Source organism: Zootoca vivipara, chromosome 9 (genome assembly GCF_963506605.1).
Source record: "Zootoca vivipara chromosome 9, rZooViv1.1, whole genome shotgun sequence".
Classification (NCBI taxonomy): Eukaryota; Metazoa; Chordata; class Lepidosauria; order Squamata; family Lacertidae; genus Zootoca; species Zootoca vivipara.
The window spans coordinates 71762769-72031814 of NC_083284.1; the positions used below are offsets into that span (position 1 = coordinate 71762769).

Sequence of the window (269046 nt, forward strand, 5' to 3'; positions counted from 1 at the left end):
TAGAAATGTAAACTTGGACGGCTGTGCTTCAGTTCCCCTCTTGTTTTGGAAAATGCAAATTAGATGGGCTCACCATTTTTATTTTTTATTTAAGATTTCTTGGTTTACAAAAGTATGTGCAATGTCTCTTTTTTCAAGTTATGTTTTCTGCAGGTCAGTTTTATTTGTTGTGAGACATTAGTGTTACATTAGTTTTTTCTAATAAGGCTGTTTCCCATACTATGTGATACCGTTGGTCTATGCTTACTCCTAACAGGTCTCTCTGTTAGGAGCATCTGACTATGATGCTTTTGGCTGCTGAGAGTAGGTTGGCTATGAGCTCTCTGTGATGTGAGTGGGCATTATTATCTTGGAGGGTGTTTCGTAGGGCCAGTTCTGGGGTGACTAGTTATTTTTCATATTTCTTGCATGATTGATGTCCAGAAGAGTTGGATTTTAGGACATTCCCACCACATGTGGAGGCATGTGCCTGTGGAGGTGCATCCTCTCCAGCATTTTGGTGAGGTTCTTGGGCGTATTAGTGCTAGTTTCCATGGTGTTAGTTACCACCTGTTAGTGAGTTTCGGAGTGAGTTCTTTTCTTTTCGCTGATATGGATTTAAAGGGAGGTTTAGACCACATTCTGGTCCATTGGGTGGGGTTGATCTCATAGCCTATGTCACCCTCCCATTGTTGTTAGATTACGTCTAGGAGGGTTGTGGGATTTTGGAGTAGTATTTTGTATATTGTGGATACCATCCCTTTGCCGTGTCCCTTTGTTGTTAGGAGAGGGTTTTCAAAGGTTGTCATTTGCTGCTGATTTCACTACTGGAGTGTTTAAGAGGGCACATCATTGGTGGAGTGTTAGCCCAGGGCATTTGAGTGTCCCCTAGTTTGTCTTGTATTTCTTGTGCTGATACGGGTTTGTCATTTCTGTAGAAGTCTGCTAGGCTGTATAATCCTTTGGTTTGCCAGGTTTTTATCTGGAGGTTTTGTGCTGCGTGGTGGAATAGTGGGTGGTGTGCCAGGGGAATTAGTGGGGATGGGGTTGGGAACAGTTTACCTACTTCTTCTTTCCATGCTTTAAGCATGGTCTGTGTGAACCTGTTTAGGGTTGTGGGGATTTTCCTTAGTTGGTTTGGGAGGAATGAGTATGCTGTGGTGCGGGTATTTTCAATTCTGATTTGTCGCCACAAGGGGTTGTAGTTGTGGAGGTATAAATTGTTGAGCTTTCTGGTTATTTGTACCCCATGGTATCTGAACTTGGTGTGGCAAAGTTTTATCTTGGTGATGTTGGTGAATGATGGGGTTGTTGAAGCACATAGCTTCAGACTTGGCAAAATTTACCCGTAGGCCCGACACCATTGCAAATGTGTTGAGTTCTCTGATTAGGGAGGTTGCTGTGTTTATCGGGTCTGGTGCTGTGACCATTAGGTCGTATGCAAAGTGCCCTAATTTATAGGCTCTACCTTTTATTTCCACTAGCTGGGCTCACCATTAAATGCAACTGATTTTTTTCCTCCATCCCTACTTCTAAACAGGTGTTAACAGCGTTGCATCCTAAGCCCACCTTTTACTTGGCACGTCAGAGGCACAATCTTGGGACACGTTTCTGAAAGGAAAACCAATAATCCATCTCCAAAGATATGTGGGAGGCTGCATCAGATTTCCAGAGAGAGCTTGTAAAATCTGGCAACAGAAAGGAGATGCTGAATCAGCAGGACTTTTTAAAGCCACACCCATGAATTGCTAGAATATGGCCAGAGATGCTTCAATCTGACCATATTTGGCCATAATGCAAAACGCTCTTTGCCCTTTTGCTCTTTTGCCCTGAAAAGCCACAGCGGGTGTATTTATGATATTTCTTTATTGCACATGTGGTTTCCAATAAAACTTGTGTCAATAGAGAAGCAGAGATATAAGATCAAGGGCAGATTGGCAAGGTAAGTGTGATGAGAAAGGAAAATATTTTGCGATTACTGGGAGCATCGTGAGATTAACAGCAAAGGCAACTGCATTTCTCTCGGGTAAGTATGAAAGGGGGCTCAGCACCCACGGCTTCTCTGCCTGACCCTTTCGCGTTCCATTTGTCTCCTCTCTTCTCTGTAGAATCACTGTAGAGTTGGAAGGGGCCCACAAGGGCCGCTAGTCTGCAATGCAACGTATGCAAAGCACCACATTGGCTAACCTGTCATGAGTATTTATTTACAAGCCCCTTCAAGCAGCTCAGCGTGCCATATGCACCCCCTACTTTGCTTTAATAATCACAACAACCTTGCAAGGTAGGTAACACTGAGAGACAGCGACTGCCTCCAAGTCACCCGGTGATTTGAACCCAGATCTTCCTGGTCCAACATACCATCCGGATCAGGAGAGGCTGTGAAAGCTTTGGACCAGTGTCTGGATGCAGTGGTGGCCTGGGGGAGGGCCCATCAACTGTGCTTGACTTCTGAGAAGATGGGGGCTCTGTGGGTAGGTAGCTGCCATGCTCAGGAAGAGGCAGGTGTGTAGTTTGTGGGTACTCTTGGTGACTAGAGGCCCAGGTGAGAAGGCCTTTTACCAGCTTCGTCTGGTTCACCAGCTATGGCTGTTTGCAGAGAGGGGTAGCCTAACCCCTGTAGGCCATGCCCTGGTAACATGGGGCACTCTTGTTAAAACAGCTGCACCAGCTGCCCACCTACTGCTGAACAGAGTTCAGGCTCCTTGTGCTAATTTACAAAGCCTTGAACCTCTGGAGTCCAGGGATCCTTGGGGTGCCCGGATCCTTATATCCCAGCTTGATCACTGGCATCAGCTTCAGGAGCACCATTGGCTGTTTCCAGAGTGGCTGAGGCTCACTTGATAGCAGCAAGAACTCAAACTCCTGTGGAACTCTCTGCCACTAGACATCCAGCTGGTGTCTTCCACGCCAACTTTTAAAGACTTGCTCAAAACTGTCCTATTCTGCCATGCCTATGTAGGCAGTTAAGAGTGCATTCCCCATGGAAGTCTACAGGTGTTTGTTTTAAAATAGTTTGCTTTTAATTTTTTTAGGATTCTGTCGTTTTATAGTTTCAGATTGTTGTGAGCTGCTGTGAAATATTTGTATGGTACAGCAGTATATAATTTTTTAAAATAAAAAACATTCTACCTTCAAAACCATGAAATGGAGCGGCTAAGGAATTAGGAGAACTGAGACAGCTCCTCCTTCCTGTTCTCCAAAGATTGGCAGGGGAAGGGATGGAAATGGAGAGTTGAACATGGGGATAAGCAGTCTTAGATACTTGAAAATTGTTTATATGAGCACATTTCCTCCCTTGCAGTGAGTTCTGGAATATTCATAAACCCCAAAATGAATATTATCTGGGGGGGGCGGGGGAGAGAGAACTCTTTGCTTACTTCCTGCACCAAGATGCCATGGCAGGCTTAGGGCAGGACAGCTATGTGGGGGATGAGGCACAGAGCAAGAGAGGCATCCTCACCCTGAAGTACCCCATCGAACATGGCATTGTCGGCAACTGGGATGACATGGAGATCCGGCACCACGCCTTCTACAACGAGTTGCAGGTGGCCCCCGGGATGAACTGCGAGAAGATGACGCAGATCATGTTTGAGACTTTCAACACGCCAGCCATGTACGTGGCCATCCAGGCCGTGCTGTCGCTCTATGCGTCTGGCCGCACCACCGGGATTGTCATGGACTCTGGGGACGGCGTGACCCACACGGTGCCCATCTATGAGGGGTATGCCCTGCCCCACGCCATCAAGCGCCTGGACCTGGCTGGCCGTGACCTGACTGACTACCTCATGAAGATCCTGACTGAGAGGGGCTACAACTTCGTCACCACGGCCGAGAGGGAGATCGTGCGGGACATCAAGGAGAAGCTCTGCTACGTGGCCCTGGACTTTGATCAGGAGATGGCCACGGCCAGCTCATCTTCCTCCCTGGAGAAGAGCTATGAGCTGCCAGACGGGCAGGTGATCACCATTGGCAACGAGCGCTTCCGGTGCCCCGAGGCTCTCTTCCAGCCCTACTTCCTGGGCTTGGAGTTGGCTGGCATCCACGAGGAAACCTACAACTCCATCATGAAATGCGATGTGGACATCCGCAAGGACCTGTATGCCAACACGGTGCTCTCTGGCGGCAGCACCATGTACCCTGGCATTGCTGACCGGATGCAGAAGGAGATCATCTCCCTGGCTCCCAGCACGATGAAGATCAAGATCATTGCCCCGCCAGAGCGCAAATATTCAGTGTGGATCGGGGGCTCCATCCTGGCCTCTCTCTCCACCTTCCAGCAGATGTGGATCAGCAAGCAGGAGTACGATGAGTCTGGCCCATCCATCGTCCACCGCAAATGCTTCTAAAATCCAAGCAGCCAACCTCTTCTGGCCAAGTCAATATATATTGCTGCCTTGCTTTTATCTGTTGAATTCTGTCCTCTTGCAGGATATTTAGTATTTATCCAGTTCTTGATTTGGCTCCTGCATTGGACAACTTTTGTCCATCGCTTTGCCAAGGCTTGTCCAAGGTCCACAGTTGCGCTCTTGATAATAATATTTGTATTTATACCCCACCATCTGGCTGGGTTTCCTCAGCCACTCGGATTGTGTACCACCTTGGCCTTTTCTTTATTTCTGATTCATGTGGAGTTCAGTACTTTATTGCTATCCATTTTCTCTGTTGAACAAAACAAGCCAATAAAGTCATGCTAAAAGAAGTAAAAAATTGGTGTGCTTCTTGTAGCAAATGACTCTCTTAATAACCACAGCTTTTTGGAGCCCAAAACGTAACACGAAGCCAATTTACTGCTCGGCGTTGCAGGAAGCCAACATGGGGGTACAGGGAGCCACAATCAAACAATTGATTAAAATACAGCTTAAAAATCAGGATAAAATTAAATGACTGCCCATGAATTACACCATGGGATTGGAAACCTCAATTATTCATCAGGGCCAGCTATCAATGGTTAACTTACAGGGTCCCATAGAGGGGGGTCAAACTGGGCCTGGACCGAAGGCCAAGCAGAACAACTCCATCTTGCAGGCCCTGCGGAAGGATGTCAAGTCCCGCAGGGCCCCCATTCCCCACCCCTGCCACATGACATCACAACACCCCTCTCTCCGCCCCCCCCACCGCATGACGTTATAATCCTCCCATGTGACATTCACCACCCCAACCCCCCCTCCCCCTTTCATACCCAATGCACATCTTGGCTGGTTCCCATGGCGGGTCCATCCCGCCCTCCGGATAGTCATACCCAAATCATATCCGAAGCACCCGAGCATAAAAAAGGGGAAGGGGAAGGTAGGAGATTGTAAAGGGGGGGTTGGCCACTGCAAATATCCAAGGACTTAAACTGGGGAGGGAAAGTGCATGGTTGTTTTTTTAAAAGATGCATAGGCTTCCAATCAGCCATAGTATAAAGCGTAGGTTAAAAGGGGCATGAGTGCCCTTACTTTAAATGGCCGCCAGAGCCTCGCATGTGACACAACGCCCACTAAATTTTAAAGTAAAAACCCCTTGCCGTGCCCCCAAGTGCGTTGCTGTGGGTTATTCCCCCCCCCCGGGTCTAGTGGGGGCCTGGGGGCCTACATAAAACAAAGGCCGTGCTGCGACCTGTGATCCGGGCGCTCGCCCTCTCCCCCCCCCCCGGCCTAGTGGGGGCCTAGCAGCCTGCCAGGGCCTAGGGGTCTGGTAATGGCCACCTTGGTGGTTTCAGTTGCTTGGATGATGATGTCATTATTTGGTATGTGGATATGGTGTAGATTTCACAGGAAGGGAGGGGGCGTACTGTGGGAGAAATTCCACTTGAGGGCACTGTTTTACTTGTTGGAAAAGCAGGTTTCTACCTGTGCAGGTGTGAGATTTGAGGGATTTTTTTCTGCAAACACTCGGGGAGTGGCATGATCGTTGTGTCCAAATTTCAGGATTGGTCAAGCGGTTACGGAGAAAAGTGGAGCCCACACTTTCACCATTTTTACATTTTTATATACAGTGGAACCTCGGTTCATGAACACCTCGGTTTACGAATTTTCGGTTTACGAACGCCGCGGACCCATCTGGAATGGATTAATTCACTTTCCATTACTTTCAATGGGAAAGTTCGCTTCAGTTTATGAACGCTTCAGTTTATGAACAGACTTCTGGAACCAATTACACCCATGCTTCAGTTTATGAACACTTCACTTTAAGTACTCCGCGGACCCGTCTGGAACAGATTAATCCACTTTCCATTACTTTCAACGCTTCAGTTTATGAACAGACTTCCGGATCCAATTGTGTTCATAAACCGAGGTACCACTGTATATAGATTGCATTTATGCATCTCCTCAAACGTCATAATCGGGGCAACCTCCATCCAACTCAAACCCACCTTGCAATATCCGTTTGTTTTATTAGCTGGATTTAATCTGCCTTTTAACAAGTGCCCCCAAAGTACCTGAACAGACAAATCTTATAAACCACCATACATTCTGTGCCTTATTAGAAAACCGTTTTCTAAAAAAGGATGAAGTCTGCTATGAAAATCGGTGAAATGGATGAAAATAAAATACCTGGGAGAACCCCAGAATTTGGGTTCCACAGCAGAAAGGCCCTGTCTCTGATAGCCACAGGGCACATGTTATTTATTTCATTTATTCTACGATATTGTGATTCCTGCATTTCAGGGGGTTCGAATACTAGATGATCCGCGGGAGTCCTATAGTCAGAGACCTGCAAAGTCTAGAGTAGAGTCCAACCCCGTGTAATGCAGGAATCAGCTGGACAGCATGCTGGCTGCAAACACCGAACCCTTCGATCCTGGCTGCTCTCTGTGCCCTGCCTTTTAGCCTCGCATATCTCTCTCTCGCTCTTCGGGATCGAACCTGCAGCCTTCCGAGCGCGTTGCCTCCAGGTGACAGCCCCGCACGGAAGGGGGCGCCATAATGTGAACGAAGAGCTACTGGCACGCGTGCGCACTGCCTCTGAGGGCTATCAACGCTACTGCGCCACGAGCCGTTTATATTTCCCGGAACGGACTAATTCTTATGCCCATTGGCTGTTGATTATGGAGCCCCGCCCATCCACTCCTTTGCCCCTCCCCTCTCTTTCCTCGGCCTGCTTCTTCTCGGTTGCTATAGTGATTTTGCAAAAAGAGGCGCCTGCCCCGCACTCTCAGTCTCTGTAGTTGAGTCCTCGGTGGAGATCTTTCCCTCTTTTTCTTTTTAGTTCCACCTTCATTTTCCTTTCCTCTCACTTTTTCCTGTGGAAATAGAGAATAATTACACACACAAAAACCTCAGGCAGAGATAATAAATAGCGAACATTTTACACATTTTAGTCTAAACTTCCGGTCGGAAGCGTCCCGTCTATGGCCGCAGATGGTGTCACTCTATTTGCCGTCTCTATGGCGGGAGAGACATAGAGATGGCAAGGGCCGGAGGGTATCGGAGAGCGAGCCATAGGGAAACGGAACAGAGCGTCGTCTCCAGAGTCAAGTGACGCACCTCTCGAGCCGTTCCATTCGCGCTTCTCCCTGGGGGGCGCTTCTCCCTGGAATATGCTTCACTTGGCCTAACGGGCCTCCCATCCTCACTTCCCCCCCGATTATCTTAAATTATTTTTAATAATTTTAAAAACCGTCTTCCCAACCCGGAAGTGCCCTGTTAGGGGTTGTTCGCCTCCCGAGTCCTCGTTGGTGGCGCTACTTCCGGTGCTCTGTCAAACAGGCTCCCCGCACCGCCTGTGTCCTCCGCTTCCGGTCCGGCCGAGGGAGGGACCACGGGACGGGGCGGGGGTGTTTGGGGGCGCGGCTGAGGCGGCGGCTGCTGCTGCTGCTGCGCGCGAGACCCCGCCGGAGCGGGCGGTTGCCTGCCTGCCTCCTTGGCTGCCTGGCTGTTGTGGTCGCCGCGCTGAGGTAAAGAGGCGGTCTTTCGGCGGGGGTGGGAGTGAAGAGAGTCGCGGGGCTGCGGGTGTTGGCGCGGCGAGCGGCGGCCGCTCGTGAGGCACGGAGATGGTTCCGGGGAGGGTCTTGGCGCTGCCTCCGCCCAGCGAGAAGGGGCTTACTCTTGAGTAAGCCGGCGACGCTTTCTCCCTCAGGTTCAGGCTGTAAAGCAACTGTACTGGTGGCTCTGGGCACGCGTCGACCTGGCGGTCTCAGCGGGGCTTCTCTCAGGACCGCGGCGGGGCCCTTGGACGCCCCCGGGGGAACGGGGCTCGCCCGCAGCCTCAGGCCGCGCGCTCTGGCGGGGCAGGAGCTGCACCCTCCGCCACGCGTTTTTCCCCCGACCCTGACTCTGAGAGGAATCCCATCCTGCTGCGCGGTCTTACTCTCGAGGAAGGGCCGCGGTGTTCCGCGGGGCGCTTTTGGGCTGCTCTACCTCCCATTGACTTGAACCGTCCTTCCTATCGGGAGCCGTTTTTGAGGAGGGATAAGAAAGTTCTCTATAGTCTGTATGAAAAAGAGCTAAGTTAGAAGAGAATTTCGAAGTGAACTTCAGAGGGTGTAAGAAAAGCCTTTTCTGGGAACGGAAATTTACAAACTTTCACCATTGCCACAGTTTGAAGTTGAATAATTCCAGATGCTCAGTTGTGTTTTCTGCTTCACTTGAATGCACCATATCCTGAATCTGCTGCCACCAGTTCGATTCCACTTGGGATCTAGTGTCAAGGGGGTGAGAGAACTGTTTTTAGTTGTGGCCGTAATTTTATAGTCTTATAACAACATAAAGCTTCTGTGATTCAAAGCTAGGTTAGGTGCAGCACAGAGAAGTCTATGGAGAAGTGACTGCTGAGCGCTCTGGTTGTGCCAATACAAACCATTAATTCATCAGATGAGGTAAAGCTGACTATAGGAGAGAAGGTAGGGAAAAGGTTAAGGGCTTTTTCTGCCAGAACACCTAAAATCAGAGCAGCCCAGTTATGTGTACATCCAATCCCATTGTAGCTCAATTTCCAGCAAGCAAATTGCTGGAAACTCTTAACCCCCCCCCCCAAATATATTTTTTCAGGTGTGGTTTTACCAAGTGCCCCCCCCCCGAAAAATAGGGGCTGGTACTCACCAAGAAATTGTTGCAGTAAGTGTCACAATTTTTAACAAGAAAAGGTGCCTGTACTCACCATGAAGTTGTTGCAGTAAGTGCAACACTTTTTAACAAGAGAGAGAAAGCGGCTCTGTGTGTGCGTGTGTGTGTGTGTGTGTGTGTGTGCGCACATACACATGCCAGTACTGCACACCCTTGAGTACCCCCTGACAAAAGCACTGGTTTTACCAAGTTTTTAGTACTGTTTTGGCTGTGAGCTGCTGTTTTTTGACATACACATTTGTAGATAATGTGTACTGTTAGTGAATTTTCTTATTTTTATTTATCATTAGTAGTCAACTTGATTATGTGTTACGTGAAGAAGGGGATGTGATTGATGGAAACAAGTACACACATATATGATACTAGAGTATTAATTGGAATGGGCAGTGATGTTGGGTGTGTTTTTCTCAGAACGTTGTTAGTATATTGGGGAGTGTATCTTGATCTTTAGGGTCTTGCGTGGTATACCCTGAAGAAGTGGTGATACTGTGTCAGCAGGCTTTTCTTTCTACTTTAAGGCTGCAATCTGAAGTACCTATATCAGGATGCAGGATTTGGTGGGGCTTACTCTGCACGTAAGCATGGTTAAAGTCAGTGCACATATACTGTTCAAAGATTGAAACGCAGATTAAACTGGATGTCCACAAATGGACACCACAAATCCAACCTGTATTTGCTGGGGACAGGGATATTTCAATGAAACAAAGGGTATGGCAAGCATATGCAGTCTGAAATTGATTGTGCACATTGAAAATTGGGGAAAGGAATCTCAGGACTGAACTGCTATGATAGGGATTTGATGGTTGCCTGAATACTTAAGGTGTGGCTGTCCTTGCTCAGGTCCCTTTCTTTAGCACTGGAGGCTGGTAGCGTTTTGCGTTCATGTCTTAATTGTAGCCTTCGGCAAGGATGCATCTGTCTTGCTGGAACCTGCCAAGTAGAGTTGTTCTGGACCTGGGTGAGACCTGCAGGAACCAGAGAGAGAGCACAGCAAATATTCCCACACCTGAAGTGTTTACTGGACACAGCAAGAGAATACCAGGCCATGTATTATAGTATTGGACCTGTAGCACATGTTCCCTGTCTGTTCTTTTGTGGATCTTCACCCGAGGCACTGTAGACAACTTACAGTAATGTCCTTAAAACATGTTCCAAGTAAAATAGAGATTTTATAGATGTCAAACTCTTTTATCCAAAATCCATAGTTGTCCTTGCAGTTTATAAACGGTATGTAAACAGTATGCCAAGTACTAGTTCAGCATTACAAGAATTGTTTGTGGCATTCTAATCTAACTGAAAGCATGGGGTTGGGATTGATGGGATGATTGCACTATGAGCTCTTGAGCATTTCTCCCTGACTTATAGCTAAGGGATTAGTTTGATTTTGATTTACTGTAGCTTAGCAGAACATTTGAGACACACACTGGAAATTCTTGGTCTTCTTTTGGTTGTTTGGTGTTCTCCAAAATGAGAGATGGGCTTGTTCTGCTTGTTCTTGAAACTGCATACTTAGTCTTAGCAAAATAACCTCTTTCATTTAGGGAGAAGTTATTTTGCTAAATGTCAGTACAGTATACAATCTTAAGAGGCAAAGAAAAAGAAGCAAGTTTATTTTAAAGTTTCGGTAGATGGGGTGGGGTGGGAGGAAAGGGTCAACGCTTTGTTCACTTGCTGTTTGCATTTTGCTTTCTTGTATATTAAAATTCTGTTTCCTGACTATCCCTCTTGCCTTTGTAAAAATGATGTGTACAAAATTCACACTGGGAGGTGAATATTTTTCATAAAGTGCCATCATTCATAAAGTGCCATCATTGCATTGACAGGCTGTTCCTGTTATACTTTCTAATGTAAAATTTGATATGGGGAAGAAAATTGAAGTATTGCAGAAAATGGGAGCATAATATGTTTAGTTCAACTATGTGTATAGGATGTGGGTGGTGCTGTGGTCTAAACCACAGAGCCTAGGGCTTGCCAATCAGAAGGTCAGTGGTTCGAATCGCCGCAACGGGGTGAGTTCCCATTGCTTGGTCCCTGCTCCTGCCAACCTAGCAGTTCGAAAGCATGTCAAGTGCAAGTAGATAAATAGGTACCACTCCGGCAGGAAGGTAAATGGCGTTTCTGTGTGCTGCTCTGGTTCGCCAGAAGCAGCTTAGTCATGCTGGCCACATGACCCGGAAGCTGTCTGCAGACAAACACCGGCTCCCTCAGCCAGTAAAGCGAGATGAGTGCTGCAGCCCCAGAGTCATCCACGACTGGACTTAATGTCAGGGGTCCCTTTACCTTTACCTTTACAGTAGGGGACAGGGAAAGGGGCTTCATGTCTAGCTTATGTTTACTCTTGTACAGAAGGGATCTCACCAGGACCACTATTGCATTAAAAACCTGCAATCGCTAGCTTAGTTCTGGATCAGGAGGTAACTTTCCTTGAGGAGAGTTGATCACATAATTACCAATTGCAAGTTTTCTTGGTGTATCTTGTAAACCACTTGATATTTGCAGGTTGCTATTGTGCTGTATTTTCCTGCATCCAAAACTGTGAGGCAGGTCTTACTATTATTGGGGCAGTTGCTAAGGGAGAGTGGAACTCTTTCTTGACACCCTGTGTGTTGTTGCTGCCCTGTTGATTGATAGTGCTGAGGCTTTTCTCTCGCTGCTTCTCTCCCTCCCCCCCCCAAACATCCCTTTTCACACACATTTTGCTTCCCAAGTTGTATGAATGAGGGGCCTGTTGCTGCAACAGTTTTGCAACTGGAGACAGAGTCCAAATGAGTGTATATAATTGTGTGAATATACAAGTAGTGAAATCCCAGGTATGTACAGTAGTCCCGTAAACAATAAGCTGCTGAAAGAAATGAAACTGACCCTCTTCAGAGTGTGCAGATTGGGCACACAAACCCTTGTGTCAGATGCCTTGTCACCTTAAGGATGTTTCCCACATCTTTGATCTAATCAAAACTGATGCAAAGGTAGTTTCTTGTTTAAAAACATAAGAACTCTGCTGGATCAGGACAGTGGCTCATCTAGTCCAGCATCCTGCTCTCACAATCGCCAACCAGAAGTCTATAGTAAGCCTGCAAGCAGGACCTGAGCGCAACAGCATTCTCCTCCTCCGGTGGTTTCCAGCAAATGGAATTCAGAAGTATTTGTTTTATGACATTTTATCCCATCCTCCCACCTAGGAGCTCAGGGTGACGCATGTTCTTCCCACCTTCCCATTTTATCCTAAGCTGGTGAGATTGGTTAGGATAGTGACTGGTCCAGTGTCACCAAGGGAGCTCTGTGGCTCAGTAGGGGATTGTACCCAAGCAAGCCTCCTCACTTCTGGGCCCATGCTCTAAACTCTGCACCACGCTGGATTTGGCCAGCCTAATCTGATGCACTGACATAACTGGAGGCTGGAGAAAAGGAACAGAGAGAGTTAAAACAGCCCCTGCTAGTCCCTCGTTGAGTCTAAAAGGCTCTTGCCTGGGTTTTGACTGCCAATGCATACAAAACTCCAGATTTTCTTATGATCCTTAAATACTATTGACTGATCAGATCAGTCCATAGTAAAATAGCAGGCAAAGGAGAAAGTTTATTTTGTATGCAAATAAGCTTCTGAATAAAGAGACTTCTGAGTAAAGAGTCATCTGGGGCATTTCATTCAGGATAGGACTCGGAGTACAGTACTTAAATAGGTCTCAGTGCTGCTTTTTACTGCTTGGATTGGATTTTGTTTGCTTTTAATTGTTTAATTTAAGTATTTTGTGTCTCATTGTGGAGAGATGACAAGAGGTATGGACTTAATAAAAATAGGCTAAAATGTAACACTCAAATATTTCGTAAATTTGACAAGATGGGAGGATGTTCCTTTTGCACAGATCATGAAGCTGCTTAAGAGACTACACTTCATTAGGGAGAGGAGTTGTAAATGAAAAGGTACCAAATATGCAGTGAAATCTGGGACTGAATGGCGTGGTTTCTCATTCAGGGGGTGGGGGAATATGAGCTTTGCGTTTTTCTTCTTGTCCTGGTGGGAGGACTCCTGGTGGGAGGACAGCGGCAAGTCGCTTACACAGGTCAATATTTGTTTTTCAGATTCCACTGCTCTCCAGAGGCTTTGGCTGGAGTCTTCTCCAGCAGAACTCTCACCTTATCGCAGCCATGTTAACAGCAGGATGAAACTGGAGGCTGTCGTGGAGCAGCTGCAGAAGCAGAAGCAGCAGCAACAGCAAGCAGCCCCTCTGCAGATGGATTCCAGGGAAAGGCAACAGAGGCAGATGAGGGAAACCCAGCTGCATTATGCCCAGCAGCTGACGGTGCAGCAAGCTGCTCTCGGTGCCACATCTGGAAAGGCTCCAGGTGGCCCCCTCCTTAGTCCTTCCGCCCGAGTCCCACCTGTGCTTGGGGCTGCCCAGACGTTTGATCAGAGCAGTATGAACTCGGAGGAGGAAGAGGAAGAAGAAGAGGAGGAGGAGGAGGGAGGAGAAGAAGAAGATTTGGAAGATGGTGACCTTGAGGATGATGCACCAAGAACTGGGAAAGAGTCATGTTCCGCTTTGAAGTATTTTCGTGCTTCCAAAGTTGCCCCCCACAACCAAAGAGTGGCTTCTTCCTCTAATCCTCTGCCTATTCTAGGGGGGCAGCGGGGGCAGCAGGGAAAGGATGAGCAGGGTAATGAGTCTGCCAACCCTCCATATTGTGGTTCATCATCCGGAAGGCAGGCCTGGAGGCTGGATGAGCAGCTCAAGCAGGTCAGTAATAGTGGTTGTTACCCCTGCCACACAGGGGTGACTGTTGGTGATCCTGGAAGCAGGTCCTTCCCTTGAGGGGTTCCATTGTTGCAGCCTTTGCCAACCTGGTGCCCTGCAGATGTTTTGGACTGCAGTTTCCATCAGCTGGCTGGGGCTGATGGGAGTAGTAGTCTAAAGCAGGAACTGGTACATCGCGGGATCCTTATCGTCTACAAAAAATTATGGGGGGAAAGCTTAAAAACTCTGTGTAATCCTCCCCCCAAAAAGCTCAACAACTCTGGGCACTTCCTTCCTTAAAAAAACAAAAAAAAACTCAACTCTTTGCAATCTACCCACCCCACACCCACTCCTCCTCCCTCCAATGACGATGGGTAGATCACTGCCAGTTTTTTATATTGGGAGTCGATCACAGTCTCTTGGGAGTTGGACATGCCTGGTCTGAAGCATCTGCAGGACTAGGTTGGCAGAAAGCTGTGTTAGAGCTTGCCCAATGACTGTCTTGGGCAGATCAAGTATCAGTCAATTAAATCTTTATTATAGTCATAGACCAGCATAAGGGCAGATCAAGTAGTTTTCCTGCCTATGAAATAATAAGAAAGACTGCAGCACTGTGGTGAAGGCTATTGCAGTCCAATCCCTTGAGAAATGTCAGTTCTGAAAAGGGAGAAAGGTAAATCATAGAATTGTAGAGTTGGAAGAGACCCCTGACGTTTCATCTAGTCCAACCTCCTGCAATGCAGGAATCTCAACTAAAGCATCCAGGACAGATGACCATCCAACCTATGTTTAAAAACCTCCATCTTTCATGGGAATCTGTCAAACTGCTCTTACTGTCAGAAAGTTCTTCCTGATGTTTAGTCGGAATCTCCTTTCTTGAATCCATTGGTTTAGGTTCTCGCCTCCAGAGCAGGAGAAAACAAGCCTGCCCCATCTGCCACGTGACAGCCCCCTAGACCAGGCCTCCCCAAACTGCAGCCCTCCAGATGTTTTGGCCTACAACTCCCATGATCCCTAGCTAACAGGACTAGTGGTCAGGGAAGATGGGAATTGTAGTCCAAAACATCTGGAGGGCCAAAGTTTGGGGATGCCTGCCCTAGACATTTGAAGATGGCCACCATATCTCCTCTCAGTCTCCTCCCTCCCAGGCCAAGCACATCCAACTCCCTCAACCATTCCTCACAAGACCTCCCCCCCCCCGCATACATTGCAGCTTCTCAATGTCCTACTTAAATTGTGCACCAAAACTGGATAGAGTATTCCAGATGTGGTCTGACCAAGGCAGAATAGAGTGGTGCTATAACTTCCCATTGACCTAGACATTATACTTCGGTTGAAGAAGCCTAGAATATCATTAGCTTTTTTTTGCTGCTGCATCACATGGTTGACTTGTGTTAAGCTTGTGGTCTACTACGACCCTTAGATCCTTTTCACATCTACTACTAGCAATCCAGGTGTCCCCATACCTATATTTGTGCAGCTGGTACCTGTGGGTTGTCAAGCAACCCCTTTGCAGCTTTTTCAAAAACAGAAGGAAAGCCTTTTGCTTTTTGCAGCTCCTGCCTGCCACTGTGGGCCCAGGAAGGGAAGATGAAGTGCATGGCAGGAATGTGGTGAACCCTCTGAGAACACCCTGGGAAGTCTCCCCTGCTCCCTTAACAGTTTCGGTTTGCAGCTAATGCTGGCAGCTTTGGTATTGTTGGTTGGAGAGTAATGGGCACTCTCTCTATACTGCTACGTGTGACTCTTCTGTGGTCAAAGAGCTTTCCGGGTGTTGCAATTCAAATCATGCAGTGTAATGCAACTGGCAGAAGTTCAGCCAGCCTGCTGAGTCAATTGTAAATTGGTCTCAAGGTGTTCATGAACCATATTGCATGGGGGTTGGCTGCCCTTTAGTTGCACATCCTCTTTGCTTGTTGCTCAGGAGTGATTTCTCTAAATGGTTCTAGAGAATTAGCATGTTGGTATTTTACAGCAAGTGCAAAAGAAAAAAAAAGGAAAAACCCTGTGCTACCTTAAAGTTGAGCAGTTTTGTAGTAGCATCAATGTCTGTTTCTTGCTCCTGGTGAAATGTCATCCTCAGGTGAGAGACAGAGATGACATAATTATGTCTGTGTGTCTCTGTGTGTACACACACACACACACACACACAGAGAGAGAGAGAGAGAGAGAGATAAAACACAATAAAGGTCATAGAATGCAATAGGTTCAGCTTGTGCCATTTCTGTGCATGGATGAAATGTATACAGATTAGTCCCATGACCATTCACAACAGCAATAATTGGTGTTGCAGTGAGCACATCTGCAAAAGGAGCAGGGGGAGTGTCAGTCAGGTGGTGGCAAGCCATCTGGCAAATGATCATTGGCCCTCCTCAGATAAACTGCACAGCTCAATTGAGCTTTTGATGTATAGAAATCCTACCGGACAATTACCCTCTGCCATATCACAACCTGCTTGATATAAGCCAAGTCTGACAGAGGTGTGTAATCTGTGTCATTGTAAATCGTGTGATGTGAATTCTGTCACTATTCAGTCATGCTATGTGAAGGTGCTGTGCTAGCTGTTCAGTGTGAGCAGTCCCTAAATAATTCCAGAAATTCCTGGCCTTTAATGTTATAAATAGCCAATAGCGAAGTGTGTGTATGGGAAAAGCTTGTTCTCCCTTTTAGTGGAGGGACCTCCGGTCTACCACCAGCGCTGATCGGCGAGGAATCCTCGAGCTCCGAGGTTCCTGGCGCTGTGAGGGAGAGGGGGAGCTGCGAGAGCAATGCGGCCCCCCAGAAGAACCCCAGATTGAGCTTTCTGGGGGCATGAGAGCTCACCTGCGCCCCAAAGTGACTCCTCTGCTCCCCGGCAAGCTATTTTAAAGAGCCCCGAGAGAGAGCGGAGTCAAAGTCGCGGGTGCCATTTTCGAGTATACCGCTACCCTCACAGAGCGAAGCTCTGAGCCGGCAGTGGAGGAGTGGTGGATTTTTCAAAAAAAAGGATTTGAAGACATTGGACACCATGAGTAATAGAAAGAAATTAAAGAAAAAATTTCAATTGGAAAGAATTGGCCACGGGAGGAGATTTAAACAGGAAGTCGGTCTCCCCCATTGAGAGAACGGTGATGCAGTTAACTTGCCTGCAGCTGGAGAATTTGACAGGAATTTAATAACTTCCAAGGATTGGATTTAAAACCTTCCCCCTGAGGCAGGGAAAAGGGAGAAGGATTGACTATATTAAAATCCCTGCAAAATTTTTTAAGTTGTACTGGGGAAAGCCCCCCAGGATCTGGAGTCGGGTCCCTGGAGGGATCAGCCAGCCGCCATTATGACATCACAATAGGAAGGAATTTGTTTACCTCTTTGAGGCTGAGAACTGTTAACTTTGAAGAGAGCGCAAACATAAGGCTGTGTACAAGAAGTTTGATAATGCTCTTTTCAGAAATGGACATAAGATTTAAAAAATATAAATAAGAATTAAAAAGTGAGATTGATAACCAGATCGGACGTAAACTTTGTTTCTGAGGTTTGGAAATACGAACAGCGCCACTTCCTGCATTGTAATCTGTGCAGTTCCTATTGAATTTGAGACAAACAGGATGTCAGTAGACACAACATCATCTGGCTCTTTAGACTTTGTGGGTTATCAAAAACTCCTGGAACTGATTTTGGATGTGAGAGATGAATTGCGGCAGAATAATATACAGATTCGCAAAATAAGACAGAACTGTGTGGAAAGTGAAGGTGGATTGGTTTCAGTAGAGAATAAAGCGAAGCAAGATGAACAAGCACCAGCTGGGGACATTGTAAATGACTTTACAGAAGAGGAGGAAGATCCATCAGTTCTGGACAATATAATTGAACTTAAAAAAGAGTAGGAAGAAGTATGGAATATTGTTCCCCCAGTAGGAGAGGGGGAACAAGACTTATGTTCAAGGTTCAAGAAGAACCAGCATGGAATAATGTCCTCCCAGTGAGAGAGGGAGGGCAGGATCTGTGCTGGGGCCTGAGCTTAACTGGGGGAAAAAATTAAGATAGGGCTGAAAAGTGGAAACATAGCTGGATGGTACTGTTGCTACAATTAGAAAATTGGGGGGGGGGTAGCAGGGGACAAAGAAGGGAGAGTGGTGGATACTGGTAGGTGGTGAAAGAGTGGGAATAGGGTGAGGAGCAACAATGGGTTATTTTCTGATTGATTAAGATGGTCCGAAACTGGAACGTTTTATGGAGCTGGTTGAGGCATCTGGGAGATCCGGAGTCCAGGGGAAAAGGGGTAGAATTAGATAAAAGTGGTTAAAGGTTATTATGATAGAAGAAATAATATTTGAATGTATGGAAAAATTTTGGGGTATAAATTGTGAGGCTAAAGGAAGAATTAGAGATGGATGGGGAAATAAATTTAGATTTGGATTAATTAATGAATTATAGGTTGAGGATAGTCGATGGTTTTTTTTTCTTTGTGTAGACTAGAATTGGTTGTGAAATAATGGGAAAATTTAGATTTAATAAATGGACCCAGTGTGGGGGGAATCGAGGAAGTCCACAATGTCAAGTTAATGTAAGAATTGATATGGTTTTTTTCTTTTTTGATTATGTTTTATTTTTATTTTTGCTTTTTGCTTTTTTGTTTTTGTGTTGAAATGTTTGAAAATCAATAAAAAAAAATATTTGGGGGGGGGAATCAGCCCACGTGGAGCTTGTTACCAATCATCCAGTCTTGATGGCTTAAAGGCATGTGTTGCAAGGAGGACCGTGTTACAAGCCAGGACTGGTCAGCCTATGGTACTCCACATGGTGTTGGGACTCCCTCTCCCAGTAGCCCCAGCCATCATGGCTACTCGTCAGGGAAAATGGGGGGTTATCTGTCCATATCTGAAGGAGCCACAGGCTACCCACCCTGTTTCAGGCTATGGTGGGCAGTCGCTCCAGAGCATTCATGGCCACATGATATAGTGATGGCTACTAGCTTAGATGGCTTTGAAAGGAGGCTAGGTAAATTCACAGAGGAAACATCTGTCTTTGACTGTTGGTCATCGATGGTTGGTCATATGTAAACTCCAGGCTGATTTAGAAGTTAATCAGGGGGCAAAGACGAGGGCTTTTGACATCATACCCTGCTTACTGGCTTCCTTAAGGCATCTGGTGGACCAGCTCCCCTCACCCCATACCCTTGGCTGAGCCAAATGAGATTGTAGTCCCACAACATCAAATGCTTACCCTTGTCCACATGGAAGAAATGGAATCATTTGATCTTGCTTGGTAATGTTCTTCTGTCAAATAGTTAGCAAGTTCTCCTTAAATGGTGTTTTACATTGACAAGTACATACGTTTGATCTAAAAATGGCTCTCTACTGCATTAACTTCACTTGAAATTGACACTCTGAACCAAAATGTGTTTTTGGCATAATACCACTTTCCCTGCTCTTCATCCCCATTTTAAAACTCGAGCTCCATCCCACTGTAGGCAAGTCCTGTTTTCAATTGAAATACTATTGGAAGGCAGGCAGGTGGTGATGCCTGGCTGCTTTGAGTTCCATTCAGCCTCCCACAGTCAAGTAAATAATTGTAGAGCACCCTTGCAGACAAAAGAGCTGGCTCAGCTTATGACACAGGGGCGGTGAGAATCTTGTCAGCACAAAATGAGGAGGGAAGGGTTGGCCGCTTGTCAAGGGACTGGCAAATCCCCAAAGGAAAGCAGAGGGAGCCATTTGGGCTTTTTATCTCCCCTAAGCTTCTGGGATCCATCTGGGCTCAGTCAGCTACAGTAGGAAGGTTACTGTGGCCGGCTGCAATTGAGCAGAGGAGAAATGAAAACTTTGCAGGGGAAGGGTGTTCCTTGCAGAGTTCCTTGCAGAGGTGTGGGGCCCTCTCCAGTTGTAGAGAAATCTGAATAGTTTCTCTGAATAGTTTCTCAGGTTACCAGGGAGAAGAAGAAGTGCAGAGGGAATTGCAGCAAGTTCTGTTCACTTGGGGTAACATTTCACAGCAAGTTACATATATAACTCTTCCACTGCATGTTTGAAATGCTTGTGTTTACATTTATATGACTTTGTTGCATAGAAACAGTGGCACAAATTTTCAAGCAGATATGTTTATCTTAATATGTGTACACTTGTGGATGTTTGAGTTCTCCATCAGATCCATTTAAGATGTGTCAGATTGAGGTCAAAAGTGAAGAAACACAATTCAGTCTTGAAGTCCAGAAGCTGAATGTGGTACCGGTATGGTATGGGTTTATTATTATTTTAAGCCTTGCACATGCAGCGCAATGCTCAGTTTAGATGCTGATGATGAATTTGGAATCTGAAACATCTCTGCCGTGAACATAAAATCTTCAAATGCTCTCTCACACACAAATTTATGGCTGGAGGAGAAAATGTGATGCTCCCTAGGACAGTGTTCAAAATAGTCATGTCCATGCATTGAAATTTGTTATTTATTTTTTCTTGATGTCCCAAGTCCATTTGTTTAGATAATATGAATTTTAATCTGCTTGGGATAGGAATTGCTGTTTTGTTTGTTGCACTCTTTGCAAAGTTCTGTCACTGTATAGTGACTAAAACATCTAGGATGTAGCTAAGCAGACAGAAGCAAGGTTGATGAGTGGATCTGGGACCACTCATGTCTCTGGGATAGGACACCTCCATCTATCCCAGTGGTCAGTACAGTGGTACCTTGGGTTACAAACGCTTTGGGTTATGTGTTTTCAGGTTGCAGACCGTGGTAAACCCGGAAGTACCGGAAAGGGTTCCTTCCGGGTTTTGCCGCTCACGCATGTGCAGAAGCACTAAATTGTGTTACACGCGTGTGCAGACACAGCGCTGCATGTTACGGATGCTGCGGGTTGCGCACGTGCCTCCGTCACCGATTACGTCCACAACCTGAGGTTCCACTGTATTAAGGATGGAGAGCAAATCCAGCCTTCATTGCAACCAGGGCTTTTTTCAGCCAGAACTCTCTGGAACTCAGTTCTGGCACCTCTCAGGGGGCTCCATTGCTATTCTAGGAGAACAAGGAAGGTTTCCATGGTGAGTTCTGGCACCTCTTTTTCTAGAAAAATAGCACTGATTGTAACCAAGAATGCCATTAAGTGTGGAGCTGCACAGCAACTATTTACTTAGTTGAGAGAAAATAATAGAGGTGGTGGTACTTGGAGCACTGCTGGGGTAGAGGCAAGGGCCGTGTCCCAGAGATGTGAGTGTTCCCAGTCTCTGAAAATCAACCTTGCTTCTGTCTTCTGAGCTACATCGGATTCAGTTTTGTAGAGGTTGCTGTGGAAAGTGAGGGATGTGTGTGCAAAGATGTGTGATCAAACCGGTGTCTGGATGCAGCAGTGGGATGGATAAGGTCTAAAAAACTATGTCTGGATCCTGGCAGGATGGACACTCTGTCGGTGCGTGGTTCCCAGGTCAAGGAAGTACCGTATTTTTCCATGTATAAGACTAGGTTTCCCCCCTAAAAAATAATGTCCAAAATTTGGGGGCATCTTATACATGGATAGATCTCCCCCCATTTTCTTAAATCAGAGTCCCCCCAAATAGGGGGCATCCTATACTTGGGGGCGTCTTATAGATGGAAAATATACGGTAATTCAGATGCCTGTGCTAGATGGGGTTGCTCTCTCCCTGAAGGAGTAAGTGCGTACTTAAGAGGTGCTCCTGGATCCAGCTCTGAATGCACATATGTTCTTGGTGGCTAGGAGTGCCTTTTATGGCCTTCAATTGGTAAAATCACTACGGTCAATTTTGGATTGGGATAGCTTGACCACAGTTGTCCATGCATTGCTAACCTCTTGGTTGGATTACTACAATGCACCATGTGTGGGGCGGCCTTTGGCTGAGTTGGAAGGTGCAGCTGGTGCAAAACCAAATTACTAGTTTGGGGGGGGGGCAAAATAACCTCAGCCCGCTTGCAGGATTTGTGCTGGTTGCTAATCTGCTACTGGGCAAAGTTCAAAGTGTTGGTACCAGCATATAAGGCCCTTTACAGCTCAGAACCAGGTTACTTGAGAGACTGCCTTATCCCTTAAATGCTCAGGGGATAGCTGCAGTGCAGGACAGTTTCTTCTGCAAGTTCCAAAAATTTCAGAATCCTGCTCCACAGTAACCTGGAGCAGGGCTTTCCTGTGGAATAGTATTCCTGTCAAAATAAGACAGGCACCCACTGTCTGCACGTTCCAGAAACAATTGGAGACTGTTACAGCTGGTTAAATGGGTCTTTGCCACGAGTGTCTAGTTTGTATGGTTTTATCACAGGTGTGTAATCTGATATGTGTAGCATCTGGGAGGGACTTGCCGTAGTCAGCCTGCAGGCTTCATTTTGAAAATGAGTCTCTAAGCTGAGCTCATGCTTACAGTGTAAACCTAATATTTGTTGCCCCCACTGCTGACCTGCCCACTCTGGGTAACTTGCGTGTTGAAGAGTTCTGGAGAACTAAGGAGCTTGCCACACTTTTGTGACATTTTGGTTGGTCCCAACTGATGCGTTGCCTAACCATGGATTTTAAAGTTGTAACGGAAGTCTAATGAAAGAGTCAGCTGGTCAACTACACAGGCAAAATTTAGTGTATTTCCTATTTATCACACTTAACCTTGATTGGTTTCATGTTTCTCAAGCATTTAGAAAGCCACAGGAGCTTTTGTACCACTTGCTGGGGGAAAGGAGGATGATTTTCCAGCTCTTATTATTATACTGTACTTATTTATCTTCCGCCTTTTCCCCAGACAGGGACTCAAGGCAGCTCATGCAAAGTATAACAGGCAATAGAAGGTGTACATGGGGGGGGGGGTATGTGTGGGAGAGAGTATTACTACAGCATTCTCCTCTGCTAGTGCTTAAGAGCTTCCAGCACAGGATAGTAAACCTGATCTTATCAGTGTTGTACTACAACAGTTTTTCTTGTTAACAGCATCTGGTTCACTTCCGAGGGCTCCTCTCTTGACCCACAGAAGGAATTTCTGCTGCTTCTCCAATAATCTTCAAATCATTCTCCCACCACCGCCACCTCTCTCACGTGTGTGTGTGTGTGTGTGTGTGTGTGTGTGTGTGTGTGTGTGTTTGGCAAAGCTGGTGGACGAAACCAGAACAGATCCTTGGTCAACATTTCCTTGTCTCAAAATGAGTGCTTATTCCTGGAGAAACTACTACTCTAGATATTCAAGCCTTGCTATTTTCTAAATAGATAGAATAGAAAAAGGGAGAACTAAAATAATGAAAATCAGATATGGTTGAACCTCTTAGTTTTCACAGCATTAATATTTTTGAATGGTCCTACATTCACTGCTGCTCCCTTATCTTCTCAGTGGTGGTTAGGAACAATTCTCACAAATTCAGGCAGATGATGGGAGAAGGCTTTGCCTACCACTCCCTGCCTGAGATTCTGGTTCAGCCATTGTGATTTGTACTTGAGGGCCTTGAGACTAGGCTACAGCAACAAGCTGTATGTGAGATTTGCTTATTAAGAACAAGGTGGACCACAAGCTTAACATGAGTCAACCATGTGATGCAGCAGCAAAAAAGCTAATGCTATTCTAGGCTGCATCAACAGAAGTATAATGTCCAGATCAAGGGAAGTCATAGTACCACTCTATTCTGCCTTGATCAGACCCATAGCTTTCAAGTTTTCCCTTTACTCGCGAGGAAGCCTATTCAGCATTAGGGAATTTCCCTTAAAAAAGGGAGAACTTGACAGCTATGGTCAGACCCCACCTGGAATATTGTGTCCAATTCTGGGCACCACAATTTAAGAAGGATGTTGACAAACTGGAACGCGTGCAGAGGAGGGCAACCAAGAGGATCAAGGGTCTGGAAACCAAGCTTTATGAGGAATGGTTGAAGGAGCTGGGTAAGTTTAGCCTGGAAAAGAGGAGACTGAGAGGAGGTATGATAACCATCTTCCAATATTTCAAGGGGTGCCTCACATGGAAGAGGGAACAACCTTGTTTTCTCCTGCTCCGGAGGGTAGGACTCAAACAAATGGCTTCAAGTTACAATAAAGGAGATTCCAACTAAACATCAGGAAGAACTTTCTGACAGAGCTGTTTGACAGTGGAACGGTCTCCCTCAGGAGGTTGTGGCCTCTTCTTCCTTGGAGGTTTTTAAGCAGAGGTTGGGTTGCCATCTATCATAGATTCTTTAGTTGAGATTCCTGCATTACAGGGGGGTTGAACTAGATTACTAGATGACTCGTGGGTCCCTTCCAACTCTATGATTCTAAGACTAGTCACAAGTTGTTCCTAAATATCATGGCCCACTTCTTTGACAGGGTGAAACGCATTACAGCAACTGAACCAACTGCAGGGGATGTTTGCAGCCTTTCTGCTCTTAAGTTTGCTTCTGACATTTATAGCCCTAAATAGCTTGGGTGCGGCATATAGCAATATCAGATGCCTTTGTAGACATTGCTTTGAGCTCTTGGAGTGATTTTATAAGAATCTAGTGCACAAATATCTGAAATTACTTCCCTTTCTGAAAGATGCAATGCTGGAATCCTTTTTCCATGGCCTGAATTTCTTGTGGAGGTGCTACAAAACCATTGCTCTTTGGGCTGGCATTTGGTGGCTGAAGCTAAGCCAGCCTGGAGTTTGTCAGTTCAGCCTTACAGGTGAAACTCAGAAAATTAGAATATTGTCGAAAAGTGCATTTATTTCAGTAATGCAACTTATTATTATTTTTCTTTTACTTTTTACAAATGCTTTCTTTTGGAAATTCCACAGTAATAAAACAAATAGTTACAATAATACAAAAATAAACATCGCTATTACATTTCATTAATTACATTCCATTTATAATTGACCTGCCTAACGATAAATTATTACAATTACAACAAATAAAGGCTTGACATATCTTGCTTTGCATGTCATGCATCTATCTCATATATTGGTTTCACCTTTTAAGTTGCATTACTGAAATAAATGCACTTTTCAACGATAATCTAATTTTCCGAGTTTCACCTGTATATTTAGGTTTTGGTGCAGTTTTTATTTGGATGGCATGCTTTAGATTTTTATCTTTTTTAGTTTGGTTTTCAAGTGGTTGTGATTTGCCCCACCACCACCACCACCTTTAGGCTGGGGCAGGATATAAAGTCTCACAGATAAAATTAACTGCAAGTGTAATAAATAATAGGAACCAAAGTGTTCTGTGGAGTGGGTGCATGGAAGGAAGCAGTTCTGGGAAGCACCAACAGAGAAATGGAACCGAGGGTGGCTGCCCATTTGACAGCAGTTGTTGAAAGAGTTGCACAGTATTAGGTAAAACCTTTTTTCTTATGCTTCAGTTTTCTGTTGCACCAGTTTTTATAAGGTTTGGAGCAGCAAATACGGTAATAAATGCCTCTGATTGTCCTTGGGATGTTCCTCCAGAATGAAGGTGTCACAGGACTTTGATGTGAGAGATCTTGAGTGCTGCTACATTCCCTGCCAAAAGGTAGCCTTTTGAAGACTAGAGTTCTGCATAGAGAGGGCCCATGGTGCATAAATGAAAGAAATAGTTCATCCTGATGGTGGGAAAAGCTGCCCCATGGGAGGGACCCTCCAACCATTTACAAGTTTGGCTTCTGAAGAAATAGAAATGGAGAAGTGTTGTTGTGTCAGGAATTTCCACTTCAGTCTTTGAGGAAAGGGTTAAGTAGCTTTGGGGGTGGGCAGTACTAGGGAAACTGAAATTGTTTTGGACATCTGAATTCCACTCTAATAAGATGTCCCAGGTGGCTGGGGAGTAATCCTAAAATAGCTGCAGCTCTTAATTGCTTCTGTAAAGTCAGGCTTGCAATCTCTGGGGAAGAACAGCTCCCTGGCATGCTTTGATAGCTGACTAACCTTAGAAGGTGTGTTTGTGGATCAGAGATGAAGCGGAATGTCGCCAGCAGATTTTGGGGATGCCCCTAAGGCCTAAAGCTGCCTCTCTTTCTTCTCTCTCTCTCTCTCTCTCTCTCTCTCTCTCACACACACACACACACACACACACACACACACAGGAATCCTTATCTGTGATATGTCCGTTAGAGATTTCAGGTGAACACAAGGAACACAGCATTTACCACCCCTCTGCTTTGTAAAAACCTTGCTGATGTTGATCCAAAACATGCCATAGCTAGCATGCACCATAGCCAAGTATGTATTCTAGTAAATATGCAGGAAAAGAAACGTCTAGAGTAGGCATAGGCAACCTTGGCTCTCCAGATGTTTTGGAACTACAACTCCCATGATCCCTAGCTAACAGGGCCAGTGGTCAGGGATCATGGGAGTTGTAGTTCCAAAACACCTGGAGAGCCAAGGTTGCCTATGCCTGGTCTAGAGTAACTACAAGTTGCCGGTGTGCAGCAAGTGGTCCAGGATCAGATGGGAGCAAAGACTTAAGCAGGAACAAGATGTGGAGGACCAGCCAGGAGCTTAGTTACCTGCTCGGTTGCTTGAGGCCGGCAGGGGAAATGACTGCTAGGATGAATCAGTTGGGAGAGGAAGTCCAGAAGCTTCTGTCTTGTGTGTCTGGAGAAGGAGTGTATGACCTTTTTTACTTGGTTAGTGCCGAGGCGTTTTGTATTCTGTACCATATTTGTCTGGAGAACGTGTAAATATACTTGTAGCAAGTGCAAACTGGTTGCCTTGCTGGAAGAGAAGGTATAGCAACTTGCGGCCCACCTAGCCGCAGTTTGAGCTGCAGGACAAGATTAATAGTTTCTTGATAGAGCTGAGTGGACTGTGCTGGAACAGCAGCACAGGTGGGGTGTCCCTACAAAGGAGAAAGATTGCCCATTGCAAGAGACAACCCCCTGGAGGAACATGACACACAGAAGTAGGACTGTCAGGATCTATGCTGTGTCATTGGAGCTGCAAAATCAATTTCATGCTCTTACCTCAGACACCTGGGCCTGAGGAGCTAGGACAGCAGTTGCCAACCTCAGAATATACCAAAGTGGCTGTGAAAGGTACAGTGCACAGAATGATTCCTGCCACCCCCCAGAAGATGAAGAGACAGGAGGAGATGGACTTGGAGGACTCATGGACTCATTTTCTATTCTTGACCTTAACCCTTCAGATGTGGATGAGTATGTTGATAACCCACTTGCTACCTTCCAAGGAAATGAACTCTGAGAAAGAGAATTGCAGTCTGAAGAAGACAAGCTGAGAGGAAGTAGCAGCAAGTACTTGAGCCATTAGGCTCCTGACTTTGTAACCTATCCCAATAATATCCAGCTAAGCTCCAATATACAAGAGGGGCAGACTAAACAGCCATTGCAGACCTTAGAACATTCCAAGGAGCCTTTAGAAGGCACATTGTATAGAACGATTCCTGCCATTCCCCAGAGGAGGAAGAAATTTGTGGTGGTGGTAAGTGACTCCCTATTGAGGAGGATGAAAGCAATAGTGTGCGAAGGAAACAGGATGTCCCAGGAGCTGTGCTATCTTCCAGGTGCAAAGATTCATGATGTGACAGAGAAGTTGCTGAATCTTATAAAGCCACCTGACCACAACCGCTCCTTCTGATTCATGTGGATACAAACAATACTGCCACAGACAGCCTTCCAGTTAGGGACGATGAAACTGGGCAGAAGCTGTAGAGCCTTGGGGCACAGGTGGTATTTTCATCACTCCTTCCTGTTGATGGTCATGGCCCAGAAAGGAAGAGGAAAATACTGGAGGTAAACAACTGGCTGTGTAGGTGGTGTCACCAGGAAGGTTTGGCTTCTTGGATCATGATCTCCAGTTCCTTAAGGAAGGACCTCTAGCAAGAGATGGGCTGCACTGCACAGTGGGTAGCAAGAATATGTTTGCTAAGAGTCTCACAAACCTGATCAGGTGAGCTTTAAACTAGATCTTGAGGGGGAGGGAGACAACATTACAGATGACAGAAGAACACCTGGTTCTGGAGATAATAGCTTCATTGATGCACAGGAAACTGAGGTGGTACTCTCAAAACCTGTCAAAGGGCAAGAAACTACAATAAGAAAGCGGCTAGAGAGAATGACTATTGGTTTCAGTTGTCTGTACCAATGCACAGAGCATGGGAAACAAGAAAGACAAATTAGAGCTCTTAATACAGGATGGCAAATATGACCTAATAGGTATTACGTACTGAAACCTGGTGGGATGAGACTCATGAATGGAATGTAGAAGTTGAGGGGTATAATCTATTCAAAATGAATATACCAAGCAGGGAGGAGGAGTAGCATTGTATGTAAAGGAAGTGTCCACTTGTGAACAGATCCATGACCTGGAGCACAGAAGACAGATTGAGAATACAGTGGTACCTCGGTTTGTGACTGCCTCAGGGAGCGACCGCTTCGGTTTCCGACCACCGCGGACCCAGAAGTGTTTACATCCAGGTTCCGCGGTGCTCAGATGCGCAGAAGCGCTCTATCAGTGCTTCACGCACGTGTAGAAGTGTGCCTCAGGGAGCGATGAACTCGGGGAGCGACTGGCTTCCCAGAACCAATTGTGGTTGCAAACCAAGGTACCACTGTATATGGATAAAAATGGTAGGAGAGGGAAACAACAGTGACCTTACTGTGGGTGTCTGCTATAGACCTCCAAGCCAGACTGAAGACTTGGATGATGCTTTCCTACAGCAGATTACTGTACCAGTCATTCACAAAGGAGCAATATAGTAGTCATAAGAGACTTCTACTTCCCCAATATCTGTTGGAACTCAAACTCTGCCAAGAATGTAAGGTAGGAACAATTTTTTTCCATTGCCTTGCCAACAATTTCGTTTCCCAGAAACAACAAGGGGGTCATCTATCTTGGACCTGTTCCTCACCAACAGAGAAGAACTGATTGACGAAGTGGAAGTACTCTGAAACTTGGGAGGAAGTGATCATGTTGTCTTGGGTTTCATTTTATACAGGCAAGGGAAAGCTTTAGGAGGAGCTTTCTGAGGGTAAGAGCCGTTCGGAGGTAAAATGAGCACCTTCAGAAGGTGGTGGACTCTCCTTTGTTAGATGTTTTTAAGCAGAGGTTAGATGGCCATCTGTCTTTTATACGGTACTTTAGTTGAGATTCCCTCACTGCAGGGGGTTTGGATTAGATGAATCTTCAGGGGATCCCTTCCAACTCTATGATTCTATGATTAATATAATGACAAATACTCCCAATTCTATACTATTAAGTAAATTCTGCAACTTGTATGATTTAGGTAAATGAAGCAAGTTTGTCTGACAACTCTCTCTGTATAATTCTGCTTTTTCCCTATTTCATACATCTATATATTTTCCTTCTGCCAGTCATGGGAAAGAGCAAGCAGCCATGTCTTGCCCTGAAGCCTTCCCACCTGCTGGAAGTCAGAGTGGATTGGTGTATTGGTATGCTATAAATAAAGTTTCCATTTTTTGTGATTCATGAATTCCCTGAATTTGAGTGCGTAGAATCATTTAATTGTGGTTGCTGTAACAATTCAAAATAGTTGTCTGCAACCAAATGGAACATTTATATTACTGAGGAGCATGAACTAAAACCTCTGGTTATGCAATTCACAATCCTTTTGCCACTGCACAGTTGTTTCTGCTTAGTAATAAGGGGTGAGGTTATAACATTTCTTTTTGGTTCTCTGTATACATAAGGACACTAAGCAAGATCATTTATATAAGGACAAGTGCTACTAACACATTGGATGTGCTGGATTCTGGGCTTAAGTGCCCAGAACCCTGCAGAAACAAGGCACAGTGTTAGTGAGCAAAAGTGTTTTCTCTAGTGAAATGGAAAGTAAATGTCCATGCTGTCTGTTTGAATAATGCATATTTTTAATTTTTTTGCAATAAATACATTAACAATACAAAAAATGAATGCACGCCCAGTTGCATCATACCTTTAACCCAAGTCAAATATTTCCCCTCATTATCTCTCTCCCCCACTTTTAACAAGAAAAGCAGGTTTTAATTCAGTGGCTGCCTTCAAATGGCATGCTAAACTATGGTGAGATGTGAACAAGCCTTTATCTGTCCCTGTGTTCTTCACAGTAAAATATGAGCATTCATTGACTGCTTTTGACTATGTCCGTGCATCTCTGCTGATCAGTTTTAGACGTTTATGTTTAAAGTCCTGATCTGTAGTCTGGGACCTCCATACTAACTGCACAGGATTGTGTCCGGGGGAGGTTACTTTGATGTTGCTAACGCAGTGGTTTGACTTCACCCCTGTAGGTGCACTCCCATTGTCTCTCAAGACAGATGGATGCCAACAGTCCACAAACGAAGGAACAATTCAGCTCCTGCTTATTTTGGGGTGGGGGTGGGGAATCTTCCTCCAGTTTGTGTGTCAAAGAGTCCTCACAGGGTGGTGGTAGTCGTAAACTACTTGCTTACCAGTAAATTTTGGAGCATTTGTTGCATAGCTGTCAAGTTTTCCCTTTTTTAAAGGGAAATTCCCTTATGCCGAATAGGATTCCTCGCAAGAAAAGGGAAAAGTTGACAGCTATGATTTGTTGACCAATAGTGCAGATGAGTGTGGAAGAAAGGTGTGCATGATTTCTATGAGTGGTCGTCCTTCCATATATACAAAGCTTGTTTTCTGAGCTCTTGCTGAAGAAGGGCTGGGAAAGCAGGGTGCTGTGATAAACAGCTGACATAACAGAAGTGGCAATAATCCTCCATTAAATATCTTTCAGCTGATGGGGCTCACCGGATAATTGACTTTCCAGCAGGAATTACTGGCTCAAACTAAATCAGCAGGCATTAGGGCAGCCTGCTGCCGTTTCGAAAGGGAGAATGTAGCTTTGCCTGACTCTGACAGGGACTATTCATCTTGGTAATTCAGTGTATGTGTCACTACCAGATGACACTAAGACTGTAGACACTAAAGTGGCTCTAATTAAAAACTGTTTTTGTTTGGAATTCCCTTCATGAATTCAGTAGCTTTTTATCTGATTTAAGATCCTATGTGCTCACCACCAGATGGTGGGTGGGTGATCAGAACCAGCCGGTGGTGTTTGACCTCCTCTGGTTCGCTTTTTGTCTGTTGCCCAGGCTACCTTTTACACTGTGGTGTTTGCAGTTCAGACGGCAGCAGAATTTGTCCTTCCGTTCCCACAACCATTAGAAGCAAATGCTGCTTGGCCACTTCTTCCTGCTCTGGCAACTCCTTGGGATGATGAGATTCTCATTGAAACGTGTCTACAGTGGGAGCAGATTCTAGTGGGAGGGCAACTGCACCTCAGACCCATGAAGTTAAGGGTTCACATAATCACAATGTGGGTACATGTTAAATAGTGTTCAGGGGTTTGCTTGAACGCAAGATGCTTAATATAGGGTTGAGGCAAGGTGCACATGGTGTGTCTTGTGGTTCCATTACAATGGGGGGGGGGAGTGTAACCCATATAATCTAGCAGGCCATGTAAAGGGCTTGAAAAGAGTTTGTGCAAATTGAAAAACCAGTTGCTTTTCATATGCACTGTTCCAGAACAAAGTCAGAAATCGCCCTTCCTTGAGCAGGGGGGAGGTCTTCTCTGAATTCAACTCTTAGTTCTTGCTGATGTTGACCCACAGAAGGTGGCTGTAGCAGTTAGGATTTCCTGTTTCTTGACCTAAATGCTTCCTCTGTTGTAAATAACCCATTAGTGTTTTACCTTTTAATCACTGCCTCTTTGTTCATTTTCTTCTTTAGAATGGGAGCCTGAGCTGGAATGAAGAAGCTGATGGCAGCAGAGGAAGAGAGGTATCTCGAGACTTTGCCAAGGTCAGTGCAATGACTTGAGTTTGAGTGTACATTTGAGCCTAGTGGGAAAACAACATTTGAGTTGCTTTCTTTAGGGTGTATCTGATGCTGCGTTGAGCCTGCTTTCACTCACACAAGACTTTATCCTCTCCTCCCCACTGTAGCTCCCAACGCACCCAAAAATCTGGAGCGGAATTTGAGGGGGCACTGGTGGGGTGGGCTTGAGGGGAGGATAAGGGGAAGTCCTGTTACACAAACAGCAGTGCTCAATGCAGCCCATTGCAGTGAAGAATGTGTTAATCCCTGGTATGGTTCTGCAGCTGGAAGGGAATCCAACAAACTAGATTTCAAGGTCCAAAGAAAGATACAGCCCAAATTCACCATATGTCTGGGTTGACTTGTTTTTCCTTCCAAACCCAACCCAGCATGAATTATAATCTACTTGCTTTATTCCCCAGTTGTATGAACTGGATGGTGATCCTGAACGGAAGAAGTTCTTGGATGACCTCTTCATTTTTATGCAGAAGAGGGGTGAGTAGAACTCTTACGCTGAGTTTTGTTTCGATAACCTGAAAAGTCACACAGAGGAATACACCTGCTAGTGTCCTGTGCTAGAATTGGAGCCCTTCCAATGAAGCTGCTGCTTGGATTGGCTTCGGAGATTTTGTTTCTTGGTGGGTGGGGAGAAGAGGAAACAGTACCTGCTGCTTCGAAGGTGGAGAGTTATGAAAGAGAATCCCATGAAACAGACATCTTAGTTGAAGCTTGAGTCAAAGAGATACTGTCATTTCTCCCCTTCCAGACTTGGTTTGAAACAAGGATAGGCTCATTATTATTGAGACCTGTTGTGAGGCAGTTACAGTGTAAACATTGACAGCAGGAATGGAAAGAGGATAGGAGGAAAGGAAACCGCAGGAATGACAGCATTTGCACATACGTGGGTTTCCATTTCCCCTACACCAACCCAAGTAGAAGCAAGAGGTCTGTTAGGTAAATGTGCCTCACCCTGCAACCACAAGTTTCTTGTTCTCATGGTAGAATGTATGTTGAAGTATTTAAATAGCAAATGTTCTTAATGGAGCAAAGAAAAGAAGCTGTGTGTGTGTGTGTGTGTGTGTGTGTGAGAGAGAGAGAGAGAGAGAGAGAGAGAGAGAGAGAGAGAGAGAGAGAGAGAGAGAGAGAGAGCGCTTGGGTGGGGGGCGGCGGAAGAGGCTTCTAAACAATCTCAACAGCTAAGGGAACCCATAAAAAACAGGTTTTTCTATTACTGTCAAATAAATACAACGAATCTCCTCCCTGCTTAGTGCCACTAAATTTGGAAGCAAAAACATAACCTCTGTTGTCTGTAGTGTGTTTTGCTTGCATCAGTCACAAAATGAAGGGTTGCTGTGAGGATCTTTTAGCTCTAGATAGATTTCTGAAGTTGAACAAGCTGCTCATCCTTTCCTAGGTGGCACCAGTATTGTAGGTTGAATCAGCACAGGCTGGTAAGTTGAAGATTGATCTTAGGGGCCCAGTGTGAAAGACAAACAGCAGATTTCACATGAGCTCCTGAAAAAAGAATTGAGGATGAAAAGCCCTGGCCCTGGATACCATCCCCTGACAGGCTATTTGTGTCCAATGCTCCGCTGCATCAGGCCTAATGCAGATCAAATGTGTGGGCCTCCTCTGAGCACAGCAGGTTGCCACAAAGCAGCTGCACCTGCAAGTGATAAAATGCCTCTTCAGTGGCAGTAATGACGAGAGAGGAGAGGAAGGCTTTAACACACTGGGGAGGGTGGAGATTGCCCCCTCTGTGACACTAAAATAGAGAAATGAGAATAAATGGAACTGGTTCGTCAACCTTTAGCCAATGCTTTCAAATTATAGGACTCTGTTTTGGATTCATGAAGACGTCGTCCCTTTCTTGGGCTATCCTGAAGATGAAAGGTTGCCTTGGAGAATTGCATTTCTGCAAAAGCCCTCTCATCTGTTTTAGGGCCAGCAGACTTCCTGAGATCTACTCAGGTGTTATGGCTGAGGTTTTGTTAAGCAACCGACGTCCTTGTCCCTTGTGCATGAAGTTACATGAGTTAAAAAATGGATTAAAACAACAAATTTCAGAGGAGTGGAGCTACTGCTACCATCAAACCATCAAATTGGATGGTTCAGTCTGTAGAGCAGGCCTAGGCAAACTCGGCCCTCCAGATGATTTTGGACTACAACTCCCATCATCCCTAGCTAACAGAACCAGTGGTCAGGGATGATGGGAATTGTAGTCTCAAAACATCTGGAGGGCTGAGTTTGCCTATGCCTGCTGTAGAGCATGAGACTCTTCATCTCAGAGTCATGGGTTCGAGCCCCATGCTGGGCAAAAGATTCCTGCATTGTAGGGGTTGGACTAGATGATGCTCGTGGTCCCTTCCGACTCTACAAAGTTATGATTCTCTATTTCTATAGAATTGTAGAGTTAGAAGGGACCCCAAGGGTCATCAAGTCCAAGCCCCTGCAATGCAGGAATCTCAACTACAGTTGGCCATCCAACCTCTTCTTAAAACCTCCAAGGAAGGAGAGCTCACAATCTCCCAAGGGGGAACGTTTCACTATTGAACAGTTCTTGATTGTCAGAGAGTTCTTCCTGATGTTTAGTTGGAATTTCCTTTCTTGTAACTTGAAGTCATTGGTTTGAGTCCTACCCTCTGGGGCAGGAGTAAACATGCTTGCTCCATCTTCCATGTGACAGCCCTTACGATAGTGCCCAGTGCTGTCATACACTTCCCCTTGTCAGAGAGTTGTTGTCAGAGAATCGTTGTTTCTCAAAACACACAATAAATACAGAAAGGGGCAATGCCAGAAAAGTAATTTATTAAGGAGAGAGAAAACACCAGGCTTTGTTAGACCCTCCGCAAAAAGTGTGTAGGCAGCCTCCCCCTTCCTAGTATTGTCTTCCCTACAAAATTCTGTGTCAAGTAGGGATTTTTAGAGGTGGGGCATGGGGAAGAGAGTTTCTGCTTACAACCCTCCTGGATGATTTGGTGGCTGTTGTGTGAGAGAACTGACATGTGATGATCATGACTTTGGGAGCTCACTTACTATACTCATGCGCCCCAAGAGCTGTTTTCCTCTGCTTATCGAGGCTGCCTGTGACGGAACTTGAGCTATAGTTCAAAGCTTAAACAAGGTAATTCATTGCAAGAATATAAGAGCCTGGCTTCTGGATCAGACCCAACTAGTCCAGCATCCTGTTCTTACAGTGGCCAACTAGATGCCTCTATGGCAGGGGTCAGCAAACTTTTTCAGTAGGGGGCCAGTCCACTGTCCCTCAGACCTTGTGGGGGGCCGGACTATATTTTGGGGGGAAATATGAACTAATTCCTATGCCCCACAAATAACCTAGAGATGCATTTTAAATAAAAGGACACATTCTACTCATGTAAAAACACCATTCAGGCCCCACAAATAACCCAGAGATGCATTTTAAATAAAAGGACACATTCTACTAATGTAAAAACATGCTGATTCCTGGACTGTCCGCGGGCCGGATTTAGAAGGTGATTGGGCCGCATCCGGCCCCCGGGCCTTAGTTTGGGGACCCTGCTCTATGGGAAGCCCACAAGCAGGATGTAGGTGCTCCAGGCCTCTCCCCGCTTGTAAATCCCATCAGCTGGAGGTAGAACATAGTCATCATGGCTAGTAGCTAGTCACCTTGATCCAGTGTTTATTTGTGAAATATATTTCTATCCTGTCTTTCCACATCTGAGGAAATGCTCAGAGTGGCTCATGTAGTAATCATATACAGTAGTAAAAACAGGAACACAGTAAAACAAATAATTAAAGTAAGGCAAGCACCATAAAAATAGTCCAAGCAACAGGGGCCAATGCCTCAAATTTCACCAGGCAAGCTGTTCAGGTTTGCTTAAACTTCTTCAGTAGGCTTTGGGGGGAAATGTGAGCAAGCATCTCCAGGGGCAGGGAGTTCCACATCCTATGAAATTAGTCTTAGGTTCAAGCTATAGGCTTTGTGTTCATTTATTATTTATTAAATTTGTATACCGTCTGAAGACCATGGGGTGGTTCACAACATAAAAATACAAAATGTATAATGAAACAAGAGCAAGAACAAACAAAATAACCCCCCCAAAGACATATAATGTTTAATCAGCCAAAGCCCTGGTTATAGAAAAACATTTTTGCCTGGATCTTAAAGATATATAATGAAAGTGCCAGGTGAGACTCCCTGGCCAGAGCATTCCTCAAATGGGGGGCCACCGCAGAAAAGGCCTATTCTTGTGTCACCCCCCTCTGGACCTCTCGTGGAGGAGACACATGAAGAAGGGCCTGACTGCATTAGCTTTCCCCTTCCATTCTTCTGCTAGCTCAGCATCTTATTCTCACAATGTCCAACAGAACCATTATATCAGAATACCATTATCTGGATTTCTTTAGAAATCTTCTGGAAAATATAGGTTGTTTTCCAGGCAAATAAACTACGCTACATTGGGAATATGGGTGTGCATCAATTCCCAAGAAGGCGAGGATGCTGGATTGCAAATGGTGGTGTAGCCAGGAAAACTGTTTTGTTCATTTAAGTTCCTCCTTTGTGAAGATCTCATAAAATGCTTCTGATTGTGCCATTCTGCTGCTGTTCAAGGTTTCCTACGTGACCTTAGTTTTCCCAGATGGCTTGTCCGTTCTGAGTTTGATGTATATATACATAGAAGAGGCTTTGTAAGCCCAAGCGTGTGGTTTTAATGTTTTCCTGCTGTTGTATGCCTTATCTGCATGTTTTCAGATGTGGAAAAGCTTGCAGCAAATACTGATATTGATGAAAGCGTTTGGCAGGGGGTTCTTTTATCTCCAGGCAGCAGTGGCACTTATCAAGCCTGTCTAGGGAATACCCTTAATACCTCCTTCCCCCCCTTTTCTTTCCTGCAGCTTCACCACTAAGTTTTTGCTACCTGGAGGATATCCTAGAGTCTGAATATTGCCGATATTTCTCCTTCAGTAGCAGGCCAAATCAAGTGAGCTAACAGGAGCATGTTTACCTTAATTCTGCTATACAAATTCCTTACAATGGTGTTGTGGACTTTCTGTTGTGGGTCCTGGAGGAGATTAGTGATGAGCAAAGAAATAAGGAAATTGTGCTCTGTTGCTTTGAACTAAAACTAGTGCAAAATTCCCCTGTCTTTTCAAACCCCTGAGCTCTGAACTATTGTGATACTAAAATTCAGTTATTTGCTGCTGTGGGCAATTGGTTGATATTATAAACTTGGAGTATTTGTATTTGTATGGAAAATATAAGAGAAGAATACTGATGAAAAGTGGAAGGTTTTTTTTTACCATATACACTGTTATTTGCTACCTTTTCCATCTCTGAGCTTGGAAGATGCTATTCCATTAGGCTTTTGCTGTGGAGCCTTCTGTGGCGCTGCCTTGAGGAATTTGGAAAGGAAGTCATGGCTTCAGAGAGAGTTAAGCCATTCACCGATTCCAGCTTTCGGATACTTTAAGTACTAAGTAAGAAGGAAGGAACATACAGAATGGAGTGCTGTAAAACAGCTTGCTCCTTGGAATTTCTCTCAGAAGGAGCCTTTTATAACTATGTAGAAGTGCCAGTCTCTTTCCAAGTGTGAATTAGGTGCAAGCAGGGAGGACTTTTGGTATCAATGGTTCATACCAGCAAGATCTCCCACCTTTCTCTGGAGCTCAGTTGCAAGATGCTTCTCTGCATTTTGAACCTCTGGGGCTAGGTATGACAGCAACAAGTGCTGCCCCCCTACCCACGTGCCTGAAAGCTGAAGGCACAGAACAGGATCTTGGAATGCCTCTGAAACCAATAATTGCAATAAAGGCTTTTCCCCTCATGAGAAGAGCTACGTTGCACAGGAGTGTGCATTTTGTTCTTGTTGTTGACTGCCAGTCTTCGGAATTTGTGGGCTCTTGCTCATCACAGAAATCTCAGTGCCCTGTTTCACTTCGTAGCAGCGTACCTCTCACGTTAGCATAGCTCCTTATTATGAGTCTGAACTTCCATTCATCCACACTTAGCTTTCTTTAAGGTAAGTCACATGAAGATACTTCCATCTTCTTGTCTTGCTAGGGATACCCTTGGACCCTTTCCCCATCCAGCTTTAGTGCTGATGACTTCTGTTCAGATGTTTCAGTTAGTGTGCTTTACTAATTTAATGCTGGGCACTCAGGCCACACGATGAGGCTGAGCCTCTTGAGTGCTGAAGGAAAAAGAGGGCCTCTTCGCCAACATGCCTGTGGAGGCCTTTGCTTCATATCTGAAGCCAGTGGGCTCAAGCCTGCCCATTTAAGCCTTTAAGACATCAATGGATCTGCTTTAACTTCTTGAAAAATTGTGTTTCTGCTTCAGATATCGCTGGGGGAGTTAGTTCAAGGGTCAGAGGGGTGAGAACCCCACCAGTAGCAGAGCTGTTGAACATCTGGTAAAGATGTTATGAGCGTGAAGTATATTGAACCCAGCTGTGCCAGTAGCCATTGAGCAACTGAACACTAGCGAGGCTTAATGTGAACAAACTCCATCAGAATGGGCCTAGGGAGTAGTGTTGGGACATAGTGGGTGCATCGGCACAGATTAGGCAACTTTGACTGGGTGGGTCGCCTTGACACAAGGACACAGGTGCCTGTTAAGTAGCCTTCAGTTTGGCAGCTCATCTAATAAGCAGGAGCAATCTGTCAGGCTTGTGTTATTCAGGGGGTGAAGGGGAAGCAGAGCCCAATGGCATTTCCATGGGTGCAGATAAGAACTGAGCCTCACATCAAATAGAACATGATTAATTGCTCTCCTTCCCAGCTCCCACTTTGATAAACATATGTGAGGGCCCACAGGTTAGCAGATCAGGTAATGACTATCACATCAGGAGGTGTGAAGATTCACTGTGGAACTAGACAAGGGGCTTGGGGCATGGGATAAGTGATGAGGGCTGCTGTGGGATTGGGGGGGGGCAGACAGGCAGAGAGGGCTTCTTTCTCTCCGGACTGTATTTTATTACCTTTCAAACAAGTCCTAAGGGCAGAGCCTGTAACTTCTTGCTTTGCCACATGCACAGAGATTTTGGCAACAGACGTCAGCTGCGTCTGATGGAAGTGGAAGTCCAGAGCATCTGCAGGGCACCAGGTTGTAGAAGGCTGATCTGGAACATTTCTGGCCCTTTATTGGAACATTGAGGTAGCACCTGGCAAAGTATGCAGGATTGGTTGCTCTTTGTCGCTTGTGACATAAAAACTTAAGAAGAGCCTGCTGGATCTGGCCAGTGGCCCATCTAGTCCAGGATCCTGTTCTCATAGTGGCCAAAGAGATGCCTCTTCCGGGAAACAAGCAAGCTGGACCTGAGCACAAGAGCTTTCTCCCCTCCTGTGGTTTCCAGCAACCGGTAAAAACAGATGGTAGCAATTCCTCCAGGACCTCCAGTCACTTCCCCCAAGCACCATGTTTCTTTTACTTGTTAAAGCTTTTCAAAACCACATTTGGCCCTCATTGGGCCCAAGATTATTTTAAAAGCCAATCACAAATACAAATCTTAAACAATAACTTGAAATAAACCAGAGTGTTAAAACAAAGAAGAGCAAAATTTAATACTTTCAGTATCATTTTTTAAAAAACCATTAAAAGCAGAGGGAGACGAGACCTAAAAGGGGTCTAGCATGGGACCATCTTCCTTTGGGAGGGAACTGCAAAATTGGGGTGCTGCCACTGAAAAGTTTTTCCCATCAGCAAGGTATCCTGCATTGTTGGGGCATACAACAGATATGGGAGGTGACAAATCAGAAAGAGTTTCCTCACAAGTGCTTCCAGAAAGCGCACAAGCAGGAATGAAAGACCCTAATCCCCATCCCCACCCCTGCCACCATAACTGTCTCCCTACTGCCTCAACTGGTGTTCAGAGGTACACTAACTCTGAATATGGAGCTTCTATCTTAGCTAGAGTAGCCACTGATAGGCCAGTTCACCTACAGTTTGCTTAATTCTTTTTAAAATCTATCTGAGACAGTTTTCCCAGTGCAAAAAGAGTATTTAAGTTCTTTACCATGCTTGCTAGGAAGGGCTGCCCAGCACACCTGCTCCAGAAGGCTAAGGATGCTTGTGCAACATCTCTCAGAAGCTCTGATGGCCCTGCGAGATCTCGCAAGAGCATCCCAGAAAAGCTGTTTTCCACCAGGAAACCCTGGAGCAAAAATAACTTTTAAGTCCTCTGCCTTGCTTGTGTTAATTTGCTGGATTTCAACTGGCGACATTTACCCTCTGGGTGTAGGGCGGTATATAAATTCAATAAATAGTAATACGGTAATAATAACCATGTCTGGCTGAAATTGTGCAAGTTAAATGTGTGTAAGACTTGATTGTACTATGACATTGACTCCGTTTTTGGGGAGGCAGAATTGTGGCACAGAGTAGAAGAGTGGAGTTTTGGTAAATTTTCAGGCTAAGCTAACAGAGAGCAAAGGATCCAGGTCTCCTGGTCGTGATCCTTTTGCATGCCCATTAAGCCTACCACACACTCTTCCTAGCCAATGTTGAGATTCAATAGGAAGTTTTTTGTTTTGTTTTTTCTAGAAAAGTATGTAGGCTGCTGAGCAGTGAGAAGGAAGGGCATCGTGTTATCAGTGTTTCTTTTTTTCTGTCCTATGGTGATAGGACTATCAGGCCTTTGTTACCATGTCTCTCTAGGAGCATTTTGCGGGGTACTTTGTAGTCTTAACTTTTTGTACTTTGTGGATGGACAACTGGCGGTCAGAGGGAGCCATAGAATCATAGAATGGTAGAGTTGGGAGGGGACCCCAAGAGTTAGCTAGTCCATCCCCCTGCAATGCAGAAATCTCAACTAAAGTATCCCTGGCAGATGGGTAGAGTAATCTATCCCAAGACATGATATGCGTCTTCCCCACCCTGGTGCCTTCCAGCTGTTGCTGGACTACAGTTTCCATCAGCCACATCCATGAAGGCCAGTGGTCAAGGCTGATGGAAATTGTACTCCAGATTGTATGGAGGGCACCAGGCTGCCATGCATAGAGCTCATGGCAAAGGTAGGATTTCAGTACACATCTCTCATAGGCAGGCCTCGCCCCTCTGCTTAGCACAGGTGTAGTCAGCATGAAGCCCTCCCAATTTTGCTGGCTCACAGTTGCCACCTCCTTTGACCATTACCTGTGCTGGCTGGGTTGGATGGGAGCTGTAGGCCCACAGCATCTGCCAGGCAGCACGTTGGCTACCTCATAACAGCATGTGGCAATTAGCTGGTGTTCTTACGTTCTGCTGTAAATTGGATAGGTGTCACCCATCCACTGGAATCTCCTTTCCTTTAAAATAGAGTCATGGTCTCAAAGCTAAGCTGCCTGGATGCGCAGCTGCCTAGGAACCACAGACATGCCACCTTATTTGGCAGGGGACATCCTGTTGGGTGCACAATATTTGCCACCAGCCTGTTTGCTTGTGACAGCAAATACCTTTCTTAATTTTGCCCTACCTTTGGTGGAGTTGGGCACCAAGCACCACAGTTCAGGTAGCACCTTTGCCATCCTGGAGATCTTTCCATCAAGGTCCCAAACATGCCAATTTGGGGCAGGGAGTCAAGTATGCATGCAAGTCTGTTGCAGCAACTAAGCTTCATTTATTTATTTTAGATTAGATTAGATTTATATACTGCCCTTCATAAGATCTCATGGCGGTTCGCAGAATAAAATACAGGATAAAAACAAATAAATAAGTAAAACAAAACGGCAGAACAATACCACCACCCTTCCCACAGACACATTTGAAAGGGTGTAGAGTACTATTAATAAGCCAGAGGCCTGGTTGAAGAGGGATGTTTTTGCCTGGTGCCTAAAGGTGTGTGATGAAGGTGCCAGCTGAAGGTGCCAGCTGAAGCTCCCTGGGGGGAGAGCCACTACAGAAAAGGCCCGTTCTCATGTTGCCCCCCTCACGTGGAGGAGGCACACAAAGAAGGGGCTCAGATGGTGAACGCAGAGTCCGGGAGAATTTTATGTTTTATATTTTAAATTGCTGGCACAGAGCCCTGGAGAATTATTCTTCTCTCCAGGCTGTAGACATTTTGTCATCTCCAGTTCTGGACTCAGAAAAGCCTCTGTTGTCCCCTGCGCCTGAAAGCAGACTCCTTGGGCTGCTGTTTATTATCTGTGCCCAGGGCTCCATCTGATTTTGATTACCCTGTATCAGAGGTGAGGTGGCTTGGGATCATGTAGCAGCAGGGGTGAAGCGCGGGGGGGGGGGGTCCTCTGTTAGTGAAAAGGGGAAGTGCATGCAGAATGTAAGGGCAGAGGAAACAGCCCACTCCCTTTGCTGGCAAGAGGTTGACCCCTCTGTCTGCATCGCCGCAAACCAAGAGGTCCCTGTGTGCTGTCGGAATAGAGAGACACACACTGGAAAGTACAGTAGAAATGAGCTTGCCATCAAAAGGCAACAAGTCCTGCCCCGTGCCCCCCGGTCAGTGACCTTTCCCTCTGGAATTCTCCCCTCTGACCCCCAGATCATTAATCCCCCCACTGCCAGATGACAGTAATCCATCATGGGCCCTGACAAGCCTCGCAGCCGGCCGTGAAAGGATCTGCTCAGCCTCTGTCTCTGTCCCATGATGCTCGTTTCTCAGCCTTTCCTGTTCAGCGCTGGGGGCTTCCAATAAAGACTTAACGCCTTTCTCTTCCTACCAGGGGGCTGGGAAGGCAGGCTGTTGAGGGCTGTACGAGGAACCTTTCCACACTTACTGTGCCTTGTTTGCTTCTCTCAGTCTCCACCTGTGAAAGGCTCAAGCATCCAAAACAGCACCGGAATGGAGAATGGAGTCTGCTTTCCCTTTACTGTTAAATCTATTTTTAAAATATTTTTTTAAATGGCTTTTGTTCAGTCTTTCAAATAAGCACCAAACTGTCATAGCTGTCAAGTTTTCCCTTTTCTCGCGAGGAAGCCTATTCATCATAAGGGAATTTCCCTTAAAAAAAGGGAGAACTTGACAGCTATGAACTGTGCATTTAAGAAGTGTGCATGCACACGAAAGCTCATACCAAAATAAAAACTTAGTTGGTCTTTAAGGTGCTACTGAAGGAATTTTTTTATTGTGCATTTAAAATTAAGCTGTCCATGTTAAGTAAATGCAACACGGTATTAAAACCTGGAAAACAAGCACTAAAAGCAGAGGAAATACCAGAATAAAACTGATCATTCATTAAACACCATGGAGAATAAAAAACAAACAAACAAACCTAGGCAAGCAGATGCCGGGCATGTGCTGGAGAAACAGCACCCAGCAGGATTTAATGCCTGCTTATCAGCTGATAAAACAGAGGTTAAATCCTGCTTTGTCTGTCTGCTGCTTACTTCCCTGTTGGAAACTGGCTGGGGCTGCCAACACATAATTGACCCCACCCCACAGCTGATGTCTCCCAACACAGTCAGCTGATTGACAGGTGGGTGTGGTGTGGGGGGAACTGGTCAGATTGGACTCCCTGGCAGGCCAAGATTGGCCCCTGGGCTGGAGTTCCTCAACTCTGGTGTAGATGCATGACTATAACTCTGTACAGGCAACTTCCTATTTTCCTAACACATATTTGTATTGTGGATTTCAAATACACATATAGCCCATGTGGTTTATTTAAAAAATATCACTGTATAGGAAGTTAATGCACTGTTCACATCTGTTACCCAAGGCCAAGCAAATACTGATGCAGTTCTTTTAAAATGAGTAGTGCTATTTGGGCTTTGCTTTCTGCTATTATTATTATTATTATTATTATTATTATTATTATTATTACATAGAAGTTTTGCACAAAGAATCAGTGCTAACAAATAACATTTGCATATGTTTGCTGGTCCTTATTTATTTAGTCAGAGGGAGCAGTGACTTTCACAAAGACATTGAATCACAAGCATATCCTTGGACCTCCTCTGATTTCAGATGGGTTTTTTTAGGCATTATTGGTGGCTGGCTGATTGGTATTTTGTTTATAGACTGCTTTTCAACCCCAGGGAACACCAAAGCAATTTTTTAAAAAGCCACATTTGTAACATTAATTCATTCTTTCAACTAAAAAATGGTATGAAAAAAACAAAACACAGAATTCAGATTTCAAGCATAAGACATTGTGGTGCAGTGTGGTATATTCCCAGTGTATCAGCCCCAAGTTTGTTTGTTTGTTTGTTTTTACATCTGTTCTTAAACTAAAACAAGTTCTCAAAGGAGAGAGCTCTCGTAAAAATATATAATTTCATCAGGAAGAATGATACAAATAAAACAAAACTGCATCATATGGAGGTTAAAAGTATATCTAAAAAGAAAAGTCTTGGTATTACATATTTCTGCTATTACTGATAGCTCTTGGCAGGTTGCACTCTTGCTTAGTGACTCTCAAAAACACAACTCCATCCATGTGGGCAGCCACAGAGAATGCTCTAGGCCAGAGGTGGGGAATCTGTGGCTCTCTGGATGTTGTTAGACTACACCTCCCACCATCCCTGACCATTGGGCCATGCTGCCTGAGGCTGGTAGGAGCTGTAGTCCAACAACAACATCTGGAGCGGCACAGATTCTTCACGCCAGCTCAGTGAAGTATTGCTCTATTCTTCCTTGATCAAATCCCACCTGCAGTCCTGGGTGCAGTTCTGGGCACGAATAGATTCAAGTTACTGTACAAGGAAGGAGATTCAAACTAAACATCAGGAAGAATTTTCTGATGGTAAGAGCTGTTTGACAGTGGAACGGACTGCCTCGGATGGTGGTGTTCACTCCTTTACTGGAGGTTTTTAAGCAGAGGTTCAATGGCCATCTATCATGGATCTTTAGTTGAAATTTGTGCATTGCAGGGGGTTGGACTAAATGACCCCCAGGGTCCCTTCCACCTCTACAGTTCTATGATTCTATTAATGACTAAACTAGCCTACCTAGCAAACTAGCTTGTATGTTTGCTATTAAGTACTTGTTTTATTGCATCTAGTCCTGAGATGATGCGATGCAGGGTGGGATATAAATATTTTAAATATACCGGTAATATATGACAACACTTTCTATTGGGTTTTGAAATTTCAAAGCCATTAGTGGATCGTATCAGGAAACTGGGTAATGGTGGAAAGTTTGTTGGAAGGGTAAACGGAGCAATATAAATGCCCCCTTGATTGGAGCACCACTTATCTTGAAATATGCCATTTTAGTTGCAGAACTATATTCTTTGGGCATAGGCATTTAGAGCAAAGAAAGTTGAGAATGATGTTAACCTGTGGCTTAGGGCCCTTGTATTTACGGGACTGCCTCTCCTGGTATGCCCCGCATAGGACCTTAAGGTCCATGAATAACCATAGTTTAGAGGTCCCAGGCCCTAAGGAAGTCAGACTATCCTCTACCAGGGCAAGGGCCTTTTCAGTGATCGCTCCGACCTGGTGGAATGCTCTGTCCCAGTGTTTCTCAACCGCTGTTCCGCGGCACACTAGTGTGCCGCGAGACGCTGGCTGGTGTGCCGCGACGTGCGGCTACGAGAAGGGCGATTTGCATTGTCACGTGCCTGGCGGCCACCAATACACAGCACTGACCCGCCGGAAAGCAATATTTCTCCTCCTCTTTCCCAAAGCTCAGTGCAAACGAGCCTGGCGGCCGCCAATACACAACACTAGCCCGCCGGAAAGCAATATTTGGCAAGTGTTTCTTACAGTCATAATTATAATATAGGGCGGCACAGAGTTAAATTTTTTAACTTTGTTAATGGTGGTGTGCCTCGTGATTTTTTTCACGGAACAAGTGTGCCGTGGCCCAAAAAAGGTTGAGAAACACTGGTGTAAATGACTATCAGACTTTGAAAAGCTGGTCTCAGTGGATCAGTCTTGTTGAATGAATTAAACTAAATAGCTTGAATTGGATTTTAATAAAATTGCAATTAATTGTTACTGTTTTGAATTGAGGATGAGTTTATGGGAACCAAGTAGGTAGTGTCCCAAAAACATTTGGGAACCCCTGGTATAGACTAATGGTAGGATGTCTGCTGTTGTCTTTTAATTTGGTCACTTGTTCATTCTATGGCCCTTTGCAAGTGTGAGAGAGGTTATGTCCTCAACATCTTGTATCTTCAACATGAATTTGACTTCCCCACTCCTTGGAAGCAGCAAAACTCTGAAGTTGTAAAATAGCCCAACTACTGTTACCTATGATTTGGTAACCTCTAGTCTTGATTACTATGAAGCATTATACTTAGGACTGCCTCTGAGACGGTTTGGAAATTTCAGCTAGTACAGATGGCAGACAGCTTGAGCATATTGCACCAATCCTGGTCCAACTGTCTACCAATTAGTTTTTGGGCCCAATTCAAAGTCCTGGCTACCAATTAGTTTTTGGGCCCAATTCAAAGTGCTGGTGTAGACCTATAAAGCATTAAACAGCTCAGGACCCCAATACCTCAACAACTGCCTCTACCCATATGAACCTTCCCGCCACGTGAGGTCCAGAGGGTGACAACACGAGAACAGGCCTTTTCTTCAGTGGCTCCCTGTTTGTGGAATCCTCTCCCCAAGAAGGATTGGCTGGTGCCTTCATTATACACATTTAGGCACCAGGCAAAAACATTCCTCTTCAACCAGGCCTTTGGGTGATTGACATCCGTTGCCCTTTTGAATGTGTTGTGGGCAGGGCAGTCTTGAGCAGGTTGGCCGCCCTGGTGCTGAGGGGCGGAGATCGCTCCGGCGCCCTCGCAGGGTGCAGCATGGTTTCCGCGCGGCGGCCAACCTACCGGCCTGGCGCACCGCGCCACCAGGGGTCTACCTAGAGCCGGCCCTGGTTGTGGGAGTGGGGATTATTGGTTTTTGTTCTTATTTTTATTATGTATTTTGTGTTTCATATATTGCTGTTTTATGTTGTGAACTGCCCTGAGATGAAGAGTGATATTCAAATATAATAAATCTACATCTAATAATGTAGTAATATATATAATAAATACCGTATATACTTGAGTATAAGCCAACACAAATATAATCCGAGGCACCTAATTTTACCTCAAAAAACTGGGAAAACTTATTGACTCGAGTATAAGCCGAGGGTGGGAAATGCAGCAGCTACTGGTAAATTTCAAAAATAAAGGAAGTAAGTAAGTAAGTAAGGAAGGAAGGAAGGAAGGAAGGAAGGAAGGAAGGGGTGAGAGAGAGAGCAAGAAAGAGAGACAAGGAAGGAAGGGGTGGAAGAGAGAGAGAAGGAGGGAGGGAAGAGAGAGGGGATGGAGGGAGCGGGGGGGGGGGAGAGAGAGAGAGAAAGAAAGAAAGAAAGAAAGAAAGAAAGAAAGAAAGAAAGAAAGAAAGAAAGAAAGAAAGAAAGAAAGAAAGAAAGAAGGGGGGGGAGGAAGTACCCACCAAGCTGGGCAGAGAATGAGCGCTCTGGATTTATTCAGCTGGGCAAATAAGTGGTGCATCAGCAAGATGAGCGTCAATTATCACCTTTTTGTATTGTGTGTCAGGTTTGCGCACAATAATATGCTTAAAAGAAACAGGACTGAAGCCTGGTACTGAGCCGATAGAGGGATGGAAGGACTGATGATGAGACTGCCAGTCAAAAACTTCAGAAATAAGGGAACACTGAGGAACTGCCCTATTTATTGCCTCTTCAGGATCTGTGGATTTGGAATATTTCAAAACAAGGCATGCTCATTCCATCCCGCTTAGATTCTCTGCCTTCTATTTGCATTATTAAGGGCTCAGCCCTTCACACACACAGAGTGAGACATTCATGCAAACATGTGCACCCACCCACATCTTGCATCTCTAGGGTAGCCAGGTAATTTTCGCTGCCCTCCCCAAGCCACCAGCCCCGTGGGACTCCAGTGTTTGGATCTGTGGGCTGCTATGCAAGGGCTGCCAAAATAAAGAGCATCAGTTTTAAAACAGGGCACACAGAGAAATGTAAATTATTCCCCAAATGATTCTTGGGGGGGGGGCCTTCATACAGAATCTCCCTCACAACCCTGCTTAAAACTTAACTGCTGAGGTAAAGCAAAACGGTGGTGGTGGTGGTGTTCTAAAAAACCGCAATACATAACAACAACTCTGCATTTGAATTGTTGGGGGCATATTGGGGGGGGGATGGAAAAAATTGCCAGCAGCTCCTGTCCCTGCCCTTGTGAGAGCCGGGCGGCGGCAGCGGGACCAGCGGTGATGATGATGCCCGCCTCACCCGAGTATAAGCCAAGGGCGGCTTTTTCAGCCCATTTTTGGGCTGAAAAACTCAGCTTATACTCTAGTATATAATGCATGGTGATTTTGTGCCCCATTCAGTGTTTATACGGTGCATTTGGTGTTGGGTCCAGGTTTGGAAGCGCCTCATAGGCAAGATGCCTTCAGATCAGCAGTCTGAGGGCAGCATGCAAACATATTTTTAAAATGCACCTATAATAAAGCAAATAAGCCAACAGCATAGCCCACATTCAACCTCCCATTCATTCAGAAATTGACAATAGTTTAAAACTGGAGAGCACCATCTCTGAAATCATTTCAGTGCAGGCAAACTCAAGTTTTCATTTCTGGCATCCCACTATAAATGCTGCTGTCTTGAGTATTTGACAATATGTGCTGCACGTGGCATCCAATGTATATTGCAGGGACCCAGGACTTGCCAAGCAGACTTCCTTCAGCCACCTTACATCTATCCATTGGTTGCATAGACCAGCCTTCAATGCTACCCCTCGTTTTCCTGGGGGAAATTGTTAGTTACCTCCCCTTTCACTCTCTGCCTTCCCCATCTGGCACTGGATCAAGCATGCTTAGGGATAAGTTAATACCATACACTAAATTGGATTGGGGAAGAGTGGGTGGGTAATTAGTCCCACAGGAGGCCCCAGGGGAGTGTAAAAGTGCATTTACTGGATACGCAAAGCATGCATTCCAGGCTTAATCTTTATTAATGTTTTCTCGCACCCAGCTCTCTCCTGCCTTTCTCACAGAGAATTTACCAGGGCAGAAGAATGACACCCATCAGTGAAATGAAACACTTGCACACACAAATGTGCATATCAGTTTTATTTCTGCTTTTGTGAAAGCAAGAGAATGGTTAGTTGGCCTTGTTCTTCATTTGCAATTTTAGCTGGTGGCTCCGCAAAGCTCTGCAGTGCCTTTTGAATCATGTCATGTCTTGCACGGAGCCACTAGCACAGATGTTAAGTGGACTGTCATAAAACTGGCTCAACAGAGGATTGGGAGGTCTGTCGGATACTTTTAAAACCATTTCATACAGAGGCTGGATTCCTCTTTGTTCTCACAGCTGATTCCCCTATTTGTGTATTATTTATTTCATAAAATTACAAAATTACTTTAAAACATACAAAAAGTTAAAATGCTAAAGATTAATCTAAGCTTTCCAAGCATCTGGGTAGGTTTGTCTACACAAGAACGAGTACAGTGAGGGCACCTGCTTGATATCAATAGGCAGGAAGTTCCAGAGTATAGGTGCTGCTACGCTAAATAATCCATGTCTTACAAATTCGGAACACCTGTAATCGTGCCAATTCTGCTGATTGAAACAGTCAAGTGAGCCTTTAGGCCAGGCACCCCCAAAGTGCAGCCCTCCAGATGTTTTGGCCTACAACTCCCATGATCCCTAGCTAAGAGGACCAGTGGTCAGGGATGATGGGAATTGTAGTCCCAAACATCTGGAGGGCCGAAGTTTGGGGGTGCCTGCTTTATGCTTATGGGGGAAGGCAATCTCTCAGGTAGTCCCACATTGTTAAGGGCTTTATATACTAATAGAAACACCTTGAACCTGACCCGGTAGCAAACTGGCAACCAGTGGAGATCGCTGAGCACAGGTGTTATACACTGACAAAGCCTGACTTCTGTCAGCAATCATGCTGCAACATTCTGCACAAACTGAGGCTTCTGCATTTTTGGTACTGGTGTATGTATTGGAAGTAGAACATCTCAACCAAACTAAAACTCTGTTTTAGGCCAAACCCATGTATCCTTGTATGTGAGAACTGGCCTGGTGTGTCTACCTCTGCCATGAAGTTGTTTGATGCAAGGTGAATTCTCTGTCTCAAGCCAATGTGCAATACAGTGGTACCTCGGTTTATGAACACAATTGGTTCCAGAAGTCTGTTCATAAACTGAAGCGAACTTTCCCATTGAAAGCAATGGAAAGTGGATTAATCTGTTCCAGACGGTCCGCAGAGTACTCAACCTGAAGCGTTCATAAACTGAAGCGAACTTTCCCATTGAAAGTAATGGAAAGTGGATTAATCCGTTCCAGACGGGTCCGCGGAGTACTCAACCTGAAGCGTACTTAACCCGAACCATGGGTGTAATTGGTTCCGGAAGTCTGTTCATAAACTGAAGGGTTCATAAACGGAAGCGAACTTTCCCATTGAAAGTAATGGAAAGTGAATTAATCCGTTCCAGATGGGTCCGTGGCGTTCGTAAACCGAAAATTCGTAAACCGAGGTGTTCATAAACCGAGGTTCCACTGTATGGAGATGTTGATACTCTCCTACCTTGCAGGGCTATTGCAAAGATCACATTCCAAAAGTGTACATGAAGCTCTGTACAACACTCAGCAGCACTGTACAAATATTAAAATACTAACTACTCCCATTAATTCTTATTAGTCTTTCTTCCAATGTTACAGCCCTGTCTGCAAAAGTGTAGTGTTGGGAATATTTCCTCAAGAGAACCACTGAGGCAGTATGTGACTGAGTACAAGTTACTGCAGAGAGAGAGAGAGCTGCTGCCTTCACACTCCGCTTGTTGGGTCCCTAGAGGGTGCTGCTTGGCCACTGTCAGAAATGAGATGCTGTTCGTCTGATCCAGCAGACCAGTTCTAGTGGGGCTGCAGCTCAGTGGGGAAGGTCATGCTGCTTGTTCAGTGGCCACAGGGCTTAAAAATTCTCAGCATCTCCAGGTTAGGCCTAGGAAAGTGTCCCATCTGAAGCCCTGGAGAGTCACCATCAGTCAGTGTAGACAGTTCTGAGTTGGGTGGGTCACTGGACTGACTCTGTAGGAGTCAGCTGCCTTTGAGACCCATAAAAGCAGCAATAAACATCTGGATCTCTTAACTTGGAAGGATGGACCACTAGGCTGGAGCAACCATTATTCTCCACCAGTAAGGCTGCTGCAGCCCCCAGAGTATTACATTTTAAGCATATGGGGTGGTAGTCAACTATTTTTTTTAGTCAAAGTAGACCTCTTGGACCTAACTTAGTCCAATTCATTCATTTCAGTGGGTCTACTTAGTTGCAAATCACCCATTAAAGGTTGAAACACGCACACAAACATACACACCCTGTTAACTTGTCAGGCTTTTTGACATTAAAAATATGTGGCATAAAAGCATAAAAGAATTCCAGAGAATTGGTTAATAGGAACTTTTGTTTATCCTAGGAAGAGCAGCAAAGCAAAGTCTAAGGATTATGAATGTTTTCTGCTGCGGAGCCTGACAACATTTTGCAGGAAATCTGTCCTCTGGGCAGCATCTGTCATCTTTGGTTGGGGATTTCTTGTCCTTTCCTGTCAAACTGGCCCTTAATATATGATCTACCCACTGTGGCATTTCCTCTTTTGCCTTGCTTGCCTGTTTTTGTTGTATTCCATTGGCTAGATTTGTTTACAATGTATATGAAAAGAAAAGAAAAGGAGCAAGCTTAAGTTCAGAAGTGATAAAGTAGTTTTTAAAAACATCCCTGCCAGAAGAGGAATTTCCTTACAGAGGCTTAAAACTCCTGAGGTTGTAAAAACCAAAGTAATCCTTCAAATCAAGGACACTTTTTTATTCTTAGCCGTTTTTCGCTTGCCTCAAACAATCAAAATGAGAGTTGCATGCTTTAATCAGCTTGATTGATTTAAAGCTTTAGCTTAATTATTGGGAGACTGATTTTATTCAGCAGTGCTTAGACTTAGAAGCCAACTTAGGTGGGTTTTTTTAAAAAATGTTTTGGCCTGGTGGTGTAATAAAGTTGACCTTTTCTTTTAACATTAAAGAACGCTTAGTTTAATAAAGTGTACTTGTCTCAGACCCTTAATAATTTATCTGGGAGCAACATGGGCTGCTAAGACTTCCATAAGCAAGTGTTTTGCTTCTGTTGGACAGACAGCTCAGAAATGATGCCACAGCCTGGCTTGGCATTATTTGAGTGAGCAGCCAGAATACTTGGAACTCGGGCGCTCTCTCATGAAGAGAGATTGCCAACCCTCCCACTCATTTTTTTGGCTTGAAGTAAGCCATAGTTTGCTATTTTTTTACAAACTGGCAATGGTTTGTTTCACATTAGGATCGGAGGGAGAGAAATCTCTCTGTGGGAGGGAAAGAGGGAGAACCTGAACCCAAGAATCCTTATACTCATTAAAGACAACACCAAACCATGGTTTGCTATTGATGAACTGCCATATAACACAATGGGGTTTGCTAATATTGCCAAGAAATCCCTTGCTTGCAAACTTTCTGGTTAGGAAGAAGTTTTTATTTAAAGCTGTGGATCTAACTGTGTGCAAGTGTTCTGACACCTCTTTCTCCAAAAACAAAGCCACCAGAAAAGCAGATGGGGAATTTAGACCAAAAAAAGCAATGGCCAATTTAGACCAAAAAAGAAACACAGTTATGGTGGCAAGAGATAATGTTCCGCCTTTCTAATGCATCCATTGAGCTCCAGTCTCTACTCCAGTCCCAGTAGTATTTGGCTTCCTTGAAAACCATAGGTTGGGAGTTCTGGTTCAGCTATGCATTGTGTTCACAATCCATCCAGCAAAGAGGACCTGCTGAAAAGGGCTCTTCTTTCCTTTTGAGGGTTTTGTAGTGTTCCTCTAGACATTAAGTATATATCACTTGAATTCTGCTTCCTTGTGTGTGTTTTTTAAAATGTGCCGAACCTTACTGTGAATTTGGCCCCCTAGTTTCCAGCATGTCAGCTGAGCTTTGTTCCTTGACAAAGGTGTTGGCCTGTGTTCCATTTTCACATTTCTGTGGGGTGTGTGTGCTTGGCTTGTTCTTTCCATCTCCAAAATATTAGGAGACTTAACAAGACCAGATTTGCTGGCTGACAGAAGGAAGTTGTGGTGGAACAGAAAGGAAAGTTAGAGGCAACTGCCCTAAAACATGCAGCCTCTAGTCAGTGTTGAAACCAAGATGTTGCATGCTCACCGGCTGCCCATGATGGGGTGGGAAATAAAAGCGTCATTTTGGTTGCCAAAGACTGGAGTGATTAGGAAATAGGTCCGGAACGGCACCATGGCCAGACTTCAAAAGAGTTTTTCAGAGAGTTAATACTATTGCACCATAAAACCTCTCATCTACACTTCTTACTAATGAAGCAAATCAGAAACAAAACACCACCTTGTTGTACCTTGGAAGTCAAACGGAATCTGTTCCGGAAGTCTGTTTGAGTTCGAAAACATTCGGAAACCAAAGCACAGCTTCTGATGTGCTGCAGGAAGCTCCTGCAGCCCATCGGAAGCTGGGGAGGCCCTGTTGGATGTTTGATTCCAAAACTAGTTCACAGACCAGAACAGTCACTTCTAGGTATGTGGCGTTCGGGAGCCAAAACATTCAAGAACTAAGCTGTTTGAAAACCAAGGTACAGTACGACTCTATTCTCCCCTGAGCTGTGCTACCCAAAAACATGACAGTTATGCAGGCACAGTAGGCAGCACAGCATTCCTTCTGCAATGATTATGCGGTGAAAACTTTGGGACCAATTTTAGGGCCTGAAAAAAGGGGTGCGGCTATTATGTGGTGGCAGTGATTATGTAGTGAAATGCAGTATTTAATTATATAAAAATAAGACAAGAAGAGGGCCAGGTGCTTTTCTTTCCCCTCCCCACCCCAGCTCAAAAAAACAATTTTTTTTGGTTTTGTTTCCATTTCTAAAATGAAGATGCTTTCAGCTCTCTCTCCCTCCCCCTCCCCCCTGCCAAGAGTCACCATTCCAGGATGAGACTGCTGCAGAACTGCCATGCAATTCCTTTTTTTTAAAAAAAAATACTTTTAATTAAATTTTCCAAATAAACAAAGAACAACAACCACAAAAAACTGATTACATTTTATCTTAAATTCCCCCATCTCAGTCTTTTGCTCCGCCGAGCTGTAACTTCCCTCCTGTCATTCGACTTTATTTCTCACTCCTGTCTCGCAGTTCCTTTTTATAAACATAGATAAGTTCACCGTAGGATTTATTTCAGTCCTGCAAGTGTCTTTAAGCTTCTACAGTTCTTCTCCATATAGTCAATAAATTTACTCCATTCCCTCTGGAACTTTGTCTCTCCCTGCCACGGTCAGGGAAATGGAAGGCAAAACTTAAACCACAATAAGAGCATAAAAGAGAAATGCCATAGTAATTTTGCACATGAACCAAAACTGTTGGATTTTCACACCTTGGCCTCCTAAACATAATAATGCCAGCTGTTCTTCTTCCCCTAAGCCTGGCCTGGGCCTCTTCTCTGTCTGTTGCCTAGGTGCAGAGCTCTTCCGTATGGTTGGGTGTTTTTGCTTGCCCTAAGGGGAAGTGGGTGCCAGCAGGAGAACTTTAGTGGTGTTACTGCACTTCTGTCACAAATAGGGACCCTTTTCTTTTTGCTGGGTACGTGGGGATATTTTTATATTTTATAGAATGCACACAGCACCAACAATGTGAATGACACTTTGAGTAACAGGCGAAGGATAGGTCACTCATAGGATCATAGAACTGTAGAAGTGAAAGGGACTCAAGGGTCATCATCCGAGGGATAGCTCAGTTGGTAGAGTGTGAGACTCTCAATCCCAGGGTTGTTGATTTGAGCCCCACTTTGGGCAAAGAGATTCCTTCATTGCAGGGGGTTGGGCTAGATGACCCTTGTGGTCCATTCCAAGTCTACAGTTCTATGATTCTGTGATCTAGTCCAACCCACTGCAATGCAGGAAGCACAGCTAAAGAATCCCTGACAGATAGCCATCCAACTTCTGTCTAAACACCTTGGTTGCAGGGGAGTCCACCTTCTTCCAAGGCAGTCTGTTCTACTCTAGAACAGCTCTTACCGCCAGAAAGTTCTCCCTAATGTTAATCAGAATCTTGTTTCTTGCCATTTAAATACATTGGTTAGGGTCCTCCTCTCTGTTGGCAGAAAACAATCTTGCTCCATCTTCCATGCCCTCACCTGCCATTCAGATATTTCAAGATGGCTAGCCTATCACCTCTCAGTCACTGCTCACAGCAACTTACAATCTTAACTCCAGCTCCAGCAGGGCAACTGAAGGAGGAAAAACAGAGAGGGGAGATGGGAAGAATACATGTGCACTTGGGTTTACACATACTTGGATTTAGATTTAGTAGGGGACTGAGTGGTTGAGGCTTTACAGAAACTGTGGGATCAGAGAGGCAGTTGCAGGCGTTAAAAGTCCAGCTGGAGTCTTAAGTGGCTTTTCCTTACCCACATTCTCTTTCTCCCTTTCTCTTTCTTTCCTGCTTCCTTCTTTTTGGCTGCAGGGACACCAATCAACCGCATCCCCATCATGGCAAAGCAGATTCTCGACCTCTACATGCTTTACAAGCTGGTGACCGACAAGGGAGGGCTGGTGGAAATCATCAACAAGAAGATCTGGAGGGAGATCACCAAAGGCCTTAACCTACCCACCTCCATCACCAGTGCTGCATTTACACTTCGCACCCAGTAAGTCCTGAACTTTCCACAAGCCTGTGTGATATCTCAGTCTAGAACTAGATTAAGAGTTTGTGGCTGAATTCTAAATGGTGTAGTCGCAAGGAGCTTCCAGTCTCCTTGCAACTATTCTAGGAAAGGAGATGGGGAACACCTGAGTCTGAGGCCCATCACAACTTGTCCCCATCTCAGTAAACTTTGCTTCAGAACCCTGGGATTTCTGCATTCCTGCTGTAATTAGTTTTAGAAAAACATACTATTTTGCCTAGCTGCTTCTGTATTTTGGGTTGTGCCTTCTCCCAGCAGCTGATAGAACTGTTGATTTACTGAAGTTATCACCAGATTGAAGCCTGCCATCTCCTTCTCCCTCCACCCTTTTAATAGTATTTCCATAATGCCATTTTTTACTTACTTTTATCTCATTAATTCTCACGCAACCCTATGTAGTATAACTGCAGTCATATAAAATGTTCTGGCATTACTGTATATCTGAAATTTTGTCTGCTTATGAACCATGGTTTAAAAAGAGGTTCCAAGCAGGCCTGTCAAACCATAGTTTGTCCTAACTGTGGTTTGTTGTTACGTTTGGATCTGCAGATCATTGGCAAATGACAGGGCCTCAAAAAAACCGTAAGACATGAACACAAACTTACAGGAGTGGAGTCCTGATCAGATGAGAACTAAACAGACAAGCAGCTCAAATTATGGCGGGGTCTATGGTAGCTACGGTTAGAACACAGCATGATTTGGCTTGATGTCTGAATGAGCCCTGTGACTGGGCCTGGGCTGAGTATTGACTAGAGTCCATCTCTGCTGTACCAAAAGCAGCATTCTGCCTGGTTCTGCATCTCCTGTTCTTTGTTTGTTTTTCTAGGTATATGAAGTACCTCTACGCCTATGAATGTGAGAAGAAGTCCTTAAGTTCTCCCGCTGAGCTGCAGGCTGCCATTGATGGCAACAGGCGGGAAGGCCGGCGGCCCAGCTACAGCTCCTCCTTGTTCAGCTACTCCCCTGCTGCCACGGGGCCCCCTTCGCTCTTGTGCCCTCCAAAGATCCGCTTCCCCATCGTTAGCCTCGCCCCTGGTGGCGGAACCAGCACCCCTCACCTGTCTTCAGCAGGCGCTCTCAGGAAAGGTCAGCCACTTATCTGGTTCGTCATTTGGGTGGCCTGAAGGGCCAGGTGCTCAGGTTTAGCAGTCAGATGCATACAGTGGGTGAGGGTGTGTTTGCACACACAAACATGCACACCCGGTGTGGCTCACAGTGACCACTTCCTCCAACAGATGTGAGAATTTCAGCTGGTTGTGTGCTACATTGACATCCACCATTTTTAGTGTTCTTGGGTCAGAGGCATGTGAGCGAAGGCAGCAAAGCTTGTCCCCTCGTCTTGGGACTGGTGTATGGAGGGGAAGGGTGGCTACCATCTTCCTAGTTGTTCCTTAGTTGCATTTACTGGCTCCCCTTCCCTCGTGCATCCAAAATAAACTTCTTTTTCACCCCTAAATGTGTTCTCCCTCCCTACTCTCTGTCTCATTCCCTCTCTCCACCATTCTTCATCCTTTTGACTCCTTCACTTTTTAGCCGTTTCCATCATAACCATGCAGCCCTTCCCTGAATTCATTTACACCAAACTTCTTTACTTCTGCCCCCTCTTCTTTTGTCCTAGTTTTGGCAGGTTGTCAGCTGCCTGCTCGTGATCTGCCTGAAGCATTTACATTTCTGTTAGTGCAAGGAGGGGGAACAAGTGTCATCCCTTCCCTGCCAAGTACAACAGGGGGGGAGAATAATAATAATAATAATAATAATAATAATAATAATAATAATAATAATAATAATAATTATTCAACCTCAACCTGTTAGCCTCCATCCATCCTCCAACCGCCTCCAGGCACTCACTCAGGACCTTCACCGCCTTCACTGGTTCTGATTTGAAAGAGAGGTAGAGCTGGGTATCATCCGCATACTGATGAACACCCAGCCCAAACCCCCTGATGATCTCTCCCAGCGGCTGCATGTAGATGTTAAAAAGCATGGGGGAGAGGACAGAACCCTGAGGCACCCCACAAGTGAGAGCCATGGGGTCTGAACACCACTTTCTGGACACTGCCCAGGAGGAAGGATTGGAACCACTGTATAACAGTGCCCCCCAGCTCTTCTAGATGGTCCAGAAGGATGTCCTGATCGATGGTATCAAAGGCCGCTGAGATATCCAGCAGAACTAGGAAACAGCTTTCACCTTTGTCCCTAGCCCACCAGAGATCATCGACAAGGCAGTTTCAGACCCATTGTGAGGCCTGAATCCCGGTTGGAAGGGATCCAAATGGTCCGCATCCTCCAGGGGTGCTTGGAGTTGTTTAGCAACTACCCACTCAATCACCCTGCCCAAGAATGGAAGATTTGAGACTGAGCAATAGTTGGCCTGGTCTAAAGATTGGCCTGGTCTAAAGATGTTTTTTTAAGAAGCAGTTTAATAACCGCCTCTTTCAGTGGGTCTGGGGAGGCTCTCTCACAGAGGGAAGCATTCACCACCCCACATAGCCCATCACCCAGCCCTTCCCGGCTAGCTTTTATTAGCTAGGATGGGCAAGGATCAAGGAGACAGGAGGTTGGTTTCACTTGAATCCTTACTTTGCACAACTTTGGAGAGTGGAGGACATCTTATTGGGATGAGCTTTGGGGCAGGGGAAGAGAGGCTCAGGTAGCTGTTGTCTGCTCCAAAACTAAGTGTAACATGAGATGCCCTGCTCCCTGCCTACCCCAAAAAGTTCTCAGATACATGCAGTAGAAATGGGGACATAGTTAGCAGCAGCTCTTTAAGAGACGGAGTGGGCCAAGCAGTCTTGAAGGGGGCAGTTGTGTCATTGTCCCTTAAGATGATCTCTCTGGACACATAATCATAGAACTGTAGAGTTGCAAAGGACCCCGAGGGTCATCTAGTCCAACCCCCTGCAATGCAGAAACCACAGCTAAAGCATCCCTGTCAGATGGTCATCAAACCTCTGCTTAAAAATCTCCCTTCTTCAGGGAGTCTGTTTTGCTGTCAAACAGCTCTTTCCTTCAGAAAGTTCTTCTTAACATATAGCCAGGATCCCCTTTCTTGTCATTTGAATCCATTGATTTGGGTCCTATCCTCTGGGGCAGAGATTTATAACTGCTCTCAGCCAGTCTCAAGCATCCTCTTCTGGGGCAGCGTGCTTAGTAAGTGGTCGCTGGGCAACACTGTGCTGTGTCAGAGGAAACTGAATTTCTGGACCTATTTCCAAAACCACTTTAATCGCCACGATGGATGGCCTGTGCCAGGAGAAAGACAGGGAGCATGACCCTGCTGATTTCTTTCAGACCACCTGGACCCAGCTCTTCCCTGTCCCTAGAACGCCTACGGTCTCTGTCCTCATTGGCCTATTGTTTGTTTGTTTGTTTAACGTATATACTGCCCTACACCCAAAGATCGCATAATTTTTTGATAGTGCCAGGGATGAAGCAGTTGCTGCCTGAGAGAGGAAAGAAAAGGGGCGGTGCTACTAATAGCATTGTCAGGATGGTGCTTCCAGTCTTGGGCAAGTTGCCGGTTGAGGTCCCTGAGTGGCCCATTTGCTTTCCTAGGTGACGGTGTCCCCTTGACCGTGTCCACGCCAAACCGCATTGCCATGCCTGTGGCCTTGGCGAATCAGCAGGCGGCTGTGACGGCAGCGGCACGAACTGCTACCCTGGACCAGCTGAGGGAGAGGCTGGAGTCTGGGGAGCCCACAGAGAAGGTGGCGCGGATGACGGAGGAGGAGCAGCGCTTCATCCAGCAGGCCTTTCAGCGGAACCTCTTCAGCATGGCCCGGCAGCTGCCCATGAAGATCAAGATCAATGGCCGAGGTGAGACTGCCCTGGCTCTGCTGCAGCCTTTGGACTATAACTCCCATTGGCCCCAGCGAGCGCGTGTAGTTGAAAGCATCAGGTTGGCAAAGGCTTATGGGAGTTGTAGTCTAAAACTGGTCCCCAAAGTAGGTGGGGTTCCCTAGGGGGCAGCAGGGGAGCACTGGAAGTGGTGATTTAAATCTCCTGCTAAGTGACCTTAAACCAGACATTGGGAAACAGGTGTCACCATCAAGCCCATCCATCACATTAAGAGTTTGCAGAACAGTGAAGCCATGACTAAATGTGGTATCTAAGACTTACTCAGTGACTAACAGGCTTATCTCATTTCATGTTCATCAATTAAGCTGAATTAATGGAACTAGCTTTAATTGAATGTTGAATAAAAGTGCAATTAATTACTACTATTTTGAATCTTATTGTGTTGTTACCTTCCTTAGTGGGCTGTGCAGACTGCTATTCTGAATAATGCTTTTTGGAGGGTAAGGGACTTGATGCATGAGGGAAGCACAGTAGTCATCACAATGTCCTGGCCTCCCCCCATGCCCAAGAATGGGATGTGGGCAGATAGGTGCAACTTTTTGGTTTAAACCAGTGACGAGCAAACCACAGACCTCAGACCACATTTGGCCTTGTGGGAGTTTTTACCCCTTGAGAATCACCCGGCTTCTCTTCCTTCTCACTCCTGACCTCCTTGGAGTGGATGAGAGAGCGCTGAGCTGTCCCTTTCCAGTGAAGCTGGCTTGGCCAGCCGTAAAAGCAGGGCTTTTTTCAGCCAGAACTCACCGGAACTCATTTCTGGCACCTCTCAGGTGGGTGCCGTTGCCATTCTAAGAGAACAAGAGATGTGTTCTTGATGCGTTCCAGCACCTCTTTTTCTAGAAAAATAGCACTGATGAGATGCATGTCAGAAGTCTCATGAGATGTGCAGGACTTACTTTGCCACTGATGCGTCTTCATTACCTCATCCTCAGAGGCATGAGTATAGAATGGTAGTTGGAAGGGACCCAAAGGGGTGGATAGATCTGAAGGGGTGGAGAGAACGGCAGGTCTACAGGGTCTATCACAATCAGCTGCATGTTGAAGGAGGAGGATGCTGGGGGTCGGTGTTTTCCAGATGCAGGGATCAGGCCTGCATGCTGAACAGTTTCCACGCCAGATATGACCCTCAGTCTAAAAAAGAAAAATCACCATCCCTGGTTTAAACCCCTTGTGTATGACTTCCCGTGTCCAGTGTTTCCCCAGCTGGTACTTTGAACCATTCAAGGCCCATTGTTTCTTTCCATTTATTTTAATGATGGATCAAGGCATAGTGCAGAGCAAGGTGAAATCTCTACCAGTTGACCAACCATCTTACAACAACAACAACAACAACAACAACAACAACAACAACAACAACAACAAATATATTTATTATTTGTTTCCCCAGCCACTCTGGGCGGCTTCCAACAAAGATTAAAGTACATTAAAATGTCATACATTAAAAACTTCCCTAAACAGGGCTGCCTTCAGATGTTTTCTAAATGTCAGGTAGTTGTTCATCTCTTTGACATCTGATGGGAGGGCATTCCACAGGGCGGGCGCCTGGTTCCCTGTAGCTTTGCTTCTCGCAGCGAGGGAACCACCAGAAGGCCCTTGGCACTGGACCTCAGTGTCCGGGCAGAACAATGGGGGTGGAGACGCTCCTTCAGGTATACTGGGCCAAGGCCGTTTAGGGCAGGCATCCCCAAACTGCGGCCCTCCAGATGTTTTGGCCTACAACTCCCATGATCCCTAGCTAAGAGGACCAGTGGTCAGGGATGATGGGAATTGTAGTCCAAAACATCTGGAGGGCCGAAGTTTGGGGGTGCCTGGTTTAGGGCTTTAAAGGTCAGCACCAACACTTTGAATTGTGCTCGGAAACATACTGGGAGCCAGTGTGGGTCTTTCAGGTCTGGAGAGGTGTGAGAGAGAAATGCCCAAGCCGGGTCTGTCCTATGTAGTGGGATGAGCATAACACAACTCACACTAGTCTTTTGTCCTTCCCCACCAGAGGATAAATCAGATTCAGCAGCGACATCAGCAGCACTGAACTGGACCCCGTCTGGCTTTGGAAGCATTAATATGTCTGTGGAAATCAATGGCACAATCTATGCTGGTGAGAGAGAAAGAGTCCACTTCTGAAATGGGGCAAGGGATTGAAGCAGGTGGATATCTTGGAATCAGCCACCCGATATTTGGAATAATCCAGCTTCAGGCTGAACATTCTGCCAAGCTGCGGAATGGCTGGTCTCTGGAGAACAATCCTCTGATCTCACACACCCCCACACACGGCTGTTGATACTCCATTGCCGCTCTGAGGAAGCCAGAACAGAGAGAGGCACGAGAGAGGCTTTAAAAGAGGAGAGGGCTATCAATGGCTCCTAGCCAGGATGGCTATGCTTCTGTCTCCACAGATGGATGCAGCAATGCATCTGAGTACCAGTTGTTGGGAACTACAGGAGGGGAGAGGGCTCTTGTGCTTGGATCCTGCTTGCTAGTTTCTCACAGGCATCAGGAAGGCCACAGTGAGAACAGGATGCTGAACTAGATGGGTCCCCTTTGGCCTGAACCAGCAGAACTCTTTTTGCCTTCTTGTGTTATCCTTGGCCTGCTAATCTTCCTCCCTTCTCTCTGCCCTGCAGGGGTCTTGTTTGCCCAGAAACCTGTCGTCCACCTCATTGCCGGATCCAGCGCGCAGAGTACCGGCGGCGGCAGCAGCAGTTCCTCCCACTGTTCACCCAGCCCAACCTCCTCCAGGGGCACACCTGGTGTTGAGCCCTCAACCAGCTGGTCTCTCTGAGGGGGAAGCAGGGAGGAGATGCTCTCTCTCTCCTTGACCCCAAGCGGTCCTGCCGGTGACCTCGCCTCGAGGAGCCCGCTTAGAAGACCAGCCAGTGGCAGAGAAGCAAAGATCCTGTGCTGGCAAGGATCCTGCCGAGGTGGTCTCTTGCTGCCCATCTCACCTTTCTTCAGGTCTTGCTGTGTCCTCGGTGGGAAAAGGGGGGCAAGGGGGTGGGGGCGGGAGGGGACACAGGGCGTGTTTCAATCAGGGATTCTCTGGACGAGCTGTGTGAGTTTTTGTAGATGACTGAGCATCGCCACTGTAGCAAAAGGCGAAGGCAAGAAACCCATTTTTCCATGCTTCAAACGACCTTTTTCCCCTAACATGACTGCGGTGTATTGACAATCCTACCCCCAGAGGCAGGGGGGGAACATAGCTCTCTTCTCTCATATACCACCCCCACATCCTTGAATTCCTCTCTCCAGCTTGCTTTTATACACAGAGACACACAAACCCATATTTGATCCCTCTGTGTGTTAATGTGCAGGTCTTACTGGGTCTCTTTCCTCTTCCCAGTTAGCAGCCAGCCTTGACTCAAAGGGCCTGTGCATGTCCTGCCTTGCTCTGTCCTTAGGTTTCTCCTGCTAGCTTCCTCTGGAGGTGTCCGACAGTGTGGAAGTTCCCTTTCGTGCTGCTTCTGCAGCATTGAGCAAGGCCCCTGGGAGGCTGGACAGGTCTTTGGAGAAATCTGCACCAGCGGCCCTTCGCAGCTTTGCCCAGCCTTCCCTGCAGAACTGGGGCTCAGGCGCCAGCAGTGGCAGGTTCTTCCACAGCCTCACTCCTATCCAGCCTGCCCATGAGGTCAAGTTGTGCAATTCTATTTCTCCATTCTTTCTGCCTCAGGGGTGGGTGGGGATGCATGGATTATTTTTTTAATTTAAAAAACTCTACCAGTCAGAAAGCTAAAGGTGAAAGTGGTCAGGCACATTTTATGCTCCACCCATCCTTGCTTCTCTGTCTCCCCCCAAATGTAACTGGGATTGGGCATCTTGATGCTGAAGAAACAAAGCTGTTCTTGCATTGCTGCTGCCTGTGTCCACTCACTTAACACTTGCCGAGAACCCTCTGTGATCCCAGCCTATCAAAGGGGGATTGGCTGCTTCCTTGTGCATTGGCGGGGCCAGCCCTAATTGACTGCCCCACAGCCCTAGAACAACCAGAGGCTTTGGAGCACCTTCCCCCACATCTTCCCTTCTAAAATCTTGATGAGGGAGCCATGTGCTGATCCTTAGCACAGATGGAACTCCTCTTCTCAATTGCTTCCCCCTCCACACTTGTGCACACACTTAGCACTTCCTTATACCTCCCCCCATTGAACTTCTGCCTGTTTCTGCTTCCTCCTTGTAGCAGAAGCCCACTGCCTGCCTGTTGCACCGGCAGCCCCCACCTCCTTGCCAACAGGGATCAGCCCTCCCTCTCCTACCCTGACGAGTCTCAGTCATGCTACAGATCTGCACCAGCTTCTCCCGAGCAGATGAAATACCTCAGAAATATGTACTTATTGCTGTGTTGTTGTTGGGGTGTTTTTTTTTCTCTTTCTCTCTTCTGGAAGGATTTGCATATGTTAAAGCTTCTTTTTATATGTCTTGTTGACTGCTTTTTATTTTAAATTTTATATATTGTAGCACCAAAGACACACCAAAAAAAAGGAGCCCCCTGAGTTGAAGGATCAGAAACCTTTGATGTCCTCAAGATAGCATGGAAGCACTTGGCTCATGGGGTAATAGGTGGTGGTGGAAGATGCAGGTTAATTTCTCAGGCTGACTTTCTCTCTTTCCCTCTTGTTGGTTTGATGTTGTTTTCTACTTGAAGGGCTTATTAGTTGTTCAGGATTTTCAAAACAATCCATGTTAGGTGCATAAAACAATCCATGTTAGGTGCATCTCAGTCCCAAAACAATGAGAGAACTTTGTTTCCTTATTACCCTTGAAGTAAAGTCCTGGGCTGTAATTCTGATTATTTCTGGCCTCTTGAGAGCTCGCTGCTTCTCATGGGATTCTAACCCAAGTCCTGCACGGCAGGTGGATCTCTGGAGGCTGCTAGCCCCTCTCAGAAATGCAGGTGTTTCCCCTCCCCTCCCCTCCCCTCTTTTTTAAAGGCTCCCTCAGAGGGAAAGCAGAACCCCCAGCTTGGAAAAGCTAGGCACATCTGTAACTGTGAAGCTACTGGGAATGGTTGAAGTGATGTTTTTTTCTGGCTACAAGAAATAGATTAGGGGACACACACACACTAAATCCTCTTCCTTCCACGATGTTGCTTTTGGACAAATTCCTGCAGAGGAAAGATACGCCCTTAGGGGAGGGAAACTTTTTGTATTTGAAGGGTGCATTAAAATGCATTATGAGTTAATAAATAAGAACGTTCCTTTCTGGACACATCTTTGAGCACAAGAATGGACCACCTAAAAAGACAGTGGACTCTCCTTGGCTGTATGTTTTTTAAGCCGAGGTCAGAAAGCCACCTGTCAGGGATGCTTGCTTTAGTTGTGATTCCTGCATTGCGGGGGGTTGGACTCGATGGTCCTTGGGGTTCCCTTCCAACTCCACAATTCTATTAGTCTTTGATGGTGCTTGGTCCTGCAGGTTTTCCGTTTTTTAAAAAAATACTGGATTTCTAGGTCCAGTATGTTTCTCCCAGGTGTGTTCCTCTGCAGTTACTTACCCAAGGCACTCCCAACTGCTATGTATGTGAGCATGTACCACTGAGCCAAGGAAATTGCTGTGGTGCCAAGTTCACACATCCTTCCAAGTGACGCCACATTCATCCCTCCGCCAATCAGATTTATCAAAGGGGACGTGAGCAAGAGAAGATGCCATTCCTGCTGGAAGGCCTCAAGTCTGCGCCAGGGAGGCTCAGCTGGCAAGCCAGATGTGGCCTGCAAAGCATTCTTGCCTGGCCTGCAGCCACCCTGCCAAACTTCAAGCAAGGCATTGTAAAAAGTCTAGCCTTTGTAGGAGAGAAAGAGATTCCACACTTCAGTGTTATCTCTTTTCAGCCAACAAGCTGCTTGGAAAAGCCGTGGGACACTGGATGCTTTCCAGCAGACCAAAACTGCAGAGAACCAAGTCGGTCCATCAGAATCTTGTTTTTAAAAATGCAACAGCAGCAGAATCCTGCAACTAAATTGTCACAGAATACAAACAAACCTTGAAGAAAAGATCTGCTGAAACTGAAAGCTTGCTCATACTTGGGGTGTTTTAGTTGACCCGATAAAGGTTTTATACTGCTATTACAGTGTAGGAGATTCCCTGCCCGTTTCATTGTATTGCTGTCTCATGCAGATTCTGGGAAAAACAAAGCCCCACGCCCAGGCTACCTCTTTTGCAGATCTTTGCGAAGCAATTCTGCTCCCCTCCCGCCAACCGATTGCCTTCCCCCATGTGACTGCATGGCTCCCAAACTGTGACACTGCTGGATGATTTGGAGCAGATAGTGTGTCACAACACACCTCTGGCCCCTGGGCTGCTGCTCTAGGGAACACAGAAGCCTGGGTCAGATCTGGCCAGCTGTGGACCGAATAGTCTGCAAACATATATTTTTTCTCCCTTGCCACCTTGCTAGATTTAAATGAAAAAATGTGGCTGGAATTCTGCCCGCATACGCAGTGATGGGGATTCCACATGATAGCATTATCTTTGTCTTTGGGGATTCTGCAGCAAAATCCAGCTCTGTCCCCTGCAGCAGCAGCGACCCCCCCACCCCACCCCCAGCTGACTTGATAAGGTTGAGGCCTTATCTGTGACCAGTTCTCAGGGCCCCTTGCAATTCTACTTGGCTCCTTTACTGTCAAGAGTATGGCTGTTCCTCCTCTTGAAACAGAGAAGGTAGGAGAAGTGGCAGCTGGAGGCTGGGGTGTCGAAGATCCAAAGGCTGCCTTCAGCTTTCCATAACGGTATATTGCTTGTTGCTCCCATTTGCATTGGAAGCCCCCCAGCCAAAAATATTTTGCCCTCCTGGGTATTTCCTCCACCAGGAGCCAGGAGCTAAAGTATTTGTGAGCAGTAAAACCTGTAGTCCACCTGCTTTCCTTTGGCACAGATGGTCTGGTTGTAAAGGCAGCTGGCTGACTTTATTCTAGCAGGCAGCAAGGTTGCCAAAATTGGCATGAGATTTGCCCTCGTGGGCCTCTTGGCTCATTGCCTCAGACCTCAGGCCTCCTTTGCTTTTAAACAGAACCTGCACCACAACCAGGGTTGGGTGTGAATCTTCTCGGATGTTTTGCTGTCTAATTCTTTTTCTTTCTCTATTGCGTGTGTGTGTGTGTGTGTGTGTTTTTCCCCACCACCACTCCCAGCACGGAAGATTGTCCCATTTGCAGTGGTGGCTGTTTTCCAGCTTAGGATCCTCCAAGGCTGCTTAATACAAAGCCAGGCCGTGGGTCCATTGAGCTCAGCATCCCCTGCACCAACTGGCAGCAGCTCTCCAGGGTTTCAGGCAGGCCTCTGGGGACAGAAGCTCCAAGCAAAACAGGTGCTGCAGCAACTTCCATTAGGAAGTTGAGATCTATTGAGTAATTCTAAGGAATCCCGATAAAACTGCTTTTGTCTTGTAAGTGTAGGTTCCCAGGCCTCAGTTTTGTGGGCTGATGGTGGTGGATGAGAACTTGAAGGTGTGCAGTATGGTTTCTGCATTTAATATGGCTCTAAACTTTCCTGCACCAATTTCCCCAATACTCACATGGCGCTCAGACTTCCTCTCCCAATCCCTACCCAAGTGGAACACACAGAACAAAATCCTGTAACCATATAAACACAGGTGGATATTATGCAGAGTTGCTTCATCTGCATAACTCAGTTTCCTGGCTTCAGAACTTGTGGCTTCAGCTTTTCTTTTCTTTTTACCCTAGTGCAAAGTTCTAAGTTGGGAGGGGGGATGAAGGCAGGGAGAGGCTTTTCCTAAACACCTTCTCCCCACCCCCCACCCCACCCCAAGCTCTGTCAGCAGTGGATTCTGTGATTTCTTGCTTTAATGCGTACCAAGCTAGACACAGAAGTGGGAGAGAGAACTTGGGTCTGTTCTGATTTATGCGTAAAGCAGGCATGGGAGGATAAGGGGCCAGATTTAATAACAAATCACTGAAAGCATAAAAGTTCATATAGTTACTGGGAGATGAACCTTCACCCTCTAGCACTTTTCTCTCAACCACGCTCTTCTGGGTGTCAGAGTTTGGCTCTGGCACAGGGAACACCTGGAGGGTGATGGGAACTGGCTTGGAATAAGGGTAAACTGTGGGGCAACCTCCAAACCCATGTGCCCCAATTGATTTAAAGAGGAGCCCACTCCTCCCAGTCTTCTGCGTTACCTGGAGTTTCAGGCAGAGCTGAGTTTCTGCCAACAGGTCTCCCACTGCCCTGTCCAGTTTGGTCCCATTGCACTCGATACCATTTGCATTTCTTGCACAGGAAGTTGCTTGGTGCCCTGGGGTGGCCTCCACCCTCCATCCAGGCCCATCAGTTTCCTCACTCAGCTAAACTGGAAGCAGGCAGGGAGCTAAAGGGTCGTTCTGAATCCAGTTCAGGGAAAAGGGTAGATTTTGGGATTTGTAATGACATATATATATATAAGTATATACCTCATTAAAATAAGCTACAGCATCAAACTTCAGACCCTTGGCTGTTTTCTGGGTCGGCCATTTCAGGTTGTAGAAATCCACCTCCTCTCCTCCCCTCCCCTCCCCTCTTTTTGATGGGCTTTTTGTTTGTGCTGTGCTTTGCCAGGCTTTGGAGGTTGGTGGAGAAACCAGCAGCAGGTAAGGTGCAAGTGAGCATTCACTCCACCTTACCCAATTCTGAATATTGAAAGATTGTATGACGCTCAGGGCTTTTGATATGACAGAAAGGGCTGTCCCTCCACCCTGGTCTTAAGTTTCCTTTTGCAGAGGCAGTTTCCTTTCCACCCCCAGTTCAAGCATGAAATCCCGCAGCAGAGATGCTGAGCTTCTTGGTGAGGTGCATCCCCACAAGGAAGGATCCTCCAGGCCCTCCTTGGCTTAGCTCTGGATTGTGCAAAGCGTTGCAGACCTGGGACTTTCTGCACACGCAGCCTGTGCTCTGCCACTGAACTACAGCCTCTCTCTCACAAAGTCTTTTTTTAAAAAAAACAACACTCCTCCTTTCTGTCGCCCTGGCAAAGAGGGCCCAGTGCTTTTCAGGTGGCACCAGGAGACTCCCGGACGAGTTCAGCGTGGAGATGGAAGGGGGGTTGCTGTCCCAGAGAGGTTCTCTGGGTCCTCCCAAGCAAATAGGACTTGATAACACACACACAGAGAGAGAGCCCTTTCTTAGCGGCTGCCTCTTCCAGGCGGATCCAAAGGAGGGAAGGAGGCAGGTGGTCCTGAGTTCTGCTACCGCTTTTGCAGCAGCTGCACAGTTAGGGGTGTTTTTTTTTCCTCTCTCTCTCTTAACTATTTAAAGGAAGAAATAAAATGTGATAGCCTAGATGGTGAATAAATAAATACCTCAGATGTTTCCTTCCAGCAAGTGTCTGTATATGTTGTTGGTGGGTTTTTTTTCTATCTTACATGTTATCTGAATGTTTATATTCCAATAAACTTCTACCTCTTCATACAATGGCTATGCACTTCTTCCTCTTTGTGCCGTTTTTTGTTTGTTTCTTCCCCCCACTGCTACTTCCCCTTTTGTAGTTCCCTGGAACAGCCAAACAGCAGCTCTTCCATTCCAACACTTTGGCAGAATCCTGTTGTGGAAAAGGATTTAAAAGTCCTCCCATCGAAGCGGATATTGTTATTGTTGTTATTTAAATTTATGTACTGCCCTTCATCAGGAGACCACAGCACGGTTTACATCACATAACCTAAAATACATAACATAATAACAAACAAAACAAAACAAAACAAAACACACACCCAGTTTAAAAGGCCATAAGTTGTTTTAACGGTATTAGCCTAAGGCCTGCCTGAAGAGGAAAGCTTTTGCCTGGCACCTAAAGATATGTAATGAAGGTATCAGGCGAGCCTGCCTGGGGAGAGCATCCCACAAGTGGGGAGCCACCACAGAAAAGGCCCGTTCTCATGTTGCTGTCTTCCAGACCTCTTGTGGAGTAGGCACACAAAGGAGGGCCTCAGAGGATGATCTCGGGTAGGTTCATCTGGAGAGAGGCGGTCCTTGAGGCATTGTGGTCCTGAGCTGTTTAAGGCTTTAGAGGTCAAAAGCAGCACTTTGAATTGGGCCCGGAAACTAACTGGCAGCCAGTGTAGTCGGGCCAGAATTGGCGTTCTCTGCATGGCTGATGGTCACGGGATGGTGGCAACATCTAGAAAGTCCACAGGTTCCCTGTCCCTGGATGGTTTTGACAGCTAAGTCTTGGACAGAGATGAGTCTTTCCCCTTCTCTGCTCCCAGGCGCTGAACATCCTGCTTTCTTAGTGAAGCTCAAGGTGCCATAGAGGCCCAAAGGGGTCTCCCGTTCAGGAAGCGATGGCCAGAGCTGCCACCTCTTGATTTGCTCTCTATTGCATTTGTTCTGCTCTTAAGAAGAGAGTGGGGGGCCTTTCACATGTTGTTGGACCCCAGCCAACATAGCCAGTGACCAGTGAGGGTGGGAGTTGGAGCCCAGCATCGTTTGGACGGACACATGCTCCCTAGCCCTGCGCTTGGGACATTTAGGTGGTGCCCAGGGTTCCCCCTTCCCGTCCATTTTATCTTCACACCAAACCTATGAAATAGGCTAAGCAGAGAGATATCTCTATCAAAAATTGTTCAGCTATAAATACATGTTATGAGCTGGCAACATTAAAGTCAGTAAATTAAAAAAAACCCAATAAAAATACTGAAAAAGAGAGGACCTTTGGTCTTCCTTTATACAGGCATGTCCAAAGTCCATTTTGGGGTCTAATCCGGCCCACCGGTTGGTTTAATCCGGCCCCTGTGGCAGTTTATTTCCTGGGGTAAAATCCTATTTAAAAAAAGTCAACAACTTCAACCCTTGAAAAAGCTCAACAACTTTGGTTGGCCCCTTGGTTGGCCCTCATGGCCCTTTACTTCATTGAATCTGGCCATATTTGGGAAAAGTTTGGACACCACTGTTTTATAGGTTTTGTCTTGGTTTTCATTTCTGCCCACATCTGCCCCCTTAAGCCCAATGCTGTCATACAGAGGGCAGGTGGCCGGAGCCAGCTCCTAAATCCCTTTGCACATTAAACCATTGGCCATGGTGTTTTAATGGCTGAGCTCAAAGGAGTGAGTTGAGTTAGTTGGACTGTTGGATGGAAACTGGGATTCAATACTTTTATTGCATGTCAGTTCATAGGAACACAGCGAGCTTCCTTGTACTGAGTCAGACTGTTGCACCATCTACCACGGTGTTCTCTGACTGGGAGCGGCTGTTCAGGATTTAAGGCTTGGAGACATCCCTAACCTATTTGGAGATGCTGCCAGAGATTGAACCAAAGACCTGCATGCAAAGCAGGTTCTCTGCCACTGAGCTACAGCCCCAAAAGTATATGCAAGAGGCCTTGCTCTACCATGGTAAGCATTGCTGGAAATCACGAGAATCTTTCTGGCATTCACTCAGTGGTTCCCGATTAGCTAATTACCCCTATTTTTCGAAAGCCAAGCTACGGACCCCATATTTGATAATTCTATGGTAGTTACGGTACCTCTGCAAAGCAATTTTTTGAACAAAATGTGGGGTAGCCCCAATAAGCAATGGATTTTAGGTACAGTGGTGCCTCGCTAGACGAATTTAATTCGTTCCACGGGTCTATTCTTATAACGAAAAATTTGTCTAGCGAATCCCATAGGAATGCATTTAATTTTTTTGAATTTTTTTTTGCCCATAGGAACGCATTAATTGAATTTCAATGCATTCCTATGGGAAACCGTGATTCGCTAGACGAATTTTTCATAAAACGAATTCATCTAGCGAGGCAACCTCCACTAGAAAAATCCTTTCTTTAAGCGAAAATTTTGTCTTACAGGGCGTTTGTTAAGCGAGGCACCACTGTATACTAAAAAACAGACTAGGGCTGAGTGGTACCAGGTTTTCGGCATTGTGATATATCGGCTGTTAAACATTGTGATATTCCAATATATCACAGTGTCACATTGGATATCAGGCGTGGGGATGAGGGAAGGAGCAGCTGCAGAGATTGGATGGGTGGGAAGAGGAGAAGCAGCATAGTCGCCTCCACCACATGGGGATGGGGGTACATCAAGCTGTGTCTGCTATGGCGGCGGCTGCTTTCCTGCTGGCTGAGAAAAGCTGCTCTGCCTCAGTGCCAAGGGAAGGTAGTGCCATGGTGCCTGGAAGTGAGGGCAACCAGCTGCCTTGAAATTGGATGCCCTGCTCTCCCTCGCGAGAGGAGCAATATATTGCTGCTTATTGGCAGGTCAAAATTGTTACTGCGGTGTGATTTCAAAACAGATTTGGGCCGATATGCTAAAAGAGGCCATAAAATTTGTGATATCGCCATTCAAAAATGACAAAAATATTAGTTGGGAAGAGGCAAGGGCCCCTAATTGGGAACCACTGCTCTAGAGGGTTGTGCTTCTTTCTCTTGGCCTTTATTGCCTGTTGATGTTTTGGTTGCATTTCTGTAAATAGGTGAGTACAGTTACCAAAAAAACCCCGTGGTGTTAATAAGGAAACACAAATATGAGTCCCTGCGGTGCTGTGGCTAAGAGGCTTGTAGCAGGATGTGGAAGGCTTGGTTCAGAAACCCCACATGGCTGCACACGTCTCTGATTTGACCTTGAACCAGTGACCCTGAGCTCTTTGGGCCTGACCTACTTTGCAGGCTTATTGTGAGGATAAAATGGGAGGAGGGAGTACTATGTCTCACCCACACATCCAGCCTTCCCTGATCAATTTCAGAGCATGTTAGAAGGAGGAGCAGAAGCCCTCTTGGCTTGCAGTTCTCTACGCTTATCACTAGATGGCAGTACTGGTGAGGAACTTGAAGGAACTCCCACAAGGAGTATTTCTCCGTTTTGTACCCATGTTTCTTCCCTTGACTGATTGAATTAATCAAGGTTGCTTGAATCAATAAAGGTGGTGACCAGTGAAGACTTCTCCTTGGAGGTTTTTAAGCAGAGGTTGGATGGCCATCTATCATGGACGCTTTAGTTGAGATTCCTGCATTGCAGGGGGTTAGACTAGATGACCCACGGGAGTCCCTTCCAACTGATTCCATGAATTGATCGGTTGCATTTCTAACCCACCTTTTTTTTCCTCCAAGGAGCTCAAGTACAGTGGTACCTCTACTTACGTGCCCCTCTTGTTACGTATCCTTTGGGATACACAAGCGGCAAACCCGGAAGTATATTTCCAGGTTTCATCGCGCAAGCATGCGCAGAAGTGCTTATCGCGCCATACACGTGCACAGAACAGGCATCTCCAGTTGCAGAAACGTCGGGATCCAACCGGAGCTCCGGAACTGATCCCATCCGCAACCGGGGGTACCACTGTACTGTATATGATTCTCTGCCTCCTCATTTAATCCCCACAATTAATTTAATACTGTGTCTTAATGTTGTAACCTGCCCCGGGACCTTACGATGAAGGGTGGGTAATTAACAACAACTAAAAGTACATTTGTTGTTTTGTTGTCCCAGGGTGGCGCTCTGGGATGTGGGTGGCGCTCTGGGATAAACCACAGAGCCTAGGGGGCTTGCCGATGAGGGCAGGGAGAATCGGGACCAGCATGGGACACCCCCACCCTGCCCTTTTGCCAGCTTTTCTTTCTGCATGCAATGTGCACTCAGAAAGTGTGTGGGGGGGTGTTCCTGTTAAAGGCACGGTCCCCAATTGTGGCCCTCCCAAGATCTCCTTCCAGTAATGCGCCATTATTGGAAATCAGGGAGAAATTTGACTCATTTCACATTGAAAGGCAAACCTGCCTCATTTGCATCATCTCAAACAATCCACGGACCGAGGCATAGCCATCCTTCATGATTTGCCCTTTTCTGAATTTTGCAATGCAGTTCTCCAGCCAGGTAGTGTGTACGCAAAGGTATGCACTAGGTTAAAGTGTGCAGAAAAAAATGAAATTGTGAGTGAAAATAACATACCCCAAAATGCATTATATTTCACAGGAGGGGAGTGCTTTGCAAAAAAATAAACACATGTGCTTTAGGCAAAATTGCTTCCCCAAAAATGTGCCTTTTAGGTAAAATGTGTGCTACGATGCTGGTGCATTTTCACGAGGACTTTAAAACACACATAAGAGCATAAGGAAAGCCTGCCAGATCAGGCCAATGGCCCACCTAGTCCTGAATGCTGTTCTCACAGTGGACAACCAGGTGACCCAAAGGGAAACCAGCAAGCAGGACACGAGCCCAAAAGCAACACTTTCCCTCCTGTGGTTTCCAGTGTTGTAAATGTTAAGGTGATATATATATATATATATATATATATATATATATATATATATATATATATATATATATATAATAATTGTTCATAAACATGTACACGAATGTACAGGCACATGTCTGAAACAGCACAGGAAGACAGGCCTGACTGACACCATTTTGACACTCTCTGACCAGAATCACACACATTTCCACATGACTATCAACTTGGGAGCCATAATCCTGTAAGCTGGAGGCTCTGCCAACTGGACATTTCCCCATCAATGGTGCCAGACTACTAGCCATCTCATTCACAATGGAAGACTCCTCCGAACAAAAGATAGTGATCAACTTTTAGGAAACTGTTAATTTCTCTTTGTGTTTAGGAATTCACACCTGGGAGAGGTAAGAGGAGGACTAGGAGAGGTGTCAAAGGTGCTCAGATTTCTACCTTGAACCCTCCCTTTTTGTGAGGTATTGATTATGTAGCTGTGATGTAGGAATGATGTATTTTGGGGGTGTTTCTTAGTGATGGGAAAACTGATAAAAGTGGAGGTTCTCTTTTGTTCTGGGTTCCTTCCTTGATCTCTTGTGTAAGGGGAAGGACCGTGTTGCAACAGCAAAAATAAAGGCTTTGCTTCTCAAAATTCTCTGGTTGGCCTCTGTTATATTCTCCGACCGATGGAGAACCCAATAAGGGCTCTTGTGTACCCCATAAGGGAATAAGAGCAGATTTTTGCTTATTACAGCAGCATCTGGTATTTAGAAGCATTGCAACCTCCAACTGCAGAGGCACAGCAGAGCTGATCGAGCCGCGTAGTTGCAGAAATGTGGAGAAACTGAATTGGAAGACTGGAAAACTGAGAACCCAAGTGGACTGCACTCTTGCATTCCCCTTGCACTGAGCAGCTTCTGGGCCTGCCCCTCCACCCTGCTGCTTGGCTGCCCCTCCTGCCATCCTGCCTCTCAAACACCACATTCCCTGGCAGCAAACACTGGCATCCTCCCTCCCTCCCACCCTCTGCTTTGGGAGCCCGCCCATTCCCTGGATTGGAAGGGGAGAAAACACTCCAGAATATTTTTTTCCCACCTGTTTGCTCTGTGGTCTTAAGAGAGCTTTATTGGCTTCTGTTTATCAACCCGGCCAATGCCACCCCGCTCTCCAGCGCTGCCTCCGACAGGCACCTGCCGTCTGCAAACCTTACTGCCAGTTCTAAGCAGCTCCCAGTTGGGGACCTAGCACTTCTTTCTTTTTCTTTTTCTTCCTCCTCCTCCTCCTCCTCCTAAACCTCTCCACAGTGACGCTTTGGGCACTTTCCCTTGGTTCCTGCCAGGCGCCTCCATGCCAGCACTTCCAGGGCTGCTCCAGGACTCCTCCATCCTCCCAGCTCACTTTGGGAACAAGGCTGTGGAGGCAGGTAAGTGGGCTTCATGCAAACATGGAAACTAACAGGCCTATCTTGGGGGGCAGATGGGGGAGAGCAAGGCCAGCTACCTTTATTGGGGCACAAGGTTCTTTTAAAAGGAGGTGCGAAGGCCTTGTACCATTTTCCACTCTTGGGTTCTGTTTTCCACATCACTCTGCAAGAAAGAAGAATTTGAGTCACGGGGAAAGTGCACCAGCGTTTTACTGCAAATTTCTCCTGCCGTGCCCATCCTGCATGCCATTTTTGCAAAGCAATCTCCCCTAAATATGCTCGCGTGTTATTTTCACTGTACAATGCATTTCCATTCACCCCGGTATGTATGTTTTGCGTACAAATTACTTGGCTGGAGAACTGCCTTTTTTAAAAAATATTTTTATTAATTTTATACATATAGAGACATAACACACTTATGCAAAAGTGCAAACAACAAATATTTAACAAGAAACTAAAATAAAATACAAATAAAATGAAATAAAAAATACAATAAAACAATACACACCATATCAATACCTAAATCTTCCTTTTAACTTTCTTCCACCCTTCCAACCATTGTTTCTGGGACTTCCCCAGGTCCCTCCTAACTGATTTCCTTTTCAAATCGACTTTAGCAGTTCTTATTCATTACTTTAAATATTTATCATAGCTATCCCATCATCTTTACCTCAATCAATTAGATTAAAATCATTTATCTAATTTTCCTCTCTCCTCCTTTCCTCCCTAATGCCTTAACAACAAGAAAGTTTCCCATAGATATTCAGATTCTTATACCCCAAAATATTTCCCTAGATATACTTTAAACTTCTTCCAGGGAGAACTGCCTTGCAACCAAGGAAGCAAAAATTCAGAGACCCCGAAACAGTGGCACCAGCCTGCTTGTAACTTGTGCTCGGCTCACTGAAAGGCACCTGATACGGACTCAGACCAGTGCTATCTACTCTAGCTGGCAGCAACGACTCTCCAGTGTTTGAGGCAGGGGACTGACTTCCCACAGGCCCCCAGCTCCCCCCCCCCAGATGTTGCTCCTGGAGACTGAGTTGCCTGCATACAGAGCAGGTGCCCCAGCGCTGAGCTCTAGCCCTTCCCTTGCAGCAAAGGTGGGCCCCGGAGGAGGAGGGATGCATTGCCTCTCTGAGCCTCTTTTGTTTGCTTGTGGGGAGAGGAGGGCCCTGCTCCCAGCAGAACAGCAAGGAGCTTTGTTCGGAGGGATGGGAAGGAGGGGGCCGCAGAGGGGTTGCAGCCAAGAGGTTTGAGGGAGGGGTCCCCAGGTTTTTGTTTGTTTATTATTTACTTACTAGTGTAATTCAGCCCGTTGAATAAACGGGCGCTAGAACATCCCGGGGTTCGGAGAAGCGCTTGCGCAGCACTTCTCCGAACCCCGGGACCTGTCCTTGTTGTCGGTGGCAGGGGGACAGGAACGAAGGAGGAGAAAGCAGCCCTTTCTCCTCCTTCCTTCCTCTCCCCCAGCCGCCAATAGGACGGAGACATCCCGGGGTTCGGAGAAGCGCTTGCGCAGCGCTTCTCCGAACCCCGGGACCTATCCTTGCTGGACACACACGCTCTCTCCCCCCCCGCCTCCAACGCTCAGTCCGGCTGGGAGCAGCAGTTGGCGGCCGCAGGGAAATGGTAGGTGGGGGGTGGGGAGTGCGCGCACGTGTGTGCATGCAGCCTCTGCATCCAATCCCTGTGTCCGTGGGGCACATGCACAGTAGCGCGGACACAGGGACACGGAATCTGGACGCAGAGACACTTGCACTTTATTATATAGGATGATATATTTATTCATGAGAAAACACAACAAAATACAATACCAGATGCTAACTAAAACAAAAATAGAGGCAATGGAGGATATCTGCAGCCAAACATATAGGACAGGCATCCCCAACCCCAGCCCTCCAGATGTTTCCGGACTGAAACTCCCATCATCCCTAGCTAACAGGACCCAGTGGTCAGGGATGATAGGAATTGTAGTCCCAAAACATCTGGAGGGCCAAGTTTGGGAATGCGTGATATAGGAGCAGAATTCCAAACCCAAACCAAACATAATAAATTAATATCGCAAAGTTACAAGTGACACAAATTTCTTTCAGTTCTCCCATACCTTCTTACTCCAGTATGCTCACCATACATTTAAAGCACATTTCCTCCCCTACAAAAAAAGGGAGCTATAGTTCACCCACACAGAGAACTATAATTCCCAGCATCCTTAACAAACTGCAGTTTCCAAAATTATCAGTGGAGGTAGGGAATGTGTTTCAGTTGTGTGGTCTGTAGGGGGTTAAAGCATGTTGAGGTCACAAAGGGCCCAACATTAGAGCAGGAGTATGGGACCCCTCTGGGGCTGGTGGATTTATTCCAGACCACCCACACGATTTCCGCTTTAGCAGTTGTTCTGTGATCCTGATGGAATCATGGAACTGTAAAGTTGGAAGAGACTCCAAGGGTCATCTAGTCTAACCCCCCCTGCAATGCAGGAATTTCAACTAAAGAATTCCTGACAGATGGCCATCCAAACTCTGCTTGAAAACCTCCAAGGAAGAAGAGCCCACGATTCAAAATGGGATCATGCAGAACTGCCTCAAAACTATCCTGAGCACAAATAATCACAAAAGCACAATAAAAACATAGTCTGGGGGGTCCACATTGTATATCATTCACAGACAAAAAGAGACAGATTTTGTTGCCTTTTTTCGTAAAATGCTTGGGGACTGATCTAGAATTAAGCTGCATATAAATGCAGGAATTAAAAAAAGTCAGTGTTCTTCCTAGCCTTGAAAGCTAAATAGCACATCCAGATTCAGAGGCAATTTATTGCAGGGTACCCTTGGCCAGGGCAGGAGAGGCTTCCTGGCTTCCTGGGCTGCATGTGGGCCTCCCAAAACAATCTTCCTGGCCACCATGGGGAAATTTCCTCTCCTCCTCCTTTCTCCTCGTCTTCCCCGTAGAATTACACATGGTTACCCATCCAATTTTAAAACATACCAGACCCTGCTTAGCTTTGAAAATGGGCTAGCAATTTTATTGCTGCACCACTAGGTCAAATCAACCTTACCTGATAGCTGAAGTGGAAATCAAAGGCCATTGTTAGTGGGAAGGGGAAGGAGCCCACTCTGAATCATGCAGGCTGGGTGCCGGGGCCAGGGGACCCCAGAGGGCAGCCCCTGCCATTTCTTCCCTAGGAGTGGGATGAGACCAGCAGTGTCTCCTATTTGCCAAGAGGCCGCTGTAGAGGAAGCACAGGTGGGGCTGCTGAGGAGTCAGTTCCAGCCTCCAAGGAGCGGCAGCGAGTGATGCACACCCAGGGGTGCAAGCGAGCCGCCGCGACACCCGGGGCGGCAAATTGCCATGCACCTGGGGGGGGCGTCGCCACGTAACAACGCATGTGTGTTACGTAACGATGCATGCATCATTACGTGGCAGGGTATCACTGCCCCGCCGCGCCTCCAAACCCGCGCTCCTCCAGCTCCAAACTCCAGGTAAAGAGCCTGCTCAGCGCGGTTTTTACCTGGAGTTTGGAGCTGGAGGCGCGCGGCTTTGAAGGCGCGGGGGGCAGTGATACACCGCCACGTAACACGCATGTGCAGCATCACGCTGCGCATGCGTGTTACGTGGCGGGGTATCGCCGCTGCCCCGGCGACTCCAAAGCTTTTTACCGGGAGGCTGGAGGCTCAGCTTGGGAGTCACGGGAGTGCCAAGTGGCACCCCCCCCGAGTGGAACCTGGGGTGAACCCCCCCGCATTGTGACACCCCTGTGCACACCTCGGAGACTGGATCTGCCACCCCTGTTGCCCGAGGTAGTCACCTCGCCTTGCCTCATGGGCGGGCTGGCCCTGTCTGCTTATTTCACGGGATTAATAGCTGTACTTGAGTATGGCCACATTGAAGATCCTGTGGAACTAGTGCTCTTTCTCTCCGGTCTCCTCCTTCATCTCCATTACGGATGGATGAAAAGGACCTTGGGGTCAACATGACATGTCCCACATCATGCTCCCCTAGAGCAGCCCAAGGGAGGGGAGGGGCCTGCGACGCTCCAGACGTAGAGGGAAAGCTGGCCCAGAGTTATCTCAGGTCAGTCCTCCAGACCCAGCCAAGGACGCTGCCACCGTGGCAGCTTGGAAACTGCAAGTGCAATATCTTTTTTTATCAGAACATTTTCTCTTGGCCTCCGAGCACACAGGGGAACAATCATTGACAATCTTAATCTGTACGGTTGTAGATTTTCAGATAAACTACAAATAGATGGGCTCTGCTTCGGACCCTTGTCCACTGCTCAGGTGCTACTGCCGAAAGTGGAAGGCCACCTGCCGGTCTGCACCTGCCCTTGACAAAGCCAAGACGGCAGAAGCATGCCAGCGTCAGGCTTCTTGGCTCTGGCATGCCCTTGGCCGTGTCCCCCACTGCTGCAATCCAGTAGGCCAGGGCGGGGAGCCTTTTGCCCTACGGGTGATAAGCAAATAGAATCAGAGAATTGTAGCACTGGAAGGGATCCCAAGGGTCATCTAGCTTGGCCCTGTGCAATGCAGGAATTGCCAGTAAAGAATCCCCGACAGACGGCCATCCTCCCATGAAGGAGAGTCCACTTCAACGTCCGACAGCTCTTACCTTCAAATGCTCTTCCCAATCTTTAGTTGGAATCTCCTTTCTTGCAATTTGAATCTATTGGTTCTGGTCCAACCCTCCAGAGCAGGAGAAAACAAGCTTGTCCTGTGTAAAGGTAAAGGTAAAGGGACCCCTGACCATTAGGTCCAGTCGTGACTGACTCTGGGGTTGCGCGCTCATCTCGCATTATTGGCCGAGGGAGCCGGCGTACAGCTTCCAGGTCATGTGGCCAGCATGACAAAGCCGCTTCTGGCAAACCAGAGCAGCACATGGAAACGCCGTTTACCTTCCCGCTGTAGTGGTTCCTATTTATCTACTTGCATGTTGATGTGCTTTCGAACTGCTAGGTTGGCAGGAGCTGGGACCAAGCAACGGGAGCTCACCCCGTCACAGGGATTCGAACCGCCGACCTTCTGATCAGCAAGCCCTAGGCTCAGTGGTTTAACCACAGCGCTACCTGGGTCCTGTGACAGCCCTTCAAATCACCACTCAGTCTTCTCTTCTCCAGGAGAACAAAAGGCCATCATATTGCATAAAGTTTATCCATTTTTCTGCTTATCACTTTAAAACGAGTGTTATTTTCTCAGCAATGGCCAGTCGCCAAACATTGTTTGGCCATAAATCTGGGGATGGTTCCTTTAAGACCTTCCAGGTTTGAGCTAAAGAGAGGCGAGCCTTTGAAGAGGTATAATAAACAAGAATGGAGGGAGAAATGCAGGAACTCCCAAATTATTTTGAATATTTCTGAGGATACCAACCCCCAAAGTGTCTGTTTTAGCAGGCAGTCCCACCATGACAGGTAATACGTTCCCTTAGTACAGGGGTCAGCAAACGTTTTCAGCAGGGTGCCGGTCCACTGTCCCTCAGACCTTGGGGGGGGCGGACTATATTTTTGGGGGGGAAATGAACGAATTCCTATGCCCCACAAATAACCCAGAGATGCATTTTAAATAAAAGGACTTGGTCTACTCATGTAAAACATGCTGATTCCCGGATCGTCCGCAGGCCAGATTTAGAAGGCGATTCGGCTGCATCCAATCCATGAACAGCACTCTCAATCCTTCATTTGCATGTTGTGGACCTGAGTGAGAACTGCAGCCACAGTGGGCAGGGTAAGAACTGCAGCCACGTTGGCCAGAAGGAGTACTGCAGTTAACTTTATACATACGGTAACACCCATTGTGGACCTGAGTGAGAACTGCAGCCACAGTGGGCAGGGTAAGAACTGCAGCCACGTTGGCCAGAAGGAGTACTGCAGTTAACTTAATACATAACAGACATTGTTCTCAAAGCTACGAACATGAGTTTGACCAAACTGTGGGAGGCAGTGCAAGACAGGAGTGCCTGGCATGCTCTGGTCCATGGGGTCACGAAGAGTCGGACACGACTAAACGACTAAACAACAACAACAAAAGTTCTGCTGTGCACTTAAATCCCTCCTGCAAAGGATTGACAGTTTGGTGGCACCCTGAGCATTTTGCTGCTTGCTGGGAGGTCAGGTATGCCAACTCTAGGGGGTGGAGGTGTCTTCCGCCCCCTTAATATTTGTTTGAAGGGGGCCCAGCCCCTCAATATTGAGCGGGGCTGGTGGAACACTGCAGAAGGCTGCACCAGGCTGTGTGGTGTTGGGAGACATGTGTGATGTTGTGACACACACACACGTCACACATAGATGATGCGCAACATCCCCCAGGCATCACTGATTGTCATCCTTTATTCACTTGCTCTTCAAAGAGAATCCAGATGACGTTATCTCCAGTTGAATTCCAGTGTTTTCTGTGAGGCTTGCCTCTCTCCCCCCCCCCCCCCGATTTATTGCCTTTCTTTATTCTTTGTATTTAAAATGCAGCAGCAACAGCTACCTGCTCAGTGTGGATTGGGGCCATGCAGTGAGGCCCTTTCAGGGCTACCATGCCTCCTCCTGGGTGCAGCGAAAAATGGTTTTCATTCTTAGATGAGAAATAACACTGTTTCACTATAAACTAAACTAAACTAAACTAAACCTAGTGGAAAGCAGCAATTCACCCCTGCTACAGAAACAGGGGCTAATGAATGGTGCGAGGGACCAATAAGCTACATTATTCATCTTTCATGCTGTTGCCACCCAACAAAAGTTAAGGGGTGATATGATAGCCATGTTCAAATATATGAAAGGATGTCATCTGGAGGAGGGAGAAAGATTGTTTTCTGCTGCTCCAGAGAAGCGGACATGGAGCAATGGAGTCAAACTTCAAGAAAGAAGCTTCCACCTAAACATTAGGAAGGACTTCCTGACAGTAAGAGCTGTTCGGCAGTGGAATTTGCTACCAAGGAGTGTGGTGGAGTCTCCTTCTTTGGAGGTCTTTAAGCAGAGGCTTGACAGGCATATGTCAAGACTGCTTTGATGGTGTTTCCTGCTTGGCAGGGGGTTGGACTGGATGGCCCTTGTGGTCTCTTCCAACTTTATGATTCTATGAAAAGGGGCAGAAGCTGCATATGGGAAGCTTTTAACTAACATCACAAGGGGCCTTCAATGGAAGGGCATGGGTTTTGCACAAACGTTATAGGAAGCACTGCAGGGACAGGTATTGCAGTACAAGATATCCCTACATGAAGTTACATGTTCAACTACCATTTTAATTCTGCTCGGGCGAGTAATCTCTGTGGAGTAAAACGCCCCCTGCGCATGATCATCTATATGGCAGTTCTCTCAACACCAAAGACAAAAGTGAGAGATCAAAGAGCTACCTTCCCTATCAGAAAGGCGCAGTTGATCTTCACAGCTGTCTTACCACATCACCATCTCTTGCCTGCAAGATCTACGAAGCGGACGGCGTCTCTCGCCCTGGATCTATTTATACCTTCTTCTCCGTTTCGCAAGGAGCCCACCTTTGGGGAGGTCATGGGCCTTCCAATAACGTTCCTGCCCTGCGAGGCAGATGACATTCTGCGTGGCTGGTCTTGTTGCTCCTGATGCGGAATGGCAACCCGTGGGGTGGGGTGGGGGGAAGGAAGGAAAGAAGGAAGGAAAGGGGGTCACTGCCGGTTGCCTCAAGTGGACCGGAATAGATGTGGTGTGAACCGGAGGATCTGCCGGCAGAGCTCTGGATTATTTAAAGAGAGATGCGTTGACTTGCACACTGTCAGGCAGGCTCCGGGGATGCTAGATCCTTTGCGCCCCACAAGCCCCTTTCCTCCGTTCCCCCAGGGACCTTGCTTCAGGGAGGTCACCTAGGGTACCTCTCCTGCCTGCCAGGTCCACTGCGGAGCTCGCCCTGGGTGGTGCTGCCTTGCTCTTCTTCCATGGCTGATCTCCACTGTCATCCTCTCTCAGCCCCAAGTGCCCAGCTCAGGTGAGCAAGGACCCTCCTGGGGGCCCTCCTCTGGCTCTCACTCCCATCTGGGGCAAGGCAGGGGATGGCGCTCTTCAAGGACTACGTCTTCCCTGCTCTGTCCCTCTGCCAGTCAATCGTCTTTTTCTTCTGCAAGGGGATGATTGAAGGGTTGGTGGTTCTACTCTTCCTGTGGCTGCTGGTCCAGGTCCTGCTAGACAAACACCAGCAGGGTGAGTATGCCGCCCTCCTCCTCCTCCTCCTCCTCCTCCTCCTCCTCCTCCATCCTCACCCCCTCCCTGAAGTATCATGGGAACTATAGTTTCCTAAGGAGATTGTAGCACTGCGAGAATGGGGGGGGGGGCTCCTAACAGCTCTCGGCACCTTCAACAAACTACAGTTCCCAGGATTCTTTGGGAGAAGCCATGGCTGTTAACGGGGCACTAAAGTGCCTTTTAAGCCTGTGGAGTGGGCATTCTGCGGATGATTGTCCTTTGAATCTGGAGCGACAGCATTTTGCAGGAGGGATTCGTGTTTTAGCTTTGTGTGTTGAAAGGGGACTAAAGCACCCTGGCCTTGGGCAGTTTGGAAAGTGATGGGAAGATGCATTGCAAAGTGTGTGGGATGAACAAATGACTAATAGGAAGACAACCCTGCAGGCAAATCAGGGTGAGCAGCCATTGTCATATAGGTAAAGGGGCCCCTGACCATCAGGTCCAGTCGTGTCCGACTCTGGGGTTGCGGCGCTCATCTCGCTCTATAGGCCGAGGGAGCCGGCGTTTGTCCGCAGACACCTTCCGGGTCATGTGGCCAGCATGACAAAGCCGCTTTTGGCGAACCAGAGCAGCGCACGGAAATGCCGTTTACCTTCCCGCCAGAGCGGTCCCTATTTATCTACTTGCACTTTGATGTGCTTTCGAACTGTTAGGTGGGCAGGAGCTGGGACCAAGCAATGGGAGCTCACCCTGTTGCAGGGATTCGAACCGCCGACCTTCTGATCACCAAGCCCTAGACTCTGTGGTTTAACCCACAGCGCCACCTGGGTCCCTACATTACAATGGGTCCCTACACTTACATTGTCGTATAGCCTGTAAGCAAATCAGAATGAATGCTCAGTAAAAAAGGGACACAGTCTAACCTTTAGCCCCAGCACCCTGAGCGAACTACCATCCCCAGGGTTCTTTGGGTTTCCATGGCTCCTCAAAGATATTGCTCCAAGGGTATAATGTAGATAAGGCCCAAGATGGGTCCGTCCCATGGGAATTGCACTTCTGTTAGGGGAGGGGAGGGGAGGGCCCTCCCCGCTACTCTCAGCACCCTTAGCAAACTACCAGATTTTGTAGTTTGGTGGAAGCCATAGCTGTTTGTTTGCTTTGTTAAGTGGTATGATACCATACTGTTTTCGAAGTATAGTGGAGATGGGGCCTGTGGCTACTGTACAGCACATCGTTGGCATTAAGATATTTGATTCCCACATTGCAAGGGGTTGGACTAGATGACCCTTGGGTTCCCTTCCTGTCCTACCATTCTATGATTCTACGGGAAAGCAGTAAAAAGTCAGCTGTGGGTCGTATTCTCTAAAAATCAAAGGCAACCTTCTAACACAGATCTCCAGGGGTTGTGAGGCTCCCAGCTGCCATTAACCTCAACCAGCATGCCCAGTGCTCAGGGCTGATGGGAGCCAGACAGTCCAGAAACATCCTGAGGGCCACAGTCTGCAAACAGGAGCAGCAGCAGCCACTATTTATCGGTGTTCTCTGGATTGATTGATTTCTGTTCTGGATGTGAGACGAAGAAAGGAACATTGGCAAGTTCCTGCACTGCTGGGGGTTGGGCTAGATGACCCTTGGGATCCCTTCCAGCCTTACAATTCTTTCCCTGTTTTTGTTAGAATTTTGTAGGGGATTGGCCCAGGGCCTTCTACATGCGAAGCATGCGCTCTAACCTTGTGCTGCAGCCCTCCCCCCCCCCAATCTCACGGGAGAATGCAACATTCCCTCTCACTCTCACACACACATATTCTGGTGTCAGCTGCCAATTTACCTGGAAGCCAAGCACAGATTGAGTGCTTTGCAAAGGGCTGTTTGACTAGGAAAAGGCCTCTTAGCTCCACAACTGCCCTGCGTCAGCAAAAAGGCAAGCCTGATAAGAAGAGCTTTTCTTTCCCTGGGGTTTAGCTGGTTTGAGGAGAGTCTGGCTTTATTTTAGCTCCTGAGCAAACATGTCAAACTGATGTCATCATCACGCCAGAGCTGCTCTTTGGGCGTCTTTTGGAGAGAGTGGGACTCCGGATGGGGTGACTTGCCCCTCCCACCCCACCGGATCCCTTTCCTGCCTTCCCTATTCTCCTTTTGAGCTGCCCCTCTCGCCCTTCTGAGCCTTAGTGGTAGTTGTTGTTGCCAATTTGTTCCAGCTGTTGTGAGCAGAGATGGGGGAGGAATCCAGTTCACACTTAAAGGAGATACTACCTAATCCACACATTCCAAAGCTGCCGATAGCGATAGCGTAATGTCATTATACAGCTGCATTTGGAATGTTCATGTTAGGCAAAAACTGCATACCGATTGCATAAGAATTTCCAAGGTGACTTGTTACACTTAAAAAACCCGCAACTTTATGTGGACATGCGAACAGAACTTACAAATGAAAACAAAAAAAGAGAAAACGAGCAAAACCCAAATGGACATGTTTTTTTTCCATCCCTACTTGTGAGTGGAGAAGTGAGTACATGCCGTAGATGGAGATCCAGTAGTGGTGCAGAGATTACAGTGTTAGACTAGGACCCGGGAGACCAGGGTTCGAATCTCCACTCGGCCATGAAGCTCACTGGGGAGAGGGGGGGGGTCCAGTCTCGGCCTCTCAGCCTAACCTACTCACAGGGTTGCTGCAGGGATGAAACAGAGCTGGGAGAACCAGGTAAGCCAACTTGAGCTCCTTGCAGAAAAAGGTAGGGGGTATAAATGCAGTATATAAAATAAATAGATGGCCCATGGTGAGCCCTCCCCTGAAACTGGGACCTGCCCCCCTTGAGGCTCTGCAGTTGCTTTTCCTACAATTTGAGTCTCTTCTGCAAACAGAAAGAAAATTCGGACCTAACATTAGGAGTAGCTTTCAGGTGGTAAGACTCCCTCAGAAAGGAATGCACACTCATTCCTTGGAGGTTTTTAAGCAGTGGTAGGGTGGCTATCTGTCAGGGATAATTTAGCTTTGCTCTGATTCTTGCATTGCAGGGGGTTGAACTAGATGACCCTCGGGGTCCCTTCCAACTCCAGATTCTATTATTCTATTATTCTCTTCCTCTCCTCTGCTCAGTGCACTTACAGGTATTCCTGGGCGTGGGGCTGGCCCTGCTCTGCTTCTGCCTGCTCCTTGGCTGCGCGATTTGCTGGCACCGGCGGAGAACGCGGCGCCCGGATTGCGGCGAGGCGCAGGCGTCGTCGGGCCGCCCCCTAGTGGATCTGGGCCCCGTTCTGCCCTCTCCGACGACCGCGGTGCCCATCCAGCAACAATATGCCCAGATGGCGGGGCAGCTTCTGGAGAGCCTGCCTGCTGCAGCTGCTCGTGAGCCGGCCTCGCCCGACGGCAGCCCCCCGACGGCCCTCCTGCGCAGCCGCGCCTCCCTGCCCAGCCTCGTCGTCCCGCCAGGGCTGAGCGCGCCACCGGCCAAGCGCCCTCGGGGCCCGCAGCGCCGGAGCACCATTGCCGCGGGAGACAGCAGCCTCCTCGCCGTGCGCCCCGTCGCGGGGCTCCTGCCCGCTGCTGCTACCCGCGCCAAGCCGCGACCTCGCCTGCACTTCGCCGTCGGCTACTCTCCTCCGGAGGCCACGCTCACGGTGAACGTAGTCGGCGTCGCCCATTTGCCCGGGGGCCTCGGCGCCAGCCGCAGCTGCTACGTCGAGGCGCGCCTGCTGCCGGGCTCCGCGGAGCCGCAGCGCACCGCCCGGCGCCGGAGGAGCCTCCACCCCGAGTTCCACGAGCAGCTCCGCTTCCCCGGCTGCGCCCGCCAAGAGCTGCCGGGCCTGACGCTGCGCCTCGCCGTCTACGCCAAGGCTTTCGCCCGTCGGAAGGACGCCTTCGTGGGCGAGGTGCTGTTCCCCTGCGCCCAGGTGGCCGGCGAGCTGGGCGCCTCGCCCTCTGCGCACGCCCAGGAGCTGTCGCTCACGAAGGTGAGGCTCGTGTCACCCAGCGGCCAGGGAGTCGTCGCCTCCCGCCATGCGGGGACCCCCAATTCCCGCTCCCCCTGTGGACCTCTTGGGGGTTTGGGGGCAGCAATGGTAGTTCCCTAAAATTCAAATTGTAATATAAGAAATAAAAGGAGCAGCAGAAATGCAATTGAGAACCAATCCCCAATATTCAAAGCGATGGATGGGTTACCTGCAACCACAAATGCTGGTTGCCCAGCTGGTCGCCCATGGGACAGTTTGAGAAACCCTGCACTGGATGGGTAAGGGCTGGTTTTATATGTTTGTACAATATGTGTGTCATGAGCATAGCCAGGATTTGTTTCCGGGGGAGGGCAGTTAGTTATGTATTTTGTAATGATTTACTTGATTTAGGGAGGGGCAGCTGCCCACCCCTCCATGGCTACCCCCATAGTGGGTGGGTGTTCCCTCTAGAGCAGGGTTAGCAAAACTGGCCCTCCAGATGTTATTGGATTCCAACTCCTATTGGCTGCTGGCCTTGGTGGGTATGCAGGCCCCTGAAGGGCAGGCTCATGCGCTTTTGTATAAATGAAATAACTAAACAGCATTTTAAAGCCTTAGGCAAGTAACTTTGACACGCAGGCATCCCGGCAAAGAGGCCCTAAGCAGCGCAAAGTGGCATAAGGCGAGAGTTGCTCTTGTGCTGGAAACCTGCTTCCTGGTTTCCCATTGAGGTTTCTGGTTGGCCACTGTGCAAAGAGGATGCCGGGCTCCACGGGCACCCACTGGCCAGATCCAGCAGGCTCTTCTTAGGTTCTTAAATCCATGTTAAATATAAAACTGGAGCTGGCTAACTCCTGTATGTTTGTATATATATGCCATCATGACGTGTTCATTCTCTCCCTCTTCAGTGCCACAGTTGCCAGGACATGAGCTCCGCCTCTTGGCTCTCTCAGCCCAAGTCCCTGGGGCAGCTTTTCCTCCTGCTCCAGTATCAAGCTCTGGCCAATCGCATCAAAGTTCTGGTTCGCAAAGCAGAGAACCTGGGGCGCGTCAGCCGGATGCTGGGAACACCAGGTAGGATGCATGTACCAACACGTGTATAGGAACACACAAACATAAGAAGCTGCCTTCTGCCGAGTCAGACCGTTGCTCCCTCTAGCTCAGTGTTGTCTACTCTGACTGGCAGCAGCTCTCCAGGGTTCAGGCAGGGAGTCCCTGCCAGACCTACCTGGAGGTGCAAGTGGGTATTGAACCTGGGACCTTCTGCATTCAAAGCAGATGCTCTGCCACTGAGCTATGGCCCTTCCCAGTATATGCTTTCCTCTGTGATCTCCACATGCAATAATTCTGTGTTTAAACTGGGATCTGGTACAGGTATTGCTCAGTACAGGTACAGGACTCAGGACACAAATTTTCATAAAATTTGCATGTTTTAATCTATGTACACACACACATTTTTAAAAAAATCTGTGAGCAAATTAAGAAGGGGAGCTCTCAGACCCCATCTGCATTATGCATTTAAAGCATTAGGATACCGTGTTTCTCCGAAAATAAGACACCGTCTTATATTTATTTTTCCTCAAAAAACCACACTATGGCTTATTTTCAGGGGATGTCTTATTTTTTTCCTCCTCCTCCTCCTGCCGCGGCTGGCATTGCTTCTGCACCTATCACTATGTCTTATTTTCAGGGTATGGCTTATATTCCTTGACTGCTTAAAAATCCTGCTATGGCTTATTTTATGGCTACGTCTTATTTTCGGAGAAACAGGGTACCACATTAAACACACATGGCTTCCCCCAAAGAATCCTGGGAACTGCAGTTTGTTAAGGGTGCTGAGAGTTGTTAGGAGACTCCTCTTCTGCTTACAATACTACATTTCCCAGAGTTTTCCAGGAAGAGGGCAGGACTGTTAAACCTCTGGAAATTGCAGCTAGAAACTGCTTTCTCTGCAGAGTGGGAAATGCTAGCTTAGGGGAGATTTTCTCCCTCCTTAGAGGCTTCCAAGGGGCTCCCTGAGACTGATGACCAGGTGATGATTCATTATAGGGAGCCTCTTGCAGGCCCTGCTCCTGATCAACGGATTGGCACTGAAAGCCCATCTCCAAAGAAGATGGCTGTAAATGCCAACCAGCAATTTTCTTTGAACTTTGACAGGTTATATCAGGTGGTGGGCGGTCCTGTCCACCTATCAAAGTTGGGGAGAGAGGAATCTCTCTAGTTCCCCTTCTTTCATAGAATGGTGGAATTGGAAGGGACTCCAATAATAATAATAATAATAATAAATTATTTATACCCCACCCATCTGGCTGGGTTTCCCCTGCCACTCTGGGCGGCTTCCAACAGAAAAATGAAATAAAATAATCTATTAAGCATTAAAAGCCTCCCTAAACAGGGCTGCCTTCAGATGTCTTCTAAAAATCTGGTAGCTATTTTCCCTTTTGACATCTGATGGGAGGGCGTTCCACAGGGTGGGTGCCACTACCGAGAAGGCCCTCTGCCTGGTTCCCTGCAACTTGGCTTCTCACAACGAGGAAACCGCCAGAAGGCCCTCGGCGCTGGACCTCAGTGTCTGGGCAGAACGATGGGGGTGGAGATGCTCCTTCAGGTATACTGGACCGAGGCCATTTAGTGCTTTAAAGGTCAGCACCAACACTTTGAACTGTGCTTGGAAACGTACTGGGAGCCAATGTAGATCTTTCAAAACCGGTGTTTAGTGGTCTCAGCGGCCGCTGCCAGTCACCAGTCTAGCTGCCGCATTCTGGATTAGTTGTAGTTTCTGGGTCACCTTCAAAGGTAGCCCCATGTAGAGCGCATTGCAGTAGTCCAAGTGGGAGATAACTAGAGCATGTATTACTCTGGCGAGACAGTCTGCGGGCAGGTATGGTTACCATCTCTGCCTCTTCCAGCCCTCAGGCACAAACCTGTCGGTCTTGAGGAGTCCAGCATCTCCCAACCCTTGCCCTCTGCTTTTCCTCTTTCTAGACCACTACGTTCTGATCCACCTCTGCCACGATGGAAAGGTCATTGACACAAAGGAGACCAAGTCCATAGCGGGCTACAACCCTGTGTGGAATGCCCCGTTCCTCTTCAGCTTACCTGCTGGAGACATCCAGGAACAGCAGTTGTCCCTGGAGTTCACAGTCATGCAGGTAATGGATGGAAGATTTGAGCCAAAGTATGTTAGGGAAAAGGGACACAAGTGGCGCTGTGGGTTGAACCACAGAGACTAGGACTTGCCGATCAGAAAGTCGGCGGTTCGAATCCCTGCCACGGGGTGAGCTCCCATTGTTTGGTCCCTGCTCCTGCCCACCTAGCAGTTCGAAAGCACAAAATACAAGTAGATAAATAGGTACCACTCTGGCGGGAAGGTAAATGGTATTTTCGTGTGCTGCTCTGGTTCGCCAGAAGCGGCTTAGTCATGCTGGCCACATGACCTGGAAGCTGTACGCTGGCTCCATTGGCCAGTAAAGAGAGATGAGCGCCGCAACCCCAGATAAATAGGTACCACTCTGGCGGGAAGGTAAATGGCATTTTCGTGTGCTGCTCTGGTTCGCCAGAAGCGGCTTAGTCATGCTGGCCACATGACCTGGAAGCTGTACGCTGGCTCCATTGGCCAGTAAAGAGAGATGAGCGCCGCAACCCCAGAGTCGTCCGCAACTGGACCTAACGGTCAGGGGTACCTTTACCTTTATGTTAGGGATTGATCTCTCCCTGATGACCAGTGATGGAGATGATGACAGTTGCCACACTTACTAGGGTGAAGACAGATGCAAAGAGCTGTGGTGTCCATTGAACCTCTGACTCCATTCTGGCCGTAACTAAGCTGAGTGCTGGAAGATCTGGGGCGGATAAATTAAAAGCCCTTCACGCAATGCCTAGTTAAACTATGGAACTTGCTTCCCTAGGAGACAGCGATGGCCACTGGCCACCAACTTGGGTGGCTTTAAAAGAGTATTAGACACATTCACAGAGGAGGAAGTCAAGGATGCCTCCTAGCCAGAAAGGCTCTGGAGGGGGGGGGAGGGCCATGTGCTTGAATCCCTGCTTGCTGGTTCCTCACAGCCACTGTGAGAATAGGTTGCTGGACTAGATGGGCCATGGGCCTGATCCAGCAGGCTCTTCTGAACAATTTTTATGACCAGGATTCTATATGCAGCTCCCTAGCGTGCCTGCGGCAGGGCTTCTCCTAGCCCAGGCTTCCTCAACCTCAGCTCTCCAGATGTTTTTGGCCTACAACTCCCATGATCCCTAGCTAGCAGGACCAGTGGTCAGGAATGATGGGAATTGTAGTCTCAAAACATCTGGAGGGTCGAGGTTGAGGAAGCCTGTCCTAGCCCATTGCAGAGCAGAGGGTTGGGGGTGGGTGGGAGGCAAGCAAGGGTAGAGCAGCCTGCATTCTGGGTTGACCTGAAAAATGTAGGCACAGATAATTCCCTGGGCCCAAATGCAACGTATGATCTTGAGTGCCGAGCCCAGCCCACTCTGGATCCACACTTCTGGACTTGCTGAACAGTTATACAAATGCATAGATTTATTATTTATCTATTATTGTGATTTTTAAATCCTCTCTTCACCCTAAGGTCCATGGGCAGGTCACAACATTGAAACGCAATGTTAAAAACAGTTCCAAACAATTTACAGTCATAAAAATATTGGGGGGGGGGTCCTAAAAAAATGCTCTTCGAGTGTCAAAAGCTGGGGTCAAGAGGGTCAAGCCATTGAGTTGAGCTAAAGGGAAATGAGGTTTTAGAAAGACAGTGTGGTTCAGTGGTTAGAGTATTAGAGTAGAACCTAGGAGAAACCAGGGTTCTGATCTCTACTCTGCCATAATAATAATAATAATAATAATAATAATAATAATTTATTATTTATACCCCGCCCATCTGACTGGGTTTCCCCAGCCACTCTGGGTGGCTTCCAACAGAAAAATAAATCACAATAATCTATTAAACATTAAAAGCCTCCCTGAACAGGGCTGCCTTCAGATGTCTTCTAAAAGTCTGGTAGTTGTTTTCCTCTTTGACATCTGTTGGGAGGGCGTTCCACAGGGCAGGCGCCACCACCGAGAAGGCCCTCTGCCTAGTTCCCTGCAACCTGGCTTTTCGCAATGAGGGAACCGCCAGAAGGCCCTCGGTGCTGGACCTCAGTGTCTGGGCAGAATGATGGAGGTGGAGACGCTCCTTCAGGTATACTGGACCGAGGCCATTTAGGGCTTTAAAGGTCAGCACCAACACTTACCCTCAGCCTAACCTACTTCACAGGGTTGTAGTCGGGATAAAAGGAGGAGGAGGAGGAGGAGGAGGAGGAGGAGGAGGAGGAGGAGGAGAATCTGGTGAATCCTTTCTGTCCAAGGAGGAAACAAAACAATGCATTGATTCCTGCTTGTTGTTGTGCCAACTTAGGGTGCACTTCCTCAAGAAGTATTTTGTAGGTGGGAAAACTTGGGCTGAGATTTCCTATAGGGAGGGGAAACCCTGAGGTGAAATGGAAAGGTGTTGCCATGGCCCCCTGCCCAACCTTGCTTGCCAGGGTCCTGTGGTGGACAGTGGCGGCTTCCAGGTTCTGGCGGAATCTGACGGGGTCTGGGGGATCTTGCTGCAACCTGGAGGTCACTGCCGCTTTTTCCTTGCTTCTCTGGCATGGGAGGGGTGCCACCAGCAAGAGAGCCCTGCTGGAAGACAGTGTCAGTTCTCCTCACTCGTCCGGCATCACGGGTGGGGGTGGCAGGGCTTGCCTCAGTCTGTCTCAGGATGGGCTAGCTATAGGGCAGCTCTGAGGTTCCCCCACAACTATTCCTGACACTGACTCTGTTTCCCCCTCCATCTTGTCCCAGGCTCGCCTCTACGCCCGCAGCTGCGCTGTTGGCCGAGTGCTGATCGGCCCTGTGGCCCCTGAGATGGGGCAGGTCCACTGGAAGGAGATGTGCAGCCGGGGGAACATGGAATCTGCTCGCTGGCATGCCATTCAGTCAGGCGGCTTTCAGCTCTGCCCTTGAGATGCGCACCCAGAGCTTCCGGCTGGGGAAGTCACCTGCCGGTCATGGTGAACGATGGTAGCCAAAGCAACGGCACCCTGCGAGAGAAATGGCCTCCCTCTGCTAAGGGAGGCCAGGGAAGGCTTGAGGGGAACTTGGCATGGCGACACCTTTAAGGTACACAGGACTGCAGGAAGTCCAACTGGAGAAATCCAAGCCAGTTCCAAGTCTTCCCAAGGCAGGGACTTTTTGCCCAAAGAGAGGTGATGCTGCCTGGAGCCCTTCAGAAACCTTGGGGTTGAAAGGTTGGCTGCAAGCTCTCCGGGACAGCCAAGGAAGGCAGAAAGATCTCTTCCTCCATAATGCTCCCCACCTCCACCGGGCACGCTGACCTCAGATCCAAGATCCGCTTCAGCAGCAGCTTCTGGGCACTGCATCATCCACATAACTTACGGCTGCCAGCCATAACGAAAGAGAACTGAAAACCACTTTGGATGGCGCTCAAAGGCACGGCGCTGCTCTAGGTGGGGTGCTGACTACTGCTGCTGTTGCAACGAGGAGGAACTTGAACTGGGGCAGCTGGGTGCAAACAGAAATGTCAGAATAGTAGGCGCCAGTGGCCTCGTTGCAAGGCAGCCTGGAAGGGCTGTTGTGCTGGAGGCTGCGATGGACAGAGCTCTGCAAAGAGAGCCTGTCTGTATAAAGCATATGCATGGCCCATTAACAGCCTTTATTGCATTCCTTCTCGGAACATGCTTATTTCATTCTCTCATCTCCAGGGGGTTCAGGGCCGGCACACATGGATCTCCCCCCCACCCCTTCATATCCTCTCAACAGCCCTGCAAGGTTGTATTAGTGGGTGTGGCGTTTCACCTCTAGAGGGCCTAGAAGGGGTTAAGTTGCCAGGAGGGAAACGACCAATGGGAGCTCTCCAGCCAGAAGCAGGGTGTATATAGGAAGAATGCAGGCAGGCAGGAGAGGTAGATGAGATGAGAGATGAGGAGAGTTGGGAGAGTTAGATGTGAGGAGAGAGAGATAGATGAGAGGAGCTGGTGTGAAGAATAGAGCTGGTTAATATTGTGGTGGCTGTTAAATAGCGAGATAGACAGGATATAGTGTTAGGAGTTTAGTGATAATTATTATTAGTATTATTTAGAGGTAATAGGCCGGTAAATCATATTTAGAGGTATTAGGCCGGTATAGGAACCATCTGTGATTTTGGAAACCGTTTAAGCTTTGTACAGTAACCAACACGCATAAGAGTATTCATTAAACTATTCTGTTTTATTTTACTATATCCTGGTCTGAAGTGTGTGAGTGATTGAGAGTATTTGTTTGTCGTTGGCACAACACCAATAGACCTTCAAACGTCCGGGGGTGTTGTGCAGGTCAGTGTGACCGCGACAGTGGGCAATGCCATGTGGAAGATATTTCACACTGTATGTTAACTTATCCCCTACATGCAAATCCAAAAGAGGCACTTTTTCAAAAAACCCTGTTTGTGCAGGATAGCAGGCTGTCCCTGAGTGAGAGGGTCCAGGGGTTGTTAAGGGACCATACTACACTAGAAGAAGCACCTGGATAAAATAGCCGTAAGAAGTGAGGGGAATTTGGAGCACTAAACTGAAACAGGGGCATCCCTGTTATCAGATATCTCACATCATATGTTTGCTGTTTTTATTTGCAGATGTCTGAATCATATTTTAAAATAAAAAAATTCCTTCAGTAGCACCTTAAAGACCAACTAAGTTTTTATTTTGGTATGAGCTTTCGTGTGCATGCACACTTCGTCAGATACACTGACGAATTTTAAACTGATTGTAATTGTGTGGAATTGCCCTGGCCTTCAGTTAGTAAAATAAACTTATTTTGAGTGATGTAGGTTAGACTTGAGGGCAATCTACCAGGTCAAAAATCTCCCCAGAAACTTTATGACTGAGCAAGGATTTGAACAAGGATTTCTTGTATTATGAGGGATGCAAGAAGCTGCCTTGTACTGAGTCGGATCCGCTGGTCCATCCAGCTCAATATTGTCCAAACCAACCTGCAGCAATGGCTCTTCGGGGATTCACGCAGGGGTCTCTCACAGCCCCACCTGGAGATGCTGTTGCAGACTGAACTAGTGAATCAGGTGGCTCTACCACTGAGTTATGGTCCTTAGAAAATCATTACAATTCTATTGGAATATTTCAGCCAGTGGGAGGGATCCTGAGCTTCCCCCTTGGGCCATTTGGACAGGTGGGAGTCATGATTAGATAACACAAAGGGGGGGGGAATATAATCAGTGTCTGCGTATCTTTTATAAAGCCAGCTAAGATCCAAGCGGGGGGACCCAGGTGGCGCTGTGGTTAAACCACTGAGCCTAGGGCTTGCTGACCAGAAGGTCAGCGGTTCAAATCCCTATAATTTAGAGGCGAACCTGACCCATTCGCACTTCGTGAAACAAAGGGGAAACTGAATTGCAGCCTTTTAAATCTGCACTTCCTCAAATTTTGCGGTGCGGGGCTCCAGCAAAGCCAAGTGGAAAGGGCAAATTGGGAGGGTTCAAACTTCTCCCCCCTGCATAAAATGACCTTTGGAGGCCCCACCGTTTGGGATGATTCCAGGGCAGGTTGCAAGATTATAACACAATATGATTGATTGATTGATATTTATTACGGCCATTGGCCCATCACAACAATTCCCATACCAACATATATGTACTTAAACCTCCAAATTTAAAACAGCCAAAAACTTACAAACAAACAAACAAAAAACCCAACAACATACAATACAATAAATTTTCAACATAAACATCGCCCTCTGCTCATAAATTAATAAAAGACATAAATGATGAATGGTATAAATGGTATCTGAAGAAGTGTGCATGCACACGAAAGCTCATACCAAAATAAAAACTTAGTTGGTCTTTAAGGTGCTACTGAAGGAATTTTTTTATAAATGATGATATCACCTAATTACATCCTAAAACATAAATCATGGTTTAAAAGGGTTATCCGAGCCGCACAGGAGTCCGTTTTTCTTCTTTAGGGATAGGACGCTGATCAAGAATCTGGCACAATATGAAAAACAATTTAACCGTAAAAATAAGACAAGTCCTACAAAAATACCACACAAAACCAGTAAAAAAAAGTAGTATGAAAGCATGCAGAAACAAGAATTCGGGGAATTCCTACAGATAAAAACTGGCCTTATGCTCCAGGAGAGCCTGGGGGAGAAGAAGAGGTGTCTTGGCAAGATGGGTGCTGCTTCATGGTGGAAGGACAATAGCAGAAAAGCCCGTTTTGGGAGTCACCGCCCTGTGACACCCTGCAGGGCACAGTACTGCAAGGAGACTCTCCCCAGATGATCTAAGTGATCTTCCCATTGAATTTCCTCATGTTCAAATATGGCAGAGTTTCTCCAGCTCTCCTTCAGTTCGGTCTTCTTCTGAAGGTTCGGGGCTCCCTCTGAATTTAAAGGGGGACCATGGTCTTGGGGACCCAAATGGCCTTGGGGACAGAAGAGCTGAGCTCCGGGGGCTGAGCAAGGTCCCTTCGCCCTCAAGGTGGCCCTGGCCTTCTTGGTGGGAAGTCGTGGGGGGCAACAAAAGAATTGCAGAAGGCACAGTGGGGCCGGAGGACCCCGGGAGCGAGGGGCGAGGCCATGCAGAGAGGAGGTTTCCATGGGCAGCAGAGGTTGTGGCTGACAAATGTGCGACACTCGTGTCAGAAGAGACACAGCTTCGCTCTTCTTCAGCACCAGAGTGGAGCTGAGCCTCCTGTGTAGCCGCAGGCCAGTTCTCTCTGCCGCAAATGGAGGATATGAGCTCGTTCCTTTGGGGCGAAGGCACAGGGTTGTTGCATCCATGAGCGTTTTGCACATCCCGGTCCGGGTTAGTGGAGAGCTGGGGAACCAAACACTCGGCCCTGCTCTTTTCTGGTCCTTGCTTCGAAAGTCTGCCGATCTCTTGGATCTGTTGCTGGAACCTCAGTTTGGCTGTTTGGGGAGTGGAGAAATAGGAGCAGAGATTTAGTAAAGAAATATTATCTCCCCCACTTTCAACTCCAAAAGATTCCAGGGCAGCAAATAATACTGTTGGTTTTTTTTTAAAAAAATCCCTATATAAAACTGTAAGGCACATCTGGTTGGCCACACTGAGAACAAGATGCTGGTCCAGATGGTCTGATCCAGCAGCTAAGTTCTTACTAGGTTTTTAAGTTCTTCTATAATGTAGAAAACTAACAGTGGTTCAGCCTCAGCTGTTCCAAAGTTATGTAGGCTGTCTAAAGTCCTTGCAAGAAAATGCAACCACGGTGTGCAGTGGCCCCTTAAAGACTAATATATTTATTTCAGCATAAACTCATTCTCTCTCCCTCCATTAAAGCTTATGCCAGAGGTCTCCAACACAGCCCCACTTGTTATGTATTAAGTTAACTGCAGTATTCCTTCTGGCCACCATGGCTGCAGTTCTTACCCTGCCCACTGTAGCTGCAGTTCTCACTCAGGTCCACAACATGCAAATGAAGGATTGAGAGTGCTGTTCACAGATTGGGTAGCTAGGGGAGGTTTGTTACTGTTGCAAGTTACTGAGTACTATATAAACCAGTTGGCTAAGCTACTGTTCTGTCTGGACTCAGAGCTAGAATAAAGAGCTGGTTGTTTTGAGAGCTGTGTCTTCATCCTTCTTACCCACTATTTTACACTGGTGAAGAAGGTGGGATCAGGATGCAGCAAGCCACAGCCAGAGCTGAATCACTGAGCTAAATCACTGAGCTGAACACTTAAGAGCTGAATCACTGCTGGCCCCTTAAAGACTAATAGATTTATTTCAGCATAAACTCACTCTCCCTCCATTGAAACTTATGCCAGGGGTCTCCAACACAGCCCCACTCCCTGCAGTATGTCCTAAGGTGCTTGTGAAAGGACTCAGTAAAGTTCCCCTCAAAGATCCGCAATAGATGTGGGACTCTTTCCTCTCCCTCCTCTGTTCTCGTTTCCATTGACTGGGCCACTCCTGCCCTGCCTCTCTTCTTCCGCTCTTTCAGATGTGGTAGCCATTTTGTGTTACACCATGCCCTCACAGTAGCCATTTGTGACAGGCACCCATGACAGTTTCTCAAACAGGGGCACCATCTAGGGTGGGACGAGGGCCCCCCCAAAAAATTCAAGGATGGGGCCGCCCCACTAGGCCTTCCTGTGGGCATCACTGAGCCTTCTCATGGCTGCAACAGACACCACTGGGCCTCCCTTCGGCCATGATGGGCCCCATCCGGCCTCACAGCCACCTCCCACTGTGTGATGCCATGCACATGCACTGGGGCCCCCCAAAGTTGGGCGGAACCCGGCGCCAAAATATGCCCACCGGTCCAAAAAGGGTTGGTGACCTTTGCTTATAGCAAACAAGCAGAAACATTAGAACCAGTAACACAAAAACAATGCTTGCAGTCTCAAATATAATAAATTAGCTCATGCCACTACAGATGAAAAGGTAAAGGGGCCCCTGACCATCAGGTCCAGTCGTGTCCGACTCTGGGGTTGCGGTGCTCATCTCGCTCTATAGGCCGAGGGAGCCGGCGTTTGTCCGCAGACAGCTTCCGGGTCATGTGGCCAGCATGACAAAGCTGCTTCTGGCGAACCAGAGCAGCACACGGAAACGCCGTTTACCTTCCCGCCGGAGCAGTCCCTATTTATCTACTTGCACTTTGATGTGCTTTCGAACTGCTAGGTGGGCAGGAGCTGGGACCGAGCAACGGGAGCTCACCCCGTTGCAGGGATTCGAACCGCCGACCTTCTGATCAGCAAGCCCTAGACTCTGTGGTTTAACCCACAGCGCCACCTGGGTCCCCTGCCACTGCAGATTAGATTACTGCAATGCGCTGTACAGACGTCTTCTTGAAAACAGTTCAGGAGCTACAGCTGGTGCCTAATTCAGCAGCCAGATTATTGACTGGGAGCAGAAGGTCTGAGCGCACTGCACTAATTCTGCCTGACTCTCCTGTCGATTCTTTTCTGGGCTCAGTTCAGGGAGCTGGTTTTCACCCCTAGAGCCTTAGGCAGCTCAAGATCACAATACCTCAAGGACCGCCTCCCTCCATAGGAACCAACCTGGGTCCTGCAATTGTCGTCTGAAGCCTTTTCCCCTGTATGAGCCACCCTTCACGGGCAGCCACACAAGAACAGGGCCTTCTCCAAGATGGCTTCCCAGGTGTGGGAGACACTCCCCAGGGAGACCCATCTTGCCCCTTCCTTATATATCTTCAGAAAACATTCCTTTTTGGTCAGGCATTTAGCTTTTAACTATATATGGCCTTCTTGCATGCATGTTTTAATGTAGGTGTTTAAATATATATATATGTGCTGCTTTCAATGGATGTATGTGGTTTTTTCCTTAAAATACTGTATGTCACTTTGAGTTGCTTTGTCTACACTACCCAGGGAATCTTTCCCAGTCCTACTTGGTGATGCCGGGGACTAAGCCTGGCACCTTCTGCATGCCAAGCAGGTGCTCTAACACCTTAAAGGTAAAGGTAAAGGGACCCCTGACCATGAGGTCCAGTCGTGACCGACTCTGGGGTTGCGCGCTCATCTCGCATTATTGGCCGAGGGAGCCGGCGTACAGCTTCCAGGTCATGTGGCCAGCATGACAAAGCCGCTTCTGGCAAACCAGAGCAGCACATGGAAACGCCGTTTACCTTCCCGCTGTAGCGGTTCCTATTTATCTACTTGCATTTTGATGTGCTTTCGAACTGCTAGGTTGGCAGGAGCTGGGACCAAGCAACGGGAGCGCACCCCGTCACAGGGATTCGAACTGCCGACCTTCTGATCAGCAAGCCCTAGGCTCAGTGGTTTAGCCCACAGCGCCACCGGGCAAAGGCCTACCTGGTCCAGCAGCAACCTCTTCTCACAGTGGACGACCATCACCATCACCATCACCCTTCCTACCTTTCATTAAGGCTTCATTCTTCTGCTTCAGAGCTTGGATCTCAGAGGCCATGGAGGTGATCTGGAAGGGATAACTGAATTATAAGGGGGGGGAGGGTTTGCCACACCTGCACCATACATTTAAAGGGCTCTTGGGCCATGTTTAGCAGTCATGGCATCCCCCAAAGAATTCCCGGGGAACTTTCTTTTATGTGACTTGAACTGCCAGCTTCATCAGATCGGGAAGGTGGACTTGTCAAGTGGCCTCTCTGAATGGGTGGCAGGAGCAGGGCCACGAGGCGGATGGAGGCAGCTGCTCTGCGGTGAGCAGAGGTAAGGAGAAATCTCTCGAGAGCCCTGTGGGATCACACAGAGGCCTTGAGAGATCTCACCGGAAACTGGAGGCCACAGCCTCGGAAGCCTGGGAAGCAAGGCTTTAGCGCAGGCAGCAGCGGGGGGCAGGTGATGCACGGCACAAGGTCAACACCTTCCTGTTTTGCCTCAGGCGGTGAGGCAGGCTGGTCTGCCCCTGAGTGAGCAGGAGGGACCCCTGGCATTTTCCTGCCCACCCCCCACCCCCGGGCAAGGCTTAGCACCAGCAGTCTGCCTTACTATTTCCGTTTTCTCTCTCAGCTGCTGCTGTAGACTCTGGGCTTCTCCACCCGTGCCGGGAACGCCCTGAAGTTCTGCCTGACCTTCCTCAGGAAGCCTAATGGGTTTGGCTACAGTCTGCAGGAAGCACAAAGAAGAGGCTATAGAAATCCTTCGAAATTCCAGAGGGCATCATGCCCTGCAACCCAGCCACAGATGTCATGCACCCAGAGCAGTGTAGGAACCACACACTAGGCTCTGGGCTCTGGGGTTGGGTTCCCCCTTCCAGCCAGCTACTCTGTTTCCCGTTGCGATGGTGGCATGAAGGTTTGGTGGGTTGGGCACACAGAGGGCACCCAAGGGTTACAAGCCGTCCGCAAGGCTTAGGTTGTCCACACATGCCTTCAACCCTTAAGGGTTTCCCTGGAAAGGTCCTTCTGTACCTTCTCCACTGCTCTAAAAATAGTGGGGCAGGGGGAGTGACGTAATAATGTTTCCATTGCCCTTAAAGAACAAGTGCCCCCATACAGTGCTGGGGCAAGTCAATTCCCCCCCCCCAAATAAAAGGGTTTTGCGGGGTTTGGGCACATTGTTGAACCAGAGAAAGGCGATTGCCTTTCTGATGCTCGTTGTGTTACAGCTGGGATGGGAACATCAGAAGAAGCGGCCTACTGGATTAGGCCAAGGGCTCATTCAGTCCAGCATCCTGCTCTCATGGTGGCCAACCAGATACCCCAGTGGGGGGCACCCAAGCACAAGAGCGATCCTCTTCCACTCCTGCAGTTTCCAACAACTGGCATTCAGAAGCATTGCTCCCTCTGACTGCGAAGGCAGAGCAGAGCCATCCTGGCCAGGAACCATGGAGAGCCTCCTCCTCCTCCATGAGTTTGTCCAACCCTCTTCTAAAGCCTTCTAGGTTGGTGGCCCTCCCTGCCTCCTGCAGGAGCGAGTTCCACAGTTTAATTCTGCACTGCGTGAAGAAGGACTTGCTTTTCTCTGTTCTGAATCTTCCAGCAGGCCTCTCCTTAGGTTCTTAAGTAATGTCTGGAGGGCACCATATGGGGCTGCCCCCAACCTCATCTCTTTCTTTCTCCCCAATATTCCTCCGACAAATGTGGGGAATTTTGGGACTCCTGTGACTCTCGACACCCAACCGCGGTGTTACTCCACAAGAAACCCATCAGGGATGGAGGGAGGGAAGATTTCTCACCAGCATCCCTTGTGACTTCAGAGGAGCCGCTGAACTTTCTTCCTTTGGTCTTCCGGGATCCTTCTTGTATCCTGCCTGTTGCTGCCTGAAAAGCCCTTTCAGCTGTCAGAAGGGCAGAAAACAGGCGCAGGGTTAACCTTATCCGGCAGGGATTCCCAAAAGCAGCTATGAAAAATTTGCCAATCTGAGTTAGATGGACTATTTGAGCTGTGCCATGGTATATTCCAAGTTTTCTGGCAACAGTTGGGGAAGCATCACAGAGCAACACATAAAGCAGAATGCTGTGTGGACGGTCTGATATAAACCCACCTCTGATGCACCATCATTGCATCAATAACATGTTGCAGAATACTTCCACCCACCCAAAAACAGAAGAGCCCCCCAAACAGTCACATTGATCATTTAGATTACATATTTTGGGCGCCTCTAGGCCGTCAGTGTTTTGCAGGAGCGAATTAAGCTCATGCTAAAACTGAGAGCCCATGTGGCATAGTGGTGAGTGTTTCAGGCTAGGGCCAGGGTTCAAATCCTGTCTCAGCCATGAAGCTCACTAGGTGTGACCTTGGGGCACCCACCCACTCTCAGCCTAACCAGCCTCACAGGGCTGCAATGGGTCTTAAATGAAGAGGTGGGCACAGCCACATACGCCACCCTGAGCTCCTTGGAAGAAAGATGGATATTAACATAATAAATGAATAAACTTTATGTATGCAATTTTAAAGCTGATTAAAAGTGTTCTGCTGCCCCTAGTACAACAAATCCACTCTGTGAAGAAGAAAAAACAGCAACAACAACACAGACTTCTTTGTGGTTTGGAATGTAACAGTGGAAACACATTAAAAAGTGAGAGGTGAACGGATTACAGGAACGTCTGTAATAAACGCCCCACAAGCGGCCCAGGACACAGGCTCATTTACACGTAACTGTCACACAAAGAAATCAGAATGAATGCTCAGTAAAGACCAGACAGAGTCTAGCTGCCTTGTACCCTTTTTGCAAACAAATCAGGATTAGTACAGGTGTATTTCTGGAGGAGCCCCCAAGTCAGACACACGGAGGGGATTCCTTCTGTTGGTGCAGGAAAAAAGTTTCCTCTGAGAAGTTTAACCTGCCAGGGACATTCTTGGCGCCTGTGCAATGTCATGTCACCCGGCCCCATGCCAGCTCAAACATTCATTTTGCTGCATGCACTTAAGCCAATGCGCGGGAGGGTAGAATTTCACACCACTTTGAACGCCCATCGGTTATATAATAAGAATATAATAATAATTATTTATTATTTATTATTTATACCCTGCCCAACTGGCTGGGTTTCCCCAGCCACTCTGAGCGGCTTCCAACAAAATATTAAAATAAAATATTCTATTAAACATTAAAAGCTTCCCTAAACAGGGCTGCTTTCTAAAAGTCTGGTAGTTGTTTTTCTCTTTGACATCTGGTGGGAGGGGGTTCCACAGGGCAGGTGCCACTACCGAGAAGGCCCTCTGCCTGGTTCTCTGTAACTTCGCATCCCGCAGTGAGGGAACCGCCAGAAGGCCCTCGGTGCTGGATCTCAGTGTCCGGGCAGAATGATGGGGGTGGAGACGCTCCTTCAGGTATACTGGACAAAGGCCGTTTAGGGCTTTAAAGGTCAGCACCAACACTTTGAATTGTGCTCGAAAACGTACTGAGGATGCCAGGCAGGCAAAGGCTGCTCTGGGTTCCACAACGAAAGCAAGTGTCATTCAAAATCATATATTTAGCCGAGGGTTGGGCTAGATGACCATTGGGGTCCCTTCCAACTCTACAATTCTACAACCCTAGGAATACAGCACCAAGTGGACTCATGCTCATACTTCAAAGCAGGAAGTGGTGGGCAGATGAGTCAACAGAAGCTCTTGAACACACAAACACACAACGCTCCCAGGATGACATTTCCTTCCTCCTTGGCTGCGGCCTGTTCTCTCCAAAGAGCCGTGAAGAACATGGTGAGTCAGGGAGGAAGAGGCAAAGGTGAGGAGGGGCGATGACAGAGGTAATTCTGTCACCTACCTGCTCGGTCACCAGCTGGTGCTGCCGTCTCAGGCTCTCCTGCTCTTCCTGGGGGCTCCTGGTGACTTTCGCTTCCGAGTCCTGACTCTGCCCCTGGGGGAGGAAACGGACCTGTGTGGGCAGAGAGGCCAGAGGATGGCAGAGCCCAGTTCTGGTTCCCGTCTCTTTTACGGATCTCGGCTTCTGGAAGTGGGAGGCGAAGCCTCGGGGTTTTCGGCAACCCAGCTGGGTGCTGTGCCAGCCACAGCAACTCTGCCAAGCCTCTCCTGCACCTGCCTTCCTAACGCCCTCAAGGACAATCGGGGGGGCGGGGGGCACACAGGCTAAAGGTGAAGGAAGAGAGACACAACTCAGCAGCTGGATGTCTGCCTTGCAAGCAGAAGGTCCCGGCTTCCGTCCCCGTGGGCATCTCCCAGTGGGGCTGCGAGAGACTTCTTCCTGAAGGCGAGGAAAACGCCACATGGCAGAGATTCCTAGCACTATGCATGGCATGGAGAGAGTGGGCAGAGGGAAGTTTCCCTCCCTCTCTCATAATACTGGAACTCATGAGCATCCAGTGAAGCTGAATGCTGGAAGATTCAAGATTGATTGGGGGGGGCAGCATTTCTTCACATGGGACACAGTTAAACTATGGAACTCCCTCCCACATGAGGCAGTGGTGGCCGCCAGCTTGGCTGTAAAGGAGGACTGGAGAAATTAATGGAGGAGAGGGCTATTGACGACTCATAGCAAAACATGGCGCTCCTTGCCCCCTTAACAGTTTGCTGCAGGCTAGCCTAAAGGATTTATGCAGTTCTATGACTAGGGACCCAGGTGGCGCTGTGGGTTAAACCACTGAGCCTAGGGCTTGCTGATCAGAAGGTCGGCGGTTCGAATCCCTGTGATGGGGTGAGCTTCCGTTGCTTGGTCCCAGCTCCTGCCAACCTAGCAGTTCGGAAGCACGTCAAAATGCAAGTAGATAAATAGGAACCGCTACAGCGAGAAGGTAAACGGCGTTTCCATGTGCTGCTCTGGTTTGCCAGAAGCGGCTTTGTCATGCTGGCCACATGACCTGGAATCTATACGCCGGCTCCCTCGGCCAATAATGCGAGATGAGCACGCAACCCCAGAGTCGGTCACGACTGGACCTTTACCTTTATGACTTAAAAGCAAGGGGAGCCTTTCCTTGGTCACATCCATGCCATACACGGAAAGCACACGGCTCCTCAAAGAATCCTGGGAACGGTATTTGTTTAGGGTGCTGGAAACTCTAGCGCTGTGGTGGGAAAACTACAGCTCCAAGGGCTCTGTGGGGGAAGCTGTCTGCTTCAAGGCATGGCCTGGCTGTGGCCAAAGAGCACGGAAAAGCTTCACCCGTTCAGATTTCAACAAGACAGGCTACGGCTAAAGGCGCTCTCAAAGAGACAGGGAAGTCTTTAGGGCCGGAGGGCTGCCTTCCCATCAGGGCAACTTTCCGGGGACCAAATGCCAGCAGTGGGCGGAAGCAAAATGGGTGGAGCAACAGATGCAAATTATGTGGGATGGAACACTGGGGCAGACAAGTCACAACAGTTCCTAGAGTGTCTACTAAGAGGGACTCACCTGGGGGAACACCTGACTAAGTTCCTGTTCCTCCAGATATGCAGATGAGATGGATTAGCTGGCAGACAAAAGCCCCTAGCCAGCAGCCATTCTCTCTCTTAGCCATTTCTCCTTCAACGGGAACACATCTCCAGAGAATCTCCAGTTAGGATGGTTCTCCCTCTTGGCCTGCTGCCAAGAGAGAGACCAGATGGAGCCTCACTTTACTGAGAAGACTCCAGATGTACATATTTGTAACTTTTCTACGTAAGCCTACCTTTCTGAGATTATGCTGTTAACTCAGGATGTCATGTGAGTAAACTCTGTCTTATTTTAATACTATTGTGTTGTGTATTTCTTTTAAGAGGGACAAAGGGGATTTGCCAGGAAGTATAATATTGAAGTATAATGTTGCAGAGGTTCTAGCACACCTAACGCTCATGCTTTGCTGCGCACAAAAGGGGAATGTCACTCTGCTGATATTGGAAGCTTGCTAACACAAGCTTGGATAGGATCTATCTAATAATATATCCTAATCCACATCCCTAACATTCCCATGGCGTGCTATGGTCCATGGGGTCTCGAAGAGTCGGACACGACTAAACGACTAAACAACAACAACATTCCCACAAATTATTCCTTTGCCCAGCTGGCACACTCAAGTACAAGGCAGGATCAGAGCTCCAGGACATATTTCCAGCCAAGCAAAAGCACTTCAGGACAGGGCGGTCCAATATGCAGCCTGAGGGCAGCATGCAGGCCTCGAGGCCTTTGGGGGGGGTGGCCCTTGGCAACATTTGACGCCTCCCCCAGCCCCAATGCTACCTTCCCAAAGCCTGGTAAGGAGGTGCTGGGCTTTGGGAAAGAGGTTTGATGTCTCTGGCAGAGAAAGAGCCTGCAGGTTCCATGTCAAAGCCTTCTTGAGGCCCACTTGGGATGAAAAGCTGGACCTCCCAGCTCCAAGAGGCTGTGAAGTAGGGCCAGGGGGAGGCCTGGCCTGCAGAGAGTCCTGGTGGCTAGATGGCAACCCCCCCCCCCCGGAAGTCTTCCTGCACAGAGGCAGATTCAGGAGAGCGCTACCCGTTCTGTCGCACTGGGTGCCAAGCCTCGGGGGCGCCGCAACTGGGATTTTGCATGGAGCGCAAGAGTTGTGTGTGTGTGTGTGTGTGTGCCAAATTTTGGAGTTGCACAGGGCACTGCTGACCCCCAAGGTCCGCCACTGCCTTGAAGTTCCCCACACCTGCAATAGCAAAAGGGAAGAAAAAGGCAACAGCCTTAGTGGGGGTGGGGGTGTCGGGGGGGTGTCGTCTCTCCAGCGGACCCACACCTTGGCAGAGAGGCCTGGGGCACTCATGTTCTGCAGCTCCTCCTCCCTGGTCTTTGCGGCTGCCGTCTGCTGCCGCTGCCGACCTCTCCTGTCCTGGGGGATGTGCTCCTGGCTGTCCAGCCGGCTGCCCACCTCTTCCTGCTTGGCTTGCAGAGCTGCTTCTAGCTCCAGGGTACGAGCCTGCAGGATGTCCTTCTCCCTCTGCAGGAGCCTCCAAGATTCCCTGCAAAGAACCAGAGGGGACAAGGCAGGCACACACTCGCTTTCTGACCTAGTGGTGACAGGGGCTTCCCTTGCTCTTGGTCCAGAAGCTGCAGTCAGTGCAGGATGCTGAAGGGCTACGGCTGACAGAGGGGAGGCCTGGCCAGCATATTCCCCCTGTGCTCAGAGATCTGCACTGCCTGCCAATTTGCTACCAGACCAAGTTCAAGGTGTTACGATTAGTGTATAAATCCTGAACAACTTGAGATCTCATTTCCCCATATCCCCAAATATAGCGCCCCCCCCCCCCGCATCTGACTGCTTCAATTGCTGGAACTGGTGTTTTTTACACATGCCACATACGGTAATATCCATTCTACAATTGTAAGAACTCTGTCTTTCGAACTCCCTGCCTATTGTAATTTTATCATTTTATTCTCTTTGTAAACTGCTTTGATGTTTCATTTTCACAATTGCGCTGTGTAATAAATAAACTTTAATAAATAAACAACTAATAACTAAATAGCAGCTACAAACCGCCACACGGCCGTTAAGCTCACTTCATGACCTTGAATCATTCTCTCTCAGTCTAAGCTACATTGAACTGAACTCAATCTCTGCCCCGTCCCTGCCTCTAGGCAGCAAAGAACTGCTTTGCCCCCTTGTGACAAAGTAATGTCCAAAAAAAACACTCTCCGAAAAGCAGAATATCAGGCCGCAGGATCTCTGCCATCTCCTAATATTTACTACTGCAGCAGGTCAACATATTGCTGTACACCAGAGCTTTCCAAACTGTGTGTCACGATATGTCATTGTGGTGGCTGCAGTGTGTAAGTGTGTTGCATGAATGCTCCCCGCAACTCCTCCCAGAGCTGGAAAGGGGGTAGTTTAACTTCCAGTTTGCTAATAAAACAGAATTACTGCCTCATGAAACGATGCATGTCCAAAAAGCGTGCCCCCAACAGTAAAAGTTTGGAAAGCTCTGCTGTAGCCTATATACACGTACTGATATGGGAACTACGTCTAAGAGAATGTGCTTCCACAGACTGTATTAAGAATGCGTCAAGGATGTTTGTGCAGGGAAAACTCAGCCTTGAGCCAAACTGATGGAAAGTAGACACCAAATTCTTCTTGCTAATTCAGGCACCCAGCTCTGATAATACAGGCACACTTTTCCTCTGGAACGTGGCTTAATTCCTGTGCATGTGCAAAGCTAAGGGGAGGGAATGCCTCTCTGAAAGTCTGTGTGGCTTACAGTCCTTTGGACTCCACTCCTGGAGCTGCTGTTGCTTTGCCCAAATAAAAGCCATCTTAAACATTGTGACTGGAGTGGTTAATTGGAGAAAAGCAGCAGCTCGGGGAAAAGGCCATCACAGCCATCTCCCAGCATTTCCTGCCAAGTAGTACCTGAGATTCGCACAGGTTTCCTGAAGAGCCTTCACCTCTTCCTCCAGCTTCCTCCTGTCCTCTTGACTCAGAGCGGCTCCCCTCCCTTCCGCCTCTTCCAGCAGCTGGCTCTGCTCATTCTCCAGCGCCCGGATGCGGCCCTCAAGGATCTGCTTCTCTGCTTCAGAGCGATGGAGCTTCTCCAGAGAGGCTTCCAGCCTCTGGCGGCTCTCGGCTGCTTCGGAAGAGAGCATTTTGCATGCCTGCGAGGGAGATTGCAAGGCCTTTGCTCTATTCGCTTGGCCCAGAGACCCTTCCAGGTCAAAGTGCACGGCCACTTGGTAAACTCAAGATCTTCCAGGTAGAATTGCTGATCTAGTGAACAGTTGGGCACAGGGCCAGATCGCCACCTAACCACAACTGTCCACCTAAGAAAATACTATTATTAGAATATAATACAATATAATATAATTTATATCCTAGCTTTTTCCCAGACAGGGACTTAAGATGCCAGATAAAATAGAAATAGATAAAAACAGAAAAACACAATAATTAAAAAAACAATTAAACACTAATTAGAATTAAAATTGTGTGTGAGTGTTTGTGTGTGATACCTATTAAAACAGGCATCCCCAAACTTCGGCCCTCCAGATGTTTCGGACTACAATTCCCATAATCCCAGACCACTGGTTCTGTTAGCTAGGGATCATGGGAGTTGTAGGCCAAAACATCTGGAGGGCCGCAGTTTGGGGATGCCTGTATTAAAACATGCAGATCATTACAGTAAAAACAGCATGGCACCTGTCCTTTCCTTTAAAACAGTCATTCCCCAAAGCCCTTTTTGGAACAAGAAAGTCTTCACTTGCGGGCAGCAAGGAGGGAGCCAGTCTGGCTTCCCTTGGCAGGGAGTTCCAAAGTTGCTTGAGAGCAGCTGCTGAGAAGGCCCTCTCCTGTGTCTCCACTGTGCGTACCTATGCAGAGCTGGTTCATATGTATATTTTTTTGATGTTGTTTTAAGCTGTTTTTGCTGTTGTGTGATATTGTGCGTTAATATTACTGCTGTGTTTTAACTCTTATAACCTGTCCTGGGACTTTAGGATGAAGGGCGGGTGATAAATTGTAGTTAATAATAATAATAATCTTTCAGGGATGGAGAACATTTTTCCGTGTGAGGCCCATATTCCTTTCCAGGGGAGGGCCTGCATGCCAACAGGGCGTGGGCCAGAGACAAAAGCAATTTAATATAATGTATTGCATTTCTATCCCACCTTTTTCTCCAGGAACTCAGCATAGCTGCCAAGTCTCCCGTTTTTCCCGGGAAATCCCCGTTTTTCCAGCTGTTCCTAGCTGAAAAAATGGATTTTTTTGTTTTTTCCCGGTTTATTCTGGCACGGTGGCCATTTTGGAACTGGGCAAAGCAGCATCAAAAGTCACTTCTGAGCATGCTCCGCCCAGTTCCAAAATGGCGGCAGCGCTACTTCCGGTCTGCTATTTCCGGCCCAGTCCCTTATTTCTCTGACAGCAACATGGCAGGTATGGAACTCAGAGTGATGTAGGTGTTTCATGGATCCCACCCAGAGCTGGAGAAATGGGCCAGAATGGGGGAACTCACCTGTCTGGTGGATTCCAGCTCCTCCTCCATGAGAACCTTCTCCTTGTCCTGGTGGTTGACTTGGGTCTTGGCACAGACGAGCTCTGAATGGAGGGCTGAGACTTGGTCGTTGGAGCCTTCCTGCTGTTTCCGCGCACGTTCCAGCTCCAAGGTGAGATGTTGGACCTCCTGGTGGAGAGCTACCTTCTCCTGCAAGACAGTCGCTATGGTTGTTATGGTAATGACTTGCTGCTCACTCTTCTTCATCAAAATGAAAGCAAAGCGGCTGGCAGGATTAAACGCTAATGCTCAACACACGACTGCAGTACTCAAAGCAGCACAGGTAACTATGCTGCCCCATCAGATGGCAGCAAACCAAGGGCACTAGGAACATGAGAGCGTAAGTTTGTGTCCAGGTCAAGGGAAGCCACGGTGCCACTCTGCCCTGCCTTGGTCAGACCCCACCTGGAGGCTTATGTCTAGTTTTGGGCATCTCAGTTTGAGGAGGATATTGACAAGCTGGAACATCTGCAGAGGAGTGCGACCAAGAGAATCAAGGGTCTGGGCACCAAAACTTAGAAGGAGCAGTTGAGGGGGTCGGGTACGTTTAGCCTGGCAAAGAGGAGACTGAGAGGAGATATATCTCAAGGGCTGTTCCATGGAAGAGGGAGCAAGCTTGTTTTCTCCTGCTCTGGAGGGTAGGACTCAAACCAACGGATTCAAGTTACAAGAAAGGAGATTCTGACTAAACATCAGTGGAATGGACTCCCTTGGCAGGTTGTGGACTCTCCTTCATTGGAAGTTTTTAAAGCAGAGGTTGGATGGCCATCTGCCTGAATGCTTTATTTGAGATTCCTGCATTGCAGGGGGTTGGACTAGATGACCCTCCAAACTCTATGACTGTAATAAGAAGGAGGTGCCAAAGCCCCTGGATTAGCGCAGTTCATAAAAAAACTTTTATTTTTTTAAAAAATGCCTGCTCCAAAGGTCTTATCTTACAACACTAGGGATTATTTGGCTATATTTAAAATTTCATGCATATCAGTTAATATCTTGATCCTCCTCCATTAAAATAGCTGTTTACTTGGTCATTTTCCTATGTCGTGAAGGCTGAAATTTCAGTTCAGTGGAGCAGGGTCAAGATATTAACTGATATGCATGAAATTTCAGGTATAGCTATATAATCCCTAGTGTAGTAAGATAAGACCTTTGGAGCAGGCTTTTTTTTAAAAAAGCTTTTTATGAACCGCCGTACCCCGGATTCCAAAATGCAAATACTTTACAGACTCCCGATCAAGCAGATTGCTCACTTGGCCTCTGTCCCCTCTGGGGTCAGGCTAGTCTGCTCTGCCCGCTTCTCCCTGGACACCCACCTCTCCCCAGACCCAGAACTGTAGCTAGGTGATCTTGCGACCCTGGCAGAACCATCCAGAATGCGCCCCCTAGCCACGGACAAATTAGCTCTTCTTTCCGCCTCTCCTCCAACTCCCTCCCTTCCACCCATTCAATTCACCCTCTATTTAAAACCATTTCTTATGAGGCAATAATCAATATTTATATTTAGGGACATATTTTTAGCCAATTTTGTGGGGGGGCCCCATCTCCTGCGCCCCTGGCAGGGGCCCACCTCAACACCCCCTAGCTACGGCCCTGCCCAGACCCCATACCTGGAGGACTCTCTCCCAGTCAGAAACAGCAGATGCCAACTTCAGGCTGAGCTCCCTCACTTTCTCCTCCAGCCGATCCTTCTCCTGTCAGGCAAACCAGCACATTTCCCCCTCAAAATGTCATTCAAACATATTTCGTCGGAGTGAAGAGTGCATGGACCGGCAGTTCCCCAACTTTCGGGGGCCACCTTGGTTCCATAAACTCATTTCCAGCGCCCCTCTGCCCCACCCTCTGGCTTAACGCAGAGGTTCCCAGAGTGGACAGTAAAGGTAAAGGACCCCTGGACGGTTAAGTCCAGTCAAAGGCGACTATGGGGTGTGGTGCTCATCTAGCTTTCAGGCCGAGGGAGTCAGCGTTTGTCCACAGACAGCTTTCCAGGTCATGTGGCCAGCATGACTAAACTGCTTCTGGCACAATGGGACACCGTGACGGAAGCCAGAGCGCACGGAAACACCGTTTACCTTCCTGCCACAGTGGTACCTATTTATCTACTTGCACTGGCGTGCTTTCAAACTGCTAAGTTGGTAGCGTTCCCTGGCGGTGGTGGGCAGTAAGATGTGACGGGGCAGCAGGGGGCTCTGGAGGCACAAAGGACTGTCCGACTATCACAGGATAAAGTTTGCCCATTTTGTTGAATTAAATAGTTTTAATTGGATGTTGAATAAATGTGCAATTAATCATCCTTACCCTGAATTTTATTGTGCTATTATCTTCCTTAGTGGGTCCTGCGAACCGCTATTCTGAATACCGTAGTACTTTTTAACAGGGTAGGAGTAGAGGGCACCAGGCATGAGATTATGGAACCAGGAGTGGGTGACCCCCAAAGGTTTGTGAGCCAGTGGAGCCGTAATGTGTGGGGCTTTGCTCTTACCCGCGCTAGCTTGAGTTCTGATGGGTCCTGCAGATTCCCCCCTCCACCCCATGCCACACTGCTAGATCTGTCAGGCCAGCAGGCCCTGCACCTCCTCCTCCAGCCATGCCCCAGCCAGAATCATGCTCCAGCCAGTCAGTGGAGCCCTAAGTTACAGACCCATTGTTAAAACCATGTTTATGGAAGACAATCTTACTCGGGTACGAGTGATCGCCAAAGAAGAAGAAGTCTGGGGCAGTTTCTTGTCTGCTATACACACCAGGCTGATGCTGCTGCAGGCAACTTGGAGCTTCCCTCTGTCTTCATTCAGCACTTGATTGGCCTGTTGTGAATCAGCTGCTCTCTGACTGGCCTCGGCAGCCTGGCCCAATGCCTTCCGCTGCCCCTGGTGAGCAGAGGTAAAAAGCACATCCCAGAATTACCATGATGTTGTGGGTTTATGGGGGTCAGCCTAGATGATACCCAGAGATCCTTCCATTTCTTGGGGTTCCTTGAGGGTTAGGGTTAGGGTCTGGGCAGCTTCCAATAAAATATTAAAATACAGAAAATATTAAAATACAGAAATCCAACAAACATTAAAAGCTTCCCTAAACAGGGCTACCTTAAGATGCCTTCTAAAGGTCTGGTAATTGTTATTCTCTTTGACCTCTGGTGGGAGGGCATTCCACAGGGTGGGTGCCACTACCGAGAAGGCCCTCTACCTGGTTCCCTGTAACTTGGCTTCTCGTAGCGAGGGAACCGCCAGAAGGCCCTCGGCGCTAGACCTCAGTGTCCAGGCAGAACGATGGGGGTGGAGACGCTCCTTCAGGTATACTGGACCGAGGCCATTTAGGGCTTTAAAGGTCAGCACCAACACTTTGAATTGTGCTCGGAAACGTACTGGGAGTCAATGTAGGTCTTTCAGGACCGGTGTTATGTGGTCTCGGCGGCCGCTCCCAGTCACCAGTCTAGCTGCCACATTCTAGATTAGTTGTAGTTTCCAGGTCACCTTCAAAGGTAGCCCCACATAGAGTGCATTACAGTAGTCCAAGCGAGAGATAACTAGAGCATGCACCACTCTGGCGAGACAGTCCGCGGGCAGGTAGGGTCTCAGCCTGCGTACCAGATGGAGCTGATAAACAGCTGCCCTGGACACAGAGTTGACCCGCGCCTCTATGGACATTTATAATTGACCTGCCTAACAACAAATAATTACAACAAATAAAGGCTTGACATATCTTGCTTTGCATGTCATGCATCTATCTCATATATTGGTTTCACCTTTTAAGTTGCGTCACTGAAATAAATGCACTTTTCGACGATATTCTAATTTTCCGAGTTTCCCCTGCAAGCATGTGACTTTATATCCTGGGAACTGTAGTTCTCAGCCCCTGAGAACTATAGTTCCCCACCTCACAGAACTGCAAATTCCCAGCCCCCTTAATAGAATATAGGACCCAGGAGTGTTTGGGGGAAGTTGTGTGCTTTAAATGTACGCCGTGGGTCCCCCTGCAACTCTATATCTTAGCTACTTTGCAGCCCTAGAGGGGACTTCCAGTCTCCTTGGCAAACCTCTTTTGCAGTTTCCAGCTCCTGCCCCATCTCCTCTTGTTTTTCTTCTAAGGCCTTGATGTGGCTTTTGTGAGCCAACAGGCTGCTTTGAAGGCTGACCAGTTCTTCCTGGAAATCAAGAGTGCATTTGAATAACTTCTGTGGCTTTTAAATACATTTGAAACCGATGATGATGATTTGTACCCCAGCCATCTAACTGGGTTGCCCCAGCCTCTCTGGGAGGCTTCCAACTGAATATACAGAAACACAACAACCGCAGGAACACAATAGAAAATCACACATTAACCCCTAACGCCTTAACCCATCATTGATAAGGACATATTTGTGGCAGTGGGGCTTCTGACCTTGATCAGCAGGGCTGCATGGATTTCGTGCTAAGGAAAATGAAAATTATGCTGCCAAGCAACCCAAATTCTGCATGGGGGTAGGAATGAATTCTGTGATCTGAATTCAGTAAGCAATCTTTCTTATTTTTCATCATTCACTCTAGTTTTGATTGTTGTGAGGAGGGGGTAAGAAGTTATGCAGGCACCAAAGCCCCCCCCCCCCCCCCGGCCAACAACTGGAAATCTGCCTTCTTCGATTTCAAGAGGCACCACTCAGATGCTTTCAAAAATATCTGTGCTTTCATGAAGACTAGCAACTTCATTTTTAACTGAAAGCTGTGATTCCTAGGACACTAAATTCTGCGCCCATACACCACCTTTTATGAATTCTTGCAGTTTTAAACATGATAACCTCTCTATGTCCGATCCTATGCTAGGTCCAGACACACCCACACCCACACCCTTGGCTGAGCCTTGCTTACCACAGTGGAATTCTGATTGGAGCCCGGGGATGAGAGCGGTCCATGGTTCCTTTTGCCTAGAGAAGATCTGGCCTTTACCAGCTCTGTTTCCAAACTGAAGAGCCTAAAAGGCAGGCACATCCAGACAGATATGAGGCTCCTGCCCTCCATGCTAAGAATAGTTCGTTCCTGTTTCCTAAGTCTGCTTATGCATCAAAAGAGTAATAGTACCCAGAACATATTGTCAGAGTCGTTATGACTCCTCCTGAGTAATGACCTTCCACATGCTTGTCTTTCAAAACTCTTTATTAGTGCACATTATTTACAGTGTAGCGAGCTGCTGGTTTCATGTCTCCTCATTCCGAATCAGAATCCGGCACTGCCCCTTTTCGCAACTTTGCCCAACATAAAAGCCTCGGGACAGTGAATCTGCTCCCTTTTCTCCTCCTTCTCAATACCGGTGTTCAATAGAATGCTTAATTAAGGAGATAAAAGATGCCAGAAATATTAAAGGATTGAGAGTCAGGAAGAGTGAGATCAAACTTAAGGCTTTTGCGGACGACATCTTGATAATATTGGAAGACCCAGCAGATTCGGTAGGTAAATTTAAATTTAAATTTAAAAACTATGGGGAAATAGCGGGATTTAAAGTTAATATGGGAAAAACCAAAATGATTGTTAAAAAATTGAGGGAAAACGAAGTGAAGGAATTAGAATTGGCTACGGGTTGGGAGGTGGCAAAAAAGGTAAAATATTTGGGAATAATAGTGACAAAGAACAATGTTAATTTATATGAGAACAATTATAGAAGGCTGTGGAAAGAAATTGAAAAAGATTTAGAGAAATGGGACAATCTACACCTATCAATAATGGGAAGAATTTCAACAATAGAAATGATGATATTGCCAAAAATCTTATTTTTGTTTCAGATGTTGCCAATTATCGGGAAAATTGAGATTTTTAATAATTGGAAGAGAATTCTAAGTAGATTTATCTGGGGTAAAAAGAAACCTAGAATACAGTTCAAATTATTAACGGATAGCAAAGAGAGGGGAGGATGGGGTGTACCGGATTTAAAATTATACTATGCAGCGGCAAATCTGTGCTGGTTAAAAGAATGGATCGTGTTAGACAATAGGGAAATTTTAGATCTGGAGGGATTTAGAAACTCTCTTGGGTGGCATGCATACCTTCTACAAGAAAATGAAAAGATATACAAGGAATTCACTGACCACGTAATTAAAAACTCAATATTCAGGGTTGGTTGGAATTTAGGAAATTATTAGAACCAAGGACACCGTGGTGGGTATCACCCTTTGAAATAATGGCCCGGGGGGGGGGGGAAGAAACAAGGAAAAGTGGCTAACGTACCAAGACCTGATAAAAGAGGTAGATAAACAATACACATTGAAACCATATGAGGAGGTGAAAAATCACTGTGCAAGCTGGTTACAATATAATCAAATACAGAGTTTATTTAAGAAACATAGGGAAATCGGCTTTCAGAAAAATAAATCAAAATTACAAGAATTGTTAATTGAAAATGAGGAAAAACAATTGGCAGTAATATATAAACTTTTGCTGGAGTGGAATCTAAAGGATGAATTAGTCAAAGATGTCATGGTAAAATGGGCACAAGATTTCGGTAGGGCTTTTGAGTGTACAAAATGGGAGAATTTGTGGATAGAAAGTATAAGATTCACAGCTTGCACAGCGATTAAGGAGAATACAATGAAGATGGTATATAGGTGGCACCTGACACCAGAGAAATTAAGGAAGATATATAAAAAAGGTTCAAATAAGTGTTGGAAATGTCAGGAACAAATTGGAACGTACATGCATTGTTGGTGGCAGTGTAAAAAAGTACAAAGGTTTTGGAACATAATTTATGAGAAGTTAAAGAGGATGCTAAAGTGTACATTTTGAAAAAACCCCAGAGCTGTTTTTACTAAGCATGGTACCCAAGGGTATACCCAAGGATAGGAGGAATATCTTACTATACGCGGTGGTAGCGGCAAGGACCCTTATAGCACAGAGATGGAAAGGGGAGGAGACACCGACGGTATGTGAGTGGCAAAACATAGTAATAGAGTATATAAATATCAAAGATGACAGTGTATATAAGAAACACCCCGAAACAAAAAATCCAAAGTGAGTGGAAACTATTAGAGGAATATTTAACGAAAGAGGGACTAAATTCGGAGTTGGTGATATGCTTAAATTAAGATCCGTATAAAGAGACAATATATGTTAGGTTAAAGTAAGAAAAAAATTATCCGGAATTGGCCAGAAAGGAAAGTGGGAATATAACAAGTAAGAGGAAGAGCATATTTTAGGCCCTGTTTAGGGAAGCTTTTAATGTTTGATGGATTTCTGTATTTTAGAATTTCTGTTTTTTTGGAAGCCGCCCAGAGTGGCTGGGGGAACCCGGCCAGATGGGCGGGGTATAAATAATAAATTATTATTATTATTATTATTATTATTATTATTATTATTATTATATTGTAAGACAACAGTGGACAGACAATCGGAAGTATTCTTATATTTTTCTTTTTCTTACCTTTATTTTTATTTGCATTTCTATCTTTTTTATCTTTATTTTTGTTGGTATCCCTCATTATTTTTACGTTCTGTGTTTATGCCTTATAAATTGTGTTCAACAATTGCTGCATGAGTCAGGCGGTGAATGTTTGGAATTTTGAGTTAGTATATATATATGCATACATGTATGTGTATATATATATATATATATATATATATATATATATATATATATATATATATCCTTTGTTATTATGATTTGATTTTATTAGTATATTTTTGTACGTGTGGAAGTACGCATGAACAGAATAAGATATGATTTATGTAAATTTGCGAATGAGGGATTTTCGAACTCCCTTTTTTTCTTTTTTCTTTTCTTTATGATTTTTTTTTGTTGGTCTTTCTTTTGTGCTTGTTTTTTCTTGTTCTCTTTTAATATGTAATCTTAAATTTTTTTGAAATAAAAGTATTATTTTTTTAAAAAAATACCGGTGTCAGGGGGAAGGATCTACGGCAGGCACCCCCAAACTGCGGTCCTCCAGATGTTTTGGCCTACAACTCCCATGATCCCTAGCTAACAGGACCAGTGGTCAGGGAAGATGGGAACTGTAGTCCAAAACATCTGGAGGGCCAAAGTCTGGGGATGCCTGGTCTACGGTCTGCCCTGTTCCTGTCCACCCTTCCCGCCTCTCTCTCTCTTCCTGCCTGTGGAGCAGGGGCTCTCCAGTGCAGCCAGAGCCCTGGCACTCCTTCTCACCCCTTCAGGCTCCTCGCTTTCCTGACTGCTCGGAGACGGGCTGCTTCTGATGGGGGGGGGGGTTCTCTGTAATCCCTCCCCCTTACACATATCATTTACATGCTCTGCAGAAATCATTCCCTTCAATATTTCTCCAATGAAAACAGGGACGGGCACGAAGTACTGGGCAGGCGCTGGGCACAGAGGGTTCACGAGGCTGCGCTGCCTGCCTGCCCACCAGTTCAGGGGTGAGCCCAGATACCCCTGATGGAAGTGCCTGACTCATGCCCCCTCAAAACCATGCGCCCGGGGCTACGTGTTGTCCCTCCCAGCCCTCCCCACGCTATGCCCAGTTCCTGCTGGAAGGCCAAGACTGTTATATTCCAACAGGGCCTTGGGGAACTGACTGTTTTTAAAGAAAGAGCTGGTGCTGTGGTGTTTTTATTGTAATTATCTGTACATTTTAATAGATCTTAGATATGTTAATATTTAATTTTTTTTTAACAATTCCTTTTTCCCTATGTTTGTAGCTGTTTCTGTTTTATCTATAAGCTGCCTCGAGTCCCTGTCGGGGAAAAAGACAGGATATGAATGAATGAAATAATAATACAGTAGTAAGTTGGGAGGCAGGGAGGCAGGAGGTTGCTGAGAACGAAGCTTAGCAGGGCAGCAAGGGCCCCACTTGCTCTAATGGACCAGCCTCAACTGGTCATGCGAGTCTTCTTTCCTGGAAGGTGATCAGCCTTTAACAAGAAACATTAGGAAGAACTCTCTGGTTCCAAGAGCTGTTCAAGAGTAGAATGGAGCCCTCGGAAGGCGGCAGACTCTCCTTCGTTAGAGGCTTTTAAACAGAGCATAGACGGCCATCTGTCAGAGATTCTTTGGCTGGGATTCCTGCATTGCAAAGGGTTGGACTAGATGACCCTTGGGGTTCCTTCCAACTCTACAATTCTATGATTCTATAATAATTCAGACTAATCTACTATTCTATATTTCCTCGTTTTTGTTCCCCCCCCAACCCAAATCTATTTATATCCTGCTTTTCTTCCATGGAGCTCATGCGTGGGACTCCCCTCCAGACTGCTTCACTTCATCAAGTTTGTTGTGCACCAGCCTTCTTGAGGCTACGCCCTGGGAGGACCCTACTCACTTATCGTCCAGGTGTCCTTTGTGCTTCCTGTCTTCTAAGCAAGTCCTTTCCAACCACTGCTTTTCCTTTTCTATATGAGCGAAAGAGCTCTCCATCTGCTGTGGAAAAGGCAAGGGATCAGAGGAGATTTCAGAGGCAAACTGTGCATTAAGACCCATTTGCATGAAACGAAGGAGGTCCCAGACTGTGTTCCCAGATGAGACGGCATTTAGCCCAACAAGGACCAGAGTGCAAACCGTTCCAGACACCTGAGAGTGGCGCTCTGGCAGCAAACCAGATTCTACAGGTTGTAGATTTCAGAATATAGGAAGTGCCCTTCTGGATCAGGCCAGCGGACCATCTAGTCCAGCATCGTCTTCTCACAGATGTCTGTGAGAAGCCCACAAGTGGGATTTGAGCACAAGATCAGCATTCTTCCCTCCTGCAACTGTTCAAGGGGCCCGCTGCCTCTGATCCTGGAGGCACTATGCAATCATCACGACTAGCCATTGAGAGCCTTAACCTCATGAACTTGTCTAATCCACACTGAAAGCCACCACAGGTGGTGGCCTTCACTACATTTTGTGGAAGCAAATTCCATAGTTAAACTATGTGCTGTGTGGAGAAGCATTTTCTTCTACCTGTTCTGAATATCCCAACATTCAAAGGACCATAGGAACATCGAATTGTAGAGTTGGAAGGGACCCCAAGGGTCATCTAGTCCAACCCCCCTGCAAAGCAGGAATCTCAACTAAGGCATCCGTGACAGAGGTTGGCCTCCAACCTCTGCCTAACAACCTCCCATGAAGGAGAGTCCACCATCTTCTGAGGGAGCGTGCTCCACTGTCAAGCGTCTCTTCCATAGGAAGCTAGCTCCCTCCTATAGGAGTCAGGCCACGGGTACACCTAGCTCAGTTTTCTATACTGACTGACCACAGCATTCCAGGGTTTCAGGCAGGGATATTTCCCATCCCTACCTGGAGAGCTACAGCCCTTCATGAGGTGGCCCCAGATTTTGATATAATGAGGGAGAAAAAATGTCTCTCTAGCCTCTTTCTCCAAACCTCACATGATCTTAAACAAAACTAAAAAGCCAAAAAAATTCCCCGGAAATTGGGGAATTCCCCAGAAACCTGCCTGGTCGCTTTGGTTGCCCTTTTCTGAATTTCTCTCCTTTCCCAAAACTTTGCCCAACATCCCACATTACCTTCTGCTTCAGGGAGAACAGCTCAAAGAGCATCATGTTGAGTTCCAGCTCAAGGTTCCTCACGGAGCAGGTTTCTCCCTCCTCAAGTTTCCTTGGCAGCTCTTCTGGTAAAGATGCCCGCAGGTCCAACTCTGAGCAGCTCTGTCTCCTTCCAGCTAGCGGCTGTGTGGAACTATCCTCCCTCGTATTCCAGTTTGGGAGGCGATAGAAATAAGGCCTCCTTCTGACGGTTGAGCTATTGTGTTCTGTACCATCTGATATATCTCTGACAAGAACAAGGAAGAACATAAGGAGAGCTCTTCTGGATCAGGCCAAAGGCCCATCTAGTCCAACAAGTGGCCTTGTCAGAGTCATTCCTTCATTTCAGGGGGTTGGACTCTTTGGGTCTCCTCTCCTCCAATTTTATGCCTGTAGGAAGCACGTGGGCAAGACCTGGGCACAACAGCAACCTCCCCTCCTGCAGCTTCCAGGAACTGTGTTTAGAAGCTTCCTGGAGACAGAGGATACGGGAAGCCTGCATGCAGGACCTGAATTCACAAGCCCTCTCCCCAGTTATGATTTCCAGCAACTACTATTCAGAAGCATTGCTTCATAACTAGAAGCTACTGATAGCCCTCCCCTCCATGAATGTGTCCAATCCTCTTTTAAAGCCATTTCAATTGCTGGCCATCACGACATCTTGTACCTCATGCTTCCTTTAAAGGTGACCCGGAAACTACAATTAATCCAGAATGCGGCAGCTAGACTGGTGACTGGGAGCAGCCGCCGAGACCACATAACACCGCTCTTGAAAGATCTACATTGGCTCCCAGTACGTTTCCGAGCACAATTCAAAGTCTTGGTGCTGACCTTGAAAGCCCTAAACGGCCTCGGTCCAGTATACCTGAAGGAGCGTCTCCACCTCCATCACTCTGCCCGGACACTGAGGTCCAGCATCGAGGGCCTTCTGGCGGTTCCCTCGCTACGAGAAGCCAAGTTACAGGGAACCAGGCAGAGGGCCTTCTCCGTGGTGGCACCCGCCCTGTGGAACGCCCTCCCACCAGATGTCAAAAAGGAAAACAACTACCAGACTTTTAGAGGACATCTGAAGGCAGCCCTGTTTAGGGAAGCTTTTAATCTTTAAGAAATTAGTGTATTTTAATATTTCTGTTGGAAGCCGCCCAGAGTGGCTGGGGAAACCCAGGCAGATGGGCGGGGTATAAATAATAAATTATTATTATTATTATTATTATTATTATTATTATTATTATTATTATTCCTTTCCTAAGAAGGATTTTGAAAGCAGAACTTTTACCTTGCCTGACACACGTACATTCTGCTGCCTTTCGTGTGGAGCACTTGTGGTGGACTCATAGACCTGGCTCTCTGAGGATGCTTGGGGTGAAGGAATTCCCTGCTGTATTCTCCCACTCGGCCTCTTGAGCTGCTGAGCTCCAGCAGTCCTGATGCCCCATTGACAACTATCTGATCAAGAGGAAAAAGAAAGAAAGAGGCAGCTGGGTACCAAACCTAGTGTGGAAGGTGGCTGACTGAGATCCAGGAGCACCTCAGATAAACCTGACAGGCTAAGCCCCAGCAGAAAAGGTGCTCTCCTACCTTTGATGGAAGGAGAACCTTTGGAGAAAGGTCCATGTTGATCCTTTTCAGCTCTGCTGCAGAAAATGGTTGAGAGGGCTGATGGTTTCTTCTAGAACTTTCTGCAACTTTGCTGGGCAATCCCATGGACTCAATTTCTGCGAAGCCATGTGGGAAATGTTCATTGCTAGGACAGTGCTGGGAGGGCAAGCCTGCAAATCCTCTCCAATTCTGGAGCAACATGGTGAAGAGTGGAATGGTCACAGCCGAGTCTTTTTGTCTGTCTGTCTCCAGTTGTGTAGGTTTAGACACAGATCCAGAATTGGGATCTATGGATCCAAGTTAATGGCAGAAGATCCAAGAAGATCATGGGATCTAAAAGACATGTTAACAAACATAGCCCTACCCCCCAAAAAAAGGATCATAATGAGAGATCTCACGAAGCTGTGTCTTTCCCAGCCTATATAGAGACTTTTCCACAATCCTGGAACTTGGGAAATCCTTATGACTAAGCTGTTCAACACTGAGAGACACTGAGCATCAGGGCGTTTGCAGAATCCACATTGCTGGATCCATCCCTGAATTTTGATGATCTCCTTTACCAGATACACTTACCTATGTGGAACTGAAAATGTCAGATTTGGTGATTCTTTCAAAGGCATATTTCTAATATTTGCATGAAAAATCAAAATTAAAAACGGTTTAAAGACAATTTAAAATGTTTGTATTTGCTTTTTCTTTGGAATTGCACAGTTGCACAAGGCACAGTGGTTAAAATTGTGGGTTTCAAAGTCATTGCAAAACACTTTAAAGAATAATGAGTGTTGTTTTTCTGAAACCTCCCACAGGTTGACATCCTGAAATCAATTCCTGCTGCGATTCAAACGGTGTGCAGTCCAAGGGATATCGCAAATAGCAGAATAATGGTGTGCAAGAATCAGCTTGTGAAGGGAGGGCACTTTCAGATTACCTGCTTACTGAGCAGTCATTCCGATTTCTTTGAGGGGCAGTTAAATACCATGCCTTATTATAGCCCTCCCCTCCTCCCCCAGAATTCTAGGAACTGTAGTTCGCGAAGGCTGCTGGACATTGTAGCTCTGTGAAGGCTAAACTACAATTCCTGGAGGGGTGCTTTAAACCGACATTGCATCAAAGCAAGTGCTATCCCACACTTCCCAACGTATTTTCCTGTCACTTTCCTGACTGCAAAAGCTCATGGAACCAAGTTTGTTGCACAATATTTCCCAAGGAGCCAGAACTGTGCCACTTGAATCTATTGGTGACTGAACCCCACTCGAAATAGTGGCCATTCAACTCCCTTTGCAAAGACAGGATCATCCTTGTGCCAACCCCTTCTGAGACCCATCTAGAGCAGTGTTTCCCAACCTTTGGTCTCCAGCGGTTTTTGGACTACAGTTCCCATCATCCCTGACCACTGGTCCTGCTAGCTAGGGATAAAGGGAGTTGTAGTCCAAAAACAGCTGGAGACCCAAGTTTGGGAAACACTGATCTAGAGAGTCTCACGGATAAGCTGCTCCAGAGGTCAGCTGCTCTGATTAAGTGAGCCCAAGTAGCATTCTAAAGGGGGAAATCGCTTGCAGCAATGAAGCGTCCAGAACTCTGGGACTTTCCTAGACTTACCGTACCTCCTGACAAAGCATGCTGGTGTGACTGAATCCCCAGTGCTGAGAAAGAGGCCTGCAAATGTGTTCTTTTCTCTTCTGTATGCACCAGCTTTCTGTGGGGAAATACATATCCCATGGCAAGACAAAAAGCAGGGCAGCTGCTGCTATGGAAACTGTGGTGGCAACAGGGCAGTGCCTGCTTCTGTCCTGCTAATAAATTGGCCATTGTGAAACGTGGGTCACTTCTCAAAAAGGGAGGAGCTGCCATAGCAGGGAGGAGAAAGGAAGAACACAGCAAAGGGTGTTTGTGTGTGTCAATAGAAATGACACACACTTGGACATTCTGTAGGTGAAAGCAAAGATATTTGGCTGTGGTTCAGATCCAGATGCTCTTCGAGGAAACTGATTTTTTTTAAAAATCCATTTCAATTGGGGTTTAGGCACAGAAACTGCTTTGGTCGCCCTGTTTTGGTTGCCTCTGTTGAGAGACAAGGGAAACTTGTCCCTGTTAATTCTCCTTGACCTCTCAGCGGCTTTTGATAACATTGACCGTGGTATCCTTCTGGAGCAGCTGTCTGAGTTGGGGGTGGGTGGAACTGCTTTGTGGTGGTTCCGGTCCTACTTGGATGGTCGCTCCCAGTGGGTGATGCTCGGGGAGTGCTTTTCAGTCCCATGGAGCATTGAGTGGAGTTCCTCAGGGCTCAGTTTTATTCCCTGCTATTTAACATCTTCATGAAACCGCTGGGTGGGATTATCCAGAGGTTTGGAGTATGTCGTCAGCCAACGAGCAGTAAGAATTGCAGAAAGGGTAATTGGTGTTAGTTTGCCTTCAATAGGGACACTTTATGCTGTTCGAGCTAGGAAGAGAGCAGAGGGAATTGTCGCAGATCCTTTGCATCCTGGTTATCATCTGTTTGATTTACTTCCATCTGGACGTCGCTACAGGACTCTATACACAAAAATGGCTCGGCACAGGAACAGTTTTTCCCCCTTGTGCCATCAAATTGTTAAATTCGTAGTTGTGTAGCGGAAGGGGAGGCCAGTTATGGGTGGGGTTCCTTTGCTGTGCTATTGTATTGAGTGGAGCAGTGTTTGTATAATGTATGTTTACATTGCAATGAGTCGAAGCAAAATTCCAAGTATGTTTGGTACTTGGCCAATGAATTATTATTCTATCTATCTATCTATCTATCTATCTATCTATCTATCTATCATCTATCTATCATCTATCTATCTATCTAATATGCTGATGACACTCAGCTCCGTTTCTCCTTTACATCTGCAGGTGAGGCAGTGGAAGTGCTGGACCAGTGTCTTGCCTCTGTAATGGATCAGAGCCAACAAACTGAAGCTCAATCCAGATAAGACTGAGGCACTGTTAGTGGGTGCTTCCCTAGACCAGATGGGTGGGAGGTCGTCTGCTCTTGATGGGGTTACTGCTGTCATTCAAGGCTCAGGTGGCCCCAGCGGCACAGAGTGCCTTCAGTCAGTTTTGGCTGATGGCCCAGCTATGCCCCTACCTGGACAGGGATAGCCTAACTACTGTTGTCTACGCTTTGGTAACCAATTGGTTAGATTACGGCAACACGTTATACCTAGGGCTGCCTCTGAAGATGGTTCAGAAGCTTCAGCTGGTGCAGAATTCAGTGGCCAGGTTGCTCACTGGGACAATATGGTTTGAGCATATTACACCGATCCTGGCCTGACTGTACTGGATGCCAATTAGCTTCCGGGCCCAATTCAAAGTGATGGGTCTGACCTATAAAGCCTTAAATGGCTCAGGAGCACTATACAGTACCTCAAGGACCACCTCTGGCCATATAAACTGACCCAGACATTGCATGCATCAGGTGAAGCTCTTCTTCATGTGCCTCCTCCATGTGAGGTTGGGGGATGGGGGGTGACAACACAAGGATGGGCCTTTTCTGCAGTGGCTCTGTTTGTGGAATGCTCTCCCCAGGGAGGTTCATCTGGTACATATCTTAAGGCACCAGGCAAAAGTGTTCCTCTTCAGCCTTTGACTGATCAGGCCTTTGACTGGTTAATATTCTACAGCCTTTTAATATGCGCCTATGGGAAGGGGGGAGATTATTGTTTCACTGTTTTGTTTTGATTATTTACTTGTGTTTTTATCTTATATTTTATTCTGTGAATTGCCATGAGAACTTATGTTGAAGGGTGGTATACAAATTAATAAAATAAAATAAAATAAAATAAATAACATACTCTTGTGCACTGGAATTTCAACACTGGAGGGTGACTGGGATGGTCAGAGGTCTGCTAACCCAATGTATTTACAAGCCTGGAGACGAATGACATTGGATTGTTTGTTTTTGTAACTGAAAAAAAATATTTTCAAAAGAACATGAAACCATAATACGTCGCTTAGCAAATATTTCCGTCCCCACTCACCCCCCACCCCGAGTACAGATATGCTGTAAGCCGCTAAGAGTGGCTGAGGTATAAATAAAATAACAACAGCAACAACAATAATTGCAGTCTTATGGGGAAATGTCGTTCCAAAGTGACACAAGCGAGCTCTGTGGATGCCACTGTAGTTGATGTTCCGTTGCACATGAAGGGATGCTGTGTCTCTATGGAATCACTTTCCAGCTATAGCTTTGACTCCCTTCATTGGTCAGTTTTTCTGAAAGTGCTAGAGTCCAATTTGGGGCAGCAATGTCAGGCTTCCTCAAACTCGGCCCTCCAGATGTTTTTGGCCTACAGCTCCCATGACCCCTAGCTAGCAGGACCAGTGGTCAGGGGTGATGGGAATTGTAGTCTCAAAACATCTGGAGGGCCGAGGTTGAGGAAGCCTGCAATAAGTTGTCCGCTTGCTTTGGTTCCCACCCCCCCGCCGCACTTCTATAGGGATGGTCTTGGACCAACTGGTCCCTCCTGCTCTGGGTCAGGGGCGCTATGGGGTGGGAGGTGGGGCAGCCAGGTAAAAGGCACACGACACAGGCAGCTTGGGGAACTGTGGTTTTAATGTAAGTTTGTTTGTCTTTTTAAACAGAATTGTCTGTTAGGGTATTTTTAAATGCTGGTTTTAATGCATAATCGCGAACCGGAAGTCGCCGCAGTAACCTCTTTAGCTCGCATCCCCTTGGACTGCCTATAGCCGCCGCCACATAATTGCGGTCATTCTCTCTCTTTGCCGCATTCATCCTCCTCCACCATAAAGTCGCGCGGATAGAGCGACCCACGCTCCTCAAACTCGTCGCGTCAAGGAGGAAAAAGAAGCGTCGGCCGCTCTAGCCCGCACGGCGGCGGCTCCCTTCGGCGCATAGGACAGCAGAATGCGCATGCGCATGGTGCCGTTTGCGTCGTCGCCGCCGCCGCTCTGTCGCTGCAGCCGCCGCCGCCGCTGCTAAGGGGAGAACGAGCGGGACCAGGAGAGTCGGAGGAGCCTCAGGACAGCGGTGAGGGACTGAGGGTCGGGTGGTGATGGTGAAAGGAGCCCCAGAAGCGGCTGGAGAGGAAGGCCTCAGGCCCCGCTGCGTTGGGCCTTGTCGGGTCGGGCTGAGCCTTTGCGGTCTGTGCGGGAGGGGGAGGGGCTTCGAGTAAGCCACGCCCATCGGGGCTCGCCATCATTCTCCCCTCGTCCCGACCCCCCCCCCCGGGTGGTGGGCAAGCAGCTACGGTCTGGCTCTAGGCCGCGCGGTCTCGCGGTGCCAGGTGGAAGTCTCGCGGGACTTGGGCGTGGCTCTGCGGCTTCGCGAAGCGGCTGGAACGCAGGAAGTCCAGGCCTCTGCCTTGCCACGGGTTCCCTGGAAGCAAGATTCCGGCCCCGTGGCCCTGCACTGACTGACATGAGTGGCGGCTGTAGGGAGATTGCCAACCCTACCTGGAGATACTGCCGGGGATCGAACCCGGGACCTTCTGCATGCGAAGCGGATGCTCGGCTGCTGAGCTGCGGCCCTTCCCAAGTAGGAACAGGAGCAGCTGCTTTTGCTGCCCTTCCTTTATAAATACGGCTCCAGTCCTCAAAGATGATTTAAGTGATCCATGCGACGGTCACCTCCAGGCTTGATTGCTGTAATTTGCTCTACTCGGGGCTGCCCTTGAAGCTGTCCCAGAAACTCCAGCCAGTGCAGAATGCTGCAGCAAGGCTCCTCACGGGGTCCCTGCCATGGGAGCATATTCATCCAGTGCTTTTCCAGCTGCACTGACTCCCGGTGGAGTACAGGGTCAGATTTAAGGTGCTGGTTTTGACCTTTAAAGCCCTTCATAGCCTAGGACCCTTATACCTATGGGACCACCTCTCCCGGTATGCCCCACGGAGGACCTTACTGTCCATAAATACCTTAGAGATACCTTAGAAAAACCTTAGAGATCCCAGACCCCAAGGAAGTCAGATTAGCCTTAACCAGAGGCAGGGTCTTTTCAACATTGGCTCCGGCTTGGTGGAATGCTCTGTCTCATGAGACCAGGGCCTGTGGGATTTGATTTCTTTCCACAGGGCCCGTAAGACAGAGTTGTTCCGCCTGGCTTTTGGCCTGGAATCAACTTGATCCCCCTCCCTTTTTCCTTTTTCTGATTTTAATTTTAATTTAAAGGCTTAATTAATTTTAATGTTGTATTTAATCTTGTTTTTAAGCTGTATTTTAATTAACTGTTCTATATTTGGTGTTAGCCGCCCTGAGCCAGGTCTTGGCTGGGGAGGGCGGGCTATAAATAAAAATTATTATTATTATTATTATTATTATTAAACGAGAGTGCAGGAAGCTGCTTTATTCCAAGTCAGACTGTTGGGTCCATTTGGCTCAGTATTGTCTGCACCGACTGGCATCAGCAGCTCTCCAGGGTTTCAGGCAAGGAACTCCCCCAGCCCCACCTGGGGTTTGAACTTGGGGCCTTGTACACGCAAAGCAGATGCTCTGTCACTGCCTGTTACAGCCTTCCTCTCCTTACTCCAGGGCTTATTCCTGTCACCCTTCATTCCTTAACTAGCATGGCCAGTGGAGGAGGAGGAGGATGACTGTGATGGGCGTTGTAGACCAGGAATATCTGGAGGACAGCCAGATGCCTTACCCTGCTCCTACCTGCCTCTCAGAAACTTGATCTACTTCTCACTTTGGGATGGGGTGTATTAAATCTGACGGGCTTTTAGTATGAACCCAGTAATCAAAATTGTGGGAGCAGCGAAAGGAGAAGAGGGTTCTGCCATAGTCTAGCTGTCACTGGAGCCCTCCCCCAGCCCTTAATTTGAGCACCAGCTTAGCACAAAAAAATCTTAAGTTTTAATACACCTGCCCAAAAACAAGGAGTGGAATTTTTTTAAAAAATACAACCCTTTAATTACAGTCCTTTAAAAGTGTGGTGATTAAATAGTCTGGGAGTTGTGGTCCTCAGGGTCATTGGTGGTAGGGCATATCCATTGCCCTTTGATAAACAAATGCAATTTTTGGGGTGTTTTTGAATTCTATTTTGCTAGATTTTTATCCCACTTCAGACAACCTTCTGTGGTGACTCACATCAATTAAGAGAGAGGATGAGAATGAAGCAGGCCATTCTTCCCATTAGACTTAAAACTAGAAAGACTGGCCGTGCAAGAGAAAGAGAGTAGAGGGAGGGGGGTCAGTTCATCAAGGCCAGTATATTAATGTGAACTACAGTCAGTAACTTTTTAGTCAACAGCAACCAGGAAAATAGTTTATAATTTTAAAAATCTTTTATAAAGTACATATAGATAAGAGGGAGAAATCATTTCTAAGTGCTAGAAATTGTCGGTATCTAATGAAGTTGATGGTAGAGTTTGGGGAACAAATGGAAGTGGATGTAGTGCTGTTTTTTCTTCTTCTTGTGAATCATTGCCACCAGCTCTGGTGTCATTTAAAAGACAAGTTCATGGGAGAGAGGTTGACTGTTGCTTGTGCTGGCTAAAAATCAGCCTGTGTGTTTAGATACAGCCTACCTGATGACTAGATGCAGGAGACGAGCAGTGAATGGCCATCCTCATCTTCATGCCCTCCTGATGAATTTTCTGGGGGCTGCTGCAGCTGATAGAATGTTGATATGTCAATCTTACCTGGCAAGGCCGTTTTCCTTTAAAAGATAAAAAAAGAGAGTCGGCTCACAGAGCTGTCTGTTGTTGGGGCACTCCATCCACTGAGGTGTTCTGTGAAATTCAAGCACATGCATACTTTGGTATGAAGGGATACATATACTTGGGTTTCACATAGCACTTCTGTAAATGGAATGGAAAATGATCACTTCTGAGCTATGTAGAGAACAGTGTTATTGCCATTGCAGATATCGCTAGTCACTTTAGAAATGCATGTAGGAGATAAGTTTTAATTTGTGAACTTCAAATGCTTCAAATTTGAACCCATCTCACCCAAATAAAAGTTTATTCCTGCACATGAAAACATGGGAAACAGAAATGCTTGAGGCAGCTAGTGAAGAAAGGAAAGGCTAGAAAGAAACCAGGAACTAGACCAGAATGGTTTTATTGTATATTTCAAGATAGAAAAATATTTATTGAACTTACACTCCTCCCTTCATACTAAACATGCCAACAGATATGCACAGTCAAACTTAAGAATGGGCAGGTACACAGGAAGGGACCCCTCCTGCAAAAATGCTCCTTTTTTCAAATTTCCAGTGTGCTCTCCCCATCCTCATGCTCAACCTGCATTCCTAGGGGGGAAAATGCAGCAGAATCTAAATAAAGGGGGCAAGCCAGCAAAAATATTACTATGAGAAGAAATGGAAGGCAAAGCAAGAAAGGAAGCACTGCTTTACTGCTAGAGCCATTTTATTTTTTTAGAAGCAAGATCACCAATCAAACCCCTTAAATAATCAGCCAGCCCTCCTGCTTCCTGCCTCCCCCAAGAGAGAAGCAGTCCATTACCTATTGGGGGGGGGTTAAAATAAGCCAGATCTCCCCTCCTGCAACTGTGTGAAAGAGCTTCTTTCCAGTTTGCTTACTTATGGAAATTGTACAACAATGGAAAGGTTTCCTCTTCTCAGCACATCAAAAGCCTTTCTGTCAGAAACTGCCCTTGGCTCTCCTGCAGTGAGGAGATATGTACGTACCAGTAGCAAACCAGGGGACTGAAAATCTCAACCTGGTCTCTAGGTGGTGCTTCTGAGTCACAAAAAATGGACTGGTTAATTTTGAACACTGGTACAGTACTAGAGTCTGCTTTCATTTGATTTCATGAAGGCTTGTGCCATAAACATTAGCTTTTAAGTTTGGCTGGTTTTTTACTGCTGCCTTTATTTATTTGTTTAAAATAATTTACCGGTATATCATGTCTTCCGGCAGAAACTGCACTCAAGGTAGCTTATAGAATCCACCACCCTTAATTAGGGTCTGTTTGGCCCCAGTACTTCAATAGGAAATTGTTTTTTCCAGCCCTAGGAAGCTAATATTTAATTAAAAGCTTAAATCATGGGTGATAGCAGTAAAAGTAAAAGATCACAAAAGAAATATTCTAGATCGCTGAAAAGCACAGCAAGCTGTCTTTTCTTAAACACCCCTGGTATCAATTTTCTTAATCTTGAGGCTGAATTCAGCAGAATGCTGTGGCCTGACTCCTGATGGGGAGCCTCTGGCCGAGAACATGTGACACAATTGTTTAAACAGCTGCACTAGCTGACAATTTACTACTGAGCCAGGTTCAAGGTTCTTGTATTAATTTACAAAGCCCTGAATAGCTTAGGTCCAGGGTACCTCAGGTCTGATTATAGCCCAGCTCAGTTTGCAGGAGCATCTTTCTCCAAGTTGGCAAAGTTGTTTGACAACCGTGAAAAACCAAGCCTTTAGTGCCACCGGCCCCATCCTGTGGAACATCCTGCCAATAGAGAATTTTTGGGTGTCTTCTGTGCCAACTTTTAAATGCCTGCTGAAAATTTGTTTATTCTGCCAGGGTTATGCAGGCAATTAAGGGTATTTCTCCCACAATCGTTTGTTGATACTTGCTTTTAACCTTTTTTGCTTTTAACTTGTTTTTATTTTTTGTGCTTTTATTGTATGGCTTTTGTCCAGGCATCCCCAAACTTTGGCCCTCCAGATGTTTTGCACTACAATTCCCATCATCCCTGACCACTGGTCCTGTTAGCTAGGGATCATGGGAGTTGTAGGCCAAAAAATCTGGAGGGCCGCAGTTTGGGGGTCCCTGCTTTTGTCGTTTAATGTTGTAAACTGCTTTGATATGTTTTGTGAATTAGCAGTATATAATTTTTTTTAATAAATAATCTTACTGAGAAACATTTTAGTTTTTGAATGTATAAACATCTACAAAATAGCCATGGCAAGCATTTAAGTTAAAGCAGATTGGGTTTCCACTCATTATTAAAGGTTTACCTTTATTAAACAAAAATAGCCAGTAGAGGGAAAGTACACAATTTGATGGGAAGGCTCAACGCATTAAGTGAAGTTGCCCATGGAAACATTCCAAATTTTATCAAATTCTATAGCCAACACTCTGTTCTCTTGGGCTGCTAATGCACATACGTAGGAACTCTAAATGTATGTACTTGGGCAGACATTAGATTTCTAAATTGTATTGATAACTAAAGAACTGCCCTTTGTGACCAGCATATCCTTGTTGAGCGGGAAATGGATTTCTTTTGCCATGTGTTCCAATTCAGGCATCTATTTAGTATTTGCTCAAGCATTTATTTTCTGGTAACTTCGTAGAGATGACATAATGCTAGATAGCATGGAAAGTGAAACAAGTACGGTGTTTAAAAGAGACAGCTTGTTTCACACTCTTTAATAAGTAGAATCTATCTACAGAGTACTACAATTTACACTTGCATTTCGTCTTGTTTAGCAAAACACGAAATTGCTGGTTAGGAAGAATTTGAAACTCAATAATGTACAGATGTCAAATGTAGAGGTGGGAAGGCCTGTGGGGGGGAACAGAAAAATGGGGGGGGGAAGTGTGGAATATTCAAACTATATCAAACTGTCCCCCCCCCCCAATTTTTCCAGGCTTTCCCATCTCTAGCAATGTATACCATCATGGTGTGACCTCCCATGTTGAGAAATGTGCATGGACTGCAGGGCTGTAAACGAACAATTGTTTTGTACCTCTTGAACTGTTGGGAAAGGTGGGGTATACGTTTGTTCAATCTGTCAATATGCTGTAAATAATAATGAGAAAATAGCTGGGATAAAAATACTTTAAATCCAGTTAATTTTATTTCATGATGCTTGGCAATATCAGTCTGTAATTGCAGGGTTCGTAAGAAATGCTCTCAGAAGCTGGTCGAGGCAGTAATGAAACTGATCTAACCTGCAGTCCTAAAAGCTCTTTGCATAAGCATAACTTCTAAAATAGGATTGCTGGTGAGAAATGAATTCCAGAGTGGCAGCCCCTTTGCACTGCTCATCTTACAGCAATCAGATTGAAAGTATGCCTCTCTTACTGACCTTTTCCATGTATACTTTGTTTATGACTTTTCTAAATGGGTTGGGGGTAAATAGGTAGTATTCCTTTAACTAGCTAGCTCTTGGTGAAGCTGTTGATTATGTCACAAAGGCCCTTTTAGTGCCACTGAAATGACCGTTCCTGTGTTTCATAGCACACCGGCCTGGTTCTCTCATAGGTATTTTTAAAACACAATGTTAAAGATACAGCAAGATTTGAGAGGCTTGTAACAGGTGGTGAAATCTTGTGGGCCAGGATTGCTGAAAATTGCCAGGATGAGCTTGTTTTGCTGGAGAGGTTGTTCTGGTGTTCATACAGGTGCCTTCCTTGTATGTCTAGATGCATCACTGTAAACGCTACCGCTCCCCAGAGCAGGAGCCCTACATGAGCCACAGGTGGAAGAGGAGGCGGTCTTGCAGCAGGGAGCAACATGATGGAAGAACACGATACCCAGTTCGCCGGGATCTGTCAAGGAGATCACGATCTAGAAGGTGAGCAAGGGATTATCTTGGAACAAGCAGTCATACCCGCATGGTGAATGCTCGCTTTGGTACTAAATGGTCCTTCTAAATTGGAATTGTTCTAAATGGTCCTTCTAAATTGGAATTGTAGATGTCCAGATCCCTTCTAGTCCTGTGTATTTACAGCTACAGCTACCACAAAACTCTCTTTGTGCCCTGCAGTGAAATGACAGGAAGCAGTGTCTAGTGCAGGTTACACACAGCACTGCACTGGGGTTGCTGTACAGGTTCCTGTCCACCCCACTCCAACCCCAGGGCACCTTTCCCATTTCCTAATCACAGGTTTTTACTTGCCACACAGCCATGACAGAATGCCCTACCAGAGAAGATACAGAGACAGGGATGACAGCGATGTCTACAGGTTTGAAGAGCGAAGCTCATCTTTCGGAGAAGACTATTACGCTGCACGCCATTCACGGCACCACCGGAGATCTCGAGACAGAGAGCGCCACCGGACAAGGAAGCACCAGCATCACTGCCGGAAACGCAGGACCAGGTCTTGTAGCAGTACCTCATCGGTGAGTATCATCCAAATGAGATCAGGATTGGTCAGGGCCTAACTAACTCGTAGCTTTTTTCCAGCTTTGAATCATACTGGGTGAGTACTTCTAATCCCCTGTCTTTCTCCTCAATGCAGAGATAACTTTTTCTTCTGCTTGTGTGATAACTGGTTATATTAGCTGTTCTTAGTCTTGACGATGCAGCAGTGAATAATTTTAGCGTCTGAGACTCGTGTGTGTTTCTCAGGATGCATTGGGAGGGAGAGAAGCCAAACATGGCACCAGTGACAATGTGGGGATGAGGGAGGTCGTTTGTGCACATGGCTCAGAATGGCTGTGCCACACCCTTTGTTTTGCACACATGACCCTCTGCTCTCAACTTTCACATCCTGTGTTGCTTAGCGGTTGTGTTCAGGGGCACAAAGCAGTCTTGCCTTTGCAGCTGCAGCAGGGCATTTCTGCCAGCACCCTCTCCTTCCTAGGGCCCAGGTCAAGCTGTGTCAGACTAATTTCTCAGGACTTTTAAGCTTGCAGGCCTCCCTCTCTTCTCTAACACCCTTCATGGGTGAACAGTTCGGGTATAAGATGGTGCCTTCCTCACACGCTAGCGAGTCTGCACAACTTGTGCCGCTGCAGCCCACAAACTGTATATGGCAGCCCAAGAGAGGCTGAATGCACCCCCAAGAGAGGGGACATGTAGAGTGCCAGGCAGGTCTCCATATATGGCTGGTAGACTGCATCTGACTTGTTGGATGGCAGATTGTACTGGCTTCAGGTTGGGGGGTGGTTTGGGGTTTTGGGTTTTATTTTTTAAAATTTCAGCACATATGCATATCATCTTCCTTTGTTAATATAATTTTTTGTTAGAATTCCCAAGCAGCTCACAGACCTTGCCCATTCACTCACCCCAACCACAAATAAAAAAGTGGAAAGATACCCGAGAGGAATGAGTCTTGAATCACACACCCAGTTTTGCTTCATTGAGTCACAGACCTGTCAGTGCTCTAATCAATGTGCAGTTTTATGCACATTGATGTGATACGAGTTCTGTTTGTTGGTCTGGAACGCACTACAATCTCTTCTATTCCTCTGTTTTTCAGTTAAGCTTGCTTATGTTGTAAAGCTGAGGTTAATCTCATTTAACCCCACTCTTTCCCCCTCATTCCTGTTCTTGGAATTTATCCCAAAGCTACGTTTGTACAGTGCTAAGGGTATGGATTTTGGTTGGTGTGGCTTAAACTGTTTCAATATTGTACACCTTCTTTAAGGATCTTTTCTCAACTTCTCTCCATTTCAGACAGTCTCTCTTAGGATTTGTATGTGGTTGGTTCTACAGCGGAAGGGAATGGGAGGTGAAAGGAAGTGCAGGCCTGGAGTCTGTAACCTATTTTTGCAACTCAGCCTAGAGAGACTGCAATTCATTGTATTTTGAAAGGTTATAAGTGGAGTGGGGGGGGGGGATCAGGGATTGAAACAATTCTTCACGGTAGTGGAACCCTTCAGGTTACTTGGCTGTTCTCCCCACCTTCCCCACTTCAGTAGAAGTGTGTAGCAATTCCAGGTTGATTTTGCATCCCCTCCTTCTCTTTGAGAAAGCAAGATGTTTTCCTGATGGGGGGCGGGGGGGGGGGTCTAGTTGGATTTTGATGCTTCACACAATGCTTGTCAGCAGCACAAGATATACTTGATTCTGAATCAGGACACAGCCACTGCTTCTAGAGTTCTTCTAGGCTTGATTTCAGCTCAGAAGTGAAAGCAAACCAATCTGGCACAGGTCAGACTTGCAAGCGCATAGAAGGGTCAGATCTGAAGTGGTTTCTTTCAGGCAGCGACACCCAAATCCGATCATGCTGGAATCAGAGGGGCTTTACAGAAACTGGCAGGCAGGGAGAGAGGCTTCATGGGAGGCGGCCTGGGGTGGGGAAGGGAGCTGCTTAGACTTCTGCTGACCCAACTGCCTTTGGGCTGCCCACCGTCCCAGATGCTGGTGGAGAAGCTACTGTCCTTGAGTCCTCCTCTCTGTGCTGCTTGCTGTGTCTTTCCCTGGTGGTTAAGAAGGGATGGTAATTCTCTGTGGGAGGAGGGTGCCCAGGGGCTGGAGCATCCCAGCCGCTGCTCCCCACACGAGGACCGCGTGGTTCTGCTGCTGCTGCGAGGCTCCTGCGCCTGCCTGCCTGCCTGCCTGCCTTCCATAGCTAATCAGAGTTTCTTTACATACCTGTAGCTGTTTTTTAAACTTTTGTTTTGAAGTCGGTTTTTTGTCTTGACGTGTCCCCTTGCAATATCCCTATCGTTATATATGCTGTGTGCCTTATGAAATGCTGGGATCTGGAAAATCCAACCACCGACGCATCGTCGTTTCTCCGCCTCTGAATGACAACTCAATCTGCCAATCGGAACTGCCTGCTGTGTGCGATTGGTCGGATGGCGTTTCGGGGGGCGGTGTGTGCAGAGAAGCCAACAGAGCAATAAGCGCAGCAGGAGCGTGGAAGATGACAAAGAAGGTCACCTGGTGTGCAGGATCGGCGATTGGCTCCATGAGCGATGTACAGCCACCTTTCGTAAAACTTTACCTCTCTACTTTCTATCCCCATGTTAGACGAGATCGCTCTCAGTGTACGGGAGGGGTTTCTAGTGTTTATTGCTTATAAATGGACTGAACAGTAAATACTTGAAACAGGAAGTAGACAATTGTGTGTTAAAGAGTGTAGCAGTGAGAGCCTTTCTTGAGACTTGAATGCTGTGAAATTGCAGGACCTCACACACTCATTAAGTCTCCAGGGCTCACATCTCCTTTTGTTTTCTCTCCTAGATGAAATTGTGGGGAGCCTGGGCGAAGGCACATTTGGCAAAGTTGTGGAGTGTGTGGACCATGCCAGGTAAGCTATCCAGTACCTGGTGCTCTTGTGTCAAGGAATATTGTACTGGGATTTATGGGTTTGGTTTGAGGCTGAAAGAGCATTGTCCTGAGCTCCAGAACATGAGAGAAGTAGGTCTGGGGTAGATGGTAGTTAATGAGCCTTTCCAGATAAGAATTGTGGATAGTGAACTTATTCAAATTAATGAACATGACAAAATTAGGTTCATAAATTTGAGTGGCTCTACTGTGAATAAAACTTAGTTGAATTATCACCTGGTGGGGGTAGAGAATATCTGGGTTGGTTCCCACTCCCCTTGTGCACTGTTTCTGCACTGCTTTTAATTCCTGCCTAATGATTATCCTGATTAAAACAACAAATAGAACCAAAGAGCAACATTAAAACAGCAGATCAGCAGTATATGTTAAAACATTAAAACATTAAAACAGCAGATCACCAAGTTAAACCCTAGACAAGCAAGACAATAACACAAACAGTATGTAAAAGTTCTGAGCAAAAAAGTTTTTTTTCCTTGACCTGTCTTGTGGCAGGTCAGTGGCTGCAAGTGGCACGAAGACCTGGACAATAATCCATTCTCATTCCATCTGCAACTGCTTCCCTGCCATGGAAAGAGTGTGCCTGGGTTGGTTTGAAATATGTTCCCTGGCTCACGTAAGCTCTATAGGCTGGCTGTACCAGATGTGACCCTATTGGATTGGATCCAGACTGAGTTAATTGAACTGAATGCCCAATGAAATCAGTAGGACTGATGGCTAACTTGTTTCATTGATTTTGGTGGGAACTGAGTTCAGCTCACTTAGTCTGGATCCAACCCATGCCTAATGAGCAGGAGAGAAAGTTAAAGCCTGGGTCCTTCTTTCAAACTGTAGTCATATCTAGGACCTTTACTAAAGAATGTAATGATGAACGCTTTACTTCTTTTTTCTTTCTTTAACCTTTGGCTCCATGGGGAGCAATTGCAGAGAAGGGGTTGGAGTTGATTCTTCCCCCTTCAGGATTTTGTTGTGTGACCAAGAGTTAGACTTGAATTCAGTTGCAGAGATCTCTGCTGCTGTTCCTTGCGTCTCATTACTCCTTTTTTCCCCCTGCCTGCCTCCCCCTTCTGAAGGCAAACATATTTGGTACACTTTGACCTATGAATCTTTGCTGACGAAGAATAGTCGAAACAGGGCCTTGTCCTGATTTTTACTGGAATTTACCTTTATTTGCCTTCAACATTGGGATTGGTTCCCATTTAAACTCCGCATCACATCAATAAAACCTTGTGAAGATTTATTTGAAATCCATCTTCTTTTGGCCCGAGTTCTTGCAATTTATCGTTTATTTCCCCCTTCTGTAGAGGCAAGTCTCTGGTAGCTCTGAAAATTATTCGAAATGTTGGCAAATACCGTGAAGCGGCCAGACTAGAAATTAACGTCCTAAAGAAAATTAAAGAAAAAGACAAAGAAAATAAACAGTAAGTCTTGCCATTGGGATTGATTTGAGATTGGCTACTCCTTTCCTAAAGGAAGGGTCCGGGGTGAACTCTGGTCAGTCTGCTCAGTGTGGTAGAACTTGAAAGCAACCAGCTTTGCCCACTGCAGGGGAAGCAGAGGATCACCACCTTCCCTCTCCCGTCAGGAATAGTTGGCAACTAGAACTGGTTAGTGCAGTTCTATTGATTACTTTGAAACGTAGATATGCCTGGGTTAGGGCTTGGTGCTTATGCATCGCGGGGGGGGGGGAGTCATAGGATGAAAAATCAGTTTTGAAGGAACGTGCGTAGTCATTGTCTAGTCCAACCCCTGCTCAGTGCAAGATCTGTTAGTATAGGATGCACCTGGCTCATGCACACCCAAGCATCTGATTAGTATCTCCCACAAGGGAGAGCCCTCCACCTCTCAGGGCAGTCTGTTCCACTGTCATATGAGCTGTCACTCTTAAGTGCAGGCATCCCCAAACTGCGGCCCTCCAGATGTTTTGGCCTACAAGTCCCATGATCCTTAGCTAATAGGACCAGTGGTCGGGGAAGATGGGAATTGTAATCCAAAACATCTGGAGGGCCGAAGTTTGGGGATGCTTGCTTGAGTGGTTTCTTCTCATGTTCAGCCAAACCCCTGCAATTTCCGCCCAGTAGCTCTAGTTTTCTCCCCTGGAGCAACAGAGAAGTTTACTCCATCTTCTGCGTGGCAGCCCTTTATATATTTGAAAATAGCTGTCCTGTCTCCCCTTAAACGTCCCCAGCTTCTTCCACCATTCTTCGTAGGACAGGGCTGGGGAAGCCTCCAGTCCTCCACATATTGTTGGACTCCCAACTCCCATCAGCCTCCCGCCCCCTGCATGGCCAGTGGTCAGGTATGATAAGAGTTGTACTTCAACATTATCCGGAGGGCCACAGCTCCCCCCCCCACTCTCATAGGGCTTGGTTTCAAGACCCCCTCAACATCCTGACTGCCCTCCTCTGGACAGGCTCTAATTTCTCATTAAAATATGCCTGGAACTGGAGACAGTATTCCAGATGTGTATCCTGACCAGTGCAGAATATATCGGAACTGTAGCCACATGCAGGCATTCATCTGAACACGTGTTAAGTGAAACTTGAGGACTGACCTCAGATTTCATCTTACTGGTTTCAGCCCAGTGTTCCAGCAAGATACTTTTGAATCTTGATTCTCTTTGCTGGTGATGATAGCTGACCCTCCCAGCTTCATGCCATTGCAAATTTTATCAGCATTCCCACTACATCTTCAAGTCATATTTTAATTTTTTTGAACAGGATGGATCACACGCTGGCTTGTTGTAATCAGTGCATTTTTTAAAGACACTCACAGACCAGCTTTTGGAATTTTGCCTAGTTTCAGCATTAGGCTGGCCACCTCTTTGAAGATGGCAACAACATTTGCCCATTTCCTGTCTTCAGAATTCTCAAAAGAATTATTGGCAAGCACCTTTAGGATGTGACCCTGGAGACTTGAATTCATTTGAAGTAGCTAAATGTTCTCTTATCTCCTTACTTATCCTGAGCCTCCTCGTATCATTTGTTCTAATATTCGCATTGCAGGAGAAGACTGAGGCGAAACAGAAGCTGAGTAGTTCCACCTTAACTCTGTCACCTATTAACATCTCACTGTCTGCTGTCAAGCAGCAAATGCTCTGAATGTAGCCAAAAAGCCCGTTTAAAAATGTTCTTGGCATCCATTTTAGATCTCAGGCAATGCTGGGCTTTAGCCTTTCTGGCACCATGCTACTGTATCCCTTTCGTCTTTGCTTATATTTCCAATTCTCAAGCGAAGCATGTCCTTTTAAAATCTCAGATAATGAGAAAGCTCCTTGTGCAGCCACAATGGCTTTTCCTATTTTTCTTTCTCTTTGGAATCGTTTGCTGTTGTACCTTCAGTATTTCAGTTTTTTTAAACGCCCCATGCCTTTTGGAGCTCCTCCCTCCTTTGGAATTTCTAGCCATGAATTTTAGAATTCCCACCCAATTTCTTTCTTTGATTTTTGAAATCCGCTACGGTCAATTTTTACATCCTTTGCCATCACAAATTCCAAGTTGCTATGGTCATTTTCTCCTCAAGGTTCCTGCTGCTTTCACTCCAGCCAGTTCTCCCTTGTGGGTTACGATAAAGTCCAGAATTATACATACCCTTGTTCCTTTCTTTGCCTTCTGAAAGATGCTGTTGTTGGCAGGGCATGGCAAGGATATATTGGACATTCCATTCTTAGCAGAGTTAGACTTGCAAGGAGTGCCAGAATAGTTGGAATCCCCCATTATTGCTATTGCTCTTGCTCACTTATGTGACCATTTTGTAATGTATTTTAAGAAACCATCACCCATATCTTCTGCTCAACTGATAGGTCTGTAGTATACTGCCACAACAATGTCATTTTTGTTTCTCTCTCTGTCCTTACCCAGATGCTTTCCACAGGGCTTCCACTCTCAGACTCATGGATTTTCAAGCAGGTGCCAACATTAACATTCTCTGTTATACATCTGTTATGTACATCTTTATCCTCCTCTAAGAGAAGGAAGAATCCCCCGATACCTGTGTTCCCACTCTCCCTGCACCCCTATTTCCCCCAGGCCTGCCACTCACACTGATGGGGCCGCTGCCTGTGCTGTTGTGTGTTGGGCCCTGCTGGGTGAGGGGTGGCCTGAGGATGGAATTTTAAAGACAACTCCAAATGATTCTAGAACAGGATGAGACAGGCAATCATCTGTGTGGCCCCCAAGTCTAGCCTCAGCGAGGGAAGGGAATGGGCAGTGCGACTTCAAGAGCATACCCTCCAACTCCCGGATTGAAAAATCCGGGATCAGTGGCGGCACGGCACCGGAAGTCGCTTCTACGCATGTCCAGACATGCGTAGAAATGGCTTCCAGTGTCGGCGGCGCCTGATTTTCAGTGCCCAGACATGGGCAGAGCAGCACCGGAAGTCGCTTCTGCGCATGTCCAGACATGCGTAGAAGTGACTTCCGGTGCTGGGCTGCCCGTGTCTGCATGTCTGGGCACCAGAAATAGCATGTCCAGACATGCGCAGACGGCCAGGAGCCGGGACATGGGATATTTTTACGGGATATTTATGGGATATAATCAATTCGGGATAACAGCGGGAAACGGTAGCAAAATACGGGGGTTTCCCGCAAAAAACGGGAGACTTGGCAGCTATGTTCAAGAGCCACAATCCCAGCTACTGTGTGTTTTTTCTCTCCTTTGGCCCAGCTTGTGTGTCCTCATGTCGGATTGGTTCAACTTCCATGGTCACATGTGCATTGCTTTTGAACTCCTGGGCAAGAACACATTTGAATTCTTGAAGGAGAATAACTTCCAACCATACCCACTCTCCCACATCCGACACATGGCCTACCAGCTGTGCCATGCCTTGAAGTGTAAGTATGGCATGTGCTCTGCTTGCTTGGGAAAAGAAAAAGAGGAAGTGGGGATGGGGGGGAGGGAAGCCTGTTCGAAAGTTACTTCGCTTAATGCTGTTTCAATATCTTGAAGTTGGGAAGGCAATATAAACTTGAAGGCAAAGTTTATATTGCCTTCCCACAACCTTTTTATGAGCATTTATTTAAATCATTTATATACCCATATAAATTACTGGAACATTCGGGTCTGCAGAATTTTGATTCTATACTTCTATTTAGTCCTATTTAACACCTGTTGATATAGGCTTTGCTTGAGAGCCAAAGTGTATAGCAGGAATGTAAGGCCTCTTAAAGCCTCTTTTCTCTCTCCCATTTTTCTGTAGTTCTTCATGACAACCAGCTAACTCACACTGACCTCAAACCTGAAAACATACTGTTTGTAAACTCAGAATTTGATACCTTGTACAACGAGAAAAAGGTGGGTTGCACCTAAGAGCATGGAAGTTGCGGAATAGCCTGCCCTTTTTGATTGAAAGATAGGGGAAGAGTATTGGGAAGTGGGTGCAGCTGAGGGACTGATGGCAAGGATCACATCCAGCATCTCAGATCACCCAGAAACTGGAGAATGGGATGGGTTACACCCTCCAACTTCTGAAATCTGGGTTCCTTGGCACGCGGAGCATTGGCTTTTTTGAACGTGCACCACCAAGTCTGTAGACTTACAGTTCCTTCGTTTTTGAAAGGAAAGGCCCACTGAAGGCTATAAGGCCTTCTGCCTGGAACTCTCCACCTTTTCAAAGGCAGCTCAGTAACCATGGGTGTGTCTTCTGCATTACAGAGCTGCGAGGAAAAGTCTATCAGAAACACGTGCATCCGAGTAGCGGACTTTGGGAGTGCCACGTTTGATCATGAGCATCACACCACTATTGTGGCCACTCGGCATTATCGCCCACCAGAAGTGATCTTGGGTGAGTTGGCGTTAGCTGCTATGACTCTTGGGAGTCGAGTGTAGCAGTTCAAAAAACAGTGGGCGAGTGTTCAGTTTGCAAAATGGGTTGCTTTGCATAAGCAACAAGAGGAACCTACGCGTCAGAGGGGCTTGTGGGGAGGAGTATGCCTGAAATGAAAAGGAGTGAAGCAATTGGGCATCAAGGTTCAAAAGGGGGCAACATATTTCAGAGCAAATAGTTGCATTTTAGCTTGCTTGGGTGAGCTAGCCATGTAAGGGGGTATCTGTACCTTCACTGCAGCAGTTTGCACACACTTCGTGGCCTGCAGATGAACTGGAGATTCTAGCTAGTCTGCTGCCTCTGATTAAGGAACTCAGTCTCTACTTATTCCCCCAAATGAAGGTCTCTCTGTGTGACCCATTCAAGTGATGACTTCATCACATTTAAATAATCTTGATGAGTGGGGAGTAAACTTGAAGGGGTTAAGAGGCAAGTGCTAGTTTAGATGTTGCTAATCCCCACTTCAATATCACTATAAATTAACCCATGGCCTCTTGGGTAAGGGCTTGCATCACTATCACCCCTTAGTGATTTTGCACAAAAGCAGTCCTTTATCAGCTCTACAGAAATGGGAGGGCACTTAACAACAAAAATGGTAACTTTAAGATCATTTTGATATAACCATGATGGCATTTGATGGGTGGAGGGAACATATTCCTCCTCAGTCCTTTTTAAATCCACTGACATTCTCACAAAGTGGCCAAAGAATATATTTTTGGGGGTGTATTTTTTTTAAAAAATTTTTTTACCACAATTGCATTCACCCTTTAGTCACACTTGCTGTCACTGAACAGTAGGGGGCACATTCCCCAAGATGTGCAGAAGGCATAGTAGCCAGAGCATATCTACACAGTCTGCATACAATGCATGAGTATGGCTGCGCCCTGCAGCCTTGCGCAGACCGCCTGCCACCTCCTGAACATGCAGGCTGACCCGCATTGCCCTCTTCCCCTGCACATGGACATCAGCATGTGAATTCCCACCATCAGTTTGCAGTTCTTTCCAAACTCTCTACCCACCTTGTGTAAGACAGGAGAGCAGCAGCTCCTTTCTTTTATGAAGCTGAAGGATGGCATCCTTACTCATCCAACCTTTTTCCGCTAATGGGCAGGAAGGGGGAGATTGCATAAGGTGGAATGTGCTACCATCTACTTTCACTGAGCTCAGCAGACATCCCAGTTGCAGTTTCTCCTGGTGGTTTTTTCCTTTGGCAGATTCCCTCAGTCCCCTTTTATTTTGTTTTTAAAAAATATTTTATTGAAGAAAAAGCATTTTTAAACAATACAAATTACCAATAACATAGCCAATTACAATTCCCCCCCCTTTCCCCTCCCTCTCCCACCCTCTATGGACTTCCCTCAGTTCCCTTCTCTGATTTGTTTGTACATATTGTTTTCTGCATGTTATAAAATGGCACATATAATTACCTTATGTTCTATCATATGTTCTACTAATAAATTGTGGATGTTTATTCAAAACCTGCCAAGGAGTCCAAATCCACTGAAAGGTTTTCTTTGTCTGCTGAGCAGAAACACCTTACTTAGCAACTGAAGAACAAAATGGCGGCATTTGGGTACAGAGTAGAACGGCAGTCTTCATTCTGTATTCTCCTTTGCAGAGCTGGGTTGGTCACAGCCGTGTGACGTCTGGAGCATTGGCTGCATCCTCTTCGAGTACTACCGTGGATTCACACTCTTTCAGGTACAGGAATTGTTGTACTCCTTTTGGACCAGTTTAGCATAGTGGTTTGCTTTCTTGCTGAATAACCTGCTGCGTACTTCTCAGTACAATATTGTTTATTAGTTTTTGCTCAGTGGAAAGAGCTTTGCAGAGAGTAGAATAAAATTATTGAATCTTCCTAAAATCTGGCATGGCTACACCAAGGGATAGAGATGGCACCACACAGTCCAGTATTTGCTGAAAGGGAGGACCCCACCAGGATGCAGGCCCTATGGTGTTTTTTTTATAACAGCCAAGAGGTTTTACTTGAATGGCTACAGTTCTTTGCTCTGCCTGCCAGGTTTTTCTGCAGTTTGGCTCCTGCTCTGCAACCTAGAGATCTAGTTGTGCTCTTGAAGACATTAACCTGCATGCTTTCCCCTCCTGTTTGCTGGTTCTTTTCCTTGTAAAGTGCTGGAAAAATCACTATCACAAAATAGGCATTTTAGGCATTAGCATGCTACTTACTTCAAAACCCCAAGGCTGGGGTTGTTGGAGAGAACAGTGGGCCTGGTCACCTCTCTGTTTCCTGGAAATGCTGCCATACATTTCACTCCTTATGGAGTGACCATTTCCCAAGAGGTATATAAGTTGAGCCCTGCTGAACCAGACCGATTGCACGCCTAGTCCAGTATCCTCTCCCACACCAGCCAGCCAGGTACATAGGGAAGGGCTGTATGTAGCTCATGATTTGCATGTGAAAAGTCCCAGGTTCCACCCCCAGCATCTCCAGGTAGGGATTGAAAAGATTGCTGCTTGAAGCCCCATAACTGCCCTGCTAAGTTCAGCATATATTTCTCTCTCCACAGACTCATGAGAATAGAGAGCATCTTGTGATGATGGAGAAGATCCTTGGCCCAATCCCACAGCATATGATCCGCAAAACACGGTAGGAATGCTCGGTTTTGATTGGTAAATAGGTGGTCCCCAAATTAGAGAGAGGCACTTTGGGCAAATAAACCAGGTCAGTGAGATTTGTCAACAATTTAATGTTTTATGCTCTCAAAAAAATTACATGAGGCAGCAAGGCCTGTAGATGACATGTTTAGATGTGAAACTCAAGTGCTCTGTACATTTTTAGAGGCAGTCTATGGATTTATTCAACTTCTTGGGGGAAAGATGCCATTTCTTTTGCCTAACTTAGCCCAGTACATGTGTTCAATTTGAGCTGTCTCTCCTCACCCAGGAAACAAAAGTATTTTCACAAGGGAAGTCTGGTATGGGATGAGAACACCTCTGACGGGAGGTATGTCCAGGAAAACTGCAAACCATTGCAGGTAAGAACTACTTGATCTGCTCTGGTCAGAATGCATTAAGCAGCTGTTTATGCAGATACTTGTTTGTAACTAAGCGCCTGAAAGCTAAATTACTTTCTTCTGTGTTCATCCGCATTGCTTGCTTCTCAGCAAGGCCTTTGAAACAGGAAGCCAAGCCCCTTAGAAACACCATCTTCTGAATATACTTGACCTTTCTTTTATCTGCTTCCATCTTTTCTGCTTGTGGGGATGCAGAGTGGATTATGTTCCCCTCTCCCAATCCCTTTTTTTCTGCACACCTTCCCACATACCAGGTAGGGACTTTTTGTGAGGGCGACACTTCACTTTTGTGGCTGCAAGGGGACTCTGTCAACTGAGCTCCTGGTCTCACATTTTGTGGAAAGAGCTTTGTTCACTTTCCCCCAAAACTCTTAAGCCTTACCACTTTTTGATGCAGTTATAACCTGTGTAATTCTGCTTGTATTGATAAGTGAAGCAGAAAACATGCAAGCCAGCCCGTACTGTCCGTAAGCAGTTGTCCCACCCTAAAGAAGAGTTTTGGCAGCCGTCTTCTGAGGGTTGAAGGATAGCTCTTCACAAATCCTACCACAGCACCCTGCTGGCTTGATAATGCTAGGCAGATTTTGTGAATGTGTGCTTGCATGGAGAAATTAGTCAACCCATCCCTAAAAGGAGCTACTAGTGGTGACTGATGATTTACTGTTTGTAAATCACTTTTGAGAATAACCCCAAATGCTTTGACTTTCCTAAATTGTGTGTATTGATCAATTAGCAGGTGCTTCTTTGCACACCTGTTCCTCTTAGCCGAGATGGAGAGCCAAGGTATGTCTCCATAACCAGGAGCGCTTGGAACTGCATTAATAATGAAAGCTGAGCTCCTCTGGCATAGTGTGCTTCAGCCAGCCATGATGCAGGTGCAGGACTACACAGGGTAGTCTTAGGACTACTTGGGACACTTCTGTGGTGCCTGTTACTCTGCCGCTACTAGTTTTACAGTAGAAGTCCTGGGAGAGCGACTTATTAAACTCCCTATTATTTAGACCTTACACCAAAATAATAAAGCTTAGCACTATTGTAATCACAGAACTTGGTTTCCTTTAATACTCCAGGGCAATTCCGAAACCGGTTCTCTCCCATTTGTTGTTGTTTAGTCGTGTCCGACTCTTCATGACCCCACGCTCTGGTTCTCTCCCATGTCAGGTCTAATTCTTCCCCTGCTTACTCCTTTTCCTAGACATACATGCTGCACGATTCTGCTGAGCACATGCAGCTGTTCAGTCTGATGAGGCAAATGTTAGCGTTTGACCCTGCCCAGCGGATCACGTTTGGCGAAGCTCTGCTCCACCCGTTCTTTGCTGGCTTATCTGCGGAGGAAAGGCGGCTGAATTGCCGAGATTCAAACCGGGACCTGAGCAGATGACAGATGGGGATCATGGAGATTCCTGCAGGATGTGTACATACTCCAAGACTGGCCTGGCATTTATTGTGGAGACTCCAGAGACCCTTCTGTAGCAGTGTTCCAAGGGGTTGATGCAATGTCAGGTGGACCCTGGGCCTGGGTGGGGGGGGGGGAGACAGCAACCCAAAAGCACAGATTTGTCTCATATATTTATATGTTGTAAAGTTCAAATAAAGTGTTTCATATTGTTTGATAATTTACTTGTATGACTGTGTCCAGCTATTTTTGCTCCCTGCCCTACTGAATTTTTCTGTTAACAATAAAATAGTGGTTTTATAGCTTGCCACCAATCTCTGCTGGGTGTTTACAAAGTAGTTTCTTCCTTGCTGTGCTATCAGCCATCTTTCCTTTACAAGAAACCTGCATGGAGGGAAAGAGGATGGAGGTTTGTTCCCCCCCCCCCCCCGCCCCCAATTGCTTCTTTCATATTGTGCGGGTAATACAATCTTAGCTATTGCCTGCATTTTGTCAAGTGTATGTGCTTGTTCAGTTCACTTCATTGAGGAGCTTAAATCAGGCAGTTGTTTGGAATGCTTTATGGCCTGAATTATGCCTGCAAAAAGGCATCTCAGGCCATCTAGCAGGCTGTCCTGCCATTTTGGTACATCAGGAGATGGATGTAGGGCAGATAAGTAGCTTGATCAATTCTAATAGTAAAGCTTTGGTCAGTGTAGGTTCTCAGTGGTTGTAATAAACATCTGTTTTCCTCCTAGAGGTACAGGATTCTCCTTTAAAATGTTTTGGCATGAATGGAAGGTTCTTGGAAGAGTGAATCTGCATTTTCCAGTATAACTGTAGTTGGGAGTTTTTAGGAAATAAAATTAGCAAAATCATTTAAATATTGAAGAGTATGAATTCTATTTTTTCTCAAATACATTGCGATAATAATTATGCCTTTAAGTCAAAGTGATTAAGTCTTCTTGTGATTGTCTCTTTTGGACCAGAGATGGCTGCAGGAAAGTGAATGAACTATGGTCAGTTGCAAACCAAGAAAACTAGTTTCTGCACTCTAGAAATGAAAACAACCCAGAAGAACAACTGCTTTGCTGCACATTTTAATCATTGTTATTTGTGAGAGTTCTGTATGGCACCTTTAGAGACAAGAAGGTCAAAGCACAGCTGATTTCTCAGAGCTAACAGGTATTCAGCTACTTAAGTGTGTTGCACCCCTGAACTCCAGGAAAAGCCTGGCTACAAACCAAAATGTTCTGCTGTGGCAGCATTTGGAATAAGAACAAGCCAGTGACAGCAACGAGTTGGTCCCCAGAGAGCAACACAATGTTGTGTCCTTCCCACTGAAGAACGGCACATTGGGAGAGGGGCAGTCAGTAGCTGAGATGCACAATTCACCAGTGGGTCATTATACAAGCTCATGCCTGAAGCACAAGAGGACCAGATGAGAGTGCAAAAGCAACATGCAGGAAGAGGCGGCTTTGCTTGGCCATTTGGCTCACTTCACAGGCCTTTCCATCTTAAGCCGCTTCTGTTCCAATGCCACTTTGCAACTGTTCTGCACCGCTAGACAAAGCCCCATCACATTTCATTGCTTCACTTGAAAGTGTAGCCATGTGCTTGTTCTGGACATACCGAGAGGGAACAAGGTAGTGCCACCATCATGAACATGAATTTTTCTATGGGTTTCATATCCAGTGGCAGCTAAGTCTCAATACTCTCATACACACTCTCACACACACGGGCCCTGGGAAGTAGGTTTTTTTTTTTTTAAAGGAGCAGACACCAGCAATGTGAATTCTACAGTAAGATGGCAGGACACTACTTGTGGAGAAGCACAAGTGACAGCACCAATGAGTCTGCTTCCTCAGTCTTCTTTTAAGCCACAAGTATTGCAACCACATTATCATTCACTCAAATAAGCAAAAAAGAAACAAGTGTGTGCTGGCAGTGGCTCAAGAGACACAATTGCTGTTCTACAAACTCCAAGCTGCCAGCAGGAGAAGTAGGTGCCTCCCACCACCTGCCTAGGCTGAGCAAGCCAATGTACCATATAGCTTGAGAGACGGGGCTGTAGCTGCACAAGAGAGGGATGCGCTGGCGGCAGCAGGACAGCCCTCATTCCCACATGATCAGCAAGGGGGACACATACCCCCTGCCAGTCCTGCGGGGGGGGGAGGGAAAACGAAACCATACTGTTAGCTGCATATCTGAACGGGCAGGGGCACCTGCATGTGTAAGCAAGCACGCACCCTGCCTTCCCACCACCAACTTGTCGAGCTGGTTGAAGACACCAGCTGCCTCTGCGTTCCTTCATGGCATTGGGAGGTCATCAAAGGCTCAGAGGAGCACGAGCCCTCTTGGTTCTCCTCAGTACTGATATTTCTCTTGAAAGAAACACAGTTGAGAACTTCCAACATCCTTAAGGCTTCAAAGAGTTTTAATATAGTCAGGATCAGTCGTGTGGTTTGAGGCGGTTCTGCCCCCACTTTCCTCTTCAGGGCCAAAGCCGCCCCCCCTCCCCACTTTAGGTAGAGTGCAAAGGGATGACAAACTTGCAGCCGAAAGGTGAGTGGTAGTTTATCCCCACCTCTTGGAAGACTTTTTGTGGAATGCCGATATCGCACAGGTACACGCGCCCAGACCTCTCACCTAGGGGCAGTGGCAGCCCCAGGGACAGAGACCACTTGGCGTCGATCCCTTGCTCCATGTCATTCACCGGGGGGTCCAGGCTGAGGATGGGGGCTCTGTTTTGGTTGGCCCAGTCCACAGCAGCCTTGTACCAAGGCTGGTCCCTCAGGAAGGCATTTTCATGGCAATCCAAGCAGTTTATCACCAAGTCAACTGGTGAGTCTGGAAGATCTGGGGAGCGGGAGGAACAAGAGAGCACTTTACATGTTTGTCAAGTAGAAACCTATAAGGGACTTATAGGAAAGCCTCCCTAAGACTCTTCTGGCAGGCTGCCCGGCCGTCTGCAGAACCCTGCAGGATGCTTCTAGGATAAGGTTACCAGATTTTTTTTTCAATGAATCCAGGGACACTTTTCAACTTCAGAAGGAATGATAGGATTTTGTCAGGAGACTGATTTGTAAATCTGGAGACTGTCCTTGGGAAATGGGGACGTCTGGTAACTTTATTCTAGGAGTCTCACAGAGGAGGACATGCAGACAATGCTCCTCTCCTGCTTCTGCTTTATAACAACTGGGCCCCAAAAGCAGGCTGCCTATGAACAGGAATGTCCCTTATAGACAGCAGGACTAACACCCACCCATATATCTGTCCTCTACAACTTTTTCAAAGTTCCTTTTGAATGAAGTCTAAAATAGGCATGTATTTCAAAGCCCCAGGATTTGGTTAGCAGCTCATGCAACTGACCCAACTCGCCTCTTTCCAACTAAAGTGTTCCCTACAAGTCCAGTGGGTATAACAATAGCTTAGCTCCTTGCCAGTAGATGGTGCTGCTGCATTATAAGTTGCCTCGACAGCTCCACAAAGATCACATTAGCACCTACTCCCTGTCCAGCTCCATCACTTGACCCCCAGAGCCTATGCAAAGCCAGGATGCAGTGGCAAAAGTGCACCACTTCAGTCGGGGTGGCGGGTTTGGCAGTACAGTGGTACCTTGGGTTAAGAACTCGTTCCAGAGGTCTGTTCTTAACCTGAAACAGTTCTTAACCTGAGGTGTGCTTTTGCTAATGGGGCCTCCTGCTGCCGCTGGCGCACGATTTCCGTTCTTATCCTTGGGCAAAGTTCTTAACCTGGAGCAACCACTTCCTGGTTAGCAGAGTTTGTAACCTGAAGCGTCTGTAACCCGAGGTACCACTGTACTAGATTCTTCTGCTAACAGAAAAGCAACTGTTGTTTTCTTTCTGGGAAGCTGTGTGCTTGTGCTAAGCAGCCAGGATTTAGCTTGGCAGGACACGTGGACTGAGCCAGTGCGCACTTTTTTCTTTCTTTATTCAGCTGACTTGAGGCTTTGGCAATATAGCAAATAACTGTTATTTCTATATATTTAGAAAATCTATCCATGGCTGTACCCGGCTCACCTTTGACACTGGACACCTGTTGGCCTTGGGTCTTGCTGAAAAGTGTCAGCTCATTGGTGATCGATTCCAGCATCTTGACAAAGTTGGGAAGGAAGAGAATGACATGCACATCATGATTGGAAAGATGCCGACCACAGCTGATTCCCTGAGCCCCCTTCACATGAGGGCCACACAGCAAGGCAACCGTGGGTCGCTGGTGAATGTTTTTTGGATTCAACCTGAAAGTCAGATGTACAAAGGGTCTTAAACATCAAAAGCAGTTTCCTCGAACAAATCTTGCCTTCTTAATGGGAGAGGAGATACTTTCAAAATATTTAAGATGCATGCAACCAAGGCTCAGAAGTTAAGACATACAAGAGTCACAATAACTCTTCAATCACTCCATAATTTCCCAAACAATTCTCTATTCAGAAAGAAACACCACTGAAATCAAATGCAGCTTTCTTCCAACTAAGCATGCCAAGGTTTGCAGTGTCACAAGGGCATGTGTTAGCAAAACACAGCATTGCTGATTAGGAAGCTAGGTTTTAAAATAATGAAACTGCTTAGTGGTTTTTAAAATAGTGTAATAACAATGTTTTCTTGATGGTCAAGAGAGATAGGCATCTAATGTTTAAATCTCACAATCCCTGTGCAGCTTCCAGTTTTCTCTTCTGCTTTGCAATCAGCCAGGCTGCATCACTGCCAAACAAGAACACAGACTGCTCTCCAGAGGAAGTAGACCAAGAGCCAATTCTTAGGGACAAAGCCCTAACTTGACTAGTTTCTTTCAGAGTCAAACACCCAGCACAGAATGACAGAGGTGTAAGGACCCCAAGGACACTCTCTGTAAGTTCAAGCCCTTGTAGAAATTCATTCACAAAGCCAAGGTCTGCCATGAGCAGGAGCTAACAAGGCAGATGACACCGGATGAGTTAACAAATCAGCTCCAGGTGCCTCACAAAGAAAGCCATGCCAGACACTACAAGGAATTACACCCTGAACACAGTTCCTGTGTCTGATTGGCAGGGAACCAAGAACAGCTCAAAGCCAAGATCCAGGCTTCCAATCCACAATAATGGCCATATGGCTAGACTGGCTTGCAGCACAACAGGTCATGTCATTTAGCATTCTGTGATTTTCACAGGAAGCATGCAAAATCCAATGAGGCTTGCTACTTTCTAGGAAAGGTGTTTTACCTGTTGGGCCCTCCGAGCAGACTCAGGGCCATCTGACTGGCACATACCCCCGTCATTTCCAGTCTCCGTTCAAGGGTGAGCCCGTATTTCTCTGCCACCGAAAGAAGTTTTTTGTGAAGCTCATAGGAGATACTTGGAACAACCAGCCCAGAGTCTGAAATGCAGAAGGGAGGGGAGCCATTTGTTAGGAGATGCTTGGCAAAAACAGTGTTGCTCTTCAGGTCCAGAGCCTGAGCCTGAGCCAGTTTCTGCATTAAGAACTGGGCCATTCTAAACATGGTCACCCAAATGCCCAGAGGCTTTGGGGCAAATAGACACAACCAACAGCTGTATAACTCACATACGTTTCAGTTAACCTGCCAGCGATCCCATTTCTATACACCAGCATGGAAACAAGTCTACAGGAGAGAGGTTTGCATCGTAAGTGTGCATGTCACGTCTTGGGATTATAGGATACGAAAGGCTAGTGCAGCGAACTGGGGAAGACAGAAAGAACACCATCTAGGGTAACATCTAGTAACATTCAAAATGCAAAGGTTCTGGTGAGATCACACACACACACACACACACACACACACACACACACACCTTGAAGTGTGCCTAGAATTGTCTTTTTAAAAAATGCTGACGAAACCTTCAAGATCCAAAATTCTATAGAAATGAAATGAAGCATCATATGCTTTACGGTAATCTGTGCTCATCAGCCCTTTGTAACTTCATGCAGATGTAAACAGAGGCTTCTGAAGTACGAATAAGCTGCTTTATATAAAGCCCAGCTGTTGACCCACCTTGATCAGTACTGCCTGTTCAAGCTGGCAGGTGAACAATCCCCAGGGCAGGAAGCACGAGCTGCAAGGAATAGACCTTTGCTCTGCCACTGAGTGGTGATCCTTCCCTGCCATATATCCAAACCTATCTAAGCCCACTATCTACTCTAGAAAGGCACTGGGCACTCCAATGTCTCAGCCTTTCCCAGCCTGGCTATCCGTGTTCCAAGAGGTCTGGGTCTGAAGGCACCGGAGGCCACCACCTCACTGGAACAAAGCATGTCTAGGTCTGATCAAGTACCTGAACGGGGGATCTGATCGGGCACTTGATCAGGCGCCTTGGGTTCAATGATGGAAAAAAGGCAGGATGTAAGAGAGTGCAATACAATAAAGCAAATGTAATTCATACATTTTACTTAACTGGGAGATGCCTGGGACCTAACCTGGGACCTTCAGCATATAAAGCAAGCCCTCTACCACTAACGCTTGAACCTGTGGGCATCCAATGAAGCTGAGTGTTGGAAGCTTCAGAAGGGATACAAGAAAGTCATCCTTCATGCACTGCACAGTTAAAGCAATGGAACTTGCTCCCACGGGAGGCAGTGACGGCCACCAAACTCAGATGGCTTAAAAAACTTAGACAAGCTCATGGGGGAAAAGGCTATCAATGGCTACTAGCCATGACGGCCATGCTCGGCCTCCAGTTTGTTGCAGCAATGCTTCTGAAGACTAGTTGCTGGAAAGCACGAGGGGAGGGGAGCCCCTGCACTCGAATCCTGCTTGTAGGTTCAGCCACTGTGAGAAGAGGATGCTGGAGTAGAAGGGAAATTGGCCTGATCCAGTAGGCTCTTAAGTTCTTACCACTGAGATATGGCTTTCCATAAGGAAGTGTTTTGTTGTGCTTTCCTCTAGCTCTTCTCACCATAAAGATTCAGTATAGCTGTGCTTAGCGCAACAGATATTCAGCAGTGACACACGCATGCACATGTTTTTAGAAACACTCACCTGGAAGTACAATCATGAGTCCCAAATCTATGTAGACAGGAGTGTGTTTTCTCACAGCCATGTGGATGACACCAGTTATTATAGGGAAAGAGTACTGCTGCATCTAGCTCAGAACTGTCTGCTTTGATAGGCAGTGGCCACACGGCACACATCCTCTCTATCTACCCTTCTTTGGGTATGCATTCTACTGAAATCAGTGGAATATTCTTCCAAGCAAGGATGGTTGGGCCATCATAGCAACACAGAATCCTTAAATGAGGCTGTATCAGTCCTGCGAGAAAAGCAGCTAGTCACTCAAAAACAGGGCTCCCTCCAGGTGTTCTCAGACTGCAAATCCCATCATCCTTTACCACTTGGCTGGGGCTGATGGGATTGGCAGTCCACCCATGGTGGCGACACCCCCTTTACATAAACAAAGAGCTCTGCGGAGTCCCGCTCCACGGAGGGTCAACTGAAGTTGAAATGTCAAGGTTTTGGTTTGTTTTTTTAACAGCCCCTGTGACCGACATGGGAGAGGCAAACTGCTTTACACAACTTGACCTTGCATGTTAAGAACCAATTAAGATAATTGTGTTGCCTTAATCAGTTTTATTGCATGCAGCACCCATGTTAATGCTATAGTGTTGTTTAAACCAACTTCAGGGTGGTCCACAGTCTGGAGAAAAAACCCAGAACATTCAAAGTCAATCTAGTCTCACAGCATTCACCAGCCTCCTTCCTTTTCAAACAAGGTTCAGCAGTAGTGTTTTGCTTGTAAGCAAAGACTCTCATAGCAGTATAACAGTAGCCTAAGGGCTACTGTCTTGGGGGTGGACAACATATTCCCAGGTATGAACTCACACTACCCTGATCTATGATGCACAGAGGTGATTTTCAAGTTTTGCAACACAGTTTTCTAACCAAGCCTTGGCTAACTCCTGTCAGATCCTTTCAACTTCTGTGTCTTGTACCATGTGGAATATTCCTTCCTTCCTAGTAACAGTAATCAACCCCCCCCCCGGCCCAGTTACAGTGGTACCTCTACTTATGAATAACCATAGCTGCCAAGTTTTCCCTTTTCTCGTGAGGAAGCCTATTCAGCATAATAGAATTTCCCTTAAAAAAAGGGATAACTTGGCAGCTATGGAATAACTCTACTTACGAATGGAGCTCCGTCCGCCATCTTGGATGCGGTTTAGATAGGATTTTTTTCTACTTACGAATTTTTAGATAGGGTTGCTTCGACTTGCAATTTCTTTCTCCCAATGGGAGAAAAATGAGAATCCTATGGGATTCGACTTACAAATCTTTTCGACTTATGAATGTGCGTTCGGAACGCATTAAATTCGTAAGTAGAGGTACCACTGTACTTTGCAACAAAGCTGATAAAGAAGCTGCGTTCTGAACATTTTAGAAACGTTGATGGCATATAAGTATTTTTAGAAAGAAAACAATGAGCAGCCCTGCCCTGCTTGATCTGAACAGCACATCTAGACCACAGTGTTGTTTTCTCCAGTGGTCAGCCAGATGTCTCCAGGAAGCCCCACAAGCAAGGCAAGAATGCAACAGCCCTGCCCAGCAACTGGCATTCAGTGCTGCCTCCAAACATGGAAGTTTCATGGCCCCATCACAGCCAGTAGCTGCTCAGAATTATCCTAAATTTTGCCCAATTCCCTTTCAAAGCTTTCTATAAGCTAGTAGCCATCACATCTTGTGGTAGCAAGTTCCAGGAAGGCTGAATGTAGGCATGAAAACAGATAAATGCTTTATTTAATATTTTCTGAATGTGGGAGAAAGGGTTTTCAAGAGAGAGTTTCAAATAGTTCTAAGAAATCTGCAGACCAGTTCTATGGACTATTGGATCAACTTATTTCAAGTAAACATCCACATGATTCAGTTGTTCAAAACTGCCTGGTGCAACGAAACCTTAAACAATATATCCCTTGTCCCCCTAAGGGCTTGCAAACCAAAGCCAAAGGTGTGGGGGAATAAAAGGAAGTAGAGAGTAAGGAGTCAAGAAAAATACCAAGCCAGTCAAGATTCACTGTAATTTCAGCACACTGGGCTCCTTATCAAGTGCCTCTGACCTCTCTTGCACTTCCCATGACAGCCTCTTTCCTCCTGTCAGATCAGCAAGCAACCTTGGCTGCCTATGGTCCTGGAAGCCCTCAGATAACATTCTGAGGCTTTTAATGTTTAATCGATTATTTTATTTTTCTGTTGGAAGCCGCCCAGAGTGGGTGGGGTATAAATAATAAATTATTATTATTATTATTATTATTATTATTATTATTCTGTTCAGATGCTCAATTTTTTAAAACACAAACGAACAGGGATGATAGAAGTACCATCACATTGAGATGTTCTCCTGAGCAAGATGCTGAAATAAATAGGAGAACTTCTTTGCAGGATTGTGCACATTTAAAGGATGCCTTTTGTTTTTGCTGGGTGGGCCCCACAACCTGCAAGAGCAGAGGAACCGCATGGGTGACACCACGTGCCTACTCTGTTAGTGTCTGTTTGCCTTTGGGAACTCTCCATGCTCAGCACTCCTCCATTCAAGGGGATGTTGTTTGAAGTGGAGGGAGAGATAAGGCGAGAGATTACACAGCATTGTTGCATGCAATCCCAGCCAAGCAAGAGCTGTGTTACACTTTGCCCTAATTGATCTTTGGCAGGAGCGTGCAAGTACCAAGAGGACTTCCCTTCTCCTCACTCACGCAAGGGACAACTTGTCAGACCGGCTTATCAAAACCAGACCAGACTGTGCTAAATAAACTCAGGGTGGAAGGCAATCTAAGAGGTAGCGTGTAACTCTGGAAAACAACAATAGTGCCGCAAATGAGGGCTGGACCAAAGCCAGACTCAAATTACACTTGTGCTGGAAGGTGGATTGTATTATTCCATAATTAAGGTCATAAAAGCAGATCATCTTAGGCCTGAATCTATTTCATGGCTGTAAATGCAAAAGCAGATAGAGCTCACATCGCCTGGTGTAGAACACTGGAAGGGACATTCCCCACTCCTTCCTTGTTCTGCTCCTTCCCTGCCTCCCACCCTCATGGCTGTTCATTTCCTTTTCCTCTTGTGAAGTGCTGTGCTTCTTTGGGATTTGCCTTGTCCCCATCACTGCCACCTAATACTGTAGTTACAAGTAACAGTTCCTTTATAAGGAACTTTATAACTTTATAACTTTATAAGGAACACTTCCTCGCACTGTTCACCCTGGACACTGAGGTTCAGCTCCAAGGGTCTTCTGGTAGTTCCCTCACTGCAAGAAGTGAGATTAAAGGGAACCAAGCAGAGGGCCTTGTCGGTAATGGCGTCTGCCCTGTGGAACGTCCTCCCATCAGATGTCAAGGAAATCAACAATTATCTGACTTTTAGAAGACATCTGAAGGCAATTGTGTTCAGGGAAGTTTTCAATGTTTGATGTTTTATTGTGCTTTTAATACTCTGTTGGGAGCCACCCTGAGTGGCTGGGGAAACCCAGCCAGATGGCTGGAGTATAAATAAAAACATTATTATTATTATTATTATTATTATTATTATTATTATTATTATTATTACTGGCTGCAATAATCCTTCCAATAGCTTGCAAAGGAGGTCAGTGTCACCATTCTCTAACTGTTTGGGGGGCCACCAAGGTTCAGGGTTGCATCTGGATCCAGCACTGATAGCCAGTATGGAGTAGCAATTAGAGCACCCTGCCCTCCCGCTGCATACCTGGTACCCTCCAGAAGTTGCTGGAGTACATTTCCCATCCCTTCTGACCACTGGCCATGCTGGCTGGGGATGATGGGAGTTGGAGTCCAACAACATCTGGAAAGTGTGAGCTAAAGTTGTCAGACTAGGAAACGGAAGACCTGGATTCAAATCTCGCTCAGAGGGAGGCAAAAACAGCTGAATCCAATCCAAATGTGAGCAGCAACTATGGCAGTAAAGTTGCAATGAATGCAAGTATTTGAAGGACAGAAAAGCCCAGAAAAGGAAAAACTAGGGCAGCACAGTGGCTAAAGGCATGACCTGTGAACTAAGAGGCCAGTCCTTCAAGTCTCACCTCAGCCATGAAAGTCATGGCATGGCCTGATCCAAACCCACTATCCCTCTTCATCAGCCAATGCCCCTTCAGCCCCTGCAATGTGGGGTGCTACTGACCTGCTCTGCAGAGCTGCTGTAAGGATTACGTGGATATATGTGAAGCCCTGAAAGTTCTATATTAAAGCCAAACACTCATAAACAGTCACATCTTTGCATGCTTACCTACCTATGTGGGAGACGGAGTGTTTTTGATCCAATCCATGAAAGAAAAAGGGCCGTGCAGCACAGAGCAAGTGGCCCAGCACAGATAAAAACCAGAACAGCCACATTTGTATTAAACAGACATTCCCTTTCAAATCATCCCTCAAAGAAGCCGCTGTGTTCAATTTTAAAAAGCCAGCATACCAGTGCAGAATTCTTTGCTTGCCTGGGGCACAGTGATTCTGCGATACACGATAGGCTCAGATTCCAAGATATTCTCATCGTGACGATAGCGTGCAGATCTCTCGTTTGGAGTGCCTCTTGAGCGAGTCCCACTCTTCCTCTCGAAAGTGTCAATCTCCTCAAACACAGCTGCCTTATCAAAGAGGGCCAGGTTCCCTTCAAAATCAAAATCTGTATCTGGGATTTCTTCAATGTCGTCCCCAAAACACTCATCATCTTTGTTCTTCATCTGCCCATTCTTCACACCACTCTTCTTTGGAGTCACCTGGTTTGGATGGCGGCTACTGGAGGACCCTGAAGTAAAGGACATGGCAAGTCAAGGATTAGTCAACAAGGAAAGCAGATGTTTATGAAGACAGAGAATACAAACTGTCGACTGCACAAGATGGATTCTAGACTACTTTGCCAAGTGATGCAAAGCCACCACATTGTGTTTCAGACTGCCCCAAAGGCCAGTGTTTGAAATTTCCCAGGCACCAGGTGCATTTTGCTACTGGCGTGGGTCCAATTGTAACCATGTGGAGATTTCTGAGCACCAGGTTAGCAACTGACATCTCCAACGAGCCAGCTGATTCGTGTGCAGCAAAAGATGCATGTATTGTTCTTCTGTACTCCCACAAGAATTAACTGGCTCGCATGGCAGCAAATTTTGCTTCTGTGCTACTGCACAAGCTGAAATCCTAGGCACACTTTCTTGAGGGTAAGAAAGCTCCTCTGGACATGGAGGGGATTACTTCCAAGCAAACATGCCTAGGAGGAAAGACGGCAAAGCGTGTTTGTCCTTGGGCCTACATTGCCGAGCTTGCTCAGCCCTGCGCACCCATCTCTCATGAGGCAGTTTCTCGGCGCCTCAGAACAACCACACTAGGCCACCCTGAGAAGCATTTCTCTGTTGCAGGACCAGGCTGGGCTCTGGCAGTTGACCAGGGCAGCGGTGGCACATTCTTTTGAGGTGCACTGGAGGAAGGACGCCTCTGCCACGGGTTTGGCTCGGCTTCCCCAGGTCCACTTAATTGTAGTGTGAGGGTGGCCCCACCCACTTCTCATATGGGTGCCACCCTGCATCCCCAGCCCTTCTTCCTTGAGGAAGAGCTGCCCCTTCCCATTTTTTTCTATCATGATCAAAACCAGCACTGTATTATGAGGCCTGGGCTAGAGCCTTGTTAACCTTTTGACAATTCAGTCCTCCATAATCACATCAAGGAAAGTAAGTGCAGGGCTGAGTGCAGAGATATTTGACTGTTCTGCAACCTTTCCAAAGGACACCCAAATGGAACTCAGATGACATTTTAAAAACCTCTGCCTTAGTCTATAGCTTACAGTATTTCTATTTTCACTTTGTGTGTTTCTCCTTGCATACAGGGACATGTGAATTGTAAGAGCAAACTACAGTCAGGCAATGTAGTTGGCATCACAAAATCATAGAATTGTAGTGTTGGAAGGGACCCTGAGGGTCATCTAGTCTAACCTCCTTGGGACCATAACCTAGGTTTAGGGTGCTATTTGACGCCGAGTTTCTAACACTGCATGAGATTTGTCTGTCTGACCAGCCTATTCTTGTTTCTTTCAGAACATAGTTCACTCTGCCTCAATGACTCAAACACTATCAATGAAAAACTATCAATCTTGCCCAGTTGCTCTGTATTGTCTTGCTCTCTCAGTGGCTCTCTGGGGGTCACTGCCAGAGATATTTAGAGCACATGGATGGCACACAGCTAAACCAAGAAGCCCACTGCCACTCTTTCTAGCACCAACTTTCAATATGGGAAAAGAGCAGGGGATTGTCCCTAACTTCACATGGGCAAACACGGCACAGGGAAAGATCCTAGCAAACTCAAGTTTTGGCTTGGCTACCAAGGCCAACCAAAAGTTATGGACATCTAGGAAACGTTTTGACACTTGTTTTCTAGGAAGACCTTGCCTGGTCTCTCCAACCCTTAAATTTCTACCCTTACCTCATCCAACAGCATGAGTTCAGAAAAGCAAAGCACAGTCACCCACAGAGGCACCTGATAGAAAGAGGTCAGCTCAATCATGCAGCCCCTCCGTTTACATGCATTCAATGTGTGTGCGACTATGTATACATGCAGGCATAGGCAAACTCGGCCCTCCAGGTGTTTTGGGACTACAACTCCCATCATCCCTGACCGCTGGGCCTGTTAGCTAGGGATGATGGGAGTTGTGGTCCCCAAACATCTGGACAGCCGAGTTTGCCTATGCCTGTATACGTGCATCGTGCTGAACCCAGAAGTAACCCAGAAACATAAAGACGTCACTAAAACATCACTAAAAGAGCAGGGTGGGATGTTTGCAGGCTTTTTCAATGGGTTTCAATTAATTAGACATGATTTCACCGACACATGCGGTGCCTCGGAACGTAACACCTGTGTAAATGGGGGGCTGCCTGTATACTCTGCTGCTGCCACCTCCAAACTGAGTGTTTAGATATTTCCAGACTCATCTGCAAACAAACTGTTCTTCTACTTCACAGCTCTGCCACCCCCTCAAAAAACAAGGACATAAAAATACCCACAGTGGCTAATTCCAAAGGGTATGGGTAGACAGCCTGCCAGGAGTCTAAATGCTGACAGAACAAAACAAGCCACAAAAGCAGGAAAAACAATAGTCAGAATACTCTCTATGGGACATCATGAATGAAGGCGAAGCTCCAGCTCCACCAGAGTTAAATACACAGGGATTGTGGAGGTCAGCCGTGTAATCCACCTCCTGACAGCCAGCTCTGAAAACTTGCTGACAGTTGCAATCAAAAGTGACATCACTTGCATAACTTGGCCACCATAAATATGTCAAGTTGCGTCCCTAAAGGACCAGTCAAGCTCTGAAAGGGCTTATATTTTTGACACAGGTGGACAGGGATGGTGGTTACATGAAGCTTTTGGGTCACGAGGAAAAGCAATTGGAGTGAGTAATCTAACAAAGAGGATGCATGCTCTTTTCACAACTGGAAGCTATGCCACAAAACCAAGGGATCCACTGTGAGTAGCTACCAATTAACTGCCCTACCAACACTATTATATCCAGTGGGTAGATAAAAGAATGGCTGCTCTGAGCAAGCACTTACAACCTTCCTACACCACTCAGGACTTCAAGAGGTGTTTGATGTGGTGTTCCAACTGAGGCTATGTTACATTACTCCAAGTGTAGCCTGCACATGCTCAGCAGGCCTGCCACTAAGAGTGGGTAAAGCTGTGCCTCTTCCACACAGCACAATGCAATCAGTCAAAACGCTGGGACAAGAAGAGACCTCTAACCCAAGCTAAACACAGTCAAAACAGTAGATGGGCTGATAAGCAGACTTCACAGGGGCTTCCTTTCAGTGGGTCATTTGCATTTCCTCTACGGACTAGCTTACCTCTAGAACAGTTGGTTGTAATGTCAGATGTTGCACAGCTGAGAATTCACTTTGGCCACCTGCCAGCAGTCAAGGAGTCCCTCCCTTGGAAAAGGTAAACAAGGGCTCCCAGACAGATTCAGTCATTACAGCCAACAAGCCAAGCACATGAAGCCTCTGGCAAGCCGGCTGCCTTCCTGCAAAACCCTTTCCAAGGCTGCCCTGCCAACCCCAATTTGAAGCAAGCAGTACCAGCCCTGCACGCAACTCATTGTTGTGTAACCCCAATGCTATTATTTATTGATAACCTTTTGCACCAACATTATAAAGAGGTAACTTTGGCCCTGCCTTCAGCATGCACGCTACAGTGCATCTAAAGGTCAATAGCTGCTCACTCAATGCAGGGCACCACCTCCAACAACAATAACACTCAGCCACACTGCACCGTCGCCTTCCTTGTGTTTTCACAGCCAGCATCTTCTAGTCTATTTAACCTCATGCCCAAGATTCTAGCCTAGAACGAGGATACACAGTGCAGGTACAGGTGGCAAATAAAACAGTTGAACCAGTCTTTGGATATTTGCATAGCTTGTGCTCTCCCCAACCTGTTAAATGTTTTTCTCCCTTGAAAGCTAGGCAACTCTGACAGGGCAATATAGTCGGGAAACTAGACAGGATCCATCCATCCAACACTGACTGATTCAAAAATGAGAAGATCTAGAAACACTGCTTATTTTCACCACAGGACCAAAGAGAAGTGAATAAGTATAAGAAGCTGTCAAAAAATAGGCAGATCACTGTTCCACCTAGCGCAGCATCCGCTGTTCTAACTGGCAACAGCTTTATGGCATCTTAGATAGTTGTCTATTACCATTTTATCTAAAGATGCCAAGGAATAAATCTGTTTATTCTTTGCAGTTAAGGCACACATTCTCCCTGTGAATTATGTCCCTTCCTGCATTGTCCTAACTGCCCCTCACCTGTCCTTAGAGCAAACTAATTTTCAAGGTTACAGTTTAGGCTTAATGTTTGCACTATCTCAAGGCAGTCATGTTACAGCCCCCACATGAATAAACACATTTCTTTGGTGCTCAATATGAGAGTCATTCCTGAGTTATCTTTGATCAAAAGGTTTTTTTACCACAAGTGGTTAAGTTGCAGCAATGGCAGAACCAGGGCCGTCTCTAGGCCCGGGTCCGGTGGCGCAGGGCACCAGGGCGCCATGCCACCAGGGGCGCTGTTGCGCCCGCTGAGAGGCGTGACAGAGGCCACCCCAGGCGCGCCGGATGTAGCCCTAGGCGCGCCTCTCAGCTGTTCAGGCCGCTCTGTTCAGGTGGCGCAGGGCGCCGGCCCTCCAGGCGACAGCCGCGGCGGGAAACGGGGTGGGGCGGGGCGCCGGAGGGATCCGTCGCACCAGGGCGCCAGGCATGCTTAAGACGGCCCTGGGCAGAACACAGGGAAATTGTCAGTGCAGCATTTGCACTCCTACTCACCAGGTAATCTTGCTAAACTAAACTTAATGTTAAGTTAAACTTTCCTTACTGGTTTGGCTGACAGTAACTATGGATGGGAGGTTTTTAGAGAACATATAAAGGGATCCAGATTTTCTTCCTTTCAAACTCAGTTTTATAGAACTTACTAGGAAACTAGAGTAAGCAAGTGATTCAAGTTAGAAAGACTGGGACAAGCAAGTTTAAACTAAAGAAGCGAGATCTGGTTTTCACAGCTTGGCGCATTTGCAGAGGTAGGTACAGACAAACATTGGTGGTTATAATCTGCAGTGGCTGGCTGCAGTTAACGAACATTCAAGCATTCACTAAAAGTAAGATTCAAGTTAAAGGGAAGAGCAGTTCCAAAGTGAAGGATTAACAAAAAGACAGTTACTAAAGTACTGAAAGTCATTGCTCTGAAGGCATTATGGTCACCTATTACATAGCTGTTTACAGGAGCGTGAAACATGAATAGCTGGTACCTGGCATTTCTCACTTAAGCACCTACAGACCAAACACTCCTGCAAGCAGGAATACTATGAGCATGACTATTTGCCCACAAGGCAAATGCTAATGAGCCTTTATGGTCAAGCTGATGACATCATAAAAGCCTCATCAAGTATGTCTGGACGAGTCCTAGGACATCTGCAAAGAAAACAGGCCTAGCTTCACAAATGGCATTTCACTACAGCCAGAATGGGCAAACCTATCACAGAGCTGCCTTCTCTTATTCCATCCCACAGCTCTTAAATCCTTCTCTCTGCACTTGAAACAGGGTGGGGGGTTTTATGTTGGGGGTGGGGCAGGACAAAAAAAAAGAAAAGAATGGCAGACATTATGTATTAAATGAGTCTTGGTACAGCTGCTCAGTCACCTTTGGAAGACAGGTGGGCAGACTGACCACTGGAGTGCACTAGCAAAGGGAAGGCTCCCTTTTCTTATCTGAGTACTGCAATCCCAAATCTTCTTCTGATGGAAGGCTAGACAAAAAAGTGGGAGTGATAGGCAGGAGCATGATGAGGTTCTGTTTCTTGGCTAGCATGCCCAGCCTCAGGACAGCTGCACACATCTTTGGAATCTGGCAAGTAAGTCAAAACATGTCTTGCCAGCAAGAGGCTCCCTACCCTTGCTGGCGTGCTCCATTATATCAAACTCATGCCATTCCAGGAAGGGGAAATGGGAGCACAAGAGTTACCACTGATTTTGGAAGCTTTCAGTACGCTACTCTGAATGGAAGCTCTCTAACCCTCCCCAAATGTTGGCTGGTAAAAGTAGATTACCTGTAAGCCAATGCTAGAGCCCACTTTTTGAGCATTTGTATATATTTCTATACTGTTTTAGTATCTGCCCTTTAGAAGGCCCCCAGGCAGGTTACAGCAACACATTTTAAATGTTCGGGGGGGTGTCATTGTTTTCTTGCTTCTGGTTTAAATATTTGTGCTTTTATCTTGCATTTTTATCTTGTGAATCGTCCCGAGATCTTTTGATGAAGGGCGGTATATAAATCTAACAAATAAAATAAAATAAATAAACAATTTAAGATTCAGAATTAAAAACAGTTTAAGCAACAAAGGGGAAATAGGTACAAGAATGGCAGTAACAATGCATTTTTAGGACAAAGAGAAAGAAGAGTATCATGTGGCCAGTGTACTTACATGAGTTGTGCCTCCGGCGAAAGCCTTTGGATTGGTTCAAGGACTCCATGTGCCGGTCCATATAGCTCTTGGAGCATTGCTGCTGCTGGGGAGAAATGGCAGCCTCCTGGTTTTTAACGTCTGTTCGCTTGGGGATATTCTGTGGGGCACTACTAGAAGCACCAGGTTTCTTTGGCAATTTGCCAGGGCCATTCTGGCTGGTACCCCCTGGACATCCAATGCCAGGAATACAAAGGTCAGTGTGCTGAAAGTCTCCACATTGCCCATTATCACCAGGGCTTGGAATCTCCAGGATCTTCAGTTCAGTAATGTCACCTGCCCTAAACGAAAGAAAGAGGCCCAAACAAGGTGTGATTTTTGCAATAGTGCTTACCTCTACATCAGGCATAGGGAAGCTGTGATCCTCCAGATACCAGGATACTCCAACTCCCATCATTCCTGACCTACAGCCATGTTAACCAACACTGATGGGAGCTAAGGGTCCAACAACATCTTGGACAGCTTCTCCAGCCCTGATCTATTGCACCACAAAAGCAGCTAGCTGACAAGTTTAGCAGGCGTAAAAATGTGTTAGAACCTGTGTCAGTAACAACAGATACTTCAGTTACACAAGAGGCAATAACTACAAAAAACTAAGTACCATCAATTTTTCAGGAATTGGCATATGCTAAGCAGATATGAGCAAACAACCAGTATTTCAAATTAATCACATCATGAAACATAAGCAGGCTTCATCAAGCCATCAGTTATATTATAAATGCTGAAAAATTATTAGCAATTTTTATGCACATCAATACATCATATAGTCAATACCCCTTGGTAGAACTACTCTAATATTTGGGAACAAGGAGGAATGGAAGAAGAAAGGGTATACAAAAGCCCTGGTAGCCAAAGGCCCATCTAGTCTAGCACCCATTTCCCACAGAGTTGAACAGGAAGCTCATGAGAAGCTCAGAAACAAGGTGTGAAGGCAATAACTGAGCTGGGTCCACCCAGCGACTGGCATTCAGTGGGATATTGCCTATCATCACAGAAGTTTCATAGCTGAAATTTTAGACACATTCATTAGATTTCAAGTTAAAATTGAAACCTTCCCTCCACATTAGGAAGAAATCCAAGTGGGTGGAGGAAAATAATGAAAAGTATATCGACTTCTTCCATTTCAGTCTAAAATCCAGCTTTCAGACTATCACACTGGTATATTTAGCTTGGTATTATTGATGGTGGAGCATTACAAGGGCTGTGAATTCTGTGCTGGCCACTCAGCACAGGTACTTGGTACTGGGAAACCAATTCATCATTCACAGTATATTAGCTTTCTTTTTTCCTTTTCTCTAATATTACTAAGTTTGCAATCCTTAGGAGTGCAAAGATAGGGGTTAAAAAAACCAAAATGCAGGCAATGCAGATATAACTGTCTAAACCAGGGGTCAGCAAACTTTTTCAACAGGGCCCGGACTATATTTTGAAAAAAAAAATGAACGAATTCCTATGCCCCACAAATAACCCAGAGATGCATTTTAAATAAAAAGACACATTCTACTCATGTAAAAACATGCTGATTCAAGGACCGTCCGCGGGCCGGATTTAGAAGGCTGCATCTGGCCCCCGGGCCTTAGTTTGGGGACCCCTGGTCTAAATGCTAAGCAAGCTGTAGCATTCTAATGACAATAGTTTAGAAATCTTGCCACATAATTTCGCTTCTTGGGACAAAAATTTCAGTTTACCACAGAACACTTGTTATTATGGCCTTTTGTAAATTTAACATGTATTAGATACCATTTGCTGCTTTCTTTAAGCTCCAATTTTAGGGCAGAAAAGCAGCCCCTAATGAAGGAGTAATTTAATCCTGGTTTTTCAACCAGAACAGTATTGGATGTCATTTGTTTCCGTTACCTCATGTATACAAATACAATTTCTATTCTGGGCCCATCTAAATAACTTAGATGAAGGAAGGAGGAGGATGCTCAACTGATTTGCAGATGACACCAAACTGGAAGGGGTTGCCAATGCCGGAGAAGACAAGATCCGGATTCAATATGACCTTAAAAAATAGGAGAACTGGGCCCAAACTAACAAAATGAATTTCAATAGGGACAAATGTCAGTCTCTACACTTAAGCAGGAAGAACCCACTGCACAAATATAAGATTGGGGAACACTTGGCTTGCTGGTAGTACATGTGAAAAACATCTAGGGGTCTTAGTAGATCAGAAGCCAAACATGAGTCAACAGTGTGATGCAGTAGCAAAAAAGGGAAGTAGCAGCCCCGCTCTATTCTGCATTGGTCAGACCACACCTGGAGTCCTGTGTCCAACTCTGGATGCCACAATTTAAGAACAGACTTATAGAATTACTAGTGTATTTCAGCCCGTTCAATAACGGGCTCTAGAACATCCTGGGATTCGGAGAAGCGCTTGCGCAGCGCTTCTTCGAACCCTGGGACCTGTCCTTGCTGTTGGCGGCAGGGGGACAGGAACGAAGGAGGAGAAAGCGCTGCTTTCTCCTCCTCCGTTCCTCTCCTGCAGCCGCCGACAGGAAGCAGATATCCCAGGGTTCGGAGAAGCGCTTGCGCAGCGCTTCTCCGAACCCTGGGAGCCGTCCTTGCTGTCGGCGGCAGGGGGAGAGGAACGGAGGAGGAGAAAGCGCTGCTTTCTCCTCCTTCCTTCCTCTCCCGCAGCCGCCGACAGGAAGCAGACATCCCAGAGTTCGGAGAAGCGCTTGCACAGCGCTTCTCTGAACCCTGGGACCTGTCCTTGCTGTCGGCGGAAGGGGGAGAGGAACGGAGGAGGAGAAAGCGCTGCTTTCTCCTCCTCCGTTCCTCTCCCGCAGCCGCCGACAGGAAGCAGACACCCCAGAGTTCGGAGAAGCGCTTGCACAGCGCTTCTCTGAACCCTGGGACCTGTCCTTGCTGTCGGCGGAAGGGGGAGAGGAACGGAGGAGGAGAAAGCACTGCTTTCTCCTCCTCCGTTCCTCTCCCGCAGCCGCCGACAGGAAGCAGACATCCCACGGTTCGGAGAAGCGCTTGTGCAGCTCTTCTCCGAACCCTGGGACCCGTCCTTGCTGTCGGCGGCAGGGGGACAGGAACGGAGGAGCGCTTTCTCCTCCTTCCTTCCTCTCCCCCAGCCGCCGACAGGAAGGACGCGTGCACTCCCCCCCCCCGCCTCCTCCAACCGCCGCTCCTCTCACGGGCCAGGGAGGGTTGTGAGGAGGCCTTCGCCGGCCTCCACCCTCGCTTCCCTAACGTGCCCTGCAGTGAGGCGGTGTCCGGAGGGAGCGGCGGTTGGAGGAGGCAGGGGGGGAGAGTGCGCGCGCGCAGTCTCTGCTGTCCAATCCCTGTATCCCTGGGGCACATGCGCAGTACCCCAGGGACACACGGGACAGCTTGGACGCAGGGACAACTTGGACATTATTATATAGGATAGAGTTGGAATCTTCCAACATTCAGCTGCATTGGGTGACTGTCATAGTGTTACGAAAGAGAGAGAAAATTCACTTAAGACCTATAGCAAGCACAGGGGGCTGCCAGGAGGAACTGTAGATACCAGTATTCAAGGAATCAGCCAGAAGCATCTGGCTCATTGAACGTCTTTGCACCCCCAACCATCACTTGTTAGTGCGAAGGAAATTCAGTATGTTTGGGGTAGTTTTTTTTATGTTTGCTTTAAAAAAAGGGAAAAACAAACTACCGTGAACAAGAAGGCATGCAAATATCATCACCAAGATTTGTTTTTAACTGTCTAGCCCAGGGATCCCCAAACTGCGGCCCTCCAGATGTTTTGTCCTACAACTCCCATGATCCCTAGCTAACAGGATCAGTGGTCAGGGATGATGGGAATTGTAGTCCAAAACATCTGGAGGGCCGAAGTTTGGGGATGCCTGGTCTAGCCAGTTACCAACTAGTATATGAAGATCTTTTAAGAGATGGTTCCAGTTTTTCAAATGTGATATGTACCCATTTCAGAATAAATGTTTCAATAAAAAGAAATGTTTTTTTTTACATTGGAGTAGGAGCAAAGCTCCTTGGGGATTATCTTTTGGGGGTTGCACACCAGTGGTGGACAGGACTGAAGCCAAAGTGGGCCGCGTCTGTGCCAATCCTTCCCTGTTACTTACTTCACCCGTGCACTGCTATGTAATCCATTCATTCTCTCTTACATCCATTCATATGAAAGGAGCTGGTAACAATCCTCCAAGTCCCATATCATTCCCTACAATCCCTGCAAGTCTTCACTGTTTATAGAGGCATCAGAAGTTGTTGTTTCTTCCCCCACCCAACTTACAATCCAGTTGTTGCAAAGAGAATGAGAGAGACTGACAGCCAGGCAGGAAACATATGGACTTGGGGCTGGAGCATGGACAACAGCACTTAAAAGGGTTTTTCTAAGAACACTGTATTGTGCTCCATGGTTGGGTTTCTGACCTACATGCGTGTGCACCTGCCAGGCTCCAGGTCTCTCTCCCTCTCATTTTCTTCTTGTGACAGCTGGATTGCAATGTGGAGAATATGAAAGGCAGGCAGGCAGGCAGACAGAACAGACAGCAACGCAGAGGTACCGTGTTTCTCACATTTTAAGACGTGCCTATAAAATAAGCCATGGCACGATTTTCTGGAGGCAATAAAATATAAGGCATCCCCCCAAAATAAGACATGCTGGGTGGTAGCAGTGGTGGGAATAGGTCTGCATGGCGCTTTTGCAGCGTGCGCCTTGCTGAGCGCTGCTGTCTCTCCCGGGTCCCGCTCAGTCGGGACTCCGCGCGGTGCGCGCTGCTGTCTTTGCCGGCTCTTTCTGAGGGGCTTGCAAAGCACTAGGGCGGAGGGGGTCGTGGAAACAGTCTCACTTCACTAGTACTTTACTCAGCCCCATCGCTAGTTCCTACGGTAGCAGCAAACCAAACTGACCCACAACCACCTACCACAAACCGTCCCAGTCCTCCTCCTCTAGGCGTCTTGAATGAATCCCCCACCCCAAATTCGACCAAGCCCAGAACAGCCTGCCAATCACAAAGACGAGCAACCGACGTCGCTTGCTCCCAGCGGCCGTGGAGGGGCGGGGCTCCACTCGAAGCAGGCCGGGGGGAGGGTGAGAGCAGAAGCAGCCGTTGGGAGAGAGGCGTTTCGCACCTGAAGTGGCCGCCGCCGCCGAACAATGGACGACCCTATGGTGGGAGCAGGGCCCACCGCGGCCAGTCCTGTCGCCATGGGTGAGGAAAACGAGGCTGAAAGCTGGCAAGGCCCCGCGGACCGGGCCGACGGAGAGTCACGGCTCAACCTGTTGGAAACTTGCGGGGTGTGCGGCCAGAACATCCAGAGCCAGCAGCCCAAGCTGCTGCCGTGCCTCCACTCATTCTGCGTGCGCTGCCTACCCCCTCCGCATCGCTACCTCATGCTGCCGCCTCCCGCCGCACCTTCCCCGGGCGCCGGCGGCCCCAAAGACCTGCCGCTGCCTCCGCCGCCGCCTTTGCTTCAGCCTTCCCCGGCCCCCTCGTCGCCCGTCGCCACGCCGCCCTCGCCGCTGCACTGCAACCCGGGTAAGGAAGCCCGCGCGGCGGCCGTGTCACGACTGGGGGTGAGGAGGAGAAGAGCTCGTAGTTATCTCAGAGCGGGAGAGCCCCGACCCAGCGGGAGCCGGCACGGGCAGCAGCATGCACCGCACCGACCCCGACCCAGCAAAACTCTCTGAAAGCTTAATACCGGTAAAAAATTAAAAAGCTTAACAAAAAAATAAGACATCCCCTGAAAATAAGCCGTGGTGTTTTTTTGGAGGAAAAATAAATATAAGACATGTCTTAAAATGTGAGAAACACGGTATTGCAGATACAGTGGAGAAACTGCACCATGGCAGTGATGAGCCTGATCTGGCCTGGAGGTTGAGAGCACCTTAGCTCCTGGTTTATGTACTGATTTGGCATCATCAGCCAGAATCCTGGGAATAAGAAAATGTGGTTGTGAACAACGTATCAGCAGTGCCCCCCTCCCCCACCAGCTTGTGGCAGTTTTTCATGGTTGGTCTTGAACACTCAAAACACTTAAATGGTCATAGTCTAGAAAAAGCAGACAGATGGGCCATTTACCTGAAGGTGACCTCTGGTACCAAACATTTAACACCATTATGGAAAGGCCGCTTTAAGGAGATGGTCTGGCTGACCTGATCCACAGCAGAAACTCTTCCCTGATAGACTCCCAGGCTCTCTCCACAGTTGATTGAGACAATGCTTCCAAGCCAATCTGCAGCCATATTTTCCCTGATCACTGCAAAATGAAAGTGAAAAAGATGGGATAAAGTTTGCTGTTGTAGTGTGATTTTTTTCCTCTTGCATTGTGATTTTTTTCCTCTTGCATCATAACACAGACCACCACTCCAAGGCTTGGCTTTCACTCCTTTGTACTTTCTCAATACAGTGGAACCTCGGTTTATGAACACCTCGGTTTATGAACGCCACGGACCCATCTGGAACGGATTAATTCACTTTCCATTACTTTTAATGGGAAAGTTCGCTTCAGTTTATGAACGCTTCAGTTTATGAACAGACTTCCGGAACCAATTACACCCATGTTTCAGTTTATGAACGCTTCAGTTTAAGTACTTTGCGGACCTGTCTGGAACGGATTAATCCACTTTCCATTACTTTCAATGGAAAAGTTCGCTTCAGTTTATGAACGGTTACTCCGCGGACCGTCTGGAACGGATTAATCCACTTTCCATTACTTTCAATGGGAAAGTTCGCTTCAGTTTATGAACGCTTCAGTTTATGAACAGACTTCCGGAACCAATTGTGTTCATAAACCGAGGTACCACTGTACAGTACTTTAGAACATTAAATATCACTACAATGAATGAATACAATATACGTAATTTGAGCAACCAGAATGGATACAATACCAATTAATCAAGTTAAAAATAAAAGTTAAAATTAATTTTTTCCTCCTTCACATTTTATTCAGTTATTTGGGCATCTTATGTGATCTATGCTGGTTTCCAATTAGTTTCCAGATTCTGGTGACCATCTGTAAACCTGTAAGTGTTTGGGGTCAGGTTATTAGCAGGATCATCTTCTCCCACATGAGTTTGCTGGCCATTAATGATGATCAGAGGCCTTGCTCATTGTCCGGTTACCTTCAGAAGTGTGGCTGGCTGGGACAGAGGACAAGGGTTTTTTCAGTTGCAGAGGCCAGGCTGCAGAAGGCTTGTGGCTGAAAACTCAAGGGGCTCCTTTTTTAGCCTTCAGGGCCAAACGGTCAAGTCATCCCTGCTCTGAAACACTTTTAAGCGCTATGCTTATGTCTTTTGTTTTACAATTTTTTATGTGCTGTAAGCTGCCCAGAGTGGCTGGGGAAATCCAGCCAGATGGGCAGGGTATAAGTAATAAAATTATTATTATTAAGCTGTTTTAACATCATATCCTGCTATCAATAATTAACTATTACTATTATTATGAATCCTTTGACCTGAATGAACCTTAAGAGCCTTGCTCGATCAATCCGAAGGCCCTTCTCATCCAGTATTATGTGTTTACAGTGGCCAACCAGATGTCACAATGGGAGGCCCACAGGCAGGACTTAAGCACAAGGGCACCTTCCCCTCCCAGTTTCTATAAGAACATAAGAAGAGCCCTGCTAGATCAGGCCGGGGGGGGGGGAGGAGAGGCATCTAGTTCAGCAACCTGTTCTCAGAGTGGCCAACCAGATCCTTCTTGTGGGAAACACACAAGCCGCATTCATGCACAAGAGCCCTCACCCCAACTGGTATTCAGAAGCATTACTGCATCTGAACGTGCAGGCAGAGCCACTGTGGCGATAGCCCTCTCCGTCAGGAGCAGCCAAAGGACCAAACACTTTTTGTTTCAATGTAAGCTCCTTGGGGCAGAGCTCCATAGCAGAATGAGCTTACCTGTAGGCTTCGCCTACATCACTCTCCCTCTGAAACACCATGAACATGGTCAAAAACAACAACAAAAAACAGCTAACCCTCAACCTGAAGAAAGGGAACATCACCAAGTTCGCTCGTCTTGTAAGCTCCTCAGGGCAGGGAACTCCCTCCCTCCCCTTTCTCGCGCGCCTCCCGCCTCCCTAACTGCTGCCAGGATTCAGGGACAACCACGGCGTCCACGTTAGATTGAGGGCAAACAAGGAAATGAAAGAAAGACAGGATGAATCCCTCCAGTGGCTGAGGGGGGAAGTGACGTCACCTACTCCATTTAACCTCCTGTGCTGGTTTGCAGGGGCCGCGCCGCTCGCGCAGGGGGGAGAGGGCAGGGGACGGCGACCCCTCCCCTTCACGCGCCCCCCGTCAGTTGCTCCCGAAGGGCCCCGAAAGAGGCCCCTCTTCTCCCCCACACCCGTAGAGCCAGAGCCACGCCCCCCCCCGCTTCCCTCCCTCGGCCTTTCCCGGCGAGAGGCGAGAAGGTAGGAAGCCCACTCGGCGGGTCGGACGGCCGGCAAAACTCACTCACTCACTCGCTTCTGCCCCCTCAGAGCTTCTTCTTCACAGCGGAAGCACAAGGCGTCCCGACGTCACTTCCGTCCGCTGCTGCTGCACTTCAGAGGCAACGTCCGGGGCTTTTCATTCAGGCATGCGCAGAGCGGCCCTGCTGGCTTTTCTCCCTCCCCACTGAGGAGCCCTCGCTGCGAGGCGGGCTAGGCTGAGCGAGGCGGCGACTGGCCCCGAAGGCACCGCCGAGTGAGCCTCGTCCAGCGCTGGATCCGAACCCCGGCCCCCCGGTCTTAACCGCGGCGCCGCGATCCCTGCGAGCGCAGGAGGCGGGATTCCTTAGCTTCACCACGTGAAAGTTCTCGCGCGACAGAGGTGGAATTAGAAATCCATCCGGACAGTTCTAAATAAAATGCCAGCGTTGTAAAATACACCGAGGTAATTCTAATCTGTTGTAGGTATTTTTAACTTTTGTATGTTTTAAAGTAGGGTTGTGACTTTTTCTTGATTTTACTGTTTTGTAAACTGCTTTGAGGCTTTTTACACTCGAGCAGTGTATTAATTTTATGGAATAATTATTAATTAAAAGCTGCTTCGTGTAAACATAACTCCTATTAATGCAGATGATAATGATCTTAAAGTGGCCTAAACTCTGAAAAAGCAGAGTTTTACTTTGGCTGTATTCTAAGTTCGTTCAGCTTGGTCTTGTGACCTGGCAGAAGTTCTGCCTGCAGGAAGGATGGTGTAACTCAAACACTACTGTATTTTGGTTACAGGTAGGTAGCCGTGTTGGTCTGGATCGAAGTAAAATAAAAAAATTCCTTCAGTAGCACCTTAAAGACCAACTAAGTTTTTATTTTAAAAGCTTGTTTTCCTCTGCCGGCTGAGCCAGCAGTAGCCCTGCTGCTGAAAGGAATTTGGATCTGGTGTAAATTTTTGCCAGCCTGCTTTACACCAGCTTCTTGTGAATAGGATCATTCCCTTAGGATTACAAATACTGTAGTTTAGGTCAAGGTGGGTCTAGTTCTGTGCAATCCCTTGCTGCCATGTTTAAAAGGACTGCTCACCAGATCTATATTGAGGGTTTTGTGCCAATGATCCCTGAATTTCAGTGTTGACCAAAACATTCATTTATGGATTAAATGTCTTCTATTGGTTTTTTAAATATATATTGAGATGTTTGTAAAACAGTTTTAGATAAACTGGAAGGTTTCTTGGTGTGAGATATACATTTAATAAAATATTTTTGAGAGTTTCCTAGTTGCTTTTTAATTCCTTTAAAATTATTTAAGCAGATTTTCATTTAAGCTGATCAAGCAAAGATAACGGCAAGCCTGAAATTCTTGTAGAAAGCTATTTTTATTTATACATCATCAATATACACAGCACTGTACATATATTCCCTGCCTAGAATTTGGCAGCAACACATAGTCCTCACCCCCAACCGAAGGGAAGTCAGACAGATCAGACTACTGTTTTCACATCAAAAGTGCCTGCAGAGGAAAAGGGATTTCAAGGAAGACAAGAGATGTAGAGATGTTCTGGGACCAAGTCCCCTTTCCGTCTCATATATCTCTATAGATAGCCCCATAAACAGATTTCCTGTATATACCACCATCACATTTAATTTCTTTAGTATTGAGTTTCCCAGTGCACAGCATCATAATACTTAACTACGGTATATGAGAATAATGTTGCAGTTTAAAGTACTCCTGATGTTTTCAAAGATGTTCCCTTTGTTTCTCCTTCCTAGTTTTTCAACATACTATCAAAGTTCTGTGATTGCTGATCAGACACTGTTCTCGTTTGTCTGTCTGTAGATTCATCAGGGATTTTCCTAAAGTTTGTGTTATTTCTGCAAACCCTTGATCCCAAACCCAAGCTTGCTAGTTCTTATCTTAGGCATGGCTGGTGCCATTTTGCTATGTGTGAGGCTGAGTTTCCACAGTGTGAGGCTGAGTTTGCTATTAGTACATGTATATAAGTGATTATCTGGTTACAATGTTCTGTTAGTAGTAAAGGTTTATAAAAGTGAGTCCACTTCCCCTTTTAACAAGGCCTTCAGGAAGCAGCGTTTGTACATGCCTATCCAATGTATGTTTGTACAACAAGCATGATAACCTCTGTTACTTGTATGCACCCTAGAAAGGCTCTTCCAGTGAAGTCTTAGTGTACGACCGAAGCCACCACAGTATTATGGTCAAATCGGAGAAGTTATTCCATGCCATACAAGCCCATATAGGACATACTTCGTTTCAAGTCACTTAAATGAAAATGATTACAGTGCCTTGTGCCATTACCCAACCTATATAATTTGCCCACTTTTATTATTTTGACACAGCCCCAGTCCACAGTTCAGCCTAGGTGACCAACCCACTCCTAAGTCAAGCTACAGATACGGCAGGATAGGAATCCCTCCTCCCCGGTTGTCCCACTCTTTCTTTGTTCCCAGATTCCACCACTGGTTCTTAGAAACGCTGTCTAATCTGGAAATGCTCACACTCCTTGTGTTTCATTGTGAGTCCATACTGAGGGGTTAAGTCCACTGTCTTTTCGCTGCACATACTCAGCTCCAGCTTCTGAATGAGGGTCGTCAAGAAAAGGAAGACTTCTCCCTTGCCAACGTTCTCTCCAATGCACCTCCTCTTGCCCAGACCAAATGTCAGAACTTTTTCGCTCTCTGCTCGGTTTACTCCCGTCCCGTCAGCTGTGAGAAACCGTTCTGGGTTGAAGGCGGAAGGATCTCGCCAAAGCTTCCTGAAGAAGCAAAGAGCAGGTGTTTTAGACAAAAAACATTTTGTGCGCCCCACCCCCTTTGTTCCAGAAACACTTCCGCAGTGGCCCCTACCCCACCCTCCAAAAAGCATTATTCAGAATAGTGGTTTGCACAAGCCACTAAGGAAGATAACACAACAAAATTCAGAACAGTAACAATCAACTGCATATTTATTCAAAATACAATTAAAACTATTCAGTTTACCTAAATCAACAAAAATAATGAACTTGATCCAGTGACACCAGTTTTTCCAACTCTTGTCATTTACACCTCCCCCACTTGCCTCTTGGTGCCCCCCCCAAAGTAATTCCCCAAGGAACCACTGGATTAGAGTCCCACTGCCCCCATTTTGGGAACCATTGGGTTAGACTCTCATTTCATATGAGGTTAGGAGAAAGCACCCATTTTGGTGTCTCCAGTAGTAAATCCAGCTGCTGGAAACTGGAAACTTGAAACTGGGAAAAGTTATAGCAGGGGAAAGGAAGCCTCTCTTTTCAGCCTGTGGGCCATGTTCCCTCCTGGACAGCCTTCCAGGGGCTGCATGCCACTGATGGCTGGGAGAAAAATGGGAAGAATAATTAATGTAACATAAGTAGGCTAGTTTCTGCACACAAGGACACAATCCAGCCAGGAAGAACTCGGATGGGGGGGTGCAGAGGGCCAGACTGACGTTCGACACCACTGGGTTACAGCCTCAGTCTTTCTATCCAGAGCCAAGTATCTTAGGGGTGCAGGATTTTGCACTTAGAATCAAAACCGTTTATTTGGGGGCAAACTGGAATACGGTAGCTCTACTCCATGCATTACAAAGTAGGTTCCAGAGATGCTTACGGATCGTGGTTGACTTGCCACTGGTTGACGAAGACGCAGAGATCCTTTGGGATGTAGAAGCCATTCAGTGCTGTGTCTCTGGTTGTGCTACAAGGAGAGAAACCAGAACACAATTTATACATGCACAAGAAGCTGCAGGTGTTTAGTTCTTATGTGATAAAGGTGGCATGGGCTGAATGTAAAAATGGCTGCAATCCTAAAACATGTATCTCTCTGGAATAAAGTATAATTAAATGTAATTCAAAGTAAGATGATTTAGGAAAGCTTGAGTTCAGACAAGCATGGAGGAAGTCAAGCAGTAAGTTAGGAGACGGCAGATTTACAAGCTGACGCTATTGATGGATCATCTTTTCAGCTGCTAATGGTGCAATCCTATACGTGCCTGTCTGGAAGTATATCCTATCAACTTCATTCCCAGTCCCAGGTAAGTGGGTACAGGATTGCGAGGATAAAATGGAGCAGGGAATACTACCGGTATGTACACCACCTTGATCTCCTTGGAGGAAAGGTGTGAAATAATAATAGTAATAGTAATAAAATATACCAGGCCAAAACTGTTCCCTTGCCAATAATCCTGCCTTGTACGAGCCTTACCAGTGAGGGATTGTGAAAGGCATGAAGGAGGAATGCCTAAACATTTCCAGGATGAAAGCTTCTGTGTAGGGCAACGTGGAACGATCTGAGAGCCTGGGCTTCCTTTCTCTGCCAATGGTTTGGTCTGCAGTTTCCGGAAAGAGGCAGAATGTAAGATGGATTCAAATTTAGCCTTGGGCAAACACAGTTTTGAAACTCTTGAATTACGAGTGCCTGGGTTTACCTATTTCTTCCTGCATTTTCTTCTGGATTTCTGGAAACGTCGCCAGATACATGAGGGACCAGGAGAGAGCAGTGGTGACGGTGTCAAAACCTAGACAGGGATCGAGTGGGGAAATATTCAGCATCAGGTGCAAAACCATTGAACATTAATGCAACACATCGTCTAGGAGCCCAATTCCAAGATTCCCTTCTCTGTACTGAGGTATCAAAACCATGCAGACTCTGATTTAGTTAATAAGATACAGAGACAGGCAAGCCAATGAATGCATCACTTCACCAAATGGATCGGAGATCTGAAGCCACAGTTTATTGTTCTTGTATTTGGTGAATTGGTGTGAACATCGTACGTATCAAAGGATAATGACCAATGGTTGTAACTAGATAGGCTTTTGGCCTGATCCAGCAAGTCTCCTCTTATGCTAAGCAGTGTGCACGATAACTTCAGTGGAAGGTGGAGGAGGGAAAAGACAGCTGAGAGGTTCTCTCTAGATTAGCATATTCTTACCAGCTCCAAAAAGATCACTGACGATATTGACAATCTTCTGATCCGAAAGCTGGATGTTTGCATTCTCATCCACTTTTTTATCTTGGCAGTGGTTGATCAGGGAGTCAGTAATGTCTCGGATGTTCTCCTGAAATATAAATCCAGAGGATAACTGTCGTGCCAATTCTCAAGTCTCTGCAGACCCAATCCCAGTCAGTTAGAAAATAGACATATATAACTCCCTTGTATATAAAACTGTCTATCAAGAATCACCTGGTATCTTCCTTACATACCTTCAGGCGCCAGGCAAAAACATTCCTCTTCTCACAGGCCTTTAGCTAATTAAACAATCTATGGTCTTTTAAACTTTTAAAATTCAAAGTCTTGGTGCTGACCTTTAAAGCCCTAAACGGCCTCAGTACAGTATATCTGAAGGAGCGTCTCCACCCCCATTATTCTACCTGGACACTGAGGTCCAGCGCCGAGGGCCTTCTAGCAGTACCCTCACTGCGAGAAGCCAAGTTACAGGGAACCAGGCAGAGGGCCTTCTCGGTAGTGGCACCCACCCTGTGGAATGCCCTCCCACCAGATGTCAAAGAGAACAACGACGACCAGACTTTTAGAAGATATCTGAAGGCAGCCCTGTTTAGGGAAGCTTTTAATGTTTGATGGATTACTGTATTTTAATATTTTGTTGGAAGCCGCCCAGAGTGGCTAGGGAAGCCCAGCCAGATGGGCGGGGTATAAATAATAAATTTATTATTATTATTATTATTATTATTATTATTATTATTATTATTAAACAACTATGAGGGTATTGTTTTGATTGTTACTATGCTGTGTATTTCTGTGTTTTTTCCCCCTGTAAAGTGCCCTGTGGTCTTTGGATGAAGGCTGTCATATAAATTTAATAAATAAAATAAATAAATAGCCCACTATTGCCTGCTCTGACTGTCAGCACCTTTTCAGGGTGTCTGGCAGATGTCTCTCCCATCACCTGCTTCCTGATCCTCTTGCAAGGATCGCCAGGGATTGACCCTTCTGCAAGCAAAGTGTATGATCTACCATGAACTGTTACAGAATAAGCTAGAAGAGCTCATTGTGGCTCTTCTGGCTGCAGGTTGCTTCAAGGCATCTCAATCTCCCTAAAGCTAACCAGGTCGAGGTCTAGTCACTGCCTACATGGGAGACCATCTGCAACCCTGTAGACACCACCCTGTTCCATAGCTGATACATGGGATATAATTCAGATGTGAGAATATGGGTTAAATTTCATGTTTTTTAAAGTCTGGGTGGGCAGCATGGTACTAATTGCAATGCCCTGGTCGGTCTTCTATCATGTTGGTGATGGTCAAGGAATACATGCCAGAAATCAAGGATAAAACTTTCCAGACTGAAAGGTTCACACACACAAACACACCTTGTCAAAGCTCATGTAATGGTCCTTAACCATCTTCAGCACAAATGTGGTGAAGCGCTGGTTGAGGTCCTTGAAGGCCTTCATGGTGCGGCTGGGAACATACTGGAGGACAGGGATGAAGTCTGCCACGTTCCCGGCAGCAGCAACCGCCCCAAACTCATTGTTCAGGTTCACCATACTGAGCAGTTCCTGGTCTTCGTGGCTATAACGCTTCCCAAAGCACATGGCACAGATGACATTGGCCACAGAGACCACCAGGTACCGGTAGGGGTCAAAGCTCTTTTTCTCATCCATCAGCTCCTGGAACTTCATGACAAGGTAGTCTGCCTCTTTGGAGACATGCTCCTCCAACAGACAAGTGGAGGAGGTTGGGTTGGCAGAAGCTGAGAAGGCCTTCAGGGCATTCTGGGCCAGCTTCTTGCGCGCTCGCCACAATTCCCCTGAATCCCTGCCAAAGGTCAAGCTCTGGCCATCCCCAATGTACTTGAAGCTGTAGAGGTCAGGGCGCCCCGAGAAGTCTTCTGCTTGCTTTATCAGGGCTTGCTTGATAGTTTCAAGCCCACTCAGGACCAGCACTGGCCTTGTGCCGAGATGGATCTGCATCACATCCCCGTATCTCTGCCTCATCCGAGTCAAGGCCAGGTGAGGGTCTTTCTGAAGCTCCAGGACATTGCCGATCAGCGGGTATGCCCTCGGTCCCGGGAGCTGCTTCAGCCCCGGAGGGATCTGCTGCCGGAAGGATTTGATGGCAACCAGGAGCAGGCAGAAAAGCGCAATGGCCAGGAGGATTTCTGGAGGAGACATCATGCTTTGGCTACCCAACAACACTGCCTTCATCTTCCTAGATTTAAGTGTCCTAATACAAAGCAGAGAGAGAAGAGTGGGAGAGAAACAGCATTGTGAGTAAGTGCAGGGACCAAATACCCGGTAGTTATAGCACAATCTTAACACTGCAGAAGTTGAACTGCACTTGCTTTTTGACATCAGGGGTGTTTTCAGGACTGAAATTCCTCCAAACTCAACTTTCAAGCTGAATATCAGATGGCCACCTGTCATGGATGCTTCAGTTGTGATGCCTGCACTGCAGGGGGTTGGACTAGATGGCCCTCAGGGTACCCTTCCGATGCTACAATTCTCTGAGCACCTGGAAGGCCAGAGGATAATTCCTCTCCTGGGGCATCATAAGGACTGCAGCCTTGGGCTATTTTGCAGGGGAAGGAACCTGCGTCCCTCCAGACATTGCTGAAAGATGGCTCCCATCACCCTTGACCATTGGCCAAGCTGGCGGGGGCCAAAGCCAGCTGGAGTCCTAAGAACATCTCAAGGGCACCTGGTGTGAAACCAACCTCGAGAAGTTATGCAGAGTCAGGGGCGTCTTACCCATAGAGGCTAGTGGTACGGGGCACCAAGTTCTGGAGGGCGCCAGGGAAGAGGTGGAGGCTGGACGCAGCGCCTCCCGGCATCAGCTCGGCGCCCTCGCCAGCCTCCGCCATGCCGCACCCAAGCAGCGCCACGTCCGGAGCCTCCGTCTGCTGTGGCCACCGCGGCACAAAGCAGCTAGCTGAACCGGGAGGCACTGTGGCCAGCCTCTGCCTCTTCCCCTCCGGAGGAGCCGCCCTCCAGCCGCTGCCCACCTCCTCCAGCCCCAATAGCAGCACTGTCCTCCCTAAAAAAAAGGTGGACAACTCTGGGAAATGGGGGCGGGGCACCGGAGGAAGCTCTGCACCACGGCGCCAGATATGCTTAAGGCAGCCCTGTCCACGGTACTCTCACCCTGCCCCTCCTTAGACTGCCCACACCCATTGCCAGAGCCAGGCTCAAGCTAAACTTGTACTCTGAGAGCCAGCATGGTACAGTGGTTAGTGCTGGACTAGGACCTGAGAAATCGGGGTTCAAATCCTCACTTGGCCCTGAAGCTCCCTGAACGTGACCTCAGGGATCAGGCACTGCTCCTCAGCCTAGCCTACCTCACAGGGTGGTTGTAGGGATTAAGTGGGGGGGGGGACATGTGTGCCATCTTGAGCTCCTTGGATAAAAGGGTGGGCTAGAAACACAATGGAATAAAGTAAACTCAGGGGAGACATGCATGATCTGCTTCCGTTCTACATGTATCTGAAGGAAAGGTGGAGAAGCTCGTTCTCTGCTGGCCCCAGAAGGTAGGACCTGAACTGATTGATTTAAATTACAAGAAAGGAGATTCCAGCTAAACCTTAGGAAGAACCTGCTGAAGGTAAGAGCTGTTGGACAGCAGAACCAACTTCCCCGGAAGGTGGTGGACTCTCCTTCCTTGGAGGTTTCTAAAGGGAGGTCAGATGGCCATCTGTCATGGCTTATTTATGGTAGCTGTGATTCCTGCATTGCAAGGGCTTGGAGGAGATGGCCTTTGGGGCCTCTTCCAACCCTACAGTTCTATGATTCTGTATATCAGGGATGTCCAACTCCCAATAGACCGTGATCTACCCACAGTATTAAAAAACTGGCAGTGATCTACCCATTGTCATAAAAAGCAAAACTAGCCGTGATCTACCCAAAGTTTTTGAGCTTTTTGGGGGAAGCAAAAGTTGTGGAGCTTTTTGGAGAAACGCAAAGTTGTGGAGCTTTTTTCGAAAGGCAAAGTTGTTTTTTGTTGGTTTGCTTTTTGTTTTTTTTTTGTTTTTTTGCTTTTTTCTAAGGAGATCGCTGGGAGACCAGAGATCTACCAGGAACACCCCATGATCTACCAGTAGATCACGATCTACCTCTTGGACATGCCTGCTGTATATAAAACGGGAACAGCCCGTGATGGCTTTTCTATATGTCTCTATATGTTTAATCTCTTTTTATTGCAGCACAAGAGTACTATAGGCCCTGATCCACATTTTTATATCCCCACATCTCCCCTTGTCTTGCAGCGGTGGTACAAGCAAGGTTATTTATTTCAGCACTGACAAGTACAGTACTGGGAAACCATAAGGCACTGGGAGAAGGCACCCCCAGAATAACAAAATGCCCCAGGATTCAAAATGACCCAGGGACGGGGAAGTAGGTCTTCGGTGCTCACCTGAAGACTGTGTTGTGTCACCATCCAACATGTGCCCGTCACACACACACACACACACACACACACACACACACACACACACGAAAAGCACAACATTTCATAACTTCAACAGCCACATCTCCCCACCAGTAATTCATTGTGTGCTGGGGAAATGTGATTTCCCCCAAGACCAGGCTTGCAGGCAGTAGCAAGGACAGAACATCCAGATTATGCATACATGGAAAACCATTCGCACATTCCCTGAGGAGAGGCACCATCTTTTTAAAAAAAAAACTCTCATAAAAAATGATTACATAGCATGTGGTGGGTTTTTTTTAAAATAGGGGTGCAGCACGGACAGGCTCACACTGCAACCTAGGACCCTGTCGCTGTATTTCCCAGCTGATCTGAGGCATCCACCAGGCTTGTTCTGAGTGGCATCTAGAAGGCATTCTGTGCATGCTCAGGGGCATTTTTTGTCAAACCAAAATAAGGGCTTACACACGCACACAGCCAACATTTGCATGGCCCTTTGAGATCCCTTCCAACTCTACAATGCTATGATTCTATGATTTCAGTTCCGCAGGGGGGGGAAAAAGAGAGTGCAACATATCATTGGGGGTTAGGAATAACCAGCTCCCTCTTAAACAAAAAGTTCTAATAGCAATCGTTTTGTCTATAAAGATAACCCGAAGAAAACGTAAATTGGCCACAAGGGAAAAAATGGTCCTTCCCATCAGCAGACAAGCGTGCATGCACACATTCAGACGTGCGAGAAAGATCTGACCCGTTTGCCAGGTCAAGCACGGGCTGGAAGAGGAAGAGTACTCAGCTCACCGATCAGAAGTTTCAGCCTGTCCAGACTAGCTTTGCCCGCAATGCCCACTTTGGCTCCAGATGGGATGCCTTCAGTCGCCTCCTCCGAACACGCTCCCCGGAGCGCCGCTTTCGGCTCGCTTTATAAGCACCTCCTCGGGCTCTGATTGGCCAGCAGTCCTCGGGTCACGTGGACACAACTAAAAACTTTGTTTTGCCCGGGTCCTCGCAACCCAGGGAAGCCGACCCGCCGAGCTCCGAGGCTCGCTGCCCAGGAGCTGCGCCCCGACGGCGCGGGCTTAAGTCCTGAGCTCCCTGGCCCCGGCTGCAGACAATGTGGACCAAATAAAAGGAACCACTGATTGATTGATTTTATTGCTTTTCCGAAGTGACCGATTATGGGAAGTCAGCAACATATTGGGAACACAGCAAATGATTGATTGATTTTATTGCTTTTCAACATATTGGGAACACAGCAAATAAATTCCCCCATTCCCTTCCCAGTTTATCAAATCAGACCTCACCTGGAGTACTGTGTCCAGTTCTGGGCACCACAGTTCAAGAAGGATACTGACAAGCTGGAACGTGTCCAGAAGAGGGCAACCAAAATGGTCAAAGGCCTGGAAACGATGCCTTATGAGGAACGGCTTAGGGAGCTGGGCATGTTTAGCCTGGAGAAGAGAACGTTAAGGGGTGATATGATAGCCATGTTCAGATATATAAAGGGATGCCATATAGAGGAGGGAGAAAGGTTGTTTTCTGCTGCTCCAGAGAAGCGGACACAGAGCAATGGATTCAAACTACAAGAAAGAAGAAAGGCATATGTCAAGAATGCTTTGATGGTGTTTCCTGCTTGGCAGGGGGTTGGACTGGATGGCCCTTGTGGTCTCTTCCAACTCTACGATTCTATGATTCTATGAAATCCTGTCGTGACCTTGTCCGCGCGCTCAGTGAATGCCGGTCATTGGAATGTCCGTTAGAGCATTCCACGCGCTCAGTTTTATGATTTCATTATTAAATGTATAACAAAAACAAGTCTAACAAAATATTCCAGCCAAAGGAAGGAAGCAATTGAGCAGATATGGTCAAGTGGAAAGTAAGGAGACGAAAGGGATAAAGGGAAATATTAAAAGAAACTTGTGCGAAAGAGGCAATAAGGCAAGATTCCAAGATCTTTTTATGCGTTTATTGCGGGGAAACAAAGGAGCAGGGAGGGGGCGCTGCTGGTTGACTGGAAGATGCCCGACTAAGTTTTATTCTATGCCTCCCCTCCAAAGGAGTCTCCCACACTCCCCAAACTGGACGCCCCACCTGAGAAGCAGCTCCGATTTCTCCTGGATGGAGGCCAGAATGCAGAGTTCCAGCTGGAATAGGCCTTGCTGCACATGTATCTCCCAACATACAGTGGGCAAAAGGCTCAATTTTCATGCTGATTGGGTGGCTCTAGGGTGCTGGAGACAGAGACCCCACTGCAGAAATAGCAATGGGTCTTTGACACGCACACTTCTGCACATCCTATGCAGTTCTTTTATCTGTGGACAAGACTTTTGATGTGTGTGATTGAGCTCCTGTCGCTGATATAAAGGCATGGGCAGAAGAACTTCCATATTGTCTTGTCTGTGGTGTCAAGAAAGTTCACACGTTCCTCTAGTGGACAAAGGTCTAGAGCTGATAAATCACATGGATGTCACAAGGATCCTTCAAGAGCTGCACTGGTGGCCACTTTGCTTCCAGGCAGAATTCAAAGCATAGGTGATTAGCTACTAAAGACCTACCTGGCTTAGGGCCCAGGAGGGACTACTTCTTCCCATACCATCTTCTCCCCTCTTTAGTCATCAGAAGGCCCTTCTCTGCATCCTTCTTCTTCTTTGGCAATCAATCTTAGCCAAGTAATATGGTCTTCCATGAACATGGTCTTAACAGTGAGTCCGTAAGTGACTGTGGAGGCCAATTCTGGATCCACACGTCCTTCCATAGTGGGACATAGGTTTCCTGGTGGGAGTTGATCACGGTGATGGGTTTGCCAAACGTGCCTTCCTCTTAGCATGTTTTCCCCTTTCATCCTGAGTTCAAGCGTCTTCAAAGTCCACAACACCTTTGGTAAAGGCTGGTCTCCAATTGGAGTGTTTGCAGGCCAGTCCAGTGTTTCCTAGTTGTCAGTGTTTATACTACATTTGTTTTTAGATTTGCCTTTGAGAGAGTCTTTAAACCTATTTCGTTGACCACCAGCATTACGCTTTCCATTTTTATGTTCAGAATAGAGTAGTTGCTTTGGAAGATGATAATCAGGAATCTAAACAACATGACCAGTCCAATCAAGTTGATGTTGAAGAATCATTGCTTCGACACTGGTGATCTTTGCTTCTTCCAGTACACTGCTATTAGTTCGCCTCTCTTCCCAAGTGATGTGTAATTTTTTTCAGAGACACCATTGATGGAATCTTTCGAGGCGTTGGAGATGGCGTTTATAAGTGGTCCATGTTTCACAAGCACACAGCAAAGTTGGTAGTACGAGGGTGGGGGCATGGCTGGGGCCCGGGGGGGGGCATGGCTGAGTGGGACAAGAGACAGAGCCTTCTTGGTGACTACACTCAGGCTGGCCCTGCCTTAGGCAGCCAATTCTGGGAGCAGCAGGGGCAAGCCTGCCCTCCTCCCAAGTCATCTTGAGCTCACCACCCTGGTCATTTCCTACTGTTGGAGAGCAGAGCTATGTCCGCCACAACCCTGCAATGGGAACCTAAGCTGGTGGGAAAGGCAGTGTGGTATAGTGGTTAGAGCTTTGGGCTAAGACCTGGGAGAGACCTGGGTTCAAATCCCTGATGGCTTGCTACATGTGGCCTTGGACCGGCCGCTGACCGGTAGCCTAACTCAGGGGTCTTCAACTGGTGGGTCGGGACCAGTCATGGGCGGCGGGCGATCCAAGATGGGACACAGCAGGGCCACACCGCCATCCGAAAGCACAGGGAGATCTTGAGAGGGGGACATGTTTGGGTGACAAGTGAGTCCTGGGTCTGAAAATGTTGACGGGCACGTGGCCTCGCCTACTTCGCGGGGTTGTTGTTGCGAGGATGAAAGGGGGAGGAGGAGAACCACGCGCGCTGGCAGTGTGGTAAAGAGCCACGGGTGGGCTAAGCAAGCCTCGCGGATCGGGGACGTGGCGGTGAGTGCGGAGGTGCCCCGGGAGCGCGCCCGGCCTCGCGTGAGAATGCGGCGCGGCAGGCGGGCGCGCCTCGGCCTCGCTCCCTTTCCTTGGAAACAAACTCCGGAAGCGAGCCGGGAAAGGGGCGGCTCCGACCTTTTCCGAGAAGGCGGCGGGCCCGGCTGGCGTGACAAGGGGCGCGCAAGTGGCACGGCAGGCAGATCGCGCGCGGAGATAAGCAACCCCAGGGAGGAGGCAGCGGCGCCCGGAGCGAAGCGCCTCGCAACTTTTCGGGGGGGACTCCTTAGTCCCCATAAATCCAGCCCCCGCCCACATAAGAAGCACTCAGCATAGCGGCTTGAACGAAGATGAAATTCAAGAGAGTGACAATTGCACATTTATTCCAAGCCCAATTAAAACTATTCACGTGAATTAATTCAACCACAGTGATGAACTTGACCCAGGGTAATTAGCTGCGCAACGCCCGACAGTCCTGTCCACCTCCAGCGCCCCTACCCGCCCCCCGCCTCTTGGAGCCCACCCTGAAGTCCCCCAGTCCCAGCGGGTGCTACCTCCCACTTTGGGAACCCCTGGTTTGAAATAGTAAAAAAAAAATAGTTTCAAATCAGCAGCTAATGGCCAGATTAAAAAAGCCTGTCAACATCCTACATGTCGGAATTGGCTTCCCTAAACAAAAATGTTTCAGGTTGGCACTAAGAAGAGGACAGTAATGGCGTCTGCCTGCCTGGTGTCAACTGGCAGGGAGTTCCAAAGAACAGCTCTGCTAATAGATTTAAGTCCTGCCTTTACTAAGAACTGAAGGCAGAAATTTCTGAAAGCATCACATTAGGTTCCCCTCCCACTTCCCAAAAGCAGCTTCCATCACTTAGGCGATTTTTGTCTGTTTCTCTTTACACCAATTTCCACGAGGGATAAGCACAGTTGGTAGAGCATGTGATTTTTAATTTCAGGGTTGTGGGTTCAAGCCCCACCTTGGGCAAAATATTCCTATTATTATTTCCTACATGGAAATAATAATATTGCCTTTTGGAGATTGTCTTTCCGGAATGAAAGAAAAAGAAGCATGAGAAAAACAAAAGCATTTTTTTTTGGGGGGGTGTCACCAAATCGAACATTTTTTGAGTAATCCTGCCCATTTTAAAAGCACATGTCTTCCCAGGGGTGCCCTGAGTTCAGAGACATTTGCTGGCAGGAAAGACTACATAGGATTGCTGCCCTAAAACTGCTGCCCTATAAACCTGCTTACTTGTTAGTAAGCGCCGCCAGTAAACTTAATGGAACTTGCTTCTGTGTGAGAGTACCTGTAATTGCTCAATATTAATCTCGACAAGAGAGATTTAAGCACATGTCTCATCAAAATCCAAGTGCTATACTGTACACCTCAGCCCTGTCTATCCACCTGTCTATCTGCCCATTCGTACTCAGGAGGAAGTCAGGCTGAATTCAGTGGGACACGCTCCCAGAAAAAGCGTGCATAGGGTTGCAGCCTGACCAGTCCACGTCTGTAGTTTGGATAGCTGATGACATCAATGTGCTGTTTTGTAAAGCCCATTTGATCTCCACAGGTGTGGAATTGATTTGAGAATGAATGAATGAATGAATCTGAGGGTATCACTTGGCTGTGCAATAAGAATCTTCAGCAGCCTACAGGATGTATCTACAACATGAAGTCGTCACCTCTAGCCCAGTCCTGGTGCTGAAGGCTGTTGTGCTGGGTGGCCTTGATGGGGGGGAGCACTTTGCTCTCCTTGGTTCTCCCTAAGGCCGACAGCCCCTCCCTGGTCCTGCCTCCTGCTCCACTCTCACGCGATGTCCTGTCCCGAAAGTGACCTCCCTGGCCCCAAGGACCATTCCCCCTTCCCCCCCAGTCCCTGTTTGTGTTTGCACGGGAAACCTGATGAACTGCAGCCAAACACCTTCTCACGCAAACCAGGGCAAACTTTAACCCGAGGGTGAGGGGGAACGGACTGTGGCCTCTAAGAACTGGGATGCTGCCTGATAAACTTTGACCCCTGGGCCAGCCCTGGCAGACCTAGAGGCTCTGCTCTCTCCTCCAGATCCCAAACTGCTCTGGCTGCATTCTTCTGATGGAGACCTGACTCTACAGCCCCCCAAAGCACCATCAGAGACGAAGTAATTTAAAATTTTAAACATAGTTTTGATTAAATATACTGTTGGTTATCATTATTGATATACAGTGGAACCTCGGGTTGCGAACGTGATCCGTGCAGGAGGCACATTTGCAACCCGCAGCATTTGCAACCTGTGGCGCTGCATCTGCGCACACGCATGACGCAATATGGCGCTTCTGCGCATGCGCAAAGCGTGATTTAGTGTTTTTGTGCATGCGCGAGCGCCGAAACCCGAAAGTAACCTGTTCCGGGACTTCCGGGTTCGGCACGTCCGTAACCCAAAAACACGCAACCCACAGCAATCGCAACCCGAGTTATGACTATACCTTTAAATTATACCACAACAGGAATAGGGAACCTGTGACCCCCACCCCACCCGAGGTTGCTGGGCTCCAGCTCCCATCAGCACAGCCAATGAGGACAGAAGAAGAGCTTTGCTGGAGCAAAGGCCCATGCGGTCCAGCCGTCTCTTCTCACAGTGGCCAGCCAGTTGCGCCAAAGGGGAGTCCACAAGCGGGACCCAAGCACAAGAGCGCTCTGCCCACTTGTGGCCCCCACCAGCTGGTACTCAAGGGCATACTGCCTCCGACAGTGGAGGTCAAATACAGCCATTGCGGCCAGTAGCCATTCCTGTGAACTCAGTCCTCGCCTGCTTCTTAAGTAGAAGAGCATAAGCAGAGCCCTGCTGGATCAGGCCATGGCTAGGATCCTGTTCTCACAGTGGGCAGCCAGGTTTTAAAATTTTATTATTTTATCGCATTTTTCTCCATGGTTTCCTCTTTCCTCATTTAATCCTCGCAACAACCCTGTGAGGTAGGTTAGGCTGAGAATCAGTTGAGCGGTCCCATGACTGAGTCAGGATTTGAACCCTGGTCTACTCAGACCCCTACACCACACTGGCTCAGCTGCCTCTGGGGAAACCCACAAGTGAGACAGGAGTGCAGCAGCATTCTCCTGCTTGTGTTCTCCAGCATACTGCAAGTAGCACACAGTTAATAGGATGTCGGGTAGCAATGAATAGCCTTGTCAAGCCATGAATTTATCTAACCCCTCTTCAAAGCCATTCTCGGCGGGCATCCGGACATCTTGCAGGAGTGAGGTGTCCATTGTTTCATGGTGTGCTGTGTTAAGGATTTTGTCTCTTTGGACTCTTTCTCCATTCAGCTCCATTTAATGGCTAGCCTCAGTGGCTACAATCCTGCGCACACTTACCGGTAAGTGGTTAGGAGTAGGCCCCGTTGAACAGGCCTTCTGAGCAAACATGCCAGGTGTCTGTAAGTGGCACCCTTGTTTTCAATCTCATGATCTCTGCCAAAGCAAGAGAGGCTGGCTGTTCCCAGGGTTAATGAGGTCAAGATATCAGCCTTGCGTGCCAGGCAGCGGCTGAGTCTCACACACCTGAACACACCCTGCTTCCAGAACCTGTTCATGTTAGCACCAGATGAAAGGGACAGAAGAACTGTCAAGCAAGGCTGAAACAAGAGGCCCCTACCTTGCCCATTGCAGGCATCCAGGCCTAAATTCTTCAGGAAGGGTGCTGGCCAACGGAGGGGAGATCGGGACTGGGGCTCCTGTGATTCTGGACTACAATTTCTACCCCCACTGGCCACCTCATGAGAAGAGAAGACTCCCTGGAAAAGACCCTGATGTTGGGAAAGATTGAGGGCACAAGGAGAAGGGGACGACAGAGGACGAGATGGTTGGACAGTGTTCTCAAAGCTACCAACATGAGTCTGACCAAACTGCGGGAGGCAGTGGAAGACAGGAGTGCCTGGCATGCTCTGGTCCATGGGGTCACAAAGATCAGACATGACTAAATGACCAAACAACAAAAGAGTCGAAGCCTGACAACATAGAGGGCTGCAAATTCCTTACCCCTGCTCCAGATGTTGCTGCGCTCCCATTAGCCCCAAGCAGCACAGCCAATGTTCAGGGATGATGGGACTCATAATCCTATTGGGAACCTAAGATAGGAGGAAGGACTGCAGCACCATAGAGCAAGGTCCTTCATCATAAATCATGGCCCCTGGACGTGGCTACTCCAACAAGCACATTGGTTCTTTTTTGGAAATCCATTGGCTTGTAGTGTTCCTCCACAATTGACTTGCACGTGTCAGTTGTGTCTCGTAAAACAATTTATTTTATTTTATTTTGCAATGAATGTGTCACCTGCACGATTCCTTGTGTGCTTTCCTGCTCCCGTATTTTATGAAAGGAGGCCTCTATAATGCCATCGGGAATGTCAAGGGTGGCTGGCAGCTCACTGGCAGAGCAGGTGCTTTGCAGGCAGAATGCCCCAGGTTCCATCCCCAGTGGCACCTCCAGTCCAGTTCAAAGATCAGGTAGTGGGTGGGAGAAAGCCTCCTCCTTTGAGACCACAAGGTGCCATTGCCAGTTGGAGCTGACAATACCAGATGGACTAATACTGTAGTCTGGCTTGGCCTTGGGTATTCAATGCCTAGCAGTCTCAGGGCTTCTGTGGATGAATTGCTAATGGAACATCTATCCTGATGTGCTTCCACAAAGCTTACAAGGAGGTTGAACTGTATCTTGGTTTTATTGAGCATTTCCAAAAAGCTTACAAGGAGGTTAAACTGTATCTTGGTTTTATTGAGCATTTGTCCTGATTTATTTACAGGGTGGTTATTATATCACAACGTGCATTCATAGAATCATAGGGTTGGAAGGTACCCTGAGGTTCCTCTAGTCCAACCCCCTGCAATGTAGGAATCTCGACTAAAGCATCCATGACAGATGGCCATCCAACCTTCTGACGGAGTCTGTTCCACAGCTCTTACTGTTAGAAAGTTCCTCCCAATGTTTAGTTGGAATCTCCTTTCTTGTAACTTGAAGCCATTGGTTCAGTTCCTCTCCTCTGGAGCAGCGGAAAACAATCTTGCTCCATCTTCCATGTGACAGCCCTTCAGACATTTGAAGAGGGCCGTCTCTAGGCCCAGGTCCGGTGGCACGGGGCACTGCTGCGCCCTCTGAGAGGCGCGGCGGCCGCTCCCAGTCACCAGTCTAGCTGCCGCATTCTGGATTAGTTGTAGTTTCCGGGTCACCTTCAAAGGTAGCCCCACGTAGAGCACATTGCAGTAGTCCAAGCGGGAGATAACCAGAGCATGCACCACTCTGGCGAGGTAGTCCGCAGGCAGGTAGGGACTCAGCCTGCATACCAGATGGAGCCGATAAACAGCTGCCCTTGAGACAGAATTGACCTGCGCCTCCATGGACAGCTGTGAGTCCAAAATGACTCCCAGGCTGCGCACCTGGTCTTTCAGGGGCACAGTTACCCCATTCAGGACCAGGGAGTCCTCCACACCTGCCCGCTTCCTGTCCCCCACAAACAGTACTTCTGTCTTGTCAGAATTCAGTCTCAATCTGTTAGCCGCCATCCATCCTCCAACCGCCTCCAGGCACTCACACAGGCTAACAGCCTTCCTCCATGAATGCATCTGATCCTCTTTTAAAGCCCTCCAAATTTGGTGGTCATCACTGCCTCCTGTGGGAGGGAGTTCCAGCGTTCAGCTGTGGTGTGTGTGTCCCCTAAATCCTTCAGCCATTGGATGTCTGAGCTCTAGTTGTTATGCAAGAGGGAGAGAAACTGTTCTCCATGCACCTTCTCCATGTCACGCATGATTTTATATACTGCTTTTACACACTTCCATCTTACTCCCCTTTCCTCAGAACTAAAAAGCCCCCCAAAGTTGCAACCTTCCCTCATGGGGGAGTTGCTCCATCCCTTCAATCATTTTGGTGACCATTCATTCAGATTTGCTTTACGCTGCACATAGCTTCTTGCAAGCCATTCATTCACCCCACACTTCCCAGTGAAACCACAAGAAGTGGCAATGTTGTACTAGGGCAGGCATCCCCAAACTTCGGCCCTCCAGATGTTTTGGACTATTTAAAAATTAATAAAGAGAAGACTAAACTAATGGTAAAAAATCTGGACACACAAGAAAAAGCAGAGCAAGAAAAAGCGACAAGGTTAAAAGTGACAAATAAGGCCAAGTATCTGGATCACCATGAAAAATATTAACCTTTACAAAGACAATTATGTAAGGGTCTGGGGTGAGATAAAAAAAGAGTTGGAATCCTGGAACAGACTTAAACTATCACTATGGGGAAGAATTTCAACAATTAAAATGGTTGTCCTCCCAAAAATGCTGTTTCTTTTTCAATCTATTCCAATAATTAATGCACTCAACTGTTTCAAAGAATGACATGGGTACTTAGCAAGGTATATTTGGCAAGGCACAAAACCCAGAATAAAATTTAAATTATTGACAGTTCGAAGGATAGAGGTGGTGTCGCACTCCCTGATCTAAAATTGTACTATGAAGCTGCCTGCCTGGTTTGGTTGAAAGAATGGATGATCCTAAAAATTGCTAATATACTTGTTTTAGAGGGGTGGGATAATAGAGTAGGATGGCATGGATATTTGGGATACAATAAAATCAAAATACATAAAGGATTTCTCAACCATATCATCAGAAAAGCACTATATGAAGTTTGGGACAGAAATAGATTGCTGCTGGAACAAAAAAACACACACACCTATTTGTTATCACCAATGGAGGAGGTGGTGGTGAAAAGGAAGAATATGGGTACCAATTGGCAGATGTATAAAGACTTATTAATAAAAGAAAATAACCAATTAAAATGGGGGGTGATATACTCAAACAAACTAAGCTAAGTTGGCTACAGTATCATCAGTTAAATAGCATCTTTGAGGAATATAAAAAAACCAAAAGGATTCAACAATGAAATATCAGATTTAGATAGGGAGTTGCTCTCAAACACAAAGAACTTATCCAAAATGTACAAGTTATTATTACTGTAAATTGGCATTTAAAAGATGTAATGGTAAAATGGGCCCAGGATTTTGGATATACTTCGGATTTAGAGAAATGGGGAAATCTTTGGAAATATGTCATCAAGTTCACAGCCTGCTATTTAATTAAATAATTTAATTCTTTACCTCGCTCCATGAAAATTGGAGAAAATGAATAAAAAACACAGTAGTGAGTGCTGGAGGTGCAATCACAAGGATGGGAATATATTCCGCATGTGTGGACATGTCCCAGAATAAAAGTATTCTGGGACATGATATATGAAGAATTAAAAAAGATGTTAAGATACACTTTTACACACACAAAAACCAGGACTATTCTTATTAGGTTTATTCACAACAGACATCCCAAAATAAAATGTTTTTTTCTGTACACAATAACGGCCGCCAGGATAATGATTGCAAAATACTGGAAAAGCAACATAATCCCAACAAAAGAAGAATGGTTATTAAAATTAAGTGAATACCTCGAACTGGTGAAATTAACAGAAATAGTAAGAAACCAACCAAGTGAAAAAATCAGGAGAGAATGGGATGTCTTACAAATTATATGAAGAATGTCGGTTCCCAAAATTATAATTGGCTTAGTCTAGACTAAAAATTCCACAGGTAAACAAATAGTCTCTCCATTAATGCAAAACGATTACAGACAACTAAAGGCATGAGATCATATAAACTGTATAGTGGTCAAAGGAAGTCAACTTTTTCAATTTTCCTTTTCCTTTTTTATATTTATTTTTTCTCTCTCTTTCTCTTTCTCTTTTTCTTTTTACTAGGTATGTATCACTTTCTTATTTATTGTATTTTTTCTTCTTATTAGTAGCTTCAGTATTCAGTAACTTGTATTATTTGTAAAACTACTCTTTTTTTGCATGGATGTAATATTTATATAGAACATTAAAAAAATTAAGAAAAGTCAGTGTATTATGAATAGAACTAACGTTGTATTCTGCCCTAATAATCTGCCATAGTTCTTTCTCATAGGAACATGAAGAGACTGAATCACATTGGATTGTGCTGGCGTGTGTTTTCCTTTCTCACGCTGCTATCAGAGCCAGGGTGGGAGGAGAGGCATCAGTCGAGGAACAACATGACCAGTTCAAATAACATGTTTCATTCAGGATTGCATGCTTCACCAAGGTTAAAGGGAACAGATGCATTTTAAATAAAAGCACACATTCTACTCATGTAAAAACACGTTGATTCCCAGACCCTCCACAGGCCAGAGTGAGAAGGCGATTGGGCCGGATCCAGCCCCCGGGGCCTTAGTTTGCCTACCCATGGAATAGAACCCCTGGAGCTATTCAGAGAGCTGATAATGGAAAAGTAAGGTTTATATGTTATGGCTGTGATGTGAAGGACTTGCCAGAGTAGGTACGGTATTTGCAGAATCTAAATTGTGGGTTTAAATTGTTAGACCAGTGGTTCCCAAAGTAGGTGGTATGCCCCCTGTGACCAGGGCTGGTGCTAGGGTTTTTTGCGCCCTAGGCGAGATCACCTTCTGGCGTGCCCCCCCCCCCAAATTAATAAATAATAAAATAGAAAAAATAAAAATAGAAAAAAAATAGAAAATAGAAAACAGAAAAAATAAAAATAGAAAAAAATAGAAAATAGAAAACAGAAAAAATAAAAATAGAAAATAGAAAAATAAAAATAAAAATCAGGAAAAAATAAGAAAGTAGAAAAAATAAAAATAAAAAATAATAATAAAAAACAGCAGAGAGGCGCAGTGAGGTGGCCCCAGGCTCGCGCCTCCGGAGCTTCGTGCGGGGAGGGCAAGCCTGGGGCTGCCTCCACTGCGCCTGTCAGCTGCTTAGCGGCTTCTGGCCGCTCTCCGGAGGCACGCGCACGCCTCAGGATAGCGGCCTGAAGCTGCTCAGCAGGTGACAGGTGCAGTGGAGGCAGCCCCAGGCAGCACTGGGGGGTGGCGGGGGGCGGGCAGGCTGGCCAGCGCCCCCTCCATTTTGGCGCCTTAGGCAGCTGCCTAGTTGGCCTAAATGGATGCACCGGCCCTGCCTGTGCCGGTAGGAGGTGTTGGAGGTGTACATGGCTGCCAGACTGAATCAAGTTCTTCCATTTTGTTGTATTAATTACACTAAATAGTTTTAAATGGATTAAGAACACAAAAATTGCCTACTGGACCAGGCCAGTGGCCTATCTAATCCAGCATCCTGCTCTCACAGTGGCCAGCCAGATGCTTGTGGGGAACCAGCAAGCAGAAGAGGAGCACAAGAGCAACTCTCCCCTCTTGTGGTTTTGAGCAAGTGGTATTTGAAAGCATTGCTGCCTCTAACAGTTGAGGTAGTTAATTGTTACTGTTTTGAATGTTAGTGTGTTATCATCTTCCTTAGTGGCTGGTACAATCCACTGTTCTGGATAATGTTGTTTATAGGGTAGGGGGGCACCGGACGTGAGTTTATGGAACCAAGGGAGTGGTGGCCCCAAAATGTTTTGGAGCCACTGGTTTGGACTAACGAGTCTGGACACTCTTTGGGCTAGGCACATAGGCATTTGCTTGACACAGAGTTAGACCAGTGGTCTATCTCACTCAATACTGTCCACTAGAATGACCAGCAGGTTACTTCAATTTCAGACCAGATGATGTTCCCAGTCCTGCCTGGAGATGCCACCAGGGATGGAACCTGGGACCTTCTACATGCAGGCAGATGCTCCAACTGGAGCCCTTCATTGGCAGAGAATCACAACAGACACATTTACATCAGAAATCCTACCATTTGCTGATGTGCTTTTAGTTTATTGCTTGGTTTTCTTTTTTGAACGTTTCCATTGTTTTTACTAATAATCCTGTTGTCTTATTATTTCTTTGAGGTGTTTGGCAGTATACTAATTTTATGAAATAAGTAAGTAAACAAACAAACAAACTACCCAACAAAGTGAAAGCAACAAGAGCAAATGAACAAGGCTAGACTGATGCTCAGGAATGATCTATTACAGAGCACACCTGGAAGAGAATATGACTGACCATCACTCGTTGTCACTTGCAGTTCCCAGACCTGGCTGGAGCTCCTCAAATATATCACCAGTGATTCATAGACCATCCTAGGCCAGAGGTGGGGACCTAGGTTTCAGGGGTGGGGGCAAAGGCCTCTCTCCAAGCCAAACCTCCCACTGGCCCTGTTTGACACCCTCCTTGAGTACTTTTGCCTGGCTGGAAATGTGTCCTTGAACTCTGATAATGTCTCTTGCTTGCCTGGATGGGGGATACAAAGAGGAGAGTGTGACTGGCATGTGGCCCTTCGAAGGCTGTCCCAGAGGGGAATGCGGACCTCTAACTGAAAAAGGCTCCCCACCATGAACCTTCTCTCTCACAGGCCTGTAGGAATGTGATAGGCCTGTACTGTTTATTTTATTTGAGTTGCTTGCTTTGCTCACCAGCAACAACAGAATGTCTAAGACAGGCATCCCCAAACTGTGACCCTCATGTTTTGGCCTACAACTCCCATGATCCCTAGCTAACAGGGCCAGTGGTCAGGGATGATGGGAATTGTAGTCCAAAACATCTGGAGGGCCGAAGTTTGGGGATGCCTGGTCTAAGAGGTGTGGGTGCAGGATCTGGCCCCTGCAAGGAGTTCCAGAGGCCAACTCTGTTTTCAAGTTTGTTCCAACAACACTTTTACGGGACTTAATAATGTCACCCACAATGTGATCCAGCTGCTCATTCCTCAAGGTGGCAACAACTGCCAAAGGGTGCTCTTTGGCATTCTCTGTATGACAAACATTCAAAGGATAACATCAGCAATAAACTAAAAAACAGATTGAAACTCTACACACCAAAGGACACAAATCTGACAGCATGGTTCAAAAGCCAGCAGGAGAGGGGGGGGACTTCAAAGGGAAACTGCAACTTGAGACTTCGGAATTGCAATGCATCAAGAGGATCAATGATCTCTCTTGCAGAATAAACTGATCAACAACGGCATGTGGCTAAGGAGAGTCCTGAGGGCCAGGGATAGAAGCCGGGAGGGCCACAAAGGGCCCTGGGTAGGGTTGCCAGACTCAATAGAGGACAGGACTGAGAAACCAGCAGACCCTTTGCTTGGAAATTAAACAAAGGGTTTCTCTTTAAGGTTTCCAGACTCAAAAGAGAGCAGGGCAATTAAAGGCACAGAAGTCCTGTCCTCTATTGAGTCTGGCAACCCTAGCCCTGGGCCTGAGGTTGCCCATCCCATTTTTAGTAGGTCCTGATAAAGGTTTTTATTATCCTTCTGTTACTTTTGGAGTGAAGCCAAACCAACCAATAACTTTGGAAGAGATGCGCCACTGGGGTCCACATGCCAATCTTTCTCTGCACCAGATTAAGACTTCTCTTTTTTCAGATTAATTTTAAAGAGGCTATATTATTTCTCTTTCTCTATTTTTTTTTAAATGCTTTAAAAATTATTCTTATAGTTTTATGAAGGATTGCATTTTGTCGGATTGCTGCTGTTAGTACCGGTACACGCCGGATTCCTCTAAAGAAAGGAGGCTAAGAAAACTGGCAAACAGATGAACATCGTCATCCAGAGCACGGATTACCATAGGACTGTAGATTTGGAAGGGACTCCAAAGGTCATCTAGCCCAACCCGCTACAACGCAGGAATCGCAGTTTAAGAATTCCTCGCATCCAAACTCTGCTTACAGACCTCCAGCGAAGGAGAGCCCCGCTCCACCTTCCCAGGGAGGCTGCCTGCCTGCTAGGACCCCTGCTCCTTGCCGGTGGCTCACAACCTCCGCTAGCCCGCTCGGGGATGATGGGAGCCGCCTGCTGGGCTGGCACAGCTGCGTGTGAAGGCGCGGAAGGAGGCGCTCCCAGGGCTGCCGGCGGCCTTTCCCCGCACGCGAAGGAACAAGGGCGGCGGCGGCGGCGAGGCTGCGCAACAGCCGCTGCGTGAGAAGGAGCCCTTGCCCAGCCCGGGGGACGATCCGGAGGCCCTCTCGGAGCGCGTCGCGTGTAGCCAAGCCAGCCTGCCTGCCTGCCAGGGTGGAGCAAAGTGGCGGAGTGGGGAGAGGTTGCCCTTCTTCGCACGCAACACCCCCCCCTCCGGTGACCATAGCTGCCAAGTTTTCCCTTTTCTCACGAGGAAGCCAATTCAGCATAAGGGATTTTCCCTTAAAAAAAGGGAGAATTTGGCAGCTATGCCCCGATCACGCCTTAAATACACTCTCCCACCAACTAGGAGCGAGCAGCTTCAGGGGGCACACCTCGAAATGCTGCTTTTTCTGAAAATGCCCTTAAAAAAAATAATCCTAAAATTTATAAACCGCTTGACAGCTACAAAAGCGGTTTGCCAAGAGAATAAAACTATCAGGAGAAACAACCCTTCTAAAACATTCAAAGGATAACATCAGCAATAAACTAAAAAAAACAGTTACAGGTAGGTAGCCGTGTTGATCTGAGTCGAAACAAAATAAAAAAATTCCTTCAGTAGCACCTTAAAGACCAACTAAGTTTTAATTTTGGTATGAGCTTTCGTGTGCATGCACACTTCATCAGAAACACTGAAACATTATCTGATGAAACAACAGATTGAAACTCACATCCCTTCTACATGTCTGGGTAGGGTTGTCCAAGCCAAAGAATGTCATAAATATGCCAATACCTCATATCAAGAGGCAGGGAGTTCCAAAGTGTAGGTGCTGCCATGCTAAAATGGCCAGCTGAGTTCTTACAAATGCAGCGTGGGTATTGTGCAGGACCTGAAACTCTGCCCATTCCACTGATCAAAGCAGTCCAGTGGCCACAGGTGGAGTAGGGCAATCTTGTTGTAGGCAAACTGGTCCCAAGTTGTTAAGGGCTTTATATACTAATAGTAGCACCTTGAACTTGAAACTGGCAGCCAGTAGAGATGACACACAGGTGGGATATGCTGGAGAGGCCTCACTCCTGTCTGCAGTCATGCTGCAGCATTCTGCACTCACTGCAGCTTCTGGGTCAGGCACGAGGGGAGCCCCCCATAGAGCTGGAATGGCAGGGGAGTGGGACAGGACTTCTCTGCCCCAGTGAAGATGCCACAGGTTCTTGCAAGTGGAATCCTCTCCACAACCCTTCTTTGGAAGTTGTCAGAGGCCAGTCACTTTTGTGGGGTTAGTTACATTCAGGAACAGTCAGCCTTGAATGTTTCAGTGCAACAGACAAGAAAACAATTACCGTTAACACATGATTGCACATGCAAAAAAAGAGGGCGTTTAACAAAGTTTTACTCAGAGTAGACCCATTGAAATCAAAGGGACAACTTAGCCATGCTTATGAATTTTATCGGGCCTACTCTGAGTAAAACACCATTGCATTCCATCCAATATTCACCATAGCTTGGAAACTTTATCATGCTAATGAATAGAGAGATACAATCACAAATCTGCTTCTGCTGTCATGCCTGTTTTGGCCCTGATTTACTAGACTGAACATGAAAGGGATTATTGTTTGTTCCAGCTGGACTTCAGTCACTACCCATGAGAAAATAAGCCAACTCCAAGTGGAGCCCTCAATGTTGTTTGCTTGCTCTTGCTGTGAGAGAAGTGTGGCGCACGTTTGGCATGGCAGAGAAGTCTCTTAAAGAGCCCAGATTCCCAGGTGGAGATCATCAGGGTGTGTTCAAGTGGGTAAGGCAGAGCTACAGCTGCCTGGCACGCAAGGATGCTACCTGATACCCAGTAGGCAGGAGAAGGCACGGCAGGTACCCAGCCCTGCCTGGCATAGGCAAAGGTGCTTTGTTCCAAATTCTTGTTGTCACGCACATGCTGGATTTGTGTGTGAGGAGGCATTCCTGCAATTGCTTGGGCATGACTTCTCAGCTGCATGCCTTCACTCTCTTGACTCTGCAGCCTCAGTTTCCCAGACTGTGACAGCATGTCACATTCAGGCCCCTTCTCTAAGCAGCGAGACACGACGACCCGGGTTTGTCTTCCTTTCAGTGTGAGCAGGCAGCACCAAACCAAAAGAGTTTCCCCCCTATGTCTTCCTTTAATTTATCTGCCATCCATTGAACCAATCTTCTCTCTTTCACTCGCATACCCATTCACAAAGCACAGAAGCATTTTTCTCTTCATTCACCCATCACCCATTCTCTCTCTCTTACTCACTCTGGTTTTTTTTTGGGGGGGGGAAACGCTTAAGGAGATGGAGAGCCATGTGGCCCTCCAGGCTGTGAGTTGCCCACCTGTACACTTTACTAAGCTTGACTGGAGCTTCCAGGCTCTGAATTCAGGAGGGTAAACAGCTACAGTTTCCTGGCATGTTGGAGACTTAGTGAACGTGGAAGCCCATAACACAATATGTTAAGACATATGTTAAGACAAATGTGTGTTTTTATTTATTTATTTAATTTGAATAACAGTACAATACCAGGATGGGGGCTCATCTTCCAGCGTCATAACTTTTACATGCCTGTTGTCTTTGTCCATGGAGTTTTCTTGGCAGGGATACTGGAGTGGCTTGCCAGTTCCTTCTCCAGGTGGATCACGTTTAGTCAAAACTCTCCACTATGACCTGTCCATCTTGGGTGGCCCTGCATGGCATAGCACATAGCTTCTCTGAGTTATTCAAGCCCCTTCGCCACGACAAGGCATTGATCCATGAAGGGGGTCCCATCACCTCCTGGCAAATAGAAGGGGAAGAAATGGAGGCAGTGAGAGATTTTACTTTCTTGGGCTCCTTGATCACTGCAGATGGTGACAGCAGTCACAAAATTAAAAGACGCCTGCTTCTTAGGAGAAAAGCAATGACAAACCTAGACAGCATCTTAAAAAGCAGAGACATCACCTTGCCTACAAAGGTCCGTATAGTTAAAGCTATGGTTTTCCCAGTAGTGATGTATGGAAGTGAGAGCTGGACCATAAAGGCAGCTGATCGCCGAAGAATTGATGCTTTTGAATTATGGTGCTGGAGGAGACTCTTGAGAGTCCCATGAACTGCAAGAAGATCAATCCTATCCATTCTGAAGGAAATCAGCCCTGAGTGCTCACTGGAAGGACAGGTCGTGAAGCTGAGGCTCCAATACTTTGGCCACCTCATGAGAAGAGAAGACTCCCTGGAAAAGACCCTGATGTTGGGAAAGATGGAGGGCACTAGGAGAAAGGGGACGACAGAGGACGAGATGGTTGGACAGTGTTCTCGAAGCTACAAACATGAGTTTGACCAAACTGTGGGAGGCAGTGGAAGACAGGAGTGCCTGGCGTGCTATGGTCCATGGGGTCACGAAGAGTCGGGCACGACTAAACGACTAAACAACAAACCAGGATGGGTAAATTGGTGACACCCAGCCACAGCAGCTGCAGGAAGGGCAATGGCCTCCCTACCAGGGATGGGCCAATATGTCCGTTTCAGCTTCTTCCAGTTTCACGGTCTTCCAAGCTTAAATTCAGTTCTCTATATTAAAGTCCTAATGAGAATTCACTGGCATTTTAGTGTGAATACACAAATTTTTACAATGCAATGTACAGTAAAAGAATGTGGGTTTTTTGTCCATCCTTTTGCACTAATATATAAACTTCCATGCATACCAAATCAGAACCAGTGAAGGCAGTGAAGGTCCCGTGTGAGTGTCTGGAGGTGGTCGGAGGATGGATGGCGGCAAACAGATTGAGATTGAATCCTGACAAGACAAAAGTACTGCTTGTGGGGGACAGGAGGCGGGCAGGTGTGGAGGACTCCCTGGTCCTGAATGGGGTAACTGTGCCCCTGAAGGACCAGGTGTGCAGCCTGGGAGTCATTTTGACTCACAGCTGTCCATGGAGGCACAGGTCAATTCTGTCTCAAGGGCAGCTGTTTATCAGCTCCATCTGGTACGCAGGCTGAGACCCTTCCTGCCCGTGGACTGCCTCGCCAGAGTGGTGCATGCTCTAGTTATCTCTCGCTTGGACTACTGCAATGCTCTCTATGTGGGGCTACCTTTGAAGGTGACCCAGAAACTACAACTAATCCAGAATGCGGCAGCTAGACTGGTGACTGGGAGCGGCCGCCGAGACCACATAACACCGGTCTTGAAAGACCTACATTGGCTCCCAGTACATTTCCGAGCACAATTCAAAGTGTTGGTGCTGACCTTTAAAGCCCTAAACGGCCTCGGACCAGTATACCTGAAGGAGCGTCTCCACTCCCATCGTTCTGCCCGGACACTGAGGTCCAGCGCTGAGGGCCTTCTGGCGGTTCCCTCACTGCAAGAAGCCAAGTTGCAGGGAACCAGGCAGAGGGCCTTCTCGGTGGTGGCACCCACCCTGTGGAACATCCTCCCATCAAAGGTCAGAGAGATAAACAACTACCTGACATTTAGAAAATACCTAAAGGCAGCCCTGTTTAGGGAAGTTTTAAATCTGTGATATTTGATGTATTTTACTGTTTTTGGAAGCCACCCAGAGTGGCAGGGGAAGCCCAGCCAGATGGGCGGGGTATAAATAATAAATTATTATTATTATTATTACTTTAAACCCCCCCCCAGCACCTGCATTTTTGCACACATTACAAGCACACACCCCTACATGCATTCTACTCACGCGTGACCACATATACGTGCCACACTGGGGGGGGGATTCAATTCACACCTGCAAATGGTGGGAGAAGCTGGAGAGTCCTTGTGGCTTTTGAGGAGATCGTCCTTCACTGTTTGAAAAGCCATTCTTACAAGGCTTGGTTCCAACTCCACCTCCTTCCCCCTCTCTGCCCTCCAGATCAAGCCATTGGCAGAGAGAGGAAGCCCAGGCTGTTGGATGGGAAGCCTTTTTCGTTCCTCTTACCTGCCTTTCAGAATTCCTCACTTGCGAGTCCTGCTGATAGTGGTGCCCCCTGGTGGTCATATCGAGCAAACCTTATGAGAGAGTTGCAAGCAAGATGGTTGGGCGCTGGAGATGGTGATGACTATGATTGTTCTGAGTGGTGAGAGATGTTCCAGGTGCTTAGCCAGGGTTCAGTTTCCTTGGAAGGTCAGTGGAGACTGTGGTGTCCTTGGGGTATATGCACTTATTTTCACATATGGACCTCCTGAGCAGAAGATGGAGGGGCTCCTACCGTAGCATCAGCTTCCCCATTAAGGTTCTAGGGAAAACCCTGAGGCTCAGCTCTGGGTCCAGCACAGAGCAGGCAGGTCTCTGTGTCTCCAGCTTCCAGCAACAGCCAAAACCCCCACCGCCTGCTGTCTTGGCTTCTTGACATGGGACCTGGCCAGGTAAGGTGGGGGAAAGCAACAGGGCTCACTCTTTACTTTGCTGGCCATTACTTTGACAAAGGACCTGGTCTGACTGTTTCAGCAAGTTTCCTCATGTGCACAGGATCCCAGATTTAGAAGGAGTCCATAGGTATCATCCAGACTGAAGCTCCTCCAAGCCTATAGCATATTTGTTGCTGTTTAGTCGTTTAGTCGTGTCCGACTCTTCGTGACCCCATGGACCATAGCATATATATATGAATATATATATAATTTACAACCACTCAAAGCAGTTAACAAAAAGGATAAGACAATAAAATTATTAAGAAAAAAATTACAGTAACTGTTTAAAACATACAAAAAGTTAAAATCCTAAGGAGAAAATTCACACCGACTCTTTAAGCATCTGGACAGACCTCTCTACACGAGAATAATGCTTTTAGCAGGCACCAAAAGGAGCACCATAAAGGTGCCTGCTTGATATCTTTGGTTGTTCCCTGAGTTGGCAAGGCTCATTTGACAACAAGAAGAAATGGAGCCTTTAGTGCCACTGGCTCAGTCCTGTGGAACCCTCTGCCACTAGAGATTCAGTGGGCATCTTCTGCACCAACGTTTAAATGCCTGCTGAAAGCCTCCTGCAATGGTCTATTGATGCTTGTTTTTTAATTTTAATTTTGATGGCTAACTTGTTTTTAACTTTTTGTAATTTATTGTTTGCTTTTTATGTTTTCATACTGTTGTAAGCCACTGAGAGATATTTTTATGGCCAACGGCACAAGCCGGAATGTGCTGCCCTTTAGATCTCCAGCCCAAGGGTTATTGATTGTATTGACCATCTGTCATGTATGGTCTAGTTGAGATTCTTGCATTGCAAGGGGTTGGACCAGATGACCCCTGGGTTCTTTCCAACTCTACATTTCTGTGATTCTATTGGATCAAACATGAATAACCCTACCCCAAATAGGTTCCTTCCATCACAGTCTGTCTCTCTTTCCTCTTCCAGCAAGCTCTGGAAGGACCCTTCTTCATTCACACCAGAGCACTTCCTCACTGCTGACAGGGCCAAAATAAACAAGGTGGAGAGAGAGAAAGTCCTGCCATTTGGGCTGTGTAATGGGGAGAGAGTATAGAGAACCTCCCCCTCTCATCAGGAGCAGTTCCTCCCCAAGCAGCCATGAAAGCGCAGGGTCTGAAGGGGCTAGTCAGGAAGCGGAGCGAGAGTGCCAGGTCTCTGGCAGCATGGGAGAGCACCTGCTCCACAGGCGGGAAGAGAGAGGGGCGGAAGGGGAGGAAAGGGAAAAGATGGAGCGTAGACCCTTCCCCCCCCCCCCCGACGCCGGAATTATGGAGGTGGAGAAAGGGGAGGAGATTCACTGTCCCGAGGCTATTATGTTGGTCGAAATCGCGAAAAGGGGCAGTGCCGGATTCTGGATCGGAATGAGCAGACATGCATCCAATAGCTCGTTACACTGTAAATAGAGTGCACCAATAAAGACTGTTAAAAGACAAGTATGTGGAAAGTCGTTACTCAGGAGTAGCCGTAACAACCCCTGACAGGCTGGTTAAGAGGAATTGCATCAGGGAGCCCATTGCCCACTGGGAGGTCTTCCTCTCCTGGCCACCTTGCTCCACCAGCTGGACTTCAGCATCTGCGGCAGAGGAGAAGTGGACAAGATGTCTCAGTGCGGAATTGTCATGAAGCCTAAGAGGTGTGGAGACTTCCAAGTCAAAGAGGAGCTAGGAGTGAGCTGCAGAGACTGAGAACGGAAGAGTTGGAAGGGACCCAACAGGTCATCTAGTCCAAACCCCTGCAATGCAGGAATCATTCACATTTAAACTTCAGCTGTGAACTGTATATTGGCTGCAGACACCCACACCCCCACATATTTACAGCACACTTAAAGCACATGGACCCCCCCTCTCCAAAGATACTGGGAACTGTAGGGCACCCATGCACAGCTACAATTTTCAGCACCCAGAGCAAACTTTAGTTCCTAGGATTACTTGTGGAAAGCCATGCAATTTAAATGTGTCGTGTGCACACAGCCATTAACTCAAGTTTCACCCTTTGCGGTTCAATGCATTTCTTTCTTTGGGTGCATTGATATCGCACCCCAACCCCACAAACAGAAGTTCTAGTTGCATTTTGATGACAAACAGGGTAGACAACTCCATTTAACCTGCTCTGTAGGGCAGGGCTTAAATGTGGACCTCTCAGTTTTGAAGAATGGATACAGATTCAAAACACCTTTATTCGTAAATTCACCTTACTGTATCACCAGGAAATATGCAGAATGAAAAAAGGAAAGGGTAAAAAAGAAAATATTGAGCACTTTGAGTAGCTACTTTAAACAAATTCAAATCTCCAGGGCCTGATGAGCTACACCCAAGGGTACTAAAGGAGCTTGTGGATGTAATCTCAGAGCCTCTGTCTATATAACCTTTGAGATTCCTTAGAGAACAGGTGAGGTCCCTGCAGACTGGAGTATAATAATGATGATGATAATAATTATTTATTTATACCCCACCCATCTGGCTGGGTTTCCCTAGCCACTCTGGGTGGCTTCCAACAGAATATTACAATACAATAATCTATTAAACATTAAAAGCTTCCCTAAACAGGGCTGCCTTCAGATGTCTTCCAAAGGTCTGGTCGTCGTTGTTCTCTTTGACATCTGATGGGAGGGCGTTCCACAGGGCAGGCACCACTACGGAGAAGGCCCTCTGCCTGGTTCCCTGTACTGTAACTTGGCTTCTCGCAATGAGGGAACTGCCAGAAGGCCCTCGGTGCTGGACCTCAGTGTCCGGGCAGAACGATGGGGGTGGAGACGCTCCTTCAGGTATACTGGACCGAGGCCGTTTAGGGCTTTAAAGGTCAGCACCAACACTTTGAATTGTGCTCAGAAACGTACTGGGAGCCAATGTAGGTCTATCAAGACCGGTGTTATGTGGTCTCGGCGGCCGCTCCCAGTCACCAGTGTAGCTGCCTCATTCTGGATTAGTTGTAGTTTCTGGGTCACCTTCAAAGGTAGCCCCACATAGAGAGCATTGCAGTAGTCCAAGCGGGAGATAACTAGAGCATGCACCACTCTGGCGAGACAGTCCACGGGCAGGTAGGGTCTCAGCCTGCGTACCAGATGGAGCTGATAAACAGCTGCCCTTGAGACAGAATTGACCTGCGTCTCCATGGACAGCTGTGAGTCCAGAATGACTCCCAGGCTGCGCACCTGGTCCTTCAGGGACACAGTTACCCCACAGAAGTCCCCCACAAGCAGTACTTCTGTCTTGTCAGAATTCAGCCTCAATCTGTTAGCCACCACCCATCTTCCAACCACCTCCAGACACTCACACAGGAATGTTTGTGGGGAACAGGAGGCAGGCAGGTTGAGAAACAGAGACTGGAGGGTGGGGCAAGACAGGTGGAAGAGGGCCTTGCCTGATGAAGTCTCTCCCCTCACCCAACTTGTGCCTTTGAAAATTTTTGTGCCGGCACAACGGGCCCCCTGACCTACCATGCTACACCACACCACACACTGTAAGCAGCTGCATACCGCATGTGGCCGGTGCCTGGGGCGGTTGTGCCCCTGGGATGGTGCGTGCGGGCACAGAGGTGCAGAAGTTGAATGGAGCCCTCGCCCAGCCTCTGCTGCCGTCGCCAAGTGGGGCTGCACTATGCGCCCCTGCCTGCCTGCAGCCCTTGGTGAATGCAACAAGCATGCGCTCAAAGGGCGCACTCAAACTGCCTTCCAGTCCTGTGCCACTTTGTGATGCTGGAAGGCTGCATGAGGAGGTCACAACAGGCATGCGCCCTGAAAAGGAAGGGCCCGTGTCTGTTTCATCCTTCTCACACAGGCTGTCAAAACAGCATGAGTGCACTCCTTGGGTGTGTGGCTGCTGTGCCCGCCAAGGGCCGTGGGTGGGCAGGGGTGCAGGGGGTGGGGTATGCAGGGCATCAAGGAGTAAAATGCCGCCCCCCCCCACAAATGCTCCCTGGGCCACTGCCCCTCTGGCCCTCCCTGTGTGACCCCACTGTCTGTCAGGGGTTCTTTCACGTGATTCCTGCATTGCAGAGGGTTGGGCTAGATGATAGGGTTGGGGTGCAGATCCCTCGGGCGCCCCACCACTCATTATTTTTTTAAAAAAGGAAAGCTCCGCTGCAGAGCGGAACAGGGTCCTAGTGCCCCTGCTCCACTCGTTTACCTCTCTCCTCCGAGCGGCGCGGCTGACGGGCGTCCAGGAGGAGGGAAAGGGAGGCCGCCGCACAGCTCCCCCACTTGCTGGGGTGCCCCTCAGCGCCCCGGCGCCCTGCGCCACTAGGGCCAATGGGTGAGCCGCCCCTGAGAAATGTATCCCTTGGGATCCCTTCCAGTTCTACAGTTCCATGATTCTATGATTCACCCCAATGGCTGCTCCCTCTTTCCAGCCCAGCCTCCTCTGCCTTGACCTCTTCTTTCGCCACAGGGTGCAATGGGAAGCTCAGCCAAAAGGCTTCTCACGCAAAGCTGGACAATCTTTAACCAGAGTTTGACCTGACCTGTCACAAGCTGCAGTGCTGCTCCTGGCCAGGGACTTCGGAGTTTGATCACCTGCTTGAACCAACATCAGCCTTCCTTTCCCTTTCTTCCTCCTTGCCTCAGGTCAGGCCTTTGTGGTTACCACATAGCCAGCATCTTGGGGGGGGGGAGCCCTGGGTGCCTCACCCACAAAATTTCCACTGTGGTTGCCCTGCCAGGTGACCCAACGCATCACATGTTTGGCGTCACACAGAGCGACATAGTCAGCTAGGTCCAGAGACATGGATAGGACTGCAGCTCAGCAGTAGAGCATCTGCTTTGCAAACAGAGCGTTCCAGTTTCAGCCCTGGCACCTCCAGTTAGGTCTGGGAATGACTCCTGTCTTATCTGCTGCCAGCCAGAGTTGGCAATACAAACTAGATGAGCCAATGGTCTGGCTCACTCTAAGAACGGTTTCTATCTTTCTAGGGTACCAAAATTCCTGCATTGCAGGGGGTTGGACTAGATGATTGTTAGCGTCCCTTCCAAGTCTACAATTCTATTATTCAAAATGAGCATCTTCTGCCCTATGAATGGGGACAAGCCACTCAGAACACATGTTTCAACCCACCTTTACCCTCTGCTTTAAGCTATTTATTTGGTGTTGTATATGTTGTTAGTTTTATTTAATTCTAAATTGTGTCATTAAATTATGGCAACCTGTCCTGGAACCTTCTGGTTAAAGGTGACTAAGAAATCCTATGTGCACACAGGCAATATCAGTATTCTTGTTCTTTTGGAGGAAGAGGACTTCCTGTCCAAGGTGCTCAGCACTACTCCTCTTTGCCCAACACGCCTTAGGGACCAGCTGTGGACCCCTTTCCAATGCAGATCCATCAAAATCCAATCCTCAGCACCTTTCCAAGGTCTGTCAGCCACCAACACATTGTCTTCCACCCTCAAGAAGAAACCAAGGGCAGAGATATAGAAATGTACATTTGGAAGGGATCCCAAAGGATCAACTGCCTAATCCCTGCAATGCAGGAATAACACAGCTCAAGAATCTGTGACGGATGCATGTCCAAATTCTGTTTAAAAACCTCCAATGAAGAAGCGTCTATCACCTCCAAGGGAGTTCATTCCACTGTCAAACAGCTATTATTATTATTATTATTATACCGCCATATACCTGTAGATCTCAGGGCAGTTCACAACATAAAATCTCAACATAAAAAACAGAAAATACATAATAAAAACAAAAACAATCCAATTATCCCCCCTTCCATAAGACATTTTAAAAGGGCATCAGATGTCAAGCAGCCAAAGGTCTGGTTAAAGAGGAGCATTTTCACCTGGTGTAACAAAGATTCCAGGTCAGCCTCCCTGGGGAGAGCATTCCACAAATAGGGAGCCACCACAGAAAAGGCCTGTTCTTGTGTTGCCACCCTCCAGGCCTCTCATGGAGGAAGCACATGAAGAACGGACTCAGAAGATGAATTCAGGGTCCGGTTAGCTTCATAAAGAGAGAAGCGGTCCTTGAGGTATCGTGCTTCTGAGCCATTTAAGGTTTTATGGAATCACCTTTCTTGCTATTTGAATCAGCTGGTTTGGGTCCGCCTTGCTGGAGCAGTAGAAAACAAGCTTGCTCCATCTTCCAGGCAACAGACCTTCCGGCATTTGGATTGTTCTCCTGTCTCTTCTCGCCTTGCATAACATGTGCATATGTTAAGTTAAATGCATAGAAATAATCACCACCATTCCAACAGAAACACAAGACCTCTTCTTTCTCCTGGTGGGGTGGGCTTTGGCCAAGTCCCCTGCATGTCTGCTCAGTCTGCTGTCGAAGTGCTAACTGGGGATGGTGGGCAACTTCAAGACCCCTAACCTGCCCTTTGTAGTTGGACATTGGGGCTCAGGCAGGAAGACTGGAGAAACGTCAATCAGTTGCATTTGGGTGATATTCAACTAAGTGTAGACCCACAGAAATAAATGAACATGACTAATTTCAGCCCATTAATTTCGATGGGTTTACTCTGAGTCAAACCTGGTTTAGTACCACTCATTGTTTTGTTCCAATTTGCTGAGCTGAGTTGGTGCAAGCTATACATTTCAACAGGGACCCAGGTGGCGCTGTGGGTTAAACCACTGAGCCTAGGGCTTGCTGATCAGAAGGTCAGCGGTTCGAATCCCTGTGACGGGGTGAGCTCCCGTTGCTTGGTCCCAGCTCCTGCCAACCTAGCAGTTCGAAAACATGTCAAAATGCAAGTAGATAAATAGGAACCGCTACAGCGGGAAGGTAAACGGCGTTTCCGTGTGCTGCTCTGGTTCGCCAGAAGTAGCTTTGTCATGCTGGCCACATGACCTGGAAGCTATACGCTGGCTCCCTCGGCCAATAATGCGAGATGAGCGCGCAACCCCAGAGTCGGTCACGACTGGACCTAATGGTTAGGGGTCCCTTCACCTTTACCTTTATACATTTCAACAAGCAGAAGTCTTTTTAGTTTGGTTAATTTCTCTTGCAATGACCAAGAGCTTGCTTTGATAAAAAACGAAATCATCAAATTTTATTCAATGCGGCATTACAAATCAAGAAAAGGCAAAAAACCACAATAGCTCAAGAACACTTGGAATGTGTTTGTGGCAATCAACAAGGCTGTGGCTGGCTGATGTGGAACATGTTCTTTGCTTACACCACAATATGGAGTGGAGTGGAATGGGGTGTTTTTATTGGGCTTCCTCCAATACTAGCTGTTTGTTAGTCCAGTCTTGGCTGCGAAGATGAGGATTTGGCCAAAGGAAGAGGACGTGGATTGGACAATCAGTCTGAGGACAGTTCATAAAATGACCTCTGGAACTGCTCAGCACAGCATGTCAACTGGGGGAAGAGTGAGATCTAGACAGAAAATCCTGACTGGATTAGCTACGGCACTGGTCAAGACTCCAGTTCCTTCGCCCATCTGAGCTACACAGGTCTGTATTGTGCTAAGCTGTAAACGTTTGCAGAGTGGCCTGTTGCGAAGCCCCAGCAAACATGCTGGGATTTACCTCCAAGTCAACATGCATAGATTTCTGCTGCAGGCCTTTTTCTGCATCATCCTATTGTAAGGTAGCATAGCAATGTATCATTTTACCTATTTACTCTAAGTCTGCTGTGTGCTAGTTGTTGTATAGGAGATATAGGATAGAGATGGTCCCAGCTGGGAAAATGCACCATCTTCCTTAGAGGACCCAAGGCAGGCAGGGAAGGGGATTTTGACCATAAGTAGCAGCAATGGGATATGGGGAAACCTGCAGAAGCAGATATGGGGCCTGGGTGGACTGTTATCTGTCCCAAATGTGGTCTGAAGGCACCTGGGGCCATTGGTGGGCTGAGACTGGATCTGGCCAGGGCCTGGAAGCATAGCTGCCAAGTTTTCCCTTTTCTCGCGAGGAAGCCTATTCAGCATAATGGAATTTCCCTTAAAAAAAGGGATAACTTGGCAGCTATGCCTGGAAGTTTACTGCAGAGCCGTATGGTGGAATTGTTATTACTTATTCTTATTCTTATTCTTAATACCCCACCCATCTGGCTGGGTTTCCCCATCCACTCTGGGCAGCTTACGGTGTATATAAAACAGAGTAAAACATTAAAAACTTCAGGGCTGTCTGAAGGTAGAGGTATACAAGTAAGAAAATAAATAAATTTGGAGGAGTACTCCCCTGCCCATCCCCCCAAAAATAAGTTTAAGAAGATTGCGCATTAAGTTATAGCACACTTTTGCTGGTGTGGGCGATCTGGGAAGGTTTCCCCACTCTCCACAAAGGGAAAGAAGGAAGCAGTTTAGAAGATTGGAAGATTATGGCAGGCATTTGAAAAGTTTCTACAACTGGTTAATATTAGCGACTGTGGTACAGTCTCTGCTGCTTCTCCACAAAAATGTCAAAGAATATATTTCTATTCTTATGATGTAGAACATTTATTATCGGCTAGCAGCCTCATACCTGGCATTGCTCAGAAATTCTGACACACCAAAAAAAAACACCCCAAAATAAAAAACCCCAGCACTATTGTGAAAGGTTCAGCCCATGATCTTGATTCCAATTGCCATCCACTTGTCTCCAAACAGAGGCAAAAATGTGCTCCTTGATCTCAATAGCCATTACACAAAATTCAATTATGGTACTTTAAGAAGTGTCCAGATGTAGAACAAACAAACAACTTCCTCAAACTTTCCAAAATATATAGCCGATGGAGAATGTGTTTTTTATTGGCTATTGTAAGTTCATTGACAACCAGTAATGACCAGTAATGAAAGGTCATTGGCAATCAGCTCTGTGCATTGCCTGAGAACAGAGAGAAGCAGAAAGACACTGAAAATGTCAAGGCAAGAAGGAAGCAGATGGAGGGCTTTGTGAAAAGTAAAGGTAAAGGTAAAGGGACCCCTAACCATTAGGTCCAGTTGTGACCGACTCTGGGGTTGCAGCGTTCATCTCACGTTATTGGCCGAGGGAGCTGGCGTACAGCTTCCAGGTCATGTGGCCAGCATGACAAAGCTGCTTCTGGCGAACCAGAGCAGCGCATGGAATGCAGAGCAGAGCAGAGCAGTGGTTAAATCAAAAATATTAGCAAATGCATTTTTAATGGTTGTATGAATGAGCCCCAACTAAGGAAGGTCATGCATTGCCTCCGTATACATGGTATTTAGCTGTTTTAGAATAATAGAACTGTAGAGTTGGAAGAGACCCCTATGGTCATCTAGTCCAGCCCCCTACAATGCAGGAATCCCAACTAAAACATCACTGACAGATGGCCACCCAATCTCTGCTTTAAAACTTCCAAGGAGGGAGAGTTCACCACCTTCCAAGGGAGCGGTAGTTTGATTTAACAACCATGAAAACTGGTATTACTCATAGAGCGACGTCCCTATAGACTGGAGCTGGGGAAACTGTGACCCTCCAAGAGTGTTTGGACTCTGTGTCTGCTCAGCCCCAGTCCGACTGGTCAGGGATGGTAGGAGTTGTAACCCATCAGCATCTGGAGGACCACCTGTTTCCCAAGACTGACACAGACTTTCACTCGCTAACCCTGCCTTGTGGGCTGTTCTTTGGCTAATTTCAGGAGGGTTTCTTACCTGTCCACCCTGCCCCCATTTGCCATGTCGCTGGTGGGAAGCCTGGACACCATCTCGGCGGCAGAAGCCCTGATTGCCATTGCTGTTTTCTGCCTGGTTTCCATCGCTATCAAATCCCTCCGGAAGCCGGTGCCACGGGGCCTAAAGAGTCTCCCAGGGCCATGGGGCTACCCATTCATTGGCAACATGTTGGATCTGGGGCAGAACCCCCACTTGAGTCTGACACAAATGAGCCAGAAGTACGGAGATGTGATGAAGATCCGTATTGGCATGAGGCCGGTGGTAGTGCTAAGTGGTCTCGAGACCATCAAGCAGGCCTTGGTGAGGCAAGGAGGAGACTTCATGGGCCGCCCTGACCTGTTCAGCTCCCACCTCGTGTCAGGAGGCAACAGCCTGGCTTTTGGCACAGACTCTGGGCCGGTATGGCAGATGCGCCGGAAACTGGCCCAGAGTGCCCTCAAAAGCTTCGCTGCTTCCCCCAGCCCTGACTCCTCATCCACTTGCCTATTGGAAGAGCATGTCTCCAAAGAGGCCAGCTACCTGGTGATGAAACTGCAGCAGGTAATGCTGGAGAAGAAGAGCCTCGACCCTTACCGGTACCTGGTGGTCTCTGTGGCCAATGTCATCTGTGCCATTTGCTTTGGCAAGCGCTACAGCCATGACGATGAGGAGCTGCTCAGCATAGTGAATGTGAGCGAGGAGTTTGTGGAGTTTGCATCCTCCGGCAACCCGGCTGACTACATTCCTGCCCTCCAGTACCTCCCAAGCAACAATGTGCAGAAGTTTAAGGCCATCAACCGACGCTTCACCACCTTCCTGCAGAAGATCATCCAAGAGCATTATGAGAGCTTCAGCAAGGTAAGGGATGCAAGGGAACTGCTTCATGCCAGGTTGGGCTTGTGGGATGGAATACTGGGGCAGACAAGTCACAACAGTTCCTAGAGTGTCCACTAAGAGGAACTCACCTGGAGGGACACCTGACCAAGGCTCAGTTTCCTGTTCCTCCAGACATGCAGATGAGATGGATTAGCTAGCAGATAAAAGCCCCAGGCCAGCAGCCATTCTCTCTCTTAGCCAACTCTTCTTCCATGGAAACACATCTCCAGAGAATCTCCAGTTAGGATGGTTCTCCCTCTCGGCCTGCTGCCAAGACAGAGACCAGATGGAGCCTTACTCTACTAAGTAGACGCCAGATGTGTACATATTTGTAACTTTTCTACGTAAGCCTGCCTTTCTGAGATTATGCTGTTAACTCAGGATGAACCTGTAAGTAAACTCTATCTTATTTTATAAACACTGTGTTGTGCATTTCTTTTAAGAGGGACAAAGGGGATTTTCCAGGAAGTATAATATTGTTGTATAGGTTTTAACAAACCTGAACACACACATTTTGCTGCGCACAAAAGGGGAATTGTTGCCTGGGGCAAAGACGACACGACTCGAGGCAGGTTGAACTCAATGGGAAGGCGACCAAGAGCAGAGCTCGAGCTCTTCCTTTTATTGAAAGCTCAGGATGACAGTTAATCATTACAATGACAGTGTAACTTCTAGCCAATTACAGCAGTGCAGTCCCATACAAGGTGATGTTTCCTGTAACGTCACAACCGGTCACTCCCTAAGACATCCTCCATAGCCCACGTGTTGTTTTGCCATGCCCTCTGTCCATGCTCCAAGCACATGTCACTCTGTAAACACCCCTTCCTCGTTCCCATTGTGTTGCCCTCCTTGGCTTGACCCATCTGGTTTGTCCTGATTCATCCAGTTCCATCCAGATCCTCCTTGATCCTTCTAGCTCTGTTGTGACCTGTTGCCCTGCTGACCTGAGCCTCTGACCTGTCCTTCACGTGTTTCCCATTCTGACATTAGCCGGTTTGCCGCGCTAATGCCCACACACTCGCAGATCTCAGTCATTCCCACACATGCCAGCACAATTTCCTCGTGTAATTCCCCACAGGGAATGTCACTCTGATGATATTGGAAGCTTGATAACACAAGCTTGGATAGGATCTATCTAATAATATATCCTAATCCACATCCCTAACATTCCCACAGGACTATGAGTCCTTCAATCTCACCATTGTCCATTCTGACTGGCAGCAGTGGTTCTCCATGGTTCCAGGCAGGAAATATTTCCAGCCCTTCCCAGAGATGCCAGTGGGGATTGAACCGGGGCTCTTCTACCTCTGAGCTATGACCCTTCCCTATACAATGAACTAAGGCAGGCATAGGCAAACTCGGCCCTCCAGATGTTTGGGGACTACAACTCCCATCATCCCTGACCACTGGTCCTGCTAGTTTGGGATGATGGGAGCTGTAGTCCCAAACCATCTGGAGGGCTGAGTTTGCCTATGCCTGAACTAAGGTATCCCCAGACAGGCCATGAAATGTTATGCCCTCCATGTTACTTTTCTTCCACCTTCTGATTGCATTTCATCTTGTATGTGATGGCCACCACATGGTTTGTCATTGTTAAAAAACAAAACAAAACCAGTGTCAACACTAGAAAAACCTCAATGAAATTTCATTTTAAGAGTGCGTACCCATTGAAATCCAATGAAAATGCATGCTTTAACAAATACAGGCTGTCCTTGCTGTCAAATCACAAGAGCAGCACCAGAAAAAAGCTGGGAAGCCAAGAACTGGCTTCTAACTGCCATAATTGTGAACTGAGTCTCTATTCCTTCCCAGGATAGCATCCGGGACATCACAGACTCCCTCATCGACCAAAGCCAAGAAAACACAAAGCTTCAAATCTCATCTGAAAAAATAGTGAACCTCGTCAATGACATCTTTGGGGCAGGTAAGGAGGTTTCGAGAAGGGGCTCACCAAAACCACGGCAGGGTGATTATTTCAGAGCTGGAAAGGATGTCAAAAGCATGAACAGTTGAGGGAGCTGGAATCTTCAGCCTGGAGAAGAGAACTATCTTAAAATATCTGAAGGGCTTCCCCATGGAAGTTGAAGCAAGCTTGTTTTCTGGTGCTCCAGAGGGGAGGTTCAGAACCAATGACATGAAAGGAGGTTCGAACTAAACATTCAGGAGAACTTTCTGATTATAAAAGCCATGGAACAGGTTTCCTTGGAAGGTTGCATGGCTATCTGTCAGGGATTCTTGAACTGTGAGTTTTGCAATCCAGAGGGTTGGACTAAATGACCCTTGGAGGTCTCTTCCACCTCTACAATACAGTGCATAGTTAAACTATGGAACTTCCTCCCACAAGATGCAGAAATGGTCACTAACTTGGATGGCTTTAAAAGGGGATTGGACAAAATCATGGAGGAGGAGGAGGAGGCTATCAGTGGTTACCAAACCTGCCAGTCAAAGTAGGCACTACTGAGCTCAAAGGACCAATGGTCTGACTCATTAAATGCACAGCAGTGGTGGGCAGGTAAAGAATAGTCTAGTAAGGCTGCTGGTTGAAAGGATAAAGAAAACTTAAGGTTTGTTACTCTTAACAAAAAAAGCTTTGTGACCAAGATGGAACCAAGAGGTTAACAGAAGGACAGGCTAACTCGTACACATACTGACAAAAACTTAGAGAAGAAGCAGGCAGCCAGGCCTGGAAGAAGCAACAGGCATTACCAACAAGTAATTGTAAGGTCTCCTTCATGGATCATGGGAAAGAAGTACGACAAGGCTGTATATTGTCTCCTTGCTTATTTAACCTATATGCAGAATTCATCATGTGAAAGGCTGGACTGGATGAATCCCAAGCCAGAATTAAGATTGCCGGAAGAAATATCAACAACCTCAGATATGCTGTTGACACAACCTTGATGGCAGAAAATGAGGAGGAATTAAATAACCTTTTAATGAGGGTGAAAGAGGAGAGCACAAAATATGGTCTGAAGCTCAACATCAAAAAAACTAAGATCATGGCCGCTGGTCCCATCACCTCCTGGCACATGGAAGGGGAAGAAATGGAGGCAGTGAGAGATTTTACTTTCCTGGGTTCCATGATCTCTGTGGATGGTGACAGCAGTCACGAAATTAAAAGACGCCTGCTTCTTGGGAGAAAGGCAATGACAAACCTAGACAGCATCTTAAAAAGCAGAGACATCACCTTGCCAACAAAGGTCCGTATAGTTAAAGCTATGGTTTTCCCAGTAGTGATGTATGGAAGTGAGAGCTGGACCATAAAGGCGGCTAATCGCCGAAGAATTGATGCTTTTGAATTATGGTGCTGGAGGAGACTCTTGAGAGTCCCATAGACTGCAAGAAGATCAAACCTATGTTACCTATCCATTCTGAAGGAAATGAGCCCTGAGTGCTCACTAGAAGGACAGATCCTGAAGCTGAGGCTCCAATACTTTGGCCACCTTATGAGAAGAGAAGAATCCTTGGAAAAGACCCTGATGTTGGGAAAGATTGAGGGCACTAGGAAAAGGGGACGACAGAGGACGAGATGGTTGGACAGTGTTCTCGAAGCCACCAACACGAGTCTGACCAAACTGCGGGAGGCAGTGGAAGACAGGAGTGCCTGGCGTGCTCTAGTCCCTGGGGTCATGAAGAGTCGGACACAACTATATGACTAAACAACAACAACAACAACAATTGTAAGGTAGCTCCCCAATTCTCTTTGGTCTGTCTTGAATCTCCCCACAGTCCATGTCTTTGGATGAACCTGAGCTCTGGTATTATGAACATCTGGGAGATATACCGTGTTTCCCCCTTTTTAAGACACCGTCTTATAACTTTTTCCCCTCAAAAAACCACATGGTGTCTTATTTTCAGGGGATGTCTTAGTTTTATTATGTTTTTATGGTACCTATGGTTCCGGGCAGTGGGGCGGCAGGCCTCCTTGGCATGGCCAGGAAGAGGCCAGGCCGCTGGCTCGGCGCTCCGCCCGGTGATGCCTTTGTCGTGGTTTTTTAAATCTTTCTCCCACCCCACCCCCTGCCAACCGCTCCGAGGTTCCTGCTGCTTTATTGGGGGGGGGGCGTGTTTCGCAAAATAAACGCATGAGGATGAGGAGGGCTGAGGGATCCTGCCTGGCCTTAGGCAGGCCACCCGCGCGCCTTCCACCCACCGCATGAGGCCGGCCTCCGGGGAATGCGGGGCCCGGGCAAGGCAGCACCGAGAGCCCCCACGGCCGCCGGGAGACGTGACGCAGCCGCCGCCCGCGCAGCCATCACCCTCGCCGCCGCGTCCCTTTCATGCCTCTTGCTCAAAGCGAGGCGCGGCGTTCACTGCGCTTGGAAGGAGCCGGGTGCCCATGGATCATGCAGCAAGGGCCCTCCCGACTCCTTCCCAGGTGCCCCTTTCTCCTCCTCCTTGCCGGTTCCGGGCGGTGGGGTGGCAGGCAGGAAGAGGCCAGGCTGCTGCGGCGCTCTGAGCGTTCGGTGCTCTGCAAGGCGCTGCTGGGCGCTCCGAGCGCTCGGCGCGGCAGAGCGCTCCGCTCTGCAGCTGCCGGTACCGGGCGCTGGGGAGGCAGGCCTCCTCGCCGGGTGCTCCGGCGGCGCAGAAGGGGCCAGCAGTGCTCCCGCCGCCGCCTGTTGCCCTGGTGGCGCAACACCGCTCTGCCTTGGGCCATGCAGCCCACGACGCTCCGGCGGCGCGGAAGGGGCCAGCAGCGCTCCCGCCGCCGCCCGTCACTCCAGCCGTGCAGAAGCGCCCGCGGGCCTCCCGCTGCCGCTCAGCCTTGGGCCATGCAGCCCCCAGGGGCGAGCAGCGGCCTCGCCTCCGCCTGGCCCAGCAGCAACAGCAACAGCAGCGGGAGGACAAGGACAGCGCTGCTGCTGGGTCCCGCTGCCTCAAGGCAAGCGGCGCTGCTGCGTGAAGGTATGGCTTATTTTCAGGGGGTGTTTAATATTGAACAAATGCTTTAAAAGCCTGCTATGGCTTACTTTCTGACTACGGATTAAAAAAGGGGAAACACGGTACAGATATGTGTCCCCATTCTCAACAGCAGGGGTCCCCAAACTAAGGCCCGGGGGCCGGATGCGGTCCATTCACCTTCTAAATCCGGCCCGCGGATGGTCCGGGAATCAGCATGTTTTTACATGAGTAGAATGTGTCCTTTTATTTAAAATGCATCTCTGGGTTATTTGTGGGGCCTGTCTGGTGTTTTTCCATGAGTAGAATGTGTCCTTTTATTTAAAATGCATCTCTGGGTTATTTGTGGGGCATAGGAATTCGTTCATATTTTTTTTCCAAAATATAGTCCGGCCCCCCACAAGGTCTGAGGGATCGTGGACTGGCCCCCTGCTGAAAAAGTTTTCTGACCCCTGCTCAACAGCATGTCTAATTATATACACACTCACTCAGATGGGAACTATTGAGGCTTGGATACCATTTAATTAATGCAGACTAAAATTATATTCACCTTTAAAAAAGAAGGTTCACTTTTTTTAAAAAAAAGAGGCTTTTGGTTTGTTTATTTTTTAAAAAAACACCGCTCTGTTCCCCCCCCCCCAGGTTTTGACACAGTGACCACAGCCTTGTCCTGGTGCCTCATGTATCTTGTTGTCTATTCAGAAATCCAAAAGAAGATTCAGGAAGAAATAGGTAAAACTGTGTTTATAATAGTTCACACGTCTCTTGGGCAGACTGGATCCCAGTTTCTTTCTCTTCTCTTCAGGGCTGTCTGAAGTATATCTGGTGCCGTGGTGCAAAGCTCCCTCTGGCGCCCCCCCCCCCCGTTTCCCAGAGTTTTTTTAGGGAGGACGGTGCTGCCGACAGCGCTGAAGGAGGCGGGCAGTGGCTGGAGGACAGCTCCTCTGGTGGGGAAGAGGTGGAGGCTGGATGCAGTGCTTCCCGGCTCAGCTGGCCGCTTCATGCCGCAGTGGCCATGGCAGATGGCGGTTTCGGGCGTGACGCTGCTTCGGTGCGTCATGACGGAGGTGGGCGATGGCTGCACGCTGATGCTGGGAAGCGCTGCGTCCAGCCTCCGCCTCTTCCCTGGTGCCCTCCAGAACTTGGCTCCCTGGCGCCCTGTGCTACTAGCCTCTATGGGTAAGACGCCCCTGCTTCTCTTTAACCTGGATGGCTTTAAAAGACAAATTCATGGAGGAAAGGGCTCTCGACATAGCTGCCAAGTCTCCCGTATTCCCCGGGAAATCCCCGTTTTTCCAGCTGTTCCTAGCTGGAAAAAAATTGATTTTTTTGTTTTTCCCCGGTTTATTCTGGCGCGGCGGCCATTTTGGAACTGGCCGGAGCATGCTCAGAAGCAACTTTTGATGCTGCTCTGCCCAGTTCTAAAATGGCTGCAGTGCGACTTCTGGCGCGGCGGCCATTTTGGAACTGGGCAAAGCAGCATCAAAAGTCACTTCTGAGCATGCTCCGCCCAGTTCCAAAATGGCGGCAGCGCTACTTCCGGTCTGCTACTTCTGGCCCGGTCCCTTATTCCTCCGACAGCAACTTGGTAGGTATGGCTCTCGATGGCTCCTAGCCTCTGCAGTCAGAGGCAGCAATACTTCTGAATACCAGTTGCTGGAAACCACAGGAGGAGAGAAGGTTCTTGTGCTCGGATCCTGCTTGCTGGTTTCGCAGAATGGGCATCTGGTTGGCCCCTGTGAGAACAGGAGGCTGGACTAGATGGGCCACTGGCCTGATCCAGTGGAGCCTTCTGATGTTCTTATGCTTAACCTGTAGATGAGAGCATTGGCCAAGAGCGCAAGCCCGGGCTGTCGGACCGTCTCCTGATGCCTTACACCGAAGCCTTCATCCTGGAGGTGTTCAGGCACTCCTCCTTCCTGCCCTTCACAATCCCTCACTGGTAAGTCCTGAGCCTTCCAAAGAGACATGCAAACCCATCCCGATTCCCCAGCTCATGTCCATGAGGGGCCTCATCCTCAGCCTGTGTCTTCCTTGCATGGGGTGGGTCATCCGGTATGGAAGTATCAGCATTTTCAGGATTTCCACCTTTCAAAAATGAAGAAAACTCCAGGCCTTCATGATCAGGGAGAGAAACATCTGAGGCTGGTCAATCTTTAAGGACAATGCATGGCAGCCTAGGATGGTTGGAGTGGCTTCCTTCTTGTTTTGTCTTTACTGGTGGCTAATATGACTTGACCTTGGCCACTGCAGTTTTTTCAGCCCGTGGGGGCAGATTTGTGCCTTCTGGGGACCAAACGGATGGGATCAGAGGGGAAATGGGCAGGGTCAGAGAAGACCAAAACTGAAATTAATCTCCTTTTTTTAAAAAAAGACAATTTATTAAATTTTCCAAATAAACACATTAAACAATAACAAAACATTCAACAACAAACACAACAACACACAATAAACACAAAATTTCCTCTTCTTAACATCTAATCAATTATTACAATTTACTTTGCTCTGCCGAGCTTTGACTTCCCTCCTTCCCCCCATTCGGTTTTCTTGTCCACTCCTATCTCGCAGTTCCTGTATTCCTTCTACTTAAAGTCAATTCGTAGGATTTATTTCAGTCCTGCAAGTGTCTTTAAACCTCTACAGTTCTTCTCCATATAGTCCACAAATTTACTCCAATCCTTTTTGAACATCGACTCTCCCTGGTTTCGGATCCTGCTAGTCAGTCTTGCCAGTTCCGCATAGTCCATCATTTTCGTCTGCCACTCTTCAGTCATCGGTAACTCCTGAGTTTTCCATTTTTGGGCTAACAAAGTCCTAGCCGCGGTTGTCGCATACATAAATAATACTTGGTCTCTTTTTACTATCTCTTGTCCTATAAGTCCTAATAAAAAAGCCTCTGGTTTTTTGGGAAAGGTGTATTTAAAAATCTTTTTCAGTTCATTATATATCATTTCCCAAAATCTTTTGATTTTTTCGCATGTCCACCACATATGATGAAATTCACCATCCTTCTTTTTACATTTCCAGCATGTTTTACTACTCATCCTATACATCTTAGCCAATTTTACTGGTGTTAAATACCATCTATACATCATCTTCAAGACATTCTCTTTCAGGGCAGTACATGCAGTAAATTTCAATGTTTGATTCCATAATTTCAACCACGCATCGTATTCAATATTATACCCAAAATCTTTTGCCCATTTTATCATTACCTCTTTTGTCAATTCATCTTTCGTATACCATTCTAACAACAAATCATACATTTTTGACAACAATTTTGTTCTGCCTTCCAACAATTCTATTTGAAATTTGGACCTTTTATCTTCAAAACTGTCCTATTAATCTCCTTCCCTTTCCCCATTGCATTCATTTCATTCCTGCAGCCTCCCAACTTCCAATTGATATTCCTTCCACTCTTCTATCCCTTTGGGTGTTTTGTGGGGTTTTCCCAATGAATACATTTATTTCCCATTTCAGCACAACCAAAGACACCATTTTGAATGGCTACTACATCCCAAAGGACGTCTGTGTCTTTGTCAACCAGTGGCAAGTCAACCATGATGAGTAAGTGTATCTCAACCCTTGGGAAGACATGTTCCCCACACCTTGTGCATGCGCGCTGTCCTGATCAATCATATTCCTTAGCACTCATTTAAGCAGGGATGGGGAATTGGGTGCTCTCTAGATATTGTTGGGCTCCAGCTCCCGTAAGTCCCAGCATGTGTAACCAGTGGTCAGAGATTATGTGAGCTGGAGTCCAACAACATCTGGAGGGTTGCAGGTTCCCATCCCTGATTTTAAGTGTGAATATGTTACAGACATACTGGTATAGGTTCTGGGTGCCAGAGTTTGTGAGTGCAAGTCACCCATAATTCTGTGGGAATGTTAGGGATGTGGATTAGGATATATTATTAGATAGATCCTATCCAAGCTCGTGTTAGCAAGCTTCCAATATCAGCAGAGTGACATTCCCCTTTTGTGCGCAGCGTTAGGTTTGCTAGAACCTCTACAACAATATTATACTTCAATATTATACTTCCTGGCAAATCCCCTTTGTTCCTCTTAAAAGAAATACACGACACAATAGTATTAAAATAAGATAGAGTTTACTCACATGACATCCTGGGTTAACAGCATAATCTCAGAAAGGCAGGCTTACGTAGAAAAGTTACAAATATATACATCTGGAGTCTACTTAGTAAAGTGAGGCTCCATCTGGTCTCTCTCTTGGCAGCAGGCCAAGAGGGAGAACCATCCTAACTGGAGATTCTCTGGAGATGTGTTCCCGTTGAAGAGAGAGAATGGCTGCTGGCTAGGGGCTTTTGTCTGCCAGCTAATCCATCTCATCTGCATATCTGGAGGAACAGGAACTGAACTTAGTCAGGTGTCCCTCCAGGTGAGGTCCTGTTAGTGGACACTCTAGGAACTGTTGTGACTTGTCTGCCCCAGTGTTCCATCCCACAAATTCTTGGATTCAATAAAAGTTAGAATTGATCAAAGTTTGACAAAACCGTGTCAAAGACGGAAACCCCTGGTCTTAGTTTATGTTTACAAGCCAGACCAGCCTGGCAGGGGCGTAGGAAGGGGGTGTTGCCTGCCCCGGGTGTCATCCCTGAGGGGGTGACAAAATGGCACACCGTGGGGGGGGCACTTACCACAGGGAGTGACACGGTGGCTCAAGGCCCCGCTCTGCCCGAAACAGCAGCGTGGGGCTTGCGCATACCAGGCAGGCTCCGTGGGCAGCTCACTGCAGCGCCCCCCTGAGCGGATCGCCCCACCCCATGCGTGGATTGCTGCAGCACCCCCATACGCGGATCGCCCCGCCTTCACCACTCTATGCCCCTGCAGCCTGGCAGAGCTCCCTGAGGGAGGGTCATTAGGAGGACAGAAGAAGATGATGGCCAGTCATTAACCCTCAATGAAAGCCATCAACAAGGCAAATAGCTCTCTACTGAGACCATACCAGAGATGGGAGGGGAAGCATCCAGGGTTGAAGTGGGAGGTGAGCTAAGCGAAAAAGAAAAAAGTTTTGCAAGCTGGAGGGGGTGGGGCAAAGCACAAGGCAGCCTGTCTGTTTTATCCTGCAGAGAGTGTCACACATGATGTTTGGGGTCTCTTGGAATCTGAGGCTGCAGCCGTGGGCGGAAAACAGGCCCTCTTGGGATGCGACTACTCTGCAGTCTCACCACCCAGGGGCAGGTTGTATATATGTGTAAATGAAACCATATACCCTAAAGACGCCACAGTCTCCTCTGTGCCTCATTTCCAAAGGATTCTCAGACCCTGGGTAAGCCTGGACCCCCGAAACCTCACACTTCTGTGGAGATGAGGCAGTGTGTAAGAGAATGTATCTTGAACAGCAAACCAGCTCTGGATTCAACATTATGCCTTTTTGAACAGACATCACAACCTTCCTCAAAATGTTGAGTTCAAGGGCATAGCTAATGGTCAAGGATGAGGTGAGGGCACCACATTGGCCACATCAGATCAGTGGTGTAGTGGTGTTTGCTGGCACCCAGGTGCAGAAGTTGAACAAAGTTGAACAGAGAGCCCAGCTCTCACCACCAGACAGAAGTGGGGCTGAGCCATGGTGCCTGCCTGCGTAGAGTGGAGCCCAGCCAGTCGACACAGCCCTTGACAGGCGAATCCCCCCAATGCCTGCAGAAAGGAGGACTGGGCCAGGCCACGCTGGAATCGTCCCTTGCCTACCTCCTTCCATCTGTACCCACTTACCACCTGAGCAAGGGGCCCGGGCACTTGGTGGCATGGCCAGACTGGCCTCTGGGGCCCAGAGACCCCCAATGGCAGGCAAGGCAGGATGAGGATCTCTGGGGGGGGAGCACCCCCTCTAAAGTGTGTGCCTGGGGCCATATCACCCTGTCCTGCCACGCCATACCCCAGTTCAGAGAAATATTAAATAGATGCACATGAGATTAGGGATCAGTGAATTGGCCAATTTTAGTTTCTTTCAGTTTTCCATTCTTAAATTCAGTTATCTGCATTAGTTCAAATTCTTCTTTTTAAAAATGTCCTCATGAAAATAATTCAACAAATTTCTCCTTGTAGACACATATCTGTATGAAATCTTGCCTGATCTACACATTTTTGCTAAACGGTCCCTCCCAATATAATGCATGCTTATATCATTCTCACCAATAAATGCATTCCCATGCATGTTTTACCCCAGTTTAAGCATTTTTCTACTTGGCCAGAGAACTGTGTTACAAAATTCAGGAAAATGTGAGTTTAAAGGATGGCTGTGTTTCAGCTAGTATATTGTTTCAGATGATCCTTATGCAAACTGAATCGATACTTTTCTCTCAGCTCTGCTTGAGGCAAGGAGTTTGCATGCTCTTTCTTTCTTTCTTTCAAAAAAATGCTCCTTTTCCAGAACCCTTTGGGAATCCCCTTCCTCCTTTAAGCCAGAGCGATTCCTGACTGCCAATGGGAAGGGCATCAACCGGGATGAGAGCGAGAAGGTCCTGGCATTTGGCCTGGGGAAGAGGAGGTGCATTGGAGAGCCTCTTGCCCGTTGGCAGGTCTTCCTCTTCTTAGTCACTTTGCTCCAGCAACTGCAGTTCAGTGTCCCTGACGGGGTGAAGGTGGACATGACCCCTCGCTATGGCCTCTCCATGAAGCACAAGCGATGCGAGCACTTCCAAGTGAAACGGCGCTTCCCACAGAGGAGCCATGAGTGAACGGCAAAGACACAACTCCGTGTAAGGGGTGGGGAGGAACACAACTGTCTATGTGTGCATTAGGGCAGTTCATAAAAAAACATTTTTTTGAAAATGCCTGCTCCAAAGGTCTTACCGTACTACACTAGGGATTATATAGGTAAAGGTAAAGGGACCCCTGACCATTAGGTCCAGTCATGATCGACTCTGGGGTTGCGCGCTCATCTTGCATTATTGGCTGAGGGAGCCGGCGTACAGCTTCCAGGTCATGTGGCCAGCATGACAAAGCCGCTTCTAGCGAACCAGAGCAGCACATGGAAACGCCGTTTACCTTCCTGCTATAGCGGTTCCTATTTATCTACTTGCATTTTGACATGTTTTCGAACTGCTAGGTTGGCAGGAGCTGGGACCAAGCAACGGGAGCTCACCCCGTCACAGGGATTCGAACCGCCGACCTTCTGATCAGCAAGCCTTAGGCTCAGTGGTTTAGCCCACAGCGCCACCTGGGTCCCTAGGGATTATATAGCTACAGGTATATCTGAAATTTTATGCATATCAGTCAATATATTGACCCTCCTCCACGAAAATAGCTGTATACTTGGCCGTTTTCCTATGTCGTGAAGGCTGAAATTCCAGTTCAGTGGAGCAGGGTCATCTTGCATCTATTACTAAAAAAAAAGCAAGCAAATATTAACTATGCTAGGGAAAAGTGCACTGAAATGTTCATTTCAGGAGAAATTCACACAAGAATGTTGGTGAGTTTTAACAAGGAATTAAATGAATATCTAATGGCAAACTGATTTAGGTACTTATTTTATTTTATTTATGAAATTTCTATACTACCCTTCACCTGATGATCACAGGGCGGTTCACAATATAATGTCAAAATAGGAAGAGTGGAAATTCAGGTTGGAAATTAAGAAACTCATAGAAACTTAAATGGACAAGTTTACCCATCCCTACCCCTGGAGTAGATCATAACTCCCCATTGTACGGAACAAACAAGAAGATGTAACAAAGAGCATTACAAAAGATATATTTTAGAATGAAGTGCTTTAGAAACAATGTGTACATTGCAATAAAATAGATATTTAAATATGGAGTGTGTGAGTTTCTCCATTCCTGAGCTAAAAATTTTTTGGAAAATTTATTTTTTAACTAAGAGGAGACAAAAATCACGTCTTCTCCAACACACTGCTTGATGCAGGAAATCCAGAAATAGAGCATTGCCACCAAACTGTCTCCCAGCCTCCTGCAGAGTGAGATTTCCCAAACTGAACCAACAGTGCCACAGTCTGCTCCATTGCAAGCATTGCAAGCTGTCTGGGCTCAGAGCCAAATGACTCATCACGGTGCAAATTAAACATTTCTTAAATGAAAACAAACACATGTCTACCCCAACCCACACCCTTCCTCAGCTTGCTCCCTTCTGGGGGACACAGTCCTTTGCTAGGTCAACCAAGTAATCAGAGGGCACTAATATGGTGCAAAATAATAGAGAGAGAAAACAAAAGAGTAGGGTTGCTTGTTTTTTTGACTAGGGCTGGGAAATAACACTGGGAAGATCCAGAGAGGAAACCTCCTCCTGCATGCAAAGTTTGGAGAAGACGTCTGGGTGAGGACCATCAAACCAGTCTTTCCCACCAGTCTTTGCACACAGATTGTCCCCAAGAGACAAAAGCTTCAGGGTGCAGTGCAGGGGGAGGCGGAGGGATGGATAAATGAGGAGGCCACTCACTGTCAGTCTTGTTTCTGGAAATGGTCCACAGAGTCCGAGAGGGCAGGTGATATTTTGAGGATGTGAAACATCATCTTTGGTTCTGCATGAGCATATCACTGTGGTGCAACACACTGATTAGTGTCTCACAGCCTGACTTAAAAGTGTTCTCAGCAGTACCATTATCACCCTACAAATTTAGGGTTAAGAGGAAGGAAGGAAGGAAGGAAGGAAGGAAGGAAGGAAGGAAGGAAGGAAGGAAGGAAGGAAGGAAGGAAGGAAGGAAGGAAGAAGTGGGTTCCCAAATGCATGTCAAAGGTTTGAGAAGGATGGAAATTCCCCTCTGGCGTACCACCCATTATTCCACCACGCAGCAAAAAACCTCCAGATTAAAACCTGGCAACCCAGAGGCTTATATTGCCTAATAGACTTCTATAAAAAAATAACAAACCTTTGTCAACACAAGAATTACAAGACAAACTAGAAGACACCCAAATACCGTGGTTAACACATCACCAACTAGATGCCTTCTTAAACAATCCAGCAGTAAAATCAGCAGCAACCAGGCCCCTGACAACCTTCGAAATCCTCATCCTAACAACAAAGGGACACAGAGGGATGGTATCCACAATATACAAAATACTACTCCACAATCCCATGAAACCCCTAGATGCAATCTAGAAACAATGGGAGGATGATTTAGGATATGAGATCAACCCCACCCAATGGGACCAGGATGTGGTCTAAACCCCCCTTTAAATCCATATCAATGAAAAGAAAAGAACTCACTCTGAAACTCACCTACAGGTGGTACCTAACGCCAAGAAAACTAGTGCTAATACACCCAGGAACCTCACCAAAATGCTGGAGAGGGTGCACCTCCACAGGCACATACCTCCACATGTGGTGGGAGTGCCCCAAAATCCAACTATTCTGGACAACAACCATACAATAAATATGTAAAATAACCAAGGAAGTATTAGAAATCACCCCAGAATTGGCCTTACTAAACATCTTCTAAGACAATAATGGCCACTTACACCACAAAGAACTCATAACCCACCTACGTACTTTCAGCAACCAGAAACATCATCACCAGACACTGGAGAGACCTATCAGGAGTAAGCATGGACCAATGGTACCAAACAGTATGGGAAACTGCCTTACTAGAAAAATTAACCAATAAGCTGAAAATGACAAGGGGACAAACAGAAGACGACGCCTTCACCCTGGTATGGCTCCCCTTCATCACACATACAGACGACTCTGGGGTTGTGGCACTCATCTCGCTTTACTGGCCGAGGGAGCTGGCGTACAGTCATGTGGCCAGCATGACTAAGCTGCTTCTGGGGAACCAGAGCAGCGCACGGAAACGCTGTTTACCTTTCCCCAGGAGCAGTACCTATTTATCTACTTGCACTGTGTGCTTTCGAACTGCTAGGCTGGCAGGAGCAGGGACCGGGCAACAGGAGCTCACCCCATTGTGGGGAATCGAACCGCCGACCTTCTGATTGGCAAGCCCTAGGGCTCTGTGGTTTAAGGCCACCCCATTACCTGCTCGTAATTGACCAAGTGGATAGACAGCCAATCACGATTTTTTAAAAATTGATTTTCTTTCTTCACTTCTCACTTCCCCCTGTGGCCCCCTAACCTCTTGAGAGCCAGTGTGGTGTAGTGGATAAGAGCGGTAGACTCATAATCTGGGGAACCAGGTTTGCGTCTCCGCTCCTCCACATGCAGCTGCTGGGTGACCTTGGGCTAGTCACACTTCTCTGAAGTCTCTCAGCCCCACTCACCTCACAGAGTGTTTGTTGTGGGGGAGGAAGGGGAAGGAGAATGTTAACCGCTTTGAGACTCCTTCGGGTAGTGTTAAAGCGGGATATCAAATCCAAACTCCTCTTCTTCTCTTCTTCTTGCTGTGCCCCCATTTACACATTTTTCATCTGTGGCCCCCTTGGAATATCCTGCGGTGCCCCAGGGGGCCATATGACTCCCGGTTGTGAAACACTGCCCTAACAGAAGAACTACTGCCTGGCCAAGAATTCCAAATAAAAAACCCTCAAAGGTTTGTGACCATATGGTTGGCCCTAATGAATTCATTGCCCTAGTAAGGATTTCAGAATTATTAATATAAAAAAACCCCAAACATGTATTATGTAACTAGAGCTGATGGGATTTTAAAAAATTTTTTTGGTTAAATGAAAAATATTAAGACAGAATATTTGAATAGACTGTTGAGCTTTCTCTAGGGGTGGCCGTGTTTGTTGCAGCAAAGTCAACAAATGAGCATTGTAGCACTTTAAATACTCCTTTATTTATTCTGTCATAAGCTTCCGCGGACTCCACTCCATCAGATGCAAACGGCTCACGGAGGAGCATAGCTGCCAAGTTTTCCCTTTTCTCGCGAGGAAGCCTATTCAGCATAAGGGAAAATCCCTTTAAAAAAGGGAGAACTTGGCAGCTATGCGGAGGAGTGGGGGGATAGATAATAGCTTTTAATCGCTCTCTCGCCTCCATTTTAATCACCCTTCATCATCTCCTTTTCTTTAGTCTCTCCTCTTTTAAAACAATTAAGCAGTCCCCTTTTCCCCTTCTGCCCTCCCCTGCACATCCCTCTGCTTCCCCCCTCCCCCCCCATCTATATATGCATGAGCTAATTTCAGCTTTTCCATAGCCTGGGATAAATGAGCCACTCTGTTGTCCTCCAACCAATAAGCTGACAGGGTAATGAATGGCTTTGGATGGCAATTAGTGGATGGGGTTGCTAATAATGAAATTCATTTACATTTTAAGCACCGCGGAGAGATAGGGGGGGAGCAGCCTGGGAAGCCAGGCTCTGTGTCATTAGCAGCAAGCAGCGCCCTCCCCCCCCCCCGCCGCCCATTGCTAGCCTGGGGGGGTGGGGGAGCTCCCCACCAATCTGCTTCAGCGAGGCGGAAACTGTTTAACATGATTGCACCTCGTCGTCCTCATTTAGGAGGCAGCAATAAGAAGAGTTTGTTAAGCGGGAGATTAGATGCCAAACATTGCCTTGGATTTCAATATCCAATCAACCCTGCGCGGTAGAGATGGGCAACGAGAGACACGCTGCCCTTCGGGGGGAGGGGCGGGGGGCGTTGGGTGTTCGTCTTCAGCTTGGGGGTGGGGAAGCTCCCAGAGTGGTTTACATGTTGGGTTTATGTTGTGAACTGCCCTGTGGGTGGTATACAAATTGCATCATTATAAACAAACAATTATGAACTATGAATTATGGTGCTGGAGGAGACTCTTGAGAGTCCCATGGACTGCAAGAAGATCAAACCTATCCATTCTTAAGGAAATCAGCCCTGAGTGCTCACTGGAAGGGTTAGGGTTAGGGTTAGGCCACCTCATGAGAAGAGAAGAATCCTTGGAAAAGACCCTGGTATTGGGAAAGATTGAGGGCACTAGGACAGGCATCCCCAAACTGCGACCCTCCAGATGTTTTGGCCTACAACTCCCATGATCCCTAGCTAACAGGACCAGTGGTAGGGGAAGATGGGAATTGTAGTCCAAAACATCTGGAGGGCCGAAGTTTGGGGATGCCTGCACTAGGAGAAGGGGACGACAGAGGACGAGATGGTTGGACAGTGTTCTCAAAGCTATGAACATGAGTTTGACCAAACTGCGGGAGGCAGTGCAAGACAGGAGTGCCTGGTGTGCTATGGTCCATGGGGTCATGAAGAGTCGGACACGACTAAATGACTAAACAACAACAACAAACAAACAAACAACACTCAGCAATAATACCATCCTTGCCCTCGGGTACACAATCTAAAAGGCAACTGGGAATTGTAGGCCTATGAAGAGTAAACTACAGTTCCCAGGGTTGGGGGGGGAGTACTTTCACTGCAGGGAGTGCAGGCATCCTGTTGCCAAGTGTGCCTGCTAGTCGTTCCAGCCCAGCGCAGGAGGGGGATTAGGTTTTTGCAGTTGCTTCTTCTTTGGCCAACGGACAGGGTCAGGTTGGTTTCTCTACTGCAGGGGTTCCCAACAAAATTTTCTCGAGGACCCCTCATCGAGCCGCTATTGTGACAAGGACCCCCATTAATTCCTAATCCTAAATCTAATTCCTAATTCCTAATCTAATTTTTCCAGTAAGCTTAACACTGATCTTGGAAGGGTTAGGTACAAGGGACGCCGACGATTTAGGTTCAATGGACACTGACAAGATCGGTTCGAGAGTTACTGACTTACTTGCTTGAACATCAAATGCATTATCTTCCTCTTCATCTGTAGGCCTTTGTCGTTTTAACGAACCACTTTTTAACCAACGGTCCATTTTTAGCTACGCGAACTGTAGCTTCCGGGAAAAACAACGCTTTGTTTACAAACACTACTGTTTTGCAAAGAGGCAGCGCGCGCCAGGGAGGAGGGAGGGGAATGGAGAAGACAGGGTACCTGCGCAGTAGCGCACAAATGAAGCCGACACGCGCAAAGCATCTTGGGGAGGTGAGCGTTAGTAGAATGCGCGCACTGCCTCTTTGCAAAACATATGGCATACAGCAGAACTACTGCCTCTATCTAATTCTAGTTTTGCGCTAGACTCTGCTCATGCAGGAAGCGGCCAAAACAAAAAATCTGTTGTCATACGAAATATATTTAATATATTTTTTATTCTAATAGCATCTTGCGGACCCCTCTGGCATAGCTCGCGGACCCCTGGGGGTCCCCGGACCACCTGTTGGGAACCACTGCTCTACTGGTCATGAAGGAAGAATGGAACACCAAAAAATAAAATAAAAATGTTAATACAAAATGTAAAAGGGCCCCTGACCATCAGGTCCAGTCGTGTCCGACTCTGGGGTTGCGGCGCTCATCTCACTCTATAGGCCGAGGGAGCCGGCTTTTGTCCGCAGACAGCTTCCGGGTCATGTGGCCAGCATGACAAAGCTGCTTCTGGCAAACCAGAGCAGCGCACGGAAACACTGTTTACCTTCCCGCCGGAGCGGTCCCTATTTATCTACTTGCACTTTGATGTGCTTTCGAACTGCTAGGTGGGCAGGAGCTGGGACCGAGCAACGGGAGCTCACCCCGTTGCAGGGATTCGAACCGCTGACCTTCTGATCAGCAAGCCCTAGACTGTGGTTTAACCCACAGCGCTCACCTGGGTCCCAATACAAAATGTATCAGGCTCAAAAAGACATTTCTCCTAATAAATGAAAAGGGTGTGTTGCAAAATAGAATAAAGGGGCTCCCTTTCATTGTGACTGTTTTGTCCTTCATTGGGCAAAATATAATCCATTAAATTTCATGTATAATCTTGAGTTTGTGGTGCTTTGTGCTTGGATCAGCTTTGCCCACTGGAGTTATAAATTTGAACCCAGGTTAATTCGCCACTTTATCTGGGGTGGGGAATCAAACATTTTTTGAAAGCTTTTTGGGAAAGAAGTCGATTCCACACACCTTGGGCAAATTTGTTTCTTGGGGGAGGAATAGTATCCCTGCTCAGGATGCCCAAGAAATGCAGGGCATTATGTCAAAGCAGAATTGTGTCAAAGTCAGTGTTTTTTTAATGCCTTATCAAGATCCTCATCTACTCGGCTTGCCATAAACTTGAAGCACCCACTTAATGAGACACACACACAGGCCCTGCTTGTCAGGCTTTCGTTCTGCGCCAATACGTTTTCTGAATGGCTGCCAGCTCCCTGCCTGTTTTGTTCCCCAGCTCTTTCTAGCCTGAAGAGGATCTTCAAGAAAAGAAGCACTTGCCATGCATAAACTTAATCCACCTCATCTTGTCTGCCAAAGAAGCTGAACCAGGGTATTCTGCTTGCAAGCAAATGCCTAGAAACACAGAATCATAGAAGTCAGAAATCAACCCTTTCAGATCATTGAGTCCAATCTCTACCTTTTAGTACACATAGTTCATTAGTTTTCAGAATTATGCAGCTAAAAATGCACATTAACAAATTATAATAATATATCCCAATAATTTCTCCCTTCCTCTCACCCTGCCTCCCTGGGTCTGGGTCAAAATGGGAGGTGGGTGAGCAAGCAAGCAGCTTGCAATTGGGAAGTTGAGGAGTCCAGTGCCAGTCCCCTGCCCCCATCCTGCCTGCCCACTGAGATGCCAGCTCTCAACAGATGCCTGACCATGCCCGCACTTGATTCAGACCCTTCTTAGGAGTAAGTCTCATGAACATAGCAAAGCTTACTTGGGAGCTGGCTGCATTTGTTGCAGGAGGGGATACTTACTGTCCCAGTGCTGCTGCCACTCTAAAGGGGAAAAGCCTTAGCTCAGGGGCAGAGCATCTGCTCTGAGTTCAGATGATGCCAGGCAATGCTGAGCTAGTTGGACCAGTGGCCACACTCAGCATCAGGAGCTCCCAATGTTCCTAAGTAATAAGAGACTTATCCAGCAAGACAGAGAAGGTTGGGGACCTTGCAGTGATGCTCTGAGTTCCAGCCCCATGTAAGAGTGAGGCAAACCTTATGTCAAGGTTTGGATTCCAGCCGTACCCAGAGTAAAGCAAGCTGTTCTATCAAGACAAGGTGCTCCAGGGCATCCATCAATGAAAGCTCCACCCAAACTCCCCATCCTCCCTTGAAACCATTTGAAAATACAGATGGGAAGACTATAATTATCTCATAGGAGCACAAACAATTTCCATACTAATGCAGCGCCAAAGCCAAATATTTAAGTTCCCCTCAAAAGCACCAGCCTCCTGAACCATATTATCACATCCAAGAATGAGCCACAGGGATAATCCCTGCAGCATGATGCTTCTTGGCTTCCGGTGCCTGCGCTGGGCAAAACACAGCTTGATGTTCCAGGCCAGTGCATAGCATGCTTCCGACTGATTTTGCTCTTTAATGTGCGGATGGAATCTCTGTGTTTCTTGGAACAGGAACTGCAGCATTGGAAGAGAGCATGCTGTGATGCTCACCCCACTTCTCCAAGGGGTGAGAGGTTTCAGCAATTACCTAGATTTGGTTTCTGCTGGGAAGAGGTCACTGGAGGAATCTGTGCATTTGGTAATACTTGTGTTCATTTACAAATATAACAGGTTGAACATAGGTAGAGAATGGCCATGGTAGCTGTGTGCTATCTCGAATATCAGAGGCAGTGTACCTCTAAATACCAGTTTCTGGAAACCAGAGAAGGGGAGAGCGCTGTAGCACTTGGGTCCTGCTTGCATCTGGTTGTCCATGGTCAGAACAGGGTGCTGGACTGGACGCAGGCCTTTGGTCTGATCCAACGGGGATCTTCTTTTGTTGTTAGAAGCACAGTTTACACACTGCAAGAGATAACCAGAGTCTGCTGCTCCCACATCGGGACTCTATAGAGATGGCTGGCAATGCCCTTGGGTACTTATAGAGCCCAAGCTCCTTTTTGTGTCCTTCTCAGTCTCCAGGAGGAGCTGTGTCACCAGCTGGGGAATTGGACCAGGTTCTTACTGCTGGAGTCCATATATTCTAAAGCTGATGGCTCAGAGCCCATGAGATCTGAGGTCAGCAATCCAGAACCTGCAAAGCCTGAGCTGTGACCATTACAGATGCTGCCCCCTGAGCTTGACTCACCATTGGAATTAAGTACATCATGCACTACCATGCCCTGGTCCATATGAGTGAATAGGGTACCTCGGTTTGCCCTCACCTGTCCTCCTTCTTACTTACCACCAGTCCAGGGGATGACAAGTTCCTCCTTGTCTCAGTTCCCCAGCCCTGATCTGTATCTATTGCTGAAAAACATAATCGTCTATCTGCCCAAGACGGGCCCAAGATACATTGGTACCTGCAGGTGACTAACAAAATGGTGTCCACACCCTGCCTGGGAAGAAGGGGTGAGTGAAGATCTACATCATGAACAGTTCAACCCATACTGTGGTACCTGCGGGGTGTGGGATTGCACAGGCCTTTCCATGGATGTATGCTAGAGACAAGACGCTTCCATTCCCCACTCTAAGATTAAACTTCCCGACAGCCCAGGGAAGGAGTTGAGCACTAAAAGAATGATAAGACTTGCAACTCACACTGCTAACAGCATTTTAACACGGCATCTCCAAAAGCCAAAAGAAAAATAGGCATGGTGATTTGACAGTCACAGGAACCACCAGAGAGAATGTAAGAAGATTTTAAAAAAGCTCTGCTGGATCAGGCCAAAGGGGGCCCATCTAGTCCAGCATCCTGTTCTCATAGTGGCCAACCAGATGCCCTTTATAGGAAAGCTGGAGGCAGGACAAAAGCCCGCTCCCTTCCTGTGGTTTCCAGCAAATGATGATATTAAGAGGAAGAAGAGTTTGGATTTGATATCCTGCTTTATCACTACCCTAAGGAGTCTCCAAGCGGCTAACAATCTCCTTTCCCTTCCTCTCCCACAACAAACACTCTGTGAGGTGAGTGGAGATGAGAGACTTCAGAGAAGTGTGACTACCCCAAGGTCACCCAGCAGCTGCATGTGGAGGAGCGGGGAAGCGAACCCAGTTCACCAGATTAGGAGTCTACCGCTCTTAACCACTACACCACATTGGCTCTACTGGAACTGCCCCTAGTGAAATAAGAGACAGCTGGAGCCTATGTGAGAGAGCGTTCACCAGCCTTGCTGCCAGGCCTCATCTGGAAAACCCTAAATTCCACCCGGGTTCTTGACAAACCACCGTCAGAAAGATTTGCAATCTACCACAGGCATAAAAACAATCCATGAGCCTGATGTGGTTGAGATCTCAATGCAAATCAATACTTGCAACAGTTTTGCCATTTCTCAGCTGTTTCATACTAGCCTGCAGTGTTTCAGACTTGCAAGCCAGCAGACAGGTTTACTACATACAATGGTTTTCTATTCTACAACGTTCACCAGCTTTTGGGGGGAATAGGGGAGGGAATGCCTAATAGAGTTAGTGTAGCAAGTAGCTCTTGAGAAAGCTCCCCTCTTTGGTCCAACCCTTCTTTTAAAGACCACGTAAGCCATTGGCTATCACTATATAACATGGCAGAGAGTTCCACAGATCCATTTGGGGCTGTGTCACCATGGGCTTCCTTTTGACTCTACTCTACCTTGTACATATTCTCTTGCCTCGTGCTTATTATTTACCAACTTTCTGTCATGTCCTCCGTGTCTTTTGGTCACCTATCCCCTTAGAACCTAAAGAGGCTCTGAGAAGCTACAGAGAGGCCTCGCTCAACAGGAGAGCACTTGCTTTGCTTTGCATGCAGAGCCCAAGTTCAACCCCTAGGACTGCTGCCAGGGACTGGAAAACCTCCTTGTCTGGAACCGTGGCTACACTGCCACTCAGGGTAGACCAGGGGAAGGGAGCCTTCCGTGACGAGGGCAAACGTGGCCCTCCCAGCCTTTCCATCTGGCCCTCGGGACTCTGCCCTCCCCCTCCCCAGGCCACACCCCTGAGTGGCCATACTTGCTCCCTCCCTGAGCGTTTCAAGCATTTATATTGGTTGCCCCTGGCCCTTCCCACCGCCGCTATGTGGCCCCCAGAAGGCTGTCCGGGAGGGGATGCGGCCCTCGACCGAAAAATGCTCCCTGTGCGGCAGACTCGTCTCACAGGCCACCTTTCCAGAACCCCCACTTATGGGTCTGAGCCTGCTGGTCAAGTGGACAGGGAGATTGAGGGGTGGCTCTTTCCAGTCCGGATTCCAGCCAGCTGAGCCCCGCAGTGGCCAGAGTCCCTTTCCCCGGAAAAGTAACTCCGGGACCTCTGCCTGCACTCCGCAGCCCCGCCGGCTGGCTGCCCTCTTCGCGGCCCCCGGGGAGTTCTCCCGCTCAGCCCCGGAGGAGGCGGGGGGAAGCGGAGGCGGGAAGCAGCCGCGGAGCCGCCTCAGCCCGAGCAGCTGCCTGCACTTTGCTGACACGAGCGATTCCGAGTTGACGGCGCGCCCGTCCTTGAGGCAGCAGAGGCGGCGGGCGGCGAGCTCGGCAGGCGAGAGGCGGGCCGGGTTCGCTTTAAGGGGGCCGGACGCGGAGGGAGAGCCCGGGAGCAGCTCCTGCCGGCCTCGCTCGCTGCCAAAGAGGAAACGGGCAGAAAGTCCGGCGCGGGAAAGCGAAGCGGCGCGGGAGAGGACGCCGGGACGCCCGGGCCGAGCTGAGCAGGGCGCGGGGGCTCCCCCTTTGCTCTTCTGCATCCCTCCGGGGGCTCCGGGTGCCCCACTGAGCCGAAGTCCAGCTGCAGGAGCCAACGAGCCGAGGAGGGAGGGAGGGCACCAGCCCGGCCAGCGCTGCTGCGGTCTCTCCTGGACGGCGCGCCCTTCCCGCGAGAAGCTGCGACGGCCGGGCCAGCCTGGCTTTGGGCATTTCTCGTCTGTGCTGCCCTGGAACGTGGCTCAGTGGCTAGAGCGCCTGCTCAGCGCCCAAGAGGTCCCCGGTTCTATCCCTGGGCACCTCCAGGCAGGACGGAGGAAGGACTCCCCTTCTGAAACTCCGGAGAGCCGCTGCCGACCAGTGTGAGCAGCACTGCGCTAGATGGACCGAGGGCCAGCTTGGTCTAAGGCACCTTCCTGCGAGCAAGAGGCACCGGGGTCTCTGCGAGATGCACACAGGAAACCCGGAGGTTGTGGGACCCTCATCCCTCGCTGCCGTGCCCCAGACGGTGGTTTCTGGGGGAACAGAGCCCATCGCCCCCCAGCAGCAGTCCAGGATGGAGAACTTCAGGAAGGTCAAGACGTCCGAGGAAGAAAGCCCGCTGCCCTTCGTGGGCCTCCCTTCGGACGTGATTGAAATGAAGGTGAAGGAGGGCAGCAAGATCCGGAACTTGATGGGCTTCGCCATGGGTAGGGTAGCGCGGGAGGACACCCGGCAGATCGTCTTCAGCGGCTGCGGCCGGGCTGTCACCAAGACCATCACCTGCGTGGAGATCATGAAGAGGAAAGTGGCCGGCCTCCACCAGGTCACCAAAGTGCAATACAGGACTCTCCTGGAGGTCTGGGAGAACAAGGCAACCCGGCCTGAGGGGGCCCCGGCAGAACATCTCACCGTCCACAAGAACGTGCCCTCCATCTGCATCCTGCTCTCCAAGGACCCCCTGGATCCCAGCCAGATGGGCTATCAGCCCCCGGATCTCCCCGGCGGCCTGTGGGTGGGCGAGGGGGGCAGCCAAGAGGGGGGCAGGTCCAACACCGCCCCGAAGGGAAGGAAGAGGAGGTTGGCGGCGCTGCCCCACGAGGAGGACCCGCGGAACAAGAAGGCTCAGGTACCGGAGATCCAGGACGACTCGGGGGCCCTGGTGGGTTGTGGACACGGACGGCATTCCTGCCCTACTTGCCTTGAGCAACTGTGAGAAAAGCCAAGCCGTATCTGCCGCCCTTATATGCAGACTGAGGGATAGAGAGAGGCTGGGCGCATTTCGGATTTGCAGGTGCTTCGTAACCAATAAAAGGAGTGATGGAGCGGGGACTGCCTTTGCTAACGGTCTTGTGTTGGGTTATTCTTCCCAGGGAGAGTTGTCCCCCACAACCGCCTCAAATCCTGCCAACTCAGGTTGGGTGGAGCAAAGGATTCTGCTCCATATACAGTACCAGGAAATCAAAGGATGGTCCATTCAGACAGGCCACTGGGTGTGGAAAAGGAGAGCCCAGGAGAGTAACAGCCCAGGAGAGAGGAAGACACGGTTTGGGTGTTGACTGCTTGCAGGATGTTTTCACACACCAGGTGAAGTGGAGGATTCAGGACATGGGTTGCTCAAAACCACTGACAGCACATGTGGCTTGTTGCTGGGGGGGGGGAGTTAAAGGTCCCAATAAGAGGCAAAGGCATTGGCTGTAACCCTGAGAATGAAACATATTGCTCTATCCAGGAATACCTTAAGTATGTGTGTGTTTTAAATGGTCTTATGATCAGGGCCGTGGTTTCTGTGCCCCTTCTACTACCCCTTTTAAACTTAAAAGATTGGGGAAGTTTTCCCTCTGAAAGTTGACTTAAATTTGCATCTCTGCCTATAGATTTGCATATGCGCATTTTAGGAAAGTATATGCTGTTGCCTGAGTCTTGTAAGGTCTTAGCAGCTCCCAAGCTTATCGTCGCTTTCTAATGAAGTAGGTGGGTGCCCTTGTGTTGGAGAGGGCTGGACAACATCCTATGAAATGCTCTGTCCTGCAGGGTCCTCCCATATCTGTTCTGTTTTGTAAGAGTTTCTCTGTTTTATTGAAGCTGGAGGTGAATCAGAGGAGACATTCCAAAAAGAAAAGGGGGAAAGCACGATTTGGAGAAAATGGGCAGCAGATTTTTTTTCTCTCTTTTCCATCACACTGGAACTCAGGGTCACCCAGCAGAATTGGCTGGGCGTGGATTTGAGACAGACAGAAGCAAGAACTGCTTCACACAGCACAGAACGGATGTCTGGAATTTTCCACCCCCAGCTTAAGTAGCCTGAAAGAAGCATTAGGCACATTTGTGGAGGGCAGGCCTGTGACCCTAAATGGATCCTCCGCCACAGGATGCCACTGAAATGCCAGCTTGGGGGGGGGGACTAGAGGAGCAGACCAGTGCAGCCTTCAATGGTGTGCAGATGGCCTTTTGTGTGTGTGCCTCTTAGCAGCCCATGTGGAAAACTAGATCCATGTGTGGCTTGGTCAGTATGGTCAGGCATCTGCTGAGGACCCACACCCCAGCAGGGGCCTCCCTGCCAAGAGCCCTGCCCCTGGACCTGCTAAAGTGGGATGATGAACACAGTGAGTAAGGGGGCCCCACAAGAGCAGTTTTGTCCAAGGGTCCTCCAAAGCCTGGAGAGACATATTGGATCAGGCCCATTCAGAAGAGCTCCTCTTAAGTTGGTAGTCCTGTTTCTAAGCTGTCCCTCGATCTGCTGCTAGGAGGTTCTCCTTATATCAGTCCGGAGAGGTACATGATTGCAGGGGGGGGGGATATAATGTTGGGTCTCTCTGCTCCCCCTGCCCTTGTGAAATCTTTTCTTCTGACTCTCTCTGGAACAGTTGCAGCCCTTCTACAGCTTCTGTATGGAGCATTATCTTCCTGGCTGGATAAAAAAGAAATCTTGCTTCTCCTCCAGGAAGGGGTGGGGGGGGGTAGAAGAGGCTGTGCAAAGCAGGCCGTTCTGTATCTCTTCAACACTTTCTGCAATGAGGTTGCTCTTATCAGACACTGTGTAGAACACAAAACTCATTGCAATGGATTTATTCCTTTCCGGAGCTCAGAAGGTGCAGGTTAAGTTGTATTGATTCAGAGTGGGATCATTGTAACTAAAGAATGCTTTTGTCTCATTCCACTGCCTCCCCTTCAAATTACAGTGGGTCCTTCTTTCTTCCTTTTTCTGCTACATAATGTATTTCTTGAGAACAAGGAACTACATGGGCATTTCTCCCCCCCCCCTTCAAGGAATGACTTGATTACTGTTGCCTATCTTTTTGCCAGAAACACATCACTATTGAAGACCTATGCAACGTAGTTCTAGAAAGCAAGAGAGAGCTCTGTTAAAACTAAACATCAATGAAGGCTTTTCATTAGCTTTGTATAGATAACCACATTTTTAAAAAATCAATACCAGCTTTTCAGGTATTATTTTAAAATAAGTTTACAAGGTATGATATGGATGCATGCCATCCCAATCTCTGAGCAGTGTGAGTTTCCAGGCACTCATCCAGGGTTTGTGTTTCCTTTGGAATGAGGCCCAGAGGAGACTGTGGTGTCTTTAGGATACACAGTTTATTTACACATATTAACAACCTGCATTAACACCCCAATATGGTCTTGCTTCTCCCATAGCCACAGCCTTGGATTCAAGCAGAAATCAGTCATTGCTCTGACCTTCTGGCTTCCCAGTCTGCTTCGGGCTTCCAGCTTCTAGCTCACATAACTCAACTCTCTCCTCTGACCTTTGTCAAGTTGAGGGAAGGAGGCCCTCCAATTTTTCATCTGGCACAGAGCCACTTCCTTTGTTACCATAATGGTCCATACTTAATAGGGACCCACTAACAATTTCAACAGCTATTTCAACAATTTGAATCCTCACTAACACTTGCAGAATCCAGGAAATAGAAGGGGGTCCAGGCATATAGCCTACCTCCCCCAAACTCATAACAATGTAAAACCTAGCTAGTCAAATGGGAAACTGTCATGTACTGAGTTGGACCATTTGTCTACTCTATCTAGTTCAGGATTTTCTGAGTGGCAGCAGCTTTCTAGGGGTTCCCAGCACCACCTGAATATGCTGAGCGTTGAACCTGGGTCTTCTGTGTGCAAAGCAGGATCCTCTGCCCCTGATGCAGGTGCCGCTGTGGTCTAGACCAGTGTTTCCCAACCTTGTGCCTCCAGATGTTTTCGGACTACAATTCCCATCATTCCTGACCACTGGTCTTGCTAGCTAGGGATGATGGGAGTTGTAGTCCCAAAACATCTGGAGGCACAAGGTTGGGAAACACTGGTCTAGACCACCGAACATCTTGGGCTTGCTGATTGGAAGGTCAGCACTTCGAATCCGCATGATGAGATGAGCTCCTGTTGCTCTGTCCCAGCTCCTGCCAACCTAGCAGTTAGAAAACCTACAAGTGCAAATAGGGTACCGCTGTGGTGGAAAGGTAAAAGGCGTTTCCATGCACTCTGGTTTCCGTCATGGTGTTCTGTTGCGCCAGAAGTGGTTTAGTCATGCTGGCCACATGGCCCAGAAAGCTGTCTGTGGACAAACACTGTCTCCCTCGGTCTGAAAATGAGATGAGCGCCGCAACCCCATAGTTGCCTTTGACGGGACTAAACCATCCAGAGGTCCTTTACCCCCCCTTTTTTTTACTCTTTTTTTTTACTCTGCCCCTGAACTGTAACCCCCTCTGCACTCGCTAGAAACTTAGGAAGCTGCCTTATGCCTTATCAGTTATGCTTTATTCCTAGTCAGTTTAACAGTCCATCTCACTCAGTACTGTCTTCACTAACCATAGGTGCCCAAGTACCCAAGAGGGGTCTGGATACCCACAAATTTCAGCACCAGGGCCACACATGCTGCTTGGCACCCATGGCCCCGGGCAACCTCGGTTGCAGGATCAAGCTGGCACTCCTGCCACTAACTGGCAGCAGCTCCCAAGAAAACCTTATTCAGCCTGAGGACCACATTCCCTTCTGGGAATGCTCCCAAGGAGCCATATCCCAGTGGTGTATGGGCCCAGAGGCAAAAGAGGGGAGAGTAAGAAAGGTAAATTCAACCTTTGCACAATTGGCTATTATTTTTTGCACGCGCACACACACACAGGCATGTGCGTAGCCAGGAATTTTGTTAGGGGGGCAGAGAGGTGCTCCCCTGCCCCCCTGGCTATGTCCATGCACAGAGGCACACCTCTCTACAAACAAGAGGCATTTTCAGAGTTCCATTCCATCCAGGCAAAAGTATTTGAATTGTGAAGGAGGGATATTGAGGTGTGTGGTTTGGGAAGAGTTCTGAGGGCCTGGTAGAGGTTCCTCATGCCCTCTCTAGGGTTTCAGAGACGACTCTTTCTCAGTCCTGCCTGGACAAGCCAAGGACGGAACTTAGGACTTTTAGCAAGCAAAGCATGTGCTCACCCACAGTGTGCCACACAATCAGAATGTATCCTGAGAAATGGCAAATTCCCACCCCCTGCAGAAGGTGCACCAATCCCACACTCACCTCACTAGTCGGGGATGTTCATGCATGCTGCATTTCTTTAGACATAAAATTTGGCATCACCTTAAGACTGTGAAGCGAGCCTTGAAAGTGTTTGGGGTGTGTGTGTCTTGAGTTCCTTGGAATAACAATGTGACATAAATGTACCGTAGTGAAGAAATATGTTTCCAGTTCAACAATCAACCACTGCGGACAATGTGAGAGAGGGCCGACAAAAACTGCAAGTGGCTTTATAGTTCCTACTGTGTGGGGCTGCAAACTGGTTGGTTTTTAGTCCCAACTGTTTTCCAATTAGACTCTCAAAGATGCCAAAATTGGTGAGAACAGTATCAGTAAGAAAGATTAGCCCCATTCACTGTATTTGGCAAAGTGCTAGCAGGCTGCGCCCATCATAATGGAGGAAATTTGCTGATAAATATCTTGGATCCTATGAGTTGAAATGAGAACAAGGAGACATTTGGATGTGGGACAATGTGCTTCTCTTCGTCAAAGCTGAGATCACTTAACAAGTGCAGGAGATATTATCTAGAGGCTCTACTTACAAAAGGAGTCCATTCCCTTCAGGGGGAAAAAGAAACACTCTCATTTTCTTAACTGTTTGTCAGCTTTCCCCAACAGGTGCTCTCCAGATCCCATCGTCCCTCACCATTGGCCTTGCTTGCTGGGGTTGGCAGGAGCTGAGAGTCCAATTCATGGTAGCTCCATGGTGGAGCATCTGCTTTGCTTACAAGTGGTCCTGAGTTCAATTCCCACCGACATCTCCAGGTGGAGCTAGGAATACTTCCTGCTTGAAATCCTGGGGCTGCTGCCAGTTAGTGTGGACAACACTATGACCTACTAGGAAGATCAATGGTTTGACTCAGCAGAAGACAGCTTCCTGTGTTCTTACTACCTGGAAGGCACGAAATCAGGAAAGTCTGGTCCCTTAAGAACCATTGCAAGGGTGGGCAATCTGCGGTTCTATGGTTGTGTGTGGCCCTTGGCTGAATTTCACGAGGCCTGTTTAAAAATAAAACACTGAAAGCAATCAGTTCAGACCTCTGGCAAGAGTGATATGCCAGACTCTTTTTAGGCAGTCTGGCAGGTGGGAGGCAAAAGAGTGAAGGGTGAGGCAGGAAGAGGGCTCTAGCCTTGTGCACCACTGCCTTCAGGACCCCCCCCCCCACTCCTAACTCCCAACAGATTACATCTGAGGGGCAGGAAGCCTCCCACCCTACCCCACCCTGACGGTTGTTCACCCCTGGCTTTTAGCAAGGTTTTGTTTAGTGTCCAATTGGATGCAAAACATTGAGTTGGGGGTCTGAAAGTGCAGTTAGAAAGCTGGTAATGCTGCCATTTGGGGGAAAAGGAGTAGAGAAATTAGCTACGTTAGTTTATAAGTGTTTATTAAGCAGTAGGGACCCAGGTGGCGCTGTGGGTTAAACCACAGAGTCTAGGGCTTGCTGATCAGAAGGTCGGCGGTTCGAATCCCTGCAACGGGGTGAGCTCCCGTTGCTCAGTCCCAGCTCCTGCCCACCTAGCAGTTCGAAAGCACATCAAAGTGCAAGTACAGTAGATAAATAGGGACCGCTCCGGCGGGAAGGTAAACGGCATTTCTGTGCGCTGCTCTGGTTCGCCAGAAGCAGCTTTGTCATGCTGGCCACATGACCTGGAAGCTGTCTGTGGACAAACGCCGGCTCCCTCGGCCTATAGAGCGAGATGAGCGCCGCAACCCCAGAGTCGGACACGACTGGACCTGATAGTCAGGGGCCCCTTTACCTTTACCTTTTAAGCAGTCAAGGGACAGGCAATGCCAGGGCCAGCATGTGCCCAGGTTATAGAATGTGCTGCATTCTTCCAATCAAATGCCCAAGCCAGGCCAAAACACCTGCTTCTTCAGGGATGGAAGCTTCTCTACTGTGCTGTCTTCTGGCAGAAAATGCTTTACTTCACCCTTGCAAATACCTTACCGGTAGTTACTGAACTAAGGCAGATTCATAAATGAATTGTCACCGTATAGTAAATAAGAACTGCTGACTCCTATAGAGTCACGGATAGAGGGTGTAAGCAAGGAGCAAAGCACATTTTGTGCTTTTTCTTGTTTTGGTGTGGGGGGTGTCTGATGGGGAATTTGTGCAGTTGGAAAAACTGCTCTTTAAAAAATACTCTAAAAAAAGAAAGCCTGGCTGGTTTGGAGAAGCCAGTCCAGAGTGCTTGCTGCTGAACATCTGTGTTCTGCAATAGGGTGGTGAAAGTTTTGTGTTTTGAGTCTTTACTCCTGGGATGGTCTTCAGCAAGCAAGAATTCTCCCATCTCTACCTGCTGAATTTCTGCCTGTTGGGCACAGTTTAAGGCACAGAGACTTTTGGGGGCTAGGAGGGAGCTGGCAACCGGTTCCATGTCCCTGCCCATGTGTCTGGCTCTGCTTCTCAAAAACTAGCCTGGAGAAAACAGGCTCGGATTTTGGCTTCCACTGTCTCTACATACAGAGGACAGTTCCAATCTTCTAGTAAAGGTAAAGGGACCCCTGACCATTAGGTCCAGTTTTGACCGACTCTGGGGTTGCGCGCTCATCTCGCATTATTGGCCGAGGGAGCCGGCGTATAGCTTCCAGGTCATGTGGCCAGCATGACAAAGCTGCTTCTGGCAAACTAGAGCAGCACATGGAAACGCTGTTTACCTTCCCGCTGTAGCGGTTCCTATTTATCTACTTGCATTTTGATGTGCTTTCGAACTGCTAGGTTGGCAGGAGCTGGGACCAAGCAACGGGAGCTCACCCCGTCACAGGGATTCGAACCGCTGACCTTCTGATCAGCAAGCCCTAGGTTCAGTGGTTTAACCACAGCGCCACCTAGGTCCCCTAATCTTCTAGTACCGGTACTTGTCCCTAATTAATAATAACAATAACTTTTTTGGGAACTTCTTGCTACAATAAGTTGCTAGAGTTGCTATTCTCAGGTTCCAGCTGCATACACACAACAATTGATTCTAGAATGAATGGGGACAGAGCACTCATTTTTTCCTAAATGGCCTGTGCAGCTGATCCATTGCGTATTTTTTGACTCTGAAAAGTGCTTCTCAATAAACTGGTTTCATTAGGAAAATAAAGAATGGTGGGGACCTTTTTCCTTTTCTTCCTCCTCCTGTACCTGCAGAGCCAAGCAGGATCTGCAAGAAAATGTTACATATGGATTTGTGCCTGTGTGTGTTTCTCTGCCCATCCAGACAAGTGGAGTTTTTTAATCCAGGGCGGCAGTTCAGCTGAGCATGCATTTTTTTCTCTTGATTTCCCTCTCCTGTTTTCTGCATGCTACTACACACATGCACAGTCAATCTTTGTTTTCCTGTGTGGTCCTCCCACCCCATATTATAAAGATTATTATCCGCGTCTGCAAAGCTTGAGGTTCCTCCAAGCAAACCTTTAGATAGCTCCCTCTTAGTCATTGCTGCAGTTGTTTTGTCCACGAAAGGATCAGCACTTCACCCCTGAACACTGCAAATATAAGGAACAGTGTTTTTCTAGTGTATCTCGGATCAAAGGAATATAAACCTGGCTTTTAAACTGGGGGGAAAGTGGAAGATCGCAGAGCAAATAAGCACAGCGTGGAGAAGGGAGTGTAAATGTTCCAGCAACATACTCCTTCGCGTGAGAAGCAGAGCTTTACAGATTCGCCCCTATTTCTGCTTGTAAAATGTTGGGGAGTAGGCTAAACTTAGGAAAATGTTTGTAATCAGGAAACACCAGATCAAAACCTTAAGAAAGCTCTGGCATAGCACAGAGGATGAGCCAGCAAAGAATGCAGGTTTCAAATCCTGCTCCAACCATATATTCACTAGGTCTGAAGCAAGCCTTTCCCAGCCCTGTGCTTTCTGCATGCTTTGGACTACAGTTCCCATCCTCCTTGACCATGGGCCATGCTGGCTGAGACTGCTGGGAGTTGTAGTCTGGAAATCTGGAGGCTAGGGAAGGCTGTCTTGAGCAAACCTATCAGCTTCAGCTGTATGAGCACAGGCATTGAAGAGGGAAGCTGGATCTGGCTTTCATGGATGGCACAGGATGAGGGCCATTTTTCAAAAGGTGGCAACCCATTTTTTTAAAAAAGCTCTGCCTTGCACTCTCTCTTAAGCAAGACCTGCTCTGAGATGCTGGGTGCTCTGGGGCAGCCTGAGGCCTACCAAACGTTCCCCTGTGACTGGCACCCTGGGGAGGGTGCAGGGAATGCATAAAAGCTGCTAGCCGCTGCCAGTTGTTTGCATGGAGTGGCAGGGAGCTGACAGGCGCACATTGAGACATCTGGGCTGCCAGGAAGAAGCGTGGCTCTCTCGAAGCCTGCCGAACTGCGCCTTCATTATCGGCAGGCGGAGAAGGAGCTGTCAGGGTTATTAATGGGCAGCTCAGGGCTCAGGGCCAAATGGTTTGTTTTGAATAAAACACACAAACAGGCAGATGGGCTTGCTTTCCTCCTCCCTCCCTCCCTTTATTGCAGAGCATCAGGCCAGGCACTGCCATGACTTATGAGCTGCCGGCCATGCCAGTGCTGGGGGCTGCTGCTGTTCCTTTTACTCTGCTGGCTAATAGGGGGGTGGGGTGGGGAGGGGCCAATGCAGCTTAGTGTCAGGGGACTTGTGTTGCATGCAGAGAGAGGCCCAGATTCAATCCCCAGTGGCAGCATCTCCAACTATTGCCTTGCCTGAAGCCCTACTGAGCTGCTACCAGGGGGGCAGGCAATACTGGGCCCGATGGGTTAATGGTCTGAGAGAAGCTTTATATGGGCACAACTGGCAAACATTTGAAGCACATTACTCCGCCCCCCACCTCAGCAAACCCGGGAACTGTAGTTTCCCACACGGCGCTACAATTCCCAGCACCCTTAAAAGCTGCAGTTCCCAGGATTCTTTGGGGGAAACCGCAACAGCGAAAGGAAGCAGTGTGTGTAGAGCAGTGGTCCTCAACCTTGAGACTACAATTCCCATCATCCCTGACCACTAATCTGCTAGCTAGGGATCATGGGAGTTGTAGGCCAAAAACATCTGGAGGCCCAAGGTTGAGGACCACTGGTGTAGAGTACCTGCCCTTCCTTGTGGCAGATCTCTTTGGTGCCATGGTATCCCCCCTGCCCTCCACCTGCCTTGTACCAGGTTAGGCTTCCCAGGATCTCAGGTAGAGGTCAGCTGCTCCCTTAAACTGGAGCAGGCCTTGTGAAACAGAGAGCAGCCTCTCGTGCTCTGCCAGGAGCAAGGCCAGCCAAGCAGATGGGACTGTATCACGTTTAGCCCCATTCTGTCAAAGGCGCCCCAGGTGTGGAACTCAGCTCATCAGGTGTCCAGGCAAGGTTACCAGGTGGACTGACGCCAGGCTGCCTTGGCCTTCAGCTACAACAGGGCACGAACTTCTTCTTTCTGATTATCTGGGATTGTCCTCAGAGGCAGGAGGAAGGATAAAGGATTATCTCCTTTGTTACAGGATTCGCACCCAGAGGAGGCAGGGGGAAGTGAGCACACTGAGGGTTCTCTCTAGGGCAGGGGTCAGCAACCGTTTTCAGCCGTGGGCCGGTCCACCGTCCCTCAGACTTTGTGGGGGGCCGGACTATATTTTGAAAAAAAAATATGAACGAATTCCTATGCCCCACAAATAACCCAGAGATGCATTTTAAATAAAAGGACACATTCTGCTCATGTAAAAACAAGACGATTGGGCCACATCTGGGCCCCGGGCCTTAGGTTGCCTACCTCTGCTCTGGGAAGCCTCTCTATATAATCCTGTGCTTGTTTAGCAAGATGGAGCAGCCCCGCTTTGTGAAAGGGCTCTTTCCATGCATATTGACAGGCATGCTCACAGGATCTTTGAACATGTTGCTTCTGCTTCTGCTGTGCTGTCCAGCTGGCAAAGGGCACAGCAATGGGGCACACCATGCCTGCCTTGGGCATGCTTTAAATCAGGGGTGGAGAACCTGTGTCACCCCCAAGGGCCGCATTCCCTTTGGGGGGCCACAGGCAACTGCTGGGCAGGGCCAGAGGGGAAAATGAGTGGAGCAATAGATGCAATTTGGTCAGTTGGGTAAATTCTACACTCTCTCTTACATACCCCTGTATCTTTTTTTTATAGATAAGCCAAAGGCATTATCAGAGTTCAAGAGAACATTTCTGCCAGTGAGGGGTGTGGTGACAGACCCAGTAATTTTAAGAGGCAAACAAATAGCTTTACATTGAGATTCTGGAAACACATTAACAAGGAAAGCTTGATTATATGAAATGAAAATGACAGAAACCATACATGCTGCTCCAGACAGTAAAATTACAAATTAAGCAGGCAGAAAATCCTACCATGCCTTGATCCAACCCTTACCTATTCTCAAAAGCCTACAGAGGGCAGCCTGACAATTTTGCCAGCAGGACTCACATTAATAGCAAGTTAAGAATGGACAGGGCTGGGCTGGGAGAAGAGTCAGCTTGTCCTTAAGCGAAGTGGACATGTGCTGATTCCAGGGGAGCGTTGAGTGAGTTCTTTTCGTTGCAGCTAGGAGAGTCAGTTTTGTGCTTGTTTACTATGTACCGCTATGTAACATGAAGTAAATGAAAATGAAAATAAATGGAGAAAAGCAAACGGAGCGTGTGAGGGGGCGGGGGGCCTTGGTGTCACTTATTCAGGTTGAGGAATTGGAGGTTTCTTCATGGCCTGCTCCTCAAATTTGAAGAGGCAGGTGAAGCTCATTACGATGGGGAGGTGGGGCAAGAATGGTAACAACAATCTGCACCAATGTGGAAGGGCTTAATATTTCCTGGCTGTAAAAAAAAGGGGGGGCTGCTGAATATGGAAGAGAGTGGAGGAACGTTGCCTCTGTTTATCCACTGACACCCCAAATTCAGAATTTATCTGGGAGACACGGATGGTGGGGGTGGGGAGCTGTCTTCCCCCTGTTTCTTTGCTCTTTTGGTGCGCCCTGAGCAGCAAACTCTGCCCAGGGCACTTCACTGCATGGCTAATTTCTCATCAGAGTTATAAAAAGCCGTCTCTCTGCCAGCGCCTCTGGTCCCGCTTGTCAGCTGGGGTTGCAGCTCAAGTGCTTCCTCTCCTGCTTTCGCCTCGCGTTGGCGGTGGTAGCCTCCCTCCCGCAGGGCAGGAAAAAGCAGTGGCAGGAATGTCATCAAATGTTGGGCAGGCGAAAGGGCGAGGGAAGGAGCTGCGGCCTCGGCAGCTCTCCAGCCAGATTATGAAGCGCACAGGTCACCGTTTCCACTGTAATGAGGCCTAGAGCATCTCATATAGATGCACAAAATGTGGTTCCTCAGCATGTGCTTCTTCTCAGCCACCCTTGGCTTCTGCAGAGCTTCCAGAAATACACTGCTCTGCTCCAAGAGGGTCTAGCAGCCTTCTTTTAACCCAGGGGCACATTCCCTTGGGGTTGCATCCTCGTGACAGGCTGGGGTTCAAAGTGGGTATTTAATTTTGAATTCTTTTTATTACCCCAACCTCACATTTACATATCCTCTTCTTTCTTCCAAGGGGCTCAGTGTCTCCCCATTTAATCCCCACAGCACCCTGCGAGGTAAGTTAAGCTGAGAGAGGCAGTGAGTGGCCCAAGTTCACCCAGTGAATGGAATGGGGAATGGAATCCTGGTCTCCCATTTCCTAGTCTTACACTCTAACCATCGCACCACACTGTCTATGGACTACAGCAGGGGTGGGGAACCTTTTTTTTTCAGTCAGAAGGCCACATCCCCTTCTGGACAACCTTCTGGGAGCCAAAAGTGAGCAGAGCAATTGATGTAAAATTTTATCTCTGTACAAGAGGCTAGTTTCTGCATAGTTTCTCCCTCTCTCCTCCAGCCAGGCAAGTAAGAGGCATTACTAGAGTACAGTCCAGCCAGGCAAAATCACACAAGGATAGTGTCAAGCAGCTGCATCTGCTGAGGAAGGTGGTTTGGGAGGGTCTCTGGTTTGGGGAGATTCCCCAGGGGCCAGATACAAAGGTCAATGTGGGCAGTGTTTGGCTTGCCAGGCCTGAGGTTCCTTATTCCTGGGCTAGAGCCAAAGGTGGATGAGCTTACCATTTTCTCTCTCTCTCTCTGTCAGCCCCTTCTCTGTTCTCCCTTTTTCTGCCATCCCTCTCTCCTCTTTTTCTTTCTCCTCCCTGCTCCCTCTTTTCCTCTTACCCACCTTTCCTCCTTGAGATTCAGCCCTGTAAGAGCTGGTAGCTCTTCAAAAGGGGGGCAGAATGAGGTGGCTGACTTAGGAGCTCTCCTTGGTGCTGTCATGACTGACCAGCTTGGCAGACTCCTCTTGAGGACCAGAGCAAGACAGCTTTGCTCAGGGCGAGTTGGGTCCTTGGAGTGGCCCAAGGATGTGAGATTCTGGCTGCCTCGTCCCATTGATTCCCACTTTGGGCAGGACAGAACAACTGCCCAGATCAGGCCACGGATCCACCTAGTCCGGCATCCTGTTTCCCTCACTGCCCACCCAGAAGGAGGACTGCTGCTCATTGGTAGAGCATCTTCCTTGCATGCAGAAAGGCCCTAGCCACAATCCCTGGTGGTGTCTCCAGGTAGGGCTGGGGAAAACCCTGGAGAGTCATCTTGGGCAATACTGAGGCAGGTGGAACAGTGGGCCTGACTCAGCATTCCTGTATTCCTCATGCCCCTGGGGAGCCCTTAAGCAGGGCTTGTGGGCAGCAGCCCTTCCCTGTGATTAACCCCTGCAATGGGTATTCAGAGATGAGCTGAATGGAGGTTCCATCTAGCCACCGCGAGCATCCATAGAGTTCCTTGAAACTGAGGCATGGACAGAAAGGATGATCTATATAGCAAAGGAGGGAAGCTCCTCTATCTTTCTAGTTGCACAGGATATGGTGACTTTGTCACGGTCCGGTCGGCGGGCGGTTGAAGCCCTGACTGGGGACGTCAGGACCAGAGGCAAGATGGTGGTGTAGAAGCAGGAACAGGTGCAGGGCTGAGGGTCCAGCAGCAGGCAGTCGCAGGGTCAAGGAGCAAGGCGTCGGCAAGGCGAAGGTCCAAGGGTCGAGGAGCAAGGCGTTGGCAAGGCGAAGGTCCAAAGGAGCAATGCGTCGGCAAGGCAAGGGTCCGAGGATCAAGGATCAAGGATAAAGGCGTCAGCAAGGCGAGGGTCCAAGGAACAAGGCGTCGGCAAGGCGAGGGTCCAAGGAGCAAGGGGCCAGAGGCAACCAGGCAGGGATAGCGTTGCTGTGGCAAAGAGCTGAAGGGAAATGCTGAGCTTTTATCCCTCCCAGCTCCTGCTACCAGGCATGGGCGTACCCAGGATCAAAACTAGGGGGGGCAAGGGGAGGGGCCAAGGCACGGAAGGGGAGGGGCCACAAAGTGGGCGGGGAAAGTGCACTCAGAGGCGCCGGGCTGGTGGGCGGAGACAGAGCCCAGCCCAGCGGAGCGAGAGTTTGGTGTTCCTGCCCGCCGCGCCGCGCTCTCTGGTTCCCCGCCGCGCTTGGCCTTGCCTGAGGGCACGACGGGGAGCTGGAGGGAGGGCGCAGCGCGGCGGGAACGCCGAACTCGCACTCCGCTGGGCTGTGCCCCTCCCTAGAAGCAGGGCTGGTGGGCGGAGGCGGAGCCCAGCCCAGCGGAGCGCGAGTTCGGCGTTCCCGCCCGCCGCACCGCGCTCTCTGGTTCCCCGCCGCGCTTGGCCTTGCCAGAGGGCGCGACGGGGAGCTGGAGGGAGGGCGCAGCACAGCGGGCGGGAACGGCGAACTCGCGCTCCGCCGGGCTGTGCTCCGCCTCTGCCCACCAGCCCGGCTTCTAGGGAGGGGAAGCCTGCGGCCCCCACTTTCCCCGCGGTGGGTATGCCCTTGTGGGGGGGGCAGCTGGCTTCTAGAGTAGGGCAGCTGCCCTAACTTGCCCCGTGGTGGGTACGCCCTTGCTACCAGGTGCAGTGAGGTATCAAGTGGCCTCACCTGAGTGGTCACTCCTTGCTTCTCCAGCACAAGCTGAGGCAGGCCCCAGTCCTGCAAAGCACTACAGGCCCCAGAGTCTGACTCCTGCCCATACTCCTGACAGACTTGTTTGGTGCTGCCTGGCAGGCCACAGCTAGTACCATAACTTCAGGATCCAACTTCCCCACTTTGGGGGATGAGACCATGGACCTAGAATGGAGCAACCCAGGACCCCATAATGTCATCAGAGGAAGAGGCTATTCGGCCAACACCCCTCCAGACTGCGGCCCTCCGGGTTTGAACGACTCCGTGTTAGATGTGCTGCTGAAATGTGCAGCTAGAGAAACAAAAATGCAGAGGCAAAATTTGTTACTGCACCCACTTTTGCTTCTGCGCCCACCACTGGCATGTGGCCCTCAGAAGAGAATGTGGCCCTTGAAAAAGATTCCCACCCCAGGTGGCTCCACCTGCAGCTGTGCTGAAGGCTGCTCAAAGCGTCCCGGTTGCCTTGCCTCTGTCAAATACCCTCTCTTCTGTATAGCTCTGAAGAAGGCAGGAAGCCCTCCTTGGTCTCCCAGAGTAGGATGGGAAGATGGATCCCTGTGAGGATCCTGGATCTGAGAGGGATAAAGGTGGTTGTGTAGGTCCTTTCTGCAAAGGGATTTCTCCCCTTCGTACACAGTAAATGTGCAGAGGATTCCACATTTATTTTGTGGAATCCAAACACCTTCCCTCAAAGCAGTGGGCACAGAAAGGATTTGCCTTGCTGAGTTAGGTCAAAGGCCCACCTCATTAACCAGTCTCTTTTCGGCAGGAACTTGCCACAAGACTCCAGGTTTCAATCCGGTCCTGCTGAGCCCCAGGAACCATCAGTGAACATCAGAGCAACCACAAGGGACCAAAATTGGAAAATGGCAACTCAGCTCTATACAGACGTTGCTAAGGCAAAGTGATAGACAGCATGAGACCTTGGCACCCGGGAGGGAGAGGGAGAGGCCTGTGCTTGCCTGGAGGCTGTGGAGAGGATTGCCAGGCAGCAGAGCACACAGAGAAAGGACAACACACCTGCTTTGAGGAGATGTCATGGGCGTACCCAGCATGGGGCAGGGGGGGCAGCTGCCCCCCCTAGAAGCAGGGCAGCTGGAGAGGACAGGCAGGGACGCTGCCTGCTGTGTTCCGCCTCAGCCTGCTTGGCTGAAGCGAAACGGCGGCAGCAGCAGCGAAGCTGCCTTTGTTGAAAAAAAAACTGGACCTGGACCTGGGCTAACTTCAGCCCACACTCCTTCAAGTCACAGCAAGCACAGCACAGAAAGTGCTGCCCCACAATGCTCCGCGGCATGTGCTCGCTGTGACTTGAAAGTGTGTGGGCTGAAGTTAGCCCAGGTCCAGGTCCAGGTTTCCTTCAACGGAGGCAGCTTTGCTGCTGCTGCCTCGTTTTAGCCACTGCTGCCATTAAAGGAGCGGGAGAGGCAGGAGTGCAAGCGCTGGTGGCTCCGTGTGCTGCCTTGCAAACGGCCCCCTTTCCTCTGGGGGGCGTGGACGTTGACCATGCCTCCTGGGGGGATCCAGGCCACATCATTGCCAGCTAGCCAATTGGGTGGCTGGGGGCGTGGCTGGGGGTGTGGCTGGTGTGCCCCCCTAGCTTTGATCCTGGGTACGCCCATGGGAGATGCTGACACAAAATGTGCTTCTGTGGCTGTCCCTTTGGCGTCTTGGAAGCACCTTGCAGCCCATGGCATTTCAGCAGTCCTGTCCTGTCCCCTAGGAATTCACTATCTAAGGAATTGACTGCCCCCCATTGTTTGATCTCAGTGTCACTGCTTTGAACATGGAGGCTCCATTTAGTAACCCTGGGCGAGAGCTTCTCTTGAGGGCAGATCACATTCCTTCAGTGTTAGAGCAATGGTATCTTGTTCCGTGGAAAATGCGATTCTTCCCCAAGATAGCAGAACTATCACCAATGCAGGTGGCCATTGGAAAATGTGGTTGCTTGAGTGTTGTGTGGCCCAGCTGGATGCATTGCTTGTGTCCTGAATGGCAGAGAGGCAGTGTATCTCTCTCCAGCAAGGTCTAAAAAGGTAAAGGGACCCCTGACCATTAGGTCCAGTCGTGACCGACTCTGGGGTTGCGTGCTCATCTCGCATTATTGGCTGAGGGAGCCGGCATACAGCTTCCAGGTCATGTGCCCAGCATGACAAAGCCGCTTCTGGCAAACCAGAGCAGCACATGGAAACGCCGTTTACCTTCCCGCTGTAGCGGTTCCTATTTATCTACTTGCACTTTTGACGTGCTTTCGAACTGCTAGGTTGGTAGGAGCTGGGACCGAGCAACGGGAGCTCACCCCGTCACAGGGATTCGAACTGCCGACCTTCTGATCAGCAAGCCCTAGGCTCAGTGGTTTAACCCACAGCGCCACCCGGGTCCCTTGTCCAGCAAGGTCTGCCCCCCCCCAATTGTGTGATTTGTTAACAAAACAAGGCACAGGGTGGGAAACACCTGGGAGCTACCTCCCTCACCTCAGAGCTAAAGAGCATAGCAGCATTGGGGGGCTTTTCTGTTTAGGAAAAAGGTGAGCAAGGGGGCACAGGATGGAGGTGATAACACTATGCATAGGGTCGAGAACATGGCTAAAAAATTGCCACTTGGTGCTGTCTGCTGGCTTGCTGCTTGACCTTCCGGGGTCAGCCCTGCCGTTAGGTAATGTGAACCTGCTGTCTTAGGCAGCAGGTGGTTGGGCAATGAGGGATGTTGGAGCAGGGATGGAGAGCCTCAGAATGAGGGCCAAGTGCCTCTCTGCAGCCCTCTTTGATAATAACAACAACAACAACAACAACAACAACAATAATAATAATAATTTATTCATACTCCACCCATCTGGCTGGGTTTCCCCAGCCACTCTGGGTGGCTTCCAACAAAATATTAAAATACAAGAGTCAGTCAAACATTAAAAGCTTCCCTAAACAGGGCTGCCTTCAGATGTCTTCTAAAAGCCTGGTTGTCATTATTCTCTTTGACATCTGGTGGGAGGGCGTTCCACAGGGTGGGTGCCACTACCGAGAAGACCCTCCGTCTGGTTCCCTGTAACTTGGCTTCTCGCAGTGAGGGAACCGCCAGAAGGCCCTCGGCGCTGGACCTCAGGGTCCTGGCAGAACGATAGGGATGGAGATGCTCCTTCAGGTATACTGGAGCCTTTGGGACCCTCTAATAAGCCACGCGCCACTCACCTTGCTGTCTCCTGGAGTGTTTTGGTCCCATTGGAATGTGTATCTGTGAACTCTGATTGTGGTTCTCACCTGCGAGAAGGGAGGATATAAAAATATATGTGGATGCTAAGCAACCAGCTTATTTGCTCTACATCTCATGGGTCCCACCTCATGGCTCACCTCCGATGGCTGCCCACAGACAACCTGAGTAGTTCATTCCTTCCCACAATAGGTGAACACAACCTACAGGACCAAACAATTCTGCTTTGCTCATTGGCACTGATATATTCCCAGAGCAGCCTCTTGTTCAGGTCTGTAACATTTTTATGGTGGTGGTGGTGGTGGGGGTTTGAATTATAGAATAATACTGTAAATCCAACCCATTGAAATAAACAAAAGCAACCGTGCCTTTCTTTATGTATCAAAAGCAACCGTGCCTTTCTTTATGTATTCTTTATGTATCCCCCTTTACTTTATGTATCACTTTTACAGTAACAAGACATTCACAGCAATCTATTCAAAGGTACAAGTACTCGCAATAGTGAAATTCCGGGTTACTCAATGAAATTGATTGATAGTAGATCCAGGGAGGAGGAAATTAGATATCCCTCTACATAGCAGGCACTTTATTTATGGCTCTGGCTGGGATTGAACCTGGGACCTTCTGCATTCAAAGCAGATTCTCTATTGTTGAGCTACATCCCTTCCCTGCTGTTGAGAAAGGCTCCTGAATGAATGAAGAGGCAGTCAGGCCAGGCCACACAATCAACGCATTGTCGCACATGCACACATGCTCCTGCAACACATTCTGGGGCTGCAGTCCAGTTAAGCCAAGAGTGGCCACCAGTGGGCGTGGGGACAGCAACCCCGCACTCCAAAGGCAGCCGAGCTGGGGACAAAGGTGTCATTTGTCCAACGGGCAGCCCAGGGCTTTCTCTGATGCCTACTAGGATCATCAACCAGTTGAGGTGCTTTCGCCATCCGGGGTGCTTTCGACAAGTGCTTCCTGTCTGCCACACCTGGCCTGGCCTCTTACTCTAAGCCAGGGGTCAGCAAACATTTTCAGCAGGAGGCCGGTCCACTGTCCCTCAGACCTTGTGGGGGGCCGGACTATAGTTTGGGGGGGAAATGAACAAATTCCAATGACCCACAAATAACCCAGAGATGCATTCTAAATAAAAGGACACATTCTACTCATGTAAAAACATGCTGATTCCCGGACCGTCCGCGGGCCAGATTTAGAAGGTGATTGGGCCGCATCCCATAGTTTGGGAACCCCTGCTCTAAGCTGCCATTCATACCCCTCCCTGCACCTTCTCAGCAGCTCTGTTGTCCTTATCCCTACATCTCTGCTTTTCAGGATTTTACAGCCCTGCTCACAAGCTGACTGCAAAAGTCGGAAAGGATGCTGTGTGTGCAGATGGCATCCCCTCCAGCCCCTGAACTGCAAAATCTGCACACCTCCTCCCAACTCCCTATCAGCATCCGCAGGCCGTCAGATGCATTAATTGTTTCCCTAAGCTCTGAGCCAGTGGAGAGATACCAATCCTTCCAGCTCAGCCATTCTGCCCCTATCTCCCCATTCATCACCCGGCTCCCTCTTCTAATCCAGCTGCAGGCCGTGGAGCCTTGCAAGGAAGGATGACAGATTCTGCCATGGAAAATGTGCAGCCTTTTGGGGAAGGGAGGGCCCTGGATGCCCACTGTCTCCCCTCTCTTGCCTTGAAGGACTCCTCCCTCTGAAAACAAAAGCCCTGCAGTACAGGATAGTGGAGGGGAAGCGAGAGGGGAGGCTGGATGGGCCATGGAGTGTCCTGGGGGTGGGATGTGGAGAGGAGGTTTTGTTTTTGGTTCTCCTTGTTATCTGCCAGCAAGCAGCAGCTCCTCGCAGCTAGAGGCTTATCTCCTTGCGACACAGATTGATTCATTTCACTTCTCTTGTCTGCATAATTGAATATTAATTGTCAGGTGTCGTTGTTATTGTCTCCCCCCCCCCCACTCTCCCTTCCTCCAGGACCATGCCAGGGCAGGAGGGCAAGGCCTGCATCAAGGATAGGACAGGCGCCCCCCCTACTCTGAGTGCGTCAAGGCCTTGGGACAAGAAGGCAGGCAGGTGAGGTTGAGGTGATGGGGAGTTAATTCGCCCTCCAGGTCTGGAGACTCCAGCAGCCCATCAGTCACTGGGCTTTCTCTTGCTCTAGCGTAAAGGGGGGAGGCTTATTGGCACTGACACTGTTTGTGCAGAGTGAAAATGCTGCAAGGCATGGTGGAGACTGCCTCTTCCTGACACTGGCCTTGACCTGACAACAGGGGCAAAACTAGGCTTTATTTGCCCTGATCAAAGACCCAGTTTGGCAGTGCCCCCCCCATGCGCATTTGCATACACACACATGCTGGAACCTCAATGGCTCACCTCTGGAGGCTTGGCCCAGGGCAAAAAAACCTGGCTAGCCCCCCCCCCCAGCTACGGCATTCTCTGGCAAGTGGGTTATTGGCTGGTTGTACAAACCCACCTCTGTACCCTGACCATTAGGTCCAGTCGTGACCGACTCTGGGGTTGCGCGCTCATCTCGCATTATTGGCCAGCATATATAGCATCCAGGTCATGTGGCCAGCATGACAAAACTGCTTCTGGCAAACCAGAGCAGCACATGGAAACGCCGTTTACCTTCCCGCTGTAGCGGTTCCTATTTATCTACTTGCATTTTGACGTGCTTTCGAACTGCTAGGTTGGCAGGAGCTGGGACCAAGCAATGGGAGCTCACCCTGTCACAGGGACCGCCGACCTTCTGATCAGCAAGCCCTAGGCTCAGTGGTTTAACCCACAGCACCACCTGGGTCCCTGATAAAGTAACCTTTAGGGTACCCCAATTCATGCCCCCCATATATTGGAGAATGCTTATTACAGATGTTGAGAACCTTCTCTCCCTCTCCCACTGCATTCCTTCCAGGATAATCTGTTGCGGGCCATATGCCCCTGTATCCCTGCTGGCCCCCAAATTTGCTTTTTTGCAATATGCCCTCACCCCAATCATTGCAGCTACACCTATGCAAAAGGGATTGGGAGTGGGCACTTTGTTGCCTTACACCAGAGGATGAGGAAAGGGGGGGATTCCCTGCCTGTCATTATCTCTAGCTCCAGCAATGTTGGCCTCCCTGCTTTCGGCCACACCCTGCCCAGTGGGCACCAGGCAGTGCTCATAGTGCTATGGCCACCCACTGCTGCTTGCTGCTACCACTAGGGACCACTGTTGGAAGGGAAGGCACCAGTGAGTCCCCCACCTTTGCCCACCCCAATTCTCAATTCTCCAGCCTCTGCAATCTGGGGTGCAAATAACCTGGTTTCCTCTTCAACGTACAGCAGAGAAGCCTCACCACCCCAACTCCTCCCTCTGGCTTTCCAACAAACTCACACAGAGGCAGAGCTGAGCTGATTGATGGGTTTAATTTGTGGTGGTTCGTGCCACTTTGGCATGGTGGAGAGAGATGATGGATGTCTTTCTCCCCTGCATCATGGGAGGTTGTCAGAAGGCCTGTAGCCTTGGCAGAGGATGCGTCGCCTCCTTGGCCTGGTGGAGTTTGCATTGAAAGGCTTAGCGGAAGTGACAGAGGGCAGAAAGATGGGAAGAGTGAGCTCCTGGTGTTGTGATTCAAAGCAGGCTTGTTCAAAAGCAAACTCATATGTTTAAATGGGACTTGCTCCTAAGTGTGCCTGAGATCACAGCAGGAGACCTTACGAGGCAAGTGTTCTTCCTACCTTAAATATCTCAAAGGAAAGCTCTGGAAGGTTGGAACTGGCTCCGAATAGAGGCAAGGTTGGACATTGGCTGTGCCCCCCAGATCAGCAGAGGGGCCACATGGTGTGAAGATGAAGGCAACTCTCAGGATCCATGCCCTGTCCATCTGGGAGGGAAGCAGGGAAAGCACTCTGCTCCCCCCCCCACCAATTCCTGGAAGCAGCACTGGGAACAGGGCAGAGGCTGTATACTGAGCCAGCCCATTGGTGCATCTAGCTCAGTAGTGCCTACACTGAATGGCAGCAGCTCTTGGGGATCTCTCCTGACAATGCCATTGGGGGCTGAAACTGGAACCTTCTGCTTGCAAGGCAGGTTATCTGCTGCTGAGCTACTGCCTTTCCACCAGGAGCCTAATCCATGTGAGCATGAACTTAACTGCCACTAGCATTGTTCCAAAATCCCAGCAGATGCTTTTCGTGTGCCCACGCTGCCAGGCACATAAAATAAAGTGCAACAATTATGCCGACACCTCCACGTCTGTCTGCATGTGAGTCTTCAAGATAATTTCTAAGCAGCTGGAAAAAGCTTTCTGGGTTTGACAGTGCTCAGATCACTATTGTTTTTGATCGGGGAGGCCCTAATGGAATCTACCAGCTCCACACAAACCCTTCCACATTTTGGACAAATCACCCTCTCCCTTCTAGGCATCTAAAAATGGTAGCTAAGTGGGACATTAGCAAAGATCAAGAGAACAGATCAAGAACACCCCCTGGCTAGCTAGGTAGACTGACAGCACAATCCTCTGCCTACTCAGAGGCAAGCTCTTCTAAATTCAGGTAGGTAGCCGTGTTGGTCTGAGTCGAAGCAAAATAAAAAAATTCCTTCAGTAGCACCTTAAAGACCAACTAAGTTTTTATTTTGGTATGAGCTTTCGTGTGCATGCACACTTCTTCAGATACACTGAAACAGAAGTAACCAGACCCTTATGTATATTCAGAGGGTGGTGGGGGTGGGTAGGAATGGGTGATGGGCTGATAGGAGTGGCAAACCTGTTGATAGCTGTTAACGACTGCTGATGACTGCAATAGGTCCTGTGGGGGGGGGAAGCAAGGGCTGAGGCACTAAAGAAAGCTTGATCATGCATAATGAGATAAGAATCCTATGTCTTTGTTCATCCCAGGTGGTTCCATGGTTTTAAGCTTGGTAATGAGTTCCAATTCAGCAACTTCCCTTTCCAGTCTGTTTCTGAAAATTTTCTGTAATAAAACAGCTGCTTTGAGATCTTGTATAGAATGTCCTGGGAGATTGAAGTGTTCTCCTACTGGTTTCTCTGTCTTGTGGTTCCTGATGTCAGATTTATGTCCATTTATCCTTTGGCGTAGGGTTTGGCCTGTTTGTTCAATATAGAGAGCTGAAGGGCACTGTTGGTATTTGATGGCATACACAATGTTAGAAGATGAGCAATTAAATAGTCCTGAGATGGTATATTGGATGTTGTCTGTTTGTTGGTCAAATGACAGTAAAGAAGTGCATAGAATAGTAAAATTGTAGAGCTGGAAAGGACCCAAAGGGTCATCTATGTATTACAGTCAGTTCTATCCTGTTTTTTAAACCACCACCCCTCTCAGATACCGTAGCAACATTGGGGGGGCCCAGTGCACGCATGTGGTAAGGCCTGGCGGGGCCAGGCACACCCTCCTAAAGGTCTGACGGAGACTAGTCACAGTGGCAGGAGGGTCCGACGGAGCCCGCCGCAGCCATGGCAGGGCCCAACGGGGCCCGCCCTGCTGCGGAATAGTGAGGGGGCCTGGCCCTCTCAGTAATTTTTTGGGGGGGGGCTTGGCCTCCCACCTCCCCCATAGATAGTGTGCCTGGATAACAAGTTAGCTGCAATTGAAGTCAACCATAGAGACACATTATTGAGAAATGCAGGCAGGAAGGCCCTAACAGAGTGGCACTAATCATCATCCCCTTTTGGGGGGGGGGCTTCTATAAAGTGGCCAAAAGGGCCATCCGGGAAAGGTGCTCCTCCTCCAATAAGCAAGAGGTGGAACTTGTGTCAAATACAATCATTATGCAATCACTGTGGCCGGTAGGATAATGTCATTTGTGATTGATCTGGTTTGCCATAGGAAGCTGTCAATATCCACCAGCCAATGACAACAATGAATTAGCCATGGGAGTCTTCAGGGCGGCATTCCCATCTCCTCTGTGCTCCCATCTAGCCATATCTCATGGCTTCCACTGAAGGATGTTTGTGTGTGTATAAAAGGAAACCAGTGCCACCCTCTTTCAATTTATTATTTTGCAAAATGTTTCAAATTATTAATTGATTTTAGATCCAGGCAATTTCAAGCTATGAAGCAGCAGGGCTTTGGATAAGTCAAGCCCATCACTGTGTTGGCTGCAGATCAATAATTTCCTGCCTTAGAAGGTGGGAAAAGGCAGGGGCAGAATTAAAATTAATTATGTGACCAAAAATAAAAGGTATCTTAAAATAGCCTCTAGGTTCTTGCTGCACAAGGTCCTTAGGGTCTATTATTCATTAAATTGTTGCAATGTCTGAGCTGTAGAGATTAAGCAAACTATATAAGGATTGCCAAAAGGAACATTTTCTTGCAAAGTTTTTTTGCCTCTAACAAGCAAATTTCATCAGTTGAAGCTTTTTGTGTCATACAAAGGCAGTGATTGGGAAAGCTCAGTCTGATGAACTTATGCCTGTCATGCTGCTAAAAAGGTAAAGGTAAAGGGGCCCCTGACCATCAGGTCCAGTCGTGTCCGACTCTGGGGTTGCGGCGCTCATCTCGCTCTATAGGCCGAGGGAGCCGGCGTTTGTCCACAGACAGCTTCCGGGTCATGTGGCCAGCATGACAAAGCTGCTTCTGGCGAACCAGAGCAGCGCACGGAAACGCCGTTTACCTTCCCGCCGGAGCGGTCCCTATTTATCTACTTGCACTTTGATGTGCTTTCGAACTGCTAGGTGGGCAGGAGCTGGGACCAAGCAACGGGAGCTCACCCCATTGCAGGGATTCGAACCACTGACCTTCTGATCAGCAAGCCCTAGGCTCAGTGGTTTAACCCACAGAGTTTTAAAGCCATGTGACCTATTGGACACAATGAAAATGCTCAGGCATCATGTTTGCATGAATCAGAATTTTGGGGACAATTCCATGTGATCTTGAATAAGACTGAACTTTCTTATATGCATAATTCAAGATAGCATTATCTGTAGGGAGGCAGCAGCAGTGGAATCATTTGTACATGTCTCCCTGAAGAGGGAGCACAATTTGCAGCCTGGAAAAAAAGGTGGGGGTGTGTGAGTTGAAATACACCAAGTTCCAGATACCATAGTCAAGAAAAATTCTGATTGTGGGGAATGTTTACATCTTTCCCAAAAGGGAGGGCATTGTGCACATCCTAATATAGTTCTTAAAAATCACCCAAAAAGCTGATTTTTAAAATACAGGTAGCCCATGAAAAAATGTTTATTAGAAATGTAGTAAGCAGCAAGGTTGGCACCGTCAAGCACCTTCCAAGGTCCAAACCCAAATATGCCATAAAAAGCGGCATTCCACATACTGTCCAATTGGCACTTGTGACACTAGCACAACCACAAGTCACACAGCACACACTAATCTGAAAGCTTGCACCATGTTTTGTGTGAGAGAGGTGGAGAGACCATGTTTTTCAAACAGCCCACTCTTGTGGTTTGAGCCACAGGGAGAAGTCATTTGCCTGCAACAGAGGTGCTGGATGGAAAGAAGACCCTTAGACTCTGCACAACCCAGCTGCGTGAGTGTGGGAGGGAGTTGGTTGCCATCCATCTCTCTCAAGAGACAATGGAGTGTGCTTCTACAGGTGAAGGGAGTTATCTTTCACAAAACCTCCTAAAAAGTTCTGCAGAATCCAGCAGGTGGCACCTGAGGAATAGTTTGTAGGCCATAGTAGTTCAGCAGCAGAGCCCCAAATACCGGTACTTTGAGGGGTGCAGATTCCAAGTTTGGTCCCCAACACGTCCAGTTGAAAGGATTGCAAGTAGCAGGTGGTGGGAAAGTCTCTGGAGATGCTGTCAGCTGGAGTGTGCAAAATGAGGACAGCCAAATTATTGGGCCTGGTACAAAACAGCTCCCTGTATGTGCTGTTCCCCTTTTAAGCATGGTGGCTTGTAGACTGACTGTGAAACCTCTCCTTCATTGGAGGTTTTTGAGCAGAGTTTGGATGTGCCAAGGATGCTTCAGCTGTAATTATAGGTGCCGGCTTCCTAGGGCCCTGGGTGCCCGAGCACCCACAAAATTCCCCATGAAGGGGCCAGGCACCCACAAATTTCGGCACCAGGGCCATTCCCGGTGCATGGCAGCCACGGCCCAGGGCACGCACGGCCAAGCTAGCCCTCCAGGCTGTAATTCCTGCCTTGCAGGGGGTAGACTAGATGACCCTCGGGATCCCTTCCAACTCTACAGTTCTATGATTCTCTGCTGCTGTTCTGCCCATGGCGGAGCGGCCACCCATCGGAACCCTGCAGCGCCAGCAAACCCATGTTCGGCTAATTGGTCCTTGGCTTCCTGTCCTGAGCTCTCAGGGTGTCCCTGTGGGATGCAAAGGGTTAAGTGCAGTCAAGTCACAACAATCCCTAGATAGTCCACTTGGAGGACTGAGGAGGAGGATATGACTAAGCGTAGTTTCCTCTTCCTTCACATGCAAATGAGTTGAGGAAGTGGCAGATAAATCCTGAAGGAAACAGCCATTTCCCCTCTCTTGGACCAGACCTCTTGGACTACACACATCTTAGTGAGTCTCTCCCTCAAGGCCTCCAGCCTAGAGAGAGAGATGAGATGGAGTCTCACTTCTTATAAGTGAACTTCACAATGTATATATTACCTTTTAACTAAGCAAGTCTACCTCTTGAGTGTGCTGTACCTCGAGATGCTTGTAAGTAAACATCTTTTATACTTTTAAGAGCATTGTGTTGTGTCTTTTCTTTTAAGAGGGAAAAAGGGGAAATACCAGGAAAATACACTTTATTTTAGTGGCTTAAATCAAGCCTGCGCAAACGTTCTTCTGCTGTGTATTTTGCAAAAGGGGAATGTTTTACTCTGCTAAAGTTTTGTGCTTGCTAGCGCAAGCGGGGATAGGATATATTAAACAATATCTCCTCATCCACATTCCTGAACATTCCCACATAGGGTTATTGCGGCCCAGAGTTGCGTATTTTGTGTATTTTTGAAGGATTGATTTGGATTGTGATTTTGAACTCTGTAGGATTTTTCCAGTTAGGATTTCCTGGTTGAGCACATGGTCTCTTTGTTCTGCAGTGTGCTTGGGGGATTAACTACCCCTCCCCTCCCTCAGAGTTTACAGCACTGAGAAAGCTCAGAGGTAGTGAAGATATTTTTGAGATTTTGAATTTGATTTTTGAAAGATTTTTGAATTTTGGAAATTTTTGAAGTTTTAAGATGGCAAGCTCCAGTTTTGATAGTGAGGCAAGACCAAGTTTTATGCTGCTGGATGACAATAATTTTGTGCAGTGGAAGCAGCGCGTTTTAGTTTATCTTGCTGCTAGGCGTGTTCTGCAGGCCATTAAGGAAGAAAAGCCTACAGGAACCGATGCAGAAGCTTTAGCTAAGATAGAAGCTTGGAGTATTAAAAATGATGAAGCCAAGCACATAATTTTGAGCAGTTTGAGGAATGAGCATCTATCAATGATAAATTTTGAAGATGATGCATCTAAGATCCTAGAGGACATTGAACGCATTTATGCACAATCTACAGAGAGTTCCTATAGATACTTGTTGGATAAGTTACTCAAGTTGAAGATGAATTCTAGAGAAGAGTTTACAGAGCATTTTAAGAATTTTTCTGAGATTGTTCAAAGAATTGCCCTTACTCCCAGAGCCTTTGATGATGTGACTAAAGTAACGTTTATGCTTGCATCATTGGGACCTACGTTTGCTCCATTTAAAAGTATAATGGATCACACAAAGGATTTAACTTTTAATGAGCTTATCAACCATTTAAGAGAGGAATGCAGAGATAGCCTTGATTCTCAAGAAAGGAATCCAAGGAGGAAGGATAGCAGCTATGCATCCAAGCATTTTGGAAAGTCCAGACAGACATCTAGAGAAATAATTTGTTTTAAATGCAATGGGAAAAACCACATAGCAAGGAACTGCAAGAGTCAAAATGGGGATAAAGTTGAATCCCACCCCTCAAAACCACAAGGTGTTAAGAAGGGGAGTCATGAGCAAACCATGTTGATGCAGGAGAGGAGTTTAGCTGTCCAGGATTGTGAAAATAAGCGCAATAAGTGGATTCTTGACAGTGGAGCGAGTTCTCATTTCTGTTATGAAAAGGAGTATTTTAATGAGATTAATGGGGATGAAACCTCTGAAATTGAGATTGCTGATGGCAACATTGTAAAGGCAATTGGTTCAGGAACTGTGAATTTGAAATTCAACGTAGATCATGAAACAATTAATACTAAGATAACTGAAGTTAAGTTTGCACCAAAGCTTAATTGCAACTTACTCAGCGTGTCCAGTTTGGACAGGAAAGGTTTTAAAATTACATTTGAAAAAGGACAATGTATTGTGACTAAGCATGATGAAGTTTATGTTCAAGGCACACTAAAGGATGGTGTATATGAGCTTAATGTTTCAGAGAACCAGCAGAACCAGTCTGCAAAGGTGGCGCAACCAAGTCAAAAGGACGAAGGAAGTCTGGAACTCTGGCACAAGAGACTTGGACACAGAGACACCAACGTTATTCTGGAACTACAGAAAGGTGATCTTGTGAGAGGTCTGCAGGTAAAGCAAAGCAACACAAATACACCAACATCAAAATGTATAACTTGTGTTAGTGAGAAAGCAACTAAACCTTCTTTCCCACGTTGTGCAGAGAAGAGAAGCACTAAAGTATTGGACATTGTCCATACAGATCTATGTGGACCAATGAATGTGTCTTCTCTAGGAGGTAATAAATATATTTTGATATTTTTGGACGATTTCTCGAGATTCTGCGTAGCCTACTTTATCAAGGAGAAGAGTGAGACAGTGGAATTGTTCAGGGACTATCTTAACATGGTCAAGAACAAGTTCCAGCGAGCCCCTTCCATTTTAATGTCCGATAATGGTGGGGAATTTTGTTCACATGAGATGCAGGCCGTCATGGCTAGAGAAGGCATATCACACGTGACCACAGTTGCCTACACACCCCAACAAAACTCAATTGCAGAGAGGAAATTTAGATCCATTTTGGAAATGACAAGGTGCATGCTAAAGGAAGCTAACTTGTCACACAGGCTGTGGGGTGAAGCGGCTCGTTGCTCAGTCTATCTTCAGAACAGACTGCCCACAAAAGGCGCAGAGCGCACACCATTTGAACTTTGGCATGGAAAAGCCCCAAATTTGTCACATATACGTGTATTTGGAAGTTTGTGCTACTATCATGTGCCCAAGGAGCACAGACACAAACTTGATTCCAGAGCGAAGGCAGGGATCCTAGTTGGGTACGCTTCTGGAGGAAAAGGATATAGAGTCTTGGATCCGCAAACTGGCAAGACAAGTTCGCAGCATGTAATTTACTTCGATGAGCAAGGCAAAGTTGATACAAAGGACACTGCCATTGATTGTTCCAAGGAGCCACAGGATGAGGAATTTGTGATTTTTCCTTTTGAACCAATACAAAGTACTAATCCAACTTCTAGTGTCGTAGCACCCCCTATAGGTGACACCCGAGAAGACGTGGAGGTCCAGGCCCCTGGCAGCACCAGAGACGAAGATGATGACGAGCAGCTGTATGGGGATATGCCACTGCTGGAGGAGGATGAGGAAGCTGATGCGGTCGAAAGACCAGAGGTCAGACGCTCATCCAGAACCAACAGAGGTGTTCCACCATTACGGCTGTCCTACCTTACAAGGTCGGCGTCTCCACAGGAACCTTCCAAATGGGAAGAGATAGAGAGGATGCCACCAGATGAAGCCAGTCTCTGGAGGAAAGCTGCTCAGGAGGAGATAGATGCACTTCATCGGAACAGGACCTGGACACTCACAGAACTACCTCCTGGTAAGGAAGCAATTGGAAGTAAATGGGTGTTCAAGGTTAAAAAGGGTTCAGAAGGGGAGGTGCAACGCTACAAAGCTAGGCTTGTGGCACAAGGTTTTTCCCAGAAGTATGGAGAGGATTACGATCAAGTGTTTGCACCGACAGTTCGATACAGCAGTGTCAGACTACTTTTAAGTATTGCAGCATCTAAGCAAATGTCAGTTTACCATATTGACATTGCGACAGCCTTTCTTCACGGCGAAATTTCTGAGCAGATTTATATGAAGCAGCCCAAAGGTTTCATTAAACCAAATGAGGCACATCTAGTGTGCAAGCTGCAGAAAGGACTTTATGGTTTGAAGCAAGCAGCGAGGGCTTGGAACCAGAAACTCCATGAGATGCTGGTGCAGCTTGGGTACAAGCAAGGGACTGCTGATAAGTGCTTGTACACCAAACAAAGGAATGGACAGTTTTCGTACATTTTAGCCTTTGTTGACGACCTTTTAATTTCTACGTCAAATGAGAAAGACTATAAAGACATAGTCAAACACCTCAACAGGGAAGTAGAGGTCAAGGAACTTGGAAAAGTGAAATACTACTTGGGAATTCAAGTTGAGAGAGAAGAGGATGGATCGTTCTTACTCAGCCAAAGGCAAAAGATAACTGAACTGATTGAAAGCATGCAGATGCAGGACGCACACCCAGTTGCGACACCGATGGCCACAGACTTCTTGAAGAATCAACAAGGTTCGAAGTTGCTGCCAAACAACACGCAATACAGGTCAGCGATTGGCAAACTTTTGTATTTGGTTACCACATGCAGACCTGACCTGGCAAGTGCAGTGGGGATCCTAAGTAGGAAAGTAAGTTGTCCCACTGAGCATGATTGGGCTGGAGTTAAGAGGGTTGTTCGTTATCTAAAGGGAACCATGGACTGTAAATTAAAACTGCCAGCTGTCAGAGACCCTAAACTGCTTGGGTACACTGATGCGGATTGGGCTGGGGACAATAAGGATTATAAATCCACAAGTGGCTATGTTTTTATGTATGGGGACGGAGCTATTGCATGGGGCAGCTATAAACAGAAATGTGTAGCTTTATCGTCCACAGAATCTGAGTACATTGCGGCTTCGGAAGCTTGCAGGGAGATCCCCTGGCTGGATCAGCTCCTGAAGGACTTTGGCGTGCCAAGAACGGGACCTGTCAGCTTGATGGAGGACAATCAGAGCAGTATGAAGCTGACACAAAGTGAAAAGTTCCTTGCACGCACCAAACACATTGGGGTCAGGTACCACTACATACGCCAGGTGATCGAGGATGGACTTGTTGAAATGTGTTACTGCAACACTGACCAGATGACTGCAGATGTCCTAACAAAGCCCCTGCCAAGAGAGAAGTTCCAGGATCTTCGTGGCAAGCTGGGACTCTTGGGTGGTTGATTAAAGTTATTTATGTATGTTTTTGTGTATGTTGTGAATTGCCTGAGAAGGGGTTTGTGGGATGCAAAGGGTTAAG

The 269046-nt window shown here is 47.5% G+C and overlaps 9 protein-coding genes across 23 annotated transcripts; 6 read left to right on the plus strand and 3 right to left on the minus strand.

Moving 5' to 3' along the window:
* Positions 1-3374: 3374 nt before the first annotated feature.
* LOC118077849 (actin, cytoplasmic 3-like) lies at positions 3375-4634 on the plus strand. The gene has a single exon (XM_035101576.2). The coding sequence runs from the start codon at positions 3375-3377 to the stop codon at positions 4323-4325; it is 951 nt and encodes a 316-aa protein (XP_034957467.2). The 3' UTR covers positions 4326-4634.
* A 2930-nt stretch (positions 4635-7564) lies between these two features.
* ARID3B (AT-rich interaction domain 3B) lies at positions 7565-67795 on the plus strand. The gene is made up of 9 exons (XM_035112397.2): positions 7565-7858; positions 13104-13759; positions 31339-31410; positions 31848-31920; positions 54808-54991; positions 55854-56113; positions 58583-58843; positions 60876-60980; positions 61507-67795. The coding sequence occupies exons 2-9, from the start codon at positions 13184-13186 to the stop codon at positions 61662-61664; spliced, it is 1689 nt and encodes a 562-aa protein (XP_034968288.1). The 5' UTR covers positions 7565-7858; positions 13104-13183; the 3' UTR covers positions 61665-67795.
* Positions 67796-82436: 14641 nt separating this feature from the next.
* Positions 82437-93770, plus strand: LOC118084217 (synaptotagmin-5-like). The gene is made up of 6 exons (XM_060278264.1): positions 82437-82584; positions 85664-86526; positions 87163-87168; positions 87405-87570; positions 89482-89648; positions 92333-93770. The coding sequence occupies exons 1-6, from the start codon at positions 82437-82439 to the stop codon at positions 92492-92494; spliced, it is 1512 nt and encodes a 503-aa protein (XP_060134247.1). The 3' UTR covers positions 92495-93770.
* A 1134-nt stretch (positions 93771-94904) lies between these two features.
* LOC118084218 (trichohyalin-like) lies at positions 94905-123150 on the minus strand. 8 transcript variants are annotated; one of them, XM_060279006.1, is made up of 17 exons: positions 122985-123150; positions 121360-121667; positions 121058-121227; positions 119764-120028; positions 118578-118675; positions 114172-114274; positions 113364-113471; positions 112072-112197; positions 110941-111024; positions 109295-109483; positions 107704-107945; positions 106096-106318; positions 103209-103301; positions 101178-101279; positions 99989-100105; positions 99398-99458; positions 94905-96451 (listed from the first exon to the last, which is right to left on the minus strand). In XM_060279006.1, exons 1-17 carry the CDS (start codon positions 123097-123099, stop codon positions 95856-95858), a joined length of 3000 nt encoding a protein of 999 aa, XP_060134989.1. In that variant the 5' UTR covers positions 123100-123150; the 3' UTR covers positions 94905-95855. The 8 variants fall into 8 exon arrangements, with proteins under 8 accessions (XP_060134989.1, XP_060134991.1, XP_060134990.1 ...); XM_060279008.1 differs by having other exon boundaries at positions 121076-121227; positions 122985-123149; XM_060279007.1 differs by having other exon boundaries at positions 118578-118672; positions 122985-123149.
* A 3087-nt stretch (positions 123151-126237) lies between these two features.
* CLK3 (CDC like kinase 3) lies at positions 126238-146847 on the plus strand. Of its 3 annotated transcripts, none has more exons than XM_035112409.2 (14): positions 126238-126385; positions 132689-132840; positions 133172-133388; positions 135823-135916; positions 136183-136249; positions 137589-137705; positions 140145-140192; positions 140950-141116; positions 141482-141576; positions 141937-142066; positions 143727-143809; positions 144637-144716; positions 145014-145104; positions 146339-146847. In XM_035112409.2, exons 2-14 carry the CDS (start codon positions 132689-132691, stop codon positions 146522-146524), a joined length of 1527 nt encoding a protein of 508 aa, XP_034968300.1. In that variant the 5' UTR covers positions 126238-126385; the 3' UTR covers positions 146525-146847. The 3 variants fall into 3 exon arrangements, with proteins under 3 accessions (XP_034968300.1, XP_060134998.1, XP_060134997.1); XM_060279014.1 differs by lacking the exon at positions 126238-126385 and adding an exon at positions 126417-126892; XM_060279015.1 differs by lacking the exons at positions 126238-126385; positions 140145-140192 and adding an exon at positions 126416-126892.
* Positions 146848-147602: 755 nt separating this feature from the next.
* Positions 147603-173057, minus strand: EDC3 (enhancer of mRNA decapping 3). 5 transcript variants are annotated; one of them, XM_035112402.2, is made up of 7 exons: positions 172930-173057; positions 170547-170724; positions 164473-164792; positions 157937-158269; positions 151740-151893; positions 150562-150779; positions 147603-149377 (listed from the first exon to the last, which is right to left on the minus strand). In XM_035112402.2, coding segments are annotated over exons 1-7 (1539 nt in total). In that variant the 5' UTR covers positions 172931-173057; the 3' UTR covers positions 147603-149042. The 5 variants fall into 5 exon arrangements, with proteins under 5 accessions (XP_034968293.1, XP_034968292.1, XP_034968295.1 ...); XM_035112401.2 differs by having other exon boundaries at positions 172922-173023; XM_035112404.2 differs by having other exon boundaries at positions 172926-172998.
* Positions 173058-174252: 1195 nt separating this feature from the next.
* On the minus strand, positions 174253-183176 carry LOC118084455 (cytochrome P450 1A5). Its single transcript, XM_035113989.2, has 7 exons — positions 183087-183176; positions 179231-180086; positions 177832-177958; positions 177328-177417; positions 177105-177228; positions 176511-176597; positions 174253-175660 (listed from the first exon to the last, which is right to left on the minus strand). The coding sequence occupies exons 2-7, from the start codon at positions 180065-180067 to the stop codon at positions 175372-175374; spliced, it is 1554 nt and encodes a 517-aa protein (XP_034969880.2). The 5' UTR covers positions 180068-180086; positions 183087-183176; the 3' UTR covers positions 174253-175371.
* Positions 183177-210695: 27519 nt separating this feature from the next.
* On the plus strand, positions 210696-226511 carry LOC118084457 (cytochrome P450 1A5-like). Of its 2 annotated transcripts, none has more exons than XM_060279017.1 (7): positions 210696-210812; positions 212941-213811; positions 215642-215753; positions 219431-219460; positions 220547-220670; positions 222209-222295; positions 225123-226511. In XM_060279017.1, exons 2-7 carry the CDS (start codon positions 212978-212980, stop codon positions 225427-225429), a joined length of 1494 nt encoding a protein of 497 aa, XP_060135000.1. In that variant the 5' UTR covers positions 210696-210812; positions 212941-212977; the 3' UTR covers positions 225430-226511. The 2 variants fall into 2 exon arrangements, with proteins under 2 accessions (XP_060135000.1, XP_060134999.1); XM_060279016.1 differs by having other exon boundaries at positions 210699-210812; positions 219371-219460.
* Positions 226512-237666: 11155 nt separating this feature from the next.
* Positions 237667-238371, plus strand: RPP25 (ribonuclease P and MRP subunit p25). Its single transcript, XM_035113602.2, has one exon. The coding sequence runs from the start codon at positions 237733-237735 to the stop codon at positions 238369-238371; it is 639 nt and encodes a 212-aa protein (XP_034969493.1). The 5' UTR covers positions 237667-237732.
* Positions 238372-269046: the final 30675 nt, after the last annotated feature.

Coding starts and splice junctions, on each gene's coding strand:
- LOC118077849 (XM_035101576.2), top strand. CDS start 3,375: ATGGCAGGCTTAGGGCAGGACAGCTATGTGGGGGATGAGGCACAGAGC.
- ARID3B (XM_035112397.2), top strand. CDS start 13,184: ATGAAACTGGAGGCTGTCGTGGAGCAGCTGCAGAAGCAGAAGCAGCAG. Junction 31,921..54,807: donor CATTTTTATGCAGAAGAGGG/GTGAGTAGAACT, acceptor TTTTGGCTGCAG/GGACACCAATCAACCGCATC. Junction 56,114..58,582: donor AGCAGGCGCTCTCAGGAAAG/GTCAGCCACTTA, acceptor TTGCTTTCCTAG/GTGACGGTGTCCCCTTGACC.
- LOC118084217 (XM_060278264.1), top strand. CDS start 82,437: ATGGCGCTCTTCAAGGACTACGTCTTCCCTGCTCTGTCCCTCTGCCAG. Junction 82,585..85,663: donor GCTAGACAAACACCAGCAGG/GTGAGTATGCCG, acceptor TCCTCTGCTCAG/TGCACTTACAGGTATTCCTG. Junction 89,649..92,332: donor TGGAGTTCACAGTCATGCAG/GTAATGGATGGA, acceptor ATCTTGTCCCAG/GCTCGCCTCTACGCCCGCAG.
- LOC118084218 (XM_060279006.1), bottom strand. CDS start 123,099: ATGGGATATGTATTTCCCCACAGAAAGCTGGTGCATACAGAAGAGAAA. Junction 121,668..122,984: donor CCAGCATGCTTTGTCAGGAG/GTACGGTAAGTC, acceptor TTGGATCCATAG/ATCCCAATTCTGGATCTGTG. Junction 112,198..113,363: donor AGCTGGAAACTGCAAAAGAG/GTTTGCCAAGGA, acceptor TCTGCTCACCAG/GGGCAGCGGAAGGCATTGGG.
- CLK3 (XM_060279014.1), top strand. CDS start 126,776: ATGAGTGGCGGCTGTAGGGAGATTGCCAACCCTACCTGGAGATACTGC. Junction 126,893..132,688: donor TGAGCTGCGGCCCTTCCCAA/GTAGGAACAGGA, acceptor TTGTATGTCTAG/ATGCATCACTGTAAACGCTA. Junction 143,810..144,636: donor GTGGATTCACACTCTTTCAG/GTACAGGAATTG, acceptor CTCTCTCCACAG/ACTCATGAGAATAGAGAGCA.
- EDC3 (XM_035112402.2), bottom strand. Junction 158,270..164,472: donor TCGCCGGAGGCACAACTCAT/GTAAGTACACTG, acceptor CCTTTACTTCAG/GGTCCTCCAGTAGCCGCCAT. Junction 149,378..150,561: donor ACAGGTGTCCAGTGTCAAAG/GTGAGCCGGGTA, acceptor CCCGCTCCCCAG/ATCTTCCAGACTCACCAGTT.
- LOC118084455 (XM_035113989.2), bottom strand. CDS start 180,067: ATGAAGGCAGTGTTGTTGGGTAGCCAAAGCATGATGTCTCCTCCAGAA. Junction 177,959..179,230: donor ATTACATGAGCTTTGACAAG/GTGTGTTTGTGT, acceptor TTTATATTTCAG/GAGAACATCCGAGACATTAC. Junction 177,418..177,831: donor CAGTGATCTTTTTGGAGCTG/GTAAGAATATGC, acceptor ATCCCTGTCTAG/GTTTTGACACCGTCACCACT.
- LOC118084457 (XM_060279016.1), top strand. CDS start 212,978: ATGTCGCTGGTGGGAAGCCTGGACACCATCTCGGCGGCAGAAGCCCTG. Junction 219,461..220,546: donor GAAGATTCAGGAAGAAATAG/GTAAAACTGTGT, acceptor CTTAACCTGTAG/ATGAGAGCATTGGCCAAGAG. Junction 222,296..225,122: donor TGGCAAGTCAACCATGATGA/GTAAGTGTATCT, acceptor CTCCTTTTCCAG/AACCCTTTGGGAATCCCCTT.
- RPP25 (XM_035113602.2), top strand. CDS start 237,733: ATGGAGAACTTCAGGAAGGTCAAGACGTCCGAGGAAGAAAGCCCGCTG.